The following is a 279,908-nucleotide window of genomic DNA, read 5'->3' as shown; positions in this document are numbered from 1 at the left end:
GACTTTGCCACAGATGATCCAGCGTTGGCTCCAGGAAGAAGGAGGCTGGACCTGTCCTCTTTGCTGTCTCCTCTTACGTGCAGCGTAGACCTACCAGCATGTGGTTTTCTGGCTTCTAGACAGAGCAGTTCCCAAGCTGGGTGCAAGGGCATCATGCCAACGGGGCCCCAAGCAACAGGTTTTTCAAAATCTCAGTGTAGTGGAAGACGTAATTCTTAGTGAGCCGGGCAAAGGTACTGAGTGCCCAGGGCAGGGATGGGTAGGTTTGGAAACGCTGACCTCCTTTGGCTCCTGGCTCCCCCAGACAACGTAATTTGGGCTAAAGTGGTCAAGAGAAAATTCATGGTTGGGTTGAAAAGGACTGGGGCCAAGGCCGAGCACCATGTATCAAGAGAGGCCAAGATTTGCTGTCTCTGGTTGAGATGTCCTGTTGGTTGGCTCCTGTGAGTTCCAGGAAGAGGAAGGGAATATATGTCTCGAGCTCAAGCCTCAACTGAAGCCCTGTGTTTGGACTCAACGTTGTTTCTGGGACAGCTAGTATCTGCATTTGATAGATTTCAGATCTTGTGTTATTGCAATAACACTGAGAATCCAGAAGGTCTTCACCATCCAAGAGGCCATCTGGGAGTTGGGGGGTGGGCAGGTAGGGGGAAATCTCTAGGGAGTCTTCTTTACCAAACCCTACGTGATCCAAGACTTGTAGAAGGTGACCCTTACAGCTGAGAACACCTCCCTTCTAAATCAAATCTCCCTTCCCACTGGCTCTAAGAGGGGCAAGGAGGCTCACTGTGTGTGCATTCAGGCAGGCATTACCCACTCTGAAGATTCATTTGCAACTAAAACCTCCGCATACCTTCCTCCAGCATGTTAGGGACCAACATTTCCGGGGTCTCTCTTTACACCCTGAGCCTAGGCTAACAGACAGATGGTTCTGTTTTTACCATGATCTGCCTCCGTCTTCTAGGGTGAGATCTGAGGAAGGCAGATTTCATTTTCACACCCGTGGATAAGAAATGAAATCGGTAATGAAAACCTACCTTAAAATGGATTGACTTGTCCATGCCAAACAGTGGATTATCTCCCCGCAAAGGCAGAAATAACTGGAGTGTTAGCTCCTGGATTCAGGTGGATAAGAACATTGTAGACAGACAGAGAACTGACCTTTTGGGTTGGGGGCAGTTCTTTTTTTTTTTTTCTTTTGCGGTACGCGGGTCTCTCACTGTTGTGGCCTCTCCCGTTGTGGAGCACAGGCTCCGGACGCGCAGGCTCAGCGGCCATGGCTCACGGGCCCAGCTGCTCCGCGGTATGTGGGATCTTCCCGGACCGGGGCACGAACCCGTGTCCCCTGCATCGGCAGGCGGACTCTCAACCACTGCGCCACCAGGGAAGCCTGGGGGGCAGGTCTTTGATATTCATTTTGGAGCCAGAGTGCCTTGATTAGAATCTCCAACTTCACCACTAAACCCCGTGCTCATTGTCTGCCTACATAACACTGGGTGATAGTAGTGCCTACTGTACACAGGAGTGATTGAGTTCATATATGTTAAACGCTTAGACGTGGGCCTGGTACGTTGTGAGAGCGTGTGTGTTAGCATCCTCTCATCCCAGAGTGCCTCCTCACGCAGTCTTCTGTACTTGGTTGATCTTTCCAGACACCCTCATCACCAGCGTGACGCTTGGTAAAGAAAACTGCCAACCGCTGGTGAAATGATTTTGCTCATGTCTATGGTATATGACCAATCAAGCAGTGAACCGAGGGTGAGTCAGGGAGGAGAGGTCTGAGGAGAACGGAAAGGCTTGACTGGGGAGTCTGTGTCCTTAGGGAAATAAGAAGGTAAAATGTGATGATGGGGCTTCCCTGGTGGCGCAGTGGTTGAGAGTCCGCCTGCCGATGCAGGGGACATGGGTTCGTGCCCGGGTCCGGGAAGATCCCACATGCCGCGGAGTGGCTGGGCCCGTGAGCCATGGCCGCTGAGCCTGCGCGTCCGGAGCCTGTGCTCCGCAACGGGAGAGGCCACAACAGTGAGAGGCCCGCGTACTGCAAAAAAAAAAAAAAAAAAAATGTGGTGATGAGTGGGAGGACCCACAGAGAGCCAGGTGGCTGGGACTAAAGGTGGCTTCATGTCCCTAAAGGTTGGGGAGGGGGCTGTCATGGAGGAGGAATACAGAGAGCGAGGAAGGGGGTGGGTCAGGAAGAGGCAGGAGTGAGCTTCTTCCCAAGCACAATCAGAGCTGATGCGTCCCCTTTGAATGAGGAAGTAATTCAAATAAATGCCATTGAAATCTGTTCTGGAAAATAAGAGATTGCCAGTAATGGACCACATAGTGGCATATAACAAATCCATGTTTTTTGATACTTTAAACACATCCCAGTTGTATCAAACAGACTGAATATTCACGAGAAGTTGCAATCAGCTAAACCAAATGCCTATAAAGCCCCTCCCTGTCTCCCTCCCTCCCTTTCTTTCCCTGTCTCTGTCTCTCTTTCGTACAGAGGTCATTCCAGCTGGGCAAATACTAGATTGTCAGCCAAGATTTATAACATGACAGTATTTTATAAATGAATCTTTGGGGCATGCAGGGCTTCTCACACACCTGGATGACCATTTTTTTCCTGGCGTATATAAAATGGTATCTGCATGTATATAGAGGAAATGCTTTCTAAGGAAGAATGAGCAGAACAAACATGAGGGGAGACAACATCAAAAGCAGGACTCCTCAGAGCAGGTTTCATGCAGTCTGCATATGTATAAATGTGTTTATTCCAACAGATCACCCGAAATTTCTTCTCCATTTCCACACATTTAATTTTCTCAATAGATACATACTGTTATAGTCCCCAAAGGCAGGTTTCCTTCCTGTGGCCAATTGTCCAGACATCCTTAATAAACCAATTATATTAAATGATTCCCAATTAATTATGAAAGAGATAAAAAGATAAAGCTAGTATTTTTTTCTTGGCTTCGCTGCACGGCACACAAGATCTTAATTCCCTGACCAGGGATTGAACCCGTGCCCCCTGCAGTGGAAGCGTGGAGTCTTAACGACGGGACTGCCAGGGAAGTCCGAAGCTAGTTTTCAAAAGACAAAAAAAAAAAAAAAAAAAAAAATCGCACTCTAAGGAAAGCATGCCTGATTTCCTGAGCCAAAAGGCCTTAGCCTTCTGTATATCCCTTTGCTTTTGGAAATATCGTCTAGTCCAAAATAATATTTCCCATTTATTTATTCAAGAAATACTGACACCTACTGTGTGCCAGGCACCATTGTTCTAGACACTGAAGATACATCAGTGAATCAAACAGATAAAAATCCTTGCCCTCGTGAGCTTTACATTCTGGTTAAGGAGATGGGTAGTAAATGTGTGAATGTGTGTATGTGCATGTCAGATGATTTTTTTAAATCTATGAAAAATTCAGCAGGGAGGCTCGAGTAGCTATAGAGCTGAGTGAGCGGGAGTGTGGGAGTCAGGGTGTGAGCAGAGTGCGGGGAGGTGATGACAGGATGACAAGGACCTGGTCACCATTGTAAGGACTGCTATAAGCTACTGGAAGGACTTTTATTCTGAGGGAGCTAGAGGCCATCAGAAAGTTGTGAGCAGAGCAGGGGCAAGATCTGGCTTACGCTTTAACAGAATCCCTCTGACTGCTGAGTTGTAGGGAGGCGCCAAAAGTGACGGCAAAGAGACCGTCATGAAGCAATACATCATCAGAGCCTGAGACCAGGGGGTGGGGGTGGAGGTGACGAGAGGCTGTCTGATCGTGGATGTGGTTTTAAAGGGAGAGGATTTGAAGGCACGAGGGTTTTCTGATAGTTTAGATGTGGCATCCAAGAGGATTCCAAGGTCTGAGGCCTGGACAAATCAGGAAATAGAAATTGATGTTATCGAAAATGGAAAACGGTATTACCTGGGCAAAGACTCTTATCTCAGGCATCTTGTAAAGTGGTACTTTAGGAAGCATCTGGGTAGTATGTCATGCTGTGATGTCTGCTGTTATCATGTCCCTGATATGATGTCAGGACTCTCCAGGTGGCAGTAACCTGACATTTGATCATTCATCCAACAAGTGTTTATTGAGTGCTTACTATGTGCTACATACACTTCTAGGTATGGAAAGAAAAGCAGTTTTAAAAATGTTACTCTTCCCATGGAGTTTACATTCAACTGGGAGGGAGCCAACAATAACAAAATAAACAAATATACAGTATGCCGGGTATTGATTGACAGGCAATGGAAAGAAACACAAAGCCAAGAGAGGGGATGGGAGCTGGGAAGGAGGTGGATTCATTTTTGTAGGGGGATCCCCTTGCTTTCCAAGGTGGGATTTCTTGGGGGCATCCTGACTAAAAAGAGAATGCATTTCTTTTTTTTTTTTTAATTGAAGTATAGTTGACTTACAATGTTGTGTTGATTTCTACTGTACAGCAAAGTGATTCAGTTATACTTATATATACATTCTTTTTTTGTATTCTTTTCCATTACGACTTATCATCAGATACTGAGTATAGTTCTCTGTGCTATACAGTAGGGCCTTGTTGTTTATCCGTTCTATATATAAAGCTTACATCTGCTAATCCCAACCTCCCACTCCATCCCTCCCCCAACCCCCTCTCCCTTGACAACCAGAAGTCTATTCTCTATGTCTGTGAGTCTGTTTCTGTTTCATAGATAGGTTCATTTGTGTCATATTTTAGATTCCACATATGAGTGTACCATATGGTATTTGTATTTCTCTTTCTGACTTATTTCACTTAATATGATAATCTCTAGTTGCATCCATGTTGCTGCAAATGGCATTATTTCATTCTTTTTATATCTGAGTACTATTCCATTGTATATATGGACCACATCTTCTTTATCCATTTGTCTGTTGATGGACATTTAGGTTGTTTCCATGTCTTGGCTACTGTTTATAGTACTGCTATGAATGTAGGGGTGCATGTATCTTTTTGGATTAGAGTTTTGTCTGGATATGTGCTCAAGAGTGGGATTGCTGGGTCATATGGTAATTCTATTTTTAGTTTTAAAAGAGAGTGTATTTCTGAATCACCTACACTGGTGGTCAAAGACTTGTTCTCCCTGCTGCCTCCTCCTGTAGAAGACTGTATTAGTTTCCCGTGGCTGCTATAAGAAATTTCCACAAGCTCAGTGGCTTAAAACACCAGAAATATATACTCTCACAGTTCTGGGGGCCAGAAGTCCAAAGTCAGTATCACTGAGCCCAAGCCAGGGGTCAGCAGGGCCACACTCCCTCCGCAGGTTATAGGGGAGAATCTGCTCCTTGCATCCTCCAGCTCCTGGTGGCTTCCAGGTTCCCTAGCTTGTGGCCACATCACTCCAATCCCTGCCTTCCTGGTGTCATTGCCTTCTCTCCTGTGTCAAATCTCCCTCTTCTTCCTCCTCATAAGGATCCATGTCATTGCATTTAGGGCCCACCCAGATTATCCAGGACATTCTTCCTTCATCACGTCTGCAGAGTCTCTTTCCTTTTAAGATAATGGTTGACAGCTTCCAAGGATTCAGACCTGCTATCTTTGGGGGTCGTTATGCAGCCTAATACAGACTTTACCACAAACCCAGAAAAGAGAACTGAAGGTGACAGTTTCTTTGGCATAACTTTTTCAATGATAATTCATGATTATTTGTGTAAAATAGGTTGCCTTGCCTGGGAAACACAGATGATAATGAGAAAGATGCTTGTTTCTTCATCTTTATGAAATCTACTCTCTATGGGAGCCACACTTTGGAAAAGCTTGAATCAATAAGTAAATGAAAAACTTAAACGTGGTGCTCACGTTTGTATCATGGAAGCAAAACAACGGGCTGCAACTGTAGTGACGGTTAACCATTCATCCACCCCTTTGTTCACCTGGTAAATATTTACTGCTGCCATACAGAGTCATGGTGAGGAGCTCAGGCTGGGGGGAGTCAGGCAAATCGGAGTTCAAATCCTGGCTCTACCACTTACTAGCTGTGTGATCTTGGGAAGGCTACTTAACCTCTCTGAGCCTGTTTCCTTCTCTGAAAATGGGGCTGTTGTAAGGATTAAATGAGATACAAGGTGGATCAAGTCCTTCACCAGGTACATGAGAAAGTGTGCACTAAATATTAGTTATTTGCGTCCAGTTTTTTCGGACTATGTGAGAGAGAACATGATGGGCCCCATCCCCGCCATCACTGAGTGCCTGCCCCCAACTGGAGTGTAAGTTCTGTGAGAGCAGGGACCTGGGAGTTTTATTCACTGATCTGTCCCCAGCATCTAGTACCTGGTACATATTAGGCACTCAGTAAATATTTTTTGAGTGAATGCACGTGTGTATGTGTGTCATGGAGTTTACTAGTTTTACAACTGGAAAATGACCCCAGTGTGCACCTGCTACCACCACCCTCAGCACCTCTGTCTGGGGCCTCCCAAGCTTCAAAGGAAGGAGCAAGTCACTGTTACATCTGCTACAAATGGGGACAAGGAGAAAGGAAAGAGATGAAAATGGAGGTCCTAGGTATCTCCTTATGGCTAGTGCAATACTAGGGTTACTTAGACCAGCTTGGAACCCATTCTGGCTTCTGAGCTGGCCCTCAGAAAGGAAAACCAACAACAAAAACAATCCGCTTCTGTCTATCTGTGAATCTGATCTTTATACCCCATCTGCACATATTCCTATCACCCATAGAAACATAACCAGATTGCAGACTTCTCCAGGACAGGAGGCCTAGGTTATGTCTGTCTTTACTGGCCTAACCCAGAGCTTCATCCCTTTGACTATATCCATTGTGCATTTTCCATATGCAAAGCATCTAAGTGTGGTAGAGAGACACCTAATAGATGCCCATTCACTCATTTATTCAACAACCCTCTTTTGCACACTGACTTGAGCCAGGCACAGGGGTGGGTGCTGGGGATTCCAAGATGCCTTGAAGGAGTTCCCAGCCTGGCCAGGGAGACAGAAAATTTTGCAAGTTATTGCAATGAATGTGCTGTGTTGGTGTTAGAAGGTAGAGTGGTAGGACCGTGGAGGAAATTCTGTCTGGGTGGAAGTCAGAGAAGTTTCCTCGGAGGACACTTGAACTGCATCACAAAGAATGAATGTCAGGGGACTTCCCTGGTGGCGCAGTGGTTAAGAATCCACCTGCCAATGCAGGGGACACGGGTTCAAGCCCTGGTCTGGGAAGGTCCCACCTGCCGCGGAGCAACTAAGCCCGTGCGCCACAACTACTGAGCCTGCGTGCCACAACTACTGAAGCCCGCACGCCTAGAGCCCGTGCTCCACAACAAGAGAAGTCACCGCAGTGAGAAGCCTGCGCACCGCAATGAAGAGTAGCCCTCGCTCGACACAACTAGAGAAAGCCCGCGTGCAGCAACAAAGACCCAACGCAGCCAAATAAATAAATAAATAAAATAGAAAGAATGAATGTCAGTTCACCAGGCAGATGGGGGAGGGGGTGGGGAGAAAACATTCCAGGCTGAGGACCCATAAAATGCAAAGTGAATGTCCAAATCAGTTCCAATGTAGTTTCAGCCCAAATCTTCTGTCCTCTGCGTGCCTGAGACCCGCTGCCTGAACTTCTCTTGCCCTGGCTCTGCAAATCGTGCTCTGACACAGTGAAATATGTTCTCCAGGCTGCAGGGTCCTCAGGTCAAGGTAATGGGTCACTAGCCAGCCAGTGCCTGTGAGGAGTGAACCAGGGCCTGAGAATCAAATGTGTGGGCCCCCCATTTCAGATGAGCAGAGGTAAGGCATGGCGTAAGGCATGTGATGTTTACGTTCAGAAACTGCAAAGCCACTAGCTTGCAGAGTGTCATTACGTCTGCAGGTGGAGGGTAATTTTCCTGTTACTCAAGGACTCCTGATCGGGCTCTGATTGGTCTCTGGGGAATTGTTTTATGACCCAGAGCCAGGCAGCAGATAGATAGGAGATGTGGTTTGCTGGGCAGAAATTTACAAGGCAGGAAATTGCTTCACTGGACACAGCCATTCATAAGAAACACCTCTGGGAAAAGGAGCCCAGGCTCCCGGCAGGTCTGCCCCCGGCCGATGTTTACATCAGCAACAACCCGTGTTCCTGGTTACACAATGTGGCAGCGTCACTTTGAGTGGGGGATCTTTGCCCCTTGGAAGAATAAACACATTCCTCACTGGCAGAGGAATTAGCAGACCTCACAAGACTTTTCAGTGGCTCTCCTGGAGGTCTTAATGTCATAAGAAGGTGACTCTACACATGATTAGCTCTACAACCTAACTTGCTCCAGATTCGGTTGCGTTTTCTTTTGCATGGCAGTACAGGCTAAGATGAAGATACTCCAGCACTGAAGGGTGGAAATGGTGACAATCCAGGCAGTTGCCAAAGCCACACTAGGTTTCTTAGGAACAATCCAGGGGTTTAGGGGTCATTGGTCAGTCTTTGGGGAGGAGGGGACAGGGCTGTGGGTTGTTTAGATACATTCCAAAGCCCACATTTCCATTGTCCCACCAGCTCTTAGCTGAGTTCTAGAGTCCAGATCTTTCAGAACGAGAGCCATCAGATCTGCACAGGTCATGGGGAGGAAAGATAAAGGGCTGTGGCCAGAGTCTCCAGAACCACGGGGGTCTGTCTGGCAAGTTACTAGAGGCTCCAGCCCAGCACTGTTCAGTAGAATCAAGAGCCACGCCTGGGCCCTACGCCCCCGGGCCCCCGCCACCCCCCCACCCCACCCCATAAACCCCATCGCAGTCCTGGCCCAGCCAGGGGATATTCCACATGCTGCTTCCCCTCTCCAAGGCCTCGGGTTCTGCATCTGTGACATGGGGGAGAGCCTGGTGCCAGTCCACGTTGCTGCTCGAATGTGAGGATTATATGAAACCATGAATTTCCTCACTCTCTGGCATGTTTGCACACTTAGGTTTTGGTGCATTGTCTCTGGGGCAGTTGGGCAGGTCAGGGGACTCGGAGGGGAATTTCATTCTATGTGTTTTTAACCTTCCTATGAGGAGTTGCAGGCAATTCGCCATGACCCCAACTTAGTTCCGGACCTACTCACTGTGTCCTTGTGCTATTGGGCATGACATCCAAGGCAGGAGGGGTCAATGGCGGAAGGCCCTGGGCTTGCCCCATCTGAGCTCGTTCCATTTGCTTCCTGGAGACCATTTCTTTAATTTTGTCTCCCCCTAGCAAGTTCTAAGGTGGCCCAGACCATGTTACTCTTGTTCACCACTGTACCTCCAGTACCTCATGTAGTGCTTGCTGCATAGTAGATTCTCTATAAAAACTCGTTGAATGGATAAGCAAATGCATGGGTGAATAAGTGAATTGGTGGCACTTCTTTTAAAAGTTGAAATCCACTGATAGAGTGAATCCATAACAAAACTACCATGGACTTCAGATCACCTAATTTCTGCGTCATCACGTAAGCAGACAGCCTTGATTCCTAGTTTCCTTGTACAGGTGGAGCAGTTGTGTCAGGGAAAGCAAAGCCTACCAAGGCCATTGCAAGGACAATCCCTAGCTGAGGACCCTTTAAATAACTGATCATTAAGTATCCATTTTAGTAGTTATTTTCAGCCCACCTCAGGATCTCATACTTACGGCCCTGCTCATTCTCTGTGAAAGAGGCTGCAAAAAGATTTAGAGCCATTGCCCCCAGACATTTGAAGAATAGGGTTACTGGCCACCTGATCTCCAAATTCTGCTGGAGGCAGCAGGATAGACCCAGAGGTGAAGGGATGACCCCACAGGGTCAGACTGGAGGAACGTGTGGGCAGAGCAGCGTAGGACAGACCTAGAGGAGCGTTTGGGGATCAAGGTCACGGGCCACGCAAGTATGTTATAAGCCCACTTTGGGTTGGAACATGTGTATGGGCCTGATGTCCTAAGAGACATGCTTCTTCTCAAAGTGGGGTACAGGGCAATGAGTCAGGGGGTCCAAGAAGCCACAGGAAAGATAGTTTGTCTTCCCAGAGCATCCATTTTATTCAGAGATAAGTAATTTTAACTGCATTTTTATATCAAAGCAAATTGATAGGTCGTGGTAGAAAATACAAATTTTACATGCATTTTTAAGATCAAATATGGCTTTTCAAAGAAATGTCCTGTTTGCAGTGACCTAAAACCCCAGGCTCCTTGAGAAATGTGAAAGTCACTCCTCTCTGCCACATGGCACTTGAGGAGAACAGTTTCAGAAGCACTGGCTTAAAAGAGTCAAGCAGAAAATGCCACCCAGTGACAGTGCCTCTACTGTCCACGCACGCTGCTAGACCCCCAGTCCATGCATTGGAGGTCCCCTTGATGAGACGATGGCCTTGGTACAGCAATGGCCGCTCACATCATCTGGCCCCCCTGGGACCCCAAGAGATCAACTTGCTGTCCTTCTTCTCCCAGGTTCTCGGAGATATAAGAGGAGGAGTTACAACCCTGCTGTCATTTTCTGTATTCCTGGTGGCCAGCACAGATGTGCTGAGCTGTGTTGGGATGGCCCGAACTCCAGACAGGTGCCTCCGTCTCCTTCCTTCCTTCCTCCTGAGGGCGGTGACAGCTCTGGCCTCAAATCCCTGGGGAGCCCAAACCAAACAGCACGGGCACAGCTAAAAAGTGTGGCTCCGGTTGGAGTCCCCGTGGGGACACGTTTCACTTCCATGGTTCCCAGGACTTAATGGTTGAGAAATCCTTCCCAAGTAGAGACACTAGTTTTTTATTCACATTTTTGAGACAAAGTCACATAGGGAAAAGCTAGACGTGCGGATAACTGGTAAGTGGTTAGCTCCACTCTGGAATATACAGAGATCCACAGTGAATGGGTTTCTGGGTCTGGGGGCATCCACAGTAAGTTAACTTTTCGGGAAACTTTGGTTGCCAGATTCCCTGGGGTCTCCAGCCCCAGCTCCTTCCTCTGACCTCCTGGCAAGTGAAGCTTCTCTGGGTCTCTCTGACTCTAGCGTAAACCGCTGTGAGTGGGAATGGTGTCTCGTCCATCTTTGTACCCACTACTGCTTAGCTGAGTCACTGCCCAGAAGACGCCCTCAATAAATATTTGCTGGCGATGAGTATGACAGCATTAGGCTAAGTCATTTACCAAACATTTATGTTCTGTGCAGTCTGCTGGGCATAGGGATTCAACGATGAATAAGAAAAAATCTCTTCCCTCAAGCGGCTCATGGCTTAGTAGGGAAGGCTAATAGGGACTATGAACGGTGCGGACAAACTGAGTGGCGTCAGCCTCCGCCCACACACACACCGCATCCCCAGACAATGGTGGTGCTGCCTGCACTCTAGCCAGTGGCCTCAGCAGCTAGACTGAGGACTTCTTTTTTTTTTAATATAAATTTATTTCTTTTTGGCTGCGTTGGGTCTTCGTTGCTGGGTGCAGGCTTTCTCTAGTTGCCGCGAGCGGGGGCTACTATTCATTGTGGTGCGTGGGCTTCTCGTTGCGGTGGCTCCTCTTGTTGCGGAGCACGGGCTCTAGGCGTGCAGGCTTCAGTAGTTGTGGTGCATGGGCTTCAGTAGTTGTGGCTCGCGGGCTCTAGAGCGCAGGCTCAGTAGTTGTGGCACACGGGCCTAGTTGCTCCGCGGCAGGTGGGATCTTCCCGGACCAGGGCTCGAACCCGTGTCCCCTGCACTGGCAGGTGGATGCCCAACCACGGCACCACCAGGGAAGTCCCTGAAGTGAGGACTTCTAAATCCATTGAGGTGGGCTCGGCCTCCTGCAGCTAAAGTCATGGGGGACCAAAAGGAAGGTCACGTCCGAAGGTGGGCTTTTACAATCACAAGAATGCCCAGAGAAGGCTGGGCTAGAGGTGACCTCTGCATCACCCTGTAGGAAAGTGAGGCCAGGCTAACACCTGTTGAGACAGGTAACTCCCATTTGCCCATTGTCCCATGTTTGCAGAGGAGGAGATGGGGGCTCCGGGGAGTGAGAGGGGATGGGTCACAATCAGGTGAACCTCCTTTGGACGGCACCACAAGCATTAGCACGGAGATAGGGTGGCCGTCATGGAAGGATTTATAACTCCAGATTTCAAGGTCTTATCGTAAACAAGCTCTTTCTCAATCTCAACATGTGTGTGGGGGGGGGGCGCAGGGGGGAGGCGGGTAGGGACAGACCAGATGGAGCGGTGTTGGAGGTGAGACTCTAGCAGAATGTGTTCCTTTGCTTGTAGCAGAAGAGGGACATTTAGGAGGGAAAGAAGGAGACAGAAATGGAGCTGTTCGTGGTTAATCGTACATAGGACATTGAACTGGTTAATAATAATGGTTAATTCCTTGTCTCATTCCCTGTGGCCCAGGCCTGAAAGGTTACAAACATGCTTTGGGAACCCTAAGGCAAGCCCTGAGAGCCAGCCCAGTGGGAGCATTGTGTTACCCAGGTTTCTAGAGACTTCTCCACCACCACCACCACCACCCCGGCCACCTCCCACCAGGGTTCCTCACCCAATGCATTTTATTGCTTGCAGGAGAGGCTGGGGGGCAGAGCTTCTGAGGCAGGAACACAGCAGCGCTGCCCCTGGGGGAAGGCAAACTGCCCCCTGTACTGCCTTGGGGATGGGGGAGAAAGGGTGAGGCACAGTGCGGAGACCCAGGGAAGCAGCTGGTGGAGGATGAGAAGGGAGGAGGAGATTGATCCTCAGGTGGGACCCTCAGGCCTGTGGCTACTGAAGGCACCAGGGCTGCCTTTGTCACCTCTTTCTTCCAGTCTCCCCTTGCCGTTCATTCTTACCTGATGCCACCTGAAAAGAAACAGCGCCCGAGGGAGACAGCACACTCTGCCAGCCGCCCTGGGCCACGCCCCCGTGGCCCACCCTGAATGGAGGGGGCTCGGTGTTTCCTTCCCTCGCAGGCTCAGCAGGAGTTGAAAGCTGTCCCTGGGAGGACCCCCGGGCAGGCCTCCCTCCTCCTGCTTCTCCGGAGAGACATCAAACACCCCAGGCCTGGGTGGCCGGGCGGAGTTAACAAACACAGCCAGGCTCGGGGGAGGCTCGCAGCCCTCTCCTTCAGGCTCCCCACTCCAGCCTGAGCAAATCCCCCCTGGGACTTCAAAGCCAGCTGCTTGTTTGCCCGGCTACAGGGCAGCAACAATGCTTTCCCTTTTGACCTACAAAAGCATCGCTGCTGAAGGACGGCTGGCCTGAGCGCCGACCTGGAACATGGAACCCTGCCTAGGGGGCTGTGAGGTGGGCACTCCTGGCAGTCCGAGACCAGGGAATAGGAACTGTGTCCCCAGGCCCCTGGGCGAACCTCTGGAAAGACTGCCCCAGCCGGGACTCAGTTCGGAGAAGGCAGGCTCCACCACACCCAGCAGGGCGTAACGGGTCACATCAAGGCACTGGGGAATGGAGACCACAAGCCCGTGAACTTGCTGCTCCCCCGAAGGCCACCCTTGTTTCCAGGGCCTGCTCATCACAAATGTGGTGGTGTGGTGAGTGTGCTTGTCTGGGCCAGGTGTGTGTGTGCCCACATGCAAGCGTGTGCACAGGAATGTACATGTCTCGGTGATCCCAGATGCCACCCACGGTTCTCTAGGAACCATGCCCTTGACTCATATTCTGAAAGCAAATTCTTTTTTTTTAAAGATTTAAAAAAATTATTTATTTATGTATTTGTTTTATTTATTTTTGGCTGCGTTGGGTCTTCGTTGCTACGCGGGCTTTCTCTAGTTAGGGCGAGCGGGGGCTTCTCTTCGTTGCGCAGCACGGGCTCTAGGCACGTGGGCTTCAGTAGTTGTGGCTCACGGGCCCTAGAGCGCAGGCTCAGTAGTTGTAGCGCACGGGCTTAGTTGCTTCGCAGCACGTGGGATCTTCCCAGACCAGGGATCAAACCCGTGTCCTCTGCACTGACAGGCAGATTCTTAACCACTGTGCCACCAGGGAAGCCCTGAAGACAAATTCTTATGCTTGATCTAAAAGCAAGAGCAGAAATGGTGTATGAGAAGCAGTAAATTTTTAATATAAAACTTTATTCAAAAATATATTTTATTGAAGTATAGTTGATTTACAATGTTGTACAGAATTATAATTCAATGAAAGGTGTACAGCAAAGCGATTCAGTTATACATCTATATATATTTATATCTATATCTATATTCTTTCTCAGATTCTTTTCCCTTATAGATTATTACAAAATATTGAGTATAGTTCCCTGTGCTATACAGTAGGTCCTTGTTGTTTATCTATCTTGTATATAGTAGTGTGTGTATGTTAATCCCAACCTCCTAATTTATCCCTCCCCCGCCCTTTCCTTATGGTACCCATGAGTTTGTCTTCTTTTTTTGAATTTTATTTATTTATTTTTGGCTGCATTGGGTCTTCGTTGCTGCGTGTGGGCTTTCTCTAGTTGCAGAGAGCAGGGGCTACTCTTTGTTGTGATGCATGGGCTTCTCATCATGGGGGCTTCTCTTGTTGCGGAGCACAGGCTCTAGGCACACAGGCTTCAGTAGTTGTGGCTCATGGGCTCAGTTGTTGTGGCTCATGGCTCTAGAGCTCAGGCTCAGTAGTTGTGGCGCACGGGCTTAGTTGCTCCACGGCATGTGGGATCTTCCCGGACCAGGGCTCGAACCCGTGTCCCCTGCATTGGCAGGTGGATTCTTAACCACTGTGCCACCAGGGAAGCCCTGAGTTTGTCTTCTATGTCTTTGGGTCTATGAGAAGCAGGAAATTGATTCAACCCATCAGCTCCAAAGGTGGAGAAACCTATCTTAGGACTTATTTTCTTACTTAGGCTTTATTTACCCTTCAGCTTACTTCCACCAGGTCAATGGTGAAACACTCCCATTTTCAGGGACCCTCACTCTGAGGCCTGAACAGTGATCCCAGACTGTAGCATCCAGCACCCAGCTGGACCTTTAACAGGATTTTTTTGGTAATAATTATGATGATGATGACTTTTCCCAGAAGAATGGTCCCCACATATTGTCCATCCCAGGCAAAAGAGGGTATTGAGAGTGTACAGGTTCTTTCTGAAGGTACGGCCCCATGATAGAGGCGGTATAGGGTTGGGGGACATGTGTGGACACTAAACACACCGAGAGGGAATTCCCTGACAGTCCAGTGGTTAGGACTCCGCACTTCCATTGCAGGGGGCATGGGTTCGATCCCCGATCGGGCAACTAAGATCCTGCAAGCTACGTGTCACGGCCAAAATAAAATAAATAGATAGATAGATAGATAGAGGCACCCAGAGTGGGGTTCACATCCTAATGCTGCCACTTACTCCCTATGTGAACATTATTTAACACTCTGAACCTATGTTTCTTTGTCTGTAAAGGGGCTAAAACCTACTGGAAGATTCTACCCTAAGAATCTTCTTAATGATTATAATAAGAGGAAATCGTTTGCCAAAGAATAGCTTTGGGGCAGAAACGCAGGCTTGGGGCTGCAGTTCTCACACATATGGTATCCACTGCAGCTCCCTTCACAGTTTAGAGGGGCAGCATCCATGGTGGTTTAGAGCCCAGACACTAGAGTTTGACTGCCTGGAGTCTGCTCCCACCTGCCACTTTTAGCTGTGTGACCTTGAGCAAGCACATCTCTGTGCCTCAGTGTCCTCATCTGTAAAACAAGGATAATAACAGTCTCTACCACAAAGAACTGCTGTTAAGGCAAAAGGAGTTAACATATATAAAGTGCTTAGAAGAATGGGTGGCATATAGTAAGTGCCATTGAACGTTTTCAGTTTTTATTATTGCATTGTCAATGCTGCAGTCACACAACACTGCCCTTGTAAATACAGTCCAGGCAAAATTACAAATATTTGGCGAAGATGAGGGATATGTGTTGGGGTGGGAGAAGGTTTACTAGTTTGTAAGTATGGATCTGTGAGCAGAACAAGGGCAAGGGAGATTTGGGTAGCTAGGATTTCAGTCTCAAAGACATACCCTAAGATTCTTTTTGATAGTCACATAGAGGGGTGGATGGTAACCCCACTAAGCCAGGTGATATAAAGCTGAGCAGAGGACTCTGACTCCTGCTTCCCCTTCCCTTCCTATGGTCCTTCCATCATTTCTTTAAAAAATCATGAGATTTCTGGTTTCGTGTAGGAAATTGAATTGTAATTCTATAATCAAAAATGTCAAAGTACCAATGCTCTGAAATTTGAATTTTATCCTGTCCTGGGACAGCAGTCCCAAGTGACTTCACCCACCCCTGACCAACCAGGTGTTTCCTGGTAGTCTGTTGGCAGACTCCAAGCTGCAGGTGATGCCTTATTTGTCTCCATAACAGAGTAGATTTCTGTCCTGGTTGCCTCCCCACAGGCTTGGCTCTGACCTAGACCTAGAGAGCTCCAAAGTGCTCAGGAGAGGGTATAGGAGATGGAAGAAAAAAAAAACCTAGCATGGCTGCTGGCCTAAATGATTAGTAATTCAGGACAACTCTTCCTTGCATTTTCCAAGTCCAGACCTCACACTATACGGAGAGCAAGCTTTAGCACATTTATAGATGGTTGATTATGAAGTAGGAACACTTTTTTAAAAATTTCTTTATTTATTTTGGCTGTGTTGGGTCTTCGTTGCTGTGCACAGGCTTTCTCTAGTTGCGGCGAGCAGGAGCTATTCTTTGTTGAGCTGCATGGGATTCTCATTGCAGTGGCTTCTCTTGTTGCAGAGCACGGCCTCTAGGTGCGCGGGCTTCAGTAGTTGTGGCATACAGGTTCAGTAGTTGTGGCGCACAGGCTTAGTTGCTCTGTGGCCTATGGGATCTTCATAGACCAGGGCTCGAACCTGTGTCCCCTGCATTGGCAGGCAGATTCTTAACCACTGTACCACGAGGGAAGTCCCTTTTCTCTCTTTTAACATACAAATAACACATTTTCAGTAATGTAGTTCAGATGAAAAATGTGTGGGCTTAGCTAACCCTAAACTTAAGTGTGCAATGTGCCATAGTTGCTAAAAAGACAAAATTCTAGACTGCATCAATGGTGTGTCTGATAACTGTCCAGATCATGGTACATAAGAGTCCCACTTTGTTTGCAGTCAGACCCCACCCTAAAGTCTGAGCATCGCTTTTCAAAAGGGACATGGATCAATTAGAAAGCATTGAAAGGAGAATAATCAGGATAATGAAAAGTCTGGAAACTATCTCATTCAGACAATAGCAAATATCCTAGAAATTAATAGTCTCAAAGGGAAGACCTAAGGAGAACAGATACATGGACAGGTGTTATGGACAGGAGAAAACACACTGCTCTCTGGACCAGTGGGCAGATTGTGGATCCATGTGAGAATTATTCGACTGTTTGACAGTGAGGTGAACCCACCCTGGCAGTTGGTAAAGGCTGGAGAATGATCTCTCAGGGATGTAGTATAGGCATAACTCATTAAAGAGGGGGTTAGATAAGATAAGAAACCATTCAACTCTAAAAGTCTATGAATCTGTAAAAAACTGTAAGTAGGCCAAATCTTCTGTTTAGGCAAAACAGTAGATCTGCCTAAAACTCCCACTATTAGAGTCATTTAATTGAATAAAGGCATTGTTTGCTCTGGAATATCTCTTTTTAAATGCAATATATTATCTGAGAAAGGTGACACATTAGCACAAATAGATAGCTAGAAGGAAGATCATGGAAATAGCATTCAACTGGGAATCAGATTTGGGGTTGAATCTCCCACTCATTAACTGTGTGGTCTTAAGCAAGTTATTTACCTCATTGAGTTGCTGTTTCTTCATCTATTAAAAGAGAATAAAAATACCTATTCTCAAACACCGAAGACATTTTGCTGCTACAGATCTAGTAGGTACAACATAGCTCTAGAGCCAATAGTTCTGGTGACATATCACAGTTCAGGTAGTATGTTCCTTTGACTAACAGCTATCAGTTTTTACCACTTTCATTCAGTATTTTACTGGATATCCCAGACAAAACATTAAGGCAAAAACAAACAAACAAAAAGTATAAGGATTGGGGCTTCCCTGGTGGCGCAGTGGTTGAGAGTCCACCTGCCGATGCAGGGGACACGGGTTCGTACCCCAGTCTGGGAAGATCCCACACGCCGCGGAGCAGCTGGGCCCGTGAGCCATGGCCGCTGAGCCTGAGTGTCCGGAGCCTGTGCTCCGCAATGGGAGAGGCCACAACAGTGAGAGGCCCGCATACCGCAAAAAAAAAAAAAAAAAGTATAAGGATTGGAAACGAAAAAATTAATTTGCTTCTATTTGTTGACAATATGATTGTCTTCATAGAGAATCCAAGAGAATTTGTAGATAAATTATCAGAATTATTAAAAGAATTGTGCCAGGTTGCTGAATTCAGGATCAGCATACCAAAAAAATCAAAAGCATTCCTATATACCTGAAAAAACTAATTAAAAAATGTAATCTTTAGGAGTTTCTATCACCATATCCAAAAAAACTAAAAGGTATTAGTAGCAGATCTAGTAAAAGAAGTGTTGACCCATATAGAGAAAAATAAAACTTTATTGACTGACAGAAGGCCTAAATAAATAGAGCAATATACCATGTCCATGGATGGGAAAACCCAATATTATTTATTTATTTATTTATTTATTTATTTATTTATTTATTTATTTAGGACAGACTCTCTTTTTTAAAAATATTTATTTCTTTATTTAATTTATTTATTTGGTTGCACCAGGTCTTAGTTGTGGCAGGCAGGCTCCTTAGTTGCAGCTCGCTGGCTCCTCGGTTGCAGCACGTGGGCTCCTTCGTTACAGCTTGTGGGTTCCTTAACTATGGCTTGCCAGCTCCTTAGTTGCTACAGGCTCTTTAGTTGTGGCATGCAAACTCTTAGTTGCAGCATGCATGTGGGATCTAGTTCCCCAACCAGGGATCAAAGCTGGGCCCCCTGTATTGGGAGCACAGAGTCTTAACCACTGTGCCACCAGGGAAGTCTCCCAATATTATATTTTGATCCCAAATTACTCTATAGATTCAATGCAATTCCAATAAAAATACCAACTTGGCTGTATCTGTGTATAGGAAACTTTCAAAGCTAATCTTAAAATACAAGAGGCAAGAATAGTTAAGACAATCTTGAAGAAGGAGGAGGTATTTGCTTTACCACATGTAAAAAACTTTTAATAAAGCTATAATAACTTAAATGGTATGATTTTGACACACAGAGAGATAAATAGCACCAATGGAATGGAATAGAGAGCTCAGAAATAGACCCATGAATATGAGAATTTGGTATATTATAGTAATGGCATCACAGGTCACTGGGAAAAGGATGGACAATTCAATAAATGGTGCTAGAGCAATTGATTATCAAAATGGAAAAATAAAATAAAATTAGCTTCCTACCTCACACTATATATAAAGAGCAACTTAAAGCCTTTTATGTAAAAAGACAAAATTTTAAAGCTTTTAGAAGAATATATTGGAGAATAGTTTTGTGCCCTTGGGGTAGGGCAGGATTTCTTAGATAAGACCTCCAAAGCACAATACTATAAAGGATAAATTTGACTATATTAAAATGAAGATTTAATACATTAAATAGGTTTAATGTATTAATTATATTGAAATGGAAAAAACACTACAAACAAAGTTAGAAGTCAAACCACAGAGGGGAAGAAAATCTTTGCAATGAATGCTACTAACAAAGGATGAGTTCCGGATTATATAAGGAATTCTAACAAATCAATAAGAAAGAGACCAACAACCTATGAGAAAAATGTTCAAAGAATATGAACAGGTGGAAATGGAAACCCAATGGGTAAAAAATATATGCAAAGGTACTAGACCTCACTAATATTTTGAGAAATGTAACTTAAAATCACAATGAGAGAGACTTTTGTCATCACTAAGATGACAGTAAAGATTCTTTTTACAAAAGGCATAAACTCACAAGGATAAAGAGAAAGGAAAAGGAGACTACAGCAAATTTTGGAAATTTTGGAAGCTGGAAAGCAAATAATTGAGAGATAACTGACTCAGTAAACCTAAGAAAGCTGAATCCCAATCCAGAAGTGGAGAAAGCTGGGAAGTAACCCATGTTATTCTACCAAGTAATTCAAACAATGAGGATGAGTGAAGATGGAGTGAAATATGTCTAGATCAGATGGAAATCTTTCAAAAGCCAATAGGTTCCCAGAATTTTTCCCCTTGCTTCATTCAGCCGGGACTTTGAAGAGAATAAAAGAGAGAGTCTCTGGAAAAGCAAACAACAGACAAAGCTGAGGGCAGGTTATTATATGGAGAACAAGAGGATTAAGTGCATGTTCATATACCAAATGCTGGTGAAGTGAAGGAAGCGTTTACCCTCCAGGAAGGAGATTGGGCAATGTTTCCCTAGGGATTCTGACTAGTCCAAGAGAAAAAGCTTGACACTTCTGACATCAGGGGTTCACCCAAGGAAATGGCACAGCCAGGTAAATCTACAGTGAGCCCCATAACTGGCAAGCCCTACTCTCAAGTTCAGAGCTTTCAATCAGTTTTTAAGTTGCCCATATTTAAATATTAGAGAGCATCCAAGAATCACCAGACTCCTAAGGAAGACCTCTAGCATGAACAATAGAGACCAAAACAAACAGGAAAAAGCAACCTGGAGAAAACAGATTCGATTCAGGAAAAGGAAGCTAAAAGCAAATAAACAAACAAAATATAAACAAATGAAAAAGACTACAGTGATTATTCTTGAGAGGTAAGAGTCGAAAGTACATCCATAAAACAAGAGCAGGAAACTGTAAAAGGAACATTCAGACAATTTTAAAAAACAAAAAATTAGAAATTTTAAATATATACGATAACATCAATGGAAAACTTAATGAATGTGTTGGAAAATAAAGTTGAAAAAATTCCCAGAAAGTTGAATAAAAAGACAAAGAAAAAAAACATAGAAGAGAAAATAAAATAAGAGGAGCAATCCAGGAGGTCTAATATCTGAGTAACGGGAGTTCCAGAAAGAGAGAACAGAGAAAACAAAAGAGAGGAAGTTCTCAGATAAACAATCCAAGAAAAATTTCTTAGCAGTAAAACATGACTTTCCAGATGGAAAGGGCCCACCAAGTATCTAGCATATTAATGAAAACAGATCCATCCACACAGACGTATTATCAAACACATAAAAACACAGAATGGATTCAAACAAACTGCAGAAAAGTAGTTACTTCTGAAGGATGAGAGGTGAAGAATAGGAGTGGGGAGGGATGCAGAGTGGGTTGCAACCAAATCTGTAAACTTTATTCAAAAAAAAAACTGAATAGGGCAAAATGTTAACATTTATTAAATATAAGTGGTGATATATGAATATCTGTAATAATCTCTGGACTGTTCTGTATATATTTTATAATTAAAATATAAATGCAATGGGGCTCAGGAAAATATATAAGAATAATCATAAAGGTCTTATTCACAACAGCTAAAAACTGGGGAAAAAAAATCAAATGCCCATCACGGGAAAATGGATAAGTCATGGTATATTCATACAATGGAGTGGTATTCAATAAAAAAAAGGAATGAATTACTGATACATGAACAATGTGAATGAATCTCAAAAACATGTTCAACAAAAGGAGGCAGATACAAAAATGTGTGGCATCTGGGAACAGGCAAAATGAAACTAGGGTGATAGAAGTCACAATTGCCTAGCAAGGAGAAGAGGAAGACTGAGGGGGTTGAATGGAGAGGAGCAAGAGGGAACTTTCTGGGGTGATATAGCTGTTCCTTACCTAGTTTTGAGTGGAGGTTACATAAGTGTATACAATTATCAAAACTCACTGAACTGAACATTAAGATCTGCATTTTATTGTCTGTAAATTATACTTCAATAATGAATGAATCAATCAGTGAATTGAAAAGGAAAGGTGGCAAAAGGGAACTTCAAAATTATGTTTTGGATAGAAGCTCATATCACTCTGTGACCCTGTGGTGTCCATAATGTAAATCCCCACTCTGAGGTGGGAGAGCCAATGTTCATAGATGATCTAGGTCTCTTTCGTATTTTCATCTTTTTATCTGCTCCAGAGTCCACGTGCAGTGGTACCAGAGTGATGGTATGCTTCAGAACTCTGGGCAGAGCTAGGCAAACTGATTCTATTAAACTACACAAAAGTTAGAAAGAAAATTCACAGAACTCAGACCTCATCTTGGCCAACCTCCATCTGATCCATGAATGTCCCACCCAACATCCCTGACAAAGGGTAAGTCAGTCTAATGCTTGACCCTCTGCAGAGGCAAAAAGCTCCTTCCTTCCCAATAATAATAATAACAACAACTGCCCTTTACTGAGTGCTAACTGTGCCCTGCACTGTTCTAAGCCCTTTGCATGTATTGACCCAAATCAGCTCCTTCCAAATTTGGCCAGCCCTTCAGAAGAAGGTTCAGACAGGACTCCAAAATGTCCCTCCGATCCTCACAGGTCTCTTAACTAAGGGGGAATGAGAATTTTCATCTTGGAATGGGTTGCCCATGGAGATTATAAGAGAAGAGTCAGTATTCATTGTGTTATGTGTTTATCACCATAAACACAGTCTATGCTGGGCTCTGAAGAAATAGCAGTAGTAATAGTTAACATTTATTGAAGCATATCCTCACTTTACATGCATTTACCTCACTTAATCCACATAACAACCCTGTTTTTCTACAGATGAGCAACTTGCTGCTTTGAAAGATTAAGTAATAATCCTAAGGTCCCAGAGCTAGTAGCCAGCATTCTAGCTCAGGCTGTCTGACCCAGAGGCTGAGCTGTTAACCAGTCTGCCCAAGTTTTCAAAGTTAATATGCTTCTGAGAAGAGTGTCATGGAAAAATCTCTGGACCAGGAGGGAGAAGACCTGAGCTCTACTCCCTCCTCTACTCCTTTCTCTGTGAGTTTGAGCAAACTGCTTTCCTCATTTCCATAAGTCTGAAACAAGATGAAACTAGATGACCCCTAAAGCCCAGGCCTAACTCTAATCATTTATGATCCAAGCTAAAAGTGTCTATAATCCTTTCCCATCTTATGAATGTGCCCAGCATAACATTTCCTGGGGCATCCAATTAACATACGGAGATAGTGATGATGGAGAAGAAGGAGAAGAACGAGAAGGAGAAGGAAAAGAAGACGAATGAGAAGAAAAAGAAGAATGAGAAGGTAAAGGAAGGAGAAGAAGAAAAAGAAGAAGAGGAGGAAGAAGAAATGCATGAATGAATGAATGAGTGACGTGGAATCTTCAGCCCTCTGCAGAAGGCTGTCCCTGGTCAGCTATCCCTAGAAAAGGAAAGAAGGTTCTTGTCTCACTTGCTTTTCACCAGTTGGCCTCAAATCTCGGGGCATAAAAAATAAAGCCAGCTCCAACCCCAGCGCTTTCCTTCAAGGCCCAGCTGTAGGCTAGAAGCAGAAAGTGAATATGTGAAGAGTGGCCAATTAGTTCCCTGAGTGCCCTCCTGACCTCTGACCCCTGCTGGGCCACCCCATCCATTAGCTGTCCTCTTCCCCCTCCACCCTCCTCTCTCTCAGTTTGAATCGCTGTCCCGCCATTCTCTTTCAGCAAAGAAACATGCTCAGGCATTCAGCCAGCCACTGCCACTTTCTGTTCTTTTGTCTCCTCCCTCTGTTGCCCTTGTTGCTAACCTGGTCACCACTACTTGACCCTACAGCTGGGCTCTCTCCCCTTCCTGGGGTGGGGAGGGGGCAGTAACCGGAGGCAGGGCTTGCTGGGAAGAAGAAGGCGAGCTCTTGCTTTTCTTTTCACTTGGGTTTCATTCCACAAACTTGAATTTTAGTCCTACTCCTCAATGCAAGAAAGTCCCTGTAATGCTTTCTCTGGGCTGATGATTTCTTTCAAAGGCAAGCATTTTGAAAAGTCCATGTGGGCGAAGGCAATAGTATGTTCCTTTGAGATGTTGGCTATTCGGGGAGGGGAAAGGCTAGTTCAAGATTATGGGTGTGTGAGTACATATCTGTGAAAAACTACAAACCAATCATCAAAACAGGAAAACAAACTACTTTATTGCACTTGGAAAAAATCTGCCAAGTGTTGATTACATCCACTAACTCTTTAGAATTCTAGCTCACAGAGCAAAGGAGCTGGTGAGTGAGTTTATTAGAAAAGTGTAAGCACTTGGGATTCAGAGTCATTAAATCCAGGTCCTGCTACTTGCCAATTACACACATCATCTCAGTTAATCCTCATAATAAGCGTGAAGTAGATATTATTAGCAATTATCTCCATTTTACAAATAGAGAAAAGAAGGCTAAGAGAAATCAAATTATTTGTTCAGGATTGTATACATGATAAATGTCAGAAAAGGAATGTGAATGAGGTCTATATGACTCCAGAGTTTTTAAAAGCTATGCTGTATTTCCTCCAAGTTATAATGTACCTAAGTTATTAAATCTTAATGAGCTTCGGTTTCCTCACCTGTAAAACAATCACCTGTAAAGCACCTAATAGTAATGACTAACCACTCCTGAATGCTTTCTATATGCCAGGCATTTTCTAAATGCCAGCGTACCTTATCTCACTAAATTCTCACAAAGTCCTAATGAATAGGAACTATTTTTATCCCCATTTTACAAGAGAAACTGAGGCTTAGCGGTGTGAAGAAACTAACCCAGATCACACACGGCTATTAAGTAGTGGAGCTAGGATTCTGATTTGAGCCCGTTCAGCTCCAGAGCCCATGCTCTTTCCACTTTCCACTCTGGGACAGCTGCCTCAAAAGGGCCTACTGAGAAAGACACAATGTATACACAAGAGGGTTCCAGTAGGGAAAGCTGAGGTTGACAGGGACAGCTTTATGGAGAATGTACAGGAAATTCACTAAATGGAAATTCACTTTAATGCCAGAAAGGCTCAGAAATACATCTGTTTCATAAAGTGAAGTACATACCTAATTAGGTACCAGTGTTTACGCTGAAGAAGAGAGCAGAGTCCTTGTCATAACCATGCCCACTAAATAGTAAGGCAGGTGCTGTGTCTTACTCATCTTGGTCCTACTTCCCCCCTCCCGCCCCCTCCCACTTCAACAGCATCTAGAATGGTGCCTTGCACCTAGTAGGTACTCACTTGATAGATATTTACTAAATGAATAAGTGAATGATACCTCAGGGAGGACTTGGTTGGGGGTAAACAGCTTTCCTGGTCTGGGGTTCCTGCAGCCCTGCAGCTGGAAGACCCTATTCTGTCTCATCCTTCTCCCTGTAGCTCCCTGGCAAGCCCACAGGCTGCATGATAGGGGGCCCACCCTACCAGAGATGATTTATGGTTCTTTGTTATACAGACCCTTTCACATTCCTCCCCCATCTTCTTTTTGCAGTCAATTAATCATGATATTTAAATCAAACTTTGGGTAGTGAACTATGGCTCACAGTCTTGAAGACAGTTGTTCAGGACACGCAGACAACAGACCTAGTATTGAGATCTATAAAAAAGACCACCTCTCCACTGGGATTATCTTAGAGTCCCTGCTTTTCCCCAGGACCCAAGGAAATGCCTTTATTTCTACCTTAAAGAATGCCAGGTACTCAGCCTGAACAGTGAAAAGGAAGGGAGCAACAGGGAGCTCCCAGTTGGCTATGGGAGGCATTGCTTGGGAATTTCTCCATAATCAAAATAGTAGAGTCCCCAAGGAAGGTATTTCAGTCTGGGCTGCAGGATACCTTTGCAGAGATAGCTAAGGTTATCTTCCTCAGTGCTCCGGGAACCCCAGCTTCGTTGAGTCAATCTGCCGTCAAAATGATGATGTGAAGTGAAGTGAAACTTTCTTGGTTCTTCATGCTATTGCTATAAACTGAAGTTACACTAATCAAAATAAAACCTTTATCGTGGCCATTAGAGTAAAACAGGAGTAAGCAGTTCCTTCCATCTGTCATTAAGTCTATTTTCATCACATCACTCACAGGATACTCTGGCATTATCTTGACTATGTCAATATAGTCAATAGAATTGAGACTTAAATTCTTGGGCAACAATCACACACACTCTCATACAAAATCTTGTACAAATGGGCACTTTTTGATTTTATTTATTGATTGTTACATATCATCACCTTATTGTGAAAAGAACTATGGCCGTTAGGTACTAACATGCCATCCACGATTTTTTAACATGATTTTTTACAACCCAGATGAGTAGGTGATGCCTTCTCATTTCTTACTGCATGATGCTAAATAAACTCACTGCTTCTCTCTGTGCTTCATTTTCCCTCTGTTGACAATTAGGAGATGAATATTTTGCTGTCTATCCTCCTAAAAGACAGAAAACTCAAAATGCAATGTAAACAACAGAGATATTTCATAAACTAATGTGTTCAAAAACAGTTCGGCATACATTTTAATTTCAGTGAACCACATCATACTTTAGATGCACCAAGGAATCTTGAATAATACTCTTTTGTAAAATAATCAAGCCCCTTGTACACTGGTTTAAAACATTCAAGTTTTCAAGTAATAAATTTGCTTAAAAGAGAGGTTCAGTTAAACTTGCCAAGTTCCTTGAGTTCACGCTATGCACTTGGTGGTATAAAATATTTTTATTACATATATTATCAGCCGAAACATTTATTGTGTACTGTCCTTCCCACTCCTTAAATGCCAGCATTTACCTTTGACCTATATGATGTGAACATTTTATTGTTCATTCCAGATGATTCTGTTTCTGTTTTGTTAGCTGCAAAATAGAAGTCTATGCTGTATAATTTATAAAAATATTGAATCACTATGTTGTACACCTGAAACTAATAAAATATTGTAAGTCAACTATACTTGAATAAAATTTTTTAAAAAGTAATCTATCCCAAAGCAATCAGGTAAAACAAAAGACATGCATTGAAAAGATACATGGAGAACAAGATTTTTTTAATATTAACTCTTTCTACACTTTGTTAATGTTCACACTATTCTGATTTTGATTTTCCCCCAAGAATTTTGTCCCCCAGACTGAATAATAATTCTATATTAGCTCTACAGTTCTCAAACTGTGCCCCAAGGCACCACAAGGTGCCACAGCAGCAAGCCTATGGGAGAACATAGAATATTTTTTAAAGTTTCAAGAGCAACACAGTGACACTCAACATGTGTCAGAATTCATGTGAACTTCTAGTACACAGTAAATCATGGTTTCAGCATTAGACCATTATCCTTTTGATGTTATGTCTTTGAGAAGCTGGGTTTTCTGCAGTTGTGATGAAAAGCAAGTACTGCGTGAATATTGGTGTGGAACAGAAAATGAGTGTGGCCATGTCTGATCTGAGCTCATGGTTTGAGAAGTACAGACCTCAATAGACTCATCCATCCCATTAGCAAGTAATCGTGATTATTTTACAAGAAAATAAGAATATATTTTCTCTTTCAATTCATAAGTATTTTTAATGGCTACTAAATTGTGAAATCACAAATAGATGTTAAGAGATTTGGCTCTAACAACTCAATAAATTGAATTATTACGTTATTTCTTTTGGCCTGAGTTGCCATGAAAAAACTACTGAAGACACTAAGAGCACAGTTAATCAAGAAAGTTTGAGAACCTTGGTTTTTTCAACTGTAAACTGAGTCTAATAATAGTATCTACTGCCCAGGGTTGCAGTGAGATTAAATGGGTTAATGTACGAATGATATTTAGAATACTATCTGGCAAGTCGTTGCAATAGTAGTATTTGTTACCTAGGATGGTTTTCAATCTTTCTATGTGATAGAAAAAAAACAACAGTTTTGGAGTATGTCTCTGCATCAGTAACATCAAAGATTTATAACTGTCATCATAATCAGAAATTTCTATTAAATTAACTATCTGGGAAGAGAACAGAAATTACTCCATTTAAAAATTTTTTATTTCTTTGATTTTTATGTCTCCTGGCATTAAAATTTTCATCCAATTGTGTTTTTTTACCAACTAGAAACAGAATTTGTCTCTGCTACATACTAGAGAGCCTTTTATTTTATTTATTTATTTTTGAATGTCACATTGATTTTTATTTCAGTTAATTACCTATGTTTTAGTGTGCTTTTCTTTTTATATATAGAGTATTTTGAGTGAGTAATAGTCTTTAAATGGTTATAGAACTCTCTTGCTTAGTTTTAAGTACAGAAAAGCTTCATTTTTAATTAGCTATATATTTTGTTATTTTATCCTATTTTTATTGAAGTATAGTTGATTTCCAGTGTTGTGTTAGCTTCAGGTATACAACAAAATGATTCAGTTATACATGTGTAGTTTTTAAAATTGCTATCAAAAACCCTTTTTCAACAGGTTTACATCTTTTCAAAAAGAATTTTTGAAAAAATTTTGTTCAAGGAAACATCTAATAAGGTTTTTGCCCTCCTGCCACCTCCTACTTCCCAACAATGACTTTCCATACACCATTTTGCCAAGGAGGCAGGCAGAATTAACTTGCTATACATTGATTACAACCTTTGTTTTGCTATAGCCTGGCAAACTCCTCAGAAATGCTTTAATAAGCTTTTCTTTTTAACTTTTTATTTTTAGGTAATCTCAGACTTACAAAAAAGTTGTAAAAATAGTACCAAAAATTCCCGTATACATCTCACCAAGATTTCCCAAATATCGAGATTTTACCCCATTTGCTTTATCATTTACTTTGATCATTTTGTTAACATGGTGCCTGCCGATTTCTCCACTATAAATTTACTACTTTTCTCTTTGTAATTAATAATATCTTGTGAGAGGACTTCCCTGGTGGTCCAGTGGTTAAGACTCCACACTCCCAATGTAGGGGGCACGGGTTCGATCCCTGGCTAGGGAACTAAGATCCCACACACCGTGGGGCAACTGAGCCCACGCGCCTCGAAAAAGAGCCCGCGCGCTGCTACGAAAGATCCTGCAACTAAGACGTGATGCAGCCATAAATAAATAATTAATTAATTAAAATAATAATAATGATATCTTGTGAGAACATGCTTTGCAGCTATGTAAATATCCTGTTCCTCATCCAGATTTCACCTACTCATTCTACCATGCATTGATTATTCGATTATTACTATGATGGTTGCCAAATAGTGATTTTTCTAATTCCATCATTCCTTCTAAATTTATTAGCTGACATTCTATTGAGGCTCACTTTCCCTTCCCCCACATTATTTACTCTTTCATTTATTTATATGCCTATGTGTTCTTATTTTACTCGGTGGGTTGTAATACATGACTATCAGTATTTATTTTTATGTTTAATTGTCCCAGATTTGGCTGGTACTAATCCCTTCAGTACAGCTCTTTTTGTCATTCTGACCTGTCCTACCATTCTTTGAGCATTTCCTAATTTACTAATTTAATACGATGTTCAAGGTTCATCTTGTTCTTTCCCAGCTCTAGCTCTAGAATCCGCCAGTCCTCCAAGGGGCCCGGGCTCCATTTAGCAGCAAACAGAGTTTAGAAACCAAATTGCTCCTGGGGTGTCATTGCTTCTGGGCTTTCTCAGTGGACAGGGCTGTCATGTCCAATTCTGATCCAATACTATAGAATTCATTCTACTCTTCTCTCTTTCCATATTTGTAACTCTCTTTTCTCTCAGTGAGAAAATTGAATCTCATTGTTTATAATATATTTTATACATTTACTTCTTCACCCAATCTCAGATTACACAGAAAGTAGTTTTAGAATTGCTATCAAAACGAAACAAAACCCAACCACTGCAAAAAAACAAACCAATTTCATTTTAACATTCATTTACAGTTCATTTTTTCTTTAGTCTGAGAGTATATAGCAAAAAAGATCATATTCTAAAGTTACTTGGTTTGAGTTAGTTTTCCCTCCCACACAAAAACATGTGCTTTTCAATGTGTTTATATTATTCATTTAAAACCATTAGGTTGATTTGTTTGTGCTCCATTTTCAGGCTTTCCCCCTGTGTGTGTGTGTGTGTGTGTGTGTGTGTGTGTGTGTGTGTGTGTTTTACTTAATATATGAATTATTAACATGGATCCAAAAGACAGAACTATATAAAAAGGAGTATTCAAGAGAAATGTCACTTTCTACCTTCTACTTACCCTTTCAACTCATCCCCAACCACCTCCTGTAAGTAACAGTAATCTCATTAATTTCTGGTTTATCCTTCCTGGTTTGCTTTTTGGTCAAAATGCAGGCACTTGTGTATTTTTCTCACTTCCCTTTTTTTCTTACACAAAAGGTAGCATACTACAGATACTCTTTTGTACTTTGCTTTTTTTCACTAAACAGTATATCCTAGAAATTATTCCTTATCAGTTTGCAAACGTCTTCTTCATTCTTTTTTACAGATGTGTAGTGCTCGATTATGTGCTTGTACTATAGTTTATTCAACATCTCTCCTCTACATGGGCATTTAGGTTGTGTCCCTTATTTTGCAAATACAAACAGTGCTGCAATAATTAACCTCGTGCATATGTACTTTCATATTGTTGGAGGTGTATATTTAGGGTAACTCCTTAGAAGTAGAATTACTGGGCCCAAAGTGAACACTTTTGAAGTTTTTTAGATGCCTAATAAGGTTTTAATATAGAGATTTAAAATAGATCTGTGATAATATTTATTACATATTTGTTTACATAGGTATTTTGTTTTAGATTTTGAGTTACCAGACTTTCATATCTTAACAAATGTGTTCTGGTAATTATAAGCAATTGAATAACAAAATTCTTCCTAAGTAGTTTTAGATTTTGCATGTATTTATTTAATTAGATTTTAGCTCTGAGAGTAATGATGTGCAAAAATAATGGGGTGGGGGAGGAATCCCTTAGATCTGAAAAACAATACTTATATAAGGATGGATCACATTCTGCCTGTGGGAATGATCAGGGACATAATATTTTTACATCTCTAAGGAGGAGGTATTTTCTCCCAACAGAGTTGATGATCTGAAGTCACTGGAAACATGATGAATAGTAAAAGGAGCTGGTCTGCTGGTGCTACAGGGCCGGTTAATTATACTGTAAATCATGCGAACACCGACATGTTGAACAAAAAGCTTCTCTAGACATCTTTTCCTTCTCACTAAAAGAACAGTTCTTTAAAGAAATAGACAGATTGGTAATTCTCTTAGACTGAGGATGTACAAAAATGCTGGCATTTAGCCCTAGAAAGACAGAGAAGCTATTTATGGCTTTGAAGTCTGTAAGGCATTTAAAAAATGCTTTGTAAATATGCTTTGACACTCTTGATTAAGCATTGGAGGAGTAAGGACAACTAACTCCCATCTCTACCGTCTATAATCAGTATAATAACATTATTCTGGAGCTTTATTATTTGTGTCTTTCTTTTGGGAGTCTTCCTTTATATAGAGTCCAGGATTCATCAATAATTCTCTACCCCTTAGAAAGGTAACTATTTCATTTGGAAACCTTTGTGGGCTTTGGGCTTTCACAGATGGAGATCAAAGATAGAAATTAGTCCTCTGCTCCACTGCTGACCAATCCTGTCAACAGAACCTCCCTGTCCCCTTGTTTTTTCCACTGTAAAAGGAAAAGAATCTCTCTGTGGCACAGATATTGATATTTTACCACATTTGCTTTCTCATTTATACTTTATTGTATTAACATAGCATCTGCAAGATTTCTCCACTGTAAATTTGCTCTTTTTCTCTTTGTAATTAATAAATACCTTGTGGGACATACTTTGTGAATATGTAAATATCCTGTTTCTTATAGGTGGTGAAGAGTTTCAGGAAGAGGCCTCAAATTCACAATAGGGGTCCTCACTAGATCTCCCTAAATACAGTATTATTTAAACCACCTCAATCCAAACAGTCTATACCCAAAGAAAACCACAAAGTTTCATTTGTTACTGCTTTAATTTTGGCATCAATAATACGAGGCCATGCAGCCTTGCTTAAAAACCTCAAGTTTTGGAATAATACAGATTGAGTTCAAAATACAGCATGGATACTTATTACCTGGATGACTTGAGAGGCAAGTGACTTAATGTCTTTGAGCTTCAGCTTCTTCCTCAGAAAAACGAGAATAATTATCAATTGCATGGAGCTGGTATGAGAGTTCAGTGAGCTCATATAATATGAAAGGCACTCTGAACTGTATGTGGCACACAGTAGGTACCAATAAATGGTAGCTATTAATAAATAATAATGAGGGTATTATTTTGGTTAGTTTTGAACCCCGGTGAAATTTCTTTTTTCGGATGGAGACCTGCTGCCATATCATACCCTGTACTGTTGATCCAGCCTTAGGTCAGAGCGGATTTAAAAACAAAAGGATATCCTTCCCTGTAAATTCTCCCCAGGTAGTTTAATTGTGTGGCCTATGGACCCAGAGTTTATGCCAACTCTTTACTTCAGAGTGGACTGTCCACTTAAGAGTTTAGTAAGATGATTCCAGAGCCCTTTATTCCGACAAGACTGGAGTGCCACCGTGAGGTCAGCTTTGGTCCTGGCGATGTTTACTTGAATTCTGTCCTGATTACGAGCATATTTGAGTGGTTACATTTATATTGCGTTAAACTTCCATTAAAGCCTGAAAAGAACATGTTATACTTTTGACTCTTAACATTTTGTACATTGGACTCTTGATGGCAAAACAGAAATGTACAAAAAGTGTAAGAATCTGGATTCCTTAAGTACTTGCTTTGGATTTCTAAAGTACAAGACTATGGGTAAGGCTTGAGAATTTGATATTGAAAACTTAGCCCCAGGGAAAGTGAGATTTTTGTCTGTGTGAATGGCTGCTGTGTTTATTATCTATAGCCAATCACTCTCTCCTCAGCTTATTTTTAATTAAGACCCTAAAGCTGTGATCTAGAAGTTTCTAGCTCCCTTTGCAAAGAAATAATTCCTGTTTCCAAATGACCATTAGAAACTCCACTCAGGTGTTCCACAGAAATCTCAAACTCAGACCTTCTCAAAATTAAACTTTATTATGTTGTTCTCACACTATCCTAGCCCTCCAATATTCCCCATCCCCATAAACAGAGGCCCCCTCACCCAGTCACCAAAGTTTGAGACCTGGGAGCTACCTTAGGCTTCTCTCTCTCCGTCTTCCTACATCTAATCACTAAGGGAGTGCTATCAATGTCACCACCTTAATGTCCTTTAGATCTGCTCCTTTCTCCTCTTCCCTTTTGCTACTGCCTTCTTCCCTCACTAAACTACTACCGTGATATTCTTCTGGTTTCCCTGACTCCAGGCTTGCCTCCCTTCCATGTTGCTGCTACAGTGATCTTTTAAAACTAAAAAGCTGTTTATATCACTAACTTGACATCCTTTAATGGCTCTCAATGCCTGCAAGATCAAGTCCAAGCTCTTTGGCGTACCCATAAGGTGTACAAGAGCTAGTCCTTACCCACCTGTCTGATTCCACCTCTTGCTGCATCATCCACTTCAGGTTTTGTTGAACCACTAATAGATCCCCAAACACAACAGGCATTTTCTTTTTTTTTTTTCTTTATTTTTTGGCTGTGCTAGGTCTTCGTTGCTATGGGTGGGTTTTCTCTAGTTGTGGCGAGCGGGGACTACTCTGCGCTGCGGTGTGTGGGCTTCTCATTGCAGTAGCTTCTCTTGTTGCAAAGCACAGGCTCTAGGCGTGTGGGCTTCAGTAGTTGTGGCATGTGGGCTCAGTAGTTGTGCCACACGGGCTTAGTTTCTCCGTGGCATGTGGGATCTTCCCGGAGGACCAGGGCTCAAAGCCATGTCCACTGCATTGGCTGGCAGATTCTTAACCACTGCGCCACCAGGAAGTCACACAACAGGCATTTTCATACCCTCTTACATTTGTTGCTACTGTTCCCTTTATTTAAAAGAGACTTGCCCGTCTTGTCTAATTTGCCAACATCTTTTTTTAAGGGTTTGCAAGCTTTATTTCCTCTACAAACCTTTCCTAACTTCCTACAAAGCCCATCCCATCCTACCACCACTGAGCAAACACTCCCTTACCTCCTATAACTTATACAGTGCTTACGGAATTTTCTTGCTCTGTTTGAAAACAGACTCTAACAGACTTTAGTCCCTATCCTTAGCAGACTTTAAGCTACTTGAGAGCAAGGACTGTGTCTATCTCTGCATCTCTAAGCCCAAGTCCATGCCGATCACACTGTGAAAACAATGCCAAAGTTTGTTGAATGAGAGCAGGGAGTGGAGGAGAAAAAAATTTTCAAAAACATACTTTTAGGACATGAAGTGATCACTCTGTCCATAACAACAAGATATCCCAACCAGCTCCCACTGCAGCATTATACAAAATTTGTGTTCTCACTTGCTACAGTTGAGAAACCATGTGTGTCTACCAGTCAGACCATACTGGTTTTTGGAGAAATTCCATTTATACAAAACCATGATTCAATTTCCTCACCACTTTTATTGACGATGGTTTTTAATTGTTTTGCTTTGTTTTTTTTCCAAGAGGAAATGGTCCCTTAATGAGTCAGCTGGACATTGTCAAGGTAGAAAATGATATCAGTCTGAGTTTCATTTGACTTTATTCGCTCTTTCAGCCAAAATTTATTACAAAGCACCAAGCAAAAGATATAGGTCCTTTCCTAAATCCACAAGGTTGGCAGTTTCAGGAATCTTTGTCTATTTTATTTCACTTCATTAATTCAACAAGATTTATTGACCACTTAACTATGAAACAGTATCCATGCTAGGCCAACATAATATGAAGATAAATGAGATACAGGCCCAGCCCTCAAAAAGCTTAAAGTCTGGTATGTGACAGATGTGGAAAACAAAATTACAATGCAACAGGAAAAGAGCTAAAATAGAGGCATTTACAAAGTGGCATGAAAACTCAAAGAAAGAAGAGGGACTATGTCAAGGAGGGGACATTCAGGGTAAGCTTCAGAGGAGACAACATATAAACTGAATTTTTAAAAAATAAATTTATTTATTTTTGGCTGCATTGGGTCTTCGTTGCTGCATGCAGCTTTCTTTAGTTGCGTCGAGCAGTGGCTGCTCTTCCTTGCAGTGCATGGGCTTCTCATTGCAGTGGCTTCTCTTGTTGCAGAGCAGGGCTCTAGGCGCGTGGGCTTCAGTAGTTGTGGCATGAAGGCTCAGTAGTTGCGGCTCGCGGGCTCTAGAGCACAGGCTCAGTAGTTGTGGCTCATGGGCTTAGACGCCCCACAGCATGTGGGCTCTTCCCAGATCAGGGCTCAAACCCGTGTCCCCTGCATTGGCAGGCGGGTTCTTAACCACTGTGCCACCAGGGAAGCTCCTGAATTTTGTTGTTGTTGTTGTTGTTGAGGTATAGTTGATTTACAATGTTTCAGGTGTACAGTAAAGTGATTCAGTTATACATATATATATTCTCTTTCAGATTCATTTCCATTATAAGTTATTACAAGATATCAAATATAGTTCCCTGTGCTCTACAGTAGGTCCTTGTTGTTTACCTATTTTATATATAGTACGGTGTATCTGTTAATCCCAAATTCCCAATTTATCTGCCCCCCCCCTTACCCTTTTGGTAACCATAAGTCATATAAACTGAATTTCAAAGAATATAAGGCATTTGCCAGAGAGGAAAAAGAGAGAGGACATTCCAAGAAGAAAAAAAAACATGTACAAAGGTTCAGAGTTAGAAGAAGCAAAGGCAAAATCAGATGATAAAATTAAAGCTTACAGAGGATAAGTAACTTGCCTAAGATCACACAACTGCTAAGTAAAAGGGTTGGGGGCAGTTGAACTCAAGCTGAAGTTATTTATGGAAGTGTGTCATGTGTCCTGAGACAGTTGAGAATCCCTGCTAAGGGTCTGGCGTACAAGTCACAGGAGCTCGGACTACACTCAGTAGACAGTGGAAAATCATGAGAAATTTTTAAGCAGAGAAGCAACATAGTCTCATTTGGGCTTTGGAAAGATAATTCTAGCAGTGATTCTTAATCCTGAGTGCAATTAGATTCACTTGAGAAGCTTTCAAAAATTACAGGCCAGACAGCTCCTCCAGAACAATGAAACCAGGATTTCTGGGGGTTGGACCAAGTTTTCTTTTGTTTTTTAAGTTTCTCAGAGGATTCTAAAGTGCTGTTAAGGCCAAGAACTATTGCTCTAGGAGAATGGACTGCAAGAAAGAAAAGGACTAATATTTATTAAGCACCTACTGTGTTTGAGATTTTGTTCCAAAAGCTTTATACAATAACACACACATATACATAATACATATTTCTAATATGGATAAATGTAGATAGATAGATAGAATCCTAAGCCAATTCCCACCATTTTGATCTCTGTGTGGGGAACCAGTGTTACTCCTAGCCTTCAAGGTAGGATTATAGGATAGTATAATCCTATAATCCCCATTTTACCAGTGAGGAAATTGAGGCACAGAACAGTGAAATAACCTGCCTACAATGGTCAAATTATTAAATGATACAACTGGATTCACACATAAGTCTTTCTGACACCCAAAACCCATGCTTTTTCCATCATACACCATTGCCCTATGAGCCCAGCTTAACGCTGATAACAATCCTGCTGTAGGTATCATAATCCTCATTTTACAAATGAGGAAATTAGACCAAGAGAGGTTAATTTGACCAGGTCACGGCTGGCAGGTGGAGAGGCTGGGAGGAATTTAAACTCAGACTTGTTTTACTCTAACTATATGCTTATGAAAGTAAAATAGAGCACATATTCAACACTTCATACAATTCTTTCCTCTGAAAGAAGGGAAGCAAGTTGGATTATTAATCTAACCCAGAGTATTATTCTGAATAAGACTGCCATTCCCAGTGATTTTCCCCTTCCTTCTTGGGTTTCAGGAGGTCAAATCTCTGTTGAACTATCAATCCCAGGGGACCTTTTTGAGGCGGGAGAAGGCGCACAAGGAGTTCTTCCATAATCCTCTATCATATTTACCTGAAATACTTTAACCCCGGCTAAATCCAGCAATGCAACTTCTTCACACCCTTATCTAGGTAGCTGAATCATGCTGATTAATTCATTGTTTCCAACTCAAATGAGCATTCACTGCCCATCGGTATTATTGCTTTTTCCCAGTAAGTTCATTTTCCCACTCTTTGAGGATGTTATTTCATATAATTTCTTCCCTCCTCAGCCCTCCAACACTCCCTGACAAAATCTCATCTCACGCCCATCCCATTATTTTCTCCCTTCTCTGTTACATCAACAATTTCCATCTTTTCACTGGACCATTCCTTGCAATTTACAAATATTCCCTAGCACCCATCCTTTAAAACATCAAAAACAAAAAGCAAAACCCCAGACACCTGGAGACCTTCTCAGACAGCGGTGCCTGAGCTCGGAAGAAGCCCCAGCGCTCGCCAGCCCGCGCCCCTTCCGCACTCCTCCGCCCCGCCCCGCCATGGCCCAGGGTCCGGGCCTCGCGCTGCTTTCGTCGTCGCTGCTGCCGCCGCTCCTACTACTGGCGGCGGTGATCGACCAAGCGGCCGCGCAGGACAACTGCACGTGCCCCACCAGCAAGATGACCGTGTGCGACCGGAGCGGCCCGGGTGGCCGCTGCCTGTGCTGCGTGCTCGGCTCGGGCCTGGAGGTCGACTGCTCCACGCTCACATCCAAGTGCCTGCTGCTCAAGGCGCGCGTGAGCGCCCGGAAGAGCGTCCGCGCCCTGGTACGGCCGAGCGAGCACGCGCTCCTGGACAACGACGGCCTGTTCGACCCGGACTGCGACCAGCAGGGCCGCTTCAAGGCGCGCTAGTGCAACCAGACGTCCGTGTGGTGGTGCGTGAACTCGGTGGGCATACGCCGCACCGACAAGGGCGACCTGAGCCTGCGCTGCGACGAGCTGGTGCGCACCCACCCCCATCCTCATCGACCTGCGCCACCGCCCGTCCGCCCGCGCCTTCAACCCCTCGGACCTGGAGGCCGAGCTGCGACGGCTTTTCCGGGAGCGCGACCCGCTGCACCCCAAGTTCGTGGCGGCCGTGCACTACGAGCACCCCACCATCCAGATCGAGCTGCAGCAGAATACGTCGCAGAAGGTCGCCGGCGACGTGGACATCGCCGACGCCGCGGACATCGCCGACGCCACCTACTACTTCGAGAGGGACGTCAAGGGCGAGTCTTTGTTCACCGGCCACCGCGGCCTCGACGTGCGCGTGCACGGAGAGCCCCTGCTTTTGGAGCGGACGCTCATCTACCTTCAGGATGAGAAGTCCCCCCAGTTCTCCATGAAGCGCCTCACCAGCGGCCTCATCGCCGTCATCGTGGTGGTCGTGGTGGCCCTGGTCGCCGGCGTGACCGTCCTGGTGATCACCAACCGGAGGAAGTCGGGGAAGTACAAGAAGGTGGAGATGAAGGAACTGGGGGAGATGAGAAAGGAACCGAGCTTGTAGATACCGGCGGGGCTGGGGTGGGGTGGGGATCAGATTTCAGCAAGGTCCCAGACCCAAGTGAGTCACGCTTCTTGATTCTTGGCCCCAAGGAGTCATTCCTCCTCCCAAATTCCTGCTTCGCCCCCGCCGCCACCAAATTTAATAGATCCTGTTCTCAGGATCACCTCTCTTTCTGACTTCTGTCCTGAAGGAAGCATTTCTAAAATTCCTCCCCTTTCGGTCCAACCAGAAACCTGACTCGAGAGTTAAGGGAAGTTTGGCATAGGGTTATGTTTAAGAATCAAGTGTCTGTATGACAACCCAGCATCGTTTACATGTGACGCAATCATTGCTGAAGGCTTAAATGCGTTTAGATGGGAAACAGCGCTTTTACTGTCTTGGGTTTAGGTTATTGGATTAGCTCCACTTGTATGGTGGCCTTCCTGATGAGGAGTTCGCTACTTGGGCCCAGTAGTATCCTCATTTACCATCATTTGTATTAATATTACCGACCACACATGTTTGTCATCAGAAAGAAGCCTATTTCAGCTGCCTGAACACATTTTAGATGTCTTTGAGGGCAGACTTTGGCCCAGAAACTCAGCATCTATTCTTCAACTTGCCCTTATTACAGCTGATACTAGCAATGTTTCTTTTGTAAAATGTTTGTACATAGGTTGTCTTTGATACTGCTGTTGTGATTTTTAAAAAAAACAATGTAATAAAGTATGAAAAAGGCACAAACCAAAAGATGGAGTTTGTGAAAACTTGCTCCAGGCTTATATCAAAAAAAAAAAAAAAAAAGCAAAACTCACTTTGAACCCACATCTGCCTCTAGTTACTACTCTACTTCTCTGCTTTCCTTCTCAGTTAAACCTTTGGAAAGAGTTGGATTCAGGGACCTCCCTGATGGTGCAGTGGTTGAGAATCCGCCTGCTAATGCAGGAGACACAGGTTCGGGCCCTGGTCCCGGAAGATCCCACATGCTGTGGAGCAACTAAGCCCGTGCGCCACAACTACTGAGCCTGCACTCTAGAGCCCACGAGCCACAAATACTGAAGCCGGTGCACCTAGAGCCCACGCTCTGCAACAAGAGAAGCCACTGTATTGAGAAGCATGTGCACCGCAACAAAGAGCATGCAGCAACAAAGACCCAACACCGCCAAAAATAAATTTATTTAAAGAAAAAAGAGTTGGCTTCATCACAGTCTCCCTTTCTCCACCTCTAGTGCTCAATCATCTCCAGCCACCATGCCACTGAAACTGATATTAGGTCACTAGTGACCTCCATGTTGCCAAGTTCAGTGATCTTTTTTCTTCGTGCTCAGCCTCTCAACAGCCTTTGAAACATCTGATCACTTCCCTCTGGCTGCCAGGACACCACATTCCTCGTCTTCCTACCTCACTGATTGCTTCTCAAACTTTTGTTTTATAGTTATATCCTCCTCTACCCAATCTCTAAATGCTGGTGTGCTTAAAGGTGAGTTCTGGGTCCCCTTCTCTTCCCTAGTCACACAATGTCTCTAAGTGATCACATTTATGACTGTGCTTTTAGATATGGGTTTGTCACCACTTACGTAGGGATTGGGTTCTAAAGTCGGCTCATAAAGAAAAAAAAAAAAAACTCATGAAGTGTAATTACTCTTGGAAACTACTTAAATCACCTATAAATTACAGAAGTTGTGGTTTCATACATGTTGATTTTACACATGATTGTGGCCATATTTATGTGCCAAACTGAAGACCAACACTCCATTTCCTAAAAATCTCAGTTGATTATTTTTCCCTTGCCATGTTGAGATAAATTGTTTCTATTGAGCAATAGATGAAAAAGTACTTGGGGCTTTCATTTAGGAGCCACATTTCATGAAAAATACTTATTTTTAAAGAGCAGACACAATTGGAACAGCAAGCTGCTCCCACAATGAGAGAATTGGGGACTGACTCCATCTGAGGGTACAGCAGACTCACATCTCTCATCTCATCCTCACTCCACACTTACTTTGAGTGTAAAGGAATCACACAATTTAAAGTATTTCTCACACTCTCTGGCTGAATATGTATAACTCAATTTTAATAAGTTAAATGCTTGTTTGGTATGATTCCATTATACCATTTATATGTTGATGACTCCTAAATTTATTTTTCTAGCCCTGACCTTTTCCCCTGAGCTTCAGATTCATGGAATCAACTACCCACCTGGACATCTCCACTTAAGGTCAACGAGGCAACTTAACATGCCTAAAACATAAAAACTGATTCCACCCCCCATGCCTCAACCTCACACACACAAAAGCTGTTCTCCTTTCAGTTTTTCCTAGCTCAGTAAATGGCATGCCACCTACCCCGATTTCAAACAAAAAACCTAGGAGTATTTCCTCCCTTTCCTTCACCTCCACATGAAATTCATCAGGTGAATTTAGACCTACCTCCAAAATATACCCCAAATCTATCCATTTAACTCCATCAGCACAGATACTACCCTGATCCCAGCCACCATCATCATTTCTACTTTGACTGAACTGTTTCCACTCTTACCCTTTCTATGGTCCATCCTCCAAATAGCCAGAGTAATCTTTTACAAAGCATTCACTCATTCATTCATCAAATATTTATTGAGAGCACACAGGAACTGGGGATACAGCAGTGAAGCAAATTAGATCTCTGTGCTCCTAGACTTCATTCTAGAAGGGGGAGGCAACTCATAAGTAAATAATTTTGTACAGTACAAATACAATGAAGAAAATAAATACAAAATGTAATAAACTAAGTCATGTTGCACTCTCAGTAAAAAAATTTGAATAGCTTCCTAGCATGCTTAGATTAAAATCCAAATTCCTTACCATGACCCTGTTATAAAAGTCTATGAGGGCTTCCCTGGTGGCGCAGTGGTTGAGTCTGCCTGCCTATGCAGGGGACACGGGTTCGTGCCCTGGTCCGGGAAGATCCCACTTGCTGTGGAGCAGCTAGGCCCGTGAGCCATGGCCGCTGAGCCTGCGTGTCTGGAGCCTGTGCTCCGCAACGGGAGAGGCCACAACAGTGAGAGGCCCGCGTACCGCAAAAAAAAAAAAAAAAAGTCTATGAGATCTGATTTTCATTTGTCCCTTCAACCCTATCTGTACCACTCCCTCACTGCAACTTGGCTCCAGTCACCCTGGCCTTCTTTCTATTTTCTCAATGTTCCAAAACTTTTTCCTTCTTCATACAATGTTTCCTGTGTCTGGAATGCTGTTTCCCATATCTGGGAAAGGCTGCCTCCTCTTAGATCAAATATCACTTCATCAGAATGAACCTAACTAACCTACCTAAAAGTGGCTCCTCTCCCTTTCTCTATCAATTACACTGTTTTGTTTCATAGCACTTTTTCAGGAATTATTCTGCTTATTTATTTGTTAACAACATCTTCCATCCCCACTAAAATATGTTTCCCGAGGTGAGATTCCTGGGGTGTTGTTTACCAAACTATCCCTAAGAGTGTAGAACAGGGCTTCCCTGGTGGCGCAGTGGTTGAGAGTCCGCCTGCCAATGCAGGGGACACGGGTTCGTGCCCTGGTCCGGGAAGATCCCATATGCCGCGGAGCGGCTGGGCCTGTGAGCCATGGCCGCTGAGCCTGCGTGTCTGGAGCCTGTGCTCTGCAACGGGAGAGGCCACAACAGTGAGAGACCCGCGTACCGCAAAAAAAAAAAAAAAAAAAAAAAAAAAAAAAAAAGATCTTGTTAAAAAAAAAAAAAAAAAAAGAGTGTAGAACAGTGCCCGGCTTAAGAGGATCTTGATAAATACTTTTTTAAAGAACAAATAAAAAACGACCCACTGTAAGACGATTAAAACTCCCAAACTCTTAACTGCCGCCAGGCTCCGCCCCGCGGAGCCACTTCCGCCCAAGGTCTAGCCCCAGACCTTCCGGGAGGGGAGTCCTCTGCGCAGGCGCTGTGGGACCGCGGAGCTTTCTGGGAAAAGATGGATGCTCACGATCTGTTTCGCCGGCTCGGCGCGGGGGCCAAATTCGACGTGAGACGCTTCTCGGCGGACGCTGCCCGATTCAAGGTACTGTGTGCAAGCCATCAGAAGCCTGAGTAACTGAGAAGGGGCAGGTGCCGGAGAAGGGACTGGCTGCTGAGGGAGCCGGCACTCGGAGACCCCGTGGCCTGGCTGTGGGGCATTTTCCCTCCCTTGGCGTTCAGCTCACTGCAGCCTTCTGAATGAACTCTTTTTCTCATCATTCTGTAGACGTTGTTGGGTCTAGCAAGGAAACGTTTCCTCCCGGCCTCCTTTCTGAGTTTATTCAAAGCACAGTTAGAATCCTACTTTCAGAAGTTATCTTTTTTCCGAAACAGTTGGAAAAGAATTTGAAAAACCCCAAACGGAGAGAACAGATGATTTCACTGTAGTCTCTCCAGGTTTGTCTTGGCATAAGTATGCCTTTAGTGGGCATGTTTTTTTTTTTAATTCCCGCAACTCCATGGCGTGTGAAGTAACCAATGAGAAGAGCGATTTAGAAATGGGAGATCTTACATAGGGAATTAGTGAGTGATAAATCGGGAGTAGTTAGGGCCCAATTGTGGAAAATCTTGAATATAAAGATTTCTTGGTATTGGGACTAGGGACATTTGTGTGTGTGCGCAGCACGTGTGTTTCTTCTTTCTCTGATGGCATAGCGTAGTTAAGAGTTTGAACTCTGGAACCAGATTATTCAGGTAAAATCCTGGGTCTGCCAGTTACTAGTTTTGAGACCTTGGTCAAGTTACTTAACCTCTTAATGCCTCGATTTTCTCATATGTAATATTGCTATTTACCTCGTTAGGGTTGTTGAAGGAAGAAGGAATTTAATATATCTAAACATGCTTAGAAATCTGCCTGACAGCATGTGTTATGCTTATAAGTGTTAGTTGCTATTATGACTATTATTATTACTTTTATAAGGTCAGAAAAGGTATCATCTTGGATTCCATTTGCCCAAACACACACTTGTCAGCTCAAACAAATATTTGGTGAAAGATAAAAAAGATGGGGAGTCACTGTACCCACACCCTTACTGCCAACACTGCTAGGGTGAAAACAGTGCCAGTCTGTCTATAGATTTCATTTGAAATTTTCTGGGTTTTAGATAGGAAAAAGGAAATATGACTTTGATTCTTCGGAGGTGCTACAGGGACTGGACTTTTTTGGAAACAAGAAGTCTGTCCCAGGTGAGAGTGAATCATCAAGAACTCATCAGGAGCTACAAGGTGAAGAGAAAAATGAAGAGAGCCTAACTGAAAGGAAGAGGGAGCAGAACAAGAAAAAGAGGAAGAAGATGACTTCAGGTTAGTGCTTGATGTATTTTTTTTCTTTTTTTTTTTCAATTACAGAAATTATGCAAGCTTATGATTACACCTCAGACAGTATACAACTATTTGTCAGTTGATGGCATTCAGGTTGTTTCCAGGTATTTGTGATTACGAATATTGCTACAATAATTTACCGGTACATATATCTTTTTGTACAGGTGCTATATTTCTGTAATTAGCATCCTAAATGTGAATTCACTGGGTGAAAGGATATGCACACTTCTTTCTTTGAACAGATACAAAATGACTTCCCACAGCCATGTCAATGCTGGATACTGTTGGTCTTAACATTTTAGCCAGTCTCATGAGTGAAACTATTTTTTAATTTGGATTTTTTTTAAATTTATTTAATTTATTTATTTTTGTCTGCATTGAATCTTTGTTGCTGAGCGCAGGCTTTCTCTAGTTGCGGCGAGCAGGGGCTACTCTTCGTTGCGGTGCGTAAGCTACTCATTGGGTAACTTCTCTTGTTGCAGAGCACGGGCTCTAGGCTTGCTGGCTTCAGTAGTTGTGGCTCGCAGGCTCAGTAGTTGTGGTGCATGGGCTTAGTTGCTCCACAGCATGTGGGATCTTCCCAGACCAGGGCTCAAACCCATGTCCCCTGCATTGGCAGGCGGATTCTTAACCACTGTGCCACCAGGGAAGCCCCTGTATTTTCTTGATAACTGGTGAGGTTGAACATCTTTTCATAGGCTTTGTTGGATATTTACATTTCAAGTTTTGTGACTTGTTTGTTTTTACACCTTGCCTGTTTTTCACAAGGTTTTTTTCTGTACTCAAAAATAGGAGTATTTACCTTTTTTCTTTGTCTGTTACATCTATTAAGCTTCCTAGCCATTTTACCCTTTTTTTTTTTTTGCGGTACGCAGGCCTCTCACTGTTGTGGCCTCTCCCTTTGCGGAGCACAGGCTCCGGACGCACAGGCTCAGTGGCCATGGCTCAGCGGCCATGGCTTACAGGCCCAGCCGCTCTGCGGCACATGGGATCTTCCCAGACCAGACTGGGGCATGAACCCGCGTCCCCTGCATCGGCAGGCGGACTCTCAACCACTGTGCCACCAGGGAAGCCCTCTTTTACCTTTTTAATAAACTAAATACTTACACATGGTTTTAAAAAGTTATACAATGGTGAAAAGTAAATTTTCTTTCCACTGTTTTGTCTCTAGTCCCCTATTTCTCCAGAGGCAACCACTGTTAATCAATTTCTTAGGTATTTTCCTAGAGATATTCTATTCACATGTATTTATACCTCGCTTAAAAAACGTGAATGATAGTGTACTCTGTATGCTGTTCTGTTCTGAACCTTCCCTACCCCTACTCCTTTTATAGAAAACAATATATCTTGGAGATTGTTTGGAATGAGTAGGAAGTGCATTGCCTTGTTCATTTTAACATAGCATAGTATCCCATTGTCCATTCCATAAGTGATTTAACAAGTTCCTATGTGATGGACTTTTAGTTTGTTTCCTCACTTTTACTGTTACAGTGTTGCAGTAAATGTTTTACTTTGTGTGTATGTGTGGGTATATCTGTCTGATAAATTCTTAGAAGTGGAATTTCATAGTTAACAAGTCATGTTACTTTCCTGGTTACAAGGAAGTTTAATAAAGCCTTCCACCGAGATGAATTGAAAAAAGACCTGACACAAGCTTAGGTTGCCCTGTTTTCCTGGGCAGCCAGAAACACACAGATATGTCCTATAACCATTTAGCAACAAGTGTGGATAGACATATATATAGTTTTAATTGGAAAATTCAAGATCTTGTGGATAAATAATGATTCAGGTCTGTTAATGCCAACTGTCTCATAAAAGGGAGCAAAATTTTATTTTTTCAAAAAGTCTTTCCAAAATAAGAAGTCATTCCAATTGGTGATGCCCACCAGCCATGTACGAGAGTTTCCTTTTTATATTAATTTGCCTCCTCGTGTACTGTTGCACCTTTTTACTGTTAATATTGTTCATCTGTCTCTTCTTAATGTGTTAGGCCTTATATATATTAAGGAAGTTAGCTCTATTCTAGCATACTATGTATACAGATATGTTTTCTAGTTTGTCCCTTGTCACTTATCGTCTTTATTTATTTATTTATTGCCATTTTATGTGTTAACTTTTCCTTTATGGTTTTTTGGGTTTGTTTTTACATTCTAAGCATTAAGCTTATTTTTCAAAAATTCTCCCGTGTTTTCTTATTTGTAGTTTCATTTTGTTATATTGAAATCTTTGACCCTCTGGGATTTTATTTGGTATAAGGAATGAACGAGGAACTAATTTTTTTCCAGATGTCTAGCTAATTGTCCTAATATATTGATATTACATCTTTTTCCTGTTGGATTTAAATACAACTTTTATTGTAACTTACTTCCCATATATATTTGGGTCTTTCGACTCTATTCTATTTCATTGATTTCTAATTCTGTATTCCTACACCAGTACCAGCTTGTGTTAATTAATGTGGCCTTACTTTATAAATTCCAGTAGAATGGTATGGCATACTCTTTTTATTGATTGGGCAACTGGATATTTTCTCCCTAAAGTGATCTATAGAGTCAGTGCAAACCCAGTTAAAACTCTAGTAGGCTTTTCTGGTAGAAATTGAAAAGAATTTTTTAAAAAATAAACATTCAGTTACCATGTGACCCACCTATTCCACTCCTAGAATTTACCCAAGAGAAAGGAAAACGTGTGTCCTCACAAGGACTTGTACACAGGTGTTCATAGTGGCTTTATATGTAACAGCCAAACACTGGAAATGACCCAAATGTCCTTCAGCAAGCGGAGGATAGACAAATTGTATATCCATACAATGGAATACTACTTGTAAATAAAAAGTTAAAATTATTAACATCTGACATGGATGAATCTCAAAATAACTATCCTGAGTGAAAGAAACCAGACTAAATTTATTAAATACTATATGATTCCATTTATATAAAATCCCAGGAAAAAAAAAAGCTAATTAATCAACAGTGATAGAAAACAGGGGACTTCCCTGGTAGTCCAATGGTTAAGACTCTGCTCTTCCACTGCAGGGAGCACAGGGTCAATCCCTGGTCAGGGAACTAAGATTGCGCGTGCTGTGCGGCACAGCCAAAAAAGAAAAAGAAAGGGAGGGAGGGAGGGAGGGAAGGAGGAAGGAAGGGAGGAAGGGAGGAAGAGAGGAAGGGAGGAAGGATGAATACAGGTTGTTACCTAGGGATGGACTGATGCACTGTAAGGGGCCACAAGGAAATTTTGGGAAGTGATGGAAATAGTCTTAAATGTGGTGATGGTTTAACAGGTGCATACGTAATGTCAAAATGCCTCAAGTTGTATACTTTAAATATATGCAGTTTATTGTGTTGGTTGTACATCGGTGAAGTTGAAAAAATTTAAAAGAAATTCCAGAAGTAGTCTTTGCTCATTACTCTTCTTAGAATTTTTTAGGTATTTGTACATATTTATTTTCCCATATAAACTTTAAAGTCAGCTACTCCAGTTACCAAAACAATCCTATCATTACTTTTCATTGAGGTAGTGTTATTTACAGATTTAGTGAGAATTGCTCTCTTTATAATATTGAGTAGTCCTTAAGTATTGTGTTGTGTTTATTGCTATTATAAGTGAAATCTTTTCTTGCATCGTATTTATTTTCTGGCTGGTTGTGGATATAGAAAAGCTGGCTGCCTCATTGACATCTCTTACTGTTTAAATAGTTTTTGAATTAATCCCTCATTGTTTTCAAGTGTACATTTAGGTACATATTACAAAGCTGAAATAACTAAAAAGAATAAAAAGGAAAGAGTGAGCTTCAGAGCTCTGATTTTACCAACACACAACTTGCTTCTCCTTTCCCAATTTTTTTTTTTAATTAATTAATTTTTATTTTTGGCTGCCTTGGGTCTTTGTTGCTGCGTGCGGGCTTTTCTCTAGTTGCGGCAAGCAGGGGCTACTCTTCGTTGCAGTTCGTGGGCTTCTCATTGGGTGGCTCCTCTTGTTGCAGAGCACAGGCTCTAGGCGCGCGGGCTTCAGTAGTTGTGGCACTCAGGCTCAGTAGCTGTGGCTCACGGGCTCTAGAGCACAGGCTCAGTAGTTGTGGTGCATGGGCTTAGTTGCTCCGCGGCATGTGGGATCTTCCCAGACCAGGGCACGAACCCGTGTTCCCTGCATCGGCAGGCAGACTCTCAACCACTGTGCCACCAGGGAAGCCCTCCTTCCCCAATTTTTATACCTCCTATTACTTTCTTTCATCTAGTTGCGACCACTAGTACTTTTTCTTTTGTTTACTGTGAAGGTAAGGTATGTCCTGTTTGTGCCACCTAAGAATGTTGCACTGAAAATCTTTTAATTTTTTAAAAATATATTTTAGAAATTACCTCTCAAGAAGTTTCTACTATACAGTGGATATCATCTGTGGAAGCAAAGATTGAAGATAAAAAAGTTAAAAGAGAAAATAAACTAACTTCAGGAAAGTTGGAGCAGCTCAGAAAAGAAAAGGTTAGAAAAATGGCTTCATCCAGTTGTTTTTCTGGCCTAATGACTTCTTCGCTATCCTTGAGTTATTCTGGTGGTAAAAGCAAGTATGGTTTTTTTTAGAAGATTACTTACATTAGATTAGATTTTACTTTAATGGAAACTTAAAGCAAAGTAGTGTTTGTGCTGTGGCTGAAATTTTTAAAGTTTAAAATTCTTGAAAGTATCTTGAAATTTTGAAACTTAGGTCCAAATTGATGATGTGTTTAGAATTAAATTTTTAAAATTTCTTATTCCCTTTTGATAAACATGAAATTGGCCCCCTTTCTCCTTTATGTTAAGCTCACACTGGTTTAGAAGGATTTCCTCCGACAGGGATTTGAGAGTTAGAATTCTTAAGGAACCTATTTTATGACTTGGGACTAGGAGGAGTAGAATTCAGAAGAAACAACAAATGTGCCGTTGTCGTGTTTGCTGCTCTCCTGCTGTATTGCAGATGGAGAGTATTGTTCAGCTCAGTTAGTAATCCCGAATCTAGAATTTGGCTGTCTGGATCAGAGAATGGGAAAACAAAAAAAAAATCAACATCACTTGATTCTGCTTTTGGCACTCAGTCTTAATAAGTAGAGTTTAGGGTAATCATTAAAAAGCATTGGCACTTGTCTGCTAAGTGCCATATAAAGACAATAGATTGATTCAGTGCCTGCCTTCTAGAAGTTTATATAAGATTGTGACTGTGACAGTAGCACGTTAATATGAATAACACATTATTCATGGCATTGACATTAATATGAGGAAAGTGTGGATAGGTAGGTTTCATTGTTATGAAGGTCTTTCTTCTGTGAAAGGGCACGAATTATACCTAATATCTGTATCTTGTAGGGATTGGAATTTAACCAGAAAGTTTCATATGTTACTAAAGCTTATCCCAGAAGCCGTTACTGTTGCTTTACAGCATCTGACACTGTATTTGACCACATTCATGGCGACTCCTTTATTTCACTTTTCAGATAAACTTCTTCCGGAATAAACATAAAATTCATGTCCAGGGAACTGATCTTCCTGACCCAATTGCTACATTTCAGCAACTTGACCAGGAATTTAAAATCAATTCTCGACTGCTTCAGAACATTCTAGATGCAGGCTTCCAGATACCTACGCCAATCCAAATGCAAGCCATTCCAGTTATGCTGCATGTGAGTATGAAGGCCTGTAAGTGAGTATGCGTGCATGTGTATGTGTGTGTGTGTGTTCATTCTCTTTCCTCTGTCTTTGAAATGTTCCTTTCTGCCTTATCTCCCCTTGTTGAAATCCTACCCTTGATTTCAAGGTCCGTCTCTAATACCTGTGCCTCCGTAAGATTTGTCTTGATCACTACTGCTAGATGTGATCTTTTTCCTTTACCAACACTGTTTCCCCTACCACCCAGTTCTCCATGTGTTTTCTTTTTCTTGCAACATTTGTCTTACACTTTACTATGTATTTGCATTAATTATATTCATCTCTTCCATTTAACTAAGAGTGTTAATCTTCTGAGGATAGGGACTATGTTCTGTTTTTTCATCCATGATTTAGTTTGTAATATTCAAGAACTATTTCAGAAATACAGAATTCTTGTACATAACCTGACTTTGTTTTTATCCCAGTACTTTTTATTATTGAAGTCTATTTAAGTACCAAAAAAATGCATAGATTTTAAGTGCACAGTTCAGTGAGTTTCAACTGTGCATACCCTATGTAACCATCAACTCAGTGAAGATGTGTAACATTTCTGTCACTCCAGACAGTTCTCTCATACCCCTTCCATTCAGTCCTCACCTGACCCCCGCCCAGAGGTAAGCACTTTTCTGGTTTCTATTGCCATGTTTTAGTTTTTCCTCTTATAGAATCATGTAAGTGGAATCATTCATTATTTACTCTTTTTGGTTTCTTTCACTCTAATACAGTTTTTGAGATTCCTCCATGTTGCATATATCAGTAGTTTGTTACTGAGTAGTATTCTGTTGTATGAATATACCATAATTTGTTTATGTGTTGTTGATAGAGGTATGAGTTAACTTAGACTTTTAGAAATTAAGTTTTTCTGAGGTTTTTTTTTTGTAGTGGTGAGAGCTGACTTTTTTCCCCAACATAACCAAGATGGCCTTCAGTTCTAGTAGCCAAAGGATATGAGTTCCCTCTCTCCTCATCCATACTAATCCTTTTCATTTTCTTTGGGAACTGAAATAAGAATATATTTGAATGATGTTGTTGACTGACATTATAGTAAATTTGCTTTTAGTTTTCATTTAAGGTTGTTTCTGTAGTGACCTTAACTTAAAGCTTTAAAAATCACAGTGACTTTTTGAAGATTGTCACCTATAAATGACTCTGTCACTCAGGTTTTCACCACTTTTTTTTTTTTTTTTTTTTTTTCGGTACGCGGGCCTCTCACTGTTGTGGCCTCAGGCTCAGCGTCCATGGCTCACAGGCCCAGCCGCTCCGCGGCATGTAGGATCTTCCCGGACCGGGGCACGAACCCATGTCCCCTGCATCCGCAGGCAGACTCTCAACCACTGCGCCACCAGGGAGGCCCTCACCACTTTTTATTTCTTACTTTTAGCCATTCTGTTATTTATTAAAACTTTCCTTAAGGATGGAGCAATGCAGATATCAGGTCAAAAAGTTGGTTTTGTAATTTTGCTTTGATAAAGAGGTTTAGGGGAAAGAAAAATTGAAATAATGGAAATGAGGTTGTGAGTCATCTTTGGGTTTTAGTTATCTACTTTCTTTACCCAGTTCAAATGAACTTTAGTAATAATGCTCAGAAACTCTATTGGGGCGGTTGTAGCAGGGGTGGGTAGAAAAGCAAATATGGGAGAAGTTAGAAGAGTGATGGGAATGTGAGTGTTTGGATTTATTATGTATAATTTTGTTATTTTTATGGCTGGTAGCATTATTTGACTGGGCTCTGAAAAATGTATGTACTCTTCCTTGTACTTAACATACTCTGTTTTTAGGGTCGAGAACTTCTGGCTTCTGCTCCTACTGGATCTGGAAAGACTTTGGCTTTTAGCATTCCTATTTTAATGCACCTGAAACAACCCACAAACAAAGGCTTCAGAGCCCTGATTATATCACCAACACGAGAACTTGCCAGCCAGGTATGACTGGTACTTTCTGAAGAGGTTGGGTTTGTGTTTGTCAGTCATCTTTCTTATTTGAGAGTAATAGAAAGGTCCAAAAGAGTAAGGCCCGTGTCTTTCTCATTGTCACATATTCTGTTCAAAGCACACTTCTCTGTGTCTTACTGCATGTGGGCCAGTCTTTTAAGTCTTTTCAGTTTTATAAAATATGTTGTTCTTAACATTTATACTTTGGTATATGCTCTAAGATCCTTGAAGTTGGAAGGCTACTATCATATATAGTTCCCCTCTAAAACTTCTTTTCCTCACCTAGAGAAATGAAACCTCATCTCAGTTTTTGAGAAAGTAAAACTATACAATGATCCACTCTACCCTCCCAATGTGCTTAATATAAAATGCATGCCAAGTATGAAATAGTTTTGTAACAGTACTGTATTCTACAAACAATATGTAACAGAATGGAAGAGTTTTGGTTTTATCTCTTGGAACTAGTTTACTAGACCGGAAGAAACTACTGAATCTTACTTAGTATTGACGTTCCAAAATGCTGAGATTCCAGGTTAATCTACAGATTATTATGGGCTTAATTTCAGGTATTCATGAGTTGATACTAGATTTATTTTGTTAATAATGAAAAAGAGACTGTACATCTTATCCAAGTATTTTAGCAGCTAATGTTTTCATCATTTTCTGTTGTAGATTCACCGAGAGTTAGTAAAAATATCTGAGGGAACGGGATTCAGGATACACATGATCCACAAAGCAGCAGTTGCAGCCAAGAAATTTGGGCCTAAATCATCTAAGAAGTTTGGTAAGGGGGTTCGTGCTTGAGATGGAAGGGGTTTAGAAATTACAAGTATCCTAATTGCTACCTAGAAGTTCTTAAAGTGTAGTTGGTTTGAGTTTTAGAAAAGCTGAAAGAGATCTCCTCCTTACCCCCACCCAGTAGATATATAAATATATACCAGTGGTTCTCAACCAGAGGTGATTCTGCCCTTCACCCCCACCTCACCCTCTATCCCAGGGATACTTGGCAATTTCTGGAGACATTTTAAGTCATCACAACTGGGGAGAGGTGCTACTAGTATAGGGACAGAAGCCAGGGATGCTGTTAAACATCCTACAACACACAGGTCAGCCTCCTACAACAAGGAGTTGTCTGAACCAAAATGCCAGTAGTGCTGAGGCTGAGAATCCCTGCTTATTCTATTGATTGTTAATCTGCCATGGAAATATTCTGCAGATAAGATTGATTTACATCCCTACTCTTAGATCAGCCAGAGAATCTGTTTTACTTGTCTTTTATCTTGAGCTTCTGAGTAAAGTTGCATTTCAGGAAAGTATTTTCCTGAAAAACAAACAAATGTTTGTTAAGCAAATGGGTAGATTATAGTATTCTTGCCTCTTAGAAGCTGAGAAAGCAGATCAGATAAAAGGAGAGTAAGGATATAGTAGTTTGTGCTATGATGGATTAAAAAAATATGTATGTTAGCTTATTGTGCTGTTGGTGTAGTGCATATAACCGCTTCTCCCCACCTGAGGTTATTAACGGAAATTCAGGAGACTTAATCCCCTAATTCAAGAGGGATGAATGTTGTTTTTGCAATTTGTACCATTTATTTTTCCTTACAGATATTCTTGTGACTACTCCAAATCGACTAATCTATTTATTAAAGCAAGATCCTCCGGGAATAGACTTAACAAGGTACATTACTTTAATAATGTCTTTTATGTCATTATTTAATGTCATTAAATTGATTATATTTTGTCCTCAATTACTTGTATTATTGCTCTTTGGAGCTTGCTATGTTGATGCTGAGAAAAATGGTTTTCATTAAACTCATAGAAAAGTAACTATCCTGGTCTGGAAGAAAGTTAACAGATTCCGATAAGCAGTTAGTACAGAATTCCCCTAGAAATTTTCACATCTTTCAGCAATGGTGATGGCGTTCATAAGGTTTATCTGAGCTTCTGTCATTGCCAATGGAACCTCATGTCTTTGGAGCTAATGGAATAGGTACATTAATTTATATTTATCTTGTTTTTACCTTTTTCTTGCTTATTTTTCTTATACCTTTTTCTGGTATGATATGTAGATCTGAGAAGCATCATTGTGGTTGGACTTCTTCATGTGTTCCCACAGGTAGTGAAGCATCTTGGATCTTTCAGTTCAATACCCACAAGTTTTTTTTGTTATTTCTTAGTGTTGAATGGCTGGTAGTAGATGAATCAGATAAACTGTTTGAAGATGGCAAAACTGGGTTCAGAGACCAGCTGGCTTCCATTTTCTTGGCCTGCACATCCCACAAGGTCAAAAGAGCTATGTTCAGTGCAACTTTTGCCTATGATGTTGAGCAGTGGTGCAGACTCAACTTGGATAATGTCATTACTGTTTCCATTGGAGCAAGGTAATTGTTCTTCCACACTATCCCACTCATTTTTTAAAAAAACACAAGTCATTATTTTAGACTAAAAGAGATAGGTTGTGTGGCCTAAGATTGATAAAAAGAGTTTGACTGAAAGAAATATATTCTTTAAAGTCAAGATTGATTAAGTATTTTCTATTTTAGAATAATCCAAAGGGAGATTCTCATATTGTCATATTAATATTCCTATCCTCATGTGTTTAGTTGGTTTTTCCAATCCACAAAGTATGACATGAGCTCTGTGGCCATCCAAAGGATTTAATCTCGTTGATGGCTTAACAAAGTAGGGCCACAGAGAAGGAAGCTGATGTTACTGAGCCACTTGATTTATAATTGCTTTTTAAAAATATTTTGGGGAGCATTTATGCTAAATGATAGAGAAAAGTCTTATGAAATTATGATATTGCCACTTGATATACTATAATGCAATGCATGAAATGGTCAGAGTGAAGATTGTAGCTATATGAAAAGGTGCCTGTAGTACCATGTTAAGTAAAACAGAAGCCAAATGAAACAGTAAAGAATATCCTGTCTACTTTCAACATAAAACTCCTGTGTATAAAAAGAAAAATAGAACAGATTAACCATAAACGTAATTATAAAGGCAGATAACAGAATGGAAAAAGTATTTATACATGGTATAGAGTGTTAATAAAGCCTAAAGATACCTCACCCCAACTGTTTGTCAATAAATAAACCTTTGCTAACCATTAAGAAAAAAATTTAGGCATATGTAACAACCCCCTTTAAAATGTTCTCATTTTACCCAATAATTTTACTTTTAGAAGGATTCTGTAAGTAATTAGACACATGAAAATTTATGACTAGAACACAGCAAAATGTCAAAGTTTATTCTAAAATGGTAGAATTGTGGGTAATTAATTTTATTGTTTATGTCTTTATTTTTTAAAATTTTCTTGAGATAACATTTTTATAATCATAACAAAACATTCAAAGACCTAAATAGACATTTCTCCAAAGACATCCAGATGGCCAGTAGGCACATGAAAAGATGCTCAGCGTCACTAATTATTAGAGAAATGCAAATCAAAAGTACAATGAGGTATCACCTCACACCAGTCAGAATGGCCATCATCAAAAAGTCTACAAAGAATAAATGCTAGAGAAACTAACACAACATTGTAAATCAACTATACTCCAATAAAAATTAAAAAAAGAAAAAAGAATAAATGCTAGAGAGGGTGTGGAGAAAGGGAACCCTCTTACCTTGTTGGTGGGAATGTAAATTGGTGCAGCCACTATAGAAAATAGTATGGAGGTTCCTTAAAAAACTAAAAATAGAGTTACCATATGATCCAGCAATCTCAACTCCTGGGCATATATCCTGAGAAAACTATAATTCGAAAAGATACATGCACCCCAGTGTTCACAGCAGCACTATTTACAATAGCCAAGACATGGAAGCAACCTAAATGTCCATTGAGAGATGATGGGTAAAGAAGATGTGGTGTACACACACACACACACACACTTAAACACACACACACAGAGGAATATTATTGTCATAAAAAAGAATGAAATAATGCCATACAGCAACATGGATGGGCCCAGAGATTATCACACTAAGTGAAGTAAGTCAGACAGAGAAAGACAAATATCATATGATATCACTTATATGTGGAATCTAAAAAATGATACAAATGAACTTATTTACAATGCAGAAACAGGCTTACAGACATAGAAAACAAAGTTACAATTACCAAAGGGGAAAGGCAGAGGTGGGGATAAATTAGGAGTTTGGGATTAGCAGATACAAGCTACTGTATATAAAATAGATAAACAACAAGGTCCTACTGTATAGCACATGGAACTATATTCAGTATCTTGTAATAAACTATAATGGAAAAGAATCTGAAAAATAATATATATATACAAGCACACACATATATACACACATAACTGGATCACTTTGCCGTGCTCCTGAAACTAATATAACATTGTAAATCAACTATACTTGGATTAAAAATGTTTTAAAAGAACGAATAAAACATTTAAAAATAACAACTTTGTCTTTAAGTTAAAATATAAATAATTCAGTACTTATATTGACAGTGGAAAAGGTCATTCTGTTGGAGTTGTGTGTAAATGTTTTCATTTATTTAGAATTCAAGGGGGGAAACAAAAAATGGCTCTTGCAAACTACAAGGGATGTTTTCTTCTTAGGAATTCTGCAGTAGAGACCGTAGAACAAGAGCTTCTCTTCGTTGGGTCTGAGACTGGAAAACTTCTGGCCATGAGAGAACTTGTTAAAAAGGTATATTTGGACTACATTCTTGAGTTTTGTTAATGTTCACCAAGCCTTGTATTACTAGGTGTAATATTACTAGCAATTACTTGTATTACTAGCCTTGGAAGACGTATTTATTAGGAGCGCTTAACTTCCTGGCAGACCCTTGACTGGGGCTCTGCTGGGTCTCCCGCCTCCTGCTGGCAGTTTTTGGGGTCTCTCTGTCCCAGCTTCTCCCTGCCCACACTCTAACTCCCATCCAGAACTGGCTGCAGGGCCCCCAGCTCTCCTCCCTGTCCCCAGGTAGGGTGATCAGTGCTGTGGCCTGGGTCCCTGAGCTGTGTGCTATCGAGGGGGTCCTGCCGCAGGATTCCTGGGTGGGCCCCCCTCCGTGCCCTGGCTGTTTCCATATTTAAGATGAAATAAAAGGTTTTAGAAACTTAAAAAAAAAAAAAAAAAAAGGAGGTTGAGTGCTATTCCTGCGTCATATTTAGTAATCCAGTGGTAAATTGGTAAGAAGCACATTGGAGCAACTCTTGTCTCGAAGGGGAGACGCTCTCCTCTCAGAATATATTAAGATTTCTGTTCCCAGCTCGGGGTAGGCCAGGGAAAGACCTACCTGCTGCCCTGAATGCCTCCTTTTTCCACACCAGCACACTGCGGGTTCTGTTCAGACCACCACAGTAAAGCCAATGTCACAATAAAGTGAGTCACAGGAATTTTCTGGTTTCCCAGTGTATATAGAAAAGTTATGTTTATACTATATTGTAGTCTATTAAGTGTGCAATAGCATTATGTCTAAAAAACAATGTACATACCTTAACTTAAAAATACTTTATTGCTGAAAATGCTAACCATCACCTGAGCCTTCAGAGTCATAGCAGTAACATTAAAGATCACTCACTGATCATAGATCACAACAGCAAATATAATAATAATGAAGAAGTTTGAAATATTGCGAGAATTACCAAAATGTGATACAGAGACGTGAAGTGAGCAAATGCTGTTGGAAAAATATGGTGCTGATAGACTTGCTTGAACATTGAGTCGCCACAAACCTTCAATTCGTAAAAAACACAATATCTGCAAAGTGCAATTAAACAAAGTATGCCTGTGTATATCTGCCCCTGAATCTCCCCCAATCACTCTCCTGGTTTCTTAGAGAACTGGGGCATTAATGAATAGGACACTAGAGTGGGGTTTTTTGTTTTATTAATGAGTTAATAGAAATATAGTACTTACAGTAGTGCTTGGCACATAATAAATGCTATTATGTGCATGTTTTACTAATGTTCTTAAGGATATCATTTGGCAGTAGGAAATTTAAGGTTTTCACAGATACTCAAATGGAATTATACACCAGAGATTTTTAGCCATGTATAAACTTCAGGAGTTCTGTGAACCTTCTGAAATTATATGTAACATTTTGTGTGAATGTGTGGTTGCCTGTTAGAAAGCTTCATAGCTTTCTTTCATTAGATTCTGAAAGGGTGCGTGGACCAAAATAATAAGGTTAAGCCCTAATGCTGACAGTCAAAAATATAGAAAGCTGGTTTGAGAGAGAGGTGGGGTTTGATGATATTAATGTAAAAAATAAAAATCATTTGCTTAGGGCTGCTGGTTGATAACTGAGATTTTATGGAACTTGATAAGATAAAGATTATATTGAGAGAACTGAGAACCAAGGACTAAGCTTTGGGGAATACCCACAGTTAGGATAAATAACAGATTAAAATGACAGTTATTGGGGTTTCCCTGGTGGTACAGTGGTTGAGAATCCGCCTGCCAGTGCAGGGGACACGGGTTCGAGCCCTGGTCCAGGAAGATCCCACATGCCGTGGAGCAACTAAGCCTGTGCACCACAACTACTGAGCCTGCGCTCTAGAGCCTGCGAGCCACAACTGCTGAAGCCCATGCACCTGTAGCCCGTGCTCTGCAACAGGAGAAGCCACCACAATGAGAAGACCACACACCACAATGAAGAGTAGCCCCCGCTCACCGCAACTAGAGAAAACCCACACGCAACAACGAAGACCCAACGCAGCCAAAAATAAATGAAATAAATAAATTTATTTTTTAAAAAATGACAGCTATTACATTTTAAGAAGAAACAAAAATGTTCTGAAGCACAGAAGCAATCAGATGATTATTTCAAAGGGTGGGCATCCATTGCTGTAGAAAGATGAAGGGGAATTAATAAGACAAGATTATTGGAATTAGATGGAGAGTCTGTACTCCACAACAAGAGAAAACCACATTGTAGAGAATGGATGGTGAGGAAGACAGGCAGACTTGGACCTCTGGTCTAAGAAATTTGTCGATTTCTAAATTAAAATGAACTAAAATCGTATGAAATACTGCAGTTATATTCTTGATTATGGATTATGTATGCTTTCTTTTAGGGTTTCAATCCACCTGTTCTTGTTTTTGTTCAGTCCATTGAAAGGGCTAAAGAACTTTTTCATGAGCTCATATATGAAGGTATTAATGTGGATGTTATTCATGCAGACAGAACTCAGCAACAGGTAAAGTCAAATGCATACTTTCAAAGCAATAAAGAACAACTAAATTTTTTTTAATTGGCATTAAATTTATGAAGTACTTGTTTTCCATTCCTAGAGTGGTACTAAAACATTTAATATATGTTCTGTTAACCAGAGAGATAACACAGTCCATAGCTTCAGAGCAGGAAAAATCTGGGTTCTTATTTGTACAGCCTTGCTAGCCAGAGGGATCGATTTTAAAGGTGTGAACTTGGTCATCAACTATGACTTTCCAACCAGCTCAGTGGAATATATCCACAGGATAGGTGAGTCGTGTGCCCCACCCCTCTACTCACCTCTCTTAGCACCACTACCAGTCCCTTCAGCATGCTCAAGTTTTTAGTGCTGTGAAAATCCAGTGACTTGTATATGTGATTCTTGAAGGTCCCATTCTGCCCAAAAGTAGGTTTTTTTTAATGGTCTGGTTTCTCTTAGGTCGAACTGGAAGAGCCGGGCATAAAGGAAAAGCTGTTACATTTTTCACTGAAGATGATAAACCATTATTAAGAAGGTAAATTAGGAGAAAAAATTTAGCATTAAGTTGGCAAAATTGATTCATTATTCTCATACACAGTTAACGGATAATTACAAAATGGCTGTGTCCCAAATTCTGTTATGGTATTAGTCAAACAAACCTTAGCCATGAAAAAAAGAAAAATGATCAAAGGGCCTCGTTTTTGCCCTTCCATTGTTAGATTTTGGAAATATTCACAATGGAATATTCATTAAGTTTCAGACCCACGGGCTTTCTTGGTGGCACAGTGGTTAAGAATCTGCCTACCAATGCAGGGGACACGGGGTCGAGCCCTGGTCCAGGAAGATGCCACGGAGCAACTAAGCCTGTGGGCCACAACTACTGAGCCTTCGAGCCACAACTACTGAGCCCATGTGCCAGAACTACTGAAGCCTGTGCACCTAGAGCTTGTACTCCACAAGAGAAGCCACCTTAATGAGATGCCTGTGCACAACGAAGAGTAGCCCGCACTCGTTGCAGCTAAAAAGAGCCTGCGCCCAGTAACAAAGACCCAATGCAGGCAAAAATTAATTAATTAAAAAAAAAAAGTTTCAGACTCACAGAATTCTCCCAATAGCCTTCACTTGATATTACTCAAAATGTAATACTAAGGTTTTGGATTAATTAATAGTTTAAAGTTAACCCCTGAGTCTCTTATAGCCCCGTCAAGATGATCTGTTAGCATGGGTGTATTCTTCCCATTACTCTTAGGAGCAGCTGGAGTTTTGTTTAGTTCCAGGATCACCTGTCATAGAGGAAAAACTTTTTTAGTAACACACTCTAATATTCAGTTGTAGCCCCTTGAAGCCTGGGTAACCTATGATAGATACACTTTTAGAATCTTATCTTAATTTAGCCCATCGTCATAGATTTTAATATAGAAGCTGAGTTTCCTACATTTGAGCTGCCTACAGAAATTTTAGGCTGATGATAATTAGCAACAGTTCGTATTTCTAACAAATGAAGTTGAGTTGTGGATGTAGGCAGTTTGTACTTTATTCTGTTTATCACTTTTGGCGAAGATTTTGCTTCGTGCCTTCTGAGCCTTGGCTCTGTCAGCCTTGATTTTGCTGTGATCAGACTTTCACATGTGTGTAGGGGAGTACATTCCAACAGCCTAGATTCACCTGAGTTCTCAGCGACTCCAAGCATGTGCATCTGATGACCCCCATATCAGTGCAACTGTGTACCTCAGTTTTCCATCTGGGAAATGGGGATAATGATAGTATTTACAACAAAGGGTTGTAAGGATTGAATAAGTTACTACAGTAAGTCCCCTACATACAAACAAGTTCCGTTCCGAGAGTGTGTTCGTTAAATCCATTTTGTTCATAAGTCCAACAAAGTTAGCCTAGGTACCCAGCTAACACAGCCGGCTATATAGTATGTACTGTATTAGGTTTATGATAGTTTTCACACAAATAACACATAATAAACAAACCCCCAATAAAACACTTTTAATCTTACAGTGCAAGTACCTTGAGAAGTACAGTAGTGCAGCACAACAGCTGGTGCCTCTTAGCAGTACCAGCTACGCCACCGCTGCTTTTACGCTTGCTTCCGGACACCCTGGGGTTGAAACAAAGATACTGTGCTACTGTACTCTATACAGTACTGTACAGTAAAGTACACAAAAGCACAACCTCTTGTAGAGGATGTATGCCTATGACAATGTACGTCAGACATTTGAACTAATTTACCTGATTGGGCATGCGAACGCATGTTTACATCTTTGAAAGTTCAAAACTTGAAGGTTCATGTGTAGGGGGCTTACTGTATACATGAGAAGCTTGAGACCATGTCAAGCTTTATCATTTAATAAATTTAAGTATGACTCTGACTTCAGTCAGTGTCTCATCCAATACTGGGCTTAGTAGCTTTTTAGGGCTTGTTAAATATTGAGTAGAAACAGCTGCTATCTAAAATTTTCATCAAGACATTGATTTCAGTCCAGCAGACCGTTCTCTCAGTAATCCAATATGACTGCATCTGGTAATAATTGGTAATAATTTATCAGAACACTTTACTGGATTACTTTTTTGTTTGTGTAGTTTTAGTTCCTCTTGTATTGTGCAGAGGGCTTATGTACATAAACATCAGTTTGACAAGATACAAATTTATGTTTATGGGTACCTTTTTCAGTGTTGCCAATGTTATCCAGCAGGCCGGATGTCCTGTCCCAGAATACATAAAAGGTTTCCAAAAACTACTAAGGTACAATCTTGAATTTACCTGGAGCTTCTCTCTCTCTCTCTTTACATATATATTCTTGATTTCACACTCTTATACATTATAGTTCTAATACTACTACTATTTTTGGAACATTTTAAGATTAAAAATTTTCCTTTTAAATATTTGTGAATACTGTCTGTTCTTTCCCTGCCAGTTTTTCATCCTTGAAATTTTAAGTATTCACATTTTTAAAGTAGTATTCAACATGAGTGAAATATGCTGAGATTTTGTTCTAATTCATAAAACTGATAAAAAGCAGTTAATTGGCCAAAATCAAACTCTGGTGTTTGTTAACACAAGATATAAGAGTGACACACGACATATTTTAATCATAATCAGTGCCTTTTAAAAAATTGGTTGAATTTATCATCCCTTTGGGTTACCTCTCTAGATGATGTTAGGTAACCTAGTATATTAAAGTGGATACAGTGGTGTCCCTGTAAACCTGTAAGTGGATGAAGGAAACGAATTTTGTGAACCAAAGAACCAAAACTAGTTTTAGCTCTTTTAAATTAAGTTGCACTTAATTCAGTTCTTTCTTTGTAACTTTCAGTAAACAAAAGAAAAAGATGATTAAGAAGCCTTTGGAAAGAGAGAGCATTAGTACAACTCCAAAATATTTCTTAGAAAAAGCTAAGGATAAACGGTAAGTATATGGTAAAAGTTACTGTTTGATTCTGGCATATTCTTATAACGTAAGCATTATTTTTCCTTAGGATAGATTTTTAGAAGTAGAATTTGATAGGTCTGCAGTCCATTATAGAATGTAATAAAAGTAATATATCTTAGGTTGCCTGTGATTTGGAAACTTGGATAATTCAATCTTGGAATTTTTCTTTATCTGTATATTAATGATCTGTATTTCTCCATCTTTGAAAATATGATTTCAATTCACTATGAATTAGAATTGCACTGTCCACCATCTCCACACAGCCTGTATCTGGGCACACTACTGAGGCCAGTAGTTAGGACTGCTGACTCACATTGATAGAGTCTTCCTTCAAGCTCCATATTCTGGGCAGGATTTCGGGCTTATGCTGAAGCACACTGTAACACCTCTGAACAGTATGACTTGAGTAAATTTGTAGTCATTTAGCTGAGTTTTTGAGGATTTTAAAGTATAGGTGTTTTTTTTTTTAGCATACACACAAAAAAGGACATACACAAAAAAGGACTACCTTTTTTGCCTATTACTGCCAGGAAACGACATGATTTCATAGGGGTGGGCTAAAATATTCTGCACCATACTATTCTTTCCACTATTTAAGGAAAAATGACACTTCAAATTCTATCAGTACCAATTAATATAGAACATATATAAAATGTAGGCATTTACCAAGTTCTACTGTTCACCTTCAGTCTTACTACATATATAATATGTAGTAAGGTGTATGAATGGATGTAAAATGAGACGACCCCTTTCCTGAAGTTAGGGAAAGGAGATTAATATACATGAAAAAAGTTAGATAATAATTTTAAAATAAAACAGAAGTTTAGAGAAGGGAAAAAATCATTATGGATTGGTGTAGTTACAGAAAGTTTCAAGGAAGTAGAATTATGTTCAAGGATGGGTAAAATTTAGGCATGTAGAAGGAGCAAGGTGAACCCAGGTGAGAAAACCTGCACTTTCCTTCTAAGTGAAAGAGTCTGCCTGACATTTTGTATTAGTTGTGGGAAATAATGTTCAGCCCCAGTACATAGACTGTACAGAGTGTCCCAAAGGGTTTGGTGGTTTTAAGCTTTAATAACTTGGGAAAAATAAATGTTACAACCTTATAAAACTACATCATTTGAAAGATTATTTTAATTTAACTGGTACTTATTCAGTTTTGTGCGTTCTTAATACATTTTTATTTTTATTCTTTGTGGCAACAGTTCCTGGGTGACAGACCAGTGGATTGGTAGAGAAGGTTGCCCTGCTTGGTCACCTTATCTGTCTCATTAGACTTTTTCTTGTGGTGGGCTGCTGCAGAATTGTTGCATACACATCAGAACCTCATTCTTTGGGTGATCTCAAAGCTAGGATTGGAAATGCAGTCCTTTCAGGCACTGAGCTGCAGCTGATAAAAGTTTTTACAAAGGTCGAAAATTGACTAGAGCATAAGGTCATGGCTGTGCTGAACTGTAAAAATAAAGTCAATATTTTAAGTAATGACACTTTAATTGCTGATTTTTGTAAGTTTGTAGCTTTTAATGATCTGAGGTTATTAAAACTTAAAAGCTGTGCTAAGACTTTGAGGACACCTGGTATAAACCTTGTCACTAGCCCCCTGCTTAAGATGCTTTGGTTCTCTATTTTCTTCACATTTAAAGGCCATACTTCTTAACATAGCATACAAACAAGATCTGACCTGAATCTAGCTTACCTTTCCACTGTAGATGTTGCTTTAATGATCCTACCCACACCTGTGGCCTCAGCTCTATGCTGATAAATCTTAAGTCCATATCTTCAAGCCCAGCTTCCCAACTGAGCTATAAACCTGAAGCCTGTTGCTTAGTGGGTGTCACTTCAGGCGCTGCAAACTCAAACTGGTATAGTAGGGCGTAGGGGAGATTGGATTTGGAGCCAGAATAACTGGCTCTAATAACACCTTTTCCTGTGTGACTTTGGACAAGTCACTTCACTTCTCTAAGCCTCTTTCCCCCTATATATAATGGAAATAGTTATATAAATAATACTAACTCTGCCACTCAGAGTTGGTGGAGGATTAAATGAACTGATATACATCTAAGAACTTTGCATTACTATACTGTAGTATGTGAATATTGATTACTTTCTCAAAACTTTTTTTCCTTTTCCTGTGTTAACAGTTAGTTGATGGCATTCACCATTCACCAAACTCTAAAATCAGACTGTCATGTCTAAAATTTTTACCAGTGTCATGTCTAATATTTATTACCAGTGTGTGATGATCAGCAAGTTACTTAACCACTCTACCTCATTTTCCACATCTGTAAAATGAGGATAATAATAGAATCTTCTTCGTAAGTTAGGAAGACTATCTGAGTTGATACATATAAACGACTTATAAACAGTATCTGGCATTTAATCAATGTGAACTCTTCTTATTAATTCAGGATCAGAATCTGTCTTTTATACCATGTTGTAGTGTAGTTTACTGTGGTGTTTCTGTCTCACTTACCTGGATGTGGTTTTCTAAAGGGCAAAGACACATCTTTGTGTTCCTAGTGCCTCGTATACTTGATTATACAGGAGGTTTCAGTAAATGTTTATTAAACTGGTAGAGTTTTGGAAAGTACATATATCTAAAATTTCTAATTCAACTTTCCTTTCATTGTCACAGGAAAAAGGTCACTGGTCAGAACAGCAAGAAGAAAGTAACTCCTGAGGACAAAAGTTAAAAACAGACTTCTAAAAAGACTATATCACAAATGTGATTTTATGATTCCAGCATGAATGTTGTTTTCATGGAATATATTGTCTTATAATCACCTGTACCAAACATTTGAAATCAACTACAAGAACATGGGACTAGTGAAAAATGATCCTAAACTATCAGTGCATCATGTCAAGTTTCAATTCATAGGTGATTTTTTAAATGATTATATAATGGAAAAAACATTCATTGACATTCATGTGGTTTGAATCCAGAGCGATGCTTCTTACAGAAGAACAAAAGTTTATGCTAAAAATAACAACACCCAAATGTGGTGAACTGGATTTTTCCCTTCAAGTGTGAAAGAACGTGTCATGTATGCTGTGGAAAGGCATTTGGAACCACATTGCGAAGTAAAGTCTTGAGGTTGAATGCCCCTTCCCACCCACTTTTTTTCTTTTTTTTTTTTTTTGGATGGACAAGAAGCAGCACGGGCTGTCTACCAAGAATAAACCTACTGCTCTCTTTATTTCACTGTTTCTTAATTTGTTTATGGCCTTTTGTGATATGAGCCACAATAAGATGCCTTTTATATGGCTGGTTATTCAAGTTCACTAGAATTTTAAATTCTTTGATCTATATATAAATATCTTTTACCTCATCCCTATCGTAGCTCAGACCTTACCTTCATAATGTTGCAGCTATAAGATTATGGTCAGCTTCTCCTTTCTTACTTCATTTTCCATCATTTAACCATGTTCTTTCCTGTCTCTTTCCATTTGAGATGACTTTGCTCGAAAAGTGATAAACATTTTATCCTGATAAGGAAGAATGTTCCTGTTACTTGATCCACCTCTGGCTCCGTTCTCTTACAGCTTATCTTTCCTAAGGCTTTATGGCCCTTCATCCAGATAGTATGCAGGTCTCTGCCGAAGGTAAAGGATTATGATTGTACAGTGATAGAGACTATTCACTCTTAGCAGATTTTCCTCAGTTGCTAGTTTTGTACAGTGGAATGAAAAATCGACTTCATACATGTAAGGTACTTGCAATGGTGCCTGACATGAATGTTAGTTATCAGTGCTGTAATACTATAATATAGATAACCTTTTCTCAGTAACATTTGAATTAAACTTATTTATTTCCTGTATTCTCAGTCTTTTATTCTAGAGTCAGGATGGGTTGACTGCAACTTAATTATTTTAGATGAGACAAAAATTGTTCATCTTCAGAATGTATGTAAATGGAGACCTATTGCTACAAGGTGCAAGAAATACTTAGAAGCCTGTAATTTTTTTGTTCTTGCAAACAGAACCTTGACTCAAAATATATTCTGGAAGTAGGTGTACTGGTGCCACCCATTTGCCAGTTGTTTTAAGTTCTTAATTTCTCAGAGGTTCAGTTTGTTTGTGAAATTGAGGGTAATACCGACTATGTCTCAAGATTATAAATACCTAGCACTGTGCCTGACACGTCATAACTTCACAAAATATATTCCTTAACAAACATTATATATTTGGTTAGGAATACAAGTCTTGGTAACACAGTCCCTGCCCTTACAGTGTAGTGGGCATAAAGTAAAGGAACAAATAGTGTGGTAGATGCTTTGTTAGACATAAGGCCACAATGCTGAGTCATCACAGGACAGCATCTAACCTGGACTGGAAATATCGTGGAACGCTGACATCCTGAGTCATGTGGTCTATGATCTTTGAAATACTCCCTTCATTTGACTTTTTTTTTTTTTTTTAGTATTTTCTCCTGTGTGATCACCCATCCTTAAAAGTGGCTACATAAGCCTGTATCATCTTGATTTGTCGATGGATTAATACTGAATTTAGTTATGTATCAGTTTATGTCGATTGGAACATCTGCTACACAGTTCCATCTAAAGAAGGGGAGGAATGAAGTTAGTGGACAATTATAGGGGGAAAAGCATAATTAAATAGCTGGCTCTAGCTGAAATGAGCAAGGACTTTGAAGTCAAACTCCTTGGATTTTGACCCTGGTCCTGCTGTTTTGCAGCTGTTTGATGCGGGTAAATTACTACTCCTCCCAACCTTGATTTTCTTATCTGTGAAATGCCAATACTAGCTCTTAGGGACACTGAGGATTTGAAAAAATACAGTAAAGTTCCTGACCAGTGATTGTGCCCAATAGACGATAACTATTATTACAAGTTGTTTCCCAGTAAAAGCCCTGAGGCAAGAGTAAAAGATAAAGCTAATTATAATCCGTTACTTGCTAGTAAGCAAACTCCACTTGAGGGCTTGAAAAAGTTTACATTCAACTTTAATATTTACCTACAGTAGTTTGATTAGGAAAAAAAAAACCACAGTAAAAATATGCCCAGGTAGGGTCGGAGCAATGAACTTTTCCAAGCACCACCGTTTTGGCCCTGATTGTAAGTATAGGGAAAACGGGGATTACCAGGTGGCTAAACACCTTCGGCTTTTAGAGTGGGTACCAAAAGGAAGCTGCCGAGTTCCTGGGAGAAAGTAGAGCTCATCACTAATCGGCGCTGTGATGCTATCAAAGGGGCATTCAAGATCCATCTATTCTTTGTGTAAAGAGTAACAATAAAAGAACACCCATGTACCCCCCATCCAGGTAGAAAAACAGGACTCAGTGTACTGTTTCCACTAAGCAAGACGATGGTTTTTCAAACGGAGGAACGATGACGCCTTGCCGCTCGGCGGCCAGCTGGGTTCTCCACAGAGCCTTGCCTGACAATGAACCTGGAGCCGGCACCAGACCATCCCACCAGCCCCAGCCCCTGAACTAGAACTGCACCTGGCGGCCCTCAGCTGTGGCCGGGTCACGTGACGAGGAAGCGCAACTCCTCCCCCGGACGCGAAGGGTCACGTGGGCGCGCGGCCCCGCCCCGTCGCCCAGGCCGCGGCGAGGTGGGGTCCTGCTTTTGCCCCGGAAGTGGCTGTCGGGAGCTGACAGCGGCTGGGAAGGTGGCGGCGGCGGCGGCGGGCCCGGAGCAAGATGGCGCTGCGGCCGGGAACGGGAGCTGGCGGCGGCGGGGCCGCGGGAGCTGGCGCGGGGGCTGCCGGGGGCGGCAGGTGAGTGTGAAGACCTGGGCTGGGCGTGCCTCGCAGACGGAGAGCAGACCTGGCACCGGCGACGGGTGGTCGGTGGTTATGGCGGTTTTCGCCCACGCCGACCCCTTTTCCCTCGGAACTGGGCTGCGGGAGGAGGGGTCGTCCTCCGGGAACTTAGGCCGAAGCGGTGGATGGAGCCCGGGCGCCCGACTCTTGTCCTGCAGGCTCGGGGGCACTGGCTGCTGGTGCTGAGCGGGGAGGAGAGGGGGAGGAGGTGAGTGTCCCGTCAGTGCGGCTGCCACCCTGCTGGGTGGATAAAGGAGGAACCCCGACGCCTCGCTTCTAGCCCGGCTGTATACTGAAGCGACCAGAGACTTCCTTTTCCCAGGGCTTGACCAGGGGCTCTGAAAAATCTGTTCACAGAGCTGCACAAGTGTTTCCAAGGTGTGTGTGTGTGTTTGTGTACTCATTTTTTCAGTGTTGTGTCCTTTTTATTTTTTCCTTAACACACCAGAAACAGCAGGAAAATCTGAAGACCTTTGAATCTTGTAGAGGTAGTTTTAACACCTGTCTTCTTACTAAAAAACAATTCACTGTTAAACAGTACGTACGCAGTTATCAAAACAAAGCTTCCAGACTTTTACTTAGCCCTTAAACAAATTTGCTGTCTGTCAGTTCCAGCTACTAATCGCCAGTGGCTCTCATATCGAGAACATTAAAAGAGATGAACGTTTGCAACCTGACAAGTTCATCATTTGAGGAAATATTTGATTCTGGGAAGTTTTCATCCCACTTCTGTAATGACCTAGTCTTACTTTGTTTTGCTAGCCAACCCGAGGTTCATACACATTTGGAGATAAATTTTGCTTTTTATCTTCAGCATCCTAAATTATTTTTGGAAAACAAAGTGTTAGGTTTTTTTTTTTATGCAGTGTTTTATTTTGGAGTTATGAACACCACAGTGTGAAGCCTTTAAAATCATCACATCCTGCAGGTGCTTGTATATATGCCAGGAAAAGAGAGCAGTCACGGTTCACCTGTGTGCAGCCGCATTTTTCACTTTCTCTTTTTCATATCTTTCTCTTTAGATTTAAAACTGTTTTCTTTCTCTTTTGTTTTCTGATTTCCACTTTTCATTAGAGTTTTTCATGAATACTTGATATAAGTCAGTTTCTGGCTAGAGAAGACAAATATGTAATAATCTCTCTTTTCTGAATGCGACAACAGTTTCTAAAATGTTCTTGAGTGGCATTAATTTGATCAAGTGTATGATGAGTCATGGCACCAAGTTCTGGGGAAATATAAACTTGAAAGAATTTGGCGTTCTAGTCACGGGTCTTGGGGGGTTTTGTTGTTGTTTTGGCTTGGGTTTTTTTTGTTTTTTTCAGGTGGAGAGGAGCTTGGGTGTAGAAAGTTGAGTGGATCATACCCCTTAGTTTGTAGTAGTTTAACATCATTGGTCCATGAACACAATTTTTTTTCTAAATATGGCCTGAATTAGAATGATTGACTTTAAAATTTCCTTCCTATTTAAAATTTGATGGTAACATTACATTCTTAAGCTCTAGAGGATATGTGGGAGAGCAAATCAGCCTTATCTTGTAAAATGTGTGATAAGTATTATATTGGAGCTTTTCTGAGGCTGAGAAGCTGTATGCTTAATAAAGAAAGAATATGGTTTTTAGAGAGCAGTGGTGAGGGCTGAGGTTGTTTTTTTATAAGGAAGCTAACATTATGGTTGGTACCCTAAGTATATTTTAGGGAAAAGAAAAAGAACCAGGCAACCTTTCTCAGCTTTTAATGGAAGAAATCTGTGAACTATAATTTACTATATTTCTTAGGTACTTGTCTGTGTCCTTCCTGAGAGGCTAAGCAAAAAGCACAGGCATTTTCCAACTTTATTAACGTTAGCCTACTTTTGATTGGTATCCTGAATGGACTACTTTAGAATAAATAGTAGAGTTGTATAAAGGGCAAAATTTACGCAAGAGATGAGAAGTATAACTTGTTTTCTTTTTTAAAGTATGGCAGGAAAAAAACAGTTGAAAGATCTTGATTAGACTATGTCCTTCTGGGATAGTATCATTTGTGAGCTTGTCTATTTCCTGCTTTTATAAGCTCCTTAAGGGCCTCATCATCTTTTTATCTTCCACTGCTTCTAGCACATTCTACACATAGAAAACATTCTGCAAATATTTGTAGATTCAAGCAACGTTGTAGGCAAAGAAGAGGTATTTCAGTTGGGCCTCATTTCAAGGAAGAGTAAGGGGTCAAGAGATTGTCATGGAGATGGGAAGGCCCAGTGAACATTAGGGGACAGCAGGTAGGCCAGATGGACTGTGGCACTGAGTGGGAGAAAAGAGTTTTGTGAGATAAAACTGAAAAAGTTGTGTTAAAACTGGAGAGGGCCTTGAATATAAACTAAAAAAATTCAGTTTAATGGGGAATCATTACATTGTTTTAATCCCAGGAGTAGCTTATCAAATGGTCCCTTAGCTAGATGCACCTCACCTGTGCTATGTGAGCTGCGTTAGAAGCCACAGAGTCTGCAGGTGAGGAGATCCATTAGGAAGTCTTGCTGAGTCCAGGCCTCAGAGAGAAGTGAAGGCTGATCTGGGTTAGTAGCAAAGGTAACTGAAAGGGGAGGATGAATGAGATAGGCATGTGACAAGCAGGGCTCACAGTTCTTCTTCAAATTGTTTGTCATCTTGTCGCCCATTTTTTTGCCAAACTTTTGCTGTCTTATCAATATCTTAGCTGTTTGTCTAACCAGTCTTCAAGCATGTTGCTGTTAGTAGTCTAAACATTTCAGAGAGTCCTATGAATGGTACATAGGTCGGTTGGTAGTTTAGGTTGTATAATTACTGGAGTAAGTCATGTTTGTCAGTAATGTTCTTAATTTAGTTTTTGTTTATGTTTTTGAAGTAGCCTTTATACGTCTGTACATTATTTGGTTGTCTTAGTTAGGAGCTTGGCAAACTTGTGTCCTCGTTTGACAAAAGGCAAACAGGACAGGGTGGTGAAAGGGATTGCATAGAGCTTCATGGTTACTTTGTGGCAGAGCTAGAGAAAAGAAAATGTCACTCAAGTGTCCAGTTTTTACTTAGCCAGTAATCCCTATTGGTGATTGTAATCTTTAAGACTGATTTGGAGTCTCAATAGGTTGACTACTTAAATCTTAGTGTATGAGTAACTTTTTAAAAAATTGAGTCCTACCAAATTTCAACTTGCAATTTAAACACTTTATCCAGTTAACACATTACTTAGCTAATACGTCTTGTGTGCAGTTTGGAAAAGCTGTTCACTGTTCAGACCTTTCCTTGGTGTGGGCTCGCTTGTCAGCAGAATTTGCGAATGGTTCAGATCCTCTACAAGGCTGTAATCAGGTAGATGTCCAACTAGAAATTTGTGAACCACCTTACAAAAAAATCTTGTTGATCAAAATATTTTAGAGCTAAAAGACTCTAAAGTTTGATTTTTAGCCCTTTTCCTGGGAAGGGGGAGTGTTGTGTAATAGAAAAATGCAAGGACACATAAATTTGGCATACCGTTCCTGATCTCACTATATCTTTAAAGACTATCCAGAAAGCCCCTTCAGATCCTTGACTCCCAGATTAAGGGCTTTTCCCACTCAGACTTTTTCTTCCTTGATCTGTCCCATTTCCTTTCCCTCTGGTCTCAGAGAAAGAAGTCCCTCTTCCTTTTGCTACATTAATCCCATCCTCTCAAAAACCTTGTTTTAGCTATCACTAAGTATATCTTTTGTATCCTAAATCTCTGTCTATGCAGGTCCCTTCCTCTTCCTCTGTTGAAACCGTTCACTCAAAGATTACCATTTTCGAAAACAGCAATCTTTATTTAGTAATCCTCATTCTTATCAGCTTCTCTACAGCATTAGACACTTTTTCCTTAAATGCAGTCCTTCCTCAGTTATAACCCTCAGTTATAAGCAACTTCTTTGGTTCTCAGTGACCATTCCATACTCAGTTTTCACTAAGAATTCCAAGGTTTTCCTTTGTTGTCTTCTCACTATGTATACATCCCTTTGGCTCTTTCATCCACAACCAGACTTTAAGTTTTTTCTTTTTTTACCTTTATTTAAAAGAGCCTGGGTAGATTGATGCAAGGGAAGGGATCCAGCTCCCTTCCCTTGAACTGGAGTTAACTTTTCTGGTTGCCTATTAGATCGCTCCTCGTGGGCACCCTCCTAACACCTTTCTCCCCAGACCTGCTCACACTGGGTTCCTGTCAGTAGGTAAACAGTGTCACCATCCTTACAGTTGCTCAGGCCCAAAATCTCGGCAGCATCTTCAGCCCTTTCTGCTTTTTCAGTGCTGTTCTCCATCCTGGTAGTTGCTAAGTCCTATTGATTCTTTCATTTAAATAGATTTCATTCACCTCTTCTTTTCCATTCCCACTACTCTGGTTATGACCCTTTTCATTTCTTATTAAGATTATTGTAATAGTTTCTTAGCTAATTCTTGTTACTTCAAGTCTTCTCTGTCATACCCCATTACCAGAGAAACCTACAGCACATTTCTTTTTTTTTTTTTTTATAAATCTAGATTGTTTTTAGTAAGTGTATTTCTTTTATTTATTTATTTATTTATTTATTTGGCTGGGCTGTGTCTTCGTTGCTGCTCAGGCTTTCTCTAGTTGCAGCAAGCGGAGGCTACTCTTCGTTGCGGTGTGTGGGCTTCTCACTGCGGTGGCTTCTCTAGTTGCAGAGCTTGGGCTCTAGGCGCGCGGGCTTCAGTAGTTGTAGCACGCGGGCTTCACTAGTTGTGGTGCACAGACTCTAGAGCGCAGTATCAGTAGTTGTGGTGCGGGCTTAGTTGCTCCGCGGCATGTGGGATCTTCCCGGACCAGGGCTCGAACCCATGTCCCCTACATTGGCAGGCAGATTCTTAACTACTGCGCCACCAGGGAAGCCCTACAGCACATTTCTGATCATTTCACTAGAGAAAAATGTATGACATCAGGGAAATGTAGATCTAAATCACAATGAGATACCCCCTCATACCCATTAGGATAACCATCATTATAAACAAACAAACAAAAATTCAGAAAATAACAAGTGTTGGTGAGGATGTGGAGAGATTGGAACCCTGGTGCATTGCTAGTGGGAATGTAAAATGGTGTAGCTGCTGTTGAAAACAGTTTGACGGTTTTTCAAAAAGTAATCATAATTACTCTATGACCCAGCAATTCCACTCCTAGTTAGAGACCCAGAAGAACTGAAAGAGGGACGCAAACAAATACTTGTACACCAGTGTTCATAGCAGTATTATTCACAACACCCAACCCAGCTGTCCATCAACAGATGAATGGATAAGCAAAATGTGGTACATACATACAATGGAATATTATTCAGCCATAAAAAAGAATGAAATTCTCATGTGTGCTACAACATGATGAACCTTGGAAACATTATGCTAAGTGAAATAAGCCAGATACAAAAGGACAAGTATTGTATGATTCCATTTAATATAAGGTAGCTAGAATAGGCAAGTTCATCAAGCCAGAAGGTAGAATAGTGGTTACCAGGGGTTGTGGAGAAAAAGTAATGGGAAGTTATTTTTTAATGGGTACAGAGTTTCTGTTTGTGATGATGAAAAAGTTCTGGAAGTGGATCATGGTGATGGTTGTACAACATTGTAATGCCACTGAACTGTACACTTAAAAATGGTTAAAATGGTAAAATTTTATATTGTGTATATTTTACCACAGTTTAAAAAAAAATCTCTGACTTTATACAGTACTCAAAATAAAATCAAACATTTTAAAGGCCCTCTACATTTTGCTTACATTTTTCAGTCCTATATCTTCTATTCAACCTTAAATCATTTCTCTGAACACACTACAGCTCCGGCCTCTTGAGATTCTGCTCAAGCTATATAGTGTGCCTCTCTTTAAGATTCAGCTCAAGAGATACCTCCAAGAAACTTCCCAAGATATAAACCATAAAATTAATCTTTTTCTTCTCATTTCTGTTAGTATTCTGGCCCTCTCACAGCCCTTAGCACATTCTGTCCTGTGTTAAAGTTATTTGCCTGCATCTGTGTCTTCAGCCAAATTGAGCTCATTCAGGCCTTTCATGTAGTAGGCACCCAATAAATGTTCACTGAATTGAATCTAATCCAGCCCTCTCATTTTATGGATGGGGAGATTGGAATCCAGGGGAGTCACATTGGAATCCAGGGGAGTGACAGAACCAGGACCAGTTTCAAGGTCTCCTGTCTTCTGGCTCAAAAATTTTCTCCCTACACTAACATGCTGACTGTCATGTGTCCTGTGGATGGTCAATCTGTATTGATGGTGGATAATTCAATATTGTACTATGGAAGAGATGCCACGGCCCAGGCTATAATTTTTTACTTTATGTGAAATGTTACATGTTTTATCTGAACTCTTTGCACATAGGAAAGTCCTGATATATTTTTGTTCTGTTTTCAGCTTCATGTTTCCAGTTGCAGGTGGAATAAGACCCCCTCAAGGTATGTGAAAGCTTAAGTTTTCAACTTTCATTTTTCACTATTATGTTTCTGAACTTGGGGATTAAGTGGGTAAAAAAGTTCTATTGCTGCCAAATAGAGTAAAATTTTCTTATAGTCTCGAACCTCTATGACAGCTTACTCTTAAAATTTCTCAAAAATTGTGTAATTTGGCAAATAAAAAGGATCATTCCTCATTTCTCCCAAACTTATTTAAGCATTATATTGACAGGTTATTATTTAATCTCAGAGATGAAGGAGACTTTCAAGATAAAAGTATTAAAGAAACAGGTGACAAAGATGAAATGAGTTGTAGTTCTCTGAATGCCATCTTCCTCCTGTCTCTCTTCTAGATTGTTAGCTCCGTGGGGCAGGGGCTATGTCTGCCTTATGCTCGTCAGTATCTCCAGCACCCAGCATGTTGATAGAAAATAATAGGGTCTTTATAGATGCTTGTTGAATGAATAAATGAACCCCTTTAGTTACTTTATACTTATGTTTTCTCTATATGAATTTGGTCTTATTTTAATCATGTACATAAGAGATGACATATTCTGATTCCGTTTAAACTATTTTAAGTCTCAGTTTTATTCCTAGCAGTTTCTCCACTAGGTATATCCCTTCTCTCTTGGTTTCAGACAAGGGCCCACCAATACTGATTCTAGCTTTGTCTTCAAGGAAACAGTAGTGAAGGGATATAATCTTGACTCATGCTTCTGTGTCACTGGAACACAAAACTGATGAAAGAATGTCTGCCCTTCTTTCTGCTCACTTCTCCCACTCCAATGTGCCCCCCTCCTCTCCACAGGCCAAGCTGCTCTGAAAACCAGCCCTGCTCACAAAGCCAGTGTTAACTGGTTATGGTAGACTTGCTAGAGAAACAGAGACTCCTAGGTCACCAGTAGAGATGAATGATAAAGAGCAGCTCAGTAGCAGGTGGTTAGTGTCTCCATTTATAATCAGTGATGGAGGTTGAGTTTCAGGTAAATTTTTCCAAGGGTCAGTTGTATTCTTTTCATTGTGCTCACATTTATGCATTATTTAAGCTATCTGTAATTAGATGTGTCCCAGATTTAGATCAAATGGTTTGAGATCTTTTGTACTTTAGGAGGGCATTAGAGAGTTGTGTGTTCATTATTGTGGCTCCTCATTTTGCATTTTTATAAACTTTCAAGTAAAAATCTACATATGGAGCAAAGGAACAGGACAAGAAGAGAGCCCAGAAGGTTGCCTGATATTTTTTCTTCTGGAATTTGGAATTGTTTTCAAGATTTTTTTACAAAGTATGTTAGAGTGAACTTTTTGATCTTTTGAAGGCATTAAATTGTGCAGGGGTTATTTCTGAAAGCATATACAAGGAACAGACAAGAAGAGTAGCTACAAGATCATTGAGTAGGTGAATAGGAGACAGGAGAGAAACAAGACTTGTTTTTTACTGTGTATACTTCTGTGCCATTGAATGTTGTACCAAATCCTTGAGTTACCTGTTCAACTTAAATACACCTAGGAAAATAACTAAAACTGTAGGTCCAAAGGCATAAGAGGGAAAACATCTTACTATGCTATATTCAGTCTGTGTGTTCTTTTTGGCTGTGTTGGGTCTTTGTTGTTGCGCATGGGCTTTCTCTGGTTGCGGCGAGCAGGAGCTACTCTTCCTTGTAGCGTGTGGGCTTCTCATTGCTGTGGCTTCTTTTGTTACGGAGCACAGGCTCTAGGCACGTGGGCTCCGTAGTTGTGGTTCGCAGGCTCTAGAGCACAGGCTCAATAGTTGTGGTGCGTGGGCTTAGTTGCTCTGAGGCATGTGGGATCTTCCCAGACCAGGGCTCGAACCCGTGTCCCCTGCATTGGCAGGCGGATTCTTAACCATTGCGCCACCAAGGAAGTCCCCAGTCTATGCATTCTAATTCTCCATGACACCTCAAGGCCTTCGCATTTGGTGTTCCTTTGTCTAGAATACTCTAACCAAATATCCTCATGGCTCACTCCCTTCAAGTGCTTGCTTAAATGCCACCCTTTTGGAGAAACCTTTTCTGACTATGAAACAGCAACCACTCCTTTCCCTGGCTCTTCCTTTCCCCCATCCCCACCTGATATCCACTTATTTTTTTCTTTTTTTATTATCTGTCTCCCCCGATTACAGTTAAGTTACATGAGAGCAAAGACCTGGCTTTGTTCAATGTTGTGTCCCTAGAATGGTGCCTGACATGGAGTAGGCCCTCAAATATTTGAAAAAATGATTAATATAAATGAATAGTTTGCCACTAATAAATGTTACCTACAAATGTGGTGTCCATGCTTCTGAAATTAAACTCTGTATGAATAACTTTGAAGGTACACAGAATCCACAAGATAAATATGGTATACTTTACCAGACCTTTAATTTTTTTAATCAAAATTTGATTTTAAAAAGTTCCTTATACTAGAACCAACATGGATGTAATATGTTGTACAGTGCAAAATTAGGGTGAAATTTGTGTTCAGGCTATGTAGGGATTTTGTTTTATTCACTGTTGCATACCAGGTATCTAGAACTGTGCCTAAAATGTGGTAGGCATTTCATATTTATTAAATCCCTGAAGGGACGTAATCTTTATTCTCCTGTACTCTTGGGAATACTTCATTGGAAAAGTTTGGGAGGTACTATACTATAAAACATACTTTCGTGATGGTTTTCCTGCCATTGCATTATATACTTTGCATGCTGATAGCTGTTTTGTGGTGTTATATTAATTATTCGTGTAAGGAAAGAGAAGAGGAATATCATTTCTTTGAGCATATTAGGTATTAAACAGTTTCACAGATGTGAAACCGAGGCACAGAAAGAAGTTAATCAAGTTGCTTAAGGTCCCAAACCTAGCAAGTGACATTTTTAGTTGGCTTCCAGAGTTCATGCTCTTAACTACTTTTGTATTAAAAGTAACTTAATTAGTATTAACTCTTAACTACTAGTAATCTGCTGCTGTATAAAAAATTACCCCAAAACTTAAAGAAAATAAACATTTTACTGTTTTACACTTTGTGTGGGTTAGGTATCTGGGAGTGGCCTCACTAGGTGATTTTGGCTTAGGGCCAAGGAGATTGCATTAAAGATGTCAACTAGGACTGTAGTCATGGGAAGCTTTGATGGGTTTGGTAGATCTGTTTCCCAGATGGCTCACTCACATAGATGGCAAATTCATGCTGCCTTTTGGCAAGAGATTTCAGTTCCTTGCCACATGGATTCTCCATTCCCCCTAGGACTGCTTGAGTATATGATGTGGCAGTGGGTTTCCCCAACGGGTGATCCAGGAGAGCAAGAAGGAAGCTGCAGTGGTTATTAGGAACCTTGGGGGACTTCCCTGGTGGTCCAGTGGTTAAGACTGCGCTCCCAATGCAGGGGGCCTGGGTTCAATCCCTGGTCGGGGAACTAGATCCCACATGCCGTAACTTAAGAGCCCGCACGCCGTAACTTAAGAGCCCGCACGCTGCAACGAAGATCCCACACCTGCATGCTGCAACTGAGACCTGGTGCGGCGCAGCCAAATAAATAAATAAATATGATAAAGAGAGGGAGTCAGGGAGTGAGAAAGAAAAGAAAAAAGAAAGGGAAAGGAAGAAGAACCAGCCTTGGAAGTTACACACCGTCATTTCCACAATATCCTATTGGTTATTCTGGTCTGCCCTATTCAGTATGGGAGGGAAGGACAAGGATATGAATACCAAGAGGCAGAGATTGCCGGGGGCCATCTTGAAGGCCAGTTAGGCCATATTGTGTATTTTTTAAGTATGCACAAAAATTCTGTGGAATAGGTATTATTATCTTCATTTTACAGATGAAGTTTTGTAACTTGCCCAAGATCACATAGCTAAGTAAATGATGGAATTGGAATTCATACTCAAGTCTGTCTCACTCCAGAGCTTGTGCCTTTTCCTCTGTACTGTGCCACCTCCCAAGTAACAAGTCCTTTAGGTGCTTATGGTTTTAAGAAAATAAACTGTAAAACACATTGACCTTAGTGATATCTTTATGTTTTTCAGCAGGTCTGATGCCGATGCAGCAACAAGGATTTCCTATGGTCTCCGTCATGCAGCCTAATGTGCAAGGCATGATAGGAATGAATTACAGCTCTCAAATGTCCCAGGGACCTATTGCTATACAGGTACCTGCCTCTTTAGCCAATGTTTGCAAAGTTATCATTTGTTGTTAACTGTCTATGTTCTAAGAGCTACATACTAGGAGCTTAATGTTATATTTAGAAATAAGTGTAGTCTGCATCTTAGGTGGCTTCCTTCAAAATAAAATGAATATATGTTTGTAAGAGTGAAAAAAAAAAAGATAAATCATTTAAGAAAAATCTGGTGACCTCTGTATTTGACTACTGACTTAGAAGAATTATAGAATGGCATCTTGGAAAGTTTAGGGACCTGATGCCATGAAATCACATTGTTAGAAGAACTCTACTGTTCTCATGAAAGGAGCAGTATTGTCGTTTGCAAGGCTTAGATACTGCTTTATATTGAATTGTCTCATCTAATCCCCATAACAATTTTTTAAAGAGGTGATATCTCCATTTTTCTGATGAGGAAACTGAAGTGTTGTGAGGATGCTCACAGAGCATAGCCACGATTTGAACCTGTGTCTTCAGTAGGTCTGTACTTGACTATTTATACATTGAATTCTCTCTTGAGAGCATCAGAGAGCCATTGATTGGTATAAAGCGTGGAATGACGCAATCAGAATTGTGTTTCAAAAAGATCATTCTGACTGCTGATTGGAGAGTGATTAGAAGGAGAGGGGAGAGCGAAAGTGGATGTAAGGAGAATCATTAAGAGGCTGTTGTAGTGAGAGCAGGTGAGATGTTGGCTTAACTTAGGGTGGTAGCAGGTGGGTGCAGAGATGGATGTTTTTGAGAACTTCTTAGGAAATAAAATGAAGAGAACTTGATGAAGGATTGGATGTTGAAAATAAGGAGAAGGTGGTATCACATTGATTCCCCGTTTTCTGCATGAGCCACTGACTGGTCATTTATTAATAAAAGAAACACCAGAAGAGATTGTTTGCTGGAACATAATTGTTGATTTTTAAGGACCCATGAAATATTCAAGTGGGGCTGTCCAGAGACAATCAGTTGACCTGGCACTCAAGATTTTTCACTCTCGGTTGAAAATTATAGATTTGGGAATCATGCACACATAGAAGGTAATTGATGCCATAGGGGTGAACTAGAACATCCAAGAACCCTATAGATGGAGAAAATAGTCCAGGATAGCGCCTTCAGAATTTCAGTGTTTAAATCTAAGGGAGTGAGTTGCAAACGGAGGAGATTGAAGAGGAACAGCCACAGAAGGTGGTGGGGTTGCGGGGTGGGGGGATTAAAGAAAAAAAACATGGGTGTCAGACAGACCTAAGTTCAAAGCCCAGCTTTGCCACTTACCTGTAAAACGCGGATTTAATAATAACTTGCCTGTACGGTTATAGAAAGGATTGAAAAAGGAATTATATAAAGCACTTGGAATTGTACCTGGCACACAGTGAGCAGGAAGTGACAAGAATTTTTTATTTCTTGTATTATTAATATCAGGAATGATCTTTCCAGTGGCATGACACTATTTCATGTTGTTTTTAATATTTGTCTGTGTTTCCATGCTTTCATTGGCTCACAAGCCCCATTTCTGTCTAAAACATTCTTTCTTGAATAATGGTAATAAGCAGTAATAATAATAATGACCACCATTTGTTGTTTACCTGTGCTGTATTCATTGTGTGCATTATATCATTCAGTCCTCATAACAACTCTATAGGTAATATTTTTATTCCCATTTTATAGATAAGGAAACTGCAGTCAGAGAGATTCAGTGCCCTGTTCAGTGTCATACAGCTTGTTTCAGAATAGAGACTGAAAGCAAAGCTGTCTTACATTTTGGAGCCTGAGTTCTTAATTACCAGTGTTTCCCAGCCTTTAGTCATTTGAGTATCACCTTCATGATTTCTGCCATGTATTATTTAATTAATAGTTTTAATTGGTTAGGTTTGCAGCAGATTCTTAAAGGAATCTTTTCTTGTTAAGTAAATAGAAAACCTCATTTGTTATAAACAGGGTAACCAAAAAATAAATACGATGAATCAAAACAATATTACAAAATTCTAGCTAGGTACTGTTACTTTTTGGAGTTTATAAGCCTCATGTTTACTTTCTCTTTGTTTAAAAAACAAAAAGTAAATTATGTCTACAGTTTACCCACAAATGGTTCAGCAGAAGAAAAAAAGAGTGTATGTATGTGTAGAAACAGAGAGCAGGGACTTCCCTGGTGGTCCAGTGGATAAGACTCCATGCTCCCTATGCAGAGGGCCTGAGTTCAATCGCTGGTCCGGGAACTAGATCCCACATCCCGCAACTAAAGATCCCGCGTGCTGCAACTAAGACCTGACGCAGCCAAATAAATAAATATTAAAACAAACAAGTATTAAAAAAAAAAAACCCAGAACAAATAGGGCAAAATGTTAATATTATACTGTTCTTCCAGGGATTCCCTGATGGTCCAGTGGTTAAGAGTCTGTGTTTTCACTGCCGAGGGTGCAAGTTCAATCCCTGGTCAGGGAACTAAGATCCTGCAAGCCCCTAGGCACAGCCAAAAAACTTAAAAATAAAACAAAACAATATATATTATACTGTTCTTCCAAATTTTCTGTAAATTTTATATTTTAAAAAAGGGAGAATTTAGGTAAAAATTAATAACACTTAAAACGAGACATAAATGGGAATCTGAATGAGAGTTGCAGGGGAACAAGAGAATTTTCCTGCTAGCATGCTGAGCTTGTGTCCTTGCGTAGCTGGTCATGATCATAGATAGTGTAAATTAAAGCAAATAAGGTTGTTTTGTTTTGCTTTGGTTTTGGTTTTAGAATTGGTGAGTGAAATTGATAGTATCACGATTTAATTAATAAGTACAGCCTAAGGAATGGGCTTTATCCACATTGGTAAATTGTCTTCTTCAGCCATGATACCCATTTAAACTAACTAAACTGAATCCAGGAGTCAGATCTTTGGCTGAATCCAGAGTGTTATATTATTGAAAAAAAAAGAAAAAAATCAGTCACAAATAAACCAGAACAAAAGGATTTTGTACTATTAATATTTTAAATGCCATATATTTCATTTTTACCTAATTATTTAAAACTTTCTATTCCTGCATGTTTTATATATATATTAATATAATAGCACATGTATATAAATTATAAATAATGGGAGTTAGCAATCAGAATTTAAGTTTAAACCATTGTCATGTCAAAGTCATTTAAGCAAATAAAGCTTCTATGTTGTATGTAAAGATTTAGGAAAACTTCCAAATCATTCTTTATTCACCTCCAGTAAGAAGAAAATAGGAATAAATTGAGCTTTTGTAGGTTTTAAGTCCAAGTTACTCAGCTTTCACTAGGTTATGCTACAGAAACAAAAATCCCCAAGTCTCAGTGACTTACAGAAACAGATTTCTCATTTATGATACGTGTCCTTTATGAGTTAGCTGGTTCAGCTGCATGTTCTCTTTATTGTGAGACCCTTACCAAGGACATCCCAGAGATGGCCAAACCCTGTGATGTCTTTTAAAGCTTTCTCTCAGAGGCAGGATTTATCAATCACTTCTCACAAAGTAGTATGACTCAAAAACATCATTAGGAGAGTATACCAGGAGGAATGCACACCACATAAGGATGTGTCATCTTATAGTAAGGGCAGCAAGTGAATGGAAACAATCTACCAAAGAATACCATGTGTTTCTAACTAAGATTTAGTAAACTTACCACTGAATCTTAACAACTGATACAGTTTTTAGGGGGGCGGGGGCTTGTGGGATCTTAGTTCCCTGACCAGAGATTGAACCCGTGCCCTCAGCAATGAAAGCACAAAGTCCTAACCACTGGACCGCCAGGGAATGCCCACAATTTTAAAATCATTAATTTTCACATTAAACATTGTTTTATAACTTGCCTAATTATCTAAAAAAAATTTTTAAAGAGTTTGAAACAACCAAAAACAATAAGGATCTCTAACATGCAGAAAAACAATAAGAAAGTGAACTACCAGATTTGATGTCACCCAAATAATTTCCCTGAGTATCAGGAGTTTAGGATTAATGGTTCTAAAGTAAAGAAGCCAAAATCTTTTTCTTTAACCTTTATTCTTGCTGACAGGCATTATACTGCTTGGAAGCTGCTCACTGTTCTTAAAGGAGAAACTCATTCAGATCTTATTTTTCTCCCTCAAACTTAATAACCTTAACCAACCACAGACATGTATGAGGAATACCCATTATGTTTGAAGGGTGCACTTTCAGATAAAAGTCAAAGGTGAAAATTAGTCTTGGTTGCTGCATAGCCCTCCACTCCCCCAAACTCAGAACACACTTCACAAGATTTAGAATAAATTTTAAAGTTATTATTCAAAATATTTCAAGTATATAGGGAAGAATAGACTATATGATGAACATGTGTGAGCCAGTTGCACAGCTTTATCAAAACACTTTTTGTTAAACTTTTAATTTTGAGGTAAATGTCTGTACACATGTACATAAGAAATAATACAAAGAGATCCTTTCCCTGTTTCCCCCAGTGGTAACAAGTTGCAGAACTACAGTATAATATCACAGCCGGGATGTTGGCATTGATACAGTCAAGATACAGAACATTCCCATCACCCCAGGGATCTCCTCATGTTGACATTTTACAGCAAAATTCATCTCCCTCCCACTTCATACCCCCCCAACCCTTGTCAATCACTAATATGTTTCCCATTTCTATAATTATGTGATTTCAACAATGTTACCTAAATTGAATCACTAGCCTTTTGAGATTGGCTTTTTTTTTTTTTTGCTCTGCATAATTCTCTTGAAATTCATCCAGGTTGTTGCATGTACTTCGTTTTTATTGCTGAGTAATATTCCATTATTGTGTATACTACTGTCTAACCATTTACCCATTGAAGGACGTCTGGGCTGTTTTTTACTTTTTAGCTATGACCAATAGAGGGTTTTGCGTGAACATAAGGCTTCATTTCTCTGGGATTAATGCCCAGGAGTGCGGGGTGGCATGGTATTTGGATGTTTAGTTTTTACAGAAACTATTTTCTAGAGTGGTTGTACCCTTTTACATTCTCACCAGCAATATATGAGTGATCCAGTTTCTCTGCATCCTTGCTAGCATTTGGTGTTGTTATTTTTTATTTTAGCCATTCTGATAGGTGTGTTGTGATATTTCATGATTTTAATTTGCATTTCCCCAATGACTAATGTCAAAAGAAAATTCAAGGAGCTTTACTTGATATGGGTATTTTATTGGGCAAGAAACAAAGTATTCCCCAACAGGGAGACCTCAAACCCGCAAGTGCTTTCAGCAGTTACAGTTCATTAGAAACATGAAGGAGTACATTGTGTTCTACTGTGATTATTTTCTAGAAACTTACTTTCCTTTTCATTGCTAAGCTTACTTGTTTGTAGCTGATTAGCTAGGAAACTGTAAGGTCACATTGACATGAAGAAAGCTTAGGTTTTGTTTAAAGTCAGAGTCAGCATTTGGGGGAACTCAGGACAGTGTTACATTTTGGTTACTGTGAGCCTTTGGTATAGGGGTATATTCAAAGTGCAGCCTCCATATTGGTTTCTCTTTAACACTAACGATGCTGGACATCTTTTCATGTGCTTATTTGCCATGGTTACATTCTCTTCAGCGAAATGTCCCTTCCTGTCTTCTGTCCATTTTCTTGTTGGATTTTTTTATTTTACTGTTGAGTTGTACATATTTTCTCCCAGTCGGTAGCTTGTTGTCTTAGTCTGTTCAGGCTGCTGTAACAAAATACCAGAGATTGGGTAGCTTATAAACAACATAAGTTTATTTTTCACAGTTCTAGAGGCTGGAAGTCCCAAGATCAGAGTGCCAGCATAGTCGGGTGAGGACCCTCTTCCAGGTCACAGACTTTTAGTTGTATCCTCCCAGGGGGGAAGGGACTAGGGAGCTCTGTGGGATCTGTTTTTAAGAGCACTAATCCCATTCATGAGGCTTTGTCTCTCACGACCTAATCACTTCCCAAAGGCCCCACCTACTAATACCATCACCTTTGGGGGTTAGAATTTCAGCATATGAGTTAGGGGGAGACACAAACATTCAGACCATAGCACTTGTCTTTTCATCCTCTTAACAAGGTCCTTCTCAGAGAAAAAAATTTTAATTTTAATGAAATCCAATTTATCAGTTTTTCACTTGATAAAACATGCATTGCTGTAAGTCTGAGAATTCTTTACCTTGCCCTAGATCCTGAAGATTTTTCTCATATTTTTTTATTTTTTCTAAAAGTTTTACATTTTACATTTAAGTCCTTGATCCATTCTGAGTTAGTTTTTGTACAAGGTATGAAACTTTGGTTGGGGTTTATTTTTTGGCCAATGGATGTCCAGTTGATCCAGTACCATTTGTTGAAAAGGCTGTCCTTCCTCCATCAGAGTGCTTTTGTATTTTTGTCAAAATCAGTTGGGCATGTTTATGTGAGTGTTCTTCTGGGTTCTCTGTTCTGTTCCATTGACTTATGTGTCTACTAGTCTTGATTACAGTAGCTATGTAAGATTGATTCCTCCCATGTTTTCTCCAACTTTATTGCAGTAAAATACACATGACATAAAGTTTACCACCTTAACCATTTTTAAATATACAGCTCAGCGGCATTAAATTCAGTCACGTTGTGCAGCCATTGCCACCATCCATCCTCATAACTCTTTTCATCTTGTAAATCTGAAACTCTGCACCTATTGTACAGTAACTCCCCATTTTTCCCTCCTTTCAGCCCCATGCATCCACCATTATATACTTTAGGTCTTTATGTTTTTTGGGTTTCGGGGTTTTTTTTTTTGCCACACTGCATGGCATGTGGGATCCTAGTTCCCTGACCAGGGATCAAACCTGCGCCCCCTGCACTGGAAGCACTTTGTCTTAACCACTGAACTGCCAGGGAAGTCCCTAGGTCTTATAATTTTGATTACTCTAAGTACATCATGTAAGTAGAATCATACAGTATTTGTCTTTTTGTGACTGGTTTATTTTCACTTAGCATAATGTGCTCAAGGTTTATCCATGTTGTAGCATATTGCAGAATTTCCTTCCTTTTTAAGACTAACATTCCATTGTATGTATATATGACACTTTGCTTATCCATTCATTGGTCTTTGGACACTTGGGTTGAGTCCATGTTTTAGCTATTGTGAGTAATACTGCTATGAACACGGGTGTACAAATAGCTCTTTTAGACTCTGCTCTCAATTCTTTTGGGTATATACTCAGAAATGGAATTGCTGGGTCACATGGTAATTCTATTTTAATTTTTTGAGGAACCTCCATACTGTTTTCCACAGCAACTGTACCATTTTATTCCCACTAACAATATAAAAGAGTTCCAATTTTTCCACATCCTCGCCAACACTTATTTTTTGTTTTTTGATAGGAGCCATCCTAATGGTTGTGAGGTGGTAGGTATCTCATTATAGTTTTGATTTGCATTTCCCTAATGATTATTGATGTTGAGTATCTTTTCATGTGCTTATTGGCCATTTGTATATCTTTGGAGAAATGTCTGTTCAGTTCCTTTGTCCTTTTTTTTTTTTTAATTTATTTTATTTATTTATTTTTGGCTGCGTTGGGTCTTCATTGCTGCACGCAAGCTTTCTCTAGTTGTGGCGCGCGGGGGCTACTCTTCATTGAGGTGCACAGGCTTCTCATCACGGCGGCTTCTCTTGTGGAGCACAGGCTCTAGGCGCGCAAGCTTCAGTAGTTGTGGCTTGCGGGCTCTAGAGTGCAGGCTCAGTAGTTGTGGCATGTGGGCTCAGTAATTGTGGCTCACGGGCTCTAGAGTGCAGGCTCAGTAGTTGTGGCACACGGGCTTAGTTGCTCTGCGGCATGTGGGATCTTCCTGGATTAGGGCTTGAAACCGTGTCCCCTGCATTGGCAGGTGGATTCTTAACCACTGCACCACCAGGGAAGCCCCTTTGCCCATTTTTGAACTGAGAGTTTTGTTGTTGAGTTTTAGGAGTTTCCTGTATATTTTGGATATTAACCCCTTATCATATATGTAATGTGTAAATATTATCTCCCATTCTGTGGGCTACCTTTTTACTCTGTGGATTGTGCCTGTTAATATACAGATTTTTTGAATTTTCATGAAGGTCCACCTTGTCTATTTTTTCTTTTGTTGCCTGTGCCTTTGGTGTCATATTCAAGAAAGCATTGCCAAATCCAGTATTATGAAGTTTCTGTTCTATGTTTTCTACTGAGAGTTTTATTGTTTTAGGTCTGATCCATTTGGAGTTAATTTTTGTATATGGTGTTGGGTAAGGGTCCAATTTTGTTGAAAACCGCCATTTGTTGAAAAGACTGTCATTTACCCATAGAATGGTCTTGGTACCTTTGTCAGAAATCATTTTGACCCATATATGCAAGGGTTTATTTCAGGGCTTTCTATTCTTTTCCATTGGTCTATATGCCTTTATGCAACTACCATTACTGTTTTGATTACTGTAGTTTTGTAGCAGGAAATCAGGAAGCCTGAGTCCTCCATTTTTCTTGTTTTTCAAGATTGTTTTGGCTATTCAGGGTCCCTTGAGTATGAATTTTATTTTATTTTAAAAATTTTTTTTGAGGACTTGGTATACTGTTTTCTTTCTGTTTTTAATTTATTTTTTCCATATTTTGTTTATTTTTGGCTGTATTGGGTCTTCATTGCTGCACGTGGGCTTTCTCTAGTTGCGGAGAGCAGGGGCTACTCTTTGTCGTGGTACGTGGGCTTCTTATTGCGGTGGCTTCTCTTGTTGTGGAGCACAGGCTCTAGGCACACGGGCTCAGTAGTTGTGACGCACAGGCTCAGTAGTTGTGGTGCATGGGCTTTGTTGCTCCACGGCATGTGGGATCTTCCCGAACCAGGGCTTGAACCCGTGTCCCCTCCATTGGCAGGTGGATTCTTAACCACTGCGCCACCAGGGAAGTCCCATTGAGTATGGATTTTAGGATGGGTTTTTCTATTTCTGCAAGAATGTCACCAGTATTTTTATAGGGATTGCTTTTGTAGTTTGCTTTGGGTAATATTGACGTTTTAACAATATTAAGTCTTCCAATCCATGAAGCATGTGTTGTGATTCTATTTATTTATGACTTCTTTCATTTCTTTCAGCAGTTTTTGGTAGTTTTCACTGGATAAATCTTTCACCTCCTTGGGATATTGATCTGTAGTTTCTTTTCTTGTAGTGTCTTTGTCTGGCTTTGGTACCAGGGTTATGCTGGCCTTAGCATAACCTCTCTCCTCTTCAATGTTTTGGAAAAGTTTGAGAAGAATTGCTATTATTTCTTCTTTAAATGTTTGGTATAAGTTAGTTCCTAAGTTTTTGTTTGTTTTGTTTTGTTTTTGATACTATTGTAAATGGAATTGTTTTTGTAATTTCCTTTTTGGATGCTCATTTTTTGTGTACAGAAATGCACATGATTTAAAAACATTATTTTAATGTCAAGTTTTTTCTAGTGGTACATACCTCACTTTCTTAGTGCTTAGGGAGAAATACAATCTGAAAGCTTAATTTTGTTTCCATTTAATATTTGAACAATATATTTCTCTTAAGTTCTAGAACAGTCCATTTTTCATTTAATTTTGAGCATTTTATGCCTTTTTTTTTTGGTGGGAAGATTAATTGTTTCTGCTGACATTCCTTCACCTCTTTTGGCTCCCACACCCCTATAGTGAGGTTGACTCATGATTTTTGTGTGTTGACTTTGTATCCTCCCCCTTGCTGAATTAGTTTATTAGTTCTAACAGCTTTTTTGTGGAGTCTTTATGATTTTCTACAAATAAGATCATATCATCTGCAAACAGAGATCATTTTACTTCTTCCTTTATAACTTGGATGCCTTTTATTCCTTTTTTCCCCTAATTGCTCTGGTTAGAACTTCCACTACTATTTTGAATAGAAGTGGTAAAGTGGGCGTCCCTGCCCTATTTCGTTTTTTTCTTTTTGGCCGTGCCACGCAGCATGCAGGATCTTAGTTCCCCAACCAGTGATTGAACCCGTGCCCGCTGCAGTGGAAGCATGTAGTCTTAACCACTGGACCGCCAGGGAAGTCCCCCCTGCCCTATTTCTGATCTTAGAGAAAAAGCTTTCTGTCTTTCACCTTTGAGTATGATGTTCACAGTGGGCTTTTCATATATAACCTGTATTGTGTTGAGGTAATTTTTTTCTGTTCCTAGTTTGTTGAGTGTTTTTTGTCATGAAATGCGGTTGTATTTTGTCAAATGCTTTTTCTGCGTCCATTGAAATGAATATGTGGTATTTACATGGATCATTTTTCATATATTGAACCAGCCTTGCACTACAGGAATAAATCCCAATTGGTCATGGTTTATAGTCCTTTTACTATGCTGCTGAATTCTGATTGCTGGTGTTTTGTTGAGGATTTTTGCGTTAGTGTTCATAAGGGATATTGATCTGTAGTTTCTTTTCTTGTAGTGTCTTTGTCTGGCTTTGGTACCAGGGTTATGCTGGCCTTAGCATAACCTCTCTCCTCTTCAATGTTTTGGAAAAGTTTGAGAAGAATTGCTATTATTTCTTCTTTAAATGTTTGGTATAATTCACCAGCAGAACCATCAGGGCAGGGCTTTTCTTTGTTGGGAGATTTTCATTACTGGATCAATCTCATTAGCTATATAGAAGCCTGATTCCTCTCACGTTATTATTTTCAAAATTGTTTTAACTATTCTAAGTTCCTTTGCCTTTCCATAAAATTTTAGAATAATGTTGTCTAGATCTACAAAAGCTCTTGCTGGAGTTTTGGTAGGAATTATATTAAATCTTTATATCAACTTGGGGGAAATTCACATCTTTAATATGAAGATTCTTTCAATATATGAACATGATATGTCTCTCCATTTTTTTAGGTCTTCTTTGGTTTCTTCATCAGCATTGTATAGTTTTCAGCATACAAGTCTTGTGAATGTTTTGTTAGATTTACATCTAAGTATTTCATTCTTTTGAGTAATTGTAAATGGCATTATATTGTTAATTTCTGTGTTAATGTGTTCATTGCTAGTATATAGAAATACAAATTGATTTCTGTGTATTTGTCTTGTAACCTGAAACCTTGCTGAACTCACTTATTAGTTCTAGGAATTTTTGTGTAGATTCCTTTCGATTTTCTACTTAAACAGTCATGTCATCCTTTTATCAAATTTTAACCTGCCATATTTGCTTCACATTTTTAAAAAGACTTTAACAATAATAGGTATAATTTTCTTTCTCTACTTCCCCAGAGATAGTTATCACTATCATGAATTCACTTTTTATTGTTTCCATATGTATTTTGTACTTTTTTAAAGATATGTTTGAATATTCATGAATGTTTTCTAGGTTTTAAAATTTTACGTGTGTTCCCTTTTGCATTTGATTTTTTCATTTAACATCGTTTTTCTCCAAGATTTATCCCAGTTGTGGAATGATGCCAAGTTTGTATATAGCTGCTAGTAGTATTCCATTGCATGAATATATATTCTTCTATTGATGGACATTTAAGTTGCTTCCAATTTTTTGCTCTTTGTTTTGGTTTTATTGATTTCTAAGGGTTCATTATATATTCTGGATTCTAACCTTCATGGTTATTTGTGCTGTCAATATCTCCTAGACTTTGGCTTGCCTTTTAATTTTGTTTGTGGTGTCATGTTTTATAGAAGTCAGATGGATAAATCATTTCTTTTATGGTTTTGAGCTTTTCGTGTCTCATCTAAGACATAATCCTACCCTGAGGTAATAATGATATTCTCCTGTATTTTCTTACTAAAAATGTAAAGTTTCTTTTCATATTTAGGTCCTTAACCTACCTGGAATTGTTCTTTGGTATCAGTGTGAGGCTGAAGGGTCTAATTTTATTATTTTCCATTTGAGTAGACAGTTGTCCCCCAAACCATTTATCAATAGCCCGTTCCCTTTTGTGCAGCATGTGGGATCTTAGTTCCCCGACAAGGGATCGAACCCATGCCCCCTGCAGTGGAAGCGTGGAGTCCTAACCACTGGACTGTCAGGGAATTCCTCTCATCAGCCCATTGTTGTTGTTCTTTTTAATTTATTTATTCACTGTGGTGGCTTCTCTTGTGTGAGGAAAGCCCAGCAGCCCATTCTTTACCTGTTGATTTCTAAGATTACTCCTGTAATATCAAATTTCTTTATATGCTTTGGATTAGTTTTTGAGCTCTTCTGTTTGTCCCATTACTATACCTGTCTGTCTCTACATCAATAAACATCTTACTGTCTTAATTGTTCTAGCCCAAGATAAGCCTTGATATCTTGTAGTGTGGATCCTCCTTTTTCTTTTAAAGAATTATAGCTATTCATGGTCACATCCCCTTCAGTATAAATTTTGAGATAAGCTTGTCAAATTCCATATAAAACCTGTCGTGATTTTGATTGAAATTGACATTTGACTTCCCTGGTGGCACAGTGGTTAAGAATCCGCCTGCCAGTGCAGGGGACACGGGTTCGAGCCCTGGTCCGGTAAGATCCCACATGTTGCGGAGCAACTAAGCCCGTGCGCCACAACTACTGAGCCTGCACTCTAGAGCCCGCCAGCCACACCTGCTGAGCCCGAGTGCCACAATTACTAAAGCCCACGTGCCTAGAGCCCGTGCTCTGCAACAAGAGAAGCCACCCAGTGAGAAGCCCGGGAACTGCAACAAAGAGTAGCCCCCGCTCACCGCAACTAGAAAAAAGCCCGCGCTCAGCAACAAAGACCCAAGGCAGCCAAAAATTTAAAAAATATTAAATATTAAATAAATAAATAAAAATCAAAAATATATATTAAATAAATTAATTTTAAAATATTAAATAAATAAAAAATTTAAAGAAAGAAATCGACATTTTTACTCTTTTAGTTTTACTGTCGTACCTCTCCACTTACTTAAATCTTCAGTAGCCTTCAGTATCCTTCAACTTGGGGTGAACTTCTTTATCTTTTAGTCTTCTTAGTAGTTTATTGGATGTATCTCAGATTTCTGAGTTATTTCTTTTGCTGTGTTATTCACTCACTGTATAGCTAAGGATTAGTGTCTCAACCTTTTGGTTTATCTAGATCTCAAAAGAATGTATAAAATTAGACTATGAAATGTATAAAGTTACTTTTCAGGAGAAGGAGAAACACAAAATGCCATTTAGCAAGTTTGAATCTTCTTGAAGAACAGAATTGTATAAATAGAAAGGTAATATGCATAATAACACCTCCTTTCATTCTTTATTATTTTTGTGGAATGTCTCATTTTGTCTTTTAGCCTATATGATTTGGGTGGTTTCTTTTGTGTTTTGTGTGCCTTGAGTAAACTGAGTCAAAATTTAAAAAAAAAATTTTAATCCCTTACCACAAAGAAGAAATGGTAATTATGTGACATGGCAGAGGTGTTAGCTAACGCTATGGTGTTAATCATTTTGCAGTATATAAGTGTATCAAATCAACATGTTGCACACCTTAAACTCATACAATGTTATATGTCAGTTACATCTCAATAAAACTGGAAAAAATAAGGAACTGATTAAATTATAGATTGGGGGAAGAAAAGAAATGTAATACTAGGACTCTGGCACTAATTTTTAGCAGCAAGAGAACCACAGTGTGATTAAAAATAAGTATGCATAGCCATTACTACTCAAGATTTAGAATAGGGAGTGTTAGTGATTAAGCAATATTACTTGGAATTCCAGTTATAAAGTACTAGAAACCATTCATAAGCCTTCCAGGCTGCTAGTATTTATTGAGCAGGTATGTGTCTGAGCACATGAATAGAAACAGAAAAAAAATTTTTTTTTAAGTTTGAATTTTATGGTGGTTGTTGGTAGCTGGAGAGGGAGCATAGCATAATGATGGAGAACATGGATTTGGGGACCAGAAGCTGCCTGGGTCTAAATCCTGGCTCTGACACTTGCCAGTAATGAGTGAGATACTTAACTATTTTCTGCTTCAATTTCCTTATCTGTAAAATGAGAATAATAGTAGCACCTACTGCACAGATTTGTTGTAAGGATTAAATTAATTAATACATGTAAAGCACTTAGAAAAGTCCCTGGAACATAGTACAGGCTTCGTAAGTGTTATTACTAAGGTCTTCTTATTGATCATCATCAGAAATATCCCTAATTCTGATGATCTTACACATATATTGAGAATAATGTTTGTAAATGTCTAGTTCTATAGCTGACATATGGCAGGAACACAGTAAAATGATACCTATAACTATTGTGTTCTTTTTTCTTATCTAGTTGCTTAATTCTGTATTTGCTTGAGGAATCTTATTTTGTCTCAGAAAAAAATTGAATCATTACTGTTTTTGAAAGTGTTCTATTCTGTCATTAGTATTGTTTCTAATGTATAAAGTATATTTCTAATGTATAAAGATAATTATTTCTGTCGTAGCTGTTATTTATTTATATGTACTAGACAGTGTTATAGGTGCTTTACACATATTATATTACTTCTAGACCTTAAAACAATGTTCCACTGTCTCGGTAAAGGTTCAGAACAAGAAGGTATTTTGGATAAGTTCAAAAGAAATACTTTTTTTATTTGAGGGAAACAGTAACATGATTTCTGTTAAAAGAAAATCAAACAAAATATACTTTAAGGCAAAAAGCCTCAAAAACCTGGAGGTAAAGAGGATATTTCATTTTGATGAGAGATTAAATTCACCAGAAAGATTAAGTTTGTATGCACCTAATAACCTGGCCTCAAAATGTATAAGACAGAAACTGACAGAAAAACAAGGTGAAATAGACAAATCCACAATCAGTAAAGATACAGGTTTAAACAACCTTCTTAACAAGCTTGACTAGTGGATAAATAGGACACTGTTCCCAACAATTGCAAAATACTCGTTTTAAGCAAACATGGAATATTTATTAAAATTGAAATATGCTGGGCCATAGCAAATCTCAAGAAATGTCAAAGGGTTGAAATCTTACACAGTAGGAGTCCTCATGAGACTCCTGCATTGGGGATCCATTTGAGATCTGTAGTCAGGAATTTAAGGTGAATCATCAAGGTTTTTTTCTCCAGCAAGGTTAAATGGTTTGGTTGTAAGGATAAGAGAAGGTGATTAGTTGACTAACCAGGAATGAGGTTTCCCAGGAGACCATACCAAGGAGGCCAGAGGTAAGGGAGCTAAGGATGTTTACAGAGGCATTTAATATTGAATCCTGGAGTCTAAGCTGAGCAGGAAGAGAAGTGAGGACATGATGAGGATGATGGACAGTGGGAAAGTGGTAAGATTAATGGATGGGAGGGAGGTATTAATGAAATAAGAGAATTGCTGGAGTACATGAGCTGGAAGGATAGAAGGTGGTGGTCAAGTGTTGGGATGTTTAAAATCAAGATTTTGGAGATGATGCAGTTACTGGGGCGGATGATCAGGGGAGGTGGCCGTGGAATGGGAAACTGAAATGGTATGTTGGACATGATTGTGATGAGGAGACCTGAAAGGCCACAGTGTTAGATGAGTCATCCATATGATTATTGACATCACCAAGAGCAGTTTAGGAGTAGAATGGACCTTAGCAAGGTTCTGAAGCCTTTAGTTGAAGAGTGAGGGAGTTGAGGGTCAGTAGATGACATAAACAAGTTAGGATAGTAAATGATGAAGTCTGATGGCAAGAAATTAAGATGTGTTCAGGTTTTTGAAGGAAAAGAGGAGAAAAAGAGTTTAAGGAGAAGCAAGGAGGAATATTGCCCGTCTACAGGAAATGTTGGAAGAAAAGTAGCAATCTCCAAATGAGAGGGCTTCCAGGGACAGCCACGTTTCAAGTTAGGGAACTGAAGGAGAACTTTTCAGGGAGAAGGTTGAATAACACAGGAATTTTCACTCAGTAAAAATTATCCATTGCCATCATTTTCACCATCATCATTATTCATATTAGATTTTGTGGTTAGCTGTTGTGTAATACCATTCTTCTGGACACTTCAGTAAACTTTATACTGTTGTATTGATATGTCATTTACTATTGACTTTTTTAATTATTGATATTTTCTGTAAAAGTTTGGATAGCCAAGCCTATGATAATGAATATCAAAATAATCATTATCCTATCATATTGGAAAATCGTGTTTAATCTCATTTGTGGAATAACTACCATATGCCAGGTGCTTATCTATTGCTGGAAATACAGAGACATGTAAGATATGATACCTCTTCCCAAAGAGTATGGATCAGTAAACTCACCAGATATAACTTGTGAGTTGTACACGTACACAGCCTTACACACACAGACTGAAAGATTTTATACGCACACCCTCAGACTATTCTAGCAGTGGTGGTCCCCTCGAAGACATGAAGGAAATGGAAGGGGCAAGATATTAAGGGGAGCTTTTCATTTTTAGCCTGTGTTCTTTGAATCTTATATTAAAATGCATTTATATAGTTTGTTAATAAATAATATTAAATATTCTATTAAAATGCCTTTATATAGTTCATTAATTAAAAATAAGAAAATTTATGGAAGTTACAGTTTTTCTTTGTAGTAATTAAAAGGAGAAATTGTGGGGACTTCCCTGGTGGTCCAGTGGTTAAGACTCCATGCTTCCACTGCAGGGGGCACGGGTTCAGTCCCTGGTTGGGGAACTGGTCCTGCATGCTGTGCAGCACAGCCAAAGGAAAAAGAAAAAGGATAAAAGGAGAAATTGTGTTTTTTTAAGCTTAAGTCTTTGTCTGTTTTTTTCTAGGCAGGGATACCAATGGGACCAATACCAGCAGGAGGAATGCCTTACCTGGGACAAGCACCATTCCTAGGAATGCGTCCTCCAGGCCCACAGTACACTCCAGACATGCAGAAGCAGTTTGCCGAGGAGCAGCAGTAAGAGATCTCAGGATGCAAGGATAAAGATACATGATAGCAATCCATTTTAAAATTGTCAAGTGATCTGTAGTGCAGATTTGAAGCTCGGTGCCTTTACGGTACCTTTAAAACTCTTTAAAATACTCTTATTATTTAAAAGTTTAAAGCCAGAAGGGACCTTAGAGATCCTGTAATTGAGTCCTCTGACTTTACATCTGGGGAAAGTGAGGTCCAAAGAAATAAGCAAGTGTCAGGCTGGGTTATACAGTTACCAGTAAGACCTGGACCCGAGTTCGGGCCTCCTGAGTCCCAGAACTACTACTCTTTCTCATGTATGATACTGCCTCCTCAAGTAGAAGTTTCTTTTTTGTATGCAGAGCAAAGAGTGTTTTTATTTCGTCTACCTCCCTCTCTGTTTTTTGTAATTACTTTGAATGTAAAATGTTGTCTCCTCCCCTTGCAAATTAGACAGGAAGTAAATTCACGTCTATAATTTAGGTAAATCACTTTTTAGACTTATTTCATATATTTGGAAATTAATATAGTGGTGAAATAGGATTGTCTTCAGAAAATTAGATATAATTATCAGTGAAGTTTTTAGTTCTAGAAATGCAAGATGACTTTGTAGAAGAAATATGAATATAACAGTTGATAATCCCTGAAGCTGGCTCTTTACTAGATTGTTTTTCCTTCAGAAAACGATTTGAACAGCAGCAAAAGCTCTTAGAAGAAGAAAGAAAAAGACGCCAGTTTGAAGAGCAGAAGCAAAAGCTCAGACTTCTGAGTAGTGTGAAACCCAGGGTAACGTATTCCGGCACACAGCCTACCCCCCTGAATGTGCCTATTCTCAGTCATTTAGTGGATTTTGTTACGTGGGCACCAGCGCAAGCTGAGGCTGTGGTTGATTTGTTTTGGTTTTGTCTAAGTCCAAAAGCAAAGGACTTTTCTTTTTCTGTAAAGTTACTTTATTGTTGAAGGGAATAGGATAGCAGCCATTATCTTCTCAGCTCTTGTTTTCTGCCTTTGCAATGCTTGTAATCTTTTCTGGGGAAGCATTAATACTGGATACTTAATATCTAACAGCTGTAGCCTAAAGTATTTCTAAATGGGCCTTTTAATGATCTTCTTTAGAGTGTTGTCTTACGCCTTCGCTTTATGTCAATGTTTTTCTGACTTGGAAAATTCACTATCCGAAGTATGTGGTAAAAATATTGTAAATTGACGAATATTTGCACTTTTCTTTCAACTTATGTGGATTAGGACGAAGTGTGAGAGACAAGTGAAGAAATATATATACATTTATTGTCTCCCAGACAGGAGAGAAGAGTAGAGATGATGCTTTGGAAGCCATAAAAGGAAACTTAGATGGGTTTTCCAGAGACGCTAAGATGCATCCTACTCCAGCATCACACCCTAAGAAACCAGGTAGTTTTAATTTAAAATTTTTCTTTTGTTGGAAGGTGCCTTATAGTCCCTGTGTGTTTAATTGACCATTATGTGTGTGTGCAGAGAGTGAATGTTGAGCTCCTCCTTCAAGCTAAGTACAGATTTGGATGTTTTAAAATTTACAGTGGGTTAAGAGCTCTGGTCTAGACAATCTTGGGGGGAAGAAACTTCTTTGTCTTCTAGTAAATGTCAGTATGACAACTTGTAAATCTTCTGTATAAATGAATATGTTAATGTTAGTAAAATCCATTCACTAAAAACAAATGTAATAAACGAGTTTACCATTTCATTCTCATTATTTTAAAATAGTTTTACTTTTGATGTACTAGTTCATATTTTATTCGATGTGATGAAACTTAAAAATTTTCTAAATGACTTCTTTAAAAAGTCATGGATTTATATGTATAAAATAGATAACTAATGAGAACCTACTGTATAGCATAGGGAACTCTACTCAGTGCTCTATGGTGACCTAAATGAGAAGGAAATCCAAAAAATAGGGGATATATGTATATGTATAGCTGATTCACTTTGCTGTACAATATAAAATAACACAATATTGTAAAGCAACTAAACTCCAATTTAAAAAAGTCATGGATTAAATAATATTTCTCGTGAAATTTTATTTTTTAAAATACATTCCTTTGTAGTTTTTATTTTCATTTACCATCAAATAAGCAAAAGAAAAGTACCTAATAGAGCAGGGTAAAGAGATATTTTGGGGGGTTTTTTTGCATGTGTTTTAAACATTTAGCAGTTGAAATGAGTCTTATCTTCACATAACTGTTACCACATCCTTTTTTTAAATTTGATATTTTGACATTTTATTCTCAGCTAATTTCAAGAATAACATACCATTAATATGTGAATAGTTTTCATAAATCTTTCAGCAAGTGCTATTTTCTGCAGGCATGTATTACATTGACAGTTTTTATAGGTACCTTTTATAGGTGATATCAGGAGGGCATAATCTAATATTGGCACAGTAACGAGTTCTTGACTTTCTGGGACAGCTTTGCCTCTGTGCTATTAATTTCACTTGCTAGATTATATACTCAGATTATCGTTACAAACATATGCCCCAAAGTAAAATATATACTGATATTGAAAAGGGAATGGATATTAGCAATCAGAATGAGTTCAGAAAGGAAAAACATACCTAAAAATGAAAATTATAAGCTGAATAAGCTAGTCAGTAAGTCATTTAAGTATAGTCGTTGGAATGGTAAAACTGGACCCAGCATGGAACCTAATTAGATAAAGGAGAAGGCGGCAGAGAGGAATGGTCATTGTTAGGTCACATACTTTTCTATCCATATAGAATGGCCCCTTTGGACAACTGGGTATGGTTTAAAAACTTCGTTGTTAAGTAATAAATTGGTGTTTTGATGTTCAAGTAATCTCTTGAGTTCAATCAACATGCGTGTAGTTAGCTGTTTCTAGTTAACTGCTTCATGCTTCGCTAGAAAAATAGTTTTTTGAAGCAAGCCCAAGGAATTTCCAGAGCTTCTCCAGCTAGGGTCTTAAACCTAGGCCTAAAGTATGTAAAAAGTTTCCAGCCTTTTTACCACCAGAGGCATAAACGCCCATAGACTGTTTACCTTAAAATATTGAATATACAAACTGTACCACATAATTTTTATACTTATTAACTATATATATAGCTACAGGAGTTTCTAAGCCAAAATATATACCACATAGAATTAACATAATTCCAGTCAAATGGAAAGAAATTTTTAGCCTAAACAAAAGAAAGAAAAGAAGAAAAGTTGGTTTAGCCTAAACAGTCAGCTAGTATATCCCTAGTAGCTGTCAGTTTTGCATTGTTACTATTTTCTACCAGTACTGATCTGAGAGCCCAAATTGAGAGCTTAAATACACACTCTCAGTAACCATTATTGGGAGGGTTGAGATTCATTATGACATGGCTTTTTTTAAACAAAATTCATTAAGGCAGTAATTTTGCATATTCATTTTGCATCTTTCATAGAACTTTAATGCTTACAGGCTTTATTTCATGGATCCAAAAGAGAAAGGTCCAAAAGAGAAGCATATAGTGTCCCCATTTTTCAAATGAGAGCCTTTTTAAAAAAAGACTGCTCCTTGTGACATTAGACTTTAGTAAATGTTAAAGCAATACAAAGAAGTTAAAAATGTGAAGAAGCAACAATAATAGTATTGCTAATAAGCATAGTATTAAACACAATCCCTGTAGAGAAGGTTTATTACATAAGTGAATCTCATTTAACAGTAAAAAGCCACAGTGATGTTATATCTTTTAGAGGCAAAGATCTTTTAAACATAGCTCTTAGGGTTTACTTTCTTAAATTGGCTGTTGAGTTATTTGACTTAGCACTTTATGATGTCCTAATTTTGATGCTTTGCACAAGAAAATATCACTTTGGTAATATGTTTGATGTTCTTGTTGCCTTTGTAATTTTTATTCCCCACACAGTAAGTTTCATCCTCATATGAAATATGAACTATGTTAAGTGTATGGATTAGGCATGATTTATCAAAAATTACAAGTATGCGTCGTGCATTGTTTTTTACTGGCATAATGAAATTTAATCATCAGTATATATCTGTCTAAAATGTATTCAGCAACATATAGGTTGGTTCTCTTATTTATATTGGTTTGAGAAAATATTATCCAGATAAACAGATCAATTGGATTTCAAAAATAATCACATGTAAATTATTAGTGGTCTCAAGGAAAAAAATAAGTGCTAACTTAATAAAAGAAGGAAAGAAATTTTGAGTTTTACATTTTTCTGTTTTTGAACGAAATGCAAAATAGCTATAAAACCTCTTTTTAAAAAAGACTAAAAATGAAATTGAGTTATTTGAGGTGGATGGACCCAGAGTCTGTCATGCAGAGTGAAGTAAGTCAGAAAAGCAAATACTGTATGCTAGCACATATACATGGAATCTAAAAAAAAAATGGTTCTGCTGAACCTAGGGGCAGGATGGGAATAAAGACGCAGATGTAGAGAATGGACTTGAGGACACGGGGAGGGGAAAGGGTAAGCTGGGACGAAATGAGAGAGTAGCATTGACATATATACACTACCAAATGTAAAATAGATAGCTAGTGGGAAGCAGCCGCATAGCACCGGGAGATCAGCTCGGTGCTTTGTGACCACCTAGAGGGTGGGATAGGGAGGCACAAGAGGGAGGGGATATGGGGATATATGTATGCATATAGCTGATTCACTGTTATACACAACAGAAACGTAACACACCATTGTAAAGCAATTATACTCCAATAAAGATGTTAAAAAAAAAAGACTAGGGCTTCCCTGGTGGCGCAGTGTTGAGAGTCCGCCCGCCGATGCAGGGGACACGGGTTCGTGCCCCGGTCCGGGAAGATCCCACATGCCGTGGAGTGGCTGGGCCCGTGAGCCATGGCCACTGAGCCTGCGCATCCGGAGCCTGTGTTCCGCCACGGGAGAGGCCACAGCAGTGAGAGGCCCGCGTACTACAAAAAAAAAAAAAAAAAAAGACTAAAAAATTGTTTGTAAATAGACATCAAAGTGTTTTGCATTCATTGTATGATTGTTTGTTGTTACATGATATTTCTTATTCACCTCCACTATTCATGTTTCATTATATTCTTTTGGAGTTGTACTACATCTTAATTTCTTTTCCCCTGTTGATTTTCATTTCTGTGTGTGTTTCATTGCCATTTTCCATTTTGCAGATTATCCCACATCATTTCATTCTGCTAAAACTGTCTCCCCATCACCCGCCTTTCTTGATGAAGAAGAATTCAGTGACTTTATGCAGGGGCCTGGTGAAGCTCCCACATGTGGGCCTTCTTCCACTTCCCAGCCTTTTCAGTCTTTCCACCCCACCACCCCACTTGGCCAGTTGCATGCTCAGAAGGCTGGAGCACAGTATATCCCTCCAGGTCAGAGTCCAGTGTCTGTTGCCTTACATGGTGTCCCTGGGCAAATTCCTTATTTCTCTACTGCTTCAGCCTCATACAATGTGCAGAAAGCAGGTAACTACTAGACTATTAATGAAAGTATTTTTTAAATAATCTAGGATAATTTATTTCACTTATATAAGTAGAATAATACAGTGATGTTGGCACAGAAACATGTGCCTGAATATATGAGTACTGTTGAAATTCACCAAAGTTAAGAATATAGATTTTTTAATTCTGGGGGCTTCACATTCTGGAAAAGTGATTGGAAACATCTGCTCCTAAATTAGGACCTATTTAAACCACCTTAGAACTTTAAGAACACACTGAGTTCTTCAGGAGATGCCTCTTGTTTGGGGAAATCACCGCCATCATTTTCTTAAGAGTAATGAGCCAGGGAAAGCAGCTTTAGAAAGTGCTTTCAGTGATAAAGCACGCTGGGGTCAGAAGCCCAGGTTCTCCATTTACTACCAGTTTGTCCCTGGACAAATCTTTAAACATTTCTGTACCTCAGTTTTATCACTTATGGGGGCGGGAGGCAGTTACTGTGTCTTGAGGCACAGAATAGTGCTGAGAGGAATCTTAGCAGACATGTACTCATCTACACGTTCTCGGTTGACAGATGAAGAAATAGGCGATAGTTAGTAGAAGTGTCTGTATCTTGTATAGGTCACCAAATTTCTAAGGTAGTACACCTTCCACTATACCATTCTACCTCCTGTCTCACAGAATTCCTGAGAATCAAAGTAGATAATGATGTTTAAGTTCTCTAAAATCGCTAAAGTGTCTCAAGCCCTAGACAAATGTGTGGACTTGAATTGTTTCAAAATTTATATTATATGTGGCAGGGCCTTCCCTTTAGAATTTGGGGGGTGGAGATGGATGGTTGAAAAATTAGAAGCTTGCAGTTATATACAAATAATCCTTCATGCTGTTTGTTTAGGCCCTTCCTTGGAGGAGAAGCTCCTAGTATCTTGTGATATAAGTACATCGGGGCAGGAACAAATTAAATTAAATACTTCTGAAGTTGGGCACAAAGCCCTAGGCCCAGGTTCCAGTAAGAACCATCCCAGTTTAACGGCCAATAACGGGGGTGCTGTAGATGGACGTGTAAGTGGTACCACTACCGCAGAGGCAGAAAAGACTTCAGACCAAAACCTGTCCATTGAGGAGAGTGGTGAGCTCATGAAATATTCAGCGAAAAGTTCATTTAACCAAATGTTGCTCAAATGCTAACACCTTAGGCCTTAATCTTAAAATGAATGCTGCTTGATTTTGCTAATCAAAATTTTGCTTAAAATATATTTAATGCATTCCTTTCTCTAATTAACCCCTACAATTTTGCTCTGAATTCTTTAAACACGCTGTTATTCCTTTTAAAAAAATTTCGATAACCAGTTTTTTTAATCGGAATCATTTCTGATTTAAAATTTCTTCTCCTTTTATTTTATAAAAAACTTCTTCCCCCTCAAACTTTCTGTTCTTCTATAAGGTTGAAAAGTTAAAATTTAACTGGAAAAGTCACCAATGAGAATATAGTTTTGCTTCTCTGAAATTAATCGTACACACTGCTGCCTAAATTAGATCCACATTTTTGTAAACTCAACTTGCAGAGATGAATTACAATGTGGGCAGCCCAGGAGGCAAACTTTTGGAGGCTATTTTACAGGACAAAGTGAAAAACAAAAATTTTAAACAAAAATGCTATACATCTAAGGCAGCAGTGTCATATTCAGGATTTTAAAAAATCAGACTTTGCAAAGAAGTGTTATTAAAAGCTGCAAGTGAAGCTTGGGCATTTTTTCTTTTGTTTTGCGTATGTAATCTTTAAACCATCATCTCTCATGTTTTTGTCTTTAAATTGTAATATATGTGACTGGCATCAAGCCTCATATGATCCAGAATATTGATTTTGTACATCTTAGGGGTATTTTTTTGTTTGTTTATTTTTAGTTTACACCTTAGGACATAGGTGTACAAGAGTTGCTTAGAAACCAAATTTTAGTTGTATTGGTGACTTTTTTTTTTTTAGTGTCTCCAGTGCTCTTCTTATAAAAAAAAACATGACACAGTGTGATTTCCCCATCTGCTACATGGACCAGTATATACATTAGATAATGTTCTTTAACTTCTTAGGTGTGGGAGTATTTCCCTCACAGGATCCTGTTCAGCCCAGAATGCCTCCTTGGATATACAATGAAAGTTTGGTTCCAGGTAAAAAGAGCTTTTTTGTCCAAGATTCCTATCTGGATACTTTACTTTAAATGTTGTAAATGTAGTTATAAATATTTACTATTGTGGTTACAGAATATGCAGAAGGAATGGTAACTTTTTCTTATTTTTTCTAAAAGAGTACAGAAAATTAAATACATCTAGTGTTGAAGACTGCCTCATAAGGACTTCTCTCATGGTCCAGTGGTTAAGACTCCGTGCTTTCAATGTAGGGGGCCAGGGTTCGATCCCTGGTCAGGGAACTAGATCTCACAAGCTGCAGCTAAAAAAAAAAAAGATCCCACATGCAGCAACTAAGACACGGCACAGCCAAATAAATAAATATTTTTTAAAAAAAGACTGTCTCATGTATGAAATAACTATATAAATGAAGAAGTGTTTTGCTTTAATGTTTTATTGACCATCATATACTTTTATATCTAAAAGCTTTTCTTAGATTTATTATGCTTTAAAAGACACTATCAAATATTTATTTCACAGATTATTAATAACATCAAGAATAGTACTAATATGTTTAGTAAAATTTTCTGAACCCTTGGTGATTCGTTTATATATTTAAAAAATATTCTTTGACTTTGTCAATATAAAACTATATGAAGTAAAAGACCAAGTGGCATCTTTTCCTACATTGGAAGATGTTGTTTACTTTTTTCTTTATGTATGTTATTAACTACTGAGCTAAAAAAATCACTGAAGTACACGTTTTGTGATGTATTCAATTGGTACAAGGGAATAGTGTATTTAAGCCATATTTGATGTGCATAGAATAATGACTATTACAATGGCATTATGTTAATCACAGTTAGTATATTGCAACTTGTTCAATTTGCTTTGCAAACCCCTTAAAAACTAAAGGTAACTTTGATCTTTAGCTCTCTTTGTTGGTCATAGACTTGATCTAGGTTGGTTCTGCACTTAATTTAAATAAAACTCATGCAAGATCCCTGTAGCTCAACTTTTTGGGGGAAAAAATTAGTAATGTCTGCTTTTCCTCAGAATCACATAATCACAAATTGAAAGGCTCATTTCCCAAAACCACAGGGGACTTCAGTTGTACATAAAGATAATTGATTTCCTCCCAACTGCCCGTTAGACAGATTGCATCTTTTCTTCTTCCTCTCTGTCTGCAAGCCAAACAAACAAAATCTAGATCTTGGTATATTTTGGGATTCTATCCCTTTTCTGCCAGCTTGTATTTCTTTCTCCCTTCTCCCTCCAAACATACACGGTACACATAATTTCCTAGCCAAAATATGTGTTCTTATGGTCAACCTACTAACCTGTAATCCATATCTAAATGCTAGATGTAAAATTTTTGCTTTAAGCGTTTTTCTCTGTCTGCCTTAACCCTACTTTCATCCCCCAAACTCCTCTAACTAGGCTTGCCAGATTTAGCAAATAAGCATACAGAACATCCAGTTAAATTTGAATTTCAGAGAAACAGCAAATAGTTGTTTAGTATAAGTATACCCCATGCAATAATTGGCGTCCTGTATTTTATGTGGCAACCCTATCCCTAACAGCCTTTCCCACTTTGTCCTTTGGAAAGGCCATTTTATAGTGAAAAACTCCCCAACAGTCCCTTCCTTTTTTCAAACACTTTCCGCCATCTAACTGAAACCCTGTCTTTCTCTGAAGGCTGTGTTCCCAAAGCACCTTACCCAATAATGTTTCCGCTAATAGCCTCTAATTCACTGGGACAAGAGAAAGGTGATTGGTATAATTCTTGCTTCCCACTGCTATTTTCAAATTAGTCCCACCATCATTACTCTACAACTTCTTTTTTAAAGTCCAAAACATCTGCTTATACCACCTCCATCTTATTGTTGTTCCTATCTACTAATGAATTATAAGACTTTCTCTTACCTTTAACCCCAAATCTTTGTCTGTAGGGCCAAACTCCAACCTCTCTTCTAAGCTCTAGACCCTAATTGTCTGCTGGATATTTCCACTTGAATATCTTTACAGCCGTTTAAACCCTTGATGTGGCTTCAGTTCTCTTAAAGCAGTTTGACTTAAGTTTATTCTTGTATAAGCAGCAATGACAACAAAAAAGATGAATCACTTGTAATATGTTTACATTTGTAATCTGGTCTTTCCTTTAATAGATGCATATAAGAAAATTTTAGAAACCACAATGACTCCGACTGGAATAGATACTGCTAAACTTTATCCCATCCTGATGTCATCTGGACTTCCCAGGGAAACTCTTGGACAGATATGGGCCTTAGCTAATCGAACCACACCTGGCAAACTTACTAAAGAAGAACTTTATACTGTTCTCGCCATGATAGCAGTAACACAGGTAGACATTGTTTCTAAGGTTAGGTCAAATTACTTTCCAATATAAACTGAGAGAATATGAATCCTTTTTTTCTACAACCTTGCAGAACTCCTTGGACATTAAAATTTAGATTATTTTCAGGATACAGTTCTTCAAAAATGTACGTTTTATATGATGTGCATACTAGCAAAATATTCCTTTGTTTAAAGACTTGAATATATTAACATTCCCTGACCTAAGTGTAACCCTTCTGAACTTGAAAGTTAGTTAGTAATAGATGAGATGACTCTCTGTCCTTTGAGGTCCTTGTCTAAAACTCCTTAGATACAGATAAAGTATACTCGGTCTGGCAGCAGTTTTTCTCATATTACAAAATCATTGTAAACGATTTGATTGTAGTGAATTAACCAGACTTGTCAGAGTGAAAATGTAAGAATTGGTATGTGTTGGCCATTTCCTTGCTAAATATTAGATTCACATTAACCTCATAACTTATTTTCTTGTGTCAAATTCCTGAGTTTTGGGAGAGTCAGAGTGGAAACATACCAGGGCTACAGATTTTACAGTTAGGTCTCTCTTTGCCAGATTTGGGTTGTATGTGGTTTGCAATTTCCTAAAGTGTTTCCATTTTCCTCCTGTTCTACGTAGAGGGGTGTTCCTGCCATGAGTCCTGATGCTTTAAATCAGTTTCCAGCGGCTCCTGTTCCAACTTTAAGTGGCTTTCCTATGACTTTGCCTACTGCTGTGAGTCAGCCAACTGGGATGCCTTCAGGCCCTGCAGGCTCCATGCCCCTCACCCTCGGACAGCCAGTCATGGGCATTAATCTTGTTGGACCAGTCGGGGGAGCTGCAGCCCAGACTCCCAGTGGCTTCATGTCAACTTACCCTGCAAATCAGGTAAATGGAGAGGCTATGCAAAATGGAGAGGCTGTGCATATTCTGAGTTATCCCTGGAAAATGAATCCAGGCAACTTTTTTTTTTCCATGAATGCAGAAAAGGTGCTGGATTATGATGGACACTGGAGGTGAAAATTAAGCAGTATTAAAACAATACAACATTTAATTTTTCATTATTTAAAAAAAATTTTCTTAAGCCTTAAGATACTTGAATTTTGGCTAAAAGTTTATAGTTCTTTATCATATATGTCTTAAACCTCAGGCTTAATAAAGCTAATTATATCCTTAGGCTATGTTTTTTGAGGAAGCTGCTAAACCTGAAATTAAGATGCTTCAGTTTATTTTTCACTTCTTAGATTAGCAAAAAACGTTTTAAACATATATTCAGTGTCAGTAAAAATGTAGGGAAAAGGGTTTTTTGGTACAGCCTTTTTGGAAGGCATGTTTGGCAATAGCTATCAAAATTCTAAATGTTCGTGTCTTCTGACCCAGCAGTCACTCGATTAGGAGTCTCACAGAACTTAGTAAATCAAATTGGCAAAAATATACAAGGATATTTGTTGTAGCATTGTTTGTTAGAGTAAAAAAAGAGTAAAACATTAGGAATAGCTGCATATCCATCAGAAGAAGAAAGGTTAAATAAATTTTGGTTTAACTCTACAGTGGTAAACTATTAGATTATTAAAATGAATGCCGGTAGATGTACACGTACTGCATGAAAATATGTCCATGTTCTGTAATTACATTTTTTTTAAAGTGCAGAACAATATAATATAAGCTCATTTTTCTATAAAACAAATGAACTGTTAACAGTGCTCACTTCCTAAGCATGGGATTAGGAGTCCGTATTCACGGTTTCCTTTATACACGTATGTGATGAGTTAAAACAAACTTGTATCACTTCTGTAATTTACAGACATGATTAAAATGTTTTATAAAGATGGCAGTTTCTCAGTAATCCATTAAATGTGATTCAGCTATTTTAAAATTATATAAATTAACTGTTTAAACCAGTCTTCTACCGTTTGTACAAGAGAGCATTTTAAAATATTAGGCAGCATTCCTGCCTTAAGCACTTGAGTTGCTGTTTTTGTCTAAAGGGTGTTCTTCTAAAATTAGGTGTTTGTACTTAAATGGGAAGAGTTAAAAAGTAGTTTTTGGAAAAAAAAAAAGTAGTCTTTGAGGTTGACAGTTGAAGATTTGTTCTTTACCATTTTATCATAAGACGTTTTCTATTTCAACGTCCTCTGTAAACCTAGGTTGTCAAACCAGAAGAAGATGACTTCCAGGATTTTCAAGATGCTTCCAAGTCAGGATCCCTTGATGATTCATTCAGTGATTTCCAAGAGTTGCCTGCTTCTTCAAAATCAAATTCTCAGCACGGAAACAGGTAGAAAAGAGTTTAATATAGTTAACACTGTATTTAATAATTGAGAAAGAGGCCATCCACAATGAGAAGCCTAAGTATAAATAAGAGAATTAAGACTCCTTACTCTCAAGCTTTCTTGGTTATTCCTAGTGTATTCCTACTTTCACTCTTCAAACTTCCTTCCCCTTTGTCCACCTTAAACTTCAGCTTCTACCATTTCCTCCCAGTATGCACCTGCTTAACAATATTTCTTTTTGCTTGTGCTAAACCTGATTTATTACAGCTGAGTGCACCTGTGCCACGCATGACTTCATGTTCTTATATTAGATCCAGGTCTTCAACTGCTGAAAAGCTTTTTAGGCAGGGGCACATAATTTGACATTTTGCAATATAACATACTATTGCTTTTCCACAGAAATCATCATTTAGAAATCTAAATATGATTATTTATCCATGTTGCTCTTCTGTTTGAGATCAGTGGCTTTTAGGCCTTCAGGTTTCTGTTTGTTTGTTTGTTTGCTTGCATAGACAGTTGCATAAACATTTTTCTAATGTTTTAACTTTTAGGTACAGTAAGTGATTCAGTATGTTGTCAACACCTTTCCATTATTTTTTTTTAACATTTTTATTGGAGTATAATTGCTTTACAATAGTGTGTTAGTTTCTGCTTTATAACAAAGTGAATCAGTTATACATATACATATGTCCCCATATCTCTTCCCTCTTGCGTCTCCCTCCCTCCCACCCTCCCTATCCCATCCTTCTAGCTGGTAACAAAGCACCGAGCTGATCTCCCTGTGCTATGCGACTGCTTCCCACTAGCTATCTATTTTACATTTGGTAGTGTATATATGTCCATATATATACTACCACTTTCTCACGTTGTCCCAGCTTACCCTTCCCCCTCCCCGTGTCCTCAAGTCCATTCTCTAGTTGGTCTGCATCTTTATTCCCACCTTGCCCCTAAGTTCTTCATGACCTTTTTTTTTTTTTAGATTCCATATATATGTGTTAGCATACGGTATTTGTTTTTCTCTTTCTGACTTACTTTACTCTGTATGACAGACTCTAGGTCCATCCACCTCACTACAAATAACTAAATTTTGTTTCTTTTTATGGCTGAGTAATATTCCATTATATATATGTGCCACAGCTTCTTTATCCATTCATCTGTCGATGGACACTTAGGTTTCTTCCATGTCCTGGCTATTATAAATAGAGCTGCAATGAACATTGTGGTACATGACTCTTTTTTTTTTTTTTTTTTTTTTTGCTGTACACAGACCTCTCTCTGTTGTGGCCTCTCCTGTTGCGGAGCACAGGCTCCGGATGCGCAGGCTCAGTGGCCATGGCTCACGGGCCCAGCTGCTCCGCAGCATGTGGGATCTTCCTGGACTGGGGCACGAACCTGTGTCCCCTGCATCGGCAGGCGGACTCTCAACCACTGCGCCACCAGGGAAGCAGCCCCCATGACTCTTTTTGAATTATGGTTTTCTCAGGGTATATGCCCAGTAGTGGGTTTGCTGGGTCATATGGTAGTTCTATTTTTAGTTTTTTAAGGAGCCTCCATACTGTTCTCCATAGTGGCTGTATCAATTTACATTCCTACCAACAGTGTATGAGGGTTCCCTTTACTCCACACCCTCTACAGCATTTATTGCTTGTAGATTTTTTGATGATGGCCATTCTGACTAGTATGAGATGATATCGCATTGTAGTTTTGATTTGCATTTCTCTAATGATTAATGATGTTGGGCATCCTTTCATGTGTTTGTTGGCAATCTGTATATCTTCTTTGGAGAAATGTCTATTTAGGTCTTCTGCCCATTTTTGGATTGGGGTGTTTGTTGTTTAGATATTGAGCTGCATGAGCTGCTTGTAAATTTTGGAGATTAATCCTTTGTCAGTTGCTTCATTTGCAAATATTCTCTCCCATTCTGAGGGTTGTCTTTTCATCTTGTTTATGGTTTCCTTTGCTGTGAAAAAGCTTTTAAGTTTCATTAAGTCCCATTTGTTTATTTTTGTTTTTATCTCCATTTCTCTAAGAGCTGGGTCAAAAAGGATCTTGCTGAGAATTATGTCATAGAGTGTTCTGCCTATGTTTTCCTCTAAGAGTTTGATAGTGTCTGGCCTTAAATTTAGGTCTTTAATCCATTTTGAGTTTATTTTTGTGTATGGTGTTAGGGACTGTTCTGATTTCACTGTTTTACATGTAGCTGTCCAGTTTTCCCAGCACCTCTTATTGAAGAGGCTGTCTTTTCTCCGTTGTATATTCTTGCCTCCTTTATCAAAGATAAGGTGACCATAGGTGCATGGGTTTATCTCTGGGCTTTCTATCCTGTTCCATTGATCTATATTTCTGTTTTTGTGCCAGTACCACACTGTCTTGATTACTGTAGCTTTGTAGTATAGTCTGATGTCCAGGGGCCTGATTCCTCCAGCTCTGTTTTTCTTTCTCAAGATTGCTTTGGCTCTTTGGGGTCTTTTGTGTTTCCATACAAATTGTGAAATTTTTTGTTCTAGTTCTGTGAAAAATGCCAGTGGTAGTTTGAAAGGGATTGCATTCAATCTGTGGATTGCATTCAATCTGTAGATTGCTTTGGGTAGTAGAGTCATTTTCACAATGTTGATTCTTCCCATCCAAGAACATGGTATATCTCTCCATCTGTTTCTATCATCTTTAATTTCTTTCAGAAGTGTCTTATAATTTTCCGCATACATGTCTTTTGTCTCCTTAGGTAGGTTTATTCCTAGGTATTTTATTCTTTCTGTTTCAGTGGTAAATGGGGATGTTTTCTTAATTTCACTTTCAGATTTTTCATCATTAGTGTATAGGAATGCAAGAGATTTCTGCGCATTAATTTTGTATCCTGCTACTTTATCAAATTCATTGATGAGCTCTACTAGTTTTCTGGTAGCATCTTTAGGATTCTCTATGTATAGTATCATGTCATCTGCAAACAGTGACAGCTTTACTTCTTCTTTTCCTATTTGGATTCCTTTTATTTCTTTTTCTTCTCTGATTGCTGTGGCTAAAACTTCCAAAACTATGTTGAATAATAGTGGTGAGAGTGGGCAACGTTGTCTTGTTCCTGATCTTAGTGGAAATGGTTTCAGTTTTTCACCATTGAGGACGATGTTGGCTGTGGGTTTCTCATATATGGCTTTTGTTATGTTGAGGAAAGTTCCCTCTATGCCTACTTTCTGCAGGGTTTTTATCATAAGTCGTTGAATTTTGTCGAAAGCTTTCTCTGCGTTGATTGAGATGATCATATGGTTTTTCTCCTTCAATTTGCTAATATGGTGTATCACATTGATTGATTTGCGTATACTGAAGAATCCTTGCATTCCTGGGATAAACCCCACTTGATCATGGTGTATGATCCTTTTAATGTGCTGTTGGGTTTTGTTTGCCAGTATTTTGTTGAGGATTTTTGCATCTATGTTCATCAGTGATATTGGCCTGTAGTTTTCTTTTTTTGTGACATCTTTGTCTGGTTTTAGTATCAGGGTGATGGTGGCCTCACAGAATGAGTTTGGGAGTGTTCCTCTCTCTGCTATATTTTGGAAGAGTTTGAGAAGGATAGGTGTTAGCTCTTCTCTAAGTGTTCGATAAAATTTGCCTGTGAAGCCATCTGGTCCTGGGCTTTTGTTTGTTGGAAGATTTTTAATCACAGTTTCAGTGCTTGTGATTGGTCTGTGCATATTTTCTATTTTTTCCTGGTTCGGTCTGGGAAGGTTGTACATTTCTAAGAATTTGTCCATTTCTTCCAGGTTGTCCATTTTATTGGCATATAGTTGCTTGTAGTAATCTCTCATGATCCTTTGTATTTCTGCAGTGTCAGTTGTTACTTCTCCTTTTTCATTTCTAATTCTATTGATTTGAGTCTTCTCCCTTTTTTTCTTGATGAGTGTGGCTAATGGTTTATCAATTTTGTTTATCTTCTCAAAGAACCAGCTTTTAGTTTTATTGATCTTTGCTATCATTCCCTTCGTTTCTTTTTTATTTATTTCTGATCTGATCTTTATGATTTCTTTTCTTCTGCTAACTTTGGGGTTTTTTTGTTCTTCTTTCTCTAATTGCTTTAGCTGTAAGGTTAGGTTGTTTATTTGAGGTGTTTCTTGTTTCTTAAGGTAGGATTGTATTGCTATAAACTTCCCTCTTAGAAGTTCTTTTGCTGCATCCCATAGGTTTTGGGTTGTCGTGTTTTCATTTTCGTTTGTTTCTAGGTATTTTTTGATTCTTCTTTGATTTCTTCAGTGATCTCTTGGTTATTAAGTAGTGTATTGTTTAGCCTCCATGTGTTTGTATTGTTTACAGATTTTTTCCTGTAATTGATACCTAGTCTCATAGCGTGGTCAGAAAAGATACTTGATACGATTTCAATTTTCTTAAATTTACCAAGGCTTGATTTGTGACCCGAGATATGATCTATCCTAGAGAATGTTCCATGAGCACTTGAGAAAAAAGTGTATTCTGTTGTTTTTGGATGGAATGTCTTGTAAATATCAATTAAGTCCATGTTGTTTAATGTATCATTTAAAGCTGTGTTTCCTTATTTATTTTCATTTTGGGTGATCTGTCCATTGGTGAAAGTGGCATGTTAAAGTCCCCTACAATGATTGTGTTACTGTCAATTTCCCCTTTTATGGCTGTTAGTATTTGCCTTATGTACTGAGGTGTTCCTATGTTGGGTGCATAAATATTTACAATTGTTCTGTCTTCTTCTTGGATTGATCCCTTGATCATTATGTAGTGTCCTTCTTTGTCTATTGTAATAGTCTTTGTTTTAAAGTCTATTTTGTCTGATATGAGAATTGCTATTCCATCTTTCTTTTGATTTCCATTTGCATGGAATATCTTTTTCCATCCCCTCACTTTCAGTCTGTATGTGTCCCTAGGTCTGAAGTGGATCTCTTGTAGACAGCATATATATGGGTCTTGTTTTTGTATCCATTCCGCCAGTCTATATCTTTTGGTTGGAGCATTTAATCCATTCACATTTAAGGTAATTATCGATATGTATGTTCCTATTACCATTTTCTTAATTGTTTTGGGTTTGTTATTGTAGGTCTTTTCCTTATCTTGTGTTTCCTGCCTAGAGAAGTTCCTTTAGCATTTGTTGTAAAGCTGGTTTGCTGGTTCTGAATTCTCTTAGCTTTTGCTTGTCTGTAAAAGTTTTAATTTCTCTGTCGAATCTGAATGAGATCCTTGCTGGGTAGAGTAATCTTGGTTGTAGTTTTTTCCCTTTCATCACTTTAAATATGTCCTGCCACTCCCTTCTGGCTTGCAGAGTTTCTGCTGAAAGATCAGCTGTTAACCTTATGGGGATTCCCTTGTATGTTATTTGTTGTTTTTCCCTTGCTGCTTTTAATATTTTTTGTATTTAATTTTTGATAGTTTGATTAGTATGTGTCTTGGCATGTTTCTCCTTGGATTTATGCTGTATGGGACTCGCTGTGCTTCCTGGACTTGATTAACTATTTCCTTTCCCATATTAGGGAAGTTTTCAAGTATAATCTCTTCACATATTTTCTCGGTCCCTTTCTTTTTCTCTTCTTCTTCTGGGACCCCTATAATTCACATGTTGGTGCATTTAATATTGTCCCAGACATCTCTGAGAGTGTCCTCAGTTCTTTTCATTCTTTTTTCTTTATTCTGCTGTGCAGTAGTTATTTCTACTCTTTTATCTTCCAGGTCACTTAACCATTCTTCTGCCTCAGTTATTCTGCTATTGATCCCATCTAGAGAATTTTTAATTTCATTTATTGTGTTGTTCATGATTGTTTGTTTGCTGTTTAGTTCTTCTAGGTCCTTGTTAAATGTTTCTTGTATTTTCTCCATTCTATTTCCAAGATTTTGGATCATCTTTACTATCATTATTCTGAATTCTTTTTCAGGTAGACTGCCTATTTCCTCTTCATTTGTTAGGTCTGGTGGGTTTTTACCTTGCTCATTCATCTGCTGTGTGTTTCTTTGTCTTCTCATTTTGCTTAACTTACTGTGTTTGGGGTCTCCTTTTCGCAGGCTGCAGGTTCGTAGTTCCCATTGTTTTTGGTGTCTGTCCCCAGTGGCTAAGGTTGTTTCAGTGGGTTGTATAGGCTTCCTGGTGGAGGGGACTAGTGCCTGTGTGCTGGTGGATGAGGCTGGATCTTGTCTTTCTGATGGGCAGGTCCATGTCTGGTGGTGTGTTTTGGGGTGTCTGTGACCTTATTATGATTTTAGGTGCCTCTCTGCTAATGGATGGGGTTGTGTTCCTGTCTTGCTAGTTGTGTGGCATAGGGTGTCCAGCACTGTAGCTTGCTGGTTGTTGAGTGGAGCTGGGTCTTGCCGTTGAGATGGAACTCTGGAAGATTTTCGCCGTTTGATATTACGTGGAGCTGGGAGGTCTCTTGTGGACCAGTGTCCTGAAGTTGGCTCTCCCACCTCAGAGGCACAGCACTAACTCCTGGCTGCAGCACCAAGAGCCTTTCATCCACATGACTCAGAATAAAAGGGAGAAAAATGAAAGAAAGAAAGAAAAAGATAAAATAAAGTTATTAAAATAAAAAACAAAAAATAATTATTAAAACAAATTTTTTTAAGTAATTAAAAAAGAAAGAAAGAACAACCAAACGAAAAAACAAATCCACCAATGTTAACAAGCGCTGAAAAGTATACTAAAACAAAAAGAAAATGTACAGACAGAACCCTAGGACATATGGTAAAAGCAGAGCTATACAGACAAAATCACACACAGAAGCATACACATACACACTCACAAAAAGAGAAAAAGGGAAAAAAATATATATCCTTGCTCCCAAAGTCCACCTCCTCAATTTGGGATGATTCCTTGTCTATTCAGGTATTCCACAGATGCAGGTACATCAAGTTGATTGTGGAGCTTTAATCCGCTGCTTCTGAGGCTGTTGGGAGATATTTCCCTTTCTCTTTGTTCTCACAGCTCCTGGGGCTCAGTTTTGGATTTGGCCCCGCCTCTGCATGTAGGTCACCTGCGGGCATCTGTTCTTCGCTCAGACAGGACGGGGTTAAAGGAGCAGCTGATTCGGGGGCTCTGGCTCACTCAGGCCAGCGGGAGGGAGGGGTACGGACGCGGGAGCCTGCAGCGGCAGAGGCCGGCGTGATGTTGCACCAGCCTGAGGCACGCCGTGTGTTCTCCTGGCGAAGTTGTTCCTGGATCACAGGACCCTGGCAGTGGGGCTGCACAGGCTCCTGGGAGGGAAGGTGTGGAGAATCACCTGTGCTTGCACACAGGCTTCTTGGTGGCCGCAGCAGCAGCCTTAGCATCTCATGCCCGTCTCTGGGGTCCGCGCTAATAGCCGCAGCTCGCGCCCGTCTCTGGAGCTCCTTTAAGTGGCGTTCTGAATCCCCTCTCCTCGCGCACTGCGAAACAGAGGGAAGAAAGCCTCTTGCCTCTTCAACAGCTCCAGACCGTTTCCCGGACTCCCTCCCGGCTAGCTGTGGCCACTAGTCCCTCCAGGCTGTGTTCACGCAGTCAACCCCAGTCCTCTCCAGGTGATCTGACCTCCGAAGCCAGAGCCTCAGCTCCCAGCCCCTGCCTGCCCCGGCAGGTGAGTGGACAAGTTTCTCAGGCTGGTGAGTGCCGGTTGGCACCGATCCTCTGTGCGGGAATCTCTCCGCTTTGCCCTCCGCACCCCTGTAGCTGCGCTCTCCTCCATGGCTCCGAAGCTTCCCCCCTCCGCCACTGCCCGTCTCCACCAGTGAAGGGGCTTCCTAGTATGTGGAAACCTTTCCTCCTTCACAGCTCCCTCCCACTGGTGCAGGTCCTGTCCATATTCTTTTGTCTCTGTTTTTTCTTTTTTCTTTTGCCCTACGCAGGTACGTGGGGGAGTTTCTTGCCTTTTGGGAGGGCTGAGGTCTTCTGCCAGTGTTCAGTAGGTGTTCTGTAGGGGTTGTTCCACATGTAGATGTATTTCTGATGTATCTGTGGGGAGGAAGGTGTTCTCCACGTCTTACTCTTCTGCCATCTTGAAGCTCCTATCTCTATCTTTTTTTTTTTTTTTGCCGTATGCGGGCCTCTCACTGTTGTGGCCTCTCCTGTTGCGGAGCACAGGCTCTGGATGCGCAGGCTCAGCGGCCATGGCTCACGGGCCCAGCTGCTCCGCGGCGTGTGGGATCTTCCCGGACTGGGGCACGAACTCGTGTCCCCTGCATCGGCAGTTGGACTCTCAGCCACTGCACCACCAGGGAAGCCCCATCATTTTTAAGAAGTACTTAGTAGATACTTCTTCCACTGAGTAGAGCACATGAGGCTTTGAGTAAGCAATGTGAATGTTTTTGGTTGCTTTTAGAACTTGTTTTTGTCAGGGTACATATTCTGTTTCTCTTATGTTCTTATTTGTGCAGTTTCATTCATCTTTTGTATTTTAACCAATTGATTATTTCTTAGTCAACACTTCCTGCAGACACTGTAAGAAGAACTAAGGGATAAGCATTATAGAGAATTAGAAATTAGGAAAAGAATTATTCTCCTGATTTTAAGAATACATCAAACACTTAAAAATGACACATAGAAGAGACATACGAGGGGTGTGACTGTAAAGTACTGGGAGTTCCGAGCCTGCTGTACCAGCACACACACGTATTAACCTGATAGACACATAATAGTTCTTTCTCATGTCTCTTCCTCTGCACAAATTGATATGTTCTACTGCTATCTAGAACATATCTGAATGACCCAAGTCATCTCAAATTACCTCCATAAAATGATTCATTGTTTTCCTGCTCAAAGCTAGATAAGAATTTGTTAGAGCACCATATCCAGTCACCTAATCAGAAACATGCTGTTTTTGTTTCCTTTCTCTCTCCTTTACCGCCATCAACTCTGTCAGCTCTGCTTGGCATGGGAAAAGGCCATGTGTGATCTGGCTCCTGCCAACCCTCTTGACTGTTGCCATTTCTCCACAGCTTACCTCCAGCCACACGTAAACCGCCAAACTGACCATGCTCTTTCAAGCTTCTGGCCTTTTCCATTCTGTTTTCTTCAATCTGAAATTCTCTCTATAGTTAATTCTAGTTCCATGTCGAAAATTGGTTCATTATAGGAAGTGTTTACTAACTCCACTCCATCAGTCCCCACCTGTAAGATGAGTTAAGGGCTTCTTCTTCTCTACTGCCATGGTAGCCTGTGAACATCTGTGCCGTAATTGCCATTACTGGTTTACCTGACTGTTCCCCTCACTAGGCTGTAAGTACCTGAAGACAGTATTTCATGTGTCTGTATGTAGTACTTAACCTGTAATATGTAATTAATAAAGGTTTGTTGGATGAATATATTGTAGTATGAAGGTTACAAACCACATTTAACAAATTGATGGTTCATTCCTCAGGGAGAAAACTTTCAGCAGATGAAATTAAAATTTGGGCATTAGTTTTAAGATGGTGGCCAGACCTGAGATATATGGGGTATTAGCAATTTTGTGTGGCATTATCTCCACCCAGTAGTTTACTTTCATATACAGCCATACTTTGCAGATTTTTCTTCTTCAGTTCTGGCTTGACTACTTCTGTGCTTCTCTTGCATGAAAACGTTTTGTTCATGTCTAAGAATCCACACTCGTCGTTTCTTTATTCATTCAGAAACATTTACATAGCATCTCCTGTGTGCCTGACACTGGGGTAGGCACTAGAAATACAGAAGCAAAAAGCACAGTTTCTGCTCTAAAGATTGTTAGTTTTATCTGGGTATTTATATTATCTAATAAAACTCTCTTAGAATTGCTCCTTCAGTGGTGAGTTTGTGTGTTCATGTATAATGAATTCCCTAGTTTATGATGATCTGTATTCCATATTGTGAGTTATTTTAAAAGGATATTTGTTAAATCATGATATAAATAGGTAGGACCACTTTGAGCAGTATTTTTAAGCAAAAATGGACATTATTTTTTTGAGAAGATGAAAAGGCAAGTAAGGTGTTAAAATGGGCTGGAGCCAAGAGTATTGTTAGTCTGAAAAAATGACACTAGTTAAGGGCAGGCACCAGTTATGGGATGCCTTATGATTTGTGACATCTGTAAAGCATTTTAGAAATAAGTGGCATGGTGAAAGTGATTTTTGCTACTAGGTATGGGATAAATGCAGCTTCCATGGTAATCCTGTTGTGAGGTTATGAGAGTTACCCTGGGTTTAGAGTTACAGATACTGAAAAGTATGTATCTGAGAAATTGGTTGGACTCGGTGTTGAACTGGATGTCAAAGTCAAAGGAGGAATAGCACTTGAGCTGGCATGAAAGGGCATCTGGAAGGGAGCAACATCATTCATTTATCCATTCGGAAAATACTTACCGTGTGCCAGGCACCGGGGAGCCTCGTATAATAAACAAAGCGGTCATGGGGCGCTGACGATAGAATAGTTCAAAAAGGATTAAGGCGTAGGAGTTTTGAGTTGGTTTATTTTCTTTGCTTTTTAAATTTATGTATTTAGCAGGTTGAGCAACTAAGTAAAGTCACCTACCGCAGCCACGTGAAGTAACTGTAAAACACAAATGATACACTAGAGAAAAAGCAAAGCACTTTTTTGTGGCCAAATTCTCTAAAGTCTCATCTTTCAGTAGAATGCAGGTTCTTAAATTTTAAAGCAGTATCCCTCTCTCACTGAGTACCTTTCGTTAGTATTAAACAGTAGAAATAACCATTTGCATGTTTGGAACAGATAACTACTTTATATAACTGGCATAAACACTTTCATGGTGATTACAGTTTTTTTTAATAAAAACTTTAAGGAAAGAACTGGAATGAATTCTTCCTTTGTAATATGCATAAAATTGTAGTCTGAGTCATAGCGTTTTTTGAATGGAATTTTATTTTGTTGACTTCACTCAGCAGTACTACATTACTCTGAAGATCCTCTGGTTTTTTTCCAATTCTGAATATAATTTTTAAATTAATAATATTCAAATAAATGTCATATTTAGTGGAAGATTTTACCATGGACTTTAAAGGGCCATAGCTAACGTTGGCGATCATGAAAAAACAAATAGATCATTCAACTTTGTGGTTTTTTCCTAAGACATTAATTACCTTTATTCCTGTGTAACATTCTGTTCAGTGTGTTGTAGTTTAATTACTTATGGAACTTTTAGAAATCCACCTATACTGTATAAACAGTGACCTATTTGTCCAGATCAAATATGTAGCAGCTGTTTGGTATTGGTGTGAAATTATTAATATTTGATAGCACTAAGTCCTCCAGGCACTGCAGACGCCCATTAGCATGCATGTGCAAGAGCAGGGTTTTTACCTTGCTTGTAGGCCACTGATAAGATTTAAATGACTGTAGAAAATTTTTGCTCCAGGGCAAAGAACTCAATAGAAATCCATTTATATAACTTGTGTATATGGTACTGAATGACACAAACTAGTAGTGGAATGTAATCATTCATATGTAAAGGTGGTTCTTCCAGGGAGCTGCCTGGGTCTGATAAGGGGGAAAAAAAAAGGCAGTGCTTTTATAGTATGTGCTTAAGCCGCCCAAGAATTACCCACACAGATACTACTCATTACACTATTTTTCCATCCAGCAGGGAAATGTGTCCACAGGCAAAAGTATCTTTATCTAATTTTGAAGTGATTGTTGTTTTGCTGCAAAGATAGCTTCTGGAACTGCTGATGTGATCCTCGTAAAAATGCAAATTGTATTAACTCTACTGCTGCTTATCAGATGTGGGAACTTCTGCCACTAAGCAATGCAGTGTGATCAAAAGAAGGACAATTTACATCTTGGCTTGAACAGCATTTCATAAATAGATTTTTATCTTAACTATTCCACCTCTGCATTCTGAACCCATCTTAGAGAATAATTTATATTAAGGTTAACATAATTTACTTTAAAATATTGGGTATACGTACTTGGAGCAGTTCACTTTCACAGTTTTATGGACCTAAATTTAAAATTACAGGAAGTCATCATTCTATAATAATCTATTTCTAATGCCATTCCAGTGGTTCTTATGGCTTAAAGATGATTAGATAGATGGTCAGCGTGGATCTGACTCCTTTTCACATAATCAAGAAAAGAATTATTGCTTGAGTGTTGTTTCAATATATGTTTTTTCAAGGAAAAGGATGTTGTTTTTTGTCATTTGTGGTGTACCTATATAGTTTCTAACTTTTAAAGCAGGGAGCCATGAGTTTTAACTAGGTTATCTGTGTGCCATTTTAACTCTAAGTTCTTCCTTGACGACAAGGTAAGGAGACAATGTTCTGGTTATTAAGAAATATTTCTTTTTCCCTTTTAGTGCCCCTTCTTTGTTGATGCCACTTCCTGGAACTAAAGGATCAGCTTCAGTGGATAAATATGCTGTGTTTAAAGGAATTGCAGCTGACAAGTCCTCTGAAAATACTGTTCCATTTGGAGGTAAAAACAGTTCATAAACTCATGAACCTATGAATGTAAATTTTTGTTTTTAGTGGTGACCTTTTACGGTGAATGTCCTTGAGCTGTGATCTTAAGGTTCCTAAACCTTAATTGGGCTTCTGTCTTTTCATCATAGAGCCTGGTGATAAATATAGTGCTTTCCGAGAGCTTGAACAGACAGCAGAGAGTAAATCTTTAGGTAAGTTTTTGTTTCCTTAAATGGATAAATTATTTCCATTTTTAATAAGAGATTTTTATGGTTCTTTCAGTAGCATCCCAAACATTCTTTTATTTTACTGTGTGGTTGTTTTTGTTTCGTTTTGTAGCTCTGGAAATTACGAGAAAGAAAAATGTGGTTCAGTTATTAGATAATAAAATAACTGATAATTTAGAAAAATTATTTTCTAATATTTAGGGCAAACCCCAAATCAATGCAATTTCCTTTGAAGATAGTGCATTTCCTTTCACTGGAAGCCTTCAAGCCAAGTTAGACTCCTGTGACCACTTCCGGTTATTTTAACGCTCAAAACAAGACTTGAGCTGTTGGCAGTGCCGCAATCTGTGGATTGTGCAAAAGGCAGCAACCAGTCTTTTACATCTCAAGATTTTCAAACTTGGCTGTAATTTAGTGAGTAGAAGTGAGAGGGCTTTGTGTGCCTGTGTGGTTCCTATCTCTGATAGAAGGGCTTAAATAGAGTAGAAGGGAATGTAGAATGATAATTTGAGAGCCATATATGTAAAGTCATACTTGTGGCTAAATCCTACTGGAAACCTGATGTGTAGGATTCAGATAATCCATAGGTCAAATGATGTCCTTCAAAGCTTAACCACGCATGCTGTGAAATTTTTATCCTCTACTGAGGAGTTCCTCCTGGAAACAACACCACATTCTACCTCTCTGTATTGGACAATCAAATTTGGAACATCCTTCCACAATCATTTGTTCTAACCCTTTTCTCCGAGCAATGGGGAGGACGTGTGGAGGTGGGGGGAAATTACAGGAAAGGTAAGGTGTATGTGTGAAAGTTAAAATAGAAAGTGTACTGCTTAAATATCTGTAGAAATATTCAATCTTTTTTTTTCTTTTTTTTTTATTTTTTTTGCGGTCTGCGGGCCTCTCACTGCTGTGGCCTCTCCCGTTGCGGAGCACAGGCTCCAGATGTGCAGGCTCAGCGGCCATGGCTCACGGGCCCAGCCGCTCCGCGGCATGTGGGATCTTCCCGGACCGGGGCATGAACCCGTGTCCCCTGCATCGGCAGGCGGACTCTCAACCACTGCGCCACCAGGGAAGCCCAGAAATAGTCAATCTTTTACAGCTCTTAGGTTCTAGAAATGTTTCCTTGTGTTTCATTCAAGCCTTTAGGATGTAATAACTTTCTTCCTCAGTGCCTGTATTAGGTACTATGAGTACAAAAATAAACCCCAGAGGAACTTCTGGTTTGTTAATTTGGCATTTACTCCTAGCAATGCTTTTATCAACTCTTGGGCCAAGGCAAGTTTGGAGTAAAGAGCATGGTTTAATATCAGGGTTCTTTATATACTCTGGTATTAGTGATCGTATGATATGTATGTTATTCCTGGGAAACACCATGGTGCCACCAAAATGTAAGCAGCACATCTTAGCCCTGCTTTTGCAGTAGTTTATGAACAGAATCCCAGATGGTTGTTGGCATTGTTGTGTTCTTGCTTTCATTCCTGTCTTACCTTTAAGGCTTTCCAGGGAGAGATGCCAACTTTGTTCATTTTAGGAGAATATATTTTTTTCTACTCTCATTAAAAATACAGGGCTTCCCTGGTGGCACAGTGGTTAAGAATCCGCCTGCCAATGCAGGGGACATGGGTTCGAGCCCTGGTCCAGGAAGATCCCACATGCCGCAAAGCAGCTAAGCCTATGCACCACAACTACTGAGCCCGCATGCCACAGCTACTGAAGCCCACATGCCTAGATCCCGTGCTCCACAACAAGAGAAGCCACCGCAGTGAGAAGCCCGTGCACTGCTTCGAAGAGTAGCCCCCGCTCACTGCAACTAGAGAAAGCCCACGCAGCAACGAAGACCCAACGCAGCCAAAAATAAATAAATTAATTAATTTAAAACTTTAAAAAAATGGACTGAAAAGCTACCCATGAAGTCGTATGCTTAATGTACCTCCTGATAAGCAATCTTCCAGTGTCTGCAACTAATTTATTTGCCCGAAAAGCCCCTGTGTTTTTGAACATGTAAACCCACCCATTTTTATTTCTTTTTAACCCTTTCACCCAGGTTACATTTCTAATGGAAACGTTTACAATTCATCAGTAAGTTTAGTTTGCTGTGGTGATTTCCTTTATAAAATAACAAAGCAAAACTTGTCAGTTTCACAGATATTTTAAAGGAGCACATCAAAAATTTAGGCTGTGACAAAATTGACTGCTTATTACCTTTTTATTTACACAAATAATACAAATATTATCAGTGATGTACTTGCCTAAAATTCTAGGGCGATTTTTAAAGTTTTACATCTGCTTCTGTCACTTTGTGAAATTGACTTTAGTTTTATTAGTGGTATGTATAAAAACATAAAATACAGAAATTCTGAATGCTGTTCTTCTCTTTCTAAAATTTCCCTAATATTAAATAGATTTCTCTGTGTTGATAAATTATGCTGGTGAATTTGTTAAGTAGCTCAAATTAGGGGGAAAATAAGCTTCCATTATTTTCCATGCTTTTTTCTTTCTTTTTTTTTTCTTTTTTTTTTATAAATTTATTTTTAATTTTATTTATTTTTGGCTTTGTTGGGTCTTCATTGCTTCAGGTGGTCTTTCTCTAGTTCCGGCAAGCAGGACCTACTCGTTGTTGCTGTGCACTGACTTCTCATTGCAGTGGCTTCTCTTGTTGCAGAGCACGGGCTCTAGGCACGCAGGCTCAGTAGTTGTGGTTTGTGAGCTCTAGATCGCAGGCTCAGTAGTTGTGGCACACGGGCCCAGTTGCTCCGCGGTATGTGGGATCTTCCCAGACCAGGGCTCAAACCCGTGTCCCCTGCACTGGCAGGCAGATTCTTAACCACTGTGCCACCAAGGAAGCCCCCATGCTTTTTTCATATGATGTATCAAAGTATATATCATGTTATAAGCACAAGCCTGCATTATTTAAGTGACAATTTGCAGAATTATATTTTGGTTTTACACACATTTTTATAGTTCATATGCTTCTATATCTCATTTTTAGGGAAAAGTAGAATTTTTAAAAATGGATGAAGAAATTAAAGCTTGTATTTTAATTTATAACTCTCCAGAAATGGCATTCATATTTTTAAATAATAAGTGATGTTAGTATAGCTATATTTATATTTGGTTTATCTCTGGTTTTCATTATCTGGTATAACCTAGTGGATTTTATGGAAGACCTTCAGGCACTATGCAAAAACTGAGATCATCTGTGTCCTAACCTTATGCCTATGAGTGATAAAATTATTGTGATAATAAAGAATAGAAACCCTATTAAGAACCATGGGCCCAGATTTTTATCAGTATCTAACTGCATCTATTTAATTATTTATGAGAAATACCTTAGTACCTATTTTCTCTAACTAAAAAAATAATTTAAAAAATGCTGTCAGTAACCCCATCCTCAGAGTAGCACAATATAAACTAAAGTTTAAATCCGATCCTCAAAATTTTTTTAAAAACTTATTTATTATTTATTTTTGGCTGTGTTGGGTCTTCATTGCTGCACGTGGGTTTTCTCTAGTTGTGGCGAGCAGGGGCTACTCTTTGTTGTGGTGCGCAGGCTTCTCATTGCGGTGGCTTCTCTTGTTGCGGAGCACGGGCTCTAGGTGCACGGGCTTCAGTAGTTGTGGCATGTGGGCTCAGTAGTTGTGGCACACGGGCTTAGTTGCTCCATGGCATGTGGGATCTTCCTGGACCAGGGCTTGAACCTGTGTCCCTGCATTAGCAGGCGTATTCTTAACCACTGCAACACCAGGGAAGTCCCCTCAAAATTTTTAATAATGGAATTGGTGTTCAAATCCCTTTGGATTGTAATAAATAAGAATAAGTGCTGATTGGTACAGTGAGATTGCTGATTTCAAGAAGAGCCCAAGTACTCATGGATTTTTTGGGTAAGATTCAGCTTATTTGTTGGAAAGTGTGGGGGGAACTACTTTATAATGTGCCCTTAGCAAGAATGCTTTGCAAATAAGCAGATGCCTTTTCAGAATTTTTCATCAAATCCCTTCAAATTAATGCCTCAATATACTTGAGCAAAACCACATAGTATCTAACCATAAGCCTAAGTGCCTAGCTGAGCAGAGTCTTGTACATCCTAAATACTAGATTCAGGATTTTTCGTAATACTTCATTGGTACCTGTGATATTTTTTTTCTGATTGATTACCATGTAACACATTTTATCTTTGAAGGGCCACTATGTGTTTTAATATGCCTCTCTTCAGGAACCTCCAGCGCCTATTTCCTTTTTTTTTTAAATTTATTTATTTAATTTATTTATTTTTGGCTGCGTTGGGTCTTCGTTGCTGAGCACAGGCTTTCCCTAGTTGCAGCGAGCAGGGGCTACTCTTCGTTGCGGTGCAAGTGCTTCTCATTGTAGTGGCTTCTCTTTGTTGCAGAGCACAGGCTCTAGGTGCATGGGCTTCAGCAGTTGTGATGTGCAGGCTCAGCAGTTGTGGCGAACAGGCTTAGAGCGCAGCCTCAGTAGTTGTGGCAAACGGACTTAGTTGCTCTGCGGCATGTAGGATCTTCCCAGACCAGGGCTCAAACCCGTGTCCCCTGCGTTGGCAGGCGGATTCTTAACCACTGTCCAGCGCCTGTTTCTTATTCTCCTGGATGCTTGGCTGGCTAGCAATAGTGAGAAAACATCCTTGGAGCAATGCTTTTGGACAGCTGAAGGCTCTGGCACAGACATATCATGTCACATATCATATCACACTGAAATGAGCAAATGAAAATCGTGTGATACGTGTGCTCAGTTTGATTTTTATTTATTTCCCTATCACTAGCCTTCAGTGTGGAAACAAAAGGGACATTGGGTAGGGATATTATTAAACTATGGTTAAATAATGTGAAGCCAGTGAGGGAAAGGTCTGTAATATGCTTGTACTTTAATATGGATCATGGGATTTAGGCTCAGCATTCTTTTGTATTTGGTTGTGTTTTTTTCTTGCAGGAGAAAACTTTGCAGAGTTCAGATCTGCGGGAAATGATGATGGTTTCACCGATTTTAAAACCGCCGATAGTATCTCACCACTAGAGCCACCAGCAAAAGACAAACCTTTTCCGGCAGCCTTCCCCTCAGGAGCTATCCAACAGAAACCACAAACACAAGTGAAAAATCCTCTGAACTTAGCAGACCTAGATATGTTTTCCTCAGTTACTTGCAGCAGCGAGAAACCATTGTCCTTTTCAGCTGCATTCAGCGCATCAAAATCTGTTTCCTCACGACCCCAGCTCACGGGATCTGTGGCACCCATGACGACATTGGCGTCAACTAAAACTTCTAGTTTGGCTGATGATTTTGGAGAATTCAACCTCTTTGGGGAATATTCTAGTCCAGCATCTGTTGGGGAGCAGGACGACTTTGCAGATTTTATGGCTTTCAGTAATAGTTCTATTTTATCTGAGCAAAAGGCAGATGACAAATATGAGGCCCTTAAAGAGGAAAGTAGTCCGGTTCCTCTAAGCAGCAGCGTGGGCAGCACAGTGAAGAACGGACAGAACTCTGCCGCTGCGTCTACCAAATACGATGTCTTCAGACAGCTCTCTCTGGAAGGATCGGGACTAGGTGTTGACGAGCTGAAAGATAACACTCCTTCAGGAAAGAGCGATGATGATTTCGCTGACTTCCACTCCAGTAAATTTTCTTCCATGAGCTCGGACAAATCCGTGGGAGAGAAAGCAGTGGCTTTCAGACACACCAAAGAAGACTCTGCTTCGGTGAAGTCCTTGGATCTCCCTTCCATTGGTGGCAGCAGTGCTGGCAAGGAGGACTCTGAAGATGCACTCTCTGTTCAGTTTGACATGAAACTGGCTGATGTGGGAGGAGATCTTAAGCATGTCATGTCTGATAGCTCTTTGGATTTACCAACAGTTAGTGGCCAGCATCCGCCTGCTGCAGGTGAGGAATTGGTGAGATTGCTCTGGTGATGGTGATATAGACTTCAAAGATGGTTCTGTGGGTGTTGATTGACAGAAGAGGAAGGCTCTGGCTCTTAACCCTTATGAATGTCTAATAATTAACCTCTTCATTGCCAGTCCCCTTAAAGCAGTGTTGAATTGGATTCTATGGATACTTGGATATGTGGATACCATGAATGCAATGAAACTTAGATTGGATAGCTAAGATATTTTTACGTTTGAAATCTAACACCAACTTGGTGTCTGAGGCACATTAAAATCCACTGCTGAATGAGCCACACATTGCCAGAAATTTTATAAAGACTTTTGCAGTGTCAGTAATGTTCCTCCATTTCTGTGAGTGAAGTCAATGTTTCCTTCTCCTTTTTTCTTCTCTTGGGTATATTTGGCAGCTGCCAATAGAGTATTCTGTTTGGTTTATAGAAACCGACTCTTGTTAGACCAAGAAAGTAACAATGTCTAGCCAGTTATACTGCAGTTTTGCCACATCGCTATAAGAGAAGAGGGCAAGAGCTTGTATCTGGATGCCCTGTGTGCCAGGGTCTGGCAAGGAGGAGTGCAGGAGTTGTTAGTGGAATTGAGGTACGGTTTTCAGTGTTAACGCTATTACTGGGAGTAGTAAATTGTAACACAACTGTAGATGGTAGATAGGGTAACTACTAACTTTCTCATAAAATGTTTGAAAACATCTTAGAAGAGAGCCCTCTTTAAATTCCATATGGATTTACACGTAGCAGTTGATTCTCTAGTCCAAATTCCTGTCAGAAAAACTAGATTCCCAAGTGTCCTAGTTTTTATTTTGTTTTGTTCTTTGATATGTATATAGAAAGATAAACCTATTTTGTGGCCTTTAATAATGAGAAATATCTCAGCATTACTGTATTATTCCAGAAAATGCATTATGCGTACGAAGGGTTCATTGTCGTTTAACTAGAGAGGGACACATAAGACACTCCCAAGTTTACAGATTCAGGAAGAAATAGTAAAGTATGGCGGCTTTTGCATATATCAATTTGGTAAGTCAGAAAACAAAATTGCATCCATCCTTTGGCTATTGAGATGTTAGAGGTCTTCTTAAACAGGGTGCTGAATTGGGAGCAAGGTATAGGAGGAGTGACGTGTTCCACAGGCTACTTGCCAAGTGCAGTGGGCTGTCTGCAGGGCTCCTTGTGCCCCTGACTGTCTACTTCTTTTTCTAATGTACCCTTCTTCAAATGTTTTCCTTTTTTTTTTTTTTTTTTGCCGCTGTTTGTTTGCTAGAGTGATTTTGTTTATTTTTTGTATGAGCTGCTTGAGCTACAGCAGTTGGTTGCAAAGTGCTCCATTTTCTGAACAATAATATTGGCTTTTTATTTTAAAATCTCATAACATGTATACTAGCCTTTTGGGCTCTGAAGTTATTAATTAGAAGCTATTTTTCTGAAAGTGAATCTATATTCCTTCACAGTGCCAAACTAGATTTCTTTGTGAGACGAGTCTAATCTGCGTTTGGGAGGGTGTCTTTTCTTTTTTTTTTTTTTTCCGTTTGGGGAGGGGAGATTGGTTTCGTGACTGAGCTTGTTCTGATTGACCTGTTAAAATAATCTTCTGTGCTCATGTCCTTTTATGTATGTTTGGAACATTCCCAACTTGGAACCTGTAACGTTCAAGCCAAGTTTCTTCAGTTTGAGGATATTCTTAAAAGAGGATTGTTCCCTCCTTTTGATCTGTAAACCTCCTGTCCGAAAGGAGCAGTATCCCTTTAGAGTGGTTGTTAAAAGGGGTTGATGTCTGACCAATGAGCTATATCGTTCTTGAGCAAAACTGCTGCGTGAATGTATTGAAGAGGGTAAATGGCAGGGACTTCTCCAGTGCAACTTGGTTTTTCTTTATCCTCATGTTGACGCACAGTATCTCTTGCTCTCTTAGTTTGAGGGTTAAGGGTACTTTTTGTTGGAGAAATAAGAAGTGGGCTGATGAAGAGAGAATAAAACGTAGTAGATTATCAGCTCTGGACCTTAATCCTGTTTAGAAACCCTAACTCGACTCTGAAGGGGATACTGTCTCTTTTAACTCTTGCTATAATTCTTTGTATGGAAGGTAGATAACACTAATAACATTGCCTGATTTCTCTGCGTATTATTACATTTAACCCTTTGAGCCCTTGCATATAATTTCAACTAGGCTGCTTTTGTCCCCCCTCTAAATTGAATCTCTCAGCACTAAAGCCTCTTGATGTGCACTCATTAAGATCATCTGGTTTCGTTGGCAGCAAGAGCTGCCCCTCATTTGTGACACTCTCAAAGGGTTAGCAAGGCTTCTGTAGCTACCTGCCTACCTACCTACCTGTAAAGTAGCTCTTCTTTGACATTGAAAATCTTTGTATTTTAATCAGCGCTTTATTATTATTTTTTTGGCTGCTTTTCTGATGTCTTTTTTTCAATTTAGACATTTTCTGTGTGAATGTGCCTTTTCAAACTTGCTTTGGTATATTCCTCTGCAAATACCGATCTGCATGCTTATTCTGATGACTTTTTTCCCAGCTCTTCTGTACCACTCTCTTTTGTGATCTGTAAGTCTTAACGTTAATAAATAATTCTTTCACACATTTTGAAAGTGTGGGGATGTGTGTAATTTGTACTTTTCCAGGATTAGACCAAAGAAATACCTGGTCAGTATCAAGTTTAAACCCTCCTGTGGTTAGAGGGCTTTTTCCCTTTTATTTTGTTTCTTCAAACACCTTTCTCCTAAGAAAGTTATTGGTACATTTTAGCCTTTTCCCCTTATAATTCCACGGATATAAATTTTTAACATGGCACTGGATTACAATGTGAGTTAAAATGTTTTAAAAGATAAGTGTAAACCTTACATTACTTTACGTAATGGAAATTTTATTCCTTACTTCTAGTGAAGATATTGCTTAGTAAACATCACAGAGCCTGTCTCCACTAGGAATTATACTGTGACGAGAAGGGGAAGACCTAAGAGTTTAGTGTTGGGGAAAGGGCCATATCTGTTAATAACTAGGTATATATAAATTTAATTTAAAATAAATTACCGAATGGTATTGAGATGAACTTCTGAGCAGAGTAAGTGTAAACTGAATTCAGATTGATAATCTCTGTAATGAAAAGTGTTTATTGTTAATACCAGGGAGTCTCCAGGACTGAATTTGATGTGAGTTTGAAGTTGGGCACTCGGTCCACTAATCGTAGAGCATGTTGTCTTTCCAGCTTCAGAATGTAGTATGAAGCCACCCTTGGTCTTTTTTAACTTAGTCCGTAAAGCAAGTTCTTAGCTCTTTTCATTTTTAAGAAAACAATTTTAGAAAGACCCATAAAAGTTAGCTGCAAGACTAGACCAAATTTGGAAATTTTTTTCCATTTTAGAGTATAATAATAGTGAAAAACCTTGGGAAAAGGGAGTTGTTTCCATGGTTTAAATTTTTTTCCATATATATATATATATATATATATATTTTTTTTTTTTTTTTTTTTTTTTTTTTTTTGCGGTACGCAGGCCTCTCACTGTCGTGGTCTCTCCCGTTGCGGAGCACAGGCTCCAGACGCGCAGGCTCAGCGGCCATGGCTCACGGGCCCAGCCACTCCGTGGCATGTGGGATCTTCCTGGACCAGGGCACGAACCCATGTCCCCTGCATCAGCAGGCGGACTCTCAACCACTGCGCCACCAGGGAAGCCCTTTCCTTATATTTTGACGCTTTGGTTCTTTGTTCTTTTTAAAAGTTTGAGTCAGAAAGGAAATTAAACCGTTGAAGGTGAGGATTTTGAATAGGATTCCTGAGAGATTACTTACAGTATCTGAACTATGCCATTTGAGAAAAAAGAAAAGTTGCATATTGGAATTTAGATTAACACTAAGAAAAGCTGGGTCTGCCATTCAAAATACCGTGTTTTCCAGAGCATAATTCTTTAGAAAGTGAATAATACTTGGTTTGCGAAACCTTGTATAATCATACTGTGTTTTAATTATGATGTGTATTAACTAATTTGGAAGAAAGAGATTTTGGTGTAGCCTCCATCTAGTGAAAATATCAGTTGCCTTTCTTTTAGAATGTTCTGGTGCCGGTCTCATGATGGCTTTGGCTAAGGAATTCCTCTGTCAGTGGAATTATTTAGTGCTATATTGGTCCATCTGGGACTGCTTTATTTTAACTCCTTTCTGCATTTAAGCAGGCTCCAGAAAATGAATATACCTGTGCATAAAACATAATCACATTCACAAATTGAGCAATTAATGTTTCCAGAGTAATATTACTTTTTAGGGAGGAAGTTTTGATAATACATATAACAATATAAACTTTCAGTAAAGACTTGAAGGCTGTATTCTGTAAGTTCCAACAAATCAAAAAACACCATTTTGTTTACCCCAGTGCCAAGTAAAGTGAGATGTGGTTAGTGCCTGACTTCACACATCAGTGCCTGAGAAATTATACAAATGTATTTATATCTTACAGTCACTCTATTTTTCACATTAAAATCCCTGCTGATTTTTAAAAGTAGCTAATGAACATGAAGGGGATTCTGGCAATATCAAAGAAGCTGGGCTAAATCCTAAAATAACTCAAAGAATCAAACCAATTTAATATTTAAAGAGCTGTTTCCAGCTTTGTTTTTCCATCAGTTGAATGCTTTTCCTAGGTTGTTTTGGAAAATGTTGGCCCATTAGCTATATAGGGTCATATGCATAGTATGGTCTTCTGGGTGCTCCCCTCTCCCTTGCATGGTCACAAGGCTCTAGTTGTAATTGCCATCTTCTGTGCTCATTTGATTTTTTTCTGTGGGATTTTTAATGATGACCATGTCCCACTGTATGTCTTGGCACCATTCTGTGGCCTTCCAGACTCCTCTGGACTGAAAATATCCACAGGATTGCCACTTTCCTTTATTGAACTTAGAGCACTGACCTGGAAACCCGCAGGTGCTTACTGATAGCCTGACAACATTTAAACTGTAGATTTATATGAGTAATACACATGAAGAATGGGAGGTTTCTATGCAGATTAGGAAACACTGGAAGGCGATTATACAGCACCATTTTATGGCCTGTCATTCTTACACTGTGATCACTTTCATTCCTGTTTTCTTCACCAACACCTGTCAGGGTGTTTGATACTTAGAGGACACAGTCGGGCCAGGTTCTGTAGTTAATAGAGAATGTAAATGTGACTGACTTCAGAAGGTAGAATAAGGCCAGGAATGGAAAGAAGTTTAAGTGTATAAATATTTCATGATTTGCTTTGGTCAAACGGAGTTTGGATTAAATCAGTATTGGAAATTAAAAGCTATTTATTCCTTAGGCCAATGAACAGTTTAATTGCTATATAAAACACTAGGGAACAGTGGAATTTGCACATGTATCTCTTTTCTTTTTCTAAACGCCTTTCTCAAAAGCCAGTGACTCTTAATCACCTGGGCACATATGCTTACGGCTTTAGAAAAGATCCATGGGAATCGGTATGGCCTTCTGTGTCCTGTAGCAGCAGCTCACATTCTTTGTTCCAAGAAATACCTTGTTTTCACGTACAACATCCACGCAGAAGGGACGTGAATAGAGGTTATGGAAGAGACTGATAGGGTTACTTGCCAGTGTAAGCAAGAAATCCATGTCTTAATTTGAGACCCATGATGGAAAACAGATTGTATAGTTTATTCCTTTGGCCTTAGTAACAGGACATTGCTGACTGCAAACAAGTACATATATTAAAGCACACAATTTGGCGCACTATCTGTGTGCAATTGCGGTTCAACCTAGCACAGCCTAGGAGTTTTCCAGTAGAATCAGAAGTACAGCAGTGATCCTCTGTTTCTTTTATTGCATTCATTCTGTTTTCTTTTCCTTTTTCTCTTGCAATTTTCAGAATTCAGCTATCAAATTGAAAACCCACCTACAGTAATTTCAGTGATTGCAAAATAAAATGTGGGTTATTCCGTATTATTTTTTCCATCACTCATGTTGTGGCTCTTATAGAATCTTTACTGTTTTTAAGACCATCGTACAATAATACATATCATTTGACTGCTTAGAAAATATAGAACTGTTAACATGGGAAATAAGGAATTTTCTTGGTTTAATCTACCCTCAGTGAGCTGATTTACCACGTTTTTCTAAAAAAAAGGTTTACTTAAAAAAAAAAAACAGTTAACTAATATTCACCATGCTAGGAAATAAAACTGTATATTTATATTGCTTATAAATGCTAAGGTTTAGGAATACAGTGTTCTCACGTTCCTTATGTGGTAGCAGTACTTCCTTATGTGTTCAAATGAATTGCACTTAATAAATTGTTTTTTTACACTATATAGCTAGTAAATAAGCAAAAGTAAAATTAAAAAAATCAGCCTTGAGGCTTGACTTTCATATATCCAGTATCATTACTCTTCATTATCTTATAAAATATAAAATTTTTCTTTTTTAATCTTTCATTTGATCATTTCTGTGAGTTGTTCCAAAAGGCAAAATGTTACACTTATCGTTAATAAAAGAAACGTTTCTTGAAGACCTATAGTGTTATAAAAAATACTTAAAAGGTCTTCAACTAAGGTATTCCCTTACTGCTTATAATGCCTTTTGCCTGATTATATTACAATCATTTCTGTTTAAAAAAAAAAAAGAAAACTTGTTTTTTCTTGCTGCATAATTGCACAAAAGGGTCTTTTTTATTACCATAGCAATTTAGTTGTAATGTTTGAACAAGAGCTTGACTTTTTATTAAATTTATCTTTGGTCTCTAGGAAAATTGCTACCCTTTTTAGTAGATGAGATTCTGGGAGTAGTTCACAATATAGCTTCTTCAAAGAGCTTTCTGGTAGGATGTAATAATAAAAAATTCATGTTCTGACACATTCTTCTGAATGTAACCCTTGAAGACTCACTCATCTTGTGTTTAACTGCATCTGCCTCCTGATAGAATTTCACTTCATTTGAGTCAGGGCACCTTCTGATCCCTTTAAATAGTGGGGAAAATAAACACTACAGCCAGAGACTAAGAGGGTGTTCTGCCTAAAGTCCTGTTTCATTCATTCTAAACTGTACATTTTTCACCTGAATCTTTTTTTCCCTCCTGTTTAATAAGCTAAATTTGAAGGGTACCATTTGCACTACGGAATTTTAAAATATACTGCTGTTCTGTGGCAGTTACCTGCTTTTCACTGGTTGGCCTCTCTGTAGATCTCGGGTTTTCCATTTTTTTTATTATTCAGTTAATGCCCTTTTCCTAATAGGGTTGAGAGAGAGAGAGCTATTTGGGGTGCACTGTTAGAGGAGCAATGTCAGGAATCCCTTCCTTCTCATAAACTATGCAACATTGCTGTGTAAGAGAGATGAAGAAGCCCAGTGTTGCTTTACCTGTTGACTGAATTACGAAAATCTGGGTCACAGAACTTTTGAGCATTTTCCTTTAATCCATGTTTGTGGTTGTCAGAGAGGGAGTCTTGCATTTGGCCTTCTTACCTGGTGTACAATGGCCAAAATGAGACCAAACACCTCTCAGCCAGACTGAATGGACAGCACTGCTGGAAAGTTGCTTCTCCACACCAGTGTTACTCAGCGTCAGCTGGTTTTGCTTTATGAAAATGAGCAAGAAATTTTCCCTACTAAGACCACTAAAGGGATGGGTTGACTTTTCAATTTTTCTTTGAAACAATTCTATTTTAGGCCCTAAGGCAGGCAACTAAATATCACATTGAGGCTGGTGGCAGCTATGCTGTATAGTAATTGCTGTGCTGCTCACCAGGCCCTGGGCTGGGCCCTTTACACTTGTTATCGTTAATGTCATATAACACAGCCCTTCCAAGTGCATGGTCTTCTCTTTTTACAGATAAGCCAGCCGAGGTTAAGAGATGTTAAATAGCTTGCCTAGTGTCACACAAGTGGTAGGTGGCAGAGCTGGGAGTTGAACCCAGGTCTGTCTGAATCAAAAACCTACATTCTTTCTGCTGTTTTGTGCCACCTCTTAAATTATTTAAAGATATATTAAGCATGTAAAATGAGTCTTCTGCCGCAGGATTTCTTTTCTTTTCCTTTTTTTTTTTTAAATGAGGGTGTTACACATAGTTGAAGGAGAAACAGGAGCCCAAGAGGACCCAGACCTTTGATTCTATTTTTTTAGTGATTAAAGTAATTTAGACTGATTTTTCTTTCCTCATACTCCATCACAGCAATATGACGTCCATATTGACCAAAATAACAACTAGGTAAGTAATTGCTCAATTAAAATCTCATATGTGGCCTTGCCTAGACAGAAACTCCTAATAACTGATTAAAAGTTAAATAACATTATTTTTACTTTAGTTTCGGGATATTGTCAATTTCTAATTAGTTTGTCGTGTACATTTCATATGGCCGTGTTATGAAGGAACATTTTCCAGCAAAGTCAAAACGAAAGAGACTTGTTTTAGGCAGGGAATATCGTAAATACATTTTAAAGTTCATAAGTGAACGGACATTTTATTAAATGACCCTATTCTTATATCAAACTGTATACACATTGGTGGATGAACCTCCTATCTTTTTTTAAGAATTGTACTATCCAAAGAAGATGGCTCTTTGTTACTAAATATAAATGCCAACTCAAGGCTAATGTGGGTTTTTCAAGATCAGATTTTACAGCCCAGCTTCTTTAATTTTAGTACAAGCTCTAAATTTAGTTAACTCCAACATCGCATAAAATGAATCAAAAGTGCTAGACATTTTGCTTCTGCAGAGCTTAGGGCATTTTGCCTAAATGGTGAGCTTGCCTCTAATTGTGGGGTCTTATTTCCCTTTCAGATGTAGAGGACTTAAAATGTGCTGCTTTTGGAACCTACAGTAGCAATTTTGCAGTGAGCACACTTACGAGCTATGACTGGTCAGACAGGGATGATGCCTCTCAGGGCAGAAAACTCTCTCCATTTGTCCTCTCAGCAGGAAGCAGGGCCTCCTCAGCTGCCTCAGCTCTTCAAAAGAAAGAGACTTCGTTTGGCAGTACCGAAAACCTCACCATGACACCTCTCTCCAAAGTCACAACCTTCACGAGCGAGGATGCTCTTCCAGAGACGACCTTTCCGGCTTTTGCCAATTTTAAAGATGTGGTCCCACAGGCCAGCGAGCAAAAGGAATATAAAAGCGAGGACTACAGGGATTTCACCAGACAGGACCTACCTGCGGCTGAACGGAGCCAAGAGGCCACCTGCCCAAGCCCAGCCCCCAGCAGCGCTTCTCACGGCACCCCCAAAGAATGTGCAGATGACTTTGGAGAGTTTCAAAGTGAAAAGCCCAAAATCAGCAAATTTGACTTTTTAGTGGCCAATTCACAAGGCAAAATGAAATCCAGTGAAGAAATGATCAAAAGTGAGCTGGCAACCTTTGACCTTTCCGTTCAAGGTGAGTGGCTTCCAACATAGATTTTACGTCATGGTTTCTTCCACTGCAGTGTTAGATGTTCTTTCTTAGAATAAGAAGTTAGTCCCTGGGATAGCAGGAATAGATTTTCCAGTGTTTAAAATCAGAGTCTATGACAGATAGCTATAAAAGAAGGTTTTCCTGAGACTGAACTGAAATTAAACCAGTATCCCTCAGATAACTGCTTTTGGGGCTAAAAATAAGCATAGCACCGAGTCTGTTGTTCATTTGCTTGTTTGGGGTAGAGGTGTGCCGTGTTAAAAGACAGAGAAATGGTTTGATCCCCTTGTGGGCAAGTTAGTTCTGCTCTTGTTCGCTGGCTATGGACTATATCTTTTCATCCAGAGGCTGCAACGTGGTAGCTGTGGATCTGGATCCAGCCTGACAGACCTGTTTTGATTGACCCACATGGAAGGTTTTCTAATATGTGAAGCAGCTGCAGATACATAGAAATCATGACACTTCACAATCTGGATTTCTAGCTTTTCTTTCTTCTTTTTTTTTTGTAAGCTTATTTTTTTTAAAATTATTTTTGGCTGTGCTAGGTCTTCATTGTGGCTCTCAAGTTGCCGTGCACAGGCCCTAGAGTGTGCGGGCTTAGTTGCGGCATGTGGGATCTTAGTTCCCTGACCAGGGATCGAACCCGAGCCCCCTGCATTGGGAGCATGGAGTCTTAAGCACTGGACCACCAGGGAGGTCCCTCTAGCTTTTCTTGAAAAGTTGTAGCATCTGGCGGTACTAGGCCTACATTCCCACCTCTTGACAGGCAGCTGGAGCTGAGTAGCAACATCCCCCTCTGACAGCTGAGGTGTGCCCCCCCACCCCCAGTGTCACAGTCCCCACCGCTTCCATCTCCAGCTGACCTTCTTCAGTCATTTACTTTGCTTGCCTGTCCTCTGAAGGCATTTAAGTTTGCCTCTTTTGCTTTAATCGCATCCTGACAGAAGGGCTCGTTGATTTCCATTAGATTGGGAGAGATGGAGGAAGTCGGTACAAATCCCTAACTGATGACTGGAGAAGCAACACACCTCTCTTATGCACTGATACTTAGAAGGGCCCTTTAGCCCTCCAGACTCCAGTGATTCCGCACTTAGAATTATGGAAGAATTATGATAGATCGGAGAAGCGTAATGGAGAAAATTAAAGGCAAGGAACTCAAGCAAGAGAGAACAAATGAAAGCGTTCAACATGTAGCTTGCCAGACAGGCTGAATGAGGGGTGTGAACGTCTCCTGACACAAACATCTAAGAAAAGAGGGTCGTGTTAGCAAGGAAGAGCCTCTGGTTGCACTAAGCTGAGTAATCAGAACCTTTGTGCCATCCACCTCCCCCAGGATCGCACAAGAGGAGTCTGAGCCTTGGTGATAAAGAAATAAGCCGTTCTTCTCCTTCTCCGGCCCTGGAGCAGCCTTTCAGAGACCGCTCCAACACACTGAGCGAGAAGCCCGCCCTGCCCGTCATCCGCGACAAGTACAAAGACCTGACAGGAGAGGTGGAGGTGAGCGGGCTCCTCGTCCACAGGGGGCTGAGCCCCTGAGGGCCCTGAGAAAAAGCGCTTGCAGCTTTCACCTGGGGAATCAGGGGCAGAGCGTCACAAAGCACCAGACGTAAAGTACGTAATTACAGTGAGAGAATGGTGACGTTAGCCCCAGGTGAAAGTACCTCCCAGATGTGGCATCACTGAAAGTAGTCAGTGACCCTAAAACTGGAACTATTCCTGGGACCTCACAGGCAGGCAGGTGTTTCACGGAGTTCTTTTTGAGCACGTAGACTTTATCATCTTAGTGAATGGTAAAGCATCAAAATAGAGGAGAAAGGGCAGATGTCCTGGGTCCTCTCACTGCTCCTGTTCACAGCGCCGTAGTCCCATGCTGCCTTCCTCCTCCAGCCAACACTCTTAGCGCTCCTCGTCCCTCCCTGGCACACACGCGCACACGCACACTCGGGAAGCCGTGGCGCCGGAAGCCGTGGTTTGATACTGGCCCTTGTACTAGACACCTACCTATATGGTGAGTGCCTTTAAAGAAGCTTCCGCTGTTAGTGGAACAAATGAGGCAACATTTACAAAGGGAATCAACGAAGAAACATTTCCCTCAGATTTACAAGTCGTGTGCTTGGAAGTTACATTTATCAGGAATTAAAAATTGTCACTAGTGGGTTCAAAAAGATAAGTTGTGCTTGGACTAGAGTGATTTTCATGCACAGGAAAGTCTTCAGTACTCTGAATTGACAGAAGTAACAAATAGGATTCCAGGCTTGCTGGTTTGACCCAGTTCTTTTTATAAAATTCACAGGAGAATGAGAGATATGCATATGAATGGCAGCGGTGCCTAGGGAGTGCCCTAGAGGTGAGTCTGTCACTTTCGTGATGTTCACATGTACGGAAATGCCCCTTGCGTACATATCTTGCCTTCTGGGTTCATTTGGATAGCCTCGCAGAGCTCTGCCTCGATGGCCTTGCGCAAAGAGAAGCTGTGTGGAAAGTCACACGTCTTAAGCAAGGCTTCTTTCCCATCTATGATAGTAGACACAGCTCACTCAACTACCGTGCCCTCTTCGGTCACTGTGTTTAAGACATAACAAAACGATATCATTATCTCTGCCCAAGTTAAAATAATATTTAAGCTAAAGAACCTCTATTTTTCCTCTTCCAAAAAAAATGAAGGATTGGTTCTTCAGTGTCAAAGTTAAATTCTCAGATTTGTTTCAGCGTAGTCCTCTATATACATCAATCAGTCATGTGTTTCCACACCTCCTGGCTTTCTGTTGGGTTTTCTACTGATAGTAAATTGATTTGTAATGACTTTTCCTGATTACATAAGGTGACGTGATTTCATATCTTTGTAGGTCATTAAGAAGGCCAATGATACCTTAAATGGAATCAGTAGTAGTTCTGTGTGCACAGAAGTGATTCAGTCAGCTCAAGGCATGGAATACTTATTAGGTATGTGCTTTTATATTTTGCTTATCCAAAATCATGACACTTTGCAGTCTTTTCAGTTGTCCCTATGTTACATAGCTTAATTTAGATCCCTCAAGCCACATATGACTTCACTAAGTAGCGTCTGCATTTGTAGAGAAGACACTTAAGTCCCAGACAGGAACAACTATTTGACTTCGGGTCTCTCTGGCCAGGTTTCCCAGTCCTTGTTATACACAGTGTGAAATTACTGGTTTATCAAAGAGTCTGAACTAGATGAGGCATTAAAATTAAATCATTGGTTTAAAAAAGAAAATTAAATCACTGGGTCTCCAGTCAATTCTTACCATGCTGTGTTGAATCACAGATTCCTTAACTTCCTGGCCACCTTCAGCTATCAGACTTGCCAGTCCAACATGAAACCTCAATCCCTGTCCATTTCAGTGGTCCTCTCCTCCCCAAGCTCAGGCTTGTCCCGTGGCCAGAGCCACATGCAGATCTTTACTCAAATGTCACCTTCTAAGTGAGGTCTTCCTGGCCTGTCTTACTCAAAGCCATGTCGTGTCTCCCCACCCTGGCACTTCCCGTCTCTTTCCCTGCTTGATTTTCTCCCTAGCCCTGTCACCTTTAATATCTTAAATGCTTTACTTACTGTTCTTATTATCTGTCTCCCTCCACTAGAACGAACCTCCAAGAAGGAAAGGATTTGGGTCCGTTTTGCTCACTGCTGGGTCTTCAGCACCTAGACTAGGGCCGGGCACATAATGGTCACTCGCAAATACTTGCTGCATGAGTGGCTGCGAAGGGATGTGAGCTCTCCTTCCTCCTGCCGCCTTGCTCTGGTTCCGCTGTCCTGCCCAGACGGGCACAATTCTGCTGCGTAAACAGTTGTTCACCGGGTAATGGGGTGCCTGTCCTTCCTTCTACTAGTTTTCTAGTGTGGAAGACCATCTGAGAAGCCCCCTCACTTGGCTTAGAGTGGACTGTGATTCCTGCCCTTCCCCTGGGGGAGGAAGGACAAGCTGTGGTGCTGTACAGAGGCTGAGCATGTACCACTGAAGACCCCCTGGGATTCTTCCAGTCCTCTCTTATAGCGGCTGGTGGAGGGGTTGGGGGGTACGTCTGGCAGCTGTCCTTAGAATGTGGAGACCTTGGCACCCTCATCCTTGCTGAAAGAATTCAGCCATAAATCAGCGACCACAGGCAAAGAACCATTCTGTGTCCTGTTAAGTGTGTAAAAGATACATGAAGCCACAGACTTTGTAGATCTTTGGGCATTCAGAGGAGTGAGATACTCCTTAATTACAGGCAGACCTCGGAGATATCACGGGTTTGGTTCCGGACCACCGCAATAAAGCATATATCTCAAAAAAGCATATATCTCAATAAAGCAAGTCACATGAGTTTCTTGGTTTCCCAGTGCATAGGAAAATGATATTTACACTATTACTGTAGTCTGTTAAGTGTGCGATAGCATCATGTCTAAAAAACAATGTACATGCCTTAACTTAAAAAGGCTTTATTGCTGAAAATGCTAACCATCACCTGAGCCTTCCGTGAGTCATAATCTTTCTGCTGGTGGGGAGGCTCTTGCCTCCATGTTGATGGCTGCTCACTGATCAGGGTGGTCGCTGAAGGCTGGGGGGTGCCGTAAGATGACGGTGAGGTTTGCTGCACCGATAGACTCTTCCTTTCATGAACCATTTCCATATACTATAAACCGCTGTTTGAAAGCATTTTGCCCACCAGAGAACTTCTTTAGTATTGGAGTCAGTCTTCTCAAAACCTGCTGCTACTTTATCAACTAAGTTTATGTGATATCCTCAATTCTTTGTTGTCATTTTAACAGTCTTCACCGGGAGTAGAGTCCACCCCAAGAAACCACTTTTCTTTGCTCATCCATAAGAAGCAATACCTCATTGTTAAGTTTTATCATGAGATTGTAGCAGTTCAGTCACATCTTCAGGCTCCACTTCTAATTCTAATTCCCTTGCTCTTCCCACCACATCTGCAGTTACTTCCTCCACTGAAGTCTTGAACCCCTCAAAGTCACCCCTGAGGGTTGGAATCAACTTCTTCCAAATTCCTGTTAATGTTGATATTGTGACCTCTTCCCGTGAATCACACATGTTCTTAATGGCATCTAGAACGGTGAATCCTTTCCAAAAGGTTTTCAATTGACTTTGCCCAGATCCATCAGAGGAGTTACCATCTGTGGCAGCTACAGCCTCACAAAATGTATTTCCTAAAGACTGAGACTTGAAAGTTGAAATTATTCCTTGATCCATGGGCTGCAGAATGGATGTTTTGTGTTTCGCAGGCATGAAAACATTAATCTTGTTGTGTATCTTTATCAGAGTTCTTGGGTGAACAGGTGCAATGTCACTGAGCACTCATATTTTGAAAGGAATCTTTTTTTCTGAGCATTAGGCCTCAACAGTGGGCTTAAAATATTCAGTAAACCGTGTTGTAAACAGATGTGTGTCATCCAGGCTTTATTGTACCATTTATAGAGAGAGCACAGGCAAAGTAGATGTAGCATAATTCTTAACGGCCCTAGGATTTCTGCAATAGTAAATGAGCATTGGCTTCAACTTAAAGTCACCAGCTACATTAGCTCCTAACAAGAGAGTCTGCCTGTCCTTGGAGGCTTTGAAGCCAGGCATCGACATCTCTTCACTAGCTGCGAAAGTCCTAGATGGCATCTTCCAACAGAAAGTGGTTTCATCTACACTGAAAGTCTGTCGTTTAACGTAGCCACCTTTGTTAATTATCTGAGCTAGAGCTTCCGGATGACTTGCCGCAGCTTCTCCATCAGCACTTGCTGCTTCACCTTGCACTTTAGGTTATGCAGATGGCTTCTTTCCTTAACCTTCATGAACCAGCCTCTGATGGCTTCATACTTTTTTCTTCTGCAGCTTCCTCACCTCTCTCAGCCTCCACAGAATTGAAGAGAGTTACGGCCGTGCTCTGGATTAGGCTTTGGTTTAAAGGAATGTTGTGGCTGCTTTGATCTTCTATCCAGACCACTAAAACTTTCTCCATATCAGCAATAAGGCTGTTTTGCTTTCTTATCATTCTTATTTTCACTAGAGTAGCCCTTTTGATTTCTTTCAAGAACTTTTCCTTTGCATTCGAAAGTTGGCTAACTGTCTGGCACAAGAGGCCTAGCTCTTGGCCCATCTTGCCTTTCGACATGCCTTCCTCACTAAGCTTAATCATTTATATTTTCTGATTTGAAGTGAGAGACGTGAGACTCTTCAATGAACACTTAGAGGCCATTGTAGGGTTATTAATTGGCCTAATTTCAGTATTGTTGTGTCTCAGGGAATAGGGAGGCCTGTGGAGGAGATGGACAGGAACAGCAGGTCAGTGAGGCAGTCAGAACACATGCTTCATGGTTTGTGGTGCCCTAAAACAACTACAATAGTAACATCAGAGATCACTGATCACAGATCACCATAGCAAATATGATAATAATGGAAACGTTAGAAATATTGTGAGATTACCAAAATGTGACAGAGATGCAAAGTGAGCAAATGCTGTCAGGAAAATGGTGCTTATAGACTTGCTTGATGCACAGTTGCCCCAAACCTTCAATTTGTAAAAAACGTGTATCTGGAAAGCACAACAAAGTGAAGTGCAATAAAGCGAGGTGTGCCTGTGTAGTGATACTGATATTCCGATTCTTTTAAACTGTTAATATTCCTATTTTCAGTGAGTTTAATGGTATTTCCCAAATTCAAACAAATGGACTCATAAAGAAGCCAGAAAAAAATAGCTAATACTTAGTTAATGCCTACTGTTCTCAGCCTTTTACAGTATTAACCCATTTAATCCCTTAATTCAACCATCCTTTGAGGAGGTACTACTATTATCCCAGTTTTACAGATGAGGAAACTGAAGCACAGAGAGGTTATGCAACCTGCCTGAGGTTACACAGCTAGTTAAGTGGCAGAGTTGGGACTTGAATCCAAGCAGTGTAGCTCTAGAGTCTGTGCTCTTACCAATGAGTTTATACTGCAGCATTAAGAGTTGGTTGGTCCCAAAGAATAGTAAGTTCATGTCTGTCCAGATACAGTCCCAGTTTCCACCTAGAGTATCAGCCAGCAGTGAGGCTGTTGTGTCTTGCTCAACTCTTTCTGTACGCTTCCAGCACCTAACTCTGTCCTCTCTCACCCTGTCAGGTGTTGTTGAGGTGTACAGGGTAACCAAACGTGTGGAGCTGGGAATAAAAGCCACTGCAGTGTGCAGTGAGAAACTCCAGCAGTTGCTGAAGGACATCGATAAAGTATGGAATAACCTAATTGGCTTCATGTCACTCGCCACACTCACGGTAAGCCCACTAGACAATTTAGCAGTTGCTTTCCTTCTAGAAATCTAAGCTGTGAAGCTGAGTGTATGTTCCTATGATGGCACTTATTGGAGGATGAAGGTGCCTGCTGTATCAAGCTATGTTAAAGGAAGGAGATAACAGTTGTTCCATTAGTTGAATAGTACCATGTTGGCTTCTGGATAGCTCCCAGGACCGTTGTACCTAAATAAAATGAGAGTGTAGGAAAATGTTCTCTATCTACATCCTTCTTAAGTCACATATGTATATGCATGTTTTGCAAAGCACTCGTTTGAGTTTCTCCCTTTGCATTTCTAGTTATTTCTGTCCCCATTTGTGTCCTCTTAAAAAACCGTACTATGAAAACACTAATTCAGAAATATACATGCACCCCAATGTTCATAGCAACACTATTTACAATAGTGAAGACATGGAAGCAACCTAAATGCCCATCAACAGAGGAACGGATAAAGAAGATGGACTACTACTCAGCAATAAAACAGAATGAAATTTTGCCCTTTGCAACAACATGGATGGACTTGGAGGATATTATACTTAGTGAACTAAGAGAAAGGCAAACACTGTGTGATATCATTTATATGTGGAATCCAAAAAATAATACAACAAACTAGTGAATATAACAGAAAAGAAGCAGACTCGGGACTTCCCTGGTGGTGCTGTGGTTAAGACCCCACACTCCCAATGCAGGAGGCCTGGGATTTGATCCCTGGTCAGAGAACTAGATCCCACACACTTGCTGCAACTAAGGAGCCCGCCTGCTGCAACTAAGACCCGGCACAACCAAATAAATAAGTATTTTTAAAAAAAGAAGAAGAAGAAGCAGACTCACAGATACAGAGAACAAACTAAACTAGTGGTTACCAGTGGGGAGAGGGAAGTGGGGAGGGGCGAAGTAGGGGTAGGGGAGTAAAAGGTACAGATTACTATGTATAAAATAAATAAGCTACAAGGATATATTGTACAACATGGGTAATATAACCAATATTTTATAATAGCTATAAATGGAGTGTAACCTTTTGAAATTGTGAATCACTGTTACATACCTGAAACTAATATATTCTACATCAACTATACCTCAAAAACAATTTTTTTTTAAACCTAAGTGAAACAAACAAAAGACTGGATGATACATCTTGTTGCTGTCCTGTGGTTCATTTAGCCGGTTTACTTTCTTAGGGTCTTGGATTGTTTTCATTGTTTTCCTGTTATGAATAGTTTTACTCTGAATACCATTAAACAAATGACTGTTTCCCTTTTTGGGGATATAGTTTCTCCAAGTGGACTGAAGAGGTCAGAGTGCATGGCTGCACATTGTACGCGCATGCCTGCATATAGCTGTCGTTGCATGTGTTATATGGATTTACAGGGAGCTTAGGGGCTAGTTGACAGTGCTGTCAGCAATACATAAGTATACATTTCTTTACATTGTGTTCTAGCTTTGCCAATTTCTTACGTTAACAAGTGTGTAAACGATTTCATAAAAGTGTTTTTTAATTTCTTTCATTTCCTGAGGGGCTAGCCAGTGTCTCAAATGATAATTTACCATTTTTATTTCCTTTGTGTATAAACCGATCATCTATCTCTTTTGACCATTTGACCATATAGTCAATGAAATATTGTACTGACCATACATATTTCATACTTGTAATAGACTTATTCACACACGTGTGTGTGCGTATAAGATTACATCAGTTATTTTTTTCCTCTTCTATTTCTTCCCCTTTTTATTTTTAAAAAATTTTTTATTATTATTTATTTTTGGCCATTTTGGATCTTCGTTGCTGTGCGTGGGCTTTCTCTAGCTGCGGCGAGCAGGAGCTACTCTTTGTTGCGGTGCGTGGGCTTCTCATTGCGGTGGCTTCCCTTGTTGCTGAGCACGGGCTCTATGCGCGCGGGCTTCAGTAGTTGTGGCTGGCGGGCTCTAGAGCGCAGGCTCAGTAGTTGTGGTGCACAGGCTTAGTTGCTTCGCTGCATGTGGGATCTTCCTGGACCCGGGATCGAACCCATGCCCCCTGCATTGGCAGGCGGATTCTTAACCACTGCGCCACCAGGGAAGTCCTCGTCCCCTTTTTAAAATATTTCATGGGGCAAAACTATTTTATTTTTATATATTCATACTTATTCAGTTTGTCTGTGATAATATCCTTTATTTCGCAGTTTATCTTCCTTCCACAGCTGGAATAAATATGCTGTTCCATTTTCTTTCTTCTTTTCCTTACATTTTACCATGTGCTCCATCTGAAAGAGCAGCCAGTTCTCATTGCGCTGCACTGATGGTCAGGAGGACTCCCGGCTCTCCCAGTAACCTGTCTTCAACGGCAAGCACATCCTCTCTCCATTGTTATGTTGCTTCTGGCTTGTACTATTAAGTTCTTAAAGCATTTGAATCATTTCCCAAATCTCTTATTTTGTTTTCTTTGGCCATTTTTCAATTTATAACCTAATTATTTTTTAAAAATACTGTGTGGTGGGCTTCCCTGGTGGCGCAGTGGTTGAGAGTCTGCCTACCAATGCAGGGGACACGGGTTCAAGCCCTGGTCTGGGAAGATCCCACGTGCCACGGAGCAGCTGGGCCCGTGAGCTACAAATACTGAGCTCTGCGCGTCTGGAGCCTGTGCTCCGCAGCAAGAGAGGCCGCGACAGTGAGAGGCCCGCGCACCGCGATGAAGAGTGGCCCCCGCTTGCCACAACTAGAGAAAGCCCTTGCACAGAAACGAAGACCCAACACAGCCAAAAATAAATAAATGAATAAATAAATTTATAAAAAAAAAAAAAAAAAAAAAATACTGTGTGGCCAATACAAGAAATGAAGTTATAAGTATTTGAAAAGAAGAGATAAAATTATGTTCATTGGGTGATAAATACTTATATAAAACTGAATTCAAGAGGTTAAATTTAACAAGTTTGGCAAAAATTCATAGCATTCTTTTTTTTTTAAAGACTTTTTTTTAATGCGGATCATTTTTAAAGTCTTTATTGAGTTTGTTACAATATTGCTTCTGTTTTATGTTTTGGGTTTTTTGGCCGCGAGACATGTGGGATCTTAGTTCCCCAGCCAGGGATCAAACCTGCGCCCTCTGCATTGGTAGCACGGAGTCTTAACCACTGGACTGCCAGCGAAGCCCCCTACTGGTTCATTTTTTTATCCACTATCAATTCGTTCTGCACACCACTCTCAGATGCCTTTTTCTAAAATGCTAATCTGTGTCATTTACACCCCATTTAAAATCCTGCAGTGACTCTCCGTGGTCTTCAGAGTCAAGTTTAAACTCCTTAGCTCAGTGAGTAAGGTCTTTTCCATCACTTGGGCTGCCCTGGCCTCTCTCTCTCTGTTAGACTGCTGTCCCCTCTGGACTTTGCATCATTTGTCCCAGAATTCATTCCAAGAGGCCTTCAGTCTGCATTAGATGCCCTTCCTGTGTGTGTCCATAGCACATTCTGTCAGGGCACTTACCACGCTTCTTGATAATTGTGTTTGCTTGTTTCTTGCCCACTAGCTTCTCAGCTCCTTAAAAGCAGGACTGTGTCCTTTATTTATTTTTTTAATTGAAGTATAGTTGATTTACAATATTATGTTAGTTTCAGGTATATAGCGTAATGATCTGGTTTTTTTTGTTTCTTTGCAGATTATATTCCACTATAGGTTATTACAAGATATTGAATATAGTTCCCTGTGCTGTACAGTAAATCCTTGTTGCTTATCTGTTTTATGTGTAGTAGTTTGTATCTGTTAGTCTCATACTCCTAATTTGTCCCTCCGCCTTCCCCCTTCCTTTTGGTGGCCATAAGTTAGTTTTCTATGTCTGTGAGTCTATTTTTTATATACATTCATTTGTATTTTTTAGATTCCACATGTTAAGTGATATCCTATAGTGTATGTCCTTTTTTCCCTTGTGTTCTAACACAGTGTTTGGTGGGACTTTGTACCTTTTGTTTTATACTTTTTTGAACTTTCCAGTTTTTTTCAAGCAAGATAAGCATTTTTGTACCTCATTATTTTAATAACTGGTTTAAATTTTTTAAATAAATGGATAAGGAAAATAAAATGAAACTAGGGAAATAAGTTAAAGTCAGGTATGAAGTGTACAGTAATATGTGCTTTTTTTTTTTTTTTTTTGGCCTTGAGGCATGCAGGATCTTAGCTCCCGATCAGGGATTGAACCCACCCTTGGCAGTGAAAGCCTAGGGTCCTAACCACGGGACCACCAGGGAATTCCCCAAAAATGTGTGCTTTAAAAGTGCTGGCATTTGCTAGCGGTGAGCTGTACAGTTGACCCTTTCTAGGCACTGATGTAAAGAAGACGTGATCAGTTCCATGATTCACTGTGTTTACAACATAAAAATAAACCCTCTACTCAGGAAGCATAATTATTCCGGTACTCAGAAAGAAACTTCTTTTGTGGGTTCTCATAAAGAAGAAACTAACGTAATCTACATTATCTTCAAAAATATCCTTTCAGTAAAGAAAGCAGCAGGTTTCGTTGAGTAGTTTCTTAGGAAATCTCTCCGTAGAGATTGAATGGCATAGCTCCAAGTACAGATTAGTGGAAATCCTTCCAAGCGGGAAAAAAATAGATGAAATGGTAAACGAGAAAAAACGTATGGCAGCGCATACTGACAGTGACCGCAAGTCTTTGCTCTGTAAAGAAAACATATAAATTACTGAGAACTGTACCAGCTTCCAGTAAAATCGGAACCAAAACATGAAGTGATTCATAGAGGAGGCACAGCTAAGCAGTAAACATTAATTCAAATTAAGATAAGATCTCAGTTTTTACCTCCTAATAAACCCAGTACGGGGTTTGGTTTATTTATTTGAATGCTGATCGTGTTGATGTGGTAAAATTGGACTACTTCTTAGGGAATTTATTAGGAATTCATTGATTAGGAAATTTTTTTTTTTTTTTTTTTTTGCGGTACGCGGGCCTCCCACCGCTGCGGCCTCTCCCGTTGCGGAGCACAGGCTCCAGACGCGCAGGCTCAGCGGCCTTGGCTCACGGGCCCAGCCGCTCCGCGGCACGCGGGACCTTCCCGGACCGGGGCACGAACCCGTGTCCCCTGCATCGGCAGGCAGACTCCCAACCACTGCGCCACCAGGGAAGCCCTGATTAGGAAATTGGTACCACCCTATGGGAAAGGTGTCTGGCAACATGCTTTCCCTTCCACCTGTGAACTCGTTTTGTTCATTTTCTGTCTGGCCAGGCACCGTGTAAATACCCGGTAAGTGCTGAATGAATGAAAGGACTTGAAAACATTCAGAGCAGTTGACTTGGTAATTCCACTTCTCGGAAAACTGCCTAAGGCAAGAGTTCTACGTACAAACTCACAAAAAGAAGCAAGTTAAATGCACAAGTTGTTCTCTGTAAAAGTGAAAAATTGAAAATAACCTAAAAGCCCAAATCTGGAGAATTAGTTGTGTGACTCTTCATACTAGGATGTTAGGCCACCATTTTTTAAAGAAGCATAAAGTTTGAAATAACACGGAACACTTACTACAGGGCTAGAAGGAAATATGCCAGAATAGTGATAGGGTTGTGTTTGGGTGATAAAACCCTGGTGTTTTTAAAAAATACTTCCTAACTCCAGCTACGCATGAAGTTGGTTGGCTGGTAATGTACGTGGCGTGCCTGTGAGGCTGTGGGATGGAGAGGGACATGTTACCAGGTGTGTCCCCTTTGCATTGTTAGCATCGCAGTTCATCACAGCCTCTCGGTCTCACAAAGGTCTCACCTTTAGGAATCTAGAGACCAGTGTGGGTCTGGGTCTCTCCTAATTCACCCACCTTCTGCTCCTAACCCTGTGCTGATATGACCACGTTAAGCCTAAATATCGGCATCATCATTAGCCAACCTTTACTGGTGATTACTGTGTGCTAGACCCTATTCATAACTCTTTACATAGATATAATTAATACAGCAGTCTTGAGGGTAGATACTGTTATTCTCCCCCTTTCTTACAGATGAAGAAACTCAGGCACAGAGATATTGGTGAGACCTGGACTCAGTCTGAAAGTCCTAAGTCTCCTTTTTCAACCACTATATTCTGCTGCCTCCTTGAAATGGGCAAGTTGGATGGGTAAAAGCAGAAAGGCAAAAGCCTTTTGGGGAAGAGTGGGTTATTATTTCGCATCAAGGTTAATGAGATGAAACACCAGGAGTCTATCTTGGCAGCAACTTGCTGTAAACAGTCAAGTTCTTTTCTGTACACTTTTTCCCCTGTTCGTATCCCAGGATTATAGAGTAGCTTAAAAGAGTCCCCCTTGCCACTTAGATTTTAAGTTTCTTTGTTCTGGTGACAGGCAGTTTCTTCTTGTAACTAACATTTTGAAAACTAGACTTCTAGACAAACCCACCTCTTCTGGTGCTATTAGAAAAAGATGGCTGTGGGAATTCCCTGGTGGTCCAGTGGTTAGGACTCGGCGCTTTCACTGCCGAGGGCCCAGGTTCAATCCCTGATCGGGGAACTAAGGTGTCACAAGCTGCCCAGCAGGGCCAGAAAAAAAAAGAAAAAGAAAAAGATGGCTGTGGTTGCAAAGCATCTTTCTTTGCCGTGAACTCTTTAAAGAAAAGGTATCACAAAAGACCAAGTGTGTTAACCAGGTTCATTATGTATTAGTCCTTTTCAGTTTGGAGCAAAGGATATTTGGGGAGAATCTTGGCCTGGATTACTGCTTTAAGGGAGCTGCTGTCAGTGGGTGAAATGGAAGTCAGTTTCATCCTGGTACATCTTGCTCATGAGAAAGGCTTGCCTTCTTGACTCTGCCCCTCCAGACCTTTCTTTTCTTTTTTCTTTTTCTGTAAAATATATATACAGTAAAATGCAAAAATCTTAGTTATACCACTCAATGTTTTTTACATATGCATACCTCATATAACCCATACCCCTATCAAGATACAGAATAGCCCATCATCCCAGAAGCTTTCCTTATGCTCCTCTGTTGTCATCACCCCACTCAGAGATAAGTCATGTTCTGGTTTTTTACACTAAGGATTAGTTTCGTTCAGACCTTTTTAAAGAAGCCATAGAATTTGGTTTTGTGATTTCAAGGGAAGCCTGTTGGGCTTGGTCACACATCTAACTTAGGAGTGTTGCCCTCTCACTTATGGTGGTTCTAAATCCCTCCACATGGCAAAATAGGAGGTAAGTGGGAAGAGTGGACAGGCATTCTTGCCCTCTCCTTCAAACTCCCATTAGGAACATCCATTTCTAGCATCCATGTCTAGATGCTAGAGTGATTTTTACCTGACAGTTTTTAGGCACCAGGGAAGGGCAGGTATCTGCCGCTGGACAACACAGGAATGCGTTGCACGTTGTACGTGACCGCCGCGGAGTCTTTGTTTCTCCAATTACCCATGCTATTCCAGTTATAGTTGCTTTTTTCACCAGGTTAGCTGTGACAGAAAAATAATCATTCTTTACTCAGGTATTTTTCCTGATTATACCATGGCATTTCCTCTTGATAACTAGTAGGTCCTCGGTCTATAAAACTTACTTGAACTGGGCTTCCCTGGTGGCGCAGTGGTTGGGAGTCTGCCTGCCGATGCAGGGATCACGGGTTCGTGCCCCGGTCCGGGAAGATCCCACATGCCGCAGAGCAGCTGGACCCGTGAGCCATGGCCGCTGAGCCTGCGCGTCCGGAGCCTGTGCTCCGCAACGGGAGAGGCCACAACAGTGAGAGGCCCGCGTACTGGGGAAAAAAAAAAAAAAGACTCGTTTTTTCCAACAGAGACTCCATGAAACTATTCCCATCAAAAGGAGGCTGCATTTATTTTCTCCAGTGAAAAGGTTCCAGGATGCAGCTTGGGCTAAGGAAAGCAGAGTACACAGTCTTAACCTCCAAATTGTGGCTCCTTAATATTTCTTTAGGCTGGAAGTGATACTAGCAAACATTTCCCTTTCCCTTTCATGCTCCCTTTATTCATGGACTAAAACTCCCTCTTGTGGCAAAAGCCTGTCTCCTCTGGGCACAGGTTGAAGGAACTTTTTTCTCAAGAGATAAAAAGCCCTTATTTTAGTGAGATGAGTGAATTGTTATCTTAAAGTTTTGTCTCATGCTTGTGGATTGAATTGAAGTTCAGTAGCTTGGTAACCAAGACTTAGTCCTGAAAAACAAGACTAATCCATTTTTGCCATATAAAATCTACGAGAAGAGACAGGACTGTTATTCTCCTGACCTGTGGTCAACTGAAAATCACCCTGGCTCTGTGATTCCACTATTACTCTCAGTATAATAAAATTCTTCTGTACTTCCTTTTGATGTAAAATAAGCAGTGAATTTCAGAGTACTTACTTCCCATTGCTGTGGCATGTCAGGAGAACAGTTTTTTTGTTTTGTCTTGTTTGTTTGTTTGTTTATTTTTGCCTGCGTTGGGTCTTCATTGCTGCACGCAGGCTTTCTCTAGTTGCAGTGAGCGGGGGCTACTCTTTGTTGCGGTGTGCGGGCTTCTCATTGCAGTGGCTTCTCTTGTTGCGGAGCACGGGCTCTAGGCGCGTGGGCTTCAGTAGTTGTGGCATGAGGGCTCAGTAGTTGCGGCTCACGGGCTCTAGAGTGCAGGCTCAGTAGTTGTGGCGCACGGGCTTAGTTGCTCCGCGGCACTTGGGATCTTCCCGGACCAGGGCTCAAACCCGTGTCCCCTGCATTGGCAGGCCGACTCTTAACCACTGCGCCACCCGGGAAGCCCCAGAACAGTTTGTTTGTTAGTAATGATAGCATTTTTGTCATCTTGCCAGTCTGCACAGTGTTTTAGAGACAGAATCTTAAATCATGTCTCTGCACGGCTATCTTCAGTTGGCAGAAGGTGGATTTGGTAGACAGAATAACACCTCCCCACCCCCCTAAAATGTCCACGTCCTAATCCCTAGAACCTGTGAATGTTTTACCTTATGTGGTAAAAGGGACTTTGCAGATGTGATTAAGTTAAGGGTCTTTGGATGGGAAACTTATCCTGGATTATCTGGGTGGGCCCAGAGGCATGACAAGGATCCTTGTAAGAGGATGGCAGGAGAATAAGAATGAGAATAAGCAATGTGGCAGTCGAAGCAGAGAGAGAGATTGGCAGATGCTACGCTATTGCTTTTGAAGATGGAACCGTGGTCCACAGAGGGTGCAGGCAGTCTCTAGAAACTAGAAAAGGCAAAGAGGCAGATTCTCCCCTAGAGCTTGGATAAGGAGGAATACAGTGTTGCCAACCCACTTCAGACTTCTGACCCCCAGAAGTGGAAGAGAATAAATTTATGTTGTTTTAAGTCACTAAATTTATGCTAATTTGTTATAGTAGCAGTAGGAAAAATTACCAGGAAAAAAAAACCCATTGTAACCAAAATCAAAGGTGTGGAATTGCTTGTGGAACCTGTGTCTAGATCACTCTTTGTATCAGTCAAATTAAGTTCTGCAGCGGTAACAAGCAACACCTCCCAGCTCCGGTTCTTAGCAATGTGAAACAACAGAGCTTTATTCCTAGCTCCTGTTCCATCTCAAGTTGGAGGGACTCTATGCCATGTCCTCCTTACTCCGGGATCTGGGTTGATAGAGCCAACACCGAGTGGAACATAGTTGGTCACTATGGGAGTATCAAGGGAACATGACAAATAGCACATTGGTCTTGCTTCCTTCCAGAAGTGACCATATTACTTATACTCACAGTCTGTTAACATCGTGGCAAGTTACACGACTGTGCCTAATTTAGAGGACAGGGAAGGCCCATCCTACATTTGTCCGGAGGAAGGAGAATAAGTCTACTGGTAACACTAAAATACTACCAAACTCTTCTTCCTTAATAATGATTTTCTTGAATACCATTTTAGTAGTTTATTACTGGCTAAAGATTCAGGATTATATATCCCGGTCTGACTCTGGGACTTGTCAGTGTATGCAGGTCATGTCTAATATAGCTGGGTTTTTAATCTTTACTAAATGCGTGACATACTTGGCAGTTAAAGTAGGTGATACACAATTTAAGGTGCCTGTAGAGGGCATACCTCCTTATAGAATTAGGGCCATTTGATTGGTGTCACACTGTGTACTACAATAATCTCCCTGCTAATAGATGTGTATTTATAAAGGTTAATTTTATCATTTGAAAGATTAATTTGACTACAGGGTAATTTATGCAGAGCCTTATGATTTTCAGTGGAGATGACCTTTTCATTGGCTTCTTTTATTCCTTTGGTGAACAGGTATTAAAAGGGCTTTCATTAACTTGGATTTGATTTCAAGATTCAGAGTTTCCCCGGGTTCTAATTATTTCTCAGTTAGTCCTCATTCAGTAACATGATAAATGTCTATAATGTAGATTATAGACATACTACTATGTTTTTAACCTCTTCAAAAAGCTTGTTAGATTTTGTCAAAGTGAATAATTGTGATGATCATTTAGAGTATTTTCTCCTTTCCAGAGCCCTTTTTATGTATCTGTGAGGGTCCTAACACCAATTGAAGGAGGGAGGGAGGTAGGGCAAGTGAAATTGTTACTGTTTTACAAAGGACAGAATTGGACAGCAGACAGATGATAATTCCACCTGCTTCTAGGTTTGACCAAATTGGCCGTGATTACACTAAAAAACAAACAAATTATCCTCTGGCTTGGCTAAGGCCATGTAGGTTCACACAGTTGAAACTTCCACCTCCCTTTTTCTTCTTTGAGAACTGTGTATCCTTCCTTCCTTAAGGGTAATCCGAATGGATTCAGCTCAGGTTAGTTTAAGAGAGGTTTATGGAACCTAGCACATGGTTTACTATTTCAAATTAGAAATGGATGGGGAGGGACTTCCCTGGTGGTCCAGCGGCTGAGACTCCACGCTCCCAATGTAGGGGGCCCGGGTTCGATCCCTGGTGAGGGAACTATATCGCATATGCATGCTGCAACTAAGAGTTCGCATGCCGCAACAACGATCCTGAGTGCCGCAACTAAGATCCAACGCAGCCAAATAAATAAATAAATATTTTTAAAAGATACTTATTTCATATTAAAAAGAAATGGTTGGAGAAATATCATATATAATCTACACATTTTTCTAGGGAGAAGAATACAGTTTTGCAAATACAAAGACAGTATAGTAACTTCTCAGTGGTTCAGCCTAAAGTAACTGTAGAACTTGTAGCTGTTATTTTATTGTCCAATTTGCCATCATCCTGGTCACCTCAGTATTCATGAGGAAAAACCAGCCAACACGCCAGGCTCCCAGATCCTTGATTCTCTGGACTACAAGCCCCTTGTCTCTGTTTCACTTAAGCCACCCACTTGCATGATTACACTGGACGGTGTTATCACATCACACTGCAGAGCCTGGGCAATCTTAAACTCAGACATCTTTCTGAGCCCAACTTGGTAACTCTAGAACTTTCTCACACTTGACTTGCTCTGCTCTTGTTTTTGGTTCTCAAGACAGGACAATGGACCCTTTTACTTTGTTCCTATCGACTCCCTTCCATCTTCACTTCCTTTCCCACCTGCTTTGTCCTTAGTGTTTGAGGTTGTTGATGTCTGTCATAGGACAACCAGCTGTCCCGGTTTGCTCAGAACCGAGGGGTGTCCTCAGAGCTAAAATGGCAACAGTCTGGCACAGACCAGGAAGTTGGTCACCCTAGTCCATTGTATCCATATGTGGAAATACTATATGACGGTGTTGCATGCATCTCTTCCCAACCCCATGTTCAGTGACATCACACTGGTAGCTCGAAATCGACCATAGGGGGAGCATTTATACCATGGAAATCAGCAAATGCTTCAAATCAGGGCTTGACTTGTTTTGTTGATTGTCTAGACTTAAGGTGATAGAGAAAATGTTAATAATGTAGATTAAACTTAAAAGTATGCTGTGTCTGTAGCCATTATGTTGTGAGTAGAACCAAAAGTTGAGGAAAGATTCTCCAGTATTCAAGAACTATTATCTGTTTCAGCAAAGAAGTCACTCATATATTTGACAGACAAGTGAAGTTCTGAAGTAGGTCTGAGTCATTTCAGTCTAGCGTAGTCCTTCACATGAAAACATCAGCCTTCACCTCAGAACTAACACTCTTTCAGGAAAGCAAGCGAAGGTTGTTGATCTAAGAGTTGGGCAAAAATCCAAGAAAGCATTTTGTGAGAACAAGATACTATGTGGAATCTACAGTAAAGATGATGGTATATTTTACTATTTGTAAATTGTGGGCTGCACATTCTTTATATCAGTAAAATTTATAATCAGCTTACATACGTGTGTGGGTTTATGTGTATATATGTATTTATATGCGTGCACACATACGTCTTCCTCTTTGGAAAGTCAGTTCTTAATAGTCGGGGAGGGGAGCAGTTTTGCCCCAAATTAGCCAGGGATCCTACATGCAGAGGACAGGTCTTACAGGTCTTTTAAGCTCGTCTTACAGTTATCCAGCTTAAAATGTCAATGGTGCCAAGTTTGAGAAACTCTGCTCTAGAGCGTATATAAGAGAAATAAATTAGTTCATGTATACCTAACTTTTACACATTAAGAATCCAAAATCTTTTTTTCTTAATTGTTTTAATTGAAGTATAATTGATTTACAATGTGTTAATTTCTGCTGTACAGCAAAGTGATTCAGTTATACATAACATACATTCTTTTTTTTACATTCTTTTCCATTATGGTTTATCACAGGATATTGAATATAGTTCCCTGTGCTATACAGTAGGACCTTGTTGTTTATCCATTCTGTATGTAGTAGTTTGTATCTGCTAACCCCAAACTCCCAGTCCATCCCTCCCCCAACCCCTGCCCCCTGTGCAGCCACCAGTCTGTTCTCTATGTCTGTCATTCTGTTTTTGTTTCATAGATAGGTTCATTTGTGTCATATTTTAGATTCCACATAGACGTGATATCATATGGTATTTGTCTTTCTCTTTCTGGCTTAATTCACTTAGTATGATAATCTCTAGTTCCATCCGTGTTGCTGCAAAGGGCATTATTTCGTTCTTTTCTGTAGCTGAGTACTATTCCATTGTATATATGTGCCACGTCTTTACCCATTCATCTGTTGATGGACACTTAGGTTGTTTCCATGTCTTGGCTATTGTAAATAGTGCTGCTGTGAACATAGGGGTGCGTGTATATCTTTTTGAATTATAGTTTTGTCTGGATATATACCCAGGAATGCGATTGCTGGATCCTATGGTAATTCTATTTTTAGTTTTCTGAGGAACCTCCATACTGTTTTCCATAGTGACTGCACCAACTTACATTCCCACCAACAGTGCAGGAGGGTTCCCTTTTCTCCACACCCTCTCCAGCATTTGTTACTTGTAGACTTTTTAATGATGGCCATTCTGACCGGTGTGAGGTGGTACCTCATTGTAGTTTTCATTTGCATTTCTCTAATAATTAGTGATGTTGAGCATCTTTTCATGTGCCTATTGGCCATCTGTATTTCTTCTTTGAAGAAATGTCTATTTAGGTCCTCTGCCCATTTTTCGATTGGGTTGTTTTTTTGCTATTGAGTTATATGAGCTGTTTGTATATTTTGGAAATTAAGCCCTTGTCGGTTGCATCATTTGCAAATGTTTTCTACCATTCTGGTTTTTTGCTTTGTTTTTTCTGCTTTTCTTTGGTTGTTTTTGTCTTGTTTTATTATTCAAGTGTTTTTCGTAGTTGAGGAATAACATATATACAATGAAATGCACAGATCTTAAATGTATAGTTGGACCAGTTTTGACAAATGCACACAACCATGTAGCACACACCCCATCGGCATATGGAGTGTTTTCATCACCCCCTAAAGTTCCCTTTTGCCCCTTCCCAGTCAATCCCCTGATCTGATTCCAAAAACAGCCAGTGATCCATTTTCTGTAGATTTCCATCACCATAGATTTGCCTGTTCTAGAACTTAATATAAATGAAATTACGTAGTGTATATGTTCTTGCGTCAGCTTCTTTTACATAGCATGTTGTAAAAATTCATCTGTGTTGTGTGTATCCGTTTGATCCCTTTTATCACTGAGTAATATTCCAGTGTATTAATACACTATGTTTTCTGAATCCATCTTCTTGTTTAAAGATGCCTGCTCTTCCCAGTTCTGGCTAATGTGAATAGAGCTGCTATGAACACTTCTTGTATAAGACTTCTGTTAACATGTTTTCATTTCTCTTAGATAAAAATATCTAGAAATTGCAAGCTCACATAATAGATGTGCATTTTAACTTTTAAGAAATTAACAGCTTTCAATCATTGGGCTTTTCATCATTGGGTGACACGCTCCCTATTTCATAGATTTTTTGGTAAGGAATAAATTAAATAATGTATGTAAAGAGCCTAGTGTACTGCTTAGCACGGGTAAAGACTTGACCTGTTAGCTGTTAATATATTTATTCTCCCTAGCCGATAACATCCAGATCTCTCGTTCTTGAGTGCTAGGCCTGTATATCCATCTGCCTGCTCATATAGCATCAGAACTCAGCTGTCCCACAGGCAGCTTCGACTCGGCTTGTACCAAACTGAACTCTTCTCCCCAGTCTCCATCCCCAAACTGGTTCTCCTCTCACGTGCCCCGTTAGGGTGAATCCTTTCAGTTGCCCAGTCCCCTCCCCTCCTCGCACATCTAACAGGTCCGCCAGGCCTGTTGATTCTTCGGCCTTAATAGCTCTTCATGTGTCCATTTCTCTCCATTCCGCACTGTTGCTCCCTCAGTTCTGACCTTCAGGACCCGTCTCGCTACTGCAGCCTTGTAACAGAGGCCCAGACCCCCAGTTCAGTGCCTGCCTGCGTTGCAACCAGAGGGTTCTGTCCAGAGTACAAACCTGATCCTGTTACAATCTAGTTACAACCCTTAGGGCTTCCCAGGATAGAGTCTCAACCCTTCATATTCCTTTCAAGGCCTTCGTGCTCCAGTTTCATCTCCTCCCTCCTTCCGTAAGCTTAGCTCCCACTCCCTAGATTTCTTCTCATACCTGATCTTTTGCTTAGAGGCCTTTGCCCAGGCTGCTTATTCTACATAGAGTAGATACCCTTCCCTCTCCTACCTCATCCTACCCTACCCCTTTCACCTAGCAAACACCCATCAGGACTCAGCCACCGTGTTTGGAAGTTCTCAGAAGCATTCTCTGCCACCACGCTCCTTTCCCCCTGAGTCGGGTAAGTGCCCCACCCCTTCCCCCTTGTGCTCCCGCGCTCGGTCCTTACGCCTAGTGTGGGTCTCGTGGCACAGTGTGGCCTGACACCCACCTCGCCCTGACCCTAAACAGCTCTCAGAGGACAGGGACCATTTTGTGCTCATCCTAACATCCCTAGCAACTAGAACACAGCAGGGCAGGTACTCGGTAAACGTCTGGGAAATGGAATAATTGTACTGGTGGTGGTAGAGAGTGGACTGAATTTGCTGCTGGACCTGTTGGGACGTTTGATCAGGGAGTGAAACCAGCAGCGTGTGGAACTCCTGGCTTCTTACCCGTTTGTCTTGTCCTCACAGCCTGATGAAAATTCACTGGATTTTTCCTCTTGTATGCTACGGCCCGGGATTAGAAACGCTCAGGAGCTTGCTTGTGGGGTGTGCCTTTTAAACGTGGACTCCAGGAGCCGGGTAAGTCACCCGCCTTCCCCGCTCCCCTGCACGGGCTGCTTCCCTGACCGACCCAGGAGGCAATCCCATCTGGCCCTTCTCCGCAAGGTCTGTGACCAGAGGAGGGGAGTTTATCAAGCCCTGAAATCTGACCACAGAAGCAGACATGTTCTTTCAAAGGGGCAGCGGTGGGGAGCTGTCGAGGGGTGGAGGCAGCTCCTGCCTTTCTAAGGAGCGGGCTTGTTGGCACGTGCCTGCCCACCCTCTGCACAGTGGGGTGGCAAGGAGAAAAGGTTAAACCTGTAAGGACTCGTTTGGAGGCCAGAGGCCCTGTTCTGGGAATTTTGTTGACCTTATGGTTTCAACGTTATTTCAGAAAGAAGAGAAGCCTGCAGAAGAACATCCTAAAAAAGTATGAACCAGTTACGCGTTATCTTAGCGTCTCCATCTTAATTTTGAGTGTGGAAGGCAAATTCGATGATTCCACTGCCATCCTGAGCTGTTCCAATCATGGATCCTTTGCTGAGTCCTTTTCGTTCCCATAGTGTTTGATTCGGTCAACTAACATGTCCGTGCGGGTCCACTTCCGTCTGCTGTGCATGCTTGTGGCTCATAGCTGGCTTCTGGTGTTGCGGTTATTTTCCTCTGGGATGAACAGGGTAACAGGAAGAGCAGCTTCTGGAAGATGAAGTGGTAGTGACACACAGAATGAGATCAGAGAGCTTCAGGACTTGGCCGTTAGCAGACAAAAACAAGTTGTTTGGGGTTTAGAGCTTTATTTATTTGTTTACTTGTTGAGCTTTACAAAACACCCCGGAAGTGATTGAGGTTAGGCCTGGCTGACTGTAACTTACCGGTAAGCATTATTCATCTGGAAATCATTCTGCTGTGTTTAACATCTTTATTTTTTTACAAATCCTATACCTATTTGGACTTTTTAATGATGTCAGTTTGGTTATCAGCTCCGAATGGCATTAGACCCTAAGAGTCTTTAATCTTTCATTTGCTTTCATGATAGGACTGTAATCAGCCTCAGAAACTTAAGGGATGGCATGTTATAGTCAAATGCCAGCCTCAGGGAAGGGCTGCTTTCTTCACAGAGAGATCAAAATGATCCCCAGCCCGTGGCTGTTTTTGTCCAGTGTCAGGACCCCTGCTGACCCGCACAGCCTCTGTCTGCCTTTTCTAGGAACAGTTTGGCCTCCTTTTGCTGAAACTGGGTTTAACAGTAAAGATATTTTTATACCTTTAATTAGCGGCGAAAAACTTTCTCGCTTGAATTCCTGTAGCCACCTGCTCAGCTTTTGTGTGTGCGCCAGTTTGGCCTCAGCCTCTGTGAGCTGGAGAGGGGTCCGGGCTGGCTGCTGGTCAGCGCCCAGGTGTTGAGGGAGCCTGACTGGCCCCCCATGTCTGTTTCTTCCCGGCAGGCGTTCAACTCGGAAACGGACAGCTTCAAGCTGGCGTATGGAGGACACCAGTATCATGCCAGCTGTGCCAACTTCTGGATCAACTGTGTCGAACCGAAGCCTCCCGGCCTCATCCTGCCTGATTTGCTCTGAAATTTCCTGAAAGCTCCTGTGGGAAGTACTGCCTGAGTTTGTTTATTTTCCATCACACCCCTTGGGGTGACAGGGACCAATAAACAGAATGCGAATGCTGCAGAGCTCCCCCCACCGCCATCAATCTACGTGAAGAAATCCTCAGGAGGTGGCGGGGGAGGAAGTGCTGCGGAAGTTCCCAGTCTTTCCCACCAACGACCTTTGCCCCCAGGTTCCCACAGCCAGTCTTTGGTATTCGAGCTAAAACTGCTCTACCCAAACTGCACTGGAAGTTTGCTGACTTATCTCTAGTTCTCTTAAGATGTTTTAAAACATGGACCACAATTTTCTTTATCTGAGGAATATTTGCTGCTGCAGTATTGAAACTGTGAAGAATTGACATTTGAAGAAAAATAAATTATTGCTATAGGACTGGAGTTGCAAGGATGTTTTGATCCAGTGTTTGTGTGTATCTAGAACACTTACTGTTCTGTGAAGCAGAATGCATTTATCCGCATTTAGTTTGTTAATATCTGAAATGAATAAAAAGGGGGAAATTGTGATTAAACTGGTATTTTTATAGAAAAAATTCTGTTTCTCTCCATTGGACAATGGCAGGTGGGTGAGGGCAGACTTACCAGCTTTACTGTCGCAACCGACCCAATTCTCTTTTCGTTCATTTCTAAGCCTGTCAACTTATAAGAAAACTTTCTCAAAACATGCCTGGGAACTTTGCAGTGAGAAGAATGTTCATTTTGACAGAGGCCTGAATCTCAGTGTATCGGGGTGAATATCGTTGCCCTTAGGCGCCTTCAGTGAAAGCCTTGTTTTACCTCACACACAGACTGTGAACGTGATACTTTTTTCAGATGAGATTTGGAAAGCCAGCTGAATGAAATCTCTTTGCAGAGGCCTCTAGCCAAATTTCCAGAAATGACTGCACAGGGACCAATACCGCAGTATCTCTGTGAGAGACCGGGAAATTAATTCAGGGTTAGAAGGTGGAGCTCCTGGCCTAGCAAGGAGAAAAGTAAGGTGTGTATTTGTGGTAGAGGCACATGACTTAGAAGCAAAGGCAGGAAACTGTTCAAAAACAGCACTGAATTTTAGAAGGAAAAGGCTTATGCTCTCTGGTATAGGGAATTTTCTTTGCCACTTAAAATGAATGCATAAAATCAGGGGGAAAAAAGCCAAGTGGTTAAAGACTGTGTTATTCCTGGGAAGAACCCGCCAAACTAGGACACACGTTTCTCTCAGTTGTTAATTACATGCTTTACCAAGAGATTTTGAATCTTGTGTGTTTCACTTTGTATGGCTTAAGCTCTCTGACCTAGACTTAGTTTTTATTTGTAAGCTGGAAGAGTTGGTTTTTGTCTGTGTAATTGCTGCTTTACATAATTAATTAGATCATTTTCCCTCCTGAGGACAAAACTTGAGGAAATTGTTTTGTTCCACCTTACTACCTCTTACTTCCCTCCGCTCCAAGAAACGCAGACGACATTTTCATTCCCGAGCTCCTGATGCGGCTTCTGCTTCACCTGGCTGCGCGCCCGAGTGCACAGAGAACTGTTGATGAGGTAAATCTGTTTTTCTCATTTGCTCCAGATGATACCATCCCCAGCTACTAATGCCTGGGACAGCTGTCTCTGAATCGTTACCTTTGCCCTCCACAGAGCCAGTGGGTGTTAGTGACAACACAAGTGGGCTGGTTTCTAGCAGGTTTTGCCTGAGGCCTCTGGGTTCCACTTTAGCCTGTGCAGCACCTAGGGTTTCGACACGGCACCAAATTTCCAGCAGCCTTCTACGTGGTCTTAAACATTCCATGATAGACCATGATAAGAAAATCTACCTTTGTGACAAGAAGTGTCTCCCAGTTTGACAGAATTTACCTTGCAGAGACATTTTTTGGAAATGCTGTGTGGACTATTATTCTGTCACAGTGGTCCATATTGATGACATTTCACAAAGTACGCTCACCTGTTAACTAGATTGGCTTCCATTTCTAGATATATTCCAGAATGCCTCAGATAAAATTCCTAAGTATAATTACTGCTGACCTTACCAAGTATGATAGGTTTGGTCACTCCACGGGAGGTGCCAGGGGAAAATACAGCAGACATTAATAAAAAGCCTTTGCTATAAAGAGTATTCACTACTTTCAGTATCTGTTTAGTACTGGAAATGTTTTATTAGATCCACCAGTAAAGATCTGGGGAGTGTGGAATACCGTTGCATTGATTTTCTTTATGCAGGTTTATTAAAATGAGTCAACACTGCATGCAGCTTCACCTCAGCGCTTGCTAGCCAAGAGCCCAGTGTCCTTGGAGACAGTAACCAAGGTTACTTACTTCCACATAGTGCATTGTGCAAGCTGCTTCACCCCCTTCTTGAGTGGCAGTTGGTAAGCACTGTTTTGGTGTTGTATTTTGCCTTTAAATTTTTTACGGCTTAGTGTGTCATTTTTGTCTGGACATGCTTGAGGTAGAAGCAGCACAGGGTATATGAGGGTATTATCCCTGCTTTATTTTTCCTGTGGCTGCTAGTTAGTTCATATAGGTTGCATACTTTAAATTATTTGAGTATCTTTTGTGTGCATATGCATAATTCTTTGCTGATTTACAGATGCCTTCGACTTGCCTTTTATTTAATGACTAGCGTGTTCTTAAGATTTGAAAAGATTATAGGGCCTCTATGTTATAGAAATCTGAAATGTTTGCTCTGCACTGGGGATCACTACAAAACATCCCGTCACACCTTGGAGGTCACGTACCTTCCTTCGTGACCTTTAGCTAATAAACTCCAACATTTAGATTGGAAAGGTGTTAGGCTTCCCAAGTGCTAAGTTACATCCCAGTAGCGGCATTTGCCAGGATTTCTGCAGGAAATCTTTCTTAATTACCAAGAACATTTTCTTGCTGTGTACAATTTGAGTTTTGCACATTTATCCAGAGACTACCAGCCTTATTAGAGTTTGCCTTCATACTGTAGAAGCCGTAGCCTCCACAGCCAGTTTGTTTTTTCTGATTGATTTTTGATCATGTGCTGCTGAGGCATTTATGGGGTGCCCTGATTTCCCATAGAAACTATTAATTTCATTTTAATTTTCCCTTCTAGACAGTAATGGTGCATGTTTATAAAAGTGGGCAAATTGTATAAAATAAGAAAAGGTGGACTTTAGAGGGAAACCATTGCCACAAACCAGGTAAAATCTGGAGGATATAATGTATAGAAATATGTGGCCACTGGCATTATATGTAGGGCTTCTTGCCAAACAGACTGAAAATCTAGGAAATTCTTCTACAGATAAGCAAGGAAATGAAGTAAAACAAAGCCGTTGCTGGGACAAGCAGCTCCCCTATAAAAGCAAGGAGCAACCTGGTAACGCCCAGTGGTTTCCCAGGAGCGTGCAATAGAGAAGAGCTAATAGAAACTTCTACCAAGTCCCAGCCAGTTTGGGGGCTTCCCTGGTGGCGCAGTGGTTAAGAATCCGCCTGCCAATGCAGGGGACGCGTGTTCAAGCCTTGGTCCGGGAAGACCCCACATGCCGCGGAGCAACTAAGCCCATATGCCACAACTACTGAGCCCGCACTCCAGAGCCCACGTGCACAATGACTGAAGCCTGCATGCCTAGAGCCCGTGCTCCGCAACAAGAGAAGCCACCGCAATGAGAAGCCTGTGCACCGCAACGAAGAGCAGCCCCCGCTGGCCACAACTAGAGAAAGCCTGCGTGCAGCAACGAAGACCCAGTGCAGCCAAAAATAAATACGTTTTTAAAAAGTTTATAAAAAAACAAAATAAGTTTCTTTGATGGAGGACTCACTGCTTTGGTGCCCTCCAGTTCCCAAGAGACAACTGAAAACTGTACCTTTTATTAGAGTGTACACTGTGCTGTTTTCTACTCTTCCAACACTGTGAATGAGGTTAACATCTGCCCATCTGCAAGGATGGGCAGTGCTGACGTGAGTCAAGTGGGATGTCTGTCTGATTTAAGGAGCATTCATAATTATCACAGGAGCCGTATTTTAATAGCTGTTGGAGAGCATCTTTCTTCCCTCATCCACACACATACACACCCTGAAATTCTTATCAGTAAAAATTCCAATATGTTAAGCAGATATATTTATTAAAAATAATGCTAATATAGTCCTGGGGCACACTGATTCCAACAGAGTGTTTGCAGATTCCATTATAATTAACAGCTAAATAATAAAGGCTTGTTTTTTAACTTACAGAGTCACTAAATAATAGGAGGAGAGGAAAGGAAAGAGGGCTGATCCAGTAGAGACTGACACTGGTATTAATGTTCCCTAAGCACTTGTTTGGTCGGCAGCCTTGGGCAAAGCTTGTATCTAAAGGGTTAATCGGGGCCCAGAGTGATTTTTTGCACTGAGCTCCTCCCATGATGCCAAAAGGCATGGGATTGAGAATAGAGCAGAACCAGTTTATTAAACTGTTCAAATTGTTAAAAAGGATTAAAAGCCAGTTAAAGATTTTCATAAACACTATTCCAAAATGTTAGTTTTAAAAATGTCAGTAGCCATGTAAGCATTCCCCTTACGTTCCTCCCCTCCCTCCCTTCTCTCTTGAGATAGACATGAACACCCAGCGTAAAAAACACTTCAGGGAGAACCAAAAGTCAACCATTTGGAAAGAAAGGTGAAGAGGGGAGCAGACGCGGGCAGCAGCTGCTGGTACTGCTCGAGGGGCTGCTGATGCAGGCTTTGGTGACTTATATCCCCCAGTAAGGCATCAGGTGTCGGGACTCCTTCTCGTAAACGTCTGGAACTATGCCATAAGGTGTCTGTACCATTTTAACTGTCGACTTCCCAAAGAGCTGGCGCTCGTAGTCTATCAGCTGCCTCCAGAAGCCCACGTTGGGCCTGATGACGGGCCTCCGGGCTTTCACCCAGGTGTACGCCTCCAGCAGGCACACGTTGTGGTATTTCATCAGGTATGCGATGCAGAGCGTGGCCGAGCGGCTGACCCCCGCAGCACAGTGCACCAAGGTGGCCCCGTGTTTCCTGCTCACGCTGTGGATCTTGTCAGCCACGGTGTCAAAGTACAGTCCAATGGGGGCATGAGGCATGTCAGCCAGAGGCACTTTAACATATTCAAACTGGGGCCAGTTGAAATTGGGGATCTCGATGGTAGCATTAACAATGCAGGTGATGCCACGAGCCTGGAGGAGGTGCCGGTTGGAGGCTATACTGCCTCTGCCCAGGAAGAGCGAGGAAGTGATTTGAGCAATGCCTCCTATGTCCCCCTCAGAAATCATCCGAGGGGCCATGAGAGTCCGTGGTAGCGTGCTGTGACCTCTGGAGCTCATGAAGACGCCAGCAGTCACACTTGCATCATTGGAAGTAAGACCAGAATGTTTTGTTTTCCTCCACCAAGGAACTGGAAATTACAGTCACTTTCCTGCAAAATACAGGTGTATGTCAGTACTTTAAACGCTACTGATTCATCACAGCCTTCGGCAGTGTTTGTGGAATGGGGAGGTAAAAGGATTAGAAGTGCTTATCTTCTATAATAGCGTGTGCTTTCCAGGACATAGACAAACCATTCTCATCGATTAGTAGTTGGGAACAGTAGTCTAAGATGCCAATATGCGAAACCAATGTAAAAGTCAGCACTCTGGTGATTGTTTTTTTTAAAGGCACTAAATAGAAAGTCATCCTATTTTAGGAAAAGTTAAAGACAGAAGGAAGCCCAACTACTCCCTGAACAACAACCTTGCAGGGTCCTGCTCTTATTGAAGGGAGTGGTGTTCCCTGGTAATCAGGAAGAAATCAGAACTTGTGATCCTTTCTGTGGCCATGTTCTTTCATATACTTCTCTTGCCTACCTCCACAGCCACGATGGCCAGATTTTCCTAAACCTAAATCTAGACATAGAGATCGTACATAGATTATACTTACAAAGTATAAAAACGATATCGCTTTAGGTAATACATCCAATGCATGGCCTTTGCAGACTAAAGAGATACTGAATTGGATCAGTTACAGAAAAGCCAGGACATATGGTCACCTTAGCCCTTTATAATTTAAAAAACAGCTAACTCTATCGTATTTGTGACATTTGAATACCTGTGCTATGTCATTTCCATGGAAACAATCCTAGGCAATTTGAAGGCCATGGTCTCAAAAATTCATTCGTCTAAGTTAATGAGCATTTTAGCTGACCTGCCCCTGGGTGTGGCTAAATTACTTCACCTTCCTCAGCCAATTCTAAGCTCCAAGATGTATCCCACTGGCTTAAGATGTATTGGAATTAAAATTTAACATCTGAACATCTATATTCTTTCATTAGTACAGTAGTTACTATAAAAGACACTCAATATTATATAGTCTCTATATAGTCTTTCATACCACTTTATAGTCTGTGCCCTCTGAGAAGTGTGCTTATCCCCACCCAGGGTACCGTAGGGATGCCCACGGTGATTTCAGTTAGACAGGAACATCCCTGGTTCCACAGACTGGTGGTGCTGGGACTACTCACTTGAGGAGTCTGATCACTCTGGAGTCCTGCGTCTGCAAAGTCCTGAGTGAGTGAGTGCTGATGAGAATGGATACAACTCAGATCTGCAGAAAGACAGAGAGGCAAGAATAAGGTCAATCAGGAAGTTCCAAAGAATTCCTCCTGGGTTTTGTTTGTTTGTTTGCGGTACGCGGGCCTCTCACCGCTGCGGCGCACAGGCTCCGGACGCGCAGGCTCAGCGGCCATGGCTCACGGGCCCAGCCGCTCCACGGCACGCAGGATCCTCCCAGACCGGGGCACTAACCCGCATCCCGTGCATCGGCAGGCGGACTCTCAACCACTGCGCCACCAGGGAAGCCCTCCTCCTGGGTTTTTACTACGAAATTGGGTTTGACTGGAATAAATCTAGGAAGCGGAAAGCATGTTAAATATATCTCCATGTGCCTTTAAAGAATGTGCCAGTAAGAAATATCAACCCAAGTCTCAGATTTTTGTTAATGACACAAAACCCATGGTGTGAAAAATATTAAGTGCTGTTTTGGCCACAACCAAGATGAATTTGAGAGGAGATTCAGAGACCACAACATGCTGAAATGTAAGGCTCTGCTCACGGGGACAGCAAGAGATGCAGAGCAAGCTGGACTCTCTTCCCTGTGCCCACAGTCCACCTGGCAGTGTGGGACTGTTTGCAGCGTGCTAGATGCTACAGTGGGTGCAGCAGCCGGGCCAGGTGCCCGCAGCCAGCCAGCTTTGCGAAGAGCCATGCTGCAGAGGTGGCTGCAGCTCTGAACGTCAACTACAGGAGGTGCTGGTGGTGGACAGCAATTTGAAATTGCTTTCATTTTGTATTCTCTTCCAGGTTGGCCCTCTTACTCATTTATGTAACAATATGAACACCAATCAGTATCATTAAAAATGTGTTCCTTCCCCGGTGGCATACAAATCAATGAAGTTAGAACACACCCTCACAAAACATAACTCAAAATGGCTTAAAGACTTAAATATAAGACATGACACCATAAAACTCCTAGAAGAGAACACAGGCAAAAACATTCTCTGACATAAATTGTACTGCTGTTCTCTTAGGTCAGGCTCCCAAGGCAACAGAAATCAAACAAAACCATAAACAAAACAAAACGACAACCTACAGACTGGGAGAAAATATTTGCCAATGATGCCACTGACAAGGGCCTAATTTCCAGTATATACAAACGGCTTATACGACTCAACAACAAAAAAACAACACAACTGAAAAATGGGCAGAAGACCTAAATAGACTGCTCCAAAGAAATACAGATGGCCCATAAGCACGTGAAAAGATGCACAACATCGCTAATCAGTACAGAAATGCAAATCAAAACTACAATGAGATATCATCTCACACCAGTCAGAACGGCCATCATCAAAAAATCTAGAAACAATAAATGCTGGAGAGCGTGTGGAGAAAAGGGAACCCTCTTGCACTGTTGGTGGGAATGTAAACTGGTGCAGCCACTGTGGAGAACAGTGTGGAGGTTCCTCAAAAAACTGGAAATAGAGTTGCCATATGATCCTGCAATCCCACTCCTGGGCATATATCCAGACAAAACTATAATTTGAAAAGATACATGCACCCCTATGTTCATAGCAGCACTACTCACAATAGCCAAGACATGGAAACAGTCTAAATGTCTATCGACAGATGAATGCATAAAGATGCGATACATATATACAGTGGAATACTACTTAGCCATAAAAAAGAATGAAGTAATGCTATTTGCAGCAACGTGGATGGACCTAGAGATTCTCATTCTAAGCAAAGTCAGAAAGAGAAAGACAAATACCATATATCACTTATATGTGGAATCTAAAATACGACACAAATGAGCATATCTACAAAACAGACTTACAGACATAGAGAACAGACTTGTGGTTGCCAAAGCGGGGTGGAGGGGAAGGATTGGGAGTTGGGGATTAGCAGATGCAAAGTATTATATACAGGATGGATAAACAATGAGGTCCTACTGTGTAGCACAGGGAGCTATATTCAATATCCTGTGATAAACCATAATGGAAAAGAATATATATAACTGAAAAAAGAAGTGTTCCTCCCCCGTACGTCCCTCTGCCTTTCCCACGTAACCACTGCACTTAAATTTTCATTTTTTTACAGCTCTGTTGAGACATAGCTGACATACAAATTTGATGTACAACTTGATGAGGTTTGACATATGTGTACACTCAAGACACCATGACCTCAAAATGATAAACATATCCGTCACCCCCAGAATTTCCTCATGCTCCTTTATAATTCATCCCTCCCTCACCCTCTAGCCCCATTCCCAAGCAACCACTGATCTGCTGTCACTACAGTTTACATTTTCCAGACTTTTATACAATGGAATCATACAATGTAGGGTTTTTCTGTTTGGTCTGGCTTTTCACTCAGCAGTCATCCATGAAGTTGTGTCTGTCAACAGGTCATTCCTTTTTATCGCTGACTAGTATTCCATTGTGCAGATACAACATGGTTTATCTCTTCACCTATTGATGGAAATGGGTTGTTTCTAGTTTTAGACTAGTACAAGTTGATGTAAACACTCATGTGTAAGTGTGCATATATGCCTTCCTTTCTCTTAGTTAAATACCTAGGAGTAGAAGGGCTGAGCCCTATGACATGTGCATATTTAACATTTTTAAATAGTTTTTAAAAAATAGTTATAGCTTGCAACCTAAGAGGCAGGCTTCTAATTAAACACACATATAAGGGTCTACTGTAATCCTCTCCAGAGACCTCACAGGGCAGGCACTGTCTTTGTGCTGTCCCTCTGCTGTGTTCCAGAGCACCAGTGTTTCTCAGAGAGTAGCTTCTATGTGTGTCTGGTGCCCTGGCTTTTGTGGCTGCCACCCAGGGGACACCTCTTCATCACCTAGCTCTGGGGGCAAACACAGTTCTTGTCTGGCTACCAACCCTGGGGCACAACACAGCCAGCCAACTGAAACACACCCTCAGTCTTTCTGTGAAAGAGGCGTATTTGCTTTTCCTGGAGCTTCAGCCTAAGGGGCCAGCTTCTGCTTTGGCACACTCTGAGGACAGAAGCCAGTGGACGCCATCTGTGTGTTCACCCTCTGCCTCACTCCAAGTCTCTGGTATCTTCCAGAAAGGAACTTGTATACTCATCTGGTATCCTGATTTTTGTCACTGCTGCCCAAGGGACACCTCTAGATCACCTGGCTCTGGTAGACAGTGGGACTTACTGCTAGTCATCCCACAAGACTGTATATTTACATACTTTAAAAGCTGATGACTGAGACCCTTCCCTATAGAATACTGACAGGTCTGGACCCACCTGCAACTACTGGAAGCCACTAAAAATAAAATAGTCTGAACAATCACAAAGGTTTGAGGGACAATCACAAAGGTTTGAGAGACAACCAAGATTAAGGCAGGGTTGAATGGTAAGATTCATCTCCTACACAAGGTCACTCCTCCAAGACTGGGAGAGGTGGCTGTTTTATCTAACGCACAGAAACCAACAGGGAGAGTCTAAAATTAAGATGAAAAAGTAGAGGAATATGCTCCAAATGAAAGAACAAGATAAAACCTCAGAAAAAGTCATTAATGAAATGGAGATAAGTGATTGACCTGTTAAAAAGAGTTCAAAATCATGGTCATAAAGATGCTCACTTAACTCGAGAAAAGAATGGATGAACACAGAACTTCAACAAAGAGACAGACAATATAAGGAAGTATGAAAAAAGTCACAGAGCTGAAAAATACAATAACTGAAAAATACACTAGAGGGGTTCAACAGCAGAGTAGATGACAGCATAAAAAGGATCAGTGAACCTGAACACAGGGCAGTAAAACTCAAGCCACTGGAGCAGTAAAAAGAAAAAAGAATGAAAAGAAGTGAAGATTGCTTAAGGGACTTATGGGATAACATCAAGCAAACCAACATTTACATTATAGGGGTCCGAAAGAGAAGAGAGAGAAAAGGGATAAAAACGTCCCTGACCTAAGGAAGGAAACAGACATCCAGATCCAGGAAGCCCAGAGAGTTCCAAATAAACCAAACCCCAAAGATACCCACACCAAGACACATTATAATTAAATTGTTCAAAGTAAAAACACAAGAGAATTTTAAAAGCCAGAAGAATACAACTAGTTATGTACAAGAGAACCCCCATAAGACTATCAGCAAGTTTTTCAGCAGAAACTTTGCAGGTCAGAAGGGAGTGGCATGATATATTCAAGGAGTTGAAAGAAAAAACTTCCAGACAAAAATACCAGCAAAGTTGTCATTCAGAATTTAAAGAGTTTTCCAGACAAGCAAAAGTTAAACTGGCCTTACAAGAATGAACGCAACTTTTTAAAGCTGAAAATAAAGGCCACTAATTAGTAACAGGAAAACATATGGAAGCATAAGTCTCACTGGTAGAGGTAACTATAGTACACTTTAGAAAAATATAATGTAAAGGTGGTATGGATTAATTACTCATACAGCTAGTATGGAGATTAAAAGATATAGTAGTAAAAATATAATAATTAAGGGATATACAAGATAAAATGGTGTAAAATGTGACATAAAAAACAAAAATGTGGGGGATGGAGGAGTAAAAATGTTGTGCTTTAGAATGAGTTTAAATGTAGACTGTTATAAGTTGTTATGTGTAAGCCTCATGGTAATCACAAAGCAAAAACCTATAGCAGATTCACAAAAGATCTAAGAAGAATCTAAGCATACCACAAAGGAAATCATCAAACCACAAAATGGCAGAGCAAGAGAAGAAAGGGACAGAGGAATTACAAAACATCCAGAAAACAATTAACCAAATGGCAGTCAATAATTTAAATGTAAATGGACTAAATTCTGCAATCAAAAGACAGAAAGGGGCTGAATGGATTAAAAAAAAAAAAAGACATGCTGCCTACCTCAGATGTAAGGACACACACACTCACTTCAGATGTAAGGACACACACAGACTGAAAATGAAAGGATGGAAAAAGATATTCCATGCAAATGGAAACCAAAAGAAAGCTGGGGTAGCTATACTTAGACAAAATAGACTTCAAAATAAAGAGACAAAGAAGGGCATTACATGATGATAAATGGGGTCAATCCAACAAGAGGATGTAACAGTTGTAAATACTTATGCATCCAACACAGGAGCATCTAAATGTATAAAGCAATACTGGGACTTCCCTGGAGGTCCAGTGGTTAAGACTCTGTGCTCCCAGTGCAGGGGGGCATGGGTTTGTGCTCCCAGTGCAGGGGGCATGGGTTTGATCCCTGGTCAGGGAACTAGGTTCCCACATGCTAAGATCCTGCATGCTGAACCACACAGCCAAAATTTTTAAAAAGTAAATTAATTAAAGCAATATTAACAGACCTCAAGGGAGAAACAGACAACAGTACAATAATATGGGACTTTAATACCCCATTTTCATCAATGCATAGACCATCCAGACAGAATATCAGTAAGGACACATCAGCTTTAAACTACACGTTAGACCGGGTAGACTTAACGCATATATACAGAACACTTGATCCAAAAGCAAGAGAATACACATTCTTCTCAAGTGCACATGGAACAATCTCTAGGACATATATTAGGCCACAAAACAAGCCTTAATAAACCTTAATAAATAAAATAAATAAATAATAAATAAATAAAGAAGATTGAAATCACAGCAAGCATCTTTTTGAACCACAACAGTCTGAAGCTAGAAATCAATACAAGAAGAAAACTGGAAAATTCACAAGTGGAGATTAAACAACATGTTACTGAACAACCAATGGGTCAGAAAGAAATCAAAAGAGACTGAGACAAATGAAATTGGAAATACAGCATACCAAAACTTATGGGATACAAGAAAAGCACTTCTAAGAGGGCAGTTCATAATGCTAAATGCCTACACATCAAGAAACAAGGAAGATCTCAAATAAAGAACCTAACTTTAGGGACTTCCCTGGTAGCACAGTGGTTAAGAATCTGCCTGCCAATGCAGGGGATACAGGTTCGACCCCTTGTCTGAGAAGATCCCACATGCCGTGGAGCAACTAAGCCTGTGTGCCACAACTACTGAGCCCACACTCCACAACTACTGAAGCCCATGCACCTAGAGCCCGTGCTCTGCAACGAGAAACCACCACAATGAGAAACCCACACACAACGAAGAGTAGCCCCCGCTCACCGCAACTAGAGAAAGCCCACACACAGCAATGAAGACCCAACGCAGCCAAAAATAAATTATTTTTTTAAAAAAAGAACCTAACTTTACACTTCAAGGAACTAGAAAAAGAACAAACAAAAACCCAAGTCAGTAAAAGGAAGGAAATAACAAAGATCAGAAGGAAAATAGAGACTAAAAAGACAACACTATAGAAAAGATCAATGAAACTAAGCGAAACTCTTTGAAAAGATAAAATTGGCAAACCTTTAGCTAGACTCAAAAAAAAAAAAAGACAAGAGGACTCAAAATCAGAAATGAAGGAAGAAATTTTTACAACTGATACTACATAAATACGAAGGATCATAAGAGACTACTATTAACAATTATACACCAAGGCTGAATCATGAAGAAAAAGAAAATCTGAAAAGACCAATAACTAGGAAGAAGATTGAATCCGTAATCAAAAAGCCCTCAACAAACAAAAGTACAGGACACAGTCAGCTTTTCTGCTGAATTCAACCAAACATTTAAATAATACATACTAGGGACTTCCCTGGTGGTCCAGTGGTTAAGACTCTGTGCTCCCAAGGCAGGGGGCCTGGGTTCGATCCCTGGTCTAGAACTAGATCCTGAATGCCTCAGCTAAGAGCCCACACAACGAAGATCCCATGTGCTGCAACTAAGACCCAGCACAGCCAAATAAATTTTTTTTTTTTTTTTTTTTTTTTGCGGTACGCGGGCCTCTCACCGTTGTGGCCTCTCCTGTTGCGGAGCACAGGCTCCAGACGCGCAGGCCCAGCGGCCATGGCTCACGGACCCAGCCGCTCCGCAGCACGTGGGATCCTCCCAGACCGGGGCACGAACCCGCGTCCCCTGCATCGGCAGGCGGACTCCCAACCACTGCGCCACCAGGGAAGCCCCAAATAAATTTTTTTAAAAAAGAAAAAGAGGGCTTCCCTGGTGGCGCAGTGGTTGGGAGTCTGCCTGCCGATGCAGGGGACGCGGGTTCGTGCCCCGGTCCGGGAGGATCCCACGTGCCGCGGAGTGGCTGGGCCCGTGGGCCATGGCCGCTGGGCCTGCGTATCTGGAGCCTGTGCTTCGCAACAGGAGAGGCCACAGCGGTGAGAGGCCCGCGTACCGCAAAAAAACAAACAAACAAAAAAAAAAAAAAAAAAAAAGAAAAAGAAAAAGAATACATACCAATCCTCAAACTCTTCCAAAACACTTCCAAACTCATCCTACAAGGCCAGCATTACATTACTACCAAAACCAGACAAGGGCACCACAAGAAAAAAAAATTACAGGCCAATATCTCTGATAAACATAATGGAAAAATCCTCAACAAAATAGCAGCAAACTAAATTCAACAATATACTAAAAGGATCATACACCATGATCTGGTGGAATTTATCCCATGGATGCAAGGATGGTACAACACCCGCAAATTAATCAGTGTGATACACCACATTAAGAAAAGGATAAAAATCACACAATCGTCTCAATAGGTACAGAAAAGGCATCTGACAAAATACAACATCCCTTTATGATAAAAACTCTTAACAAAGCAGGTATAGAGAGAACATACCTCAACATAATAAAGGCCATATATGACAAGTCCACAGCTAACATACTCAGTGATGAAAAGCTGAAAGCTTTTCCTCTAAGATCAGGAAAGAGACTGGGGTGCCCATTCCTGCCACTTTTATTCAACATGGTATTAGGAGTCCTAGCCAGAGCAATTAGGCAAGAAAAAGAAATAAAAAGCATTCAGATCAGAAAGGAAGAAGTAAAACTGTCACTATTTGCAGATGACATATTATAGAAAACCCTAAAGACTGGACACACACAAAAAAAGTTAGAACTAATCAATGAATTCAGTAAAGTAGTATACAAAATCAATATACAGAAACCTGTTGCATTTCTATAGACTAATAGTGAGCTATCAGAAAGAGAAATTAAGAAAACAATTCCATTTAAAACTGCATCGGGGGCTTCCCTGGTGGCACAGTGGTTGAGAGTCCGCCTGCTGATGCAGGGGACACAGGTTCGTGCCCCGGTCTGCGAAGATCCCACATGCCGTGGAGCAGCTAGGCCCATGAGCCATGGCCGTTGAGCCTGCACGTCTGGAGCCTGTGCTCAGCAACGGGAGTAGCCACAACAGTGAGAGGCCCACATACCACCAAAAAAAAAAAAACTGCATCAGGAAAAGTAAAATATTTAAGGAATAAATTTGACCAAGGAAGTGAAAGACTTGTATAATGAAAACTGTAAGACATTTATAAAAGAAACTGAAGAACACACAAATAAATAGAAAGATATATTTGGTGCTCATGAACTGGATTAATATTGTTACAGTGTCCATACTACCCAAAGCAATCTACAGATTCTGTGCAATCCCTATCAAATTTCTATCAAAATTATCAAATGCCTATCAAATGGCATTTTCACAGAAATAAACAATCATAAAATTTGTATGGAAACAGAAAGTCCCTGAATAGCCAAAGCAATCTTGAGAAAAAAGAACAAAGCTGGGGGGCATCACACACCCTGATTTCAAACTATATTACAAAGCTATAGTAATCAAAACAGTATAGCATCAGCATAAAAAAAGACACATAGATCAATGAAACGGAATAGAGCCCAGAAATAAACCCATGTATATATGGTCAATTAAGTTACAACAAAGGAATCAAGAATATACAATGGGGAAAGGACAGCTTCTTCAGTAAATGGCGTTGGGAAAACTGAACACCACAAAAGAATGAAACTGGACCACTATCTTATACCATACAAAAAAAACCTCAAAGTGTATTAAAGAGTTGAATGTTAAGACCTGAAACCATAAAACTCCTAGAATAAAACATAGGAGGTGATAAGCTCCTTCACACTGGTCTTGGTGGTGATTTTTTGGATTCGGCAACAAAAGCAAAAATAAAAATGTAGGACTAAATCAAACTAAAAAGCCTTTGCTTTTGTTTAGGAAACTAAACAAATGAAAAGACAACCTATGGAATGGGAGAAGATATTTGCAAATGATACGAACAATAGGGGTTAACATCCAAAATACATAAACAGTGTGTATAATTCAATAGCTAAAAAGAAACCCCAAACAATCTGATTTAAAAATGGGCAGAGGATCTGATTAGACATTTTCCCAAAGAAGAAATGCAGATGGTCAACAGGTACATGAAAAGGTATTCAGCATCACTAATCATCAGGGAAATGCAAATCAAAACCATAATGAGATACCACTTCCCTCACACCTGTTATAATGGCTATTATTGAAAAGACAAGAAATAAAAAGTGTTAGCAAGGATGTGGATAAAAAGGAACCCTTGTGCACTGTTTATGGGAATGTAAATTGGTGCAGCCACTACAGAAAACAGTATGGAGAGTCCTTGAAAAGTTAAAAATAGAATTACCATATGATCTAGCAATTCCATTTCTGGGTATTTATCCAACAAAAAATGAAAACACTAACTCGAGAAGATATATGCATCCCCATGTTCACTGCCAAGACACGGAAACAACCTAAGTGTCCATGGATGGATGAACGGATAAAGAAAATGTGGTATATATACACACCACGGAATACTAATCAGCCATAAAAAAGAAGGAAATCTTGCCACTTACAACAACACAGATCTTGAGGGCACTATGCTAAGTGAAGTAAGTCAGAGAAAGACAAATACTGTATAGCATCAGTTAGACATGGAATCTTTAAAAAAAAAAAAGCTCATAGATATAAAGAACAGATTGTTGGCTGTCAGAGGTGGGGACTAAATGGGTGAACAAGGTTAAAAGATACAAACTTCCAGTTATAAAATAAGTCATGGGAATGTGACGTACAGCATGGTGACTATAGTTAATGCTGTACTACATATTTGAAAGTTGCTAAGAGAGCAACTTAATCTTAAAAGTTTTTATCACAGGAAAATAATTTTGTTAACTATGTATGGTGACAGACGTGAGCTAGACTTACCATGATGATCATTTTGCAATATACACAAATACTGAATCATTTTGTGGTGCACCTGAAACTGACACAATGTTCTATATCAATTATACCTCAATTTAAAAAATTAAAATAATTCCAGCTTTATACCGCAGTGCTTCTCACACTTGGCATGCCTCAGAATCACCTGGAGGGCTTGTTAAAACACAGATTGCTAAGCCCCGCCCCCAGAGTTTCTGATTTAGTAGTTCTGGAGATGGGCTCTAGAGCTGCCACTTATTTCCCACGTGATGCTGATGCTGCTGGTCAGAGGACACACTTTGAGAACCGCTGCAGGGGCGGATGCTGTGGTGTGCCACCCAGATTCCCCTTCAAGACTGAGGCACTCAGAATGCAGGTGCCGACGGGTCACAAGTCTCTCCCCAGAAACGGCCCGTGCCTGAAGGGAGCTGCCTCGCCCAAGCTTACCACCCCTCGTCTGGGGACCACACCTGCTGACCAATGATACAGAGGTACACAGACGTATATAGGTGAAACTGCATCATGAAGACGAACGAGGAAGTAGTCGCATAAGGAAATGCATGCGGATGTGAGGGTCAGATATGCATGGAAACAGGCAGAACTTTAAAAGAACAGCCTGTCCTGCAGCAGAGCACAGTCTCATGCCACTTCCAAGTCTCTCCCTGGCAGAATCCTAAGAGTTTAAAAAGCAAAGTCACCGTGGTAATAAACACACAAAGTTAGGCTTTTGAACTGCTGGTGATAACTCCATCCTCATTGTGGAAGATGCTAATCAAATTTCCAACCAGGTTATCTAGTTACTGTCTAATTAAGAGGGACTCAGTCTCGTAGTCTCCCAAATAATTATCCTTTTGGGAAAGCCACTTGCCCTCCTGAGGCACGTGTCCCAGGCTCACTGGCCTTTTCAGCAGAAAGGTCTGCATCAAGGGCCATGGGTAAGTGATGGGTGGGCTGAAAGCCTAGCTTACTCAGTTAACTCCCATTCGTCAGGCAGTGATAGGGTACTTGGTGCTGCAGGGAAAAGAACGCAGATTGTGAGTCCTCAGGGCAGAATCCAAGTGAGACAGACATGATGCTCCCTCCCTGCTGCTGCTAGTCAGTCTCGTGCCAAAAACCTGTTTAAGATGCCAAAGCTGAGTCCAAGGTTTAGAAAAACAACTTCTACCAGAGAGCACTCAGAGGGCACAGATGCTCCTCTGACCCACACTCCCGACACCTTTTCCAGATGGAAAGATACAGTGTTCAGAAAGGGTGAGATGATTTCAACTTGGAGAAGACAAGTCACAGGGCCAAGAGAAGATCCAAGGTGTCTGGATCCCTTGCTCAAGCCCACACACAGCTTCGCTGTGCCTGTGCGGGGGTGGCTGCGGCCTCACTACCTGCCCTACAGGACTCCCACACCACCAGCACCTTCAGTGCACGAGGGGCCTTAGATCTGCCTAAGCAGGACATGTTCAAACGCTACACACAGAGAAGAATGACCCCAGATGGGCTGCCCCAGTTTCTCCTATTGCCCAGAAGAGGGAAAGACTGCCACAGACAGGTACACCTTTCAGGACCCAGAACGCTCTCCTGATAGCAGGGGCACCTCAGCAAGGAGCAGTCCCAGAGCAGGCACAACAGGAAGCCCTAGTTTGCTTCATTTCTAAGATTAGCAGATTCTGATCATAATGAAAAAAGAAAACATGCATATTACATCACAGGTGTGTCAAAATCAACTTAGTGAATGTGTACAGGAAAACGGAGAAGGATATCTATTAGGAGAGTAAAAGACTGACCATGTTTGAGAGATCAATGATTGCAAGATGCCTTCTGAGTGACAGCACCACTCCCATTGCAGCACACTGGTCTCTGGGACAAGGATGACCAGAGAGAACACCAAGGAGTGTCCATGTCGCTGTCCATGGTGTTCAACTCAGCCCTCCCAAGTTGCTCTGGCAGCTGCATTTACTTCTTGGAGGGAAAAATGCTTTCCTGGCCAGGGGAATGGGGGTGGGGTGAGGTGAAAGACAAAAAAGAGGAGGTGTCCTAAACCAACCCCAGAGAGGTGTTTTTGTTGTTGTTGTTTAACAGGTTGTAAGAAATGTCAGGGATGATGCTGGTCTCTTTGAATAACGAACATCAAAGTGCTAAATGCTAAGCAAAATGCAGAATTAGTGTCTACCCAGTGGGCCTGTAATCTCAATAATGCATTAAGCTATTAACAACTGCCTGCTCCCTGCACTGGAGAGCTCCTGGAATGTGGCACCAGCGTCTATACCGGCAGCAGATGCAGAATTGCTACCTGGTGTCACAGCCTATTCAGAGCATCCGTCCCACTGCCACAGAAGCTATTTTTTTTTTTTTTTTTAATGACAAAAATCACTAGAATCAGGAGTTAAAGAACTGAAATTCTATCTACTGCTTTTTCTCCTCATGTTGAATAAGCAGAAAAATGGCCACAGTGGTGCTACAGATGTCCACGTAAAATGATCTAAAATATTTTTAGCTTTAGGGATTTCAGAGGTTTGCAGTATATACTGGAGGCCTACATTGTTTTTATTTTTTAATACATGAAAAGCCTACGTAATCACATTTTCTTCTTCCATTGAAGTAAATGTTTATCTAGTTCTTTCAAAAAAAAAAAAAACTCTTAAAGTCACCCTTTTTAAAAGAGAGGTGGGCTTCCCTGGTGGTGCAGTGGTTAAGAATCTGCCTGCCAATGCAGGGGACACGGGTTCAGCCCTGGTCCACAACTATTGAGCCTGTGCTCTGAAGCCTGCTAGCCACAACTACTGAGCCCGCGTGCCACAACTACTGAAGCCCACACACCTAGAGCCCATGCTCCACAACAAGACACCACAATGAGATGCCCAAGCACCGCAACGGAGAGTAGCCCCCACTGGCCCCAACTAGAGAAAGCCCACGCACAGCAACAAAGACCCAACGCAGCCAAAAATAAATAAAATAAATTCATTTTAAAAATAATAATAAAAAATAATTAAAAAATAAAAACAAAAGAGGCATTTTAGCCTACATTGCTGTAAATAAATACTACTTTTCTCATTATATTTCGTTATTAAATCAGAAATGTGTTCCACTGGGGAAGGAAGTTAAAATACTCTTAAAAATAAAAATCACAGTGTGGCAAAATTCAAGGGAAAAAAACATTCTGACAAAACATTAAGAATAGGGACGTCCCAGGCTTCCCTGGTGGCGCAGTGGTTGAGAGTCCGCCTGCTGATGCAGGAGATACGGGTTCGTGCCCCGGTCCAGGAAGATCCCACATGCCGTGGAGCAACTAGGCCCGTGAGCCATGGCCACTGAGCCTGCGCATCCGGAGCCTGTGCTCCGCAACGGGAGAGTCCACAACAGTGAGAGGCCCACATACCGCAAAAAAAAAAAAAGAATAGAGACGTCCCTTGTGGTGCAGTGGTTAAGAATCTGCCTGCCAATGCAGGGAACACGAGTTCGAGCCCTGGTCCAAGAAGATCCCACATACCGCGGAGCAACTAAGCCCATGCACCACAACTACTGAGCCTGCGCTCTAGAGCCCGCGAGCCACAACTACTGAGCCCACATGCCACAACAACTGAAGTCCGCACGCCTAGAACCCTTGCTCCACAACAAGAGAAGCCACCGCAATGAGAAGCCTGCACACCACAATGAAGAGTAGCCCCCTCTCCCCACAACTAGAGAAAGACTGCACGCAGCAACGAAGGCCCAATGCAGCCAAAAATAAGTAAATTTACAAAAAAAAAATTAAGAATAAAATTCAAATACTGAGTTATATTCATGCTAAAATAAAATGAAATAAAAGATATTCACAAATTGTTCTCAGTTAATCTGGAAAGCTTTAGTAATTTGCTGAAACACCTCAACATCTTACATTTGGAGAAGGGGTTGTTTTTGCTTTTCCCACCATATAATTTAACTGATAAGATGGCTGGGAAGAGGATAAATACACATAATACACATAGAACTAAAGAATCTGAGAATCACCATTTTAGTTTGGCCACCGATATTCCCCCAGTGTGTAGCTGTAGAGCAACTGCCTGTGTAGGCGTGACCTGGCTGACATCTTGATATCCTCATGTGGACCACTAGCCCATGAACTGAGCCTAACAAAGGCTGATCATTTTAAGACACTAGCCAGCTGCTGGATGGAGAATATACCACAGTGCAAAGGAGGACACAGGCAGTCCACTTGATGAGAGCAAGGAAAAAAAGCATGCTAATAGTGACAGAGATGCACATTCTTTAGAAGTTTAGTTCCATACAATAAATTCATAGATTCTCATGTTGGAAACAGAATAAGTAGAGAGAAGAGACTATAAATAACTATCTATAAAAGGTGAACATATGCATTTATTTGGGTATCAGGGGGCAATCTGTTGACATTTGGAATTGAGTTTTTTAGTCTGGTCCTCATCCACCTTGGTGTTTAAGTTACTTGTCACTCATTCACACAACAGTACTTACTGAGTTCATGCCACGTGTTCAACACTATTCTAAGTGCTGTTGGGGACTGTGGCAAAATGTATTGGCGAAAAATGGCCATAACAGTACCCTGCACCCCCCATGACCTTCTTACAACGTGACCAACTCAACCAAAAGAGAACAGTAGAAATGACGCTTCAGAGGCTAGATCATAAACATGTCAAACACCTCTCCCTAGTCTCTTGAGACTTGCTCTTGGAACCCAGCTGCCATGCTGTGAGGCAGCCCAAAGAAGCCGGGCAGAGTCACCATGTGGAGAGGTCATATGTGGGTGTTACAGCCAGCAGCCCAGCGGAGATCCCAGCTGATAGCCAGGATCAACTACTAAATATGTGAGTCAAGACACTTCAGTGATTCTAGCTCCCAGCCATTAAGTCACCCCCAGACACTGTGGAGCAAAGACAAGTTGTCACCACTACATGAGGTTCAAATTCTTGACCTACAGGAATCTGTGAGCAAACACAGATTCCTGTAGGTCAAGAATAAAAATGGGGCTTCCCTGGTGGCGCAGTGGTTGAGAGTCCGCCTGCCGTTGCAGGGGACGCGGGTTCGTGCCCCGGTCCGGGAAGATCCCACGTGCCGCGGAGTGGCTGGGCCCGTGAGCCGTGGCCGCTGAGCCTGTGCGTCCGGAGCCTGTGCTCCGCGACGGGAGAGGCCACAACAGTGAGAGGCCCGCGTACCGCAAAAAAAAAAAAAAAAAAAAAAAAAAAAAAAAAAAAAAAAAAGAATAAAAATGAGTTTTATACCACTGAGTTTTGGAATGGTGTGATATGCAGCAACAGTCACTAGAACAGGGATATAAAGTAACAAAAGACATCACCCTGTGCTAGGATTTTATCATCTTCAAGAGACGACACAAGATACACATATAAAACAGATGAGGACTTCCCTGGTGGCACAGTGGTTAAGAACCCGCCTGCCAATGCAGGGGACACGGGTTCAAGCCCTGGTCCTGGAAGATCCCACATGCCGTAGAGCAACTAAGCCCATGCACCATAACTGCTGAGCCTGTGCTCTAGAGCCCACGAGCCACAACTACTGAGCCTGCATGCCACAACTACTGAAGCCCGCGTGCCTAGAGCCTGCGCTCTTCAACAAAGAGAAGCCACTGCAATGAGAAGCCCGTGAACCACAACAAAGAGTAGACCCCGCTCGCTGCAACTAGAGAAAGCCCACGCACAGCAACGAAGACCCAATGCAGCCAAAAATAAATATTTTTAAAAATGAATAAAACAGATGAATAACAATTAGAGACAGACTAACAATAAGCGAATCAAATGAGTGGCGCAAACAGCAGGTGCTGCAGTAATGCAGTGAAGGCACAGGGTTAAGACAAAGTAAAACAGTCAGTGGTGCTGAAAACCTGGGCTGTTTGTTTCTTGGGGAAGTGTCTCATAGATTACACTATCATGCTTTTTCTCCAATCCATTTAAAACATGCTGCCATTCTTGCCTTGCAAGAGCCTCCTTATTTTTGAGATTCCAAATGAAGAACACTAGCCCTTTTCTATAGCCCCTCACTACTCACAGAGTGTGGTCCAAGGCCCAGCAGCATCAACCTGGAGCTTGAATGAAATGCAGAATCTCAGGCCCCATCCCAGACCTACAGAATCAGACGCCACCGCTTAACAAGATCCCAGGTGATCTGTTTACACATTAAAGGGTGAGAGACACAGCTCACATTAATCGGCCTCGGCCTGTCCCACTGGACTTGCTGAAGCCAACTCGAGCGCCTGTTTTGTTTAGCCTCTCACAGATCAGCATCATTCTGCTGTCATGGTTCCCAGATGAGGGATCAGAGGTCAATGGAGGTTAAGAGGCTTTTCCAGACTCTACACAGAAAATGAGTAACCCCACTGGGACCAGAACCCCTTCTCCATGAGTTGTCCATTTGCTGATTAGTCATACAATCTGACCACAACAGATCAACTGATCTAAAGACTACCAAAATGTACACTTCACTGGGGAAGAAAATAAAAACTGAAGAGACAGAAATTAAGGAACACAAATTTAGTCTGTACTTTATCTATAATCTGGATATTCATCTAAAAAATCCTAAACTGCTAAGTGGTATGAGATGGTCTTTGCGTGTGAAAAGTCTGATCAACCTGAACCCAGAAAATGCTTGCAAAATTCCACAATCACACTTAAGCTTGTTTGGTGACAACTAGAAACCAATTTGTGCCACAGCCTATACAAATCATACTTTTAAATCTTCAAATAGTAAGTGGTAAAAATTAAACATGAATCACAGACTCCTGGCTAAGTGGTGAACTTTGATTTGTATAGGTCAGAACATCTAGACCCAGAGTACTTAAAAAAAATCACGTCAGCAATTAAACCCATGGCACGTATAAGTTTGCCTCAAAATTGCGAAAGCCACTACTGCCCTCTGAAAAGCAGAATCATGAAATCCCAGGACCTTTCATAAAGAAGATCTCAGTCCTTAGAAGTTCATTATTACTTTAAGGGAGACAAAAACGAATTTATAAATTAGAATAAAGTTCACAGGACTAAGACCTCAATGGTGAACAGTTGAGCACTTTTTGAGCATCTAACCATTTGATGTCTCACTAGATATATCAACATTTTTAAAATTCAAGCAGTGAGCCTCAACTTTCTCCCTGCAGGGACTTCTATATCATACCTCTGGCCCGCTTCCACATTTTTGGTGCTTTTACACCAAATTAACTTCATTTGTAAACTACCGATGAATTAACTTCCCATTTTTCTTTATAAACCAAAGGCATCTGTAATCATCTATGAGAGTTTCTGAGCAGAATAAGATAACCAGGTAAGTCTCTTGCATTAGCTGGACGCTGCATACCCTTATCCTTGCTGAGGGACAGCAGGCCTCCCGAATTTTGAGGGCAACTGGGTGTATCTGAGCCTCCCTGGAGCAAAGGAAGGAATCAGGTTTTTAGCTAAATGGGAGTCAAAGAACATAGCATCCTGAAGTTATTCCCTTGGCTTTAATTGTCTCCTAAAGAAATAGTCTTATACAAAAAGATAATACACATAGTTCTTTGCAGATTATACTACTAATTACTAGTCATATGCTAAACGAGAATGCAATGGTCTCTGAACCTCATTCTACTCTTGGTCAAATCAGGGGCCGACAAACTATGGCAGGCGGGCCATGTCTGCTTGGCCACCTGTTTCTGTACAGCCCATGAGAGAAGAATGGTTTATACATTTTTAAATGGTTAAAAGAGAATTCAAAAGAAGAACACTGTTTCATGGCACATAAAAATTGTATGAGATTAAAATTTCAGTGTTCATAAATGAAGTTTTACTGGAGCACAGCCATGCTCATTTGTTACCTATTAACTGTGGCGTTTTCATGCTACAAAGGCAAGCTTAGAAAGGCAAGTTAAATAGTTGCAACAGAAACTGTGGACTTCCCTGGTGGCGCAGTGGTTAAGAATCTGCCTGCAGATGCAGGAGACGTGGGTTCGAGCCCTGGTCTGGGAAGATCCCACATGCCGCGGAGCAACTAAGCCCGTGCGCCACAACTACTGAGCCTGGGCTCTAGAGCCCACGAGCCACAACTACTGAGCCCGCGTGCCACAACTACTGAAGCCCCCGCGCCTAGAGCCTGTGCTCCCAATGGGAAGCCACCACAATGAGAAGCCCGCGCACCACAACGAAGAGTAGCTCCCGCTCACCGCAACCAGAGAAAAGCCCACGTGCAGCAATGAAGACCCAATGCAGCCAAAAATAAAATAAGTTAAAAAAGAAAACAAAAAAACTGTATGGCCCACAAGCCTAAAATATTTACTACCTGACCCTTCACAGAAAAACATTTGCCAACCACTAGTTGAAATTATGTTATAAAGCCATCATAGTATATGGCAAAGGAGTATTTTTCCAAGTGGTTCTAAGGACCCTGCATGAGAATCACTGGGCTGCTGGTCAGAAGGCTCTGTGGCTCTATCTGCCACATCACTGTTTACTAGTTAACAGAAGCAACACCCTCTTATTCAAGAGTTTTCTCCTGTGGCTCTGCAAACTCAAAGACCTAAGGAGTCAAAAAGGCCTGCCATGCTCCACTGATGCTGAAACTGTTCTGGGACAAGGCACCAGTAAGCCCAGCAGTTGCATATAAATTTCAGAAGGGCCTTTTTGTCCACTGAGACCTCCAGATGGCAGGGGAAAGCTGACCAAACTGGATAGGAGGTTACTCTCTGTCAGGGTAAAAGCAAGAATGGGAAGTGCTGAGGTGAGCGGGGAGGGCCATGGGCTGCACGTAACAGGACACGGCCGTAACCTTGGCACCAGGGCTCCCCGCTCTTCCCTGCAACAGGTGGAAAACAAAGCTCCTCTGTAAATTACAGACTTTGGAAAAGGATACCACGAAACACAAAATTTCTCCCCCCATCACTCAGATTAAGAGGTTCTGACACTACTTTTCATCCTCCTACTATGGGTATGTTTTCTTAAAAACTTCTAATTTATACATATGTAGTTTTTAAAATTATGGTTATTTTAGAGAATCTGAAAAAAAACCATTTAGTATATGAGTAAAAAAGTATTCATGATTTGTAAAGACTGAAAATAGAGCAATTTAGCCATTTTCCAAGATGCCTTACAGAAGAAATTTAAAGGAATTACAAATCTCACATTCTTTGGACTACTGTTCTTCTATCAACCCTCCAACTAAGAAAAAGATCTACTTAAGGGTGGGTTTTTTTTTCAGATGCTAATTTATCTTATTATTCAGAGATAATTTCATGATGACAGTTGAAAGGTGTTTTCTAAACGTACAGAATTGTATTTCTGCCCTTAGGATAGAAAGAGACTGTTAGCAGATAACACCAGGCACAGTAGATGCTCAACAAACACCTGAACTTAATAATTTAATAACTGTCCTGACCTGACCTTCCCATCCCTCCCTATCCTCTCTCCCTCCCTCCCTCTCTCTCTCACACACACAACCCAGCTTTAAATCCAGCTAGCAACACCAAACACAGGCAATTAAAGTTACCCTGGCAACTGTCTACTCAGAAAGCAGGAACTCTCTATCAAACCCGGTACTACCTCTACTGTCGAGTATAAAGGAAGACTTAGAGAAAAGGACACTTCAAAGATTGTAAAAGAAGCATTTATTCCTGTAGCAAAGAAGCTGTGGTTCCTTTGGAATTGCCAAGGAATTCCTGTGCTGGTGCCTCTAAGGGATCTGCATGTGTACACAATCATGTGAGTACTGGTCCTTAGAGGGTATTTTCACAAGTTCTGGCCTGGGTTCCTGCACACATCACACACTAAAGCCAGCACTGCTGGCCTGCACATTCAGAGCTGGGCGCAAGGCAAGTATTCTCCAGCACAATGCAAATCACCACATCAAGGCATCTGGTGGCCCAAGAGGTAAAATTCTTCCAAAATCTTTAAAACTTCCAGGTACTAGACATTTTAATTTTTAATACTTCATTTTGCATATTTAAATTTCCCTATAACTACACATCTGTTTAAAAAAACAAAATCAATGGAAGGATTCTATTGGGTACCTGTCAGCCACATAGAGTGGAAAACCATCTCTGGCTTTCGGTGGTATGCAGTCCAAACCATACAAACTTAAGTGTATAAAAATACAGTGGCACATGAAGGGCCAGGGATCAAGCCACCTAGGTGAAATTTATTCATTCATTCAAGAAATAGCCCGACACGGCTTCCCTGTTGGCGCAGTGGTTGAGAGTCCACCTGCCGACGCAGGGGACACAGGTTCGTGCCCCGGTCCGGGAAGATCCCACATGCCGCAGAGCGGCTGGGCCCGTGAGCCATGGCCGCTGAGCCTGCACGTCCGGAGCCTGTGCTCCACAACGGGAGAGGCCACAGCAGTGACAGGCCCGCGTACCGCAAAAAAAAAAAGAAGAAGGAATAGCCAGACATGTTGTGGTTAAACAGCAAGTACAGTGGATTATAAGTTCAAGGCTGACACCACTGAAGGAACTGGTACAACCACTTTGGAAAATAGGCATCAGCTACTAAAGCTGAGGATATGCACATCTATGACCAGCAGTATTCATAACTGCCCTAGGCCAGAAACAACCCAGATGTCCATCAACAGTGGAAGACAAATAGATAACCTGTGGTATATGCATACAAATATGAACTAATTACAGTTACAGGTAACAACATGGATGAATCTTAAAAACTATAAATGCTGCAAGAATTTGAACCAAAAAATTATATATGTGTGTAATACATATATGTATAAATACCCACACTTACATACATATACATATATATGATGTTGACCCCCCCCAAAAAATGGATTTACAAGAATACCTACATTAATTCCATTTGCATAAAAGTGAAAAACAGGCAAAATGAAACTATATTGTTTAGGGTTAGTATTTAGGTGATAAAACCTGTACAAAAGAAAGGAAATGACTTTCACAAAAATGAAGCTATTTACTGGCTGGGTTACCTCTGGGGTAAGGAGAGAGGTGGTCATTGGGAAAGAGTGGGAAAAGGGTACTTCTTAACCTGCAAGATGGTTATAGCTGTTTTCTTTAAAATAATTAAGTTATCCATTTATGTTTTATACCCTTTACTGTGTGTTATAATTCACAAAAAAAAAGTTAAATAAATACAATGTTGGTTTCCAGTAATTCAGAACCCTTACAATTCTGGCCTATCTGGGGAAAAAACACTTCCTCTCTGAATATCATTACTGGCCTGTCAGCTTCATGAGGCAAGGACCTTATTGCCTTCTACCCCAGTAGTCAGCACTGAACCTTTCGCATGAAAAAAGTCTCAATAAATGTCTATCTATAAACACTTTTTTTTTTTTTTTGGGCTGGGCTGCACGGCTTGTGGGATCTTAGTTTCCCAACAAGGGATCGAACCGAACCCGAGCCCTCGGCAGCGCAGAGTCCTAACCACTGGACCACCAGAAACCCATACACTCTTGATGTGAATTTTGTTTTAACCCACCTCTCTTCTGAAATTACTGATTTGAACTGTGCCCACATTAACATTTCCCTTTCTCTGTCTTCACCCCAGTCAGGCTTTCATAAATAACTAAAGCTACCATCTTAAATATTCGCTCTGTAAGTTTATACTTAGGTGCTGTTGCTTTAGCAACTCTCCCTGCTTTCCACTCCCTTTTATGCCTCCTCACAAACAAAGAAAAGACGAATACAGTAGATTTTTGTTTTTAATGGGGAAGTTTTCATTTGCAACCAAGAGTAACGCCAAGGTTCTTAATGATTTAACTGTTTTGAAGTTAAGAAGGGGTCCTCCATTGTCTGGAGAAATACTACCATGCTATCAGGGTTAGTAAAACTTTACGACCAGCTGTATTTAAAACACATGCTACCTGTTCTAGACAGAAACCCAGTCTCTATAAACAGGATTGGTTAATTTTATAATAATCTATTTCAATTTAAAAAGTCACTCAGGAAAAAAATAAGCTAGAGGTTTTCAGACTATGCAAACCAGGAAAAAAATCACTTTGTGCAAACAGACATTTATGAAAATGCTTAGAAAAGTCTAAAAGAATACACACAGCAGTTACTTTTGGGACAGATGCTCAAAAGAAGGTTTTAATCTTATCTGTAAAGTTTTAATTTTTTTTCCAAACAGAGAATGATTAATTCTTGGTATTGGGAAAAAGTATTTGTAATCCACCTCGCCTTAAAATAAAATCCCAATTGCTAAAGAACCTACCAAACACAGTTCCTTCCCTAACGAGCAACATTTTAAAATGCTAAAGTTTTAAAGGATTTCCTGTACTTACACACCTGGCCAATTTTTTTATGGTAAGAATATAGATTTATACCATTGTATTAAAGAATATTACACAAATCATACCTGTATTCAACCAATGTGAGAGATTTCAGCTAAGAACACAGAATAGATACATTGGACACTAACGTTAAAAAGCCTTCGAATGAAGTAAACTGTCTCCCATTTTATGGGGGAAAGCCAAAAATATCAAGCATCTACCTCTCCTCCCCCAGGCGTCAGAAGATGAGTCAGAGCTGGAGGCAGGAGTAGGGCCCATGTGTCAAGCCGCCTGTGTAGGACTCCTTCCTTCCTCCACCAGGCAACCCTCTGCTCCCACCCACGTCGGGGTCCCTGCCTCAGCCTGTCCCTGATGTGAATTCTCAGGTGCCTCTGGTGAAGATGAGGCAGTTATTCATTCTGGGGGCTTCTCCTTCCCTGCATTTCTAAAGGGAACCTGAGAATGGGGGCCTTTAGAGTCCACAACAAGTAACAGTCACCAAATGCAGCTCAAGGAAGTGGAGCTTCCAGATACACTCACACAACTTTGCAAAGAATACAACACCTTTGTTCCCCTCATTTTAAAGACTAGGAAACACGCAGAGAGCAGCTGTGACTTGTTCAGTATCACTTAACTTTGTGACAGAGCTGAGTCCCAAGCGTGGAGCTGCTGGCAGCCCCACCCCGTGACGTGACTTTTAACTGATCTGTATAGTCTCAGGGAGTACGTTCCAACATTCCATGACATTTATGAGTGGCCTCATGGACTAGGAATTCCAGGAACTCTGGTCCATATTCCTTTCAGGTGAGTAAAGAATCAGGACTTGGCGTTTTGCCTCCGTTTTCAAATCCGTAAAATGGGACGTAATGCTTTCTACTTACCTCTCTCATAAAACTACATTGAACAGCTAGTTAACACGTGGCTAAACGCCCTGAGGTCTTGCTGGATGAAAAGCACAAGGCACTTAAAAAAAAAAAAAAATCCCTACACAGTAGAACTACATTTTTAAGTCACTCCTCCTTCCCTTGCCTCTGGGATGGCCAGTTACCATAACACTGGCTGGCACCATTGGAAACATCCACCTAAATAAAATATCGTTATACAATCCACTTAAGGCAACTACATACAACATGCAACTCCTCTCGCACACAAACAACGACTCAACTTCACTGTGGAGCAAGGGTGCTTAGGAGAAATAAAAAGACATGTTAGCACTGCGCTCACCAATCCACCACCGTAGAGGAATACTCAAGTTGAATACTTGGCATTGCTGAAAGTCAAGTTGCTTCTACCAACGCACCAGAAACCTTTGGAAGACGCAAGAAGCCGCCGACGCTCCCGTGGCTCGGAGCGGGCGAATGGTGGCGACGGGGTGAGGAGGCAGAGAGGCCATGGCTGGACCGCAGAGCAGAGGGGTCAGGGAGGGGGAGGGGAACAGAAAGGATGCTCGCGAAAGAACCAGAGGGCTGGGACCCCGGCCCAGGCGTCGCCGCAGTGGGGGAGCAGCCGGGGTGGCGGGGCGGGGAATGCGCGCCGAGAGCCGGCGAGGCAGGGTCGGGCGGTGAGGAGGGGGCGATGCGTTGGGCGCCGGGCCTCCTCTCCCCGCCGCCCAAAGGATGCGAGAACCGCCCGGGAGCAGGTGGGGGACGCCGGCACAAAGTTTCCAGAGACCACGTTCGCGCAGGCCCTCGGCCATCCGGTGCGGCCAGGGCCCCGGGGTCCGGTCGGCGCCAAGTCCCGCCCGCCCGCCCGCTGCCCCCTGCCCGAGCCCGCGGGCCCCATACCGGATCGCCCGGGCTCGCAGCTGACGCTCTTTCCTCCTGCGCTGCTCCCGGCTTCTGCCGGTTATCCGGCGCGCGCACGCCCCTCCTTCTCCCCTCCGCCCGCGCCCGGGGCGGGCCGCGCGCACGCTCCCTGCGCCCCACCGCCCTCTCCCCAGGCGGGGCGGGCGCTCCGGGCGGGGGCGGGGCCTCGGCGCTAGAGGCAAGCTGCGCGTAGCGGGGCGAGCCGGGGGGCACGCGCGGAGCTGCTGACGGCGCGCGTGCGCATTGTGCCCTCCGCCGCCGAGCGGTGAGTCCGGGGCGCGACCCCGGCTCGCACCGCCCCAGCTGCAGCGGCAGACCTTTGCTCAAGGGGCTCTTGTTGTGTCCTCATCTGTGTCTCAACATACGCCCCCGCTCCTTCCCCACTTCAGCGTCTACCTACAAACTGGGTTTGGGCGTGGGTGCAGGGATGATGAACTAGGGTACTTTCTGGATGTGAGAGGGTTAAAGGCAAGAAAACAATACAAATGTAAAAGGTGTGAAGAGTGCAATTAGTGACTAATCTCCGCCTCTCCCCCCACCCCACCACCACCTTCGGTCCTGCAAGGGAGAGCCCAGGAGCTGGGACCAAAGAGTGAAGGGGAAATAAATCTCATGGCAACTGTTGGATGAATTTTGCTTGGGCAGGTATGGACAGTTTCTAACGACTGTGGGAAGCTGTGTTGTCTGAGACTCAGAAGTAGCTATAGATATGGCCATCTTCTGCCTGCCCCGAGACCGCCAACCCACCATCATAAACCACAGGTGCCACCTGAGTTTCAAAACACCAGGTCCACAGCCCGTGCCTCCAAGGCAGAACTGTAGGGTCTCCGGAGCCCAGGCTGAACGCATGGATTCGTGAAAGGCTTATTTGCTGTGTCACGCTGAGGGTATTTTTTTTTTTTAAGAAGATGTTGGGGGTAGGAGTTTATTAATTTATTTATTTTTGCTGTGTTGGGTCTTCGTTTCTGTGCGAGGGCTTTCTTTAGTTGTGGCAAGCGGGGGCCACTCTTCACCGCGGTGTGCGGGCCTCACACTATCGCGGCCTCTCTTGTTGTGGAGCATAGGCTCCGGACGCGCAGGCTCAGCGGCCATGGCTCACGGGCCCAGCCGCTCCGCGGCATGTGGGATCTTCCCGGACCGGGGCACGAACCCGCGTTCTCTGCATCGGCAGGCGGACTCCCAACCACTGCGCCACCAGGGAAGCCCGAGGGTCTTTTTTTGAATGTAGGTTTGTCCATCTATAACATGAGTAGATGCAAAGCGGACTTTTTTCAGCACAATCTTGCCCTGTAAACAACTTTCTCGAGGCTCTGCAGTGAGTCTAACACCTAAGAGTCCCGACTCCACGCCCAACCCTTTGCTCACCAGCCCCAGCTACTCACCGTTGTAAAACATTGTCATCAGAACAGCTGAACACTCAAACGAGTAATCATAGGTTTAGGGGGAAGGATTGGTGAGGGAAGTAAAAACAGCGCTTTGGGTTTATATCCCACCCCGCCACATCCCCCCGCATCTTCAACCACAAGCTTTGGGGATTTTTCGTGCTTTCTGGTCTCCAACCGGATTCCGAGTCATCCCGTGGGTACAGGAATATCTAAAAGTTCTGTCTGCTTCCCAGACAAAAATATAACATCAAAGCCATTTTAGTGATAATCCTAAGGGAGTTGAAAAGGCCTAGAATGGAGAGATTTTGTTTATTTTTCCCTTCATAAAGAGAGAATCAAAGCTTTAAAATTAAGCAAAATTAATCTTTCTGCGAGAGAACAACGCAGAATCTGATTCAGGATAACACGTTAGGAGTTCAGATCTTGCCTGTTCGGAAAGGCATCTTCCCAGCGCCAAATTGCTCCACCATCAATTTATCTAGTGACTTATTTTTGACATGCCAATACCAAAATAGCAAAATCTCTAATAGAAACGATTGTATGCCGCTTTATTTCTGTTTCTCCCCGACCCCCCGGACCAAGTGTTCCTTCAGTCAATTCAATGACTCAGCAGCACAAAAGATACATCCCTCTTCAGATTCAAGCTTATTTGTTACACAGAAGGCAGGTTTCCAGAACAACACTTGTTAGTGACAAGGAACTGGGCATTTTCACGCATTCTAGAACTAAGCCTACCATGAAGAATCAAATCCTCATCAGCGAAGAGGAGGGAGAAGGACTAAAATAGAGTTTGTATTGAGTGTGATGTATGTGTGAAGATCTAGAGATTAAGGAAAGTAGGAAGAAGTGCTAAACTCAGTAAGATCAAATAGTGACTGTACATATACGCCTGTGGGTAGGGAGGTGCTTTATGCCTTTACAGAATGTGGAAGTGTGGGCTTATAGATATCTCTACAAAAAAAAACAAAGGAAGAAAATGCAATTTGAAGGTGTTATCTTCTAAACCAGCACTGTCTGATAGAACTTTGGGGGCTGGAAATGATCCATACGTGCACTTTCCAACACAGTAGCCACTAGTCTCATGTGACTTTCTTTTAAGGGTTTTGTTGTTGTTGTTGATTTATTTATTTTGGCTGTGTTGGCTCTTCGTTGCTGCGCACATGCTTCTCATTGCGGTGGCTTCTCTTGCTGCGGAGCACAGGCTCTAGGCACGCAGGCTTCAGTAGTTGTGGCACACGGGCTTCGTTGCCCCGCGGCACGTGGGATCTTCCCGGACCAGGGCTCGAACCCATGTCCCCTGCATTGGCAGGCGGATTCTTAACCACTGCACCACCAGGGAAGTCCCTCATGTGACTTTTGAGCTCTTGAAATGTGGTTTGTGTGACCGAGGAACTGAATTTTAAATTGTAATTAATTTTAATCAATTTAAATGTAAATAGCCACATGAGGCGAGTGGCTACCTTCCTGGGCAGCACGTTAGTACACGGTAAATAGGTACCTTTAAAGGTGTCGACTGCTTTCGATGTATTAACATCTTAGAGACCGTCTGTTACAAAAGTCTGACTTGTCTATGCCCAGAGAAGGTGTGGGTGCTCCTGACTATGTCTGAATAAGCAGTGCTTTAGAGCAGTGCAGCTTCTGTGCAGAATAAGAGTTGATCTGATTAGACACAGTAAATAGAGGGTGGAAACTTCTACTCTGCTTAGCTTCTGATGTCTGCCTTTCCAAAAATATTCTCCTTAATTGCTTGGGCAATGGCTTCTCCTGAGACTAATCAGACCTTGATGAGCCCCTCAAAGAATAGCTGCATCTTCCATTTGCATCATTTCTTCTGGTTAACAAATTGGCAACAGATTTGATATATCTGTTAGAATTGGGAGACAGCTGTGATCAGGGCTCCCGGGTCTACAGAAGTTAGATTTCAGGGTGCCATCAGGTCCCATGGCTCTGGAACACCTGCTTGCTAATGCCTGTAATTCCACAGTATATGCCATTAATCGCTACAAAAATCCAAATCCCCCAGAGAAGTAAATCTTTAAGCTATCTTAAACTTTCACACGTTTAAGAGGGATAGTGGACACCAGGTATCTGGGAGAAAACTCTACAAATGTGGAAAAGATAAAAGAACTAGGGGGATAGAAGTCCAAAAACATATTTCATCCACTATTCAAACTTGCCTAATGCTTGCACTATTTTATAAGACGTAAGATAACACCTTATATAGCTATCATAAGGATTAACTAGATATTATTAATTGTAAAATACTTTAAACTTTTATTTGTAGAGTTTTACTTTATTTTATTTATTTATTTACTTACTTATTTACTTTTTGGCTGCATTGGATCTTTGTTGCTGCTTGCGGGCTTTCTCTAGTTGTGGCGAGCGGGGGCTACTCTTCGTTGTGGTGCGCCAGCTTCTCATTGCGGTGGCTTCTCTTTGCTGTGGAGCACAGGCTCTAGGTGCACAGGCTTCAGCAGTTGTGGCTCGCAGGCTCTAGAGCACAGGCTCAGTAGTTGTGGCGCACGGGCTTAGTTGCTCTGTGGCATGTGGGATCTCCTTGGACCAGGGCTCAAACCCGTGTCTCCTGCATTGACAGGTGGATTCTTAACCACTGTGCCACCAGGGAAGTCCTATTTGTAGAGTTTTAATAGTTCTCATGTAATTAATTTTTCCATTAATAAAAAAAGTCACATTACAAAACAAAACAAAACAGGAGAGAAAGCATCACCCCTAATTTTACTACTTAACGAAACAAAAATTAGCATCTTTTTCTTTTTTTTTCTATGCATGATTTTTTTTAGTTTTCTTTACACAATTACAATCATAGTGTGCCTACAGTTTCGTAACCTGAGTTCAAGCTTCTTGAGCTAGGCTTATATAAGGGAATATTACAACATATCTAGGATGACTAGGTCATTTAACATCTGTCTGAAATTTTCTGCCCTTAATTCAACCCTGGGGCTGTGGCAATGATGCACAGTGATGAAGATTCCAATATAAACAACAACATCCATGAAAAATGCACCTGTGCCTATTTTAACATTTGCTCTGTGTCCTTCAGAACTTAGTGTCCCTCTGTGAGACTTTATCATGGTGTGAATGTACCATTTACCATGGAAAATCAAGGGCTTGTTCAGACCTGGCTAGAGTTAAATGAAAATATCAAAGGCTCAATGAGAAGGGAAGGGAAGGGAGGTGTCAGGTGTAAGATATACCTTATCCCATTTATCTTCATCAAACCCAGTCAGGTAGGTTTTATCAACCACAGTTCAGATATGAGGGGTTAAAAAACTTGCCCAAGGCTGTATCATTATTAATAGCAGAACAAGGATTAGCACTTAGGTCTTTCCAGTACACCAGGCAGGTAAACAAGAAAGCATATACACCCTTTATTTAAAAAGGAAAAGAGAGGGGTTTAAATTTTTTTAAAAACTAGAATATATTCATGTATTTCTTGAGGAAAAAATTGTTTTAAAAGAAACCTTTAAAGAAAGGGGAAATGAAAAATTAAAATATTTCCCCCCAAGAGTTAGTAACCTCTGGTAATAAACAATAATGAAATGGTAAGAGATATAACTTTAAGGACTGCCTAGGTAATTAATGCCACTTTGCATAATCTCCTACAACACCAAAGAGAAAAAACCTGGTCCCACTCAAAGGGAGTAAATGTCCATATCAGCCCAAGAGCCTGAAGACCGCCCCTCTAGTTATAAATTGTTATAATGTTCTGATGTCAAGCCTCTGACTATGCAAATGAAACAATGGAAGGTGAGGCGTAGGGTGTGTAGCAGTTTCCCAGATTGGTTAGGAGGCAACATCTAACCTACAGTGCTGCTCATCTGCTCTCTGCTTTGCCAAATAGTAGCAAATCTGTGTTACAGGAAGTTGTAAGCCTCAAATAAGTCTTCACCCACCCAAAATGTACACATTGTTGCAAACATATCCCCTGCCGCGTGTCTCCAGAGCCCTGGAAAATGTCTAGCTACATCCTGGATGCTAATCAGGGGTACCTCCTCTCAACAGAGGGCCTCTAAGCTCCCAGCCCCTACATCCGCCCCCTCTTGCCGCATCTGCTGGAAATCCATGGCTTGCCTTCCCCCGCCCCTAGTTTCCATGGAGATGAAACAGTTTACTTTTTACCCCCAACTCTAAGCCACGGTTATTTTTAACTGTAAAACTCTGAGCCAGGTCACAGCTGGGATCTGGAAGATGTAATGACGTCTATAGCCACCCTTCTCTCCCACCAACGCCTTCTTTTCTGCAGTTGCTGGGGGCAGAGGCACTCCTGGGAGATTTTGCTCTCAAAAGCGTTTTGCTTTGCATCATTGACGTTAAACCTGTGCTCACTTAGATCTGACAGGTGTCTTGAATCTGAAACTATGCACACCCCAAACAAGGCAAAGATCTTCTTGTTGGGGCAGGGGCAGCCAGGTAAGGTTGACATTGCTGTCACCTCCAAGTGGCTAGAGCTTAGATAAGTGCCCTTTGGTAAAAATATATCAAGGTGTCATCCTCTAGGCAAAAAATAAGGGTTCTGGCTCCTGCCCCAGTAGAGTGGCTTTTTCTGCTGCAGCTTGACTTTACTTAAAAAGAGGCTCCAGACAAGATACTGTGTGGGAAAACTGTTCCACCTCTCCAAAGCAAAGCAAGTTCCCATGGGGTAAGGGCTGGGACACTGCTGCCCTCTCTTCCTTTACTGAAAGTTCCTATCAGTCCCCCCCCCACCCCATCTCTGAGGCTCCTGGTACTTGGGAGCTCGTGTCTTCATGGCACTTTGGAACTTTTCACCCTTTTTCAATAATTTTTGGGGAAAAGCTATTAAATTACCCTGAAAATTGCCTTTTTCATCTTAGACAACATCCTAAGATTGGAAACCAAAGTAAAAACATCAGACAGCCTCAACTCAAGGTCAGTTTTCTGATAGGGTATATTGTAGGGGAACATTAAAATTAAGCTTCACAGTACAGGTCCCATTATTTTTTTATTTCTTAAAATAATATATATCTTATGTCATGATAATGGGGAGGGTAGGGGCGGGGGATCCAAATCGTTAGCTATCTATCATTAAATGGGAGAAAAGAGGTCACTGCCAGCAATTCAGATGAAGGGAGTGTACTTGGCAGACAGCTCTCTGGGAAGGAGAGGTGCATTGGAAGTGTCATGAGTTGGCACTTGGCTGTCAGTTCACTGAAGTGTGATTTCAGCGTTTTTGCTTTGATTAATAAAGTGTTGGTTTCTTAAAACAATTGTGAGGTCTTCTCCTTTCCACACTTCCTAAGATGCTACTTCTGTTCCACATAACTCTGGACCAAGGCAAGATTATTAGCAAGCTACCTGGAAGCTTTCTGCCACATAAGACCTCTGGGGAGACCAGAGAAAGCTGAAAAAAAAGTGTGGCTTGGTTAAGAATGTGAGATTAATTCAACCAAATGATTATTAGTTCGTGCCATAGAAATCCATCCCCTGTGCTCCAAAGTAGAAAATAAGTGCATCAGACTTAATTCTCCAGTCCAGAAAGACACAAATCTGGGCTGGCAAAGGTTAACTAGGGCTTTCAAAGGCAAGGGGAGGTACGGCGATATTCAGGGCTGCATCTATCAAATCAAATTTTTTGTAGCTTTCAATTTGGGGTTTTAAACCTTTTAATGGTCCCTTTCTGCATTCTTATCTCAATTTCCTTATTCTTACTCTTAACTGGGAAGGGGGCCCAGCACACAACACATACCAAGCAAGTAACTCCTAGTGACAATGGAATTTTTTCTTTCTTTCTTTTTTTTTTTTTTTTTTTTTTTGCGGTACGCGGGCCTCTCACCGTTGTGGCCTCTCCCGTTGCGGAGCACAGGCTCCAGACGCGCAGGCTCAGCGGCCATGGCTCACGGGCCCAGCCGCTCCAGACCGGGGCACGAACCCGTGTTCCCTGCATCGGCAGGCGGACTCTCAACCACTGCGCCACCAGGGAAGCCCGACAAAGGAATTTTAAGGTCAGATGCAAGACATTCATCCTTCCTTTAAATACCTATGTCTCTTGACTTGTAAGCCTGGTCAGTCAAATCAAAAGGCAGTTAATCTCAGTGCATCTCAACTGGTAGAAGCCAAGGCAGCAGGCAAACAATGAATAGAAAAAGAACTCCCTCCCATTAGATAAACTGGCTTTCCAAGCTTCTCAGAAATGATTCACCTGTCCCCACCCCCTAGCCCTCAAAAGCAGCATACAAATGAACACTCAGTGCCAATGCATATTTTGTGGATACTTAGGTTCCAAAATATTCCCTAGTTAAGTGCTATTCACTATTGTTCTCTCTCCCAAAGCAAGTATTTGTCAGCACGACCATTACTATTCTAACCAGGCTGCTCTGACTCTCCTTGCGCCCTGAGATCCTGCTCAATATCACTTACATTTCACTAAGAGGGCTGGTTATTGTGCCTGATTGAAGGGAGATTCTTTATCTTAGCTGGACTACCTCTTCTACACAGGGCCACAGATGTAGCAGTGTCCCATTGTACCAGAGGTGGTCCTTTCTGACAGATCGGAGAGAGGTTACCCACATTTGGCTAAACACATTGGAAAGGAAAGCAAAGCTTCCAGATCAGTACCTCTGGAATAGAAGTTCAAACAAATAAAAAGCCAGGTACATGTAAGTTGTGGAAAAGCTTTTTGTGTTAACAATAACAGTATATATCTAGAAGGTATCTATAAAGACATCTTTAAAAATGAATGGGCAAGTCATCAAAAAATCTACAAACAATAAATGCTGGAGAGGGTGTGGAGAAAAGGGAACCCTCTTGCACTGTTGATGGGAATGTAAATTGATACAGCCACTATGGAGAACAGTATGGAGGTTCCTTAAAAAACTACAAATAGAACTACCATATACCCAGCAATCCCACTACTGGGCATATACCCTGAGAAAACCATAATTCAAAAAGAGTCATGTACCACAATGTTCACTGCAGCTCTATTTACAATAGCCAGGAGATGGAAGCAACCTAAGTGTCCATCATCGGATGAATGGATAAAGAAGATGTGGCACATATATACAATGGAATGTTACTCAGCCATAAAAAGAAACGAAATTGAGTTATTTGTAGTGACGTGGATGGACCTAGAGTCTGTCATACAGAGTGAAGTAAGTCAGAAAGAGAAAAACAAATACCGTATGCTAACACATATATATGGAATCTTAAAAAAAAAAAGGTTCTGAAGAACCTAGGGGCAGGACAGGAATAAAGACGCAGATGTAGAGAATGGACTTGAGGACACGGGGAGGGGGAAGGGGAAGCTGGGACGAAGTGAGAGAGTGGCATGGACATATATACACTACCAACGGTAAAATAGCTAGCTAGTGGGAAGCAGCTACATAGCACAGGGAGATCAGCTTAGTGCTTTGTGACCACATAGAGGGGTGGGATAGGGAGGGTGGGAGGGACACGCACGAGAGAGGGGATATGGGGATATATGTATATGTATAGCTGATTCACTTTGTTATAAAGCAGAAACTAACAAACACACCATTGTAAAGCAATTATACTCCAATACGGATGTTAAAAAAAAAAAATGAATGAGCAATATTCCAGAATGCTGTTTAGAACACAGTACTGCTCTCCTGGCTGGAGACCCGTCGAAGTGTTTTGGAGTAAATATGAATTCGTTTTTCCAAGCTTCACTTTGTAGTTTGGGCCTCTGACTTATCACACTGGACATTTTAGTTCTTATCACATACCTACATATTTCTTAAAGCTGGAATGACTTCCCAACTAGAACTTTGTTATTGATGAATGTCATTGGTCTTCTCCCCTTTCCCGCTAACTACAAGCTGAGGATCTCAATACTCAAAACTGGGAAACTTGTTATCACTCAGCAGCGACTGGTTAATTAACTAAGTTCAGATTTAAAAAGGGGGGTTAGGGTGGGGGGAGTTGTAAACAATAAAAGGATGAAAACTGGAACCCAAGAAGAGATAAATCATAAATAGTTGGTCTCAACAGACAGTTGAGGTCTTTGAGCACAAGAAAGGATCATTATAAATTTATTTACTTATTTACTTATTTATGGCTGCATTGGGTCTTTGTTGCTGCACGTGGGCTTTTCTCTAGTTGTGGTGAGCAGGGGCTACTCTTTGTTGCGGTGCGCTGGCTTCTCACTGCAGTGGCTTCTCTTGTTGTGGAGCACGGGCTCTAGGCGTGTGGGCTTCAGTAGTGTGGCTCGCGGGTCTAGGGCTCAGGCTCAGTAGTTGTGGTGTACGGGCTTAGCTGCTCCACAGCACGTGGGATCTTCCTGGACCACAGCTCAAACCTGTGTCCCCTGCATCGGTAGGCAGATTCTTAACCACTGCGCCACCAGGGAAGCCCAAGAAAGTGTCATTACATGTAAAGAAATTTGTTCTCTATTCCCCACCAGGACAGAGGAGAACGATATGCATAAAATTCGAGCAGAGGGCTTCCCTGGTGGTGCAGTGGTTGAGAGTCCACCTGCCGATGCAGGGGACACGGGTTCGTGCCCCGGTCCGGGAAGATCCCACATGCCGCGAAGCGGCTAGGCCCATGAGCCGTGGCCACTGGGCCTGCGCGTCCGGAGCCTGTGCTCCGCAACGGGAGAGGCCACAGCAGTGAGAGGCCCGCGTACCGCAAAAAAAAAAAAAAAAAAAAAAATTCCAGCAGAAATCTTTAAATTGTAATAAAGTTCCTAGCAGTTAAAGGTCTTTATTTCATAGTTCACTGTTGTTGAGTTTCAGAGTAAAGTCTCTTTCTTCTGAGATGATCTGCACCAAGAAGGACCTAAATTAGTGGAGTTGGTTTATGGCCAATCCCATCTAGCTGGAAAGGCGAAGGATGGAATATTCTTTGGAACGTCCTTGCTAGCTCTGGATTTTTAGTAACAAGAAGGGCCTTCCTTTGGTGACAAGAAGATGGAAGGAAATAATGTACTAAGCTAGTGATCAACATCAAACGTCAGCAAGTGCTCTTCTAACGACACCTTTCAAGAGTAATCCTCACCCAAAATTATGGCTTGATCTTTGAGAAACCCGCTAGGATTCTAGGTCTTAAATTTTGTGAAGTTGGGCCTACCAAAACCATAGTAATCCTCCTTTCTAAAATCCAGTCATTTGAAATCACAGCCTTATTTTTCTGTCACTCTTTTCAACAATGCCACTTTCTTCATCCAATCTACTGATTCGCCAGTCAGTTTTTCAGACTTCAACTTGTTCCAGGGTTTCTATCAGACTGTCCTGCCATCCGCCATCCTCCCAGCCCTAAGCACCACAGCTGCTCCTTGTGTACTAGCCAGCTAAATCTCTTGGCACTGTTTTCCCTACTCATCACCCTCCACCTACTACGTCTGGAACAGTCTCCCACTTCCATCTGCCATTTTATTTCTCTCATCTCCGTCTTATCATTGCCTCAGAAGTGCACCTCTCCCAGGAAGCCTTCCTTAATCAAGATCAAGGACTCCTCAGACTACAGCAGACATCACCTGACACAGATGTCTAATGCACTTTTAGAACAGGACTTGCCTTCCAAGGATAAGAGGCAACCCCTTTATAAGCAACTCAGGGTGATGCTGGTGGTAGGATACGTTTTCTAAGAGACAGGACTATATCAAGAAAACCACAAGCCGCCCTTTTGAAACACTGAAGTCCTTTATTCTATTTCCCTCAGATCCTACGAGTTTCCTTTTCATTTGTTATCCCCTAGATGAAGTCTATTAGCAAACTGCATGCATATTTACAGCAGTCAAGAAGTTTGAGCAGATACTTCCAACAAAGCATACAATATTTGAATTAGATATTTTGAATGTTGAAAGAATTAAAGAAATCAGTCAGCTACTGGAGGTAATTTGTGCAGATTCTGAAGTATTTCTATACAACTTTGCTTCTAACAGAAAAGGGAAAACGCTGACTCAGGGTTTGGCTTCTTATTGCGTAGAAAGATTTGAGGACCAAGTTTCAGATGTGGTGGGGTCACTCACCCTCATATCTAGTGAGTTCCATATATGAAAAGGCTTTCCTTTTGTTTTACAAGTAGCTCTTATTGTAGGCTAGCCTTTCACCATTGAGAAATTAGGCTTCAGGTCTTAATCTAAGCAACACTGAGGTTAATTGCATCACCTCCATCCTCAGGGGTCTGGTATCCAGGGAAGCCAAGGGTGAGAACAGGGTGAGCCCAGGACACACATGTTAGCAGAGACAATGCAGTGTGATGAGGCGTGCATCCAACCCCCTAAGTGTGCTTTAGTTACCAGAATATTTGACACACCCACAAATTAAGTAGCAAAACATTTTAATCCATTAATTCTAAAAATAACAGAGACGTTTTATATCCGGTGCCACCTCCTCAAAAGTCTACTGCAGATTAGACAGCCAGACTGCAACTTACAAAGCCAGACATTAAAGTTGAAGATGCAGTTTGGGACAAGACCATCGTGGGGAGATTTTCCTCCTCTTTGCTCATAAACATAAGTTGTCAGCTTAAAAGAATCCTCAGACAGAAAGAGAAAGCTTTCTCTCTCTATAACCTCTTTATTTTAAATCTGTCTGTAATGTTTGAAGGCAAAACAGATAATCAGAAAACCAACCTCCCAAGTAAGTACAAGGATCTGAGCTGGACTCCTGGGACTAAAGACTGGTTTAGTTCTATTTCTACCAACACTGTGATGTGAGGTACCATGGTTCTTGTTTTCGTTACAAGAGGTGTTAGGAATGAATGCCCACACACAATTAATAATAGCTTATCTAGCACATAGCTCTGCAGCACAGTACCAACAACAGGAGTATTTTAAAGCCGGGTGGAGAAGAAAGTAGACATTAATACAACTTAAGGTTTCCTTTGTTCTTCCCCTCTTTTTACAAGGAGAATTCAGCTCAAAAACAAAACTCCACAATGCCCGTACTGTCCTTTGGCCCACCAGGCCCGGAGAGCCTCAGGCTTTAGTGATGTATCCTTCTCGGATGAGGAAATCATAGATTTTCCGGGTTTTGTTCACGTCTATCTTGATGAGTGCTCTTGCCTGTGCCAGTCTCAAGCCTCCTTGCTTGTTACATTCGTTCAATAGAGCAGATTTGTATTCTAAATAGGCTCCTGGGACCAATCTCACCATCTGACAGAGCTGCAAGACATGGCAAATTTAATAAACATTAACATCTGTCATTCTCATAATTTAATCCAGCAGGTATAGCCAAAATAAAATGTAAAGAGTGACATCAACCTCCAACTATTTACAGGAGATGCTGGTGGCTAGATTACATTCCAGTTTGTCTTTTCTTTGGAGAGGATACTCTCTAAAGGCAGACAGAAAAAGGGAGAGTCTGATGCCGGGAGAGCTCCAGCACCTATCGGCTAGCTCACCTGGGTCTGTCAGGGATACAAGTCTGTGTCCTGAGGAGCGGTGTGGAGTAGAGGCCCAGCACCTTCCAGCTCAGCCAGTCAGGGAGGAGCCACAGGGCACTGTGCGGGTGGGGCTGCTGATACTTGGGTTCCCGAGTATGAATCGCATTATTTTTAGTATCGGCGTAAATCTTTAGTCCCTGATTTTGTGATTACATTTCCTACTCTGGAGGGAGAAGAGATATAGAGACCTTGCTAAGAGGTCACTTTAACTGCTAAAAATCTAGAAACCTGGCTCGATTCCAGTTCACCTGCCACTATCCAGAAATGAACAGCCTGAGGTTACCACTTTGTGGGTAAGGATAAAAACTGCTTGAAACTCCAGGCCATTCCACCCTTGATTCAGAATGGCAATACTTCTTCAGCAATACTTGGATATAACATACACCTCCTTCTACTCCCAAACTAATCTTTACTGTTCCTACTGGGTAAAATAAAAGACTAATACTAGCGCCTACTCCATGACTTTTCCTTACTGTCTGACCTGAATTACTGATACAGAGTGGCAGATGAAGACACTGATCTTGGGAACCGTAAAAGGAGCACACGAGGAACAAAGAGGATCCTCTCTTGGAATGGACTTGAGATCTGCGGCACATTCTTTTGAAAACGCTTGATGATGACCCTTTTGAGGCTGGATTTAAAGTTTAGAAACGGCCAAAAGTAATATGAAGAATCACATCCGGTGATTACAATGTAAAAGAAAAGTAGGTCATGGCTTTTTTAATCAAAAGTAATGTGCGACTGACTATATATGATGATGAATTCCTCTTTTATGCTTATACACATACTACGGAGACAATTCAAAAATCTTTTAAGTGATGGTCATATTGTTGGAATAACAGTAGAACTTCTGAAAATGCCCACTCTAATAGGAAAGAATCATTTTCATATACCAGTTATTTTAAGTTTGAAAAAAATTAAATTCATTGACATAAAGCACAGTACAGTATCTAGTACATGGTAAATGCTCAATAAACGATAGTTGCTATTATTTAGATTTACATCTCATATGTTCTTCTCTCAGGAGATGAATGGCGGCTGGGTGATAAGGAAAGGAGTCCTTGAGACCTGCTGAGGTCAGCGCTTTAGCACCTAGACCTCTGGGATGGACTAGAGCTGTACATGCACCTGTGTGACATGAACAGAGCAAAACGGGTTTGATCCTATAACATGTTTTTAATGACAACTCAATGAATAACCAGCCCCTACTCTCTTTCTTCTAACCAGCTCCCCTTCTTTTTGTTACCTCCTTTTCTTTTTCATTCAACTTCTCTGTGCCAGGGAGGCCAGTGAGGTTCAAGGGCGGTGCACTTCGTCTACCTACAGATATAGACAGAAAAAGGCATATATTTCATAAGAGTGACAGTCCCTCAGGTGTAAAGTGTATAACAAAGTTCACCACAGTCAGGCCAGTTAGGTACAAGATTACTATACATAGCTGCATATATACTCCTCAGGCCTCAGTTTATCTGGCAACACAGGTATCCCAATGTTCACTTGAAAATAAAAACGGTAAGCCATGTGCCCTCTGCTCTGATAAAATACACATATAATCACACATACCTCAGTGTCAAATACGGCTATTCTTCCTAAACCAGCAGGAGATTCTAAAATCTACAGCCCAGATGTCGTCCAGTTAAGAAAGGTCATACACTGCCTGCCTTGACAGCTGATGAATGGAAATAACAACACTGCGCGAGAGACATTTCCTAACCTTGCCACTCTGCCAGCAGTGCAAGGCAAACATGGTAATTAACCACGTACCATTCGCCTTGAGATCAAAGGCAGAGTGTTCGGCCGGCAAAAGGCCCTTATTTATTACGTGAGGGAATATCTGTTCCTTCCAAAGTAGCCCTGTTTACCTGAAAGATCTGAACAGAGGAATGAGCCACTATATGGCAAAGTAGAGGCTGAGGTGAACTCACATACCTGAGAAAGAAACCCAAGCATGAGGTCACTGCCCAGGATAGGAAGCCTGATGTGCAAAACCTTTTGGTTTTGTTTTGAATGTATACTTGAATGAATGGACTGTGTTAAACAAAAGAAAATTCAGAGCAATACGTTACATTTCATGGGGGTTGCCGGTTTAGGTGGTGGAGAGAAAGGGGATGGACTGTTGCAGCCTGCTGTACTACAAAACAGACTTCTCTGTAATATCAACAAAGGGGATGAGGACTTCTCCATAACTGACAGGCCTAGCCATACCCTAAATGCTCAAAAAGGGAGACTACAATCATTTGGTGCCTCAGCAAAGTTCCCAGAGGCTGGGTTACGATCAGGGATCCAGGCTTCCAGCTCTGCACTACTGTAGGAGCAACTCAGAGCATGAAGAGGAGTAAGGGGTCGCCTCAACCTAAACACAGGGCGTGAGGAAGGCAAATGCCCGCCTAGGACGCAGCAAAGAGCAAGGGCGAATGGTTCAGAGGAGCTTGGTCACGTCCATTCATTCATTTTAACTAGCCAATATTAAGTTATTTGTATTTCTGTATTTAGATTGGGGAGGGGTTGGATGTAAGAAACTTAAAAACTTGGATTTAACTGTCTTGGCTATTCCCTAAAAGACACTCTTTTCTCCTTTAAATATTAAGAAATTATTACTTGAAACAAAGGAATAAGTGAAAAGAAAATTATCATCCATATAGCCGCCTTTTCTGAGCCCTGTCTAGATCCTGAATCTGAGAGATTGTGAATGGGATCACAAGGTCTGTTGTTCCAAGCTTCCAAAAAATGGTAAAACTGCAAGTGGGTCATCTTTTTGCCAAGTCCAATCTGTAATTGGTGGAGCAGTCTGTATGTTCTGACCAGGGGAAGTGGCTAATCTACCATATGAAGCAGGGGTGAATGATAGCCAAGAAAACAGGCAAAGAAACACCATGATCTTGGACCACAGTTCTACAACTAATACCACCCCAAACTACCATTCACTGATTACCAAGAACCAAGGATTACCAGATAGCATACGGCTTAATCTTACTCTGTAAACTAACCTCAAAAGACGAAATACCCAAAGAGATAAGAAATAGAAATACCTGAAGTCTCCAACTTATAAAGAAAGTCTTGCTTTTCTGGCAAGTAACATGTTTCTTTGCTCATATAGGATACAAAGCCTCTAATTATCCCCTATGAGACAAATCTCAAAGTTTGTGGTAGACAGCGTCATAGTAAACTAACTGCCCATGAACATTGGTAAAATAGAGAAAACACCTGTGTGGAGTTCTTTCTTCCCCTGTCTTTGTACTCCAAACCTGAGGAAAGTCCTCTATGGCCATGAATATTCTAAAAACTTGCTTATGTTTATAAATTGGGAAAACACTTAATTACCATTCCTCTGCCTAAGCACCCAGCTCCCACACAGGCTGAAGGGATTGCTGGGTTACCATAACCCCTAGAATGAAAACTTCACAATCAAGACCTGCTCCAGCCTAAAAGATAATTACCTGAATTCGAAGCCATTGGTACGGAAGGACTCAGGCCAGAATCGCTACAAAGAAGAAGAGGAATTTAAACTTATATCACATCAAAGAAAGCCACTTCCAAAAGCCCATGTGAGACTGGGTGACACTTATCAGGTCAGTTACTTTGAAGAGAAGTAATGAGACAGACTGTATTATGTTTTACAGGATATCCCAACTGTACTACCTAGGAAAGGAAATCTGTTCCAGAGAAGGAAATTGCTTGGATTTGTTAAGAAGCGTTCTTGGCCTGGCACATCACAAAGACCATTCATGGGGAAAGGAGAGGAACATGATTCTCCAATGAAAATCATACCAATAGAAACAGAGGGAGAAAGAAAGCATGGGGAGGGAATTTACTAATTAAAAAAAATAAGGTCAAAGTAGCAAAGTAGGGTTCTAGGAGGCCAGTTATGTTTCTCAAAACTGTCAGTATGGTACTGTTTCTTTTTTTTTTTTTTTTTTTTGCGGTACGCAGGCCTCTCACTGTTGTGGCCTCTCCCGTTGCGGAGCGCAAGCTCAGCGGCCGTGGCTCACGGGCCCAGCCGCTCCGCGGCACGTGGGATCCTCCCGGACTGGGGCACGAATCCGCGTCCCCTGCATCGGCAGGCGGACTCTCAACCACTGCGCCACCAGGGAAGCCCAGTGTGGTATTGTTTCTGAGACTGCCTGCTAAAATTTTCTGAATTCTTCTAGTCACCCAATTATTACTGCCCTGTCATGTAGGATAGGGTGCCCACAGAATTCTCTGAAAATACAGGTAAAGGCCAAATCCTCCAAGAGATTGTTCCTTCCCCCTGGAGTAATTTCTCACATGTCAGCCTGCCGGCGGAGCCACTGCTGGCAGGCGCTACTGTCCTGGATGTACTGGAGAACCTCCGAGAGCATAGTGCGTTTGAGGCGTTCCTCTTCTCGAGTCTTCTTGAGGTGATCATAGGTTCTGGCACCTGGAGGTATTAAAAAACACTGCGACTACAATGACAACGCAGCAGAACTAACCGAAGGGTTTCCTAACTCATCAGCAAACTTCACCTTTTTTAATCTTTAATTTAAAATTTTTTCTGGCCGTGCCGCAAGGCTTGTGGGATCTTAGTTCCCCAACCAGGGACTGAACTCCAGGCCCACGCAGTGAAAGCGCCGAGTCCTAACCACTGGACCACCAGGGAATTCCCAGTCATTTTTAAATTTCCTTTGCAAAACTGCTTCCATAATTATTTTTCTAAGAGCAAAGTCATTTCCCCTAGTTTGAAATCCCTTTTTTGACAAGAAATAAAAATATTTTTATTCCTTTTCTACCTTTAAGACATTTTGGGGAAAAATCCCCCAAACAGAAAATTACAAGGAGTCCCTCATATTTCCATCCCCTAAAAGTAACTTTTAATATTGTCATATTTACTTCCTGTTCTATATTTTTCTATCCATATATTTTTCCAAGTCACACAAGTGCTATACACATACACTCTTCCTTAAAAACCAGTTAGAATTACAAATAAAAATAAATCCTCATTGACCAGTACCATTCCTTTCCCCTCTTTCCCAGAGGCAACCAATATCAGGTAACCCAAACCTGGTATCAGAGTCTTTATACGCATCTTGATAAACAGTTGCATAGTGTTTTCTACATGTTACAAATGTATACAGGATCCAAAATATCACACCAGTGGGTTTCAAACAGTGTTCCACAGAGGCCTAGGATACCATGAAAATATCTCAGGGATTACGGGGAAAAGCAAGGGCACCATCACATACCAGTGGTCCTGTGCTCCACACATGACCTGAACCATCAGACTTCAACCAAAGTAGTTCTACTTTTATCTTATTTATGGATTAGTGTCCCACATAAAATTTCATTTTGTAAACTGTTTCCATTGTTAGAAATAAAGAGCCATTACAGCAGGCTGAACTTATACCCACAGGGCTACTTCTTGTGAGCAGTGGGTGATAGCTTTCAACCAACAGCAAGAAGGAGGAAATGCCGAAGATCATTCCAACAATAACAACAAAATGACAGAAACTGCCATTTACTGAGGATTTACTGTGTGCCAGGTATTGTGCTATGTTTTCATGCATCATCTCTAACTTAATCTTTTTTTTAAAAAAAAATTTATTTATTTATTTGGCTGCACCGGGTCTTAGTTGTGGCACGTGGGATCTTTAGTTGTGGCATGTGGGATCTAGTTCCCTGACCTGGGATCGAACCCGGGTGCCCTGCATTGGGAGCGCGGAGTCTTACCCGCTGGACCACCAGGGAAGCCCCTCTAATTTAATCTTCATACTAACTCTAAGAGACTTGGAAAATTGAAATGAACGGAATTATAGATCTGGTGAAAGAACAGCCAGAATTCAAACCCAAGCTGTCCAAGTCTAGACCTCAGCTCTTAACTACTAACACACACTACCTTCCCTTATGACCTGGCTCTACTACAACTAGCTCCTTAATCACTTTAAACTTTAGTCTCTCCATTAAATGAAAATAACAATAAGTTTGTTACAAGAATTAAATGACACGATCCAGGTGAAGTGCACAGGGTAGGGCCTGGTGCATGGTAAACTGTTAGCTGCTATGAATATAATTATCACTACCTCAAGTACCTGGGATGCAAGCGCCTAGAACCAGCTGAAGCTCCCTTAATAAGAATGATCAGACTATGCATCACTAAATTTAAAAAGGCTGAGGCTAAAAACTGGAATACAAAATCCTTTTTTTCAGAGGCCACTACGGAATCCTAAATCTAAAACAGCATTCTCTTTTCTCTGTGTCATAACTTTTATTTCACCTCAGATAATCCATATAATGGTATTTTATAAGGATTAAATAGGTGAAACTTTATGGGAAAGATTGAAAACTCATTCTGAAATGTGAAAGCTTGTTTAAAAAAAAAAGCTCCATGGCACCTCAAACAGAGACACCCTCTATGTGTTTGGAAGACTTGCCCTCTGATTTAGTGTGTACCTTAAGCATACTTACTACAGAAATTGGTAATGCCTGCTGTCCTGTATTCCTGGAGCCTCTTGATTTCCCTTCGGAGTTCGAATTCCACTGTTTATCCCCCCGAAAACAACAAAGGAGAAAAATTGGAAAAACAAAATCAACATTAATGAGCACTTTTACTGTTGAATATTTTCAGTAATTCTGCCTTCTATAAAAGACTGGGCAATTCCATTTGGGGAATCCTAATTGTTGCTAATATCTCATTAGAAATTTTACCTAAAAGCTGACAAAAATGTACTCCAGCTGTCTTTTGGCTTCTGTCTCCAGCTGCTTCCTAGAAAACTTATAGTGAACTGGTTGAATTCATTTAGCTACAGAAGTAATGAATATAATTTTTTAAACCATCAAGTTTCCCTGCTCTATTTATTCTCTGTTAAAAGTTCTAGTCACAAAACCAAATTCTTTTATGAAACCTGTCTCTGGTATTACTTGATGTGGCCCTTTTGCAAGGGAAGGACAAAAGCTCTGGGCTTCAAGTCCTGGATAGCTTCTTTACAGCTTTTCTCCTATAGGAACAAAAGAGCATTGTGTTTTCCATAAATCAAAGATTTCTGCCTCCTCTGAGCACATAGATCAGGTTGCACCGCTTGGGTTATTATGTGATAGAACATTCAAATTTGGGTGCTTTGAAACAGAGGATGAAGGAAGAACCTGGACAATCCATGGGGTGTTGTTCTTTGGAGTGACACATAAACCAGGGATGGCACAAACTGGGACAGGAAGTGAAGGATAAATCACCCAGGATAAATCACACAAAGAATGCCAACAAAGAGGGTGTCTGGTGAGGACAACCAACCTGGCTCAGATACATGCCTACAATGTCATGCAAGAAATGTCTGCATGATGAGTACACGATAAGAGCCTTCATGAAGTACCTTTCCAGAACTAAACTTGGGGGTCAAACACCTGACTCTCATGAGTAAAGGCATAGACTTAGCCCCCCAGTCCAGATTGTTTTATAGTCTAGGCCTTACTGCCTTAACAACTTCAATTTTTTACAGTGAGAAATCAAATGGTAACTAGATAGAGCTCTCTCAGGGAAAAAGGCAAGAAAATGATGGAAGTACTATATACTATCTTGATGAGTCGTCCAACTCTGTCCCCACTTAAAAAACTAGTTTTAATACTAAAATAATTATGAACAAAATAATATGATTTGCTTCAAGGGCTTCCCTGGTGGCGCAGTGGTTGAGACTCTGCCTGCCGATGCAGGGGACACGGGTTCGTGCCCCGGTCCAGGAAGATCCCACATGCCGCGGAGCGGCTGGGCCCGTGAGCCATGGCCGCTGAGCCTGAGCGTCCGGAGCCTGTGCTCCGCAACAGGAGAAGCCGCAACAGTGAGAGGCCCACGTACCGCAAAAAAAAAAAAAAAATAATAATAATATGATTTGCTTCAAAATAATCCAGTTGAGGATGGGAGGGGAGTGGGTGGTAAAGATGAAACTGGATTGGCCATGTGTTGATAATTGCTGAAGTTGGGTGATGGACACATGGGGTTCATTATACTATGATCTCTATTTTTGCATGTATTTGAAAACTCCCATAATAAAAAGGGGGAAAAACTACTAAACTGTTGTTTATCTGAGGGGAAAACAAGCCACTAGGCTTTTTAAGCTCTTTTCTCCCACCCCCAAAGTCCCAAATTAATCTCATAGTAATAAAGTGGAAGAAATACCAAAAAATCCACTTATTTATTTACAGAACTTCACATAAAACACACCACTATCTCTCCTATTTATATAAAAACACACACACAAATATTTGCTCAAGGTTAAAAAACCACCTACATGCATGGCTTTCAATGAACTTGTCATGTTCCACCGGCCCCACTATCCTTGCAAATCGCCTCATTGTTTCATAAAGGTCTTGGACTTCCTTGGGATACCGCCGTTCCATTACTACAGAGAAAGTAAAGAATATAAAGATCTCTAAGTTTTCTGCATTTCTTTTTTACAAGGAGTAAAATGGAAGAACCTTATTCCTAACCTCATATGACTAACTTGCCAAGGACAGGAAGCAAACTGGAAAGCTAAGAAGGCAGCACACTAATCATAATGATAAGAGAATCAGAGTGACTCTGACACAGAGAGGTTGTTATCACCGGAGAGCATCTGCGCTGCTGAGCACCCTGGAGACCTCCACACCTTGCTGCCTCTTAATCTATACAAGGGCAGGAAGTACTGGCAGTAACGGGAAAGATGATTAGATCGTGTGTTCTCAGAAACAATGTGGGGCAAAATCTCTGGTATTAACTTCTGCAGAGGGCTTCCCTGGTGGCACAGTGGTTAAGATCCACCTGCCAACACAGGGGACACAGGTTCAAGCCCTGGTCTGGGAAGATCCCACATGCTGCGGAGCAACTATGAGCCCGTGCTCTAGAGCCTGCGAGCCACAACTACTGAGCTCACACGCCACAACTGCCGAAGCCCACGCGCCTAGAGCCCGTGCTCCGCAACAAGAGAAGCCACCGCAATGAGAAGCCTGCGCACCGCAACTAACAGGAGCCCCCGCTCACCACAACTAGAGAAAGCCCGCACGTGGCAACGATGACCCAACGCGGCCAAAAAATAATAAACAAATAAAATAAATTAAAAAAATAAAAAATAACTTCTGCAGAACAAGGGAAGTGCAGACATACTAATTCATCTAGAAGAGGTAGATTAGCCTGGAAGAAGTGTGATCTCTTGCACGCTCCACCAAAAATAAAAATCTCTGTAACTACATATCCTCAAATGAGGCATTTATTTCTTCACTTTCTACATGGGTCATTTTGCCTTTCTCTAAACTTAATTAGGTACCACAACTTAATGTACTACTAATGAAGTTATATTTTGATAACTATGATGGAAGTGAAGGGTCAAATATGCCATTTGGGATACCCATATGGGTCAGCAACTTTGAGGATCACTACTGACCAAATTTCTAATAAAAAGAGCTATCAGCAAAAAAGATGGGTAGTAAAACCCACCAGTAGTAACTGGTAGGTTGGAGCGGCCAGGAACTCTCGAACTGCTACTCAGTCATTTCAATAAGAGTAACTAGGCTAGTTTTGTCCACTCTCAGGCTAAAGATACAGGCTATCACTTACGACAGTTACTTAAATCAAGTCCTCTTTTCAGATGAATCTCTTTCTTTGCAGGAGAAATTCTTGCCCACAAGTTCTAGGAGCTGATTTGATGGGCAGCCACAAATCGATTATTTTCACCACCAAACCCCCCATCCCCCTCTATAGGGATAATACAGAAACATCTGGAGTAAAACTTTTTAATCTGATGAAAAAAACTCCTATGCCTACATATTAAGGTCACATGTACATTCAGTATAATGGCAACTGAAGACCTCTCAAACCACAACGCACATACCACTTCTTTCTCGGAAGCAACAGAGCATCCTCTCAGCTCTGTATGTAAGAAATACAGTTAAAAGAATAAAGAGGCTGAAATGACCTCTGTCCACCAGCTGAGAACAGAATTTATACAAGAGTCAAGGTCTACTATGTAATGGTTAAAATCAACTGACCTATCATGGAAAGCCCAGGAATTCAGACAAAGGAACCCACTACTGTGGCTATCAGTACGTGACCAATTATTGTCTACAGAAAGGGCAAGGGAGATCTGACCTTGGGTTATTTTTGCAAACCCACAGCTCTCGATGAGGACGAGGTTAAATAGGCAATACTGTATACTGCTAGAAGGAATATAAATTGATAAAACCATCTTTTAGGAAACAATCTGGCAGCATGTGTTAAGCATTTTTAATAACCATATTCTTTGACCTATTTAATTCCACTTCTGGGAATCTATCTTAAAAAAACAATTCTAAATACAGACAAAGCTCTATTCACAAACAAGTTTACCTTAGCTTTATTTATAATGATTAGAAAAACACTGAAAATAAGCTAAAGATCTAATAATAAAAGACAGGTTAAGCACTTCATTATATATTTATGTATCTATACAACATATTATGTAACTATTAGAAGTGACATCATCAAAACACCATAATGTGTGTAATGGAAAGTGAAAAAGTAAAGGACATAAAATGTAACCTACTTATGACCATGACTCTATTAAATGATACTTAACCCAAGACTGGCTGACCTGAACCTTCCTGGCACAGACTGTCAAACCCTATAAGATTCTATCAATTAGCATATGAAGCACAATCATTAGGTACTTTTACAAAAAAAAGTCTTGTGACATATAACTATTATAAACATATATAAATATTGCAATTATTATGATATCATCATTCTTATGTTCTGAACAAACTCTACAGTGTCGAAGAAGAAAAAGTACAGAGACTCTTTCCGCCCAGCATAGGTTATCGCCAAATATTTAAAAGTAAGGTCAAAGTTAGCAATCATTTAAAAATCATAGGTTTATTTCATCATCATACAATGCTAATGTCTTTCCTGGTTTGTTTGCCCCGACCATGCAAAATAAAGCTATCATTTTCTGTTAATTTTTTTCCATAAAAATATTTTCACAACCTGATGGTCAAAGTTATTTTATGTTTAACATATAATTCCAAAACACAACCCTATCCAGTTCCGGAAAATGATCCATTAATATTCATGCTTTAATTACTATACTAATTAAAAAAAAAGAATTCTCATGCTAGTGTTATTGACCATATATTAATGGTTTGTAACTCTTACGATGCAACAGAATTGCCCTGAAGACTTTAAAAAAATACAGATGCTGTAGCTCTACCTCCAGAGATTCTGACTTAATTAGTATAAGGTGACTGTCAGGCGTCAGAATTTTTTTTTTTTTTTTTTTGCAGTACGCGGGACTCTCACTGTTGTGGCCTCTCCCGCTGCGGAGCACAGGCTCCGGACGCGCAGGCTCAGTGGCCATGGCTCACGGGCCCAGCCGCTCCGTGGCATGTGGGATCTTCCCGGACCGGGGCATGAACCCGTGTCCCCTGCATCGGCAGGCGGATTCTCAACCACTGCGCCACCAGGGAAGCCCCAGGGATCAGAATTTTTTAAAGCTTCCTAGGTGATGCTAATATGCAACTCTAAGAACTACTGTCATAAATGATTTGTTTAAAACTATTCAATAATGTTGGGAGAAATTTTAAAATAAGGAAAACTAATACTTACACTGAAACTTTCTAAGGTTGATTAATCCATGGTCTCTTATAATTCTAGAATGAAAAACATACATATGATAATCAGTTTCATATTTAACAAATGTTTTCCACACACAGCTTTCATTAGACATCCTAAACACTGCAAGGGGGAATATTGAGGTCCAGAGAAGTCATTCCCCACAAAGTTCTGCAGGTCAGTAAGTCTCTAGCACAATTTTAGGCTCTCAAGCATCATATATTTTTCCTCTCCTTGGGCACTGTAGATTCTCAATAACTCTCTGCTGGATGAATGAATAGATCAATACGCACTCACAAATAGTGAAAAACACGTCTGTAACTTAAGATGAAACAGAAGGGAATCTGTGTCCATATCATAAAAATCATCTATTCAGCTTAGGGAAATGATTATTGAGAACAGCCGTTTAAGGGAAATCTGTGATCACACACTCAACATTTACAACTGTACATTCACAGAATGCCTTGAAGCTATTTGAAATAAATCTTGTGCATGTTTAATGGAAGGTCATCATAAAACGTAAGATCTAATAGCGACCTCAACTACTGAGCTCTACAACACTGTCTAGCTCTAATTCCATGTTTTAAGAAAAACAGAATTTAGGTAAACCATGCAGAGTTACGTGTCTGGAACCTCTGATTTATACCGGAGGTATTCATGACTAGCAATGAAGCTTCTCACAAGAACAGCTGGGTAATCTTCAGCGCTTCTTGGAAGCTAACTCCAGACACGCAGAGAGTAAGCTTTACTTTAGATCATGTCTTGGTCCCTCCAGAGTGCCTCCCAAGTCCCATTCCTTTTTCTTGTTGTGATGCCACTGTATCTCTAGTTATTAACACCATGGTAACATGCCTACACATACATACACATCCTCTGCATACCCTTCTCTGAACTGTCAAAGTCTCTGTAATCCAATAGGGGTTTGGGATCCATAATTTCTCACCCTCAATGTATGTTTTTTGTTCTGTTGCAAAGAGAAGGAATAACCAAGAGTGACTGAAACTTGTTCATAATTTCTTTGAAATCCTTGTATATAAAAGACTTCTCATAAAAACTGAGCAGTTAACATAGAGCATTATTAAGTGTAACAATAATATTTTGAATTTTTCTTGTTCCTTTTTTCCTTAAAACAGTGTATCCATATTATTCATTGGTCACCAAAACATCAAGAAAGGGTAGGGAAGGAGGAGGTTAAAAAGCAAGAAAAGGAGAGGTATTATTATCTCCTTTTAACAGATGGAAAAATTGAGATCCAAGGAGGTTAAGTGTATTCCTCAAGGTCCTAAGATGAGCCACAAGTGGAACTTGCTCTTATGGGCTATATGTGGTCAATAGTCCAAAGCCAAAAGAAGGCAGGATGGTTTTCTAGACTTACTTTTTTCGCCTTTGTCTCTCCTTTAACCTGGAATGATAGATATCTACTACAGCCATCTTCAGAGCTATAAACAAACAAACAAACAAACCCTTACATATAAATAAAGCCAAGACAAGAAGAAATCTTTTGCCCAAGCTGTCCTAAACTTTCAACCTCATACTGCTAACTATTCCACACTCACTGGTCTAGGAAATCTGTCTCTTGGAAACAAAAATACCCTAGGATAGTGAATTTCTGTATCAGTAAATTACAGTAAAGTTCTTTTTTCCTAAGTATATGTTTATATGGGATTACGCTATAGATAACAATTTCTGCTTTTTCCTGAACATCTCTTTTGACCATGCTTTGCTATGTATATTATTAGCTTTCATAAAACAGTTCAACAAGGAGTCTGAACTTTAGTAACACATGGACTAGAAATTACATCTGTTAGAGTTTCAGATTAGAAGAAAGAAATACCAAAATCTAACATGCTGAGCTATGAGCAGATGCACTACATCTGTATATAACTTCAATCACTGGGAAATGACCAGGAATACTTTATCCAGGCCATTCTCCCTTGGGTCTGAGATAAAAATAACATAAATTCTAGCTGGATGACCTGAAGAGATGAATGACCGCAATACTTTTTAAACTTTAAGTATTAAAAAAAAAGTATTAACTATCATGGATCTTTTGTTCATTTCTAACAAGTTCAAAAATTTAAACAACATTGCTTCATTTTTCCTCATAACTGCCCACAAACTAAAAATAATTCAATAATATCAGGTCCAAGATTTAAGGCAATGGTTTTCAAACATTTTTTCAGGTTGCAGAACTCTTTCTATAAATGAACTCTTTCTTGATTTACGTGTGTTCCATATAGAAGCATAGGTACCACAGAATGCCCCATACCCTGCCAGTGTTTCCTAATACAACTGCTGGGGAATGATAGGCTCTAGAACACTGTGCTGGTGGAGATGCGCTTTACATAACTGTGTGGTGGGAGAGGAAGGAGGCATGGGGAGAAGAGGAACTGTCTCTGACGTGCATTACAACCAAGTACAAGCTTTATAGTGGACTCTACCTTTACTTCTTATGAGAAAGAGAAATTAGGACGTCAACAGTTCAAGGCAGAAAGAGAAGCAAATAAAATAGCTAAGTAAATAGTTAACATCCACTGAGTATTTATCATGTTCCAGGCCCTTTAGGGGCCTTATCTTGTTTATCTACTCAATAATAAGATGAGTTCAACATGAAAGAAACTACCTGAAGATCCAGTGGAAGTTAGTGCTAATTTTGACAAAATATTTCGGTAATTTTTCTAAGACACTAACTTATCATGTTGTTTCTTGAGATTTGTGTGGGAATGACTTAATTGAACAGAAAAAAAACTGAAGAGACTGTGTCACAGAAAAACTCTATAAATAAATCCTGCTGATAAATGATCATTTCAGTAGTTTAAACTTGTACAACTGGCCCTGAGAACAAAGGGAAGGAAGGGAACACAGAGAAACAAATGGGAGAACTGGAATTCTCCCAGAGAAAATTTCACAGTTGAAGCTCTCCTTTGTCTTTATGAAGCACACTCCAATAGCAGCAACTGATTATAAGATCTTAACTGCACGAATAACCCAGGGAGGACCACAGCACTGCAGGCAGAACAGAAATGAGAGGCATACACTGAAAGAATGAGAATCACAGGTTCATATTCTACTTAAAGTGAGTGGAGGGTCTAGTAAAGCAGGCAAAGACCCAGAGCTCCTTAAAAACAAAGAAACCCAAAGCACCCATAACCTCTCCACTGATGCCAGGCCTCTGAAATCTCAGTTTTGGGGGATGACTAGTCTCCCTGTGACCACACTGGGGACTGATAACAAAGTTTCCAAACGGCTGGCCTTAAAATATTTCAAGAAGTGGGCAGAAGTCAGAGGCAGCTCCTTCCCACTGCAGTGTATTTCTAACATTGTTCAAAATAGCTGGCAACATGTTTCTGTTTTCCTGACAGAAGGCACCTACTGCTTGCTTGGCAAGAAAACCTACTCAGAGGCCTTAACTACAGGGAAGCCAATCAAAATCCCTACTGCAAGCACACAAGCACAAACCTGTGACTCAGGTATTCCCCAGAAGCAAAGCTTTTTAAAAGTCATTTCCCCCCAAAGATTTTGGCCGAGATGTATGCAAGTAGTGCTATGAAGGAAAGCCAACCAAGTGACCGAATGGTTAAAGTCAGCAACTAGGAAGCCTTAGCCAAGCCACTTCACTCCTTTGTGCATTTCTCTGAAAGTAGAATGGGAAAATATCTATTTCCACTTCTCAGGAATGTGGTTAAGCTATAGAAGGTAAAAAATGTGAAATCTAAAAAGAAAAAAAAAAGGTTCAAGGTTGTAGAGACATTAAGTATAGCACAGTATTAAAAGCATAGACTCAAGATGGCCCTGCCACTTGCAGGTTACCTCTTGACCTCAGGCAAGTTACTTGAGATTGCTACTCCTGAATTCCCCCATCTATAAAATGGGGGTAATAGTAATAACATCTAACCCAAAGAGTTTTGTGAGGATTAAATGAGTTCATGTGCGTCAAGGACTTAAATGGTACCTGGCAAACAGTAAGTGCTATACGTATTAGCTATTATTATTAATAGCATTTATGTCTAAAAAGTCCTAAACATAAAGCAGCCAAATCACCATCAAGGGAAGGGCACTGCCAATAGGTAGGTAATAGGCACAGTGACCAGGCTGGACCTCTGATCGACTAATTGTTAAAGGCTCTAAAGGCTGACAATCCGGACCAAAGAAAGAAAATGTGGGGGGAAAAAGTGGGGGAGTATCCACATCTGGCCAAGAAATTTTGCTGAAATTGGCTTTCCAAATAGAAGGAGAGTGAACTGCTCTAATGTGCAACCCTGAGAAGTGCTGGAAACACAGGCCCAGTGCAGTGGAAGGAGCTCATGATGCCTCCTGCTTGCCTGGGTTATGGGCCAGCAATGATTAGAAGATGCTGCACGCAGGGCTTAGCACCTGTGAAACTCTGAGAAAGAAGAGTCCACAAGTTTAGGAGAGATTTCCCCAAATGAAGGCAGATGGAGAGCGATGTCCCCTAAGGAAAAGGAAACTATGCTGTGTGTCTGCACTGACATCCCACAACATGCCACAGGGAGTGCCGAGTTATGTCTTTTGCATCTCTCTCTCTGGACCAATAATTTCTGCTTATTTCAATAAAATACGAGGAGGTGTCATTTAGGGATCTCAGAACCTCCTTATTTTCTTCCTTAGACACTACTTCACATGCAGTATCTTTTGGGGGCCCATTCTGAAAGACTTCTGGTATGGTGGAATGTAATTACATGTCCCTCCATTGTGTCCCAGGCCTCTATAATGGACCATGTAAACGCCCTTTATTAGACAAATTCCATGAATCACAGCAAAAGTCTTGGGTGAGGAAAAGAGCTTTCTGGCATCACCCAATTTTCTAGATGCAGTCTTTCTAGGGGATGGGATACAAAGCCCAGCCAAACAGTTTACTTCCTTCTAGTTGTAAGTGAGGAAACGTAAAAGGAATGTTATTAATGCTCAGTAATATTAAGAGTATAATGGTACAATGGAATGGCAATAACACCAATCTGAATTATGTACCACGTTTCATTGGAGACATTCACCCTGACTAATCAGCATCATCTGTTCCTTGCTGGCCAGGGACACAGAGAAACAGCAGCAAATTTCCAAGGACTTGCCCAAGATCACAGTGACTCAGAAGCAAGCCTGAGGTTGAATCACTGTCCTGATGTGCACAAAATATGTGCCCCTCTTTCTGTTCTAGGTGTGCATAGAAAGCTCCTTCTCATTCCCTCCTAGTTTCCTTGGGCTCCTAGTCCCCTTCACTGAGAGTTCCAGGAGAAACTGCTGGAACAATATGTGCCCAACTGGACAGTGGGTCATACTGCCAAAGAAGCTAATATGAGAACTTAGAACCATAAACAAAGCATCCCTTTGTGGCACCAGCAAGTCATCCCTTTGATCTCCAGTCCTGCCAAACCTCTTTATGACGCTATCACCTTTTAAAAAGCACCCATCTAAACATCTTACAGTTCACTACTAGACAGGGAGGGAAAGGAGAGGCAGGGATTATTATTATATAAGCACTGTTAAAACTACTTATGGGGCTTGCCTGGTGGCGCAGTGGTTGAGAGTCTGCCTGCCAGTGCAGGGGACGCGGGCTTGAGCCCTGGTCTGGTAGGATCCCACATGCCGCGGAGCAACTAGGCCCGTGAGCCACAACTACTGAGCCTGCACGTCTGGAGCCTGTGCTCCGCAATAAGAGAGGCCGCGATAGTGAGAGGCCCGCACACCACGATGAAGAGTGGCCCCCGCTCGCCGCAGCTAGAGAAAGCCCTCGCACAGAAACGAAGACCCAACATAGCCAAAAATAACAAATAAATAAATAAATAAATTAATTAAAAAAAACAAAAAACCAAAAACTACTTATGTATAACAATCAATAACTGATTCTTAGTTCAAATGAATTATAATCAAATAACTTAAAAGGCTGTAGAAACTGTAGAAAGAACACAAATAACTAAAGTATGTTATAGGTTTGAAATGCTAACTGAAATAAAACTTGCTCATCAATTGCTTCTTTTTGATTTTTTTTCCTTTTGCCCTCACTTAATTACAGAAGGGACCATAAGTGCACCAGCAGAAACTGCAAATCATGCTTCCACAAAGGATGAAGAGTGAAATTAAATACCAACCATTACTAAAGTTTTCTTAATAATGTTGAGGCTCAAGAATGAAGACCTTGGATTAGGGCCTGGAGAAGTGATTCAGCAAGTCCCTTACATAGTTCAGCCATGACTGACATAAGAGATTTTGACTTTCAAAAGTTCAGTACTTTTGAGTACTATCTAAAAGAATGATATTTATGAAACTGCTTTTTTGCATTCTGGATAAGAAAGATACAAGCCAGGAAACAATACCATTTTAATTAAAGCTGGTGTGTATGATGAGGAATACTGAATGGCAACCTGCACACTGCCTTCAAGAGAATGACACACGAGGTGAGAATAGACAATAACGTGAATTATCAGGGTTGAAAAGCAGAGATTGACATGGAAGACTGAACAAACACAATGGCTCTAGTGAATGCTAAAGCAGTTTGCTTTAAAGCTTTCCTCTTTTAGTTCAATCTACGTCACTTTGACTTTCCTTAAAGTTGTGTGGGAGAAGAGAAATGAAATTTTGCAAAGAAAAAAACTGCTCAAGAAATATGTAGAGAAAAAACTCTAAAGGTAAAATTTTTATGAGGACTCTTTCTTGGTCCCAGATCTGATGTAACAAATATCTAGTCAGCTCTTCTGCAGAGAGAAGAATAAAACTCCCCTTCAAGTGACAGAGGACCAGTTAATGCAACATGAAAACTTGATTTAAAATTCAACAAGGATTCTAACTTGCCTTTCCTACCTGGGATATACATTTAAGAAAAGCAATGAAGATGTTGTTTAGGAAATACAGAATCCAAAGGAGCATTATTCACCTACTGCATCACCCTCAATTCTGGGCTGAAATGAAACAGAAGATTGGGGATTATTTTAAATATGTAGTTCACTGAAAATGGAAAGAAGGAAAAAAAGACATTCACTGAAAGTCTAACCATCCACTTTTGAAAGCCTTGTTGGCATTAGCCATTTACGTTATAACAAAAGAGTTGACATAAATCCTTAGAGGGTTAATCTTAGATGAGAATTCAGAAGTGCTAAAAATTCAACAGTTCTGAGAAACAAGAGATTTCCAATCTTGGTCTAAAAACTCTTGAACTTCCATTCTTTTCCCCTGCTACGGGAAATTCTGCGTAACAAATTATAGTGAACATCTAGTATCAGCAGTTGTTATTGAAGTCCCAAGGTCTTCACCCTGATTCCCTTTCTTTTAAGGAGGCAGTGAGGGCCGTTTAACCAATTACCTCAGTGTAGGCTTATCTCAGCCAAAAGAAAGCTTACACAGTCCAAGGGATGGGATATTCCCAACTACCCTTATGTGATCAACATTCTCACCACCATCACAAATGATCTTTCTCATTATGGTCAAATCCCAGCAACAGGGTAAGTTCAGCAACTTAACCACTGTAATTTGGGTCCCATAGGGGCAGGAGACATGTTTTATTCATTCTTATATTTCTAGCACCCAATACAGTGTCATCACAGTTTGCAATCAATAAAAACATTGGCTGTAATAAAATGTTACCGTGTAAAATGTCCGAGTCATCTTCAACAAAATCAATGTCTCTCAAGTCCCACTCTGCATAATTGTCAAACTCCTGTTTGGGGAAAAAAAATTCCCATCTAAAATCCATCAGCTTTGAGTAATGCCTTTACAGGAGCCATGCTTTAGAAGCAAATACATAAACAAACACTTGCTAAGAAGTACTGAATGGAGTACAAGGCCAGGACAACTGCCATAAGTAAATAAGTCATGGGAGAAAACTGAGAGGCTTTCAGGCAGCAGTGACAGCAAAAAATGAGAAAGTTATGAGTCCAGGAATAAAGCCAAACATATTGTTCTGAAAACTAAAAGTAGTCTGTTCATGAAATCTAACTCAAGAAAACCTAACTCCTACTAGCCCTTCGAGTATTGGGTTGGCCAAAAAGTTCGTTTGGGTTTTTCTGTAAGATGTTATGGAAAAACCCAAACGAACTTTTTGGCCTAACCAATATTTAGGTAAGAAAATTACCTGCATTAATTCATCTACCTTTTTACCACCATCTAGGGCTCTATTTATCCCATAATATTGCTTACCTAGCTCAATGGGTAGATTTGTTCATGTTCTATTCAATGACTACAGTCTGTAGGGGTAGTGTCTCTGAGGTAGCTCTACAATTGCAGCTGCCATGAACAAAATGCTGACCTGGGTGTGGCTAGCAATTGGCAGACAGATTCTTAAGTCTGTAGTTTGCTAAACTTTAATTACCTCCAAGAGTACTATAATTGCAGATTAGGTGATAAATCAAGAGACTTGTGACTACATTCACATGGCTTTTAACTCCAGGGCTGAATGAAGAACATGTAGTTTTTATACACATTCATCATTCTTTATAAACTTGTGAATATAGTATGGAGGTCAGCAAACTACAGCCTATAGACCAAATTCAGCCCACTGCCTATTTCTGTAAATAGTTTTACTGGAGCACAGGCGTGCTCATTTGTTTACTATTATCTATGCTGCTTTTGCATAATAATGGCGAAGTTTAGTTCCAATGGAGAATTTATGGTCTACAAAATCTAAAATATTTACTATCTGGACCTTAATAGAAAGTTTGCCAACCCCCGATATAGTACAACCTCGAAACCCCCTAGATGTGGAGTGAAACTTAAGAAATAGGTTTTTGGGGCTACCCTGGTGGCGCAGTGATTAAGAATCTGTCTGCCAATGCAAGGGACACGGGTTCGAATCCTAGTCTGGGAAGATCCCACATGCTGCGGAGCAACTAAGCCCATGCACCACAACTACTGAGCCCGCGTGCCACAACTACTGAAGCCCAGGCACCTAGAGCCCGTGCTCTGCAACAGGAGAAGCCACTGCAATGAGAAGCCCGCGCACCGCAACGAAGAGTAGCCCCTGCTCCCCCCAACTAGAGAAAGACCGCGCGCAGCAACGAAGACCCAATGCAGCCAAAAATAAAAATAAATAAAATAATTTTAAAAAAAAGAAATAAGTTTTTGCTCTGAAGAACTTTTACCTTTCTAAAAGAAATATTTACAAATGAGAAAAAGGCACTCAAATGGAGAAAATGAGGCTCCACAAGTTACAGTGCTATGAAAATCTCTTTTTAGTGGTATGGAACCTATAGGTAAGAGATATAGCCTCATCCTAAATAAAACCAAGTTTCTCTTACCTCAATGAAATCTGCTCGAGCTGGCATGTATCCCGCCATGTCCCGAGAAAGCAAGGAGTCAAAGGTAGGTCGGGGAGGGTCATCTGTAGCTGAAAGAATTTAGTTTTTCTTAGTTACTTAATAAGATACTAGCATAAAAAAGTGACACAAAGTAAGTCCTAATTTAGACTCTGAAATATTTTTGTTTGGAGAAAGACAGCGTCTGAGAGGATAAATAAAATGCAAGAGATTTTTATAAAGAAAAAGTAAAGAAAGATAAAGTATTAATGGAAACAAATTGATTTCTTGAAAAGGAAACTAAGACTTAGGGAATCTTCTAAGTAAATACAGAAGTTCCCTCTTACTTCTGCTTTCCTAATATGAAAGAAAATCAAGGATCTTTTCTTCAGTATTACAGAACTTAAGTATTTACCCTGTCTGCTTCAGCTCCCTTATCCCTTAGGACCAATCTCAATTTACAAGTCCCATCCAACTGACAGGCAAAAAACCCCACTGGATTTGGAGTAAGCCAGAACTGAGTCCAGGCTCTCCTGTAACATCCACTAGTCCCATGACCTTGTACAAATTATTTAACCTTTCTGAATCTCAGTTTCCTTGTGTGCAGAACAAAAGCACTTGCTCTGCCTGTCTCACTGGGTTGCCATGAGGAAGAAATGGTCTAAGGCATTTGAGAACGAAGTGCTAACATCCAAAGGGCTATCCAAATAGGAGGTATCAGCAGGTTTTGAGTTAGTCACCTATGAAACTGTTTCCAGAGAGTATGAGGAAAGAAAAACATTCATATTTCATTACTCATGCTCTGGGAGTCATTCAGCAAAGACGTCCATTTATAATTCATCATGGGTTTGGTTATGTTTTGTTAGAAGACCCATGAGTCCCTAAGTCACATGAGATTTAAAAAAAAGAAAACGATGGGCTTCCCTGGTGGCGCAGTGGTTGAGAGTCTGCCTGCCGACGCAGGGGATATGGGTTCATGCCCCGGTCCGGGAGGATCCCACATGCCGCGGAGCGGCTGGGCCCGTGAGCCATGGCCGCTGAGCCTGCACGTCCGGAGCCTGTGCTCCGCAACGGAAGAGGCCCACATACCAAAAAAAAAAAAAAAAAAAAAAAAATTAAAAAGAAAAGAAAAGAAAAGTTTGCTATTATTACTACAACCAAGTGGACAAAAATAACAAATTGCTTCTTGGATTTAACACTGAGATGATTAATTATAATAAGCTAAATACTGGACTCTCTTACTGATACAGGGAGGTACTTACAGTGAAATGGAATGGCTGTGTCAGCAGTTTTTGCCTCCTCTGCTTGCTTCAGGTTCAGCAGGGTAGATGCAAATAGAGGGTTATTGATGAAATGCTTCATGTAGTGCTTCTCACACTCCTCCTTGGTCTTGGTGCACATTTGGTTGGCTACATCCTGCCTAGAGTGTGGAAAAAGAGAGAAGGAAGTAGTGCTTTCATTTATACATAATGGTCAAAGCATGGTTTGTTCTTTCCATATTTTAAGTCCTACCTATATAATGTCTGGAACTTGACACCTCCAAACTGATATCAGGGAGCTATCAGCAGAACACTGAGACAAATACAAACACAGTACTGGTGCAATCTGATGTTCCAAATCCTGCTATTCCGAGATACGGAAACAATATTTAAAAAGCCCTTTCCTGGACTTCCCTGGCGGTCCACTGGTTAAGACTCTGCCCTTCCAATGCAGGGGGTGCGGGTTCGATCCCTGATCCGGAAACGGAGATCCCACATGCCTTACGGCATGGCCAAAAAAAATAAAAAAATAAAAAGCCCTTTCCTTTCTACCAAAAGAAAGGAAGACCACTAGAAAATATGTAAGCTAGGCTCCACCGAAAGAATTGCTATAAATAATAATAAGCCACTTCAGAACATTCAAAACGTACATTCGTTTTTTTTTTTTTTTTTTTTGCGGTACGCGGGCCTCTCACTGTTGTGGCCTCTCCCGTTGCAGAGCACAGGCTCCGGACACGCAGGCTCAGCGGCCATGGCTCACGGGCTCAGCCGCTCCACGGCACGTGGGATCCTCACGGACCGGGGCACAAACCCGTGTTCCCTGCATCGGCAGGCGGACTCTCAACCACTGTGCCACCAGGGAAGCCCCAAGAATAGTTTTATATTCACATGTTTTATAGTTTACAAAACACTTCACATGAACAGACATTTCCTTACTACAGCTCTCACGACAGACCAAGCTCTCAGCTAGAAATATTCACAACATAATTTAAATAAATCCTAGTATTAACTATGTAGTGTATTTACTATCTCAATTTCACAGATGAAAAAATGAGGCCCAAAGAGATTAAGAAACTTGCTTAAGAACACAAAGCACATAAGTGACAAAGCCACTTAAGTTTTACTTAAGACCTCTGACTCCTGGCCCAGATGATGGAAAGGTAGAGGTGAAATCTCTCCAAGTCTGCTCTCAACTTCTCTCTTCCACAGTACTTCACTTGTCCTTCTCCTAAGCCATTACTATGCTCTGCTTTGTGTACGTCAATCATCTGTACATATATTTTGATTCCCCTACTAGACTATAAGCTTCTTGAGGTCAGGATACATGTCATAATTCTTGTCTCTAGCATCCTCACCACTAAGCTTAGTGTCTTACCCACAGCGGATAGAGAAACAATGGTCTTTTTGTGGTCTTTGCTGAGAGGGAAGGGGGACAAAGAGGATTAGCCTATTTTACAGTTAGAATGGTAGGCAAAAAGTGAAAAACCAGGCCAAAGGTAACTAGCAAGCGAATGATCACTTTTCCTATCTTCTTTGGTATTCCCATAGTAAACAGTATTTTATGATACTTAATAAATGTTGAATGAATGGATATGAGCAAAATGTGAATTGAACTCAACTCTCCTTCTTCAAGGCCCTGGACGGAAGGGAGGCAGCACAGTATATTCTATTAACATCAGGATAGATTATCTACACTAGGAAGTCAGGACAAGGAAGAGCTAGTTAAGGGCCCTTCACTAATAAACTATGTGGTCGTAAGAAGTCATTTTAACTCCCTAAGCTTCAGATTCTTCATGAACAAAATATATTTAAAAATGCCTCTGGGGCTTCCCTGGTGGCGCAGTGGTTGAGAGTCTGCCTGCCGATGCAGTGGACACGGGTTTGTGTCCCGGTCCAGGAAGGTCCCACATGACACGGAGCGGCTGGGCCCGTGAGCCATGGCCACTGAGCCTGCGCATCCGGAGCCTGTGCTCCACAACAGGAGAGGCCACAGCAGTGAGAGGCCTGCGTACCGCAAAAAAAAAAAAAAAAAAAAAGCCTCTGCTGGGACTTCCCTGGTGGTGCATTGGTTAAGAATCCACCTGCCAAGGCAGGTGACACATGTTCGATCCCTGGTCTGGGAAGATCCCACATGCTGTGGAACAACTAAGCCCATGAGCCACAACTACTGAGCCTGCGCTCTAGAGCCCATGACCCACAACTACTGAAGCCCGCGTGCCTAGAACCCGTGCTCCTCAACAAGAGAAGCCACTGCCATGGGAAGCCCGTGCAACACAAGAAATACCCAACTTAGCCAAAATAACTAACTAAATAAATAAAATCATAAAAAAAAAATGCCTCTGCTATCTAGTTCACAAAATGAAATCATCGGTGTGAAAGTACTCCCAAAAGGTAAAAATGAAAGTGGTGGTATTATTAGTAAGCAGTGTCACCTCACATGGCAACAGCCATGAGTGCTATTCAGTTCTTGCAGGTATCTACAAGCTAAAAACAGGGAATGAGGATAGGCAGTCTGTCAAACTTGAATCTCAGGTAAGCCACGGTTGTCTAAAGTCTGACTCACTTAAATGACAAGGGCATCTACAGCCAAGAAAAATTCAGAAATCAGAAAGGAGCAATAACTAATAAGTCTAAACTTCCCCACTATTCAGAAAGGAATAACCAACCTTCCTCGTGTGGATATGTCCAAAGCAGCCCTTTAGAGCTGTCGAGTCATGGACCACTAAACATCTCATAGGCCTGTGAGGCATTTAGGCCTTGGAAAATAATGTGCAGAGGGGAAGAGGACTTGTCTCTAAGTCATGGGTCAATAGAAAAGCAACATATGGCCCCCAAACTCCTTTTCCTGAGGCTCCTCCTTTTACCCTCAACAGCACCTTCTTTTTGGAGCCCACTAGCGCAGGAGAACCCTTACCCCCAAGTTCTTACCAATTTCCAAAGCCACAGTCCATCACAGCTTCTAAAAGGGCCATTTCTTCTTGAGCAGTCCAGCTGGGGTCAAGAACAGGAAAATCTGAGGTCTAAGGAAGAAAAAGTTTGGCCTAAGAACAGACACAAATGGAACCCGGCAACCCCAAATGTAATCCTAATTATAGTCAAATGGCTGTCATTCTCATGGTATTGAGAGGTGCCTAAAGTACATTCTTATTAGCTGTCCACACCCCCCCACCTCTACTTCCACCATTAGCTACAAGAGTCTACAATAAATATTATCAACCATAAATGCCACTGTAACTCAGGCAGAAATATGTTTTTTAAACTTAGCAAAAAGTTAAAGATAAGTATTATAGTATGTTCCCATTTAGCTAAGAAAGATAGGAATACAAATATGCATATATCTATCATTTAAAATGCAAGAATAAACCATATATTAAAACCAAGGTTACCTATGGGGGAGGGAGGGAGGAAATAGGGTGGAAAGGACAATGATAGAAGCTGGACCTCTCTGAATATTCCTTGTTTGTAGACTTGACTTTGAAAACATAAATACTGTACATTAACTATTAAATTTTAAAATCATAAGAATCAAAAGCAAAATGACATAAACCTGTGAATTAATTTTAAGGCATAATCACACAGGAAGAAACAATCCCAAGTGACTGTAAAACACAGTAAATTGACTATTTATTTCTAGTAGAATATACCTTAAAAGTAAAAGGAACTGCCAAAAAAATCTTAAACTGTTTTCAAGTAGTGTTGGTACAGTTGTTCTGAGATTATTACATGTTGATATGCTGTGGGGTAAAGCAGATAAGTAACCGTACTGGTGTCACTGCGCAGTGGGACTTGGAGCTTGGGGAAAAAAAAGAGATGTAAGATCTATGAGGCTAGGTAAAACCATGTAGTCTTGTTATTTGAATTGAAAGTTTTAGTATGGGGACTTCCCTGGTGGCACAGTGGTTAAGAATCCGCCTGCCAATGCAGGGGACACGGGTTCGAGCCCTGGTCCGGGAAGATCCCACATGCTGAGGAGCAACTAAGCCCATGCGTCACAACTACTGAGCCTGCGCTCTAGAGCCCACAAGCCACAACTACTGAGCCCGCGTGCCACAACTGCTGAAGCCCGCGTGCCTAGAGCCCATGCTCCGCAACAAGAGAAGCCACCGCAATGAGAAGCCCGGGAACTGCAACAAAGAACAGCCCCCACTCACTGTAGCTAGAGAAAGCCCGCACGCAGCAACGAAGACCCAAAGCAGCCAAAAAAATAAAATAAAATAAATTAATAAATAAGTTTTAAAAACAAGAAAGTTTTAGTATGAACTCATGATGTATTTGTCTTAAAACAATAATTTCCTATATAGAGAACTAGTGATTACCAGTGGGGGAGAGGGGGGCACAATACAAGGGTGGAGGAGTGGGAGGTACAAACTACTGGGTGTAAGAGAGGCTACAAGGATGTATTGTACAACACAAGAAACACAGCCAATATTTTGTAATAACTGTAAATGACGTGTCACCTTTAAAAATTGTATAAGAAATTTAAAAAAAATTCCTATCACTGTTCAATGAAAAGGTCTAGAAAAAATGACTAACCCAGTAGCAATTAACACTTCTAGTACCCAGTATGTGGTCTCTAAATACAATTTCCCACTAAAGGAACCAGGGCTCCTTGAAGAAAAAGGCAATTCCAGGTTTGGGTAGGAAATGTACAAGATGAGACTAGAACACTTCATTACACTGGAAATCAAAGAAACTCTCAAAGAGGAAAAGAGTCCTGTCAAAAGGATTCAGAGGTCAACTTGTAGAGGCTCTCACTGACCAAAAATGGAACATTCTGAACATTAATAAGAACTGCAAAGGATTACAACACATTAAACATTCTAAATATCTAGAGGATGCCAGGAAACCAACTCATACTTTGAAAACTAGTAAATAATGGAAATAATTTATCCTGCCCTTCTGTACAAACTTTACCTCAGGGTGACCACATAGATAATGAACTTTCTTTTCATAGAATTATTTAATCTCATAAATTAAAAGGAGTGATAGAATTGAAAGATAACTATGTATTTTGCAATCCCAGAAGAAAAGATCTAAACAATGATCATGAATGAATCTGATATAGCCAGTATATATTAACTACTGATTTACAGGAAACACAGAAGTCAGAGGAACACGTTAATCAGCAAAATCTAGACTGCAGTAACATCCATAAGATAAACCCAGGTTTTTAAACAATCAAACTATATGAAACAAGAGAAAGAGTGAGAGAAGGAGGGGAAGGAGAGGGAGAACCCACAGGATAAATATATGAGGCAATCAATTGGAATGTATGGACCATATCTGAATTCCATATAGCGCTGTAAAAGGTAAAAGAAAAATGATGATACCACTACACATTCACCATACCCACTAGAATACTAGGATGAAGAAAACAATAACAAAACTTGGCAAGCATGTGGAGCAATCGGAACTCTCATACACTGCTAGCTGAGGTGTAAAGTGATACAACCATTTAAGGGAACTTTTTGACAGTTTCTTAAAAGTTAAATAATCATTTATTTTATGACCCAGCAATTCTACTCCTAAGTGTTTACCCAAGAAAAACGAAAATATACATCCATAGAAAGCCTTATACAAAAATGTTCAAAGCAGCTTTATTCTTTTTTCCTTTCTTAAAGTATTTTTTAAAAATTAATTTATTTATGGGCTTCCCTGGTGGCGCAGTGGTTGAGAGTCCACCCGCCAATGCAGGGGACACGGGTTCATGCCCCAGTCCGGGAAGATCCCACATGCCGTGGAGCGGCTAGGCCTGCTCCACAACGGGAGAGGCCACAACAGTGATGAGAGGCCCACATACCGCCAAAAAAAAAAATAATAATTTATTTATGTATTTATTTTTTGGCTGCATTGGATCTTCATTGCTGTGTGGGCTTTTCTAGTTGCGGCGAGCAGGGGCTACTCTTCGTTGCAATACGTGGGCTTCTCATCACGGTGGCTTCTCTTGTTGCGGAGCACAGGCTCTAGACACGCGGGCTTCAGTAGCTGTGGCATGTCGGCTTAGTAGTTGTGGCTCGCGGGCTCTAGAGCACGGGCTCAGCAGTTGTGGCGCACAGGCTTAGTTGCTCCGCGGCATGTGGGATCTTCCCGGACCAGGGCTCAAACCCGTGTACCCTGCACCACCAGGCGGATTCTTAACCACTGCACCACCAGGGAAGTCCCTTTCTTTTTTCCTTTTTTTTTGATGGGGGCCATTTTTAAAGTCTTTATTGAATTTGTTACAATATGGCTTCTGTTTTATGTTTTGGTTTTTTGGCCCTGATGCATGTTGGATCTTAGCTCTCCAACGAGACCCCCTGTATTGGAAGGCAAAATCCCAACCACTGGACCACCAGGGAAGTCCCTCACAGCAGCTCTATTCTTAATAGCCCCAAACTAGGCAAAGCCCAGTCTCTATCAACAGGAGAATGGATAAACAAACTGTGCTATACTCATACCATGAAATATTAATAACAGAAAAGAATGAACTATTATATACAACTTGAATAAATCTCAAAAACATGCTGAATGAAAGAAACCAGAAACAAGAGTACATACAGAATGAATCCATTTATATGCAGTTCTAGAATATGCAAAACTGATCTATGGTGATAAAAATCAGAATAGTGATTGTTTCAGGTGTGGAGAAGAGAGCAGAGTTTTTTTTTTTAAAGCTTTTTTGAGATGACTGGAGAAATGTGAACTGAGTTACTTTAAAATTTTAGAGTGACCTAATGAGACATTTACAGATGAAATGATACGATATCTAGGGGATTTGTTTCAAAATAAGCTGGAGGGGTACGGGTTTAGATGAAACAAGATGGGGTATGAGTTGGTAATTTTAAGAACCAGTGACAGGTATATGGGAATTTATTACACTACATGTGGTAGTTGATTACTATGGTGGCCCCCAATGAACTTCTAGAATTCACATCTTCACGTGGTCCCTTCCCATTTAATATGGGTTGAACCTGTGACTTGCTTAATTAAGAAGGCCTGGCAGCTTCTACTTTTTCGCCTTTGGTAGCCCTGAACCACCACATAAGAATTCTAGCCTCCTTTCTGGAAAGACCACGTGGAGAGGCCCCATGGAGAGGGAGAGGTCCTAAGTCTACCTGGAAAGGAACCAAAGGCCTCAGGCAGTTAAGATATTCCAGTTCAACCAACTCAAGCCATTCTGAGGTGCTAAAAGTGAAAAAATCCCCTTGGACTTCCATTCCCAGCACACCATGTGGAACCAATGAAAGCTACTCTCATGGTGCCAATCTGAATTCCTGACCCACAAAACTGTGAGAGATAATAAAATGGCTGCTATTTTAAACCATGAAGCTTTTTCATTTGTTTGTTTGTTAATTAATTAATCTTTGGCTGTGTTGGGTCTTCGTTGCTGCACGTGGGCTTTCTCTAGTTGTGGCAAGCGGGGGCTACTCTTCCTTGCAGTGCACGGGCTTCTCATCACGGTGGCTTCTCTTTGTTGCGGAGCACGGGCTCTAGATACGCGGGCTTCAGTAGTTGCAGCACCTGGGCTCAGCAGTTGTGGCTCGTGGGCTCTAGAGCACGGGTTCGGTAGTTGTGGTGCACGGGCTTAGTTGCTCCACGGCATGTGGGATCTTCCTGGACCAGGGCTCGAACCCGTGTCCCCTGCATTGGCAGGCAGATTCTTAACCACTGCGCCACCAGGGAAGTCCCTAGACCATGAAGTTTTGAGGCAGCTATTAGGGGCAACAGAGAACTGAAACACCATTTTCTGTATTTTAGTATACGCTTGAAATTTACTATAAGTTAAAAAAAAAAAAAGTGACACAAGAAATCCTCAGATCACACGGGCGTTTATAAATTGTTCTATCTTTTGTTAATGGCAAAAAAAAATCTGTGATCTGTGAAATTACATTACTAATAAGCAATACATTTTATCTGCGTACGTACTAGGAATATGCCTCACATGAGATATTTCAGATACGAGATCCGAAAGAGAAATTTCAGAGTCTATGTCTGTATTAAATTCAAAATAATCACTCAATCTGGAAAGTACCACGAATACAGGTAAATATGACAACTCATAGTTGAAAAGCCTGTTATTTCTAAAAGAGTATTTTAGAATATTAATTAGTCCTCACCAACTTTACTGTGAGATAAACCAGAAAGACTTCCTACACCAAAAAATAAATGGGCATAAGTCAGTTTTTCTTACAGTTGAATCAATATTATTCAATTTCTGGACCCAATCTTGGCCCTACTGAACCAGAATTTCTAACAGTGAGGCCTAGGAATCTATAATTTTAAGAATCTCCCAGGTGATTCTTATGCACTAAAGTTTAAGAATCACTGGTATAAAGGGTGTGGCTGAAAGAGGTGCCTTGACTTGTTTAAGGTTCTAAGAATTATAAGACAAAAATAGGCAAAGAACTCAGAAATCTTGATTAATGCACCACCCACTACAGCATGAGCAACTTCCAAAAATACAGTGCTGTGAGATGGCAAAAGTACTGAAAACCATTTAAAGTTTTCTGAGGCTTCATATGCAAAAAGAAAAAAAGAGAAAAAAATCAAGTTTTTAGTGGCTTCGTGTGTAGAGAAGCAAAATTTGGTCATCATTCCTACGGAAGGAAAGATTCTTCTTTTCCTTATCTGGGAATAGATAAAGACTAGCAGAAAAAAGAGAGTATTAGTAACCTCCAAAAGCTCTACAAAATAAAGGACAGAATTCTGAAATGTGTTTGTATGGGTGAAGAATATGTGAGAAAAGGATGAAGTAATCTGAAGAGTTAGGTGGACTTGGAGTGAAAGTTCGTGCCGTCAGCATTATGCAGAAGGGATGGTGCCCAGAACAGCTGAAGAGAGCTCATGGTCAGCTTTCCGGCAGTGGATAACTTCAATCTACCCAAACTATACTGAATTATCCTTTAAGGAATTATTTTCACAATTCAAATGAATAAATTTGTATTCTAGGCATTCTTGTGTGAATTTAGGAAGAATAAGCCAACTTTCTGAAGATCTGATAACCCTGGTGAAATGAACTCAAAGCCACAGCTACTTTGACCATACTCTCCCCCAGCCCTTCATTCATTTTGCAATTAACAAAAGGGAAAAAAAATTCATATGAAAAGATGTTCCACATCATATGTTGTCAGAGAAATACAAGTTAAAACAACAAGATAGCGCTATATACCTATCAGAATGGCCAAAATCCAGAACACTGACAACACCAAACGCTGACGAGGATGTGGAGCAACAGGAACTCTCTTTCACTGCTGGTGGGAATGCAAAATGGTACAGCCACTTTGGGCAGTTTGACAGTTTCTTACAGAACTAAACATACTCTTACCATGTGATCCAGCAGCCATGTTCCTTGGTATTTACCCAAAGGAGTTGAAAACTTATGTCCATAGAAAAACCTGCACATGGATATTTATAGCTGCTTTATTCTTAATTGTCAAAACTTGGAAGCAACCAAGATGTCCTTCAGTAGGTGGATGAATAAATAAACTGTGGTACATCCAGACAACAGAATATTATTCAGTGCTAAAAAAGAAATGACCTATTAAGCCATGAAAAGACATGGAGGAAACTTAAATACATATTACTTGGTGAAAGAAGCCAATCTGAAAAGGCTACACGCTGTATGATTCCAACTATATGACATTTTGGACAAGGCAAAACCATGGAGATTGTAAAAAGATCAGTAGTTACCAGAGGCTGGGGGGAGGCACGGATGAACAGGCAGAACACAGAAGATTTTTAGGAACATGAAACTACTCTGTATGATACTATAATGGTGGGTACACGTCATTATATATTTCTACAAACCCATAGAATGTATATCACCAAGAGTGAACCCTAATGTAAACTATGGACTTTGGGTGATAATGAGGTGTCAATGTAGGTTGGTCAATGATAATGTATGTACAATTCTGGTGGGGGATGTTGATAATGGGGGAGGTTATGCATTTGCGGGGGCAGAGAAATTTCTGTACTTTCCACTCAATTTTGCTGTGAACCTGTAACTCTCTAAAAAACAGTCTAATATTAAAAAATGTATTGCAAATCTTTTTTTTTTTTTTTTTTTTTGCGGTATGCGGGCCTCTTTTTTTTTTTTTTTTTTTTTTGCGGTATGCGGGCCTCTCACTGTTGTGGCCTCTCCCGTTGCGGGGCACAGGCTCCGGACGCGCAGGCTCCGGACGCGCAGGCCCAGCGGCCATGGCTCACGGGCCCAGCCGCTCCGCGGCATGTGGGATCTTCCCGGTCCGGGGCACGAACCCGCGTCCCCTGCATCGGCAGGCGGACTCTCAACCACTGCGCCACCAGGGAAGCCCTGCAAATCTTATAATTAGTGAAGAAACTACTTAGAAGACTGAGGGTGTTTAGAAAGAGGCAGGGGAAGGCTAGACAGCTGGCTGCCAAGAACTCTTACTAAGGAGCATTTCTTTGACTAATTCATTATGGACCAGGATCTGACTCTCAGCATTACAGGCCCAGAAACTCACTTAAATAAGACTTCATAAATAATCAGACTTGGAGATGCTGAGTTACCCTTTCTAAACTTTTAAGAGACTGAAGTAGATATGCTACGGTGCTGCGGTATACAGAATTCTAAAGATGTCCCCCAGTGCCCCCAAGATTCCTGTCCCCTGATTATTCAATCAAACACTAACTAGATATTACTGTGAAGTGACTATGCTAATGGGATTAAGGTACTAATCAACTGACTGTAAAATAAGGAGATTATGCTGGTGGGCCCAATATAATCACACAGCCCTTAAAAGTAGAAGAGAGAGGCAGAAGAGTCAGAGAGATTCAGCACAGGAGAGATGAACCAGGAGAGGTCAGACAGATGCCAAGCATTTCATCAGTAATCCTCAAGGACTCCCTGCCATTGTTGGCTTTGAATACTGAGAATGAGGGCCAGGAACCTCTAGAGACTAAGAGTAAGCCCTGGCCAACAACTAATAAGGAAACAGTAGCATCAGTCCTACAACCTCCCAGCAGTGAATTCTGTCAACAACTTGAATGAGAATGGAAGTAGACTGGAAGTGGATTCTCCCGCAGGGTCTCCAGATAAAAACCCAGACAGGTCAACACTTTCATTTCAGCCTTACAGAATCTGGAGCAAACCACTGAGTCTAATGGTCTTCTGACCAACAGAATTGTGAGATGATAAATTTGTGTTGTTGTTTAAGCTCCCTCACTTTTGGTTAAGTTGTTATGGCAGCAAGAGAAAACTAACACATGTATCAGTGGATTAACCCATGATGTGAAATTACTGTCAAGTAGATGCCCAACCAGCACTCCTTCCTGTAAGAAAAACAACACGGGAGGCCAAATGTAAGAAAACTACTTGGTGAACTAGGAGTTAGGCTCTGATAACTGACAAAGGTACTGTATATAAACCTGTCAAGCATACCACATATTCACTTTGGCTTATTAAAGTGCCCGTTCCTCTGGCTAGATATTGGAAGGACACTGCCAACATCTGCCTCTCATTCCTTCTTTAGAGGCGGCAAACAATCAAATTACAGCCAAGTCTTATTCTGGCCTATAAGTCAGTCTACCTCTTCAAAGTGATTTTGTATATTACTATGTTATTCACCCTACATCCATTTTACAACTTAACTCTCCGAGGGTAACTAATTTTCCCAAGGCTGGGGAGGTTGAGTGCCAGATATAAATATCACCACTGCCCACACAAACCACATAAAAATACCATTAGCCAAACACCACGACAACACATTTACTACATGTTTATCAATGAACTTAGAAAACCACAAACCTCTGATCCTTATATTAGTAAATCTCAAAAAGCACTTCCTTTAAATTCCTTCTAATTTAAAGCAAAAATTTGAGTATATAAAATGATTTTTTGGACTTAAATGCCTTAGGAGATCCATAAAACCCTAAAAAGCTTATTGTGCAATGATTACCTAATCCAGAAGTGGGCGAAAGTGAGATACTTGCAGATGAAGAAATAAAAAGACTAATTCCCAGTATAATACTTGAAAATGAAGGGAAATTCCTACAACTTCATCATTACCATTATTTCGTAAGTATGATCACTTTGATGTTTCTTGTACTCAAATCCTCGAGTGAAACACTGCAAAAGAAAAGAAAATTAAGTTACCAAAAAGCTATGTTTTGAAATGCTTTCTTAAAGGATAGAAGATGGCTTGGGGGTATTTTACTCTTGTGATGAGTTTTTAAGAATTCATTTAGTCTTGTCTGCAGCCACAACAGGAAGGTTAAGTTCATGATCGCAGCCTTTCAATGGCCCACATAGAGAAAAACAATGGTCTCAAAAAAAGAGTTTTTCCTAGGACAACTCCTCCTTTTATAAAAGCATAAGCCCTGGAAGCAGACTGCCTAAATTTGAATCCTGGCTCTTAGCTTATTTCAGCAATTCTAAGACAGGTAATATTTCATATTTTAAAACTCTGAAATGTGGGTTCATCTTATAATGAAAAGTATATTACAACTTCCATCAGCCATTTTTATACTTTAACATTTCTGAAATTGGGATGTTTCTTTTAATCAACAGCATCTTGTATCTGATAAAATACGGTATTTGCTGTGTGACCTTGAGCCAATTATTTAACCTCTCTTTGCCTGAGTTTCCTTTATAATATAGGGATACTAATCATAGTTACTTCCTAGGGTTGCAGTTATGATTTAAAGGTTAATTCATGCAAAGTACTCAAGATAGTGCCTGGCACAGAGTAAGCACTTATCATTAGTATTTTTTTTAAACAATTTTTAAAAATTTTATTTATTTTTGGCTGCCTTGGGTCTTCGTTGCTGTGCACAGGCTTTCTCTAGTTGCGGTGAGCAGGGGCTACTCTTCGTTGCAGTGTGCGGGCTTCTCATTGCAGTGGCTTCTCTTGTTGCGGAGCACGGGCTCTAGGTGCATGGGCTTCAGTAGTTGTGGCACGCGGGCTCAGTAGTTGTGGCTAGCGGGCTCTAGAGCGCAGGCCCAGTAGTTGTGGCGCATGGGCTTAGTTGCCCTGCAGCATGTGGGATCTTCCAGAACCAGGGCCCAAACCCATGTCCCCTGCATTGGCAGGCGGATTCTTAACCACTGCACCACGAGGGAAGCCCAGCACTTATCATTAGTATTGCTATTACCACTATCATCAACGAAATAGTTTGTTTCCTGGTTTGTCACCTGCCCAAACATCACTCTTCAGTAAGACAAAAAACAGTGTCATAGGTGCTATCAAAAGGAATAATCCTCCAATTCTATTTCCTGTAGTCCCAATACTTGAAATTTACTGGTAAAAACAGCATTAGGTTGATACAGGGAAGTGGAATATTCAACAGTCTATCTCATCCATCCTACTCTGTTCCCCAATTTTTCACTGGTAAAATGTGTAATTCAATATTGACTGGTAAAAACAGACTTAAGGTATGGTCCTTCTGAGCAATTGATAGTCATCTCTGAATTTACTATATCCATAAAACTAGGCAAGCCTCCCCTTAAAGAGTTACCTGTAAGCACAGGAAAAAAGGAGGTGGCCCACATTCAGCACACTTGATATAAGGCTCCATGAGGTAGGAGGAGCAGCCTCGGCAAGGTGGCTTATCAGAGGGATCATCTATAACAAAAAGAAAAATATACTAGCTTCAAAACACCTTATGATTATCTTAAATGCGAGAAGGTGAAAATCTGCAAATGATTACACAAGGTAGTAAGCAGTGCTGAAAAGTTCATGGAGACAAGATGAGCTCATTCCAAATAAGAAAAAACAAAAATTATGTTCCCTTTTATTTCAGGCCAGCTTTGTTCCTACCTACAGTATATCTACTATTTTAAATAGCATTTAAGTAGATATTGCCCCTGAAGAGAAATTTACAAACACAAGTTTTAACTGGAAGTTTCATAATGCCCACAATTTATTTTCCCAGGGGAAAATAATGTCACATACCTACATAACACATATATAGTTATAGATAAAGCCAATCTGACAAAATGTTAGTAACTGCTGGGTCTGGATAATGGGCAATAATTGCTGTACTGTTCTTTCAACTTTCTATAAGTTTGAAATTTTTCATAATAAAAAGTTGGTAAAGAAAAACCCTTTAAACATGTCTTGGGATGTACTACTTTATATTTGATTTGGGAGTTAAACCCAGGACAGCTCCCTCCCTTTCTCCCACAGTAAGTAGAGAACAGAGCAGACCTTCCTCCAGTTCCAATGACAGTACTGTCTCTGCGATATTAAGGCAAGGAGTATAATCCAAACTCTCTAAAGTCATAAAAATGCAGATGTGTGTGTGTCCCTGGCTGTCCCAAACTCTGCCACTCTTGAGTCAGGGCAACCTAGCAGAGTTGTTCTCTGTGATCAACAGAAGTCTAAGAAAACAGGCTCTGAAGGTAGAGAAGGGATTTAATCTGTTTGGCCTGGGGCAGAATTTCTCACATTCTGCAATAGCATTTTCCTTCCTAAAGTCCAAGAAACACTCTTCAAGGCACCTTTCCCTCCTGTAAGTGGTGATTATTGTTCTTTTCTTTTGCTTCTAAATGAAGACCTGGAGAAAAAAATGACAGAGGAAAGAAAGGTAATCTTTCTGGCAGTAGCTTCAAAATAAACATGTGGAACAGCAACTACCCCACTTCTCCCATTTAAAATTTTGACATGGAAGAACAAAAATTATTTTATGTTAAATGTCAATTTTTACCAAATTACCTTCTTCCTCACATCCTTTTATTTCTTTTTTTTTTTGCGGTACGCGGGCCTCTCACTGTTGTGGCCTCTCCCGTTGCGGAGCACAGGGTCCGGACGCGCAGGCTCAGCGGCCATGGCTCACGGACCCAGCCGCTCCGTGGCACGTGGGATCCTCCCTGACCTGGGCACGAACCTGTGTCCCCCGCATCGGCAGGCGGACTCTCAACCACTGTGCCACCAGGGAAGCCCTCGCATCCTTTTCTTTTAATGATATGAGCTTGCTTTTCTTTCCTCAAACTTTCTTCAACAACAAAAAATTGGGCAATGACTGACCTAAAGAGTTTTTAAACCCTCATGTCAAGAAATAATTGTTTTTTAGAGAAACGCAAATCAAAACTACAATGAGGTATCATCTCACACCAGGCAGAATGGCCATCATCAAAAAATCTACAAACAGGGGCTTCCCTGGTGGCGCAGTGGTTGAGAGTCCGCCTGCCGATGCGGAGGGCGCGGGTTCGTGCCCCGGTCCGGGAGGATCCCACGTGCCACAGAGCGGCTGGGCCCGTGAGCCATGGCCGCTGGGCCTGCGCGTCCGGAGCCTGTGCTCCGCAACGGGAGAGGCCGCAGCGGTGAGAGGCCCGCGTACATGAAAAAAAAAAAAAAAAAAAAAACTACAAACAATAAATGCTGGATAGGGTGTGGAGAAAAGGGAACCCTCCTGCACTGTTGGTGGGAATGTAAATTGATACAGCCACTATGGGGAACACTAAGGAGGTTCCTGAAAAAACTAAAAATATAACTACCATACGACCCAGCAATCCCGCTACTGGGCATATACCCTGAGAAAACCATAACTCAAGAAGAGTCATGTACCACAATGTTCACTGGAGCTCTCCTTACAATAGCCAGGGCATGGAAACAACCTAAGTGTCCATCGACAGTTCAATGGATAAAGAAGATGTGGCACATATATACAATGGAATATTACTCAGCCATAAAAAGAAACGAAAAAAAAAAAAAAAGAAAAAAAAAAAAGAAATGAAATTGAGTTATTTGTAGTGAGGTGAATGGACCTAGAGTCTGTCATACAGAGTGAACTAAGTCAGAAAGAGAAAAATACCGTATGCTAACACATATAGAATCTAAAAAAAAAGGTTCTGAAGAACTAGGGGCAGGACAGGAATAAAGATGCAGATGTAGAGTATGGACTTGAGGACACAGGGAGGGGGAAGGGTAAGGTGGGATGAAGTGAGCGAGTAATATGGACATATATACACTACCAAATGTAAAATAGCTAGCTAGTAGGAAGCAGCTGCATAGCACAGGGAGATCAGCTCAGTGCTTTGTGACCACCTAGAGGGGTGGGATAGGGAGGATGGGAGGGAGACACAAGAAGGAGGAGATATGGGGATATATGTGTATGTATAGCTGATTCACTTTGTTATAAAGCAGAAACTAACATACACTGTAAAGCAATTATACTCCAATAAAGATGTTAAAAAAAAAGATAATTATTTTGTAAAAGTCCAATTTATAGTTTCAAAAATTTTAGACAATAAAAAGTATAAAGTATGTCATCCTCTATTAACATTCTGATTTCCAGCCCTTCTTCTATGTACATGTGTGTATATTTTAACAGAAGTGGGATACCACACATTTTATAGCCTGTTTTTTCACTTGATAATATATTGTCAACATCTTTCATGATGGTACACATAGATCTTCCTCACTCTTTTTAATGGATGAATTATAGTCCATTATATCTATTTAATCTAGCCTAATGGTTTTCAACTGCCTCCTAGGAAGGCATTATGGAAATCTGAGGAGATGCTTTTTTGTTGCCACAATGACTAGGGAGCACTACTGGCACTTAGCAGGCTGGGATCAGGGATGCTAGATATCCTTCAACACTCAAGATATTCCTACACAACAAAGAATTGGCCAGTCTCCTGCACAACTTTCAAATGTCCCACCAGATGTTCAAGTAGGTGAAAACTTGCTCATAATGACATGACCTGGAACATAATTCCTTACTAAATAGAACAAAATGTTTTTGACAGTTTTAATATGTATTGAATTTTCCAGGAAGGCAACTGCATTACGTCAAGAGGAGATTCTACCTTGTTTTGTTCAGAACTTTACTAAGAGTTATTCAAGCTTGTGGTATTTGAGTCACCAGTACAACGCACGTGAATCACTGTGCATTTGTAGTTGTAATATGCACAGTGAACTGACTTACGGGTGCAAGCATCTGACTACAGGCATTATGTTTTCCACTGTAATGTCTAAACATATCGATACATATTATTATAAATTACATTATTTATTACAAATCACTTCTCTTTTATTTATCTTTTATAGTATAGTTAGGGCAATATTATTATTTTTTAATTAATTAATTAATTAATTTTTGGCGTGCGTTGGGTCTTCATTGCTGCGCACAGGCTTTCTCTCGTTGCGGCGAGTGGGGAATACTCTTCGTTGTGGTGCGCGGGTTTCTCATTGAGATGGCTTCTCTTGTTGCGGAGCACAGGCTCTAGGCGCTTGGGCTTCAGTGGTTGTGGCTCGCGGGCTTACAGCACGGGCTCAGTAGTTGTGGTGCACGGGCTTAGTTGCTCCATGGCATGTGAGATTTTCCCGGACCAGGAATTGAACCTGTGTCTCCTGCATTCGCAGGCAGATTTCTTAACCACTGTGCCACCAGGGAAGTCCTAGGGCATTATTTTTATTTCTTTGAAATCATGGGCATAGTTATGTTATATTATCTATGTATTTCATTTCCAAATAGTAAAAGGGGCTTTAAAAACATTATAAAAAGAAATCACTGGGTCTCATAAGACTGAGAACCACTAATCTAACCAGTTTCCTATTGGTGGATATTTGTTTCCAATTTTTCACTATTATAAAAAATGCTGAGATCAACGTTCCTGTACACGTAACAGCTCACATTTTGTTCCTCAGGATTTCTATTTTCCTAGAACTAGAACTGTTGAGTGTACAGAGGGTTTCTGATACACATAGCCAAAGTGTCCTTCACAAAGGATTCCAGAACTTTTCTGTAACCTAAGAGTAGGGAAAGACTTTTTACCATCATTCAAACTTCAGAGGCAATAAAAGAGTAATAAATTTGACTAAACAAAAAGCTCTTTTTTGGCAAAGAACACCATAAGCAAAGTTTAAAAAGCAAATAAACTAGAGGAAAATACTTGTAAACATATTATAAAGGGCTAACATCTTGAATATAGAAAGAACTTTTAAAAATTGAGAGGAAAATAAAAGACCAAAAATCCTACTGTGAAAGTCACGAAGAGATAATTAGTAAAAAAAGAGAGAGATAAAATGGACCTTAAACATGAAAAGACATTCAAATTCACTCATAATAAGAGAAATCTACACTGAGATATAAGTTCTTACCCATCAGATTGGCAAAAATTCAAAAGCTTCATAATATACTTTCTTAAGAAGACTGTGGGGAAATAGGCAACCTCATATATTGCTGACAGGAATGCAAAATGGCACAACTTCTATAGAAGGGAATTTAGCACTATCTAAATAAATGCATCCATTTATCTTTGGACCTAGAAATCCCACTTCTAGGAATTTACCCTGAATATACACCTCCAACAGTATAAGGTTATGCATTAGAACATTATTTATAACTGCAAAATACTACTTTGATGTCCAAGCACTGGACAGTAGTTGAACAAACTATGGTACGTTCACATAATCGAGTACTATGCAACTATAAAAAAATAACAATCTCGGAGGCTTCCCTGGTGGCGCAGTGGTTGAGAGTCCGCCTGCTGATGCAGGGGACACGAGTTCGTGCCCCAGTCCGGGAAGATCCCACATGCTGCAGAGCGGCTGGGCCCGTGAGCCATGGCCGCTGAGCCTGCGCGTCCGGAGCCAATGCTCCGCAACGGGAGAGGCCACAACAGTGAGAGGCACGTGTACTGCAAAAAATATATATAAATAAATAAAAAGAACAATCTCTATAAAGCAGTATCGTATTTCCAGGAGATACTATTAAGTGAAAAAAACAAGGTGCAAAAGAGCATACATAGTATGCTACCTTTTCAGGAAAAAATTAGGGAAAACAAAAGCAAAAACATATACACGTCTGTCTTTGCAAAAAGAAATAAAGGACAGATAAATTAGAAAACAATACCTATGAAGGGTTGGAGGAGGGGGAATGGAAAGGAGTAGAAGAGACCTAGGAAGGAGCAACAATTCTCCAAATATACCTTTTTGCATAGCTTTGACTTTTGGAAGCATACTTATGTTCTACAAATTAGAAAATTAAACCACTAAATATGGGAAGGGAAAATTGAAAGTAGAACGAACAGATGAACCAAAAAGTATTTCAAAGGAATATCACAACCACAATGAGGAGGGGAAAAAAAAGAACCAATCCAAGTAACTTATGAACATTTAACAACAGACCTTCAGTCTTGGGTGATGCAGAGAATTGCAAACAAATCCTGAACTTGCTGAAGTGGGTCTGTGTTATGTAGTGGTATGCACAGAGCAATTCTGAAATAATTCTAGATGTATTAAAAGACTGAGCAAATGAATAATCGTGCTAATGCTGGGAGCCAGGGTTTTCACTGAGGAAAGGACACACAAACAAGGAACGTGGTGGGGGTGGGGGGACAAAAAAAGAGCCTAGGAAGGTGAACTGGAGGTTATCAGTGTGAACTCATGATTTCTAAGAAAGTGCATCTATGGATATACGCATGTATATGCAACTATGTACATATACTGGTATATCTGTACGTAGCATATACCTACCATGTATTTCCCAGCGCTGTGGGCCAAAAAGGCCCAGACGCCAAGATACTCTAGTAGAAATAAGCAATGGCCATATCTTGGTCTCTAATGTCACTCCTTTCTAAAAGGACCAAGGGCTCCTCAGAGAAGTGGCTGATTCTAGGGCTGGGGCATGGAAGGGAGAAGATGCACCTCAAACATGTAGCCATGCCAAAAAGTAAGGAGATGCTCAAAAAAGCGATGGGGCATGTCACAAGGTTGCAAGAGCCGGCTTGAAGGGGCTCACAGTGTTCAAATTAGGACAATCTGAGAACCAAAGTAAGTATTATAATGAATTATAAACCACTGAAAATAAAGGAATTCATGCGTGCATACTTATAATAAATAAGTGAAACAGGAGGTCTCTTGATTATAGTAGAATGCTAAGTGCTAACTAGTAAATATGGAGAGAGTGCTGGATGCAGGGGGAAAATTCATTTTGCGACCATTGTAGTAAAGACTGGATCAGGCAAAAATCATCAATGGATGCTAACTAGGGAGAAATTCTGATGAGGAACAGGATATTTTATGGCCTGAAAGTGTCTCCTTATGGGTTGCTTATTAGACGCAAGAGAAAAAATAGACATTAAACAGTGAAGAACTCAAATGCACACCTTGACTGGGTTTTCTTTTTTTTTTTTTTGCGGTACGCGGGCCTCTCACTGTTCTGGCCTCTCCCGTTGCGGAGCATAGGCTCCGGACGCACAGGCTCAGCGGCCATGACTCACGGGCCCAGCCGCTCCGCGGAATGTGGGATCTTCCCGAACCGGGGCATGAACCCGTGTCCCCTGCACCAGGGAAGCCCCCGTTGACTGGGTTTTCAAAATTAACATCGCTGGGCTTCCCTGGTGGCGCAGTGGTTGAGAGTCCGCCTGCCGATGCAGGGGACACGGGTTCGTGCCCCGGTCCGGGAGGATCCCACATGCCGCGGAGCGGCTGGGCCCGTGAGCCATGGCCGCTGGGCCTGCACGTCCGGAGCCTGTGCTCCGCAACGGGAGAGGACACAGCAGTGAGAGGCCCGCGGTAAAAAAAAAAAAAAAAAAAAAATTAACATCGCTAATGAGGAACAGAGCAAGACCAGACAAACCCAAAATGAGACACCTCTAGTTTTAAAAAGGGGAGAAAGGGGCTGTATTCTTCAAAAGTGTCAATCACTAAAGACAAAGGCTGTGGACATGTTTCAGTTTAAAGGAGGCTAAAGAGACACAGCAACTTAATGCAAGACCTGAACCCTGACTGTATCCTGTATGGGAAGGAAAAAAAACATCGTCAAGGACATTACTGAGTCAGCTGACAAAACTGGAATACAGACGGCAGGTTAGATAAAAGTATTTTATCAGTGTTATACTTACTAAAGTTGGCAACTCTACTGAGGCTAGAATGTACTGAAGTTAGAAGAGAATATCCCTAGTCTCAGGAAATAAACACTAAAGTACTTAGGGGCCATGATGTTATGTCCCTAAGCCCTCAAATGATTCTGAAAAAAAAATATGGGGTATGTATATCTACTTATAAATACATATATATGTAAATAAATATGTATACTTATAGATAGAGAACTATGAAAATAGAGTAAAAGGTTTACAAAAGGTGTATGGATATTCTTTGTACTATTCTTATTCTTCCAACTTTCCTGTTTGAAATTGTTTCCAAATAAAAATTTTAAAGTTTAGCTTAAAAATATTAAAAAAAAACACTTTTTAAAAAATTTTTAATTATTTTGAAAAGGGGGAGAGAGTGGTTTCAGTTTACACTCCCAGCATGGGGATAATTCATTTAGACTCTTTCTCTGTGTGAAAAATGAAAGATCTGAACTAGATGTATTGGAAGACTCCATTCTGTCCTAAATATATATAGGGAGTCTGATGAGAGAGTATATTAGAGCCCCTTTAAGAAACTGCTGAGGGACTTCCCTGGTGGTCCAGTGGGTAAGACCCGGTGCTCCCAATGCAGGGGGCCCGGGTTCAATCCCTGGTCAGGGAACTAGATCCCGCATGCATGCCACAACAAGGAGTCCGCATCCCACAACTAAAAGGTCCCACGTGCTGCAACTAATACCTGGCGTAGCCAAAAGCAAAGTAAGTAAATGGAAGGAAGGAAGGGAGGGAGGAAGGGAGGAAGAAACTGCTGAGGAGGATACACCCCAAAAGTGACTTTCTGATTCTTCTCATTGGGACACTACTAACATCTAACAATGGATTTCTATTTCTGCCAAATCTCTTATCTTCAGAAGAAAAGAAAAAGTGTATTTTTTCCTCCATAGTTGTGGCTGCCTGGATTTACTTCACATGTACGCCATAAATCTCTGCACTATTACTGTACTATAGTTTACTCTTAGAATACAAGTGCCAAAAAAGCAGAGGCAGGGCTTCCCTGGTGGCGCAGTGGTTGAGAGTCCGCCTGCCGATGCAGGGGACACGGGTTCGTGCCCCGGGTCCGGGAAGATCCCACATGCCGGGGAGCGGCTGGGCCCGTGAGCCATGGCCGCTGAGCCTGCGCGTCCGGAGCCTGTTGCTCCGCAAGGGGAGAGGCCACAACAGTGAGAAGCCCGCATACTGCAAAAAAAAAAAAAAAAAGCAGAGGCAGGAGCATTTCCTTTATTCTACCACTGACATTATTTCTTACCAAGGCGCCTGAAATATGTTATTGATTCTAAAGAGAAATTCAACTGCTTTTTTAAGTCGAACTACGGGTTAATCGTATTATGAATGGTCCACCTGAGCTTAATTTTCTTATAAGACCTTGAGTGTCATGTGCTCAGTTTTGTATCATGTGTTCAGTAGTAGTGGTTGATTTTATTCTGATTTGATACGCATTCCTTTAGGATCAGATTCACATGGCTTCATCTTCAAAGTGCTTATTTTTCTTCTTTGATCAACTTCCACTTCAGTTTGCTATTAATATTCACCTGGGACTTGTTCCCATGGTACTTACTGCTAAAGGAACTCAAACGGTCCATTCCCCAGTTGGCAAAGACTGCTGCTTTGATCTTCCTCAATGTAGGGCTCCTTCAAGGAGATTTCAGAACTGGCCAACACAGACACCAAAGCTGACAACCCCCCCTATAAATAAACAAAAATGGCACATGGATGAGGAAATACTTTAAAGGGACAAGATAAAGAGAACATAATGCAACTTACTCAACTGTACCACATCCTAGCTTTGTAAGGCTAAGCAAATTAGTTTATCTCTACAAGCTTGTTCCCTCCTCTGTAAAATGGATGATACAATCATATCTACCTTCTAGAGCTGCTGAAGATTAAATATCAAAATCCACATAGATAATGTACCATAGTGCCAGGCCCATAGTAAGCCCTCTACAAAGGCTACATATCTCTAATAAACAAATGATTTTCTCTGCCAGGCCTCACTTTTCTCCTTAGCCCTCCTTCCTTTGGGAAACTGACTCTCCCACATTTCATATGGCTTTCGTGGGGTTACGAATCCCAATACTCCACCCCCCAGCCCCACAGCAGCTAAAGCAACCAGATCTGTTCTTACCGAAAGCTGCATCTTGAGTAAGGTATCCAAGGACAGAGGGCAGGTTAGAGCTCATTCACTAGCCAAAGAATCTGGTCCAAGAGATCTGGCTCCTGAGATCCCCATCCCCAAGGGTAGCCCAATGGTGTAGGTTTGTTTGTTTTTTTCTCATTTCTCTATTGTTCCAGTAATACTTTAATCTGAATGAACGTCTATTACTAGAAAACTAAGGAATCCTCTCTATTACAACGTACATTTTGTTCACTAATTTATTCTTTGAACAGCTATTTAATAGGTATGTACTATATACAAAGTTATCTTTTTGAAGACATAAATGAACTCATATTTCACACGAAGTCATGAAAACATCCCCCCTCCCTCTATACTCCCATATCTTTTTATCTATCTCTTTTTATTGGCATTTTTCACATTCCACTTTGTGAGAATCACTTCTGAATGCATATTTTCCCCATTTCTAGACTAAATGAAAGCAGGGACTACATCAAATACAAATTTGTATGTCTTAAAGCACCAAGCACAGTGCCAAGAGGAAAGAACTCAATAAACACAAATGTAATGGACATATAAATGTTAATTCTACAAAAAGGTTAGTTCATCATTAGTTCTCCTGCAGTGACTTCTTTCACCTGATAGTTTTAGCTTGGGGAATAATTCATCGTTAACTGTATGGGACACTCACATAAAACTGTCAATGAACTTGTCTTTTCCAGGAGGAACTGGAGTGGTTACCCCTCTGCTCTGGTCCCAGGAAAATGAGTTTGAAGAAAAGTGCGCTTAGTAAGGGGTATTATGCACTCAATAATGAAATAATGGCCAACATTTACTGAATATTTTTCATATGCCAGGTACTGTAGTATCACTGTATGTGGATTGTCTCTGAATCCTTACAAACTTCTGAGGCATGCTGCTTTTTTAAGAAGGGAAAGGAACCTCTGAAAGACTGTCACTTGCACAATGTCTTACAGTTAGTGAACAGCAGCGTCACTTCAACAGAGGTTAGTAGAGATGGTCAAGTAAAGGATGTATACTGTCTCAAACACTCCACGTTGTAAGCGCAATATTGCAATAAGCGGAATCTTCTTTTTTCCTCTTTCTTCACACAAGAGACATTTCTGACGCTAACATCCATGAAAGGATGGATGCTAGTTCCACATTAACATCTGCCAAATTCCAAGAAGTTACTGGGAGGAGGAGGGAAGGAACGTGAAGAGCATTCGATGTGGTGCGGAGGACAGGCGCAGGCTTGGGAGTTTTGCGGACAAGATTCGAAGCCTCACTTCGTTCCTTATTAACCGTGTGATCTCGGGCAAGTCATTCTACTGGAGCCTCAGACCACCTCACCTCTAAAACTGACCCGAAATATCTACTTGGAAGGCCTACTTGAAAACAAGGGGTAACGTCAACCAGGGTCCGCTAAGAACGGGATTTCGTGTTCCCTTGCAGCAGAGACAGGAAGAGCCAGGCTGGGACCCAGCGGGGCCGCCCAGGGGGCGGGGCGCGTCGGGCCGCGGCGGGGCGGGGCCCCAGGGCTCAGGCCCGCCCCACGCCGCCCTCCCCCACGGCACGGCGTGGCCCGTCCCCCTCGGCCCCCTCGGCTCCCTCGATCTCCTCGGCCTCTTCGCCCTCCTCGCCGCCGACGCTGCCGGGGCCCTCAGTCCGCCCCCAACCCAGCCGCACCTCACGATCCCTGCCTCCCCCTTGTCCCGAGACTGGGGCTCGCGCCCCGCAGCGCCTCGTGCCTCACCTCACTTCGTTCCCCTCCTCCGCGCCGAGGAAACGCCAGCAGCACGCGCGCCCTGGGCTTGCGTGCTCGCTCCCGCGCGGCGCAGGCGCGAGCGGGCCGCGCGCTCGCCGCCTCCGCCCAGTCCCCGCCCCGGCCGTCGCGGCCTCGCCGCGTGCGGCTCCTCAACGGCTGCCCCTCCCTCCGTCCCTGACCCTTCTCTACCCGTGCGCTAGCGTCTGACCTCTGGCAGAGGCCTTGGAGGGTGGGCCTTTAAGCAGCTTGTCTGAGTTTTGAGTCGGACCAGTAATCATTTTTCCCTGGGGGCGCGTTGCTGGTTGCAGCAGGCTTGCCGGTGCGTGGTGCCGTTTGAGCCGCTCTAGAGTGCGGTGAGCTGGAGCGGGCCGGTACTGCCCCGCTTTTGTGTTTTCTAACATTCCCACCCCTCACCTCTGTTGCAGCCTCGAACAAAATCAAGGCTAAGGGACTGGGCCCAAGGACGGCGAGCGGTGGTCGCCTTTCGAAGCCGTGGCTTGCAGTGCTGCTCATGGATTAACCAGACTGCCTGAATGGTTTAAGGGTTCACAGGGTACGTTTGATTCAGATGCTTCTGGAACGTCGAAATTATCTTCTTTGGAAAGAACCATCCCCTCTTTGGGCTTCAGGGGCCCAGACTGAGGCGCAATGATGAGAGGATGTGGTGGTCCACTCTGATGTCAATCTTGAGGGCTAGGTATGTCCCAACATCTCTTGTTACTACTAACTATTATAATAGCTGCCATTTGTCGAGTATTTTCTGCATGCCAGGCATTGTACAAAGGGGGTTACATGCATTGTCCCGTTTCATCTTCAAAAACAACCTTATGGGGTAGACATTAATTATTATCGTCCCCATTTTCCAGGTGAAAACCTTTAGACTCTGCCTTGTGAACAACTTGGGATCACACTGCTAGACCGTGTTGGGGAAGGGGATTCAAACAGTAGTTTGGCTTAACCATCATGCTAATACATCTATTTAGAAGTCTTTCATAAATTTGCCCAACCTCTTATAGAATTCATTTACACTTTATGCCTGTGTGGCCTCTTTACTCATTTTTTAGTATCTGAGTCATACAAGTTCATACTAAAAAAAAAAAAAAAAGAATATTTGCATGAGCAAAAATAACGTGAAAACCAGCTCCCACCATGATAGTTAACATTTTGCTATACATTCTTCTAGATATTTTTCTATGCTTCATGTCAATAAATTTAGAATAGTTTTACATTTGATGTATTCTGAAAATCTATTCATTCATCAAATATTTGATGAGAAGAATGTTCTAGGTGCTGGGAATTCAGCTGTGAACAAAACAAAGTCTCTGTCTCATAATAAGGGGGGAGGTTGACATTAAGCAATACATATAATATATTACTAAATAATAGCTAATGCCCAGTAATGTGGCAAGTTTTTAAAAATATTAGGAGAAAGGGGATGCTTTATTAGATGGGGTAGACAAGGAAGTCCTCTTAATTGTAAGCAGAAATCTAATCATTAAATGAGGGAGGCAGCTGTGTGGATTTCTAGAGAGAAATTGTTCCAGGAGAAAAGAAATGGCAATTAAAATAGCCCTGACTGCTTGGCATGTTGGAGAAGAAGCAAGGAGAGCAGTGAGGCTGGAGCACAGCAAATTAAAGCAATAAGTTGGATAACAGGCAGAAGCCAGATTGTATATCTGGTAAGCCATGTGGGACTTTAGATTTTATTAGAATGTGATAGAATACCATGGAAGGGTTGAGAACAAAGGAATAATCAGGTTTGTTTTAAAAGGATCACTGGCAGTTGTGTGGAGAATAGATTGTAGAAACATAAAAATTGGCCTTTAAATCATTAATCGTCCAGCAGTTGTTCAACAGGTAGTTTATGAACATTGATGTTTCAGCTACACCTTTACAACACCTTCACCTCCGCAAACAGAAAATGGGTTCAAACCTTTAGGACTTATCTTCATGTCTTTCTCATCTAAACTGAAAGTTTTTGAGTCTGGCTAGGGCATATATCCAGATCTGGACGCCACGATTGTCAACAAACTGAATATGAGTCATCAGTGTTGTACCGTTGTGGAAAAACAGTCCCACATAATGCTGGGATCTATTCATTAAAAACATAGCATTCAAGCATCTGGAAATTACCCTTCCTCTTCAATTGATGTTAGGCCCTCATTAGAATTCTAAGCCCCAATTTAGTCATTCATTGTGCTTAAGAAAGATGTGGAGAAATGAAAATGCACCGTGAGGGTAAGGGTAACAGTGATGAAGGCAGTGTTTTTCTGGGGTTTTGCCTTCAGCAATGTGGTGGCATCAGGCAAATTTGGAGGAGAAATGAAAGGTCTGTCTCAGATATCTGTTTTGCAATCTGAGTGAAATGACATAAATGAATTTAGAGCTCAGAGAGGCCAGGGCTAAAATGCTATAACCATATTAGAATTGTTTCTTTGGTTGTGTGTCTTCTTTGTAACCTCAGTGCCCAGAAGTGCATCCTGGACACATATTTGCAAAATGAGCAGGTAAAGGCAAAGGTATGGATGAAGTCACTCAGGCAGGGAAAGGAGATGTCCAGGCTCTGTAATGTGGCTGCCATTGATTGTCTCCAAATATCCCCACAGGCTCCCCTTGAGCTGCTTAGCTGCTGTGGTTAGAACCAGAAGTGCAGTTTCTGAGCCTTCCTCCCAGTGGAAATGACTATCTGCCATTTCTAGTTACTTGCTATGTCCTGAGTACTGAAAGACTTTATAAACTTTACCTCATCTAATATTTATTTTTCCTGTATCTGAAGTGGCTCTTTGTAGTTTGGTATACAAATACTTTTAAATTAAAAAAATTTTTTTAATTAATTTATTTGTTAAATTAATTTAATTTTGGCTGCGTTGGGTCTTCATTGCTGTGTGCGGGCTTTCTCTAGTTGCGGCGAGCGAAGGCTACTCTTCCTTGTGCGTGGGCTTCTCATTGCGGTGGCTTCTCTTGTTGTGGAGCATGGGCTCTAGGCATGCGGGCTTCAGTAGTTGTGGCACGTGGGCTCAGTAGTTGTGGCACATGGGCTCTAGAGCACAGGCTCAGTAGTTGTGGCGCACGGGCTTACTTGCTCTGCAACATGTGGGATCTTCCCGGACCAGGGAATTGAACCCGTATCCCCTGCATTGGCAGGCGGATTCTTAACCACTGCGCCACCAGGGAATCCCCTTGGTATACAAATAGATAAAAACAAAAAGTCTAAAAGTCTAGCCATGCCTTCTAGGTTTCAACTTCCTCCCCTTTAAACTCTAAGATAACCCCAGTCAATGTAAATTAGCCAGAGATTTATGTCTGGGAGCAGAGCCTTTTGCTTTGCCAATTGCAGGATCTCTTAAAGGCAAGGAGTTTCCTGTGATGCACTCAGTAGAGAGGACTTCATGCCACAAAAGGCCTGAGCTTCAAGGATTGCAGCTCTTAGGGCTCAGCCCTTTGAGTTCACACACTAAGGCACTTTCACAGAAGCCCTGGGTCCACCATGGCCCAGCTCAGGACTGGTTCCAGCCTCCTCAGCCTCTGTTGCTGTCTCTTGCATTCAGAAGCATTGCCACCCTCTTGTCCCCATTTGCTCCTCGCCCCCCATATCTTTCTTCTTTTGTGGCCACCCTAGTCAGAGGAGATAGGAAATCAATCCTTTTCTTTCCAGGAGTTTCCTAGATTGCTCTTTTAACTTGATCAACCTCAACCATGACCAGTCTGCAGAGGAAGGGTTGAAGTACTCTTGCTAAGCTACTTAAAGAAATGTAAGGTCTACATATAGCTACTTCTCCACACAGTGGCTTGACTGGAGTGCTTCTGCATAAGTAAGAGGGCCCTAAACATCTCAAAGATGAACAAGAGGGGGAAGAATTCTGCCAAAGGACCTTACTGCATCCCATTTTACAGATAAGGAAAAACAAGGCTCCGAGAGGTAAAAACCACTTGCCCTAAGTCATTCAGTTACTAGGTAGTACAGCCAGAATTAAAATCAGGTCTGTCCAAATGTAACTAATAAACTCCCTCTGGCTATTCAAAGTGAAAAGTTAGCAAGTATTAGGATTTTCATAATGCCATGGCCATTATGCCAAATTTTCATGAATCCAGCCCTTTGCTACCTATCTCCTCTGCCTCTTCCTCACCTTACTGACTTTCTTCTTTTTGGCTGCTCCGCGCGGCTTGTGGGATCTTAGTTCCCCGACCAGGGATTGAACCCGGGCCCCGGCAGTGAGAGTGCCGAGTCCTAACCACTGGACTGCCAGAGAATACCCTCACTGACTTCTTTTTGATCTCCACAAAGCGCAGGATGTCTGTCTGTTGAAACAGCAGGCTTGGGGTAGAATCTAAAAGTTAGGTGAACCAGGAATGTATTGTTGCTGAGTGACTCCTGTTTATCAGGAAAATTTTAAATGCCTGCTAGGCAGCCTGGCTGCATGCCTTTCAGCCTGATGAACGAGGCCTCCACCTTTTGACCTTCAAAACAGGCTCCTAAAGTATTTTGCATCATTTGATGACAGGCAGTCTATACTCTTTTGCAACCAACAAGTGCCTAGTAAGTGTTTGAAATATGAATTGTAAGAAACCTGGCCCAGTTTAATATAATTGAAAAAGCATGTACTTTGAAGCCTTTCCTGAATTTGAATCCTAACTACCTTCAAGAATTTAGCAAACTATTATCTTTCTGTGTCTCTTTTCTCCTCATATGTAAAATGAAAATAATAATACCTAATTTATAAGAGTTTTATAAGGATATGATGATGTATGTGTAGTACCTAGTTCATGGTGGGAGTCAAATGAATTATAATTGTAGTTTTTTTTTTTAATGTTTTTTTTTAATATTTTATTTTATTTTTTGGCGGCACGTGGGCCTCTCACTGCTGTGGCCTCTCCCGTCGCGGAGCACAGGCTCCGGACGTGCAGGCTCAGCGGCCATGGCTCATGGGCCCAGCCGCTCTGCGGCATGTGGGATCCTCCCAGATTGGGGCACGAACCCGTGTCCCCTGCATCGGCAGGCGGACTCTCAATCACTGCGCCACCAGGGAAGCCCTATAATTGTAGTTTTAATTTTAATTCTAGAAGTGCTTCAGAGTATGACCTTGGGGCTTGCTTAGAAGTGTTCTAGGCTAGGTTGGCCAGTGCTCAGCATTGGAATATTTTCATTAATTTTTTTATTTTTATTATTTTTAAATAGATTTATTTATTTATTTTTGGGTTTGTTGGGTCTTTGTTTCTGTGCGAGGGCTTTCTCTAGTTGTGGCGAACGGGGGCTACTCTTCATCGCAGTGCGCGGGTCTCTCACCGTCGCGGCCTCTCTTGTTGTGGAGCACAGGCTCCAGACGCGCAGGCTCAGTAGTTGTGGCTCACGGGCCCAGTTGCACCGCGGCATGTGGGATCTTCCCAGACCGGGGCTCGAACCTGTGTCCCCTGCATTGGCAGGCAGATTCTCAACCACTGCGCCACCAGGGAAGCCCTATTTTCATTATTTTAACCAAGAACTATCGACGGGAAACCTGTAGGCTTCCAAAACACCAAATTAAACAGAATTTTCTTTTGCTACCTGCTTCTTTAGCACCTTCCTCACTATACAAAACTAAAGAGAGTGTACATTATCTCACAGGTCATAGAGCAAATGCATAGTTGCAATCAAGGATGAATAATCCAGGCTTACGTCAGATGCAGGACATGCTCAGGAGCTCTGTCTCATTAAATTGATGTAACTGGTGAACAGACTTATGCATTATGAGCAATTAACTGTAGACTGTTCTATAGAGTGCTATTGTAATCAGATACAACTTACAAGGTTAATCTGATGCATATTTAATGATATGTGTAATTGTTATTGTGTTGCATGATAATCAGGCCTTAAATGTTAAGCTGTTTACATAAATGGCTGTAACTGGTTATTTTTACACAGCCAAACACGTTTTAGTGTTTACTCACTTTACTAATTTTCTGGAATCTATAATCATGCCAAGGACAGCAGTTTTCTCTGAAGCCCTTTACTATTTAATCATGCACTCACACACACACACGAACACACTCTTCAAAATGACACAGCAGTGTTGTCTCCCAACTTGGCACTAAAAACAGCTATTGTGCAAGGCTCTTTGTATACATTTTCTCATTTTAGTCCTTAAAAATCCCTCAAGGGAGATGTTGTTACTCCCATTTTACTGATGCAGAAATTGACGCTCAGAGCGTGTAAGCAGGCAGCATAGTTGTCATTCAGACTTCTATCCCCAACCTCTAAACTTTATACAACCTCAGAAGGTAATGGATCCCAGCAGAGATATGTCAAGTTTTTTTAGGAAATAGAATGGCTCCTGAGAAATACAGAGTATGCATACACATCCGAAGGAAGAATGAGTCAGCCTGCAAGAGGGAGGGGTTAGTTAGTAATGGAAGAGTTGGAGCCTGTTGAAGCTGACTTTCTTGTGCCCATTCAAGGAAGAGAGGCTCGGCCAATGAATTTCAAGCACAATCGCTCCAGTATTGGCTATTATAGAGATACTATAACAACCTAATGCCACTGGATATTTGAATTTTAGAAATAACTCCACTTGTTCTAATTCCTTAAGAAAGAATCATACAGAGGGTAAACTAGTGTTTCTCAACCTTTTTTTAATCATTATTGCCAGCCCTAAAGAGCCTTTTTAGACTTTTTTTTTTCTTAATTTGCTTTCCCGGATGAACTTTTAAGACCACAGATATGCTAGCTGTATATCTGTACTTTTTACATAAAAAGTAAGATTGTTTTTGCTCCTCAAGAATAAGATTTTTTTTTTCCTCCTTCATTGAGAGTGCACAGGTTAAGCAATGATGCAGGAGTCATGCAGCTTCCTATAGAGGCCTACCTTTAGGTTCGGGATAGTTGTACAGAAGACAGTATTTCTATACATGAGTAATGCAGCTTCCTATAGAGGCCTACCTTTAGGTTCGGGATAGTTGTACAGAAGACAGTATTTCTATACATGAGTAATGCAGCTTCCTATAGAGGCCTACCTTTAGGTTCGGGATAGTTGTACAGAAGACAGTATTTCTATACATGTGACTATTGTATTTCTCATTATAAATAAGTTGATAATTTTACGTATGAGCGTGGTTCGTATGAATCTACTCCTAAATAATGGGACCGTTCTCTATGCGTGGAAAATTTGGGTTTCTAAGCTTGTAGAACAGCCTGAGAGGTCTTCTGACAGACAGCCTGCTAGCCTTCCACAAGTCAACCTCCAGAGCAAACCTTTTTATTTGAAACTTCGAGAGCATTCTTATGTGTTTATTCCTTCATTCCATAAATATTTATTGAGTCCTACTGTAGGCTGAGGTAGTTGGGATTCAACGACTAATCAGATAATCTCTGCCCTCAAAAAGAAGCTCAGTGACTAGCTGGGGAGACAGATGGGCCTGCACATAATTACGGTACAAGGTAATATGTTCTGTAACAGAGGTGTGCTAGGTACACTGTGGGCTCCAAGAAGAGACTGCCCAATTCTAGGGAGAATAAAGGGGTAGGTCTTTGGGAAGTGATGAGTTAAGTCTTGGAGAAGAGTGGGAAGGAAATTCCAAACAGAGAGATCAAATTATTCAAAGGTCAGAAGCATGAAATAGCATGCAGTTTGGTCTGTGTGACTGGAGTACAGAGAGCAAGAAAGGAGGGCCACTGTCCATGAAGCTACAAGGTACACAGAGGTCAGACCATAGCGGGCTTTGGACGTTACTCCAGAGGCCATGGAGAGCCAGTGAGGCATTTTGAGCTGGGGAGTGGTGATATCACTAATCTGGTTTTAGACCTATCTCTGGCAGTGATGTGGACTAATAAGTGGCAAAAGGAAAGGCCATGAGTTTCAGAAGTCCAAGTAAGAGATGATGAAGGCTTGAGCTAACATGGTTGGAATGGGGAGTGAGGAAAAATAAATGGATTTAAGCTGTTTAAGAAGTAATTGGGGGGAAATCCCTGGTGGTCCAGTGGTTAGGGCTCCACACTCTCACTGCTGAGGGCCTGGGTTCAATCCCTGGTTGGGGAACTAAAATCCCACAAGCCACGTGGTGTGGCCAAAAAAAAAGTAATGGGGGAAGGGGAGTAACTAAGGTGGTAGAATTAAAGATGGTTCTCAATGTCCAGCTTGGTTGACTGGGTAGATGATGGTGTCACCAAGACAGGGACCATAGGGCTAAGAGCAGACACAGAGTAGAAAAGAGCAGGTTTTGTTCTGGATACATGGAGTTTGAGGTGTCTGCAGGTTGTACAGGTGACATTCCGTAGGCAGATTCAAAAGCTTAAGGAGCGATCTGGGACAGAGACACAGATTAGGAAGTCAGCGCAAATCTCGGAATTTTGAAACCGTGGGAGAGGATGAGATTGCCTGAGCTCATTGAATGAAAAAAGAGAAAAGAAAGGTGAAGAGTAGAAACTTGGATGGCAACAACAGGTAAGATACAGAGGAAGACCCCATAGTCCAGAAAGGGAGAAGTAGATTGAAGAGACAGAAGTGGTAGTAAAGATGGGGGTGGGCAGTAGTCAACAGAGCATTGAGACCCTATAGGACCTAAATAACTGGAAATATAGTGCTTCGCATGTAATTTAAAATAAAAATATTGGGAGTTCCCTGGCAGTCCAGTGGTTAGGACTTGGTGCTTTCACTGCTATGGCCCTGGGTTCAATCCTTGGTCGGGGAACTAAGATCCCGCAAGCCGAGTGGCATGGCCAAAATAAATAAATCTTAAAAAAAATAAAAATATTGTAAGCTATAAAATATGTGTAAGGGAAGTCCAACAAAGTTCTGATTTTTCTATGGTGACCTCTTTGATTATATCTTCTTTATTATCATTATTTTGGTGCCACTGATTGCTAGTGCCCTAAGTACATGTTTATTCACCTTCTCAGTAATCTAACAATATAGCACTGAGAGTACATCAAGGAAAATGGATTAGTCAGCAGTGCCAAGTACTACAGAGAAGTCAAAGATAAAGGTTAAAAAGTGCTCATTGGAAAAAAGAAAAAGTACCAATTACTCTAGCATTTGGATAGACTTACGTACTAGTGGAAGAGGAGCGAAAGTTCAGAAGTAAACCAAAATACGTATAGGAATTAGTGTATGATGAAGATGGACTACTCAATAAATGGTGTGGACAATTAGATAACCATCTGGGGAAAAAATAAACGGTCTATATCTCACACCAGGATAAACTCCAAATGGATTAAATATTTAAATAAAAATATAAAAATTGAAAACTATAAAAGTACTAAAAGAAAATATGAGAAAATTCCTTTATAATCTTGGCATGGGGAAGGAAAATCTTTCTAACTATGACTCAGAATACAGAAGGCATAAAAGGAGAGGTTAATAATTTGACCACACAACACTCAAAATTTCTGCAGAGTGAAATAACATCTTAAGCAATGTCAAAACATAAATATAGGACTTCCTTGGTGGCGCAGTGGTTGAGAGTCCGCCTGCCGATGCGGGGGACACGGGTTCGTGCCCCGGTCTGGGAGGATCCCACATGCTGCGGAGCAGCTGGGCCCATGAGCCATGGCCGCTGAGCCTGTGCGTCCGGAGCCTGTGCTCTGCAACGGGAGAGGCCACAACAGTGGGAGGCCCGCGTACCTCAAAAAACAAAACAAGGGGCTTCCCTGGTGGCACAATGGTTAAGAATCTGCCTGCCAATGCAGGAGACACGGGTTCGAGCTCTGGTCTGGGACCATCCCACATGCCGCGGAGCAACTAAGCCCGTGCGCCACGACTACTGAGCCTGCGCTCTAGAGCCCACAAACCACAACAACTAAAGCCTGTGCGCCTAGAGCCCATGCTCTGCAACAAGAGAAGCCACCACAATGAGAAGCCCACGTACTGCAATGAAGAGTAGCCCCTGCTCACTGCAACTAGAGAAAGCCTGCACGCAGCAATGAAGACTCAGTGCAGCCAAAAATAAATAAATTAATTAATTAAAAACCAAACCAAAACAAAACAAACAAATATAAAATGGAAAAAAATGTTTGCAACTCATATCACAGAGAATAATCCTCCTAATACAAAGAAATAGATAAGAAAGAGATCAGCCACCCAAGAGAAATCTCAATGAAGGATATAAATTGACAGGGCTCATGTGTTGTGGTTAAGAGCATAGAGATTAAGGCCAGTGACCTATATTGGAATCCTAGCTGTGTCCACTTCCTAGCCCTGTGACCTCGGGCAAGTTTCTGATCCTCAGTTTTCTCTTCTATAAAATGCAGATAATTACAGCTACTTCAGAGGGTTAAGTGAGCTGAAGGCCAGGCTGGTGCCTCATGGTAAAAAGAAGGAAGGATACAGAGAAGATGGGTCCTAAATTTCTGGTATCTGGGATCCTTGAAATAATGAGATTCAGGGAAGAGAACCAATTCAACTCCCATCTGTCTCTTCTTTCATTAAGGGCAGTTATTTACTAAGTCCCTCTAAGTGTCAGACACAACCCTAGGCTTAGGGACATAATGTAAATGTAAGCAAGACAGACATGGTCCTTGTCCTCAATGTAGCTTACCTCTGTAAGCGAGGTGTCAATCAAATGCCACAGAAATACATTACAAACAGATGAATACCATGAAGGAAATGTGCACTATAAAAGGGTATAATGGGGATCCTGGTGGAGTCTGGGAGGTCAAAGGGGACTCTTCTTTTTTTGGCTGTGCCCCACGGCTTGCAGAATCTTAGTTCCCTGATCGGGGATTGAAGCCTGGCCACCGCAGTGAAACTGCCGAGTCCTAACCACTGGACCACCAGGGGATTCCTAAGGGGGGGGATCTATTAAGGAGGTTCTTTTGAGCGAATATCTGAAAGATGAGTAGGTGTTAAATAGGCAAATAATGAAGGAAGGGGAGGGTGGGATGAGGGAGTGGAAACAGTGTTCCAGGCAGAGGGGACAGTGCAGACCCTGAGAGAAGGAAGAAGGAAGCTAGTCCACTGTGGGTGAAGCTGGAGTAAGGGGAAGGGTGAGGAGAGATGAAACTGGAGAGGGGGCAGGCTAGACTAGCGAGGGCCTTGACAGTCTTTAAAAATTTTTTTTATTGTGGCTTAGGTGATTAACATTGGCAATCATATTAAGCATTTGGGGTTTCGTCCTGATAGCAGTAGGAAGTCACTGATGTTTTTTAGCAGAAAAGTAACAAGATCTAATTTGCATTGGGGAAAGCACATTCTGGCTGAAGGGTGGAGAACTGTGTGCAGATTGAAGCAAGGTGGGAGAGTTGCCGCGGGGAGACAGGTTCAGGGGCTGTGGTAGTTCAGACCTGTGAGATGCTCCCTGGCCTACCTGTTTCCCAGAGTTACTTTAGCAGGAGACAAAACTTTTATTCTTACTGTACATAGTAGATGTGCATTATGTGTTAGCTCTTATTATTATCTACAGTTAGAGATAAAAAGCTTAAAATTAATCCACCAGGAAGAACGAGTATGTTGGCGTGAAAGGATTTCATGGAAAGGTATAGATACGGGAATCAGAAGATTTCCTTTAGATGGGAAGGAGGGAGCTAAAAGGGTAAACAGTGATACCACAGCAGAAAGGAGAGGAGGCCAGACAGAAATCTCTAATGTGATGCTGCTCTGGCACATGGGCTGTCTGTTCTGCCAAAGTTCATCTTCCCTGTGCTTAGACAAATAAATATGTTAGGCAAAGGTACTTTATGGCTTATTCTGGGGAGCTGGAAAATAGGCCCAGGAGTTTAGATACTGCTACAGGTTGCACTTCTTTTCAACACCATGGAGTCATTATAAATGCTTAGGAAAGCAATATCTGAATAAATCAGTCTGAAATTAAACCTGTGCATTACTTAGCTGGTTTAATTTCAGAATAAGGCAATAACAGACACTAGCAGTTTTTTGAGAGCTGCTCATTTCTCTTCCTGCCATAAAGAATTGAATAGGGTTGGAACAGGCTGACAGCCCAGCTACCTTATTTTGTCACGTATGTGTTGACAAAGCAGAGTCCTTCAAGGTGGGAGTCCTTGAAGTCCATCTAAGGAATAGGTTCAGTTTCCTGGGACTTTGAAACATAAGTCCAGTAGCTTTTTAGCCATAGAAGTCAAAATGAAAACAGAATCTTGGAGCCAGAAGGCACTCCCAGAGCTTCAGAGCCTGGCAGGTGTTTATTTATGTGTAAATCAGCTTTGAGGAATACGTTTTATATTAGAAATATATTTTTGATAGTAAATGTTTCAAAGACAGAGGATTAGTATTCAGGAATATCGCCAGGAATACAGGACTTCTACAACTCAATAAAAAAGGCTAACAACACAATAGAAAAAAAGGGAGAGGTTATAAGCAAGCAAGAGAAAACCTGAAGGCAAATAGATATATAGAAAGATGCTCAACCTCACCATTAAGCAGGAAAATGCACATAGGAACGACAATGACACACTACTTCATAGCCATCAGACCGGCAAAAATTTTAAAGTCTGAGATTTCCAAGTTAGGGAGGAGGTGGAACTGTAGGGACTCTCTTTACTGCTGGTGAGAATGTATTTGCTACAACCAGTTTGGAGGACTATATGCAGTCTAGCAAAGTTGTTGGTGTATGTACCCTCCAACCCATGAATTCTACTCCTTGGCATATGTCCTAGACATAGACATGTCCAAAAAAAGTTCATTGTAGAAGAAATAAACTGCTGATATTATCATATGTATAGTTTATAAGTCTTCAAAATAGTGTCTCTCATGTTGGATGTTTGATTCCTCAAGAGAGCAGTAAAGATTTTACCCTATAACCTGTGCTGTTTATTCTTCTTTTCCAGTACATTAGGGAGCAAAAGTGACCTGAATAAGTCCTTGGCGAGTCTTGTGGGCATCATCTTATTCTGTGGAGACCATGACAGCATACCCCTAAACATGTTCTTTGCCACCCTATTTCAAGTATTAGAAAATAGACTTTAAAATAGGACAAAATTTTGCTGCTATGCATTATTTTTTTCCTTTGGGGCAGTATTACAGGCTTCACATTTGTCTATATTTAATTATTTATATGCGCTGCTTTTTTCAGAGGATGACTTTAGCAACTTCAGCCACTGGGTGGCGCAAATTCATGAGTCTGGTGAAAGTTTTTGTACTACAGACGGAGGTGCACCAAGTAAGGGAGGGTCAGCCTGTGAAAAGCCTTCTGGAGATTGAAATTTATATCCTATAGACATGGATTCAAGGAGTGCAGATTAAGAGACATTTTTTGTATTGGATCACTGGCAAGTCGGGTCAGTGAAAACGGGAAAGAAAAAGAAGGAAAGGAAAAAGAAAAGTGTTGGAAAAAGAAAAGCATTGGAATAAGGAGAAGGAAGAGAAAGATGAAGAAACAAAGAAACATGAGAGAAAAGAATGTCTAGAGAGGTGAATTCAAGTGTTACCAACAATTGCAGGTTGGGCCCTCATTGGTTTGCATGCACCCGGTAACCAATAGCAACTTTGATGTAAAAGTAAAGGTTACCTCATTTTCTTCTAGAAAGTCAGTTATGCTACCCTCAGCTATCCATTTAGTGGTGTGACATCGTCAGTAATTTCTTTGAATGTCTACTATGAGCATGGTGCTTTGTTGAATACAAAGTAATGTAGAGAAATAAAAGTTAACACAGACGGGACAGGCTTCAAGCAGAAGAACTAGGAAGTATACATAAAAAGAGCAACTTGAGGCAGCATGAGGGCCAGGTGTGAACTCTGGGAAAGGAATCCTTTCTGAGAATGCAGGGGAAGAGTGGAGGCAGGAGGGGAGGATCAGAGTGTAAGGGGAGGAAGGCCCGTAAGACCATCAACCTGAACAGGGCAAAACAAAGAAGGGCTCCTGACTGCTAGTCCTAAGTACACATAGCAGCTCTTCCTTGGAAAATGGCTAGTTTGGGACATAATGTAGGAAAAGTGCTCTAGGTCAGAATCTACTGGACTGTGCTTAAAGAGTCTCCAAAATAAGAGGGAGGGAGGGGTGGGGAGAAAAACGTGTAGGGCTAGAACCACCTTAGGTCCCTCTCTGGTTAGTAACCCCTTCCACTAGCCTGGGTGTGCAGAGAAAGAGGGATGCTGGCAGCCTGCTTAGGCCTGTCAGAGACCCAGAGAGGCCTAGGTCACTTTGATTTTTTTTTTTAATTTTATTTGTTTATTTTTGGCTGTGTTGGGTCTTCGTTGCTGCACGCGGGCTTTCTCTAGTTGCGGCGAGCAGGAGCTACTCTTCGTTGTGGTGCGCGGGCTTCTCACTGCGATGCTTCTCTTGTTGCGGAGCACGGGCTCTAGGCACATGGGCTCAGTAGTTGTGGCTCGCGGGCTTAGTTGCTCCACGGCATGTGGGATCTTCCCAGACCAGGGCTCGAACCCGTGTCCCCTGCATTGGCAGGTGGATTCCTAACCACTGCGCCACCAGGGAAGCCCAGTTACTTCGATTGTTGAAATCACAGGTAGATCTTAAAAAAATGAAGAAATGGCAAAACAGAAATATAAAATTGTGTATTTTAAGTGCTTCCTTTGAATAAAGCCATGCTTTTAACACATGCACAAATACAGCTATTTACTGAATGTCATTTTGCAATACCATCAGAAGTTTAAATTGCAGGTGTCTGTGAATGTGCTTTCTCTGCTCTAAGCAGCTACCTCCTTTAATCTTTGGGCCTATCAAAAAGTACTGGGGTGGGGCTTCCCTGGTGGCGCAGTGGTTGAGAGTCCGCCTGCCGATGCAGTGGACACGAGTTCGTGCCCCAGTCCGGGAAGATCCCACATGCCGCAGAGCGGCTGGGCCCGTGAGCCATGGCTGCTGGGCCTGCACGTCCGGAGCCTGTGCTCCTCAACGGGAGAGGCCACAACAGTGAGAGGCCCGCCTACCGCAAAAAAAAAAAAAAAAAAAAAAAAAAAAAATAATTTAAAAAAAAAAAAAAAAAAAAATACTGGGGTGACTCAGACTCTTACAAAAGGTAGAATGACTTTCAGTCCTCTCCAGCCTAAGACTTGAAAAAAAATACTTCATACTTGGGCTAACTGGAAATATGGTAGTAATATATTAGCCAAAAGAGGGAGACAGGTTTAAAATGGTATGAAGAGTATGGTGGTGTTTGTGTAACATATGTATCTTTTTTATGTATATGTGTATATTTTATAATCTGTAAAGAGATGCCTCAAAGTGTTAGTAGTGGTTATCTCTGGGAAGAAGGATTAGCTATAATTTTTTTCTTTTATTCTTTTTACTTTGCAGTATTTTCTAAACATTTTGATAATGAGGATGTACACATCAGAAACACAATGTGTGGTAACTTAATGAGAAAGAATTTGCAGTTAAAAACCTTGCTGACTAGTCACTTCCCAGAGGAATAATTGGCTCCCCATAGAAATGGCGTTTTATCAAGTTGAGTCTATAGTGGTGACAGGGAGTATTGTGCCCTGCTGTGAAGTGATCTGCAGAGAACGGACATGAGGACACGAGGCAGGGCAAGCTGGGACACAGTGAGAGAGTAGCATTGTCATATATACACTACCAAATGTAAAATGGATGGCTAGTGGGAAGCTGCTGCATAGCACAGGAAGATCAGCTCAATGCTTTGTGACGACCTGGAGGGGTGGGATAGGGAGGGTGGGAGGGAGGCTCAAGAGGGAGGGGATATGGGGATGTATGTATACATGTAGCTGATTCACTTTGTTGTACAGCAGAAACTAACAACATTGTAAAGCATTTATATTCCAATAAAGATGAATGAATAAATAAATAAATAAATACAGAGGATGCCTATAGGGAAAAAAAGAATAAAGGTCACTTCCCAAGGTCCACGTGGGAGTTCACCCTTCTCTTCCACTCTCTATCTTTTAGTTTTCAAAGATCTCCACTGGTAAGAGAATACGATATTCAAAATTGTTAACTGATTAGGGAGTCAGAAAATCCTCAACGGGACCTTGCTTTGGCTGGGGAAACAAGTCCCCAGAGCAAAATAAACAATTTCCATTCCATTGGTGAATCTCTATAAAGAAAAGTCACTGTTCATGTTACCCAAATTATATTCTTGCAGTAGACCTAATGAGTGTAGGCTCTGCCACAGGTTTTATCTCCTGTTTCTGGACTAAAGGAAACGACATTCTCTGGTGGATAAAGCCTGGGAAGGTGGGGATGAATGTAGGTATCAGTCCTAGACCAAGAGCTTTAAGTATGGAATGTTTTTAATCATCCTCCCTAGTGGTCTTGAGAAGGAGTGGGGTTTTTTCCCCCTATTTCATGGTTAGACTGAGCCACAGATGGCAGGATAAACTGGAGGTGATGCTGTGAATCAGTGGAGGGTGATATTCATTTATTCAAATGCCCGCCTCAGTGGTCTTTCCTCTCCACCTAACATATTTTCAAAGCGTGCTCTGTGGAACTTTAGGGCACCTAGAGGATCTCTAGGGCTTCCTTGAAAACTATCATCATCCATGCTTGGTTCCATCTCTTCTAGGGTCAGCTTGAATATCAAATCAGGGCTTAAGGCTAGATGTTGTACCTTTTTGGACAGTACTTAAAGTGAAAGAAAGGAGGATATGATTTGTATATGTTGTTGTTACCAGAGAATTAAGAAAACAGTTACTTAGGAATAGGCACATTTCACCAAAATGAAATGGAATGGTTTCAGATGCATGAAAAGAATCAGGACAACACCCTTTGTATCCCTCATGCCAGTCCCTTTTTCACTGAAGCTCTATTTTAAGGTCAGCTGTTTCATGCCACCATCATAATAAAAACATTTCCAAAATGCAGTTTTTAGAACATAGGTTTGAGTAGTAATTTTGAATTTTTAAGATTAGTTGGGGACTTCCCTAGTGGCGCAGTGGTTAAGAATCCGCCTTCCAATGCAGGAAACATGGGTTCAAGCCCTGGTCTGGAAAGATCCCACATGCCACGGAGCAACTAAGCCCGTGCGCCACAGCTACCGAGCCTGCGCTCTAGAGCCCACGAGCCACAACTACTGAGCCCGCGTGCCTAGAGCCCATGCTCTGCAACGAGAAGCCACCATGGTGAGAAGCCTGTGCACCGCAATGAAGACCCAATACAGCCAAATATAAAAAATAATTAATTAATTAATTAATTAAAAAAATAAGGTTAGTTGTTGCAAAAATTCATTGTTAGGTAATACTCAATTAGCTTAACATTGAAAGTATTGATATATTAGTTGACAGTTTTTTTACTTAACATGTTTAGAAAATTTCACAAGTAAGACAATTTATAATGGTAAAACAAGTAGAATATTCTTTGATACACAAAGTAGATTGTAGATGTCTCGTTTCATTGTCAAAAGTCATGCATTGTAATCCATAGTTTTGAGTTTTATGAAAAATTACAATGTATAAATTAAAATCTAATTTCATAATAAATTCTATAAACTGAGCCTTTCTTAAACTCTCTCTTAGCCGAGGTAAGGGAAAGGAAGAAACCACAGCTAAGAAATACAGTAAAATATTGCATTGAGTATTAAAATAAAAACCAGCTGTTTCACTTTCTCACCAAACTCATTTAAGTCAGTCAGACTTGACTTATAGCCATGCCTCTGTGAGAAAGAGCACATAATCATGTTGCTCTGGAATCCTTGTTCAGAATGTCTGCAGCTCACTGTGATGGTAAGGTATAATGTCAGACCAACTTTAGGAATTCTGGATTATCAGCAGACCTTGTCTGGATCCTATTTGATTTTGTTTGTTTGCTTTTGTCTTTTGGCTGCGCTGCACAGCTTGCAGGATCTCAGTTCCCCGACCAGGGATTGAACCCAGGCCACAGCAGTGAAAGTGCCAAGTCCTAACTACTAGACCACCAGGGAATTCCCAGTCTGGATCCTATTTGTACGCAGTCCCTAAGTGCTTTGGGGATGAGTCACGAGGAGGACTTTTGGAACGCTTAGGGTCACGTTCCCTTTCCCAGTGTGTGGAGGGCTGCATGTAGTGGCAGAGGCTAAGTCATAAAGCCCTATGAATGCCAGCCTGGGAAAACAGGAGCCCCACCCTCAGCTGGCTGAGAGCCAGTGCGCGTGAGGTCAGCAGAGAGGACAATTGAGGACTTGGTGAATGTGCCACACCAAGGGCTGCTTTGCTCAGTTCCTTGGAGGCTGTGTTTAAACCTTTTGTCAAAGAGAGTAATGGGTCCATTCATAGTGCTCAGAGGGAAGACTTTTTGTTTTCATTTGATGGGGTGAAAAAAATATCCATTTTTTGTGGGATTACCAAGTGAATTTCAGAGGCTTGTGGCTAAGTCAGTAGCAAAGGCATGAGAGTAACTCTGGAGCCCAGGCTTCCCCCTCATTGGCCTGGCATTACTGTCTGATCGTAATGTCCCTGCTGAAGATACGAGGGTAAGATTAGCAAGAATCTGCCCATACTGATTAATAGTAGGCAGAAGACAATGTAGTATCTTTCATTCAGTGTGGGAGGCAGAGCAGAACTTTTCAGAAGTATGTCTCATGGACCACAGTGATCTCTGCAGCTTTCATGGAGCTTGATGATTTGGGAGCATCTTGTCCAACCTAGAGATTGAAAGGAAATATGAAAGATAAAGAATGATGCAAATGGGTATTTCTTAATGTACCAACAAAGAGATAGCTTAGTACTAAACCCTGTGTAACTCCAAGTGCACATCATTTCGCCTTTGTTACCCATCAATTCTAGGAAAAGTTATTGTGCTTTACACTGCGAAAGTATCAGCAAAGTGCACTTATGTATGAGAACCTACAGTTTGTTGAAACCAATAACCTAATAAACAGCCCAGCCACCCCTTGTTTGACCGATTTGCCTTGAATGGAAAGGGCCTTGGATGTGCAGCTACTTTGGATCCCAGATGCACAGGGATTCGACTTCATTCCTGGAATCAGGCCCAAACAATCTCACTCTGTTTGAGAAGGGGCAAAGATCTGGGTCAATGTGGACCAAATATTTTTTACTAATCCCATTCCACTCTCATTATACCGTGCCCCATCTGATTTTGTATGTACTTTCTAAATGCTTAACTGTTATGAACATAGACTCTAAGCCTCTTGAAGGCAGGGAACTTGGCACATAGAAGGCTTTCAGTAAAATTTTGTAGAAGAGATGAATATGCCAATAAATCCAGTATAGGAATTAAAAGACCTGAATTTTAGTTCTGTTTCCACTAGGTGTGTGACCGTGGGAAAGTCAATAACCTCTCTAAGCCTTAGTTTAAGTATCAGTAAGATGTAGATACCTGCCCTAGCTACTTCCCAGGATTTTTATGAGACTCAAATGAGGCAGTGTGTATAAAATTTCTTTTTTAAAATTAATTCCTTTATCATTTAGTATCTTATTTTGTTCATGGGAGAAATTCAATCAGAGTTGCTGTTACGTGGCTTCTTCTAATTCTGGACTAGACTTCTTAGTCCCCTTCAGGCCTATTTTCTTTCAATGTTCAGTAGAAATGATAATGTTGATTGGATTAAAGAACTAAAAATACACTAAATTATAGAATTATACTGATTTACCTGGGCTCATCATCTAACATTAGCAGAAACAGGATTATAGAAAATATTAACCTAGACCAGAGATGACAAATAAGTTGGCATTGGATACCTAAAGCACTGTGATAAAAAAGATTGATGCCATGCCTGGGTGGAAAGAGTGCCATGCTTGATTTTTTTTTTTAATATTTATTTATTTTTGGCTGTGTTGGGTCTTCGTTTCTGTGTGAGGGTTTTCTCTAGTTGTGGCAAGCGGGGGCCACTCTTCATCGCGGTGTGCGGGCCTCTCACTATCACGGCCTCTCTTGTTGCGGAGCACAGGCTCCAGACGCACAGGCTCAGTAGTTGTGCCTCACGGGCCTAGTTGCTCTGCGGCATGTGGGATCTTCCCATACCAGGGCTCGAACCCGTGTCCCTTGCATTGGCAGGCAGATTCTCAACCACTGCGCCACCAGGGAAGCCCCATGCTTGATTTTTTTAAATTGAGATTTAATTTTCATATAACATTGTGTAAGTTTAAGGTGTCCAGCGTGTTGATTTAATGCATTTGTAAATTGCAGTGTGATTACCACGGTAGCTTTAGCTAACATCCCATCATGTCACATAGTTATCATTGCTTTTTTGTGGTGAGAATGTATAAGAGCTAGTCTCTTAGCAGTTTTGAAGTATACAATATGGTGACTATAATCTCTATGCTGTGCATTAGACCTCTGGAATGTATTCATCTTCTAGTTGCACTATGCTTGATTATTATTATCATTATTATTTTTTGGCTGCATTGGGTCTTCGTTGCTGCACACGGGCTCTCTCTAGTTGCGGTGAATGGGGGCTACTCTTAGTTGTGGTGCGCGGGCTTCTCATTGTGGTGACTTCTCTTGTTGTGGAGCATGGCTCTAAGTGCGTAGGCTTCAGGAGTTGCAGCACATGGGCTCAGTAGTTGTGGCTCACGGGCTCTAGAGCGCAGGCTCAGTAGTTGTGGCGCACAGGCTTAGTTGCTCCGCGGCATGTGGGATCTTCCAAGACCAGGGATTGAACCCATGTCCCCTCCATTGGCAGGCGGATTCTTAACCACTGCGCCACCAGGGAAGTCCTCTGCTTGATTATTGATATGTGCGGTTGACATGGAACTAAAGAGTGTGTCCCATCCTGGACTATATAATCTTTGAGACCCATTCTCAGTGCTGTAATTCTACAAAAGTGGCCACCTTCTTTAATTTAAAAAAGTATTGGAGACCTCATCTCTTTGCTTCAGTGGGTTTTTAGATGTAGAGAAGGCACCCATCACTTTCTTGTAGTCAAAGGCTGAGTCCATTCCTGGTGGGAAAACTATTTAAAGCAGCCATGCTGAGCCGGTGGTGTGGTGTCTGACTTACACACTAAAGTGCAATATGGATTTATAATCCTGCCAGGAAACCCCAGGGCAGGGAAGAAAGAAGGTGCTTTGCCAAGTGTTCAGGCTGTGTTCAAGTGTGGTGGTTCCTGAACTGTGTTGTATGTCAGAGTCACCCAGGGGCAGGGATGGAGACGTAAGTTGTGGGCTCTGAAGCTCTTACAATTTCAGGGACCCTTTTTAAAGAAAAAGAATACAGATTTTAAAAAATACAAAATTGGATTCAAAGCCTTTGTGCAGGTGTCGTGGGTCCTGAGTTTCAGCTTCATTAATTTCACAGTAAAACCACCTCTACTTAGGGAGCTTGTTAAAAATCTAAAAAAAAAGAGAGAGACTTCTCTGGTGGTCCAGTGAAAAAAAATCTTAAAAATAAGATTCCTGGTCCCACTCTAGCCATTCTGATTTATTACATCTGATGCCCAGAAATAGCTATTTTCAATAAGTACCCTATTGTATTATGACCCTGCAGATGTTAAGAAAACAGTAGTACAAATACCTGCCCATTTCCTGACACATAAAAGAATTACCTACATTTGCTGCATAATTAAAGCAGCTTCCTGTCTCCCAGGATTTATATATTAACCCCATTTTCTCTAGGCAAGTGACAATAGCCATACAGAGAACACTTTCCTTTTTGGGCTGAGAGTCAGTCTGGGATTCAGCTACACCAGGTTGCTGGCCTTCCTTTCTTTGCCTTCTCCACAACCTCTGGCATTGGCATAGCTCTCTGGCTCCTAGGCATTGACTCTGAAGGGAGAAAATGACCTGGTATTAACTTCAGGTGGCTGCTGTGCATCTGATTATCTTCCAAACCTCACATCAGGCCATTTAAAGAAAATCATCTCTCTTGGTTTTTTTGGCTGTGCCACACGGCTCATGGAATCTTAGTTCCCCAGCCAGGGATCGAACCCGGGCCTGGCAGTGAAAGCATGGAGTCCTAACCACTGGACCTCCAGGGAATTCCTGAAAATCATCTCTTCTAAGGAAAAAGAAAATATACATTCCTATTGGCTCTATCCTCCCTAGAGAATGTACAAGTACAGCAGAGGAAAGGAACTTGCATTTAGCAAGCACCTCTACGTGCCAGGAGCCTTTCCCACAGAATCTCCATTAAACTTCATAACCAGCATGAGAGGCAAATATCATTAGTCCCATTTTAAAGACGAGGCAGCTGCAGTTGGAGAAGGCAAACAACTTTCTCAAAGCCACTCAGCTAGTGAGTGTAGAGTGGCAGGTGTGTCCAAACTCCAAAGCCTGTGCTTTTCTCATTATGCCAGCCTGCCTCTGGGACAGAAGGAGGTCTTTATAGATCAAGCCCAAGGACCCAGTACATCAGCAAACTTACAGGGCATGGGACTTCAAAAATGACAAACACTATAATGGCAGTTCCCCTGAACAACAACGTGACTGCAATCAGAAATTTGACCATGATGCTCCATTTCTGCCTCTTCTCTAGGTCCTCATCTGTGTCTAAAAAGAGAGAGAGGAATAGAAAAGGGAGAAAAGAGAACTTCAGAGAAAGAAAAGATTGACCTTTTGACTTGAAGGCCTCCTGGCTCACAAGACGAATAGGGGCCCAGCCTGATTCAGAGACAGAGGCTGAATTTCCAGTTCAGAGTCAGGAGTGGAGTAGGCATCATGGGCTCTGCTCTAACCTCCTTTGCAGCCTCTTCCCAGAGTCACCTTTACTAGGATTTGGAATTTTTCCATGATCAAGTAGGATTGATTCTTGCACTGCTTTCATGGAAAGAAAAGTTACGCAAGGGCGTCTGTCACCAGCAGCCCTCTCAGGGTCTCTGTCCTTGTGCCTCGACACACATACTGTATGGGATTAGCAAATCACATTTCCTATGCTCTTCTCAATTTAGTGGGGCATATGAGGGACAGAGGTAAATTGCCATTGTTTTTGGGTCATAAGCCAAATTTGGGGACACATGGCTCATATGCATCTTATTACTAATCTCATATTTACATTTCTCCTCTTGGAACTGGGATGTAACCCAAACTGAAATCTTACAGAATTTGAGTCCTGGCCAATTTAGGGAGGGCTCTTTGTAAAAGCAGTGCAGATGAAAACATGCTTCTTGGTTGTTGTCATCACTGTAACGAGTGCTTAGAGTTTAAATGTCGCCTTTCTATTCACACGATGGCTGGAATTACCCACCACACCAATACCCTTTATGCTGTCTCCGAATCTGGCTACAAGGTGAGCTCAACTTGTGTGGAGGTGAAGGATTATTAATAGTGTCAAGCTACAAACATTTCTGGGACCTTCTTTATAGAGAAACTGATTTTTTTTCCATAAGAAATGGAGTGATTTTCTAATGCAAACTGTGTAACTTCTCAACCTCCAGGAAAATCCTAGGAGACCCAGGCAGGTGTTGGGACTGAAAATGTTTCTTTTTCTTTCCGTTCTTGTCTTACCTCTACTTATTCTGTACCTTGTTTCAGAGGACTAGAAAAATCATCAATCCTTGTAGTTTTCTCTCCTTTTTTCCCAGGAGTTACGAAGGTGGTAGTGGTGGGAAAAGTCTCTGATGAAGCCCCCATCACTGGGTAGACCTTACACTGGGAGATCCCTGGTAAAAAAGCTATAAAACAAGAAAGAAACAATGAAAGGACAACTGAGAAAACTTTATCCTGCCTTTGATTTTACCTGACAAAACCCTAGCTCTACCCAGCTGATGTGAACTTCTAACTGTGGCCCCATCGATCTGTCCATAGGTTTAAAGTGTGGGCCTTAATAATGCCAAAGAATAAATGAGGATAGAGATACTAATAAGATATGGATTAAATTCCCATGGCGCCTTTGACTAATGTACGTTCAGAGTGAAGGAGTATGGCCATACTCGTAAGGGCATAATGATAATAAGGATGGAGGGTATAGCACCACTGAAAGTTTCCTTCTTTAAAAAAGATGGCTCCAAAGTCCAAGGAAGAACATGAAGTAGCATAATTTGCCTTAATGACTGTGGCAGGTGTGTCTAGTGGAGTCTAAGTCAACGACTTTGAGAGAGGTTTGGGGAAAGGGGGAGCTGGAAGAAGGGGAGACCTCCCAGCTTCATGTATCCCTCAATTTAATTCTTTCAGCAAATATTTAAAAATTATCTAGCATGTGCCAGGGACTGCTTCCGTACTTCGGATATATCAGCTGGGTACCTTCTACCATGGGAACAAGCAAGGGGGAAGGAGGGCTGAGGGGGACTTGGGGAAGCAGACAATAAGTACAGTAAGTTTTATGGTTTGTTAGAAGGGGATAAGTGCTACGAAAAGAAACAAAGTAGAGAAAGGTAAGGGGGCAGTCGGAGGGGTGCGGGTGGGCAGTGGTTGGGCGACCTACAGGATAGGCTGGTTTCATTGAGAAGATGAAAATTGAGCTGAGACTTGAAGGAGATGAGGGGATTAGCCAAGCAGATGCTGGGGAACTAGGCAGAGGGAACAGTGTAAAAGCCCTGGGGCAGAGTGTGTCTGGCATGTTTTAGTTTTAGAGGAAGAGCACAGAGGCCAGAGAGATTGCAGTGGAGTGAGCAAGGCGACAGTCATAGGAGATGAGGGAGTTTCTGAAGGAAATGGGTCCATATCACTTAGGGCCTTGTAGGCCAGTGTGAGGATTTTGGTTTTTGTTCTGCTTGAAGTGGGGATCCGTTGCAAGTTTTTGTGCAGAGAAGTGACCGGATGGCTTTGTTTTTAAAGGATCAGTGGGTTGCTGAGTTGGAAACAGACTGTAGTGGGGGGCCTGGGAGAAGCAGAGTAACCTGTTAGGAGGCTCTCGCAGAATCCAAATGAGAAAAGATGGTGACTCAAACAGCTGTGGAAAAGATGGGGTGCGGATGGATGCTGGCTGTGGTCTGGAACCACCTTCACGTGCCTCCCAAATTGATCTAATCCAGTTCCGACAGTGGTTCCTATTCTATTTTTAATGGCCTCCTGTCATCGCTTATTAAATTGAGATCTGTACGTCCTACTTGACTTTTCTGAATTATTCTCCCAGGTCTTAAGTCCGTGTGAAAATGACAGTTCTTTACTTCAGAGGCCAGTGGGCAGAGTACCAGGTACTGTACACAAATTATAGGGGAAGTAGTCCTTGATTTGTTTAATCAGGAAGACAGTGTTGGCAAAGATAAGCAGAGACAAAGCGCCAACAGGCTCAAAAGGAAAAACAAGAGAATTATGTGGCATTGTTTTCAGCATAGTGCCAGTCAGTTTTCTGAAGTGACAGCATATGTGTTTCTGGGTCAGATGAGATGAAGATAAATAATTCTCACTTTGGAAAAGTAACATATAAGTTCTCTGAGTTTTGGTTTCCTTATCTGCAGGATGGTTATAATAAAATAATTCTTGGTCTACCTGTTTCACAGGAGTGATGTGAAGATCGGAAACAAAAATGAGAAAGCAGGTGTGAAAAACACTTTGCAAACTGAGTGATATTATGATCGAAAGAGGAGACAAAACCTAGAAATCCTGTCTCTGCATAGAAGAACTGTGCCCTCTAGCCACAGGGATAATGGGATTTCAGTGTGGCATGTCTTCCCACCTCCTGGGAGCCACTGTTTCAAAATCTACTTAATAGGCTTTTCATCCGTCAGTGTAGTTCCAGTTCTGCCCAGCTTCTAAATTAATGTCCATCCCTGTTGGCAGCTCATCTCTTAGGTCTCATCTGCTGGGTAACTGAGTATTAAGGTGGAGCAAGTTTGTAAATACAAGCAGTCTATTCCCAGTGCTGATGGAATTGCAATATTAGCTTTTCTTTGGCTAAGAATATTTGAGCAAGAATTCCCCCACTTTAAGGAGGTCTACAAAAAATGCAAAGTTATGAAATAGATAATTTAGGAGATGATGCTTTATTACAAAATAATTCATTTTAAATAGGGAACATTAGGTACATTATATTTAAGTGGAAATCTCCTTTAGAGATTATTCTGTAATAATACTAGCAGGTTGAAAGGGCTATTTGAGAGGCCTTACATATTGATGTTGGGCTTACATATCTAGAAATTAGATCATCTTGTCAAATCTCTCATCTGTAGCTATGGAAACTGAGCATTGGAGAAATAAACACTTGTTTGATGTTATTTCTCTTGTATGCCACAGTTTCTCATGGGGTAAACAGACCATAGGAATCAGTTCATACTAATCAAATTCCAAAGAGCCTAATCCATGCACTAAAATGACATTTTAAAATTTTACATAGATTTGCCTAAAGAGAGAGAGGCTAATCCATTTCCTTGAGGCTTTAGCTGCTATTCAGCTCTACCTGCCTCCAAGGACGTCAGCCAGAAGGCAGCGCCTACCTCCAATCTCATTTTCCAATCTCACCTTTGCCTGTCACAAGGGATCCAATCTGAACCTTGGATGTGAGGGTTAGGTGACAGCTCGGTGGGGGGCAGTGCTGTTTCTGCGGGGGAACAGTATGACTCTCAGGTTCTTCAGAGTGTGCTTGACCTTTCGCCTTTTTCCCGAATATACAAGGTTGACTTTCACTTTGCTCCTAGAACCAAGACACTGCAAGGTAGCCACAGTCTGATTTAGGATGAATGTGGGCCATTTGGCTTCTGTCTGAGCTTCTGGAAGGAGAAAAGCCAGGTAGGAAAATGAAGCCAGTTCTTAATCTGAATGGTGCCCAGCCAGCCCACTTCCGTTCATGGCCCACTGCTGTACTTTCTTCTCTTTTTCCTTCAGTTCTTCCTCAGCATGTATCTATGGTACTAAATATACAAGCCCTGCCTTTCCCCCTTCCTGCCGTGGGTCCCATGAAGATTGGTGACTGCAGTAAATGCAGCCCAGAGAGATGCTCCTAGGTTGTTTTTTCTAACGCAGAGCCGCTTGAGTGCGGCCTCCTTCTCTTGCCTCACCCCGTCTCTTTGATTTATGCAGCCACGGCTTAGGTAACAACAGTTAATTAATTTATATTGTATAAGTGAACATTTTATTTTTTAATTTATTTTTTGTTACATGTATCTATTCTTTTTCAAATTCTTTTCCCAATTAGATTGTTACAGAATACTGAGCAGAGTTCCCTGTGCTATACAGTAGGTCCTTTTTTTTTTTTTTTTAATTTATTTATTTATTTAGGTTGTGTTGGGTCTTCATTTCTGTGTGAGGGCTTTCCCCAGCTGCGGTGAGCGGGGGCCACTCTTCATCGCGGTGTGCAGGCCTCTCACTATCGCGGCCTCTCTTGTTGCGGAGCACAGGCTCCAGACGCACAGGCTCAGTACTTGTGGCTCACGGGCTCAGTACTTGTGGCTCACGGGCCCAGTTGCTTCACGGCATGTGGGATCTTCCCAGACCAGGGCCCGAACCCGTGTCCCCTGCATTGGCAGGCAGATTCTCAACCACTGCGCCACCAGGGAAGCCCCTAGTAGGTCCTTTTGGTTATCCATTCTTTTTTGTTTTTTGAAGAACTTTTTGTTTCAATTAATCAATTTATTTATTTTTGGCTGCATTGGGTCTGTGCTGCTGCATGCGGGCTTTCTCTAGTTGCATTGAGTGGGGGCTACTGTTCGTTGTGGTGTGAGGGCTTCTCATTGTCGTGGCTTTGGCTTCTCTTGTTGCGGAGCATGGGCTCTTCAGTAGTTGAAGCATGCGGGCTCAGTAGTTGTGGCTTGCGGGCTCTAGAGTGCAGGCTCAGTAGTTGTGGCACACGGGCTGAGTTGCTCTGTGGCATGTGGGATCTTCCTGGACCAGGACTCGAACCCATGTCCCCTGCATTGGCAGGCGGATTCTTAACCACTGTGCCACCAGGGAAGCCTGGTTATCCATTTTAAATCTAGCAATGTGTACATGTCAGCCCCAAACTCCCTAACTATCCCTCCCCCACATACACACACACCCTTCTCCCCTGGTAACCGTAAGTTAGTTCTCTAAGTCTGTGAGTCAATATCAGTTCATTTAAAAATGGGTTGCCAGGGACTTCCCTGGTGGCGTAGTGGATAAGACTCCGTGCTCCAAATGCAGGGGGGCCGGGTTCGATCCCTGGTCAGGGAACTAGATCCCACATGCATGACACAACTAAGAGTTCACATGCCACAACCAAGGAGCCTGCAAGCCACAACTAAGGAGCCCGCCTGCCACAACTAAGACCCGGCGCAACCAAATAAATACATAAATTTTTTAAAAACCACAAGATAAAAATGGGTTTCCAGAAAGCCTCTCAGGGGGATACATAGCTTTTAAACAGGATATTTGAGATCTGGGCTCGGATTGGGGGAGACAAGCATCTTTTAAAGGTAAAACTGTTCAGGAATGGCAAAACGATTTTTCAAGGGCCCATTCCCTACCTCGCATTAGCATAGCCCTTTGAGAGGAAGAGACCAGGCAGCAGTTCCACTTGGCAGCTGCTGTCTCTGAGTTCTGGGGGAAAAAAAAGGTCAGGGTTGACTGGGTACTTCTTCTTGAGAATTCTGGGCACTGGAGAGGGAAATACAGAAGAATGCAGTTCCTTCTCATAAAACTTGCACTTGGGGAGATCAGACATTCCCTCAAAAGGACTTCAAGATTTACGCAAGTGGGAGTTAGCCTAGTACAAAGACAACTGGGTACCAGTCTATTATCCTTAGGGGAAAAGAAGGTAAAAGAGTTAACTAAGTTAATGAAAGACTAACAAACCCATTCCTTCAAACACTGCCTATTATCTCTTCTCCTTCCTGTTTTATCTACCTTCTTCTATTAAAACTTTTGAAAGTTTAATAAGTGTATCGTTGGACAAGATATCTCTCCGGGTTCCCATAGAGTGATAGGTTAAATGATAGGTTATAGTTATTTATGCTTTTTGGCACATAACTCACAGGGTGTTGTGAGTTTTCTTCATTTGTTAAATTTGTTACTGCTGCACCTTATGCTATTTGGCCTTAACTTTGGTCAGCTAATTTTAGAGATGAACTGTTTAGGACACTTTGAAAAATCATGTCTTTTTTTTTTTTTTTTTTCAGTACGCGGGCCTCTCACTGTTGTGGCCTCTCCCGTTGCGGAGCGGAGCACAGGGTCCGGACGCGCAGGCTCAGCGGCCATGGCTCACGGGCCCAGCCGCTCTGCGGCATGTGGGATCCTCCCGGACCGGGGCACGAACCCGTGTCCCCTGCATCGGCAGGCGGACTCTCAACCACTGCGCCACCAGGGAAGCCCAATCATGTCTTAAATAAACAGTTATCAAAGAGCAGCAAGCGGTGCCATTCCACCCTCACACTACCCTTTCTCAGCTCTTCCCACCCGTGAGCATCCCCATCTATTTGGATGTAATGCCTTTAAAAAGGAAGACAACATCTTATGAGGGGTTATGAATTTAGGAGTCTTAGGTGATGACAGTACTGAGACTCTGACAGTACTTTGCAGGAAAGAAAGCCATCTAACAGTGAAAGGAATTTTAATGTTAGTTACATGAACAAAATGGAAGAATGCATCACACTCTCTGAAGACTTCTTACCATGAAACAGCTCTCTCTCTGAGTTGAATAACATGGAGAAAGCATCATCTGCTAAGTATTGGCTGTACCTCTATCTGGCGGAATAGACCCCTAAACACTTTCTAGGCTTCTCTTTGGATTTCCCAGAACACTAGGCTAGAGAAGTACTTACCTTTCTTCTTAGCATCATAGGATGTAATGATTAGGCTGAAAACCAAGATGGTATCCATGTTAGCTTGGGCACATTCTCCTTGTAGAGGCAGTACGCTGCTGGTCTGTCACAGCCACCTATAGCCTCGTCTCTAAATTCTTTCACTGCCTGAAACCAAGTTTGACCCTGGGAGAGTCTGGTTCCACCCTAATTATTTTGCCACATTTCCTGACAGGAGACAGGACCGAGTTTGTCTGCTAATGATTGATTCAGAAGATCTTCACCTGACTTCACCACTGGTGCCGACGTAAGGAGCTGTAATTACCTAGAGCTTTCCCCGGGAGAAAGGGCATAAACACCCAGTGATATGCTTTACAAATACTCGCAGAGAGACACGTAGACATTCGCATACGTGCTCACTGACACAGGCACGGCTATTCACACACCGACATAAAGAGATGGAGAGATTTCTATTAAGGAAAGTGCTTTCTAGAATAGAGCAGGAAACGAGGACTGAGTGAGTCAGTGAGTTACACTGGCGAGGGCACTGGACTAGGAATCAACAGAACTGGGTTCCAGTTCAGCCCGTGTGGTTAAGTGTGGCACAGTGAGAAAAATTTCTTGACTTCTATGGATCGCTGTTTTCCCCTCTGTAAATGGAGCGTTCCAACCCAGTGATCTCTAGAATCCCTTCACAGTTATAAACATAAACTTACCTTAGTACAGACATACCTGTCTAGTTTTGCACATTTTCACACTCCCGAATAGTGAAGTGAGTGTAGGTGGACCACATTCCTATGACTGCTGGGCTGAGAGGTTGTGAGGAAGAGCTAAGTACACTAGGTGAGTGGTACTGCCTGCAGTTTGGGAAGGCTTTCCTACACAGATAACTGTTGTAGAAGATTTTTCTAAAATTGTAGACTTTGTGATAGCATAGCTAGGGGGATCATAGCAATAATGAAGATCTACTAAGACCCTCTGAAGTCTCTTACCCACTGTGAATGTACTTACTCCATTGGAGCCATTATAAGTTTGATTATGGGTAAGAAGGTTCTAGAGGCTGACGCTCTGATAATGATGTAAAGGGAGCTAGATTCAAGGGACTTTCCATAGGGGCTTTCATGAGGTCTGAGTCAAAACATAATTTAACTACTACCCTGTTTCCTGACATTTTAATTCAGGTTGAAATCTGGCTAAATGGAGCATGAAGGGAAATCTTGGGAAAACAGAAAGGACAGAGGTGTCACTGAAGGACATGTTTCCTGAAATGTGGACAGAGGGCAGGAACTGCTGAACATGCAGCCACAGTGCCTTTCATTCCTTCCTTCTGCAAGCCTTTTTTTTTTGTAGTACGCGGGCCTCTCACTGTTGTGGCCTCTCCTGCTCCGGACGCACAGG

The 279,908-nt window shown here is 41.2% G+C and overlaps 5 protein-coding genes, 1 long non-coding RNA gene and 1 pseudogene across 23 annotated transcripts; 4 read left to right on the top strand and 3 right to left on the bottom strand.

Moving 5' to 3' along the window:
• The first annotated feature begins 37,089 nt into the window (after window positions 1-37,089).
• LOC116744968 lies at window positions 37,090-38,080 on the top strand (annotated as a pseudogene).
• Window positions 38,081-41,983: 3,903 nt separating this feature from the next.
• Window positions 41,984-65,412, top strand: DDX52 (DExD-box helicase 52). Its single transcript, XM_032617218.1, has 15 exons — window positions 41,984-42,104; window positions 43,165-43,363; window positions 47,733-47,860; window positions 48,847-49,032; window positions 50,836-50,979; window positions 51,661-51,772; window positions 52,594-52,666; window positions 53,166-53,369; window positions 55,572-55,662; window positions 58,038-58,160; window positions 58,294-58,444; window positions 58,614-58,689; window positions 60,835-60,906; window positions 61,478-61,570; window positions 64,230-65,412. The coding sequence occupies exons 1-15, from the start codon at window positions 42,018-42,020 to the stop codon at window positions 64,285-64,287; spliced, it is 1,797 nt and encodes a 598-aa protein (XP_032473109.1). The 5' UTR covers window positions 41,984-42,017; the 3' UTR covers window positions 64,288-65,412.
• Window positions 65,413-67,168: 1,756 nt separating this feature from the next.
• On the top strand, window positions 67,169-159,597 carry SYNRG (synergin gamma). 12 transcript variants are annotated; one of them, XM_032615733.1, is made up of 24 exons: window positions 67,169-67,333; window positions 73,769-73,809; window positions 77,827-77,945; window positions 94,550-94,680; window positions 95,358-95,463; window positions 95,976-96,087; window positions 99,812-100,021; window positions 100,983-101,216; window positions 102,176-102,253; window positions 104,380-104,576; window positions 105,204-105,452; window positions 106,712-106,842; window positions 119,080-119,198; window positions 119,335-119,397; window positions 124,360-125,307; window positions 134,095-134,688; window positions 136,040-136,203; window positions 137,000-137,053; window positions 137,553-137,649; window positions 141,813-141,961; window positions 156,978-157,061; window positions 157,396-157,506; window positions 157,862-157,897; window positions 158,913-159,597. In XM_032615733.1, the coding sequence occupies exons 1-24, from the start codon at window positions 67,257-67,259 to the stop codon at window positions 159,042-159,044; spliced, it is 4,236 nt and encodes a 1,411-aa protein (XP_032471624.1). In that variant the 5' UTR covers window positions 67,169-67,256; the 3' UTR covers window positions 159,045-159,597. The 12 variants fall into 12 exon arrangements, with proteins under 12 accessions (XP_032471624.1, XP_032471629.1, XP_032471623.1 ...); XM_032615738.1 differs by having other exon boundaries at window positions 77,824-77,945; window positions 134,230-134,688; XM_032615732.1 differs by having other exon boundaries at window positions 77,824-77,945.
• Window positions 159,598-163,125: 3,528 nt separating this feature from the next.
• Window positions 163,126-189,754, bottom strand: DUSP14 (dual specificity phosphatase 14). Its single transcript, XM_032617823.1, has 3 exons — window positions 189,628-189,754; window positions 165,522-165,604; window positions 163,126-164,441 (listed from the first exon to the last, which is right to left on the bottom strand). Exon 3 carries the CDS (start codon window positions 164,347-164,349, stop codon window positions 163,753-163,755), a length of 597 nt encoding a protein of 198 aa, XP_032473714.1. The 5' UTR covers window positions 164,350-164,441; window positions 165,522-165,604; window positions 189,628-189,754; the 3' UTR covers window positions 163,126-163,752.
• Window positions 189,755-200,648: 10,894 nt separating this feature from the next.
• TADA2A (transcriptional adaptor 2A) lies at window positions 200,649-249,281 on the bottom strand. Of its 7 annotated transcripts, none has more exons than XM_032617035.1 (16): window positions 249,164-249,237; window positions 246,853-246,980; window positions 237,932-238,038; window positions 236,374-236,543; window positions 227,405-227,496; window positions 224,480-224,637; window positions 223,221-223,309; window positions 221,572-221,644; window positions 215,354-215,417; window positions 213,973-214,016; window positions 210,650-210,760; window positions 208,839-208,910; window positions 206,685-206,817; window positions 205,856-205,899; window positions 203,665-203,738; window positions 200,649-202,137 (listed from the first exon to the last, which is right to left on the bottom strand). In XM_032617035.1, exons 5-16 carry the CDS (start codon window positions 227,446-227,448, stop codon window positions 201,952-201,954), a joined length of 1,092 nt encoding a protein of 363 aa, XP_032472926.1. In that variant the 5' UTR covers window positions 227,449-227,496; window positions 236,374-236,543; window positions 237,932-238,038; window positions 246,853-246,980; window positions 249,164-249,237; the 3' UTR covers window positions 200,649-201,951. The 7 variants fall into 7 exon arrangements, with proteins under 7 accessions (XP_032472926.1, XP_032472924.1, XP_032472923.1 ...); XM_032617030.1 differs by having other exon boundaries at window positions 200,651-202,137; window positions 236,484-236,543; XM_032617031.1 differs by lacking the exon at window positions 249,164-249,237 and adding an exon at window positions 248,383-248,401 and having other exon boundaries at window positions 200,651-202,137; window positions 236,484-236,543.
• Window positions 249,282-249,285: 4 nt separating this feature from the next.
• LOC116745903 lies at window positions 249,286-275,532 on the top strand. Its single transcript, XR_004347580.1, has 3 exons — window positions 249,286-249,494; window positions 249,601-249,872; window positions 275,454-275,532. It is a non-coding gene; the product is annotated as an uncharacterized LOC116745903 (long non-coding RNA).
• On the bottom strand, window positions 267,549-278,761 carry C20H17orf78 (chromosome 20 C17orf78 homolog). Its single transcript, XM_032617037.1, is given in 8 exon segments — window positions 267,549-267,626; window positions 270,586-270,708; window positions 271,307-271,431; window positions 272,418-272,552; window positions 275,278-275,341; window positions 275,344-275,564; window positions 277,255-277,311; window positions 278,532-278,761. Coding segments are annotated over 8 exon segments (861 nt in total). The 5' UTR covers window positions 278,590-278,761.
• Window positions 278,762-279,908: the final 1,147 nt, after the last annotated feature.

Source organism: Phocoena sinus, chromosome 20 (assembly GCF_008692025.1).
Source record: "Phocoena sinus isolate mPhoSin1 chromosome 20, mPhoSin1.pri, whole genome shotgun sequence".
NCBI classification, from domain to species: domain Eukaryota; kingdom Metazoa; phylum Chordata; class Mammalia; order Artiodactyla; family Phocoenidae; genus Phocoena; species Phocoena sinus.
This window is presented reverse-complemented; position numbering and strand designations above follow the sequence as displayed.

Bases quoted from the DNA above. Each gene is read 5' to 3' on its own strand.
- DDX52 (XM_032617218.1), top strand. From the start codon at position 42,018: ATGGATGCTCACGATCTGTTTCGCCGGCTCGGCGCGGGGGCCAAATTC. The intron at 53,370-55,571 runs GTAATTGTTCTT...TTTTCTTCTTAG, and splicing joins ACTGTTTCCATTGGAGCAAG to GAATTCTGCAGTAGAGACCG. The intron at 55,663-58,037 runs GTATATTTGGAC...GCTTTCTTTTAG, and splicing joins TGAGAGAACTTGTTAAAAAG to GGTTTCAATCCACCTGTTCT.
- SYNRG (XM_032615732.1), top strand. From the start codon at position 67,257: ATGGCGCTGCGGCCGGGAACGGGAGCTGGCGGCGGCGGGGCCGCGGGA. The intron at 96,088-99,811 runs GTAGTTTTAATT...TCCATTTTGCAG, and splicing joins ATCACACCCTAAGAAACCAG to ATTATCCCACATCATTTCAT. The intron at 157,507-157,861 runs GTAAGTCACCCG...ACGTTATTTCAG, and splicing joins ACGTGGACTCCAGGAGCCGG to AAAGAAGAGAAGCCTGCAGA.
- DUSP14 (XM_032617823.1), bottom strand. From the start codon at position 164,349: ATGAGCTCCAGAGGTCACAGCACGCTACCACGGACTCTCATGGCCCCT.
- TADA2A (XM_032617030.1), bottom strand. From the start codon at position 246,877: ATGGACCGTTTGAGTTCCTTTAGCA. The intron at 227,497-236,483 runs GTAATGATGAAG...TTTCTTCCTTAG, and splicing joins ATCATACTTACGAAATAATG to ACCTCAGATTTTCCTGTTCT. The intron at 215,418-221,571 runs GTAACATTTTAT...GTTTGTTTATAG, and splicing joins TGACTCGGACATTTTACACG to CTCTGAAGATGGCTGTAGTA.